General features: G+C 34.0%; 2 long non-coding RNA genes across 11 annotated transcripts; one reads left to right on the forward strand and one right to left on the reverse strand.

The window, feature by feature from the left end:
* Positions 1–46,663: 46,663 nt before the first annotated feature.
* LOC112661794 (uncharacterized) lies at positions 46,664–119,430 on the reverse strand. 9 transcript variants are annotated; one of them, XR_007407565.1, is made up of 7 exons: positions 119,258–119,430; positions 101,654–101,947; positions 91,240–91,440; positions 83,893–84,030; positions 82,521–82,611; positions 64,416–64,587; positions 46,664–46,919 (listed from the first exon to the last, which is right to left on the reverse strand). It is a non-coding gene; the product is annotated as an uncharacterized LOC112661794 (long non-coding RNA). The 9 variants fall into 9 exon arrangements; XR_007407562.1 differs by lacking the exon at positions 46,664–46,919 and adding an exon at positions 61,223–61,661; XR_007407563.1 differs by lacking the exons at positions 46,664–46,919; positions 83,893–84,030 and adding exons at positions 61,223–61,661; positions 88,536–88,568 and having other exon boundaries at positions 119,258–119,429.
* A 40-nt stretch (positions 119,431–119,470) lies between these two features.
* On the forward strand, positions 119,471–233,709 carry LOC112661793 (uncharacterized). 2 transcript variants are annotated; one of them, XR_003137973.3, is made up of 4 exons: positions 119,471–119,891; positions 121,506–121,581; positions 232,794–232,873; positions 233,366–233,709. It is a non-coding gene; the product is annotated as an uncharacterized LOC112661793 (long non-coding RNA). The 2 variants fall into 2 exon arrangements; XR_003137972.3 differs by lacking the exons at positions 232,794–232,873; positions 233,366–233,709 and adding an exon at positions 142,045–143,013.
* The last annotated feature ends 54,649 nt before the right edge of the window (positions 233,710–288,358 follow it).

Raw genomic sequence — 288,358 nt, forward strand, 5'->3', positions numbered from 1 at the left:
AATGTACAGCCTGTCAACAAGAGTGAAAAGTGCTAAGACTCTCATATGGCATAATTTCTCAAAGAGACTGACCAACTACATGGCTAAAATTGACTACATTGGGACTTTTTCATCATAGAATGACACTTCATTCTCACAGGGATTGTTACATATTCCATCCATAGTTTGGTTACCATTTCTTCCTGTAGAGACCAGTCAGCACTATAATAGGAAAGCATGTGGAAGAGTTTGCTTTTTTCAACGTGGAATCTTACATAAGAACGTATCAGACCAGCAGAACCATTTAATAGGTTGGGTGTAGGATTGCAAACATAAGAAACATTTATTGTATCACATACTCAATGTTTCAGCATTGTCTTGCCTGTTGACATAACTGAAGTGCCAGCTCAGACAACACTCTGTGAGGATGTTTTGCCATTCTCTAGCATGCAGTATTTCATAAAATCAGAGAACAAAAAGTGGTACTATATCCCCAAAAGAAAAAAATACATAGGTCTGGTAATAAGAGATATAAGATTTGTGCCACAAATGGGGAATGGCCCCATTTATAACTATCTCCCCTACCTACTGGGAGGTTTCATGCTTACCATCCCTACAACTCTGAGCTCTGATCTCTAATGAGACAGGATATACAGTCTCAGCCATTTCTATCTGATATAGGACATTCTGATGAATGGTTTGTATCACAGTTTAAACTCTTGCTTTCCTCCAACCTTCCCATTACTGCTGTTTCTTACTACATATCTTACATCTGAAATTCTACTCCAGTATATTCTCCAGAATCTGACCTGTGACAAAATGTTCAGTAATATTTTTGTGCATGATTATATAGAAAATAAAGTTGTTACAGGCATCTTGGTGATGCAAATTGTGCAAAATGTTATGTATTATACTGAAGATGCAGTAGAGGAACATAGGCTGAACTTTGCTTATGAGATAGCATGGCTTTTCCAATAGTCACTATGAAACATACAACTGGATATCACAAGAAAAGTATGGAGGCATGAAAATGAAAGATGAAGAAAAATAAATAATGGGGAAAGGTTGAAAGTATAATTCTGGAAGGCTTATTGAGATGATTGTTCTTGTTTTAATATTTATTTATTCAATTAGCATCCTGGAACTAAAAAAGGTCCAACCTGCAACCTAAAGAAAATGTTCTTGTACCTCTCATGGGATCCTATAAAGATATAAAGAAGTGTAACAGCTGTAATTATTCTCAAGGGTCCCAATTGCTTTAAAAGTAGTAGTGGAGCTACAGCACGCTTTCCTTTTACATTCCAAATCCTAACATCCCTTTTAAAAAGTCTTCTGTTGCCTGTTTTTGAAGTCTTTGCTTTTAATGAATGATCAGAATAATGTTAACAGCTTTATATTCAATATACTAAACGAAGCCCATATGTTATAGATTGTCCTTCACATTATTTAATAGGAATGTTCTGTACAAAGCTACAGAAGTATTGAAAAGGTCCTTAAAAACATTGGCTAAGATAAGCAAAACTCAAACTCTTCTCACCTGTCAAAGTTAATTCTATAGAGACTGCTTTTTCTTCTTCATGTTTCTATTTTTCCCAAAAAATGTTAAAACCGTCATTGGAAATCTTCCAGTTATTTTTTCTTTGCTTTTCATCTATTTACTTACTTCTCTACATATAAAACTCTAATCAAACATATTTTTTGGGGCAGCCTGGGTGGCTCAGTGGTTTAGCGCTGCCTTCAACCCAGGGCATGATCCTGGATACGCTGGATTGAGTCCCACGTCGGGCTCCCTGCATGGAGTCTGCTTCTCCTTCTCTCTGTCGCTCATGAATAAATAAATAAAATCTTAAAAAAAAAAAAACCCACATATTTTTTTAGTTTTTCTTTTTATCTACTTTTTATTTATTGCTTTGTTTTTACTTTTTTTTTTTGAGTTATAGCTTACATCTAGAACTTTAAACCAAATAGAAGAATGTGTCATAATACAAATTTATTTTTATACACACCCATGATATGGAACAATTTCAGTATTTCAGAAGGCATCACTGTGCCACTTATAATCAATAACCACCTACAGGTAGCTGATTTTCTGACTTTTAGCACCATAAATTTTCTTCTTCTCCTTCAGTTTCTCTATGTACTTTTAAAATTTCTTTTTCTTTTTGTATTTCATTCTAAATAATACCATCCCAGTCACCTTTTTTCTTTCAGCTTCTCTAATGTGCTATTTAACTTGTCCATTTAGATTTTAATTTCAACAATTATATTTTCAATTCTATGAATTCTAATTTATTCTTTCACAAATGGTCTTACATTTTTTTCTGCAGAGTTATTATGATCATGTTAAACTTTATTACTTATTCAGTTAGTTTCTTTACATATGTTTTTATATTTCTGAACCCAGGAGATATACATTCTAAATGAGCAGAGCCCTTATCTATCTTGTTCATTAATATCTCCTCTGACTAGAACTGCTCTAGTTCCATGGTAGAGACCAAATAATTTTTTTAATGAATGCATAAATCAGTCAATAAAATTGCCTTGGGCATAGACATGTCTCCACAGTACCATGGCCACTGTTCTGATTTAAAGATCTTCTACTTCCTCTCAACTACTGGCATATTCTCTTGACTTGGATCCCCTTTTCTTCCACGCTCAAATCCATTCTGCAGTGCTGCCAGAGTCATCTTCTAACACCTAGGTTACTTACTCCTCTGAAGTCTTTCAAAGACTTTCTCCACTCCTCTTAGATAATGACAAAGTCCCACATAATTGGTTTGTTCCTATCTCTCCGGCCTCCCTTCCTCTGTTCCTAGTACCACATTACTGACTTCCAATTCCTATAAAACACCACTTCCCACATTCAAGCATCATGTTCAGTCACCTTTCACTAACACTTTGTTACAATTCTCATTAGAATATTTTTTGAGAAACCCTGACATATATGGTTATTTAATTTTTTAAACCAACTTTTCTCAATCTTATCAATTATAGTCTCTTTTATCTTGGAATAACTATTAACATCTCACTAACAATTTAGAAAAGATATTCTATTTCCACCTACAAAACTGCACAATTTTCAGCAGTCAGGGTGGAAAGAGGTGGATGTGATTATATAAAGTAATTCAGACCATTGTATCTACAGGATATATTAGAATATATTTCCTATTCTGGCCAACTGTCTATTATAAATGTGTGTGTTTCTATAATGAAAACAATAGAACTTGAGAGCCTTATGTATTAAAATGATTATAATATGATTTTGGTGAAATGTGATACACACTCCAAACACACTTTTTTTTTTTTTTTTCTCATTTTAGCTTCCAGTTCTCCTAAAGTCCCTTTTGACCTTTCCACTTTTTCCTTATTTTGAACTAATGTCTTCTTTTCAGGACCTGAGGCCCTGGAGAAGGTGATGTGTATTTGGATTCCTCAGAGTGATTGAAATCAAGTAGACTACGATTGATATTATTGATAAAGTTAAAAAACAAAGCATGATGCTGACATTTGTGGAACACCATTGCCAACAGAAGTGTGTAAAGGATTTCTATATTTAGTAGAGGTAAATAATGATATTGTGCTTGCAGCTCAAGGGAGCTATAATTTTTTTGGCCCTTCCATAAACAGCCTATTAAGGATAGAGAAGTCTGAGTTTTGAAAAACTTTTCTGAAATACGTGATTATTGTCTCATGAATATCATTGTTTTACTATTCCTCATGACTTACAGTTGCTATCCTTTCCTTTTTTAAGAATATTCACAAGAAAGCATGATCACGCTTGTAGTAAAAAAACAGTTATGCGGTGTGAATCCTGTGTGCTTTGGTGTCATTCATTAATCATGAAATATCTTATTTCTCATCTCTCTCTTCTTCTACTTTCCACACTTGAAACTATTTTATCTCATACTGACAAAATTTTGTCTCATCTATTCATACATATGAATCTTTCTCCAGACTTCATATTACGCTGGAAATACTCTATATACTCCCACAGAAGCCCTGTATTCGTATTGATCCTGATTCATTTCTTACAGCTAACCTTAGTTAAAGACTCACTTACCTCAGTGGGAGAAATAGAAGAGCTCACTGTCACAAAGAATTTAGATTGAGAAGCTATTAGACTGATAAAGCCAGAAAGATTGAAAGGGGTCATAAGTAACTCAAAGCAGAAGCAACACTTATGTTTTTTCATCTATTGAACCTCATTTTTATAACTGGTATAAATTTGGTAACTATAAGCCAGATATGCTCAAATACTAATATTTTTATTGCATAAATAAATTTCCTTTAAGGGTTACTCTTTTCTTTAGGCAACTTCAATGATATAATTAATTACAATTTATGGGTTTCTTTTTTTCCATTGCTTTCTTCTCGTCTAAATCTTAATACCTTTTGAACAAGCTATGCAATCTAATTCAAGAACTAACATTGCAGTCATGACTAGAAGCTTCTTTTGTGATTTTTTTTTTTGAAGTTTGAAGAGCTCTCCCTTTTTTTCCTCTATCCTCCCTCTTCCTGGATCATCACTTAGAGAAAATAGGAAGAGACTGAGGGACGTATATGGGTACAAACCATGGAATTAACTAGAAACAGGCCATTAAGTAATGCACTATACCTTGGTAGAGTTTAAGGTTATATAGATATATACATTTGTCAAAACTCACTGAATATTTTCTTAAGATTTATAAAACTCATTGTATACAAGTTTTCCCTCAATATAAAAATGTATATAAAAGTTTAACTTCAGCTTATAGCATGTATGCTTAGAGGAAATTTTATTAATATCCACAATTTACTTTCCTTTTTTTTTAATTTTTATTTATTTATGATAGTCACAGAGAGAGAGAGGGGGGCAGAGACACAGGCAGAGGGAGAAGCAGGCTCCATGCACCGGGAGCCCGACGTGGGATTCGATCCTGGGTCTCCAGGATCGCGCCCTGGGCCAAAGGCAGGTGCCAAACCGCTGCGCCACCCAGGGATCCCCACAATTTACTTTCCAATGCATCAAAAATAAAATGCATTTATGGCTAGCAAAAGGAATGTCTAGAGTTATGTGATAAAGCAAGTATAGTAAAATAATAATAGAATCTAGTGGTGAATATACGAGTATTTACTATGAAAATCTTATTATTTTTCTATATACTTAAAAACATATACATAACAAATTATAGAGAAATATTTAATATTTAATTTTCAATATATCATGTTGTTTAGATATACTGCAGTGGTTTCTCTAGGAATTTTTCCATTTCTTTTAAACTTTCAAAGATATTATTAGTTTTATCCAAGTATTTTTTTTAAGATTTATTTATTTATTCATTCATTCATTCATTCATTCATTCATGGAAGACACGGAAGAGAGAGAGAGGCAGAGACACAGGCAGAGGCTCCATGCAGGGAGCCTGATGTGGGACTCCATCCCGGGACTCCGGGATCATGCCCTGGGCCAAAGGCAGGCACTAAACCACTGAGCTACCCAGGGATTCCCTATCCAAGTATTCTTTTAATATACTGTTAAACTATGCAGAGTCTAGAGTGAAAGTCTCTTTTAATTCCCAACATTGACTGTTTTTGTCCTCTCATTTTTTATGAGTCATTTACTCCTACTAAAGAGTTGTATGTAGCTTTATTTTTTTATTGAGAGATTTCTTTATATTTTATTACTTTTTCTATGTGAATGTATTTATTTTTAAATGTATATAAATAGTTCACTGATTTCATATTTTACATTTTCCTAATATATATTTAAGGATACAATTATCCCTTTTGATGTTTATCTTCCTACCACAAGTGTTTAGATGTTGAATTTCCAATAACAATTAGTTTAAAATAATTTCACAACTTAACTGAACTTTTTTTTATTTACAATGAGTTACTGAAAACTCCATTTGATATTGAAACATATAATGGATTTCTAGTTATTTTTTGCTCATTTAACTATATTTCTGTATTCCATTTCCTTCTAGTTATACTTGCTAATTTTAATTTTGTCTTAATTTTAGTAAATATGTTAATTTTTAGAATTTCTATTTAGTATTTTTCAAATTTATTTAATTTTTATGGTTTCCAATTATCTACTATAATATTTAATTTTTTAAACCTCAAATCGAGAATGCATAATTATTTTGTTTTGTTTTGATTTTTGTTTTGGTTTTTGAGGTTTTTTTGCATAATTATTTTGAACTTAACTGTTTGGTAATTACTATCTCTGAATGTATGGATTGTGAGACAGGGTAGTATATTTTGAGAAATTGTAGAAATAATTTGAAGTCAAGCATGATGTCATTTTCTAAAGAAGATTCCCATTTGCTTATGATACATGCACCAAGATAATAAAAGGCAATGGCAATCTCCTTGTCAGAATTAAATTTTTCTGGGTCATCATGTGACAGTCACAAAGGAAGTACAGTGAATTTGAGTGTTTTTGTTTTGTTTTATTTTGGCTTGTGGTTTTGGTAATTCCCCCATGTCCAGAATATAAGTTTTTAGGATTCTATTCCAAGGTAATGAAGTTTCACTATGGCAATTCTTGGATATTAATCTGTGTCACACTATAACTTCAAGGCTGTCAAAAGCCTTGCACAGTCTTAATCCATGTCTTTGAGATTAGCATTCTCCAAAAGCAAAAAAGTCCCAAGTCAAAAGAATAATTTTGGATTTCTGTCCATTTCTCAATTTGAATCAGTATTTATTTATTATCTCATTTGTTTACTAGTTCTTTCAAGGTGGCATTTCTAAAACTTCTCACATCTTTTCTAAATGTCCTCTGAAAATGGGGTTGGTCTACATTACCTAGTCTCTTAATCTTAATTGTGTCTATTACAATGTACTGAAGTTTTAAAATATATCAAATGCTACTGTTCTTTTTCAATGCTTTGATTATACAAAGAACCTAAAGTCCAGATTTTATAAATAAACTTGTCACACAGTGAACTTGTGATACTTCCAGGGACTCCCAGGAAATGGTGTTTACACTGAAAAAATTAGTTTTGTTACTGCTTTTACTTTTGAAAATCATCTTATAAACTTCTGATCTTTCTGTTAAGGTTGTCTTTATAAAAAAGAAACAAAGAATGTCAAACTAATCATGATTCACTGTCCTCATTCTTCAGTGGTCAGGGAAAAAAATTGGATTGTTCTGTTATTGTTTACACAATTTTTATCTTTTGACTCAGTGAGAAAGAACATACATTTTATATCATAGGGAATAACAGTAAATGTGTGTTTGTACACATTATATATATATTTATAAATATAAAATGTATTTACATTGCATACATGCACTTACACATGTATGACATATATGTATCTGCATATGAATGTTTATATATGTGTATGTTACTTGAACTAATATATTAAAAGTATAAACAGTTTGATAAATCAACATTTATTTTTATTCCAATTATCAAGGAATTAATTTTTCTACATTTATTTTTGAAACAATAATATTCTAAATATATGACTATAGTAACATTAATTTGCTTATAAACATACTGGAGAGATTTTTTTAAAAGATAGGAATATTATTTATTTATTTATTTAGATTTTTATATATTCATGAGAGACACAGAGAGAGAGAGGCAGAGACACAGACATAGGGAGAAGTGGGCTTCCTGTGGGGAACCTGATGTGGGACTTGATCTAGGATCCCAGGATCATACCCTGAGCCAAAGGTAGATGCTGAACCACAGAGCCACCTAGGCTTCCCAAAGATAGGAAAATTTAAATTACATTGTATTAAATCTATGTATAATGAAAACCTGAATAATAAAATTTAATTGTTCAGAATATTATGCCATTGCAGAAAAGAAAATTACAATTATGAAAACAAAAAGAAAATTACAATTATGGGTTTACTGATAAAAACAAATGGTCTCCACTTTATTTTAACAGCAACCAAAAAAAAATAAATAAATAACAGCAACCAAAAAACTCTCAAGATTTTCTTTTTTTTAAACTTATTTTATTTATATTATTATTTTAGAGAGAGAGAGAGAGAGCGGGGGGAGGGTCAATGGAGAGAGAGAGAGAGAGAGAGAATCCCAAGTAGACTCCATGCTACATGGAGCCTGATATTGGGCTCGATCTTGGGACCCTGAGATCCTGACCTGAGCTGAAACAAGAGTCAGATGTTTAACCAACTGAGCCATGGAGGCACCCCATATGTTTTTAATTTCTTAAATGATGTCTTATAAAAATCATTTGACATATGAAGATAATAATAGATGGTTAATATAAAAACAATCCTATATTTTTCTGAGTTAGACATGTTTATCCAGTGTATATTTTAAAAACATAAACATGTAAATAAACTAATCAAGTTAATTATACTATAATTTTCAGGGCTACCCATGGTCCTTTCAACTTCAGCAAAGGTCCTTGGTCACAATGAATCATTATAGGCCTTGAGAATATTAAAACACTAAGAGACAATTATCAAATAGTGTATGAAGTATTTGTTATCTTAAATGCCTTAAAATATTTTATATAATTACAGAACAATAGTGGGTATTACAAATGATACTTAAACTTTAGTTCATTCCAAGTTCTTAGTCCATCACAATTATTTATTTTTTCTTTTCTTCTTTCTTTTCTTTTCTTTTCTTTTCTTTTCTTTTCTTTTCTTTTTCTTTTCTTTTTTTCTTCTTTTCTTTCAATTTTTTTTTACCATATTAGGTTACCTCAAATATAAAACTGCATTAATGTAATATGCATTTAAAGATTTAAAATACATATTTTTCTTTGATTTTTAAATTAATACTAAGAAGTTTTATGATACAAGTTTCTTTTTATTTTGCCACTCATTATACAAAAGAACTACAAAAGAAGATTATTCTCATAATTATTTTACCACACACACATAAATAATGGTTACATATGTTGGATAATATGTTTTTATTTTCTGCTTATTTTAAAACTGCTAAGAATCAATTAAGAATACATCTTAGCCAATCCATTTTAATTAGAGCAGAAAATATTTCTCAAAATTTTATATTGGTAGTTATTTTTATACAGAGTAAAAAGACATATGTAGGTTAAAAACTGATCTGCTATTAGGGTACAACATGGGGATTATAGAAATAAGAATGAAATATTTTAATGACTGAGAGATTAAACTGTAAATGTCTTGGGACAAGAACCAAGTAATTTTTCCTATGCCATATAATATCTAAAATAAGACACAGATCATATTATCTATTAAAAGTATAATAAAAATTTTATTTGAGGAAAAGGAAAGAGGCAAAAATATGGAGGTTTACTATGAAATAGTTAATATAAGTACTATTAATGACTTTAATGCACTGTAAGGTTTTGATATACTTTATGAAGTATTAAAACATATACATAAAAAAAATTAAAAAAACATATACATGAATTACATATGTGTGTTTAGTATTAGAGCAGTGTTATAATTTTTTTTATTTGTTGAAATTTGTTAGTTTATGTATAGATTATGTTCATGAGAAAGCTGTTTACTAAAAAACTTAATTCTCTAAAGAACCTGATTGCCTGACCATGCCAGAAAGCATGAAAAATAATACAATTATTTCTGGTGTCTAGAAAAAGATTTATTGATAAGAATTTGGTTCAGTAATATCATTTCAGTGTTATTCAAAAAAGAAAAGTTTGGGTAGATGTTTGGGTTTTTTGTTTTTGTTTTTTGTTTTTGTTTTGCAGTTGTTTTATAATAATTCCGGTGAGGAGGAAATGTGATTCAAAAGTGACAAGAATAGATGTGGTCAGAAATAATGGACTATAGCCTTCTTGATGGAAATACCAGCTTTCATCTCAGTTGTGGCTATAAATGTAGACTAATGCTGAAGAGATCATTTTATACCCATGACATCAAAACCAAAATTATTTTTTAAGTTTTAATCAATTTTATGATGCTATATACATATTCCCCTGGTGAATGTTCATCCAAAACACCAGAGGTCTTATTACAACTACCAATCATCAACTAGCTGTTCTTTGAAACAGTAATAAGCAAACATAATTTTCATACATTAGCAAGAGAGAAACTGAATGATAAGATCTTAAATTATACAATATTGTAACAGAATTTAGTTGTTCTGACTTTAAATCAATTTAATTTTTTTCTGGTCAAATCTATGTAAATATATTATGAATTAAAATCATTCAATCTATAAAGGTGATTGCATACAGAGCATGATAATTCACCAACATGTTGCATTAAATTTTAATTTGAAATAGTGCAATCAGCAATATAACAAAGAAACTCTTCAAATAGAAGCTGTATCCAAGTTGAAAGAAGATTTAGATTTCCAAAACCACCTCATATTAATTAGTTCCTACTTATGTATAAAATAAGTGTTATCTATGTTAGGATATTTAAAATAGCACTTTAAAATTAATTTCTGGAACTTGAATAATAATATAGTGTTGAATATGTGGGAATAATTTGATCTAATTGTAATATATATTTATAGTTTGTCTTTATAAATTATTATACAAGTAGATAAAGGGAAGAGTGAGTAGCATAGATTACGCATGTATATAGACAGATCAACAATAAAGGGAAAGAACTTTTCAAGTTCATTAAGGTTAAAGCATATTACAAATGTCTTGATTCATATTGACTAATTTTATGTGAAGAATTTGACAATATGAGGCTCAACTTTTAAAAACTTAGGTAGGCATGCTTCCAAAGTATAGTGTCTCATTTTGTTTGAAGATTTCTTATCCAGTATTTAGGTTAAGTTCAAACACCTGATGCCTACTGGTGGGCAAGAGGAATTTAAATCGCAATGTTGAAAATGTAGGACTTGCTGGCTCTGACAAGTAGAAAACAAAAGATAACATCTGCTACTCCTATTTTCCAATTCTATTTACTCTTTTGTTAATATAATCATTTACAATATTCATCTTCTCCCAGAAATAATTTCCACACTGAATAATTTGCATATTTTAATGTGCAATCAACATTTCTTTACTCTTTTTATTCTGAGCCACCTTGGATATCTATCGACATACAATTCAATTGTGTTGGTGTTTGCTTCTCCTTAACTGGTTCACTAAATTAATTTCATCTTTGAACCTGCAGTTGAAATGATCTACATACTATAGAGAAGTTTCACACTGAACAAATATTCTGTGTCCTTTCCTCCTTTGTTTTCTCTTAGCCATCAATATCCACTGTATGCACTATTAAAGACTATTCATTTAATATTCAATTTGCCTATTGAATAGTCCCATCATCTTTACTCATCTGCTGGTACCCTTGTTCACAAGCTTGTTCTCTCACAATGGATGTATTCAGTGCCTTGTAACAGTCTCTTCCTTTATCCAGTCTATCAAGTAGAGAGCAGGTAAATTCATCTTTTTAAAATATGGTTTTCATCATGTCACTCCATCTTCATCGATTTTTTATCATCTACCAAAGAAAGTAGAGATATATTTTTTTGGGTTTCAATTTCTATCACAATGAATAAATGATTTTTTTTACATTTTATTCCTGTAATTAAAATTTATTATGAGGCAGATGCAATGATGGATTCTGGCTGTCTAAGATGAAAAAGTGGGATTGCTGTCATTAATTTTGTTACCATGTATAAATGGTAGACATATGTAGCACTAATTTTTAGATAAGCACTATTCCAATATAATAAATAAAATGAATAGTTAATTCTGTTTCAAAAGACAAAAAAATAAGTATGTTAGTTAGGCTTGCATTTTTACAGGTGGGGAAAGTTAGTATATCTAACTAGTTCTCCATAAATTATTTAAGTAACACACCTCTTTTCCACACATCATTTCACTGTGTTAAAAATTTATTGTTGGGATCCCTGGGTAGCGCAGCGGTTTGGCGCCTGCCTTTGGCCCAGGGCGTGATCCTGGAGACCCGGGATCGAATCCCACATCGGGCTCCTGGTGCATGGAGCCTGCTTCTCCCTCTGCCTATGTCTCTGCCTCTCTCTCTTTCTCTCTCTGTGACTATCATAAATAAATAAAAAAATTAAAAAAAAATTATTGTTAACAATGTGTCCTTTTAACTAGGATACTATTTTCTTACCTTATATCCATAGAAATTATTTCTCCTCTGCCATTTTGTAAACTTAGTGATGGCAGTTAGCCTGCTTTGCATTCCTCAACTTTATAGTTTCTAAAATTTTTAGTACAATTAATGAATACTCAGTGAAATAAGTGTTGAATAAATTTAAAACACACGTAAATGAAGTCTCCTTATAGTTTTAATTTGCATGTCTTTGATTACCGAAGAAAGTAAACTTTGTGTATGTTTTTGTTCTCCATTAGTGTTACATCTTCTGAAAAAAACAAACAAACTGATTCTTCATATCTTTTGTCTCTTTCTCCCATATTATTTTTCTGATTTGTAGAGTTTCTTTAGAAACCTGACACACAACTTTTGTGGATACATATTTAACATGTATCTTTTATTCCAGCTTTACATTTTAGAGTGCTGTTTAGATAAATAGAAGTTTTATCAATATGTTTAATTCTTTCTAGAATAATTTTATTGATTCTAAAAATCCTCAGCTTTTTTCTTACTATTTTTCTCACTCATTCTCCTTATTATCTAATTTTAGAAATCTAACTAAATGTATACTATTTACTTCATTTTATTCTCCATGATTGTAAACTTGTTTTTCCTATTTTTCTTTTTTTTTAATTTTTTATTTATTTATTTATGATAGTCACAGAGAGAGTGAGAGAGAGAGAGAGGCAGAGACACAGGCAGAGGGAGAAGCAGGCTCCATGCACTGGGAGCCCGACGTGGGATTCGATCGTGCCCTGGGCCAAAGGCAGGCGCTAAACCGCTGCACCACCCAGGGATCCCCTCTTTCCTATTTTTCATCTCCATGTTTATCTCTGCTATATATTGAATGATTTTTAGGTCTAACTTCAAGTTTACTCTTCTTTGTGTGTGTGTAATCTGCCATTTAACTTTTTTTTTTTTTATTTCAATCTCTAGAAAAGTTTCTAATTTGGGTCAGATGGAGTAAGTACATTCATTCTGCCTTTTGTCTCTCACTAAATATAACTAGTAACTATTATCATGGAGCTATTTTATAACTCTAAAATGTAAGTAATATTAGATGACCAGAGAAGATCACAATTCAAAGCATCACTAAACTGGCATAAAATTATCAGAAGAGGAAATAAAGAACAGAGAAAATGGAGGAAATAAATCAATACCAATGAAGCTTTTTAATTAAAAGTCCCACCAAAATTATGACTAGAAGATGAGAAAATGAATGTAGTCCTTGGTATAGTCTTGAAAATACAAAGAGATTCTGACAAATTGTCAAATAGAAAAAAAAAAAAATCACCATTTAAAGAATAGCAATCAATGCCCTTTTTTTTTTTTTTTTTTTTTTTTTTTTTTTTTTTTAGACAGAAAGAAGAGAGAGTGGTGAGAGAGAGGTAGAGGGAAAGAGAATCTTAAGCAGGTTGCTTGTTCAGTATAGAGCCCAATGGGGGGTTCAACCTCACAACCCTGAGATCATGATCTCAGCCCAAATCAATAGTCAGATGCTTAACTGAGCCACTCAGGTGTCCCAGGAATTAACAACTTAAAAGAGGTATAGCACAAAGAATAATATTCATAAAACACTTGGGAAAAGGAGTTAGTTCCCAATAATTCTATGCCTATTCATAATATCATTCACCTATCACCATGAAATACAAATGTTTGCAGATATGTAGGGAAGAAGAGAAGATATCAGACTGCATTCTCTTGGGGAGGAAGACCTTCCTGTGCCCTTCAAGATCATTCTACCTAGACTAAGAATCAAATTGAAATGAGACAGTTTAACAGAAAATCAAATTCCCTCTGGGGAATCTACATAAACCCAGAAATTCCAAAAACAATGAGACCACATGAAGCTCAAAAGATTTAAGGAGAGGGTCAGGAATCTAATGGTTACAAAGGGGAGGAAGCCCATCAGCAGGAGGGTGAAAGGAGATGTTTTGAAAAACAAAAGTTGCCCTGTTATGCAGATAAGTTGCTTAGGTAAGGGTGGGTGGGTGGGGTGTCTCTGTTAATAGTGCTTTTCCTGATAAGGGTGCTCTATTTTCCAATGGAAATTTAGGCAGTTGAGGACTGTGAAGAGAGCTTTTCTTGCATCTACTGGGTTTTGATTGCTTTTAATTCAAGATTATGTTCTTACCAAACTGGTCAGTCTTGGGGAAGCCTGCCATTGGCCCCTACACTCTCAAAGAGCAATATCTATGAAAAGACTCTATTAAAATGTTAATGTAACAATAAATTAAGTATGGGGAAATATAATAAGAGAAGAAACAAAGGTAAGCAATAGTTTTGTAAGAAGTATGGATAAATCTAAATGGGTAATTAAAAAATGACTGGAAATATATAAAATATTAGTAACTTGGTAATATGTTTGAAATACAAATATATATAACAGAATAGGTGTTTTTGATATAAGAAAGCCATAATCCAGGGGCTTTCCTGAATCATAAAATTAAAAATAATTAATTATTATAATAAAATTTAAATGTTAAATGAATAGAGAGTTGGCATTAAAAAGTAAAAGCATCTGGGTGGCTCATCTGGGTTGAGCATCTGACTCTTAATCTTGGCTCAGGTCATGATCTCAGGGTCTGAAATTGAGACTTTCATTGGGCTCCATGCTGGGCATGGAGCCTGCTTAGGTTTCTCTCTCTCCCTCTCCCGATGCCACTCCCCCTCTACCCATTCCTCCTAAGAAAATAAAAGTAAAAGCTACAATCTATTAGGATGGAAATAGGGAAACACTGAGGAAAAAGTCCTCTTGGTGAGGACTTAAAGGTCATATGGAAAAAGAGACAAAAGAATCAAGACAATAAAGGGTAAATGAAAAACAAAGTAAAATTTGTCAATTTTTATAGTAAATGTAAATAGACTAAATTCTTATTAACAGATTTCAGCAAAAAAATTTAAAATTAGCTCTATGCTATTAAAGGAAAACACTAAAGAAAGAAATAAGTTTCTAAACCAAAGTTGGGCAAAGAGATATGAGACAAAGGCAAAAAAAGAGAAAGAAGCAGAGACAATATTTTATAATAGTAAAGATAAATTTAAAGTTAAGTCCCAATAAACAAAATGAACATATAAAAAGTAACAATTTGGGCAGCTCGGGTGGCTCAGCGGTTTAGCACCACCTTTAGCCCGGGGCCTGATCCTGGAGACCCTGGATCGAGTCCCACATCAGGCTCCCTGCATGGAGCTTGCTTCTCCCTCTGCCTCTTTCTCTCTGTCTCTTATGAATAAATAAATAAAATATCTTAAAAAAGAGTAACAATTTATGTAGATATAATAATCAAACCTGTACCCTTTTTAGAGATCTAAAAAAGAAAACAAAATTATGAGATAACTAAGCTGTTCAAATCCGATTGTTAAAAAAGAGAGAGAGAGAGAGAAAGAGAGTGAGAAAGAGAGCGAGGGAGAAATACAATTCTCAAACAATTTAATTGTGAAAGAAAAGAATATGGCATGCATTTATCAATAACACTGGAAACTAGAAGACAATGAAATAATATTTACAAACTAATGGAAAAAAATGACCAAACATCTTTTGAAAGCTGCAAAGATATAAAATAGCAACAATGTCTGTGGAGGAAAAGTGGAACAGAGGATGATGAAAAGAGCATAGCACCAAGAAGATCTAATGGCTTTGTGCAATAAAAGTCACATTTCTCCAAGATGCGGAACAAGCTTCATATTCCAGTTGGCTGCTACATGAATGGGAATTCCTTGGCTGATGGCAGTGTCTACATAAGTTCCAAAGAACTCAGGAAGAAGAGGTGGAAATAAAGAATATCACTAACAAGCCACATTTCTGGACTTTGTGTGCCTCTGTAGCAACAAAGAAGAGAATCTTTGTATTGTAAAATATGCAACAAGTGTTTCTTTTCATTGGATCTGGAGAAGCCCAAAAGACCCCAAACACAAAACTGTACCCCAAGAAACAACCCAGTGTGAAACATAGCCCTGACACTTTACTACCCTCAAGTCTACCACAAAGACTGCAGTCCACTAAACTCCCGTTATTAATGCATATTATTTAAAAAGAATTGCAGGCAAAGTTTTTACAAAGATAATGTAAGTAAATGAAGAAAGAAAAATAAAATAGGAAATTACATGTAAAGATATTTGAGAAAAAACTTTCACAAATTATAATAGCATTTAGTTAAATGGTAACTTATAAAAAATAAGGAAAGCAAAACCTCAAACATATGGCACATATAAATAAAATATTGTGCCTTTTCTTGGAATAAAAGTAGAAGGCAAAATATTTCACACAAATAAAGTTGAAATTGGTAAGAGAGTAAGTGAAAGTAGATGCTATTGGAAACAATGTAAAGTGCCCCAAGATACAGATATTCTAAAGATATGAAGAAGGAAAAGCATGAATATCTTGAAAATCATGAAAAGAGAGGATAAACAGAAGGGCTTTTCCTATCAGTTATAAAGCCGCCGTAATTTTAGGAACATTCTAACGGCGCATGATCCTGGAGACCCGGGATCGAGTCCCACATCAGGCTCCCTGCATGGAGACTGCTTCTCCCTCTGCCTATGTCTCTGCCTCTCTCTTTCTGTCTCTCATGAATAAATGAATAAAAATCATTAAAAAAAAAAATTCTAACAGCATATAAAGAAACCAATAGGTTCTAAGGAGCAGAATTGACAGTCCATAATAAAGCCAAAATATATTCTCACCATTTCTAATAAACATACTCAAGTCACTGAAGAAATAAATGACATTGGGTTATTTGAGTAGAGAATGGGAATTAAGTACCATGTCATATATATTTTACCTGGATCATTTCCAAAGGATTAAAATCTTAAATATAATAAACATTCATAAAATACTAGATAAAGTCATAGTGGCAGTTTTGTATAATCTCCAAGTAGTAAAGACTTTTCTAACTTTCACACAAATCCCAGAAGCCATAAAAGACAGATAAAACCAGCTGCATAAATTTTAAATTTCTGCATAAAAATTATCATGAAACAAATTAAATGACTAAAAAGCTTGGGGGAAAATATTTACAATCCTTATATTAAAGAGCTTATTTCTTTGGCTTTTCCATGTAACACACCCTTTAGTAAATGGACTGGTTGCTTGAGGCACAGACAAGAATAAGAATTTCTGGACAACAGAAAATGGAGAAGATAGATATTTCACCACCTCTAAACCATTCCAGGCTCCTGTAGTATACAAGTTGAGAAGTTCTGTTCATACTAAAACCCTACTTTTAGATAATAAAAAAAATCAATACCTCAAGAGTGGGGAAAATAGACAAAGAATATGAATATATATTTTATAAAAGACAAAATTCAAATGGTTACAGGGAACAGAATTAGGAGAGAAGATTGTCACTATATTATTTTTTTAAATCAAGTTAACTAACATACAGTGTATTATTAGTTTCAGGGTAGAGTTTAGTGATTCATCAGTTGCGTATAACACCCAGTGCTCATTACATCGAGTGCCCTCCTTAATGCCCATCATCCAATTGTCCCATCCTCCCCCACCTCCCAGCACAACTCTCAGTTTGTTCCCCATTGTTAAGAGTCTCTTATGGTTCGCCCTTCTCTCTCTCTTTTTTTATTTTATTTTTCCTTCCCTTCCCCTATGCTCATATGCTTTGCTTTTTAAATTCCACATATGACTGAAATCGTATTTGTCTTTCTCTGATTAACTTATTTTGCTGAGCATAATACCCTCTAGTTTCATCTATGTCATTGCAATATGATCTTTTATATATTTTGAACTTTAAACCTAAATGAAGCTGAAAAATAACTTTAAAATATATCTCTGATTAACCCTTGATCAAAGAGGTCATCAAAACTGAGAGTGTATTATCTAGGATCTTAGTATAAAATAAAGATTAACAAAGCAACAAACTGAAACTGTGTATTATCAAAGATCTCAGTATGGAAATTAACAAAGCAACTAGACTTCTTTGGTTCAAATATGCCATTTGTTAAGTGTGTGGATTTGGGTAACTTTTAAAGAAATATCCAATTTCATTTTCCATTGGCAAATAGGAGAAAATAATATATACTTCACAAGCATTTTGTAAGGACTGATTAATAGAGTTCATACAGTGTTAAAAGAGTGATCAACACATTAATCTGAAATTAGCAAGCAATAAAATAGCATTTCATACCAAAAAAATGGGTTATGACAAAGCCCTTCCTAGGTTATTCCTGAAGGAAATGCATAGCCTTCAATATTTTCTTAATGAATGAAAACTAGTCACTTTTATTTGCATATACTTGGAATTAAATATTTCGGTATACTTGGAGTGTTGGTATGATCTTTTATCAAAATTCTCACCCACTAGTTTGCTCCTAAGTAATCAGCTTTCTATAGTGGGAGCATTATATGTTTTCCACTAAAATATGTGGACATTGTCTTATTGTAATACAACAAGAATACTTCAATTATCAATAGTTGAGTCTTTCTAAATGTTTGTGGAAAAGAAAATAGAGTACCAAGCCTGAACTGATAAAAAAAAAAAAAAAAGGTACTAATCTACACCATACTGAAATGTTATATGTAAATATCTGTTAACTTGGATTAAGGCATGCACTTGTTGTGATGAGCACTGGGTGATGTGTGGAAGTGTCAAGTCATTATATTGTACACTTGAAACAAACATTACACTGCATGTTAACTATGTTAACTAACTCAAATTACAATAAAAAGTTTTAAAAAAGAAAAAAATCTGTTACTTAAATTGAATGTTATACTCTTAAAATATCCTAAGTATGTAACTTTTTCTTTATAATTATCATATAAATAATACGTAGTGATTGTAGAAATCTTTAAATATAAAAAATGCTCAAAAATAATTATGTACATTCCATAATCCAGAGGTAAATAGTGTAAATATTTTAGTATATATACTTTTATATTGTCTTCCAGTCTACAAAATATGTATCTATATGCCACATATAATTGAATTAAATGTTTTTAATTGAATAACTTCTATTAAATACCTGGAGCATATTTTTAACAATTTAACATATTATATTTAACTCACAAGAATGAAGCATATCAAAATATATCATTTATTCCAAATCCTAATTCAGAGGTACATTGGACAATGATCTAAAGCTAAATTTTGAAGATTAATATACAGATTAACTTAATCACTTAGCTCATAAAGTAAAAAATATTTTATAATTTACACTCTCGAATTAAGAATCCTATTCATAACACTTTAATATAAAGTGTTATATTTGGATATAACAAATATAAATATATTTGAGCACAAATATGAATTTGAGCACATGCTAATATTAAGTATTCTAAATTATGTAAATATTGTATAATAATAAATTTGAAAACACAAAAGTCATCTGAAGAAATTAGAGTTGTTTACTTCACATAGATAAAACTATTTTAATTTTAAACATGAGTAAATTTGAAAAAAGTACTAATGTGATGTTTATTGTGGTATTTAATATTATTCATTATGGTAGGAAAAAATGCTCTAATAATTCAAACATTGATAGATAGTGTTCTAGATGGCACCCTCTAAGAAGACCAGATATATTGCAGATGGTAGTTTGACAACAATTAAAGAAAATACATAATCACTGCAATATTATAACATGTATGTTCTATAAATAAACTGGATTTCTCATAAAAGAATAGAATCATCAATGAGTTAAAGAGCTGAAGGGAGAAATGGCACTTCTCCAAGAAATATTCTTGTAGATCAGAGGAAATATTGAAGCAGAGACTTAGAGGTCTAATTTATTTCAATTTAACACCTCTCAAGAAGGCAGAGCAATGGTTTTAATTTATAGGAATAATCTCTTATATGATTAGCTAATGGTAGATAACTCAGGAGAGTTTATAGTTTTTTATAATGCAGATGTGAAACAGAATGAAAAACAACAAAACTCACCAGCCTGTGATGCCAATTATTGTTTTAAAACATACCTCTACCATTAAATTGTCCTTTTAAGATTTGCATCTAGAGATTCATTTAGAAGAAATAATTGCCACTGATGTTAACTACATAATAAAGCTGAAAATTATCCTTCTATAGAAAATATTAATGCAATTATTTGAGAAGGGACCAATAGAATTAGAAGGAGAAGGGACCAATAGAATTAGAAAGAAAAAAATATGTGTACCTTATTGCAGCATTACCCCTCAACATGGAGCTCACACAGAGCTCTCACTTAAAAAAATAAAATAAAATAAAATAAAAAGATATCCAATTTAGAGGTAGATCTATTGAATCAATATTTCACAGAGAAGGAGTAAGCTATGTATACATGATTCTTATGCCCACGAATGTTTATAATGCTGTCTTATACAGCAATTGATGAAAAACCCTAGGTTTAAGATTCAATGACATCATTTAGCAATCTATTGCAGAGTTTCAGAGATTGGATTTTAAAAGCATTTCTTTCTACTTACTTATTTTCTATAATTTATGTTTATCTTTTCTATTCCCTCCTGTAAGCCCAAGATAATTTGTCATAAAATTCACAACATCAAAGTTTGAAAAAAATCATCATGTATTTTTCCTATTCCTCAATGATTCTACACGTTCCATTAATTATTTCTGGTAACTCTTTCCTTTTGCATCTGAAGTAGGCATTTCGCCAGGTGTAGTAGTTGCATTCAGTTCTCTTGTCTTTTAGTTGCTCACAAAAGGATTGTACTTTGGGGTTCCTTGAACTTAGGTGACCATATGACTATAAACAATCCTCTGATAGGAAGAAGCATGTGTTATTTTTAAGTCAAAACATCTGATTGGCACTGAATGACTCTCCAGACTTCTCTTTACCCACTGTCTTACTGCAATAGTAGAATCAAGTTTTGAGAGAGAGGTGGTACAGGACTGAGACACTTTGAATCACTGAGTCATGACTAGAGGACAGCTGCTGCATAGAAACACTCTGACCTATGGCAGAGCTTATTTGCTGTGTTTGCTACTGAGATTTTGAAGTTTATTATTGCAGTAGAACCTAGGCTATCTTAACTAGACTAATGAGTCACTGTTGTAGAGTTATAGTAAAATTTAAAATTAACAGACAATACTTTTCATGTGCCCTTTCTATGCTTGCAAGTTAAGAAGTGGCTGAACTGAATTTCCTTCTTTATCGCACAGAGCTATCTGCAGCAGTCCATGCCCGACTGTGGCTGCCAACATCACTTCGTCTTTTCCCAGAATCTTGAGAGTCTATACTATGCTCTGTGTCAAACTCCTCTTTCAAAACACAGGAGACAGTGACAGCAAGAACGGTAGAACCTTATGCCACAGGCAGGAATTATGAGGATTTCCTACAGTGTGACAGCTGCTATCAATATGCTTCTCAAAAATACAAGGGTGTGATAATTTCATCTCGTCTCCCTCCTACCTAAACACAAGGGTACCTTCTGTGCTAGCTTAGACTCACAGTGAGAAATAATCTGTGTTCTCTTTTATTCATGTCCTCCTTATATTTATTTCTGTTTCTGTGTTATGTCTATTCTGTTCTAAGTATACAGATTCTATTTTCATACTTCTTACCAAAACTCTTAGCCTTTTTCATTTAAAGGACAGTGGGCGAGGAAGGAAAAGACCTGATTGATTTTTTAAAAATATGATGACCATTTTGGAAATATCTATTATGAGATAGATGTAAATTATATAAGAAATTATAGTTTACCAACTTCTATGCTTTCAAATTTGTACACATCACTCCATTTTCCTGAGTCTAAAAAAGAAACTAGATGAATATGATGTTTATAAACCTACTCTAGTATTTAACCTTTATTATTTCTATGACTTATAATAAATTACATTTTGTACTTCATGTACTGCTTCTCAGTATATCAAGACAATATTTCCTGTATTCATAGTGTTAACAACCTATTTGATTCCCTTTAATTTACAATTTTTTATTCCTTTTCCATTTATTTAGTAAAACTGATTCATATTTAAAATCATATTTAAAATTATATATGCAAAATTTGGCTGAAATCTCTGTGAACTTTTCTTGGGGCTTGTCATCTGATGAGCATCACTGCAGTTTTACCAAAGGTTGTACCATAATTTGTGCAGAATAATTTTTTTTTTCCTTTACAGAAGTTTCAACCTCTTCAGGAAAAAAAAAAAAATCCTTTGATCCCTTTCTTTGCAAAATAGCTATGAGTATTTGGAAAATAATATGCTTGGATTGCAGCATTTTAAAAGCAGATCTGGGAAAAGAACATAACTACATCATTTATACCTTTTATCAAACCCCTCAGTTTTAAGACTGCACTTTACCCATAATCTGCTGTAAATGGAGGCCACAATTCCAGAGCCTCTTTGGATTCAGTCCTCCAGAGAAAAAAAAAAAATCAGATATTGCTGACAGAGTTGTAGACAAGGCAATTCTTTGTCTGTGAATACTCAGAGAAGTCTGTGTTCCAGTCACTCTATCCAAAGACATTCACATAATGTTCCCATTTTTAGCTCTGTGTCTGACCTTAGTATTTTAGGGTACCTGCTGGCTCCAACTGCTTACCTTTTTGTGGGCAAACTGGTTTGCTTCTACTCAGTATTCAGCTCTACTAGGATTATTGTTTCCTAAACTTCACTAAGCTATTTATCCTTCATCTACTTTCAAAAGTTATTGATATTTCTCTTTTTCATTTGCTCCCTCATTTATTATTTTAATTCATATGGATAATATCCTTTATAAATTATTTTGCATGTGATCATTTCATTGTGCTCCACTGGGAATCCCTTCTAGTGATTTTTTTGTTTTTGTTTTTGTTTTCTTTTGAAAAGAATTCCAGTCAATGGATTTCATATATATTTCTAGGAAATAATTTAAAAGGCACTGAAATGTTTTAATGATTAATTTTTACTTTTCTGAGGTTAACCTATGCATGGTTCTACTTTTATTAGTTGTACATCTGTCTAACTCCATAAAGACAATTTTTCTTAGATGAGCAAAATTTTAACTTTTCTCCTAAATGCTATAACAAATTGAAATATATTTTAGGGACTCACTCAGTGATTGAGCATCCACCTTTGGTTCAGGGCATGGTCCCAGAGTTCCAGAATGGAGTCCCACATCGGGTTCCCTGCAGGGAGTCTGCTTCTCCCTCTGCCTGTGTCTCTGCCTCTCTCTCTGTGTCTCTCATAAATAAATAAATAAAATCTTAAAAAAAATTAGAAATATATTTTAAGATATTAAGGAGCATCTATTTGAGTAAATGGCTGCCAAGTTTGATAATTTTTGGAATAATCATTACGTATTTGATAAAAGGCAAATTTTAGCCTAAAACATGCAGATAATACAGATAAGATATTTTGCTTGCTTGTCCAAAGGATTGAGATTATATACCCTTGTCCAAAGGATTGAGATTATATACCCATGTTTACCAAATATGTATATCGATATATTTTCCCTAAGGTATGGTTCTATTATTTGAAGTTAATTTGTGGACTTCTGGTTTTCAGCTCCTTATGTAAGGTAAACAGCTGAACAGACTGAAAAATAAACAACTCTTTTCAGATCCATAGGAGAAGTAATAACACAAAGCAAACCACTGCCCCTGAGATTGAAGAGACAGACAGGTAGGTGAACACAGGGATTTGTGCCTTACCAGAGCATCGACCCACAAGTGAAAATCACTGTGAGAACCAGTGCCAAAGCAGGAAAGCTTCAACTGCAGTTGACAATTTGCTGGAGGCTCAGAGTGACTGAAAATTAAAATCCTCAAAGGGAACCAGTCACAGGGTGCCTCCACAATATTGTAAGATTTACCTCCAGAAGCTCTACCATGTTCTCACGGTAAATATCGAAGAAAAATCCCCTCTAAAAAAAGAACCATTTTGAAATACACCAGGGTCCCCTGTTCTTAACAAGGCCTTCCTTCAGGAAAAACTAGTTAACAAGAGCCTAATCTGCTCGGTATTATCAGAGCCTAACTAACATGAAGGTAAAAAAATAATCAACTCTAGTCCACTCTAGCTATCCTGTTCCATCCAAAAGGGGAGGAAAAAAACCCTGAGAAATTCTTATGAAGTTCACAGTCCAGAGGCATAGGCTTACTAAAAGACTGAGACCTAATTGTAGGACTATGGGATGCTTCTCCTCCTTTTATACCTAACTGCCACACTACTAAAGCCTATTTACAGAAGTTCTTTTTACCCAGCACACCATGTTTGGCTATCAAGAAAAAAAAATTGCAAGGCATTCCAAAGGGCAAAAAATACAATTTGAAGAGACAGAGCAATTATCAGAACCAGACATAGCAAAGATATTGGAATTATCACACTAGGAATTTAAAACAACCATGATTAATGTGCTAAGGACTCAAATACATAAAGTAGGAAGCAGGAACAGATGAACAATATAAATATCAGTAATCATCAGGGAAATGCAAATTAAAACCATAGTGAGATATCACCTTACACCTGTCAGAATGGCTAGAACAAAAAGACAAAAAATAACAAGTGTTGGAGATAAAGTGGAGAAAGAGGAACCTTTATGCACTGTTGATGGGATTGCAAATTGGTGCAGTTACTGTGGAAAACAGTATGAACCCCCCCAAAGTTTAAAAAATAGATTGACCATATGATCCAGTAATTATACTCTTTGCTATTTATCCAAAGAAAACAAAACACTACTTTAAAAAAAGATATATGCATCTCTATATTTATTGCAGCATTATTTACCATTGCCAAGAAATGGAAGCAACCCAAGTGTCTCTTGATAGATTGATGGATAAAGAAGATGTTATATGTAAACACAGTAAAATATTACTCCACCAGAAAAAAAGAATGAGATCTTGTCATTTGCAACAACACGGAAGGACCTAGAGGGTATTATGCTAAGTGAAATAACTCAGAGAAAGACACATATCATATGATTTCACTTATATGTGGAATCTAAAAAAACCCCAGAAATATAACATAAATAAAGAAAAGAAACTGATGATTGCAGAGGGGAAGAGAGTAGGAGATGGGAAAAATGGGTGAAGGAGGATGGGAGAAACAGGCTTCTAGTTATGGAATGAATAAATCACAAGGATGAAAGGCATAGCATAGGGAATATAATCAATGGTATCGTAATAGCGTTGCATGGTAACAGATGGTAGCTAGACTTGTGGTCAGCATAACACAGCATATAGAGCTGTTGAATCACTGTGTTATACAGCTGAAACTAAGGTAACATTGTGCATCTACTCTAATAAGAGAGAAAAGGTATCTAAATCACTTAGTTCCTTATTATAGATCCTAAGCAAATGGAATTAAACATTTTGTTCTTACAAATTAAGACGTGTGTTTCTTTCTTTTCTTTTTTTTTTTTTTTTGTTTGTTTGTTTCCTTTTTTAATTTGGTAAGTTAGGCATATCCATAAAGAATTCCCCTTAAGACTGAATATGTATGATGGATTCCAAACTTCTGGGGAAATAATTTTTATCCATAGAAAGTATGTATTTTCTAGATGATTACTACTATTTCAAAATTATGTATAAACCTTCCCAAATGTGTTTTATCATTTATTACTTTCTAAAAAAAAAAGTACCTAAATGTAATAAATTGATAGCAATGAAAGAAGGGACATGTGGAAAGACTTAGGCTTATTTTGTTATTATAAGATACTTACCTACCCATGAAGTCAAATAGTGTTATTTGAAGGTGGAATTGGATTAGCTATAACTGTATACATATTACAAACTCTAGGGAAATCATTAAAAAATATTTGAAAGTATAACTTGGACTCATGGGGAATATGTTGGAATAGAAGAACCCTAAACTCATCTTCTCCCACAAATACAAGATAACACTCACACCAGATCAAACAACCCAGAAAAGGGTGCAAGGACTGATGGAACAAGCCCCACAAAGAAATGTAGAGAAAAAGCCACATTAAAGTGGATAGGAAGAGGGAGGACTCCATGGAAACTTAACCCTGCAGGTCTAACATCCAGAGGGATGGAGATTTGGGCACAAAGAGGAGTGAGAAACAGACCAGCATAAACCAGGGAGTCTACAAAGGGAAGAGAAATCCCCATAACATTTGGCTTTGAAAATCAGAGGAGCTGGAATTTCATAAGTGCTTATAACCAGTGGGACTTAAAGCCTAGAACTTGAAAAATCAGTGAGCTTGGCTCTGAGAAAACCCAGAGGGCAATAGGAAGCTAAGCCCCTGTCCTTAAAGAGATAGTTTAGCAAACAACCTGCTGAGATACAGTTTGAAAGTAGTTTGAAAGGCACCTGGGGCTAATCTCAGAGTTCCTCGAAGAATTCTCCAGGAACAAAGGAGTTGGCAGGGACCATTTCCTTCTACCCACCCCTCATCATAAACATAAACATAGGAGCCACCTGTGGGAACAAACACAGTGCTGGCATTCACAACCTAATTTGCCTTCACTGTGCCCTGCTCTTCCAAGACCTGCCTCAAACCCTGTGTTGTAGACCACACCCTTCCAATCCCAGAAGACCCCTGCAAACCACCTGCACATTCTGTGTGGCCCTGGCTGCCTGGTTTCCATAGTGAAAATGCATCTCAGGCAGAAGAGGACCATTGCCACATAGTTAAAAGTGCACATCCTACCTATTACTTTCAAGAGTAACAGCTGACTTTCCTAATACATAGAAACAGACATGAAGAGGTAAACAAAATGAGAAAACAGAGAAATGTCATAAATGAAACAACAGGACAAAATCAGAACAAGAGACCTAAGCAAAACAGATATAAATAACATGCTTGTTAGAGAATTTAAAATACAATCATAAAGATATTGGACTTGAGAAAAGAATGGAGGACATCAGTGAGACCCTTAACCCATAAATAAGAAAGATCCAGAGATAAAGAACATGATAAATGAAATTACAAATATACTTGATAGAATAGCAGGTTGGAATAAGCAGAGGAACAAATGAACTAAAACACAGAGTAATGGAAAGTAATCAAGCTGAACAAATTAGTGAAATATGTTGCCTACAAGAGATTCATTTCAGACCTTAACACATCTGCAGATTGAAAGTTGAAGGGATAGAGAAATATTTATCATGTAGAAGGATCTCAAAAGAAAGTTGGGGTAGCAATAGTTATGTGGGACAAAATAGACTTTAAAACAAAGACTGTAACAAGAGACAAAGCAGGACACTATATAATAATAAAGTGGACAAACCAACAAGAAGATATAACAATTGTAAATATTTATACACCCAACATGGGAACACCTAAATACATAAAACAGTTAATAACAAACATAAAGGAACTAATCAATAGTAAAAGTAGAGAACTTTAATAGCCCACTTACATCAATGGACAGATCATCCAAACAGAAAACTAACAAGAAAACAGTGGCTTTAAATGACACACTAGACCAGATGAATTTAACAGTTATATTGGAAATGTTCCATCCTAAAATAGCAGAATACACATTCTTTTCAAGTACACATGGAACACTCTCCAGAATAGATTACATATTAGGCCACCAAACAAGCCTCACCAAATAAAAAAGATTGAAATCTTACTATGCATCTTTTCTAATTTCTGTGAAACTAGAAATCAACCATGAGATAAAAATCCTGGAAAGACTATAAATACATGGAGTTTAAATAACATGATACTAAACAATGAATGAGTCAACCAAGAAATCAAAGAAGAAATCAGAAGTACATGGAAATAAACAAAAATGAAAACACAATGGTCCAAACCTTGGAACACAGCAAAAGAAGCTCTAAGATGGAAATTTATAGCAATACAGGCCTACCTCAAGAGGCAAGAAAAATCTCAAAAACAACCTAACCTTATATCTAAAGGAGCTACAAAAAGGACAACAAACAAAACCTAAAACAAATAGAAGGAAGGAAATACTAAAGATTATAGTAGAACTAAATGATATAGAAACTAAAAAGAACAGAACAAAACAAAAACAACAAGGAAGATCAATGAAAGCAGGAGCTGGTTATTTGAAAAGATTAACAAAAATGATAAACCTCTAGCCACACTTAGCCAAAAGAGAGAGAAAGAGGACTCAAATTCACAAATGAAAGAGAAGAAATACCAAAACCACAGAAATGTAATTGTTGTAAGAGAATATTATTAAAAACAATATGCCGAAAAATTAGACAATCTAAAAGAAATGGATAAATTCCTAGAAACATATAACCTGCCAAAACTGAAGCAGGGAGAAATAGAAAATTTGAACAAATTACCAGCAAGTAGATTGAACCAGTAATCAAAAAACTCCCAACAAACAGAAGTCCAGGACCAGATGGTTTCATAGGCAAATTCTACCAAACATTTAAAGAAGAGTTAATACCAATTATTCTCAAACTATTCAAAAAAAAAGAAGAACTTCTCAATTCATGCTATAAGGTCAGTATCGTCCTGATACCAAAACCAGAAAAAAGACACACGAAAAAGAGAACTACAATATCTCCGATGAACACAGATGTAAAAGTCCTCAACAAAATACTAGGAAACCCAATCCAACAATACATTAAAAAAAAAAAAATCACTCACCACAATTGAATGGGATTTATTCCTGGATTACAAGGGTGATTCAATATCAGCAAATCAATCAACATTATACATCAACATCAATAAGAGAAAGAATAAAAGCCATACAATTATTTCAATAGATGCAGAAAAAGAACTTGAAAAATACAACATCCATTCATGATAAAAGCCCTCAGCAAAGTATGTTTAGAAGGAATGTACCTCAGCATGATAGAGACCATATATGAAAAACACATAGCAAATATCATCCTTAATGGGGAAACAGAGAGCTCTTCTCCTAAGGTAGGAACAGGACAAGGACATCTATCTACTCTTACCACTTTTATTCAACATAAAACTGGAAGTCCTAGACACAGCAATCAGACAACAAAAAGAGATGAAAGGCATTTTGATTAGTAGGAAGAAGTCTGACTTTCACTAATTGCAGATGGCAGGATAGTATATATAGAAAGCCCTACAGATGCCAACAAAAATCTATTAGAACTGAAAAGTGAATTCCGTAAATTCACAGGATGCAAAATCAATGTGCAGAAATCTGTTGTCTTTCTATGCACTATAAGGAAGCAGCAGAAAGAGAAATTAAGAAAACAATCTCATTTACAATGGCACCAAAAATAATAAGATACCTAGGAATAAACCTAACCAAGGAGGTGAAAGATCCATACTCTGAAAACTATAAAACGCTGATGAAAGAAATTGAAGAGTACACAAAGAAATAGAAAGACATTCCATGCTCATGGATCATAAGAACAAGTATTATTAAAATGTCTATACTACCCAAAGCAATCTACACATTTAATGCAATCCCTAGCAAAATACCAACAGCATTTTTTACAGAACAAACAACCGTAAAATCTGTATGGAACCACAAAAGACCCCGAATAGTGAAAGCAGTCCTGAAAAAGAAAAACAAAGCTGGAGGCATTACAATAGATACATACAGGGATCCCTGGGTGGCGCAGCGGTTTAGCACCTGCCTTTGGCCCAGGGCGCGATCCTGGAGACCCAGGATCGAATCCCGCGTCGGGCTCCCTGCATAGAGCCTGCTTCTCCCTCTGCCTGTGTCTCTGCCTCTCTCTCTCTCTCTCTGTGACTATCATGAATAAATAAATAAAATCTTAAAAAAAAAATAGATACATACAGACATATATAATATCAGCCATAAAAATGAATAAAATCTTGCCACTTGCGATAATGTGGATGGAGTCAGGGAGTATTATGTTAAGTTAGTCAGAAAAAGGCAAATACCATACGATGTCACTCATATGTAGAATTTAATAAACAAAGGAAAAAAGAGAAATCAAAACCAAGAAACGGCTTAAGTATAAAGTATAATCTGATAGCTATCAGAGCATACATGGATGGGGGATGGGTAAAATAAGTGAGGGGGATTAAGGAGTGCACTTATAGTGATGTACACGTGGTGAGGTATGGAATTATTGAATCACTATATTATACACCTGAAACTAATATAACAATATATGTTAACTATATTGTAATTAAAATAAAAAATAAAGAAAAGAAGTATAATCAAGTATGCTAAGTAATAAGAGGAAGAGGATTATACAAAATCCACAATAACTACAAAATGCAGAAAAAGTGAAAGACAAAACAAGAAGAATAAACACAACAAATACAAAATGGTAACAAATATGGTAGAAGCTATTAATACAGCTATATCAATAATCAATTTGAATGTCACCGGTCTAAGTGCCACAATTAAAAGGCAGAGACTGTCAGAGTGGATCAAAAGAGAATACCCAACTACATGTTGTCTACAAGAAACCCACTTTAAGTATGAAGACATGTTTTGATTTAAAGACATGGATGGTAAAAATATGCCATGCAAACACTAATCCAAATGAAGCAAAAGTAGTTAAATTAATCTTAGAGTAGATTTCAAAGCAAGGAAACTAATCAGAGATAAAGGAGAGTGGAATTAAATTACAAATTAATAACAAAGAAGTCAGAAAGTGCCAGGATACATGCAGTTTAAATAACTCACCTTCAAATAACAACACAGATCAAGGAAGAATTCTCAAGAGAAATTAAAAATTTATTGAACTAAATGAAAATGAAAACATAAAAACTTAAATTTGTGAAATACAACAAAAGCAGTATTTAAGTGGATATTTATATCCTTGGCTTCATTTAATACAAAAGAAAAAGGATCTCAAATTAGTAATACAAGTTTCTACCCTAGGAAACTAGAAAAAGAGAGAAAATTAAATCAAAAGTAAACAGAAGGGCAGCCCCAGTGGCTCAGTGGTTTAGCGCCGCCTGCAGCCCAGGGCGTGATCCTGGAGACCCGGGATCGAGTCCCACGGCGGGCTCCCTGCATGGAGCCTGCTTCTCCCTCTGCCTGTGTCTCTGCCTCTCTCTCTCTCTCTGTCTCTATGAAAAAAAAAAAAAAAAAAAAAAGTAAACAGAAGGGCAGCCCTGATGGCTCAGCGGTTTAGCGCTACCTTCAGCCCAGCGTGTGATCCTGGACACCTGGGATCGAGTCCCATGTCGGGCTCCCTGCATGGAACCTGCTTCTCCCTCTGCTTGTGTCTCTGCCTCTCTTCCTCTCTCTCTCTCTCTCTCTCTCTCTCTCTCTCTCTCTCTGTGCGTCTCTCATGAATAAATAAAATCTTAAAAACAACAACAAAAGTAAACAGAAGAAAATAAATGATAATAATTAAAGAAAAAAAAAAAAGACTAACACTGGCTCCTTGAAAAGATAAATAAAATAGGTAGCCCCTAGGTAGCTTTCTTAAGAAAAAAAAAAGAAAAACAAACAAAAAAAAAAAGGACACAAATTACTAGTATCAGAAATTTAAGAGAGGAATAATACCATTCTCATGGACATTTAATGGGGAATGCTAAACACGTGGGGAGACAGAGGGCATATGGAAAATCTCTGTAACTTTTCTTCAATTTTGCTGTGAACTTTAAATAAATGGTTTTTAAAAAATAAAGTCTTAATTTTAAAAACAATAACTATTGCATGACTGTATAATCTATTTTGATAAATGATAATACAGGTTTTTTGATGATTATAATTTGAAAGAAAATTAAATATATTGAGATTTTAATATGATTTTATATTTTGACTCTCCAATACAATTTTTACTCATTAAGCTGTCTCTAAGAGATTTTTTTTATATTATTCTGTTTTTCTTTCTATTTGTAATGTGTCTTCAATGAATTGTCTTCCTTAGTACTTAGATTATGTGTTCAGTGAATTTTATAAGAAGTAAAACTTGATTCATAAATTGGTACCTGGACAATAAGTGAAAGTTGAGCTGAACTCAACGGTGTGAAAAAAATACAGTATGTAAATATATAGGTTATATTAACTAGATACACAGTATGTTTATAAAATATAATGATGCTTTTGGGTTTTTTCACATTGGATCTGATTCAAAAGAGTAATATAATGCCATAGAAGGAAGTATAACTAAGAAATTTCACCATTCAGTATATACTTTTCAGAAATGCCTGACAAAGGACACATACCACAATGTTCATAGAATTAATAGAATTAAGTGTCATAGCTCCAAGCAGAAAACTAGGGAAATGTCCATCCATTGTGGTAACACTAAACAAATTGTGGATATTATACAATAAAATACCACATATCACTAAGAATATATAAATTTATACTACACATAATTCATTGATGAAAATAACAAGCAGTATATCAAACAATAAAGTCAGTCACAAAAGAAAGAAATGTATGTATATTCTAAAAAAACAAAACAAAACTGTGTAGTCAAGAATCAAGACCTCTGTGAAGAGAATGATTAGGGTTGGAAAAGAATCATAGGGTGGCTTTCTGAGATGCAGGCTGAGTTCTACTTCTTGAACTTGGTGCTGTTTTCATTGGATGTGTTTAACTCATGAAAACTGTAACAGGGATTATGTGCTTTTTTCCCATGTTATTCCACAATTAGATTTTTTTTAAATATCTATGTGCCCATTTATATCTTTCATTATGTAACTTTAAAACATCCAATCAAAAATATTCATAATTTTAATTATTATACAAGTCCAGCAGATCCAAATATAATAATTTACATAAAAGCACAGGCCTCAAAGGAAACTTGAGTTATACATGTTTTTGAGAATTATGATATTGTTTGCATGGCTCTATTTGTTATTGAAACATTTATTTACCAAATCAGATAGTAATCAATATTTCTTAGCTAAAAATTTCTAATAAAAAAATAGAACAGTATGGTAACATGATATTTAGAAGTGCATATTTATTTTCTTTCCTTAAACATGGTCTATTTCTATATTTGTCTCAGAAAATATTGGGACACCCAGGTGGCTCAGCAGTTGAGCATCTGCCTTTGGTCCAAGGCATGATCCTGGAGACTCGGGATCAAGTCCCACATCGGGCTCCCTGCGTGGAGCCTGCTTCTGCCTCTGCCTGTGTCTCTGCCTAATTTTCTCTGTCTCTCATGAATAAAATAAATAAAATCTTAAAATGAAAGAAAGAAAGAAAGAAAGAAAGAAAGAAAGAAAGAAAGAAAGAAAGAAAGCATGCCACTCTCCACCCTAGATCACTAGACTTGACCAGAAAAAAAAAAAAAAAAAAGAAAAGCAAATTCTTGACTTTTGAGTTCAAAATTCACCAGTCCTAAAGGTCGATCTAAAACCATAGGCTGAGGAGTTAGAGAGACCACAAAGAATTGATAAAATTTCAATTTTGTTGAAATACTCCTAACACTGAGCACTTTCCTCTACCAGGGAGTCCTGTAAAAGTCAGAAACCAGTTACCTTTTGTTTTGTTTGTTTTTTTTACTTCTTCTGGGGTTGACCATAAAAACCCCAGCCAGCATTGAATGCGGCTGAATTTATCATTCCCCCGAGTGCTCCACATCCATTTGATCCAACCTGTGCAGAAACCACATTCAGTCAAAACCTCGGGCATCCTTAAGCTCATCGGAAGAGGAGGATGCAGCTTAGGTGCCTATATGGTTTATGATGACATAAAAGTAAGCCCCTGACTACATCAGGACCAGAGAAAATAAGCCTGAGATTTCTTAGAGCTGGAAGAGCACAGAAAGACATGCTGCATGTGACAGAATTTTACACATACAACACAATGTTATTAGGTCTGTGTCTCCTACAAGTCTATGAAGATGAATGAAGATAATTAGATGAGACAAGAGTTTTGTACCCAACTCAAACAATTGTATATAAATTACGAAAGTAATATGCTTATTTCAATATCATTGTAAACTCTGAAGGAAAAAGCAGAGATATTTAATTGTTCCTTGATGTCAAGGATTATATCTACTCATTAACTGACACATCATGCACACGGAAGGCATGCTTATTGATTAAGTGAATAAGGGAAGGGGTAAATGAAGAAGAATTGATAACTGGCTTTCTATTATATTTTGCAGTAACTCACATATAATTATTAGTCACTAGAGATGTGCATCGGATGCCAGGAGTTAGCAGTTTCTGAAGAGGTATGCTGTGAGGAATTTACCCTTGTGATATATTATTACATTACCAAAGCATTGCAAAGCAAATATAATTTTGATTACAGTACTCATCCAGAAAATAAGGGATAAATGGTAGAAGCTAATGAGTTCAGTTTCCATTCAGAATTTTAATACATAAAAAGAAACTTCTGGGACTGAGGGATTATTTTAAATGTTTCATGAAGGAAAATTTTGTTTTGGTGTTACAGAGCCATGTGGTTCTTTCACTGGGACTTTTAAAGTAAAAATTATGCTGAAAAACCTACTTATAACAATATCACTTGCAACAGTTTCTTTTGTATTAAGTCTTTTAAAGTCCCAGGCTAATAAAAACAATTGCATTATTTTGCCACTCTTCGGCTTTTAAACCAGTGCATCACACAAGTAACTGTGGAACCAGAGGAAACATTTTAAGTTTAGTTAATTGGGTAAGATTTTTAGTGAAAACACAAAACTCATGAAGTTTCCCCAAGAAGGTACAGTAGCATACTTATGAGAGTGTCATATAGAAACCATCAAATGATGGATTTTTTAAAACAGAAAAATTGTTAATATTCTTCTTGATATCATTAGATTTTTTTTCTTTCAGAATTACTAGTGCTAAATTTGCAAATCATGTTCCAAAGACTTTCCTTGATTATTTCAGCTTTTTCTCCTTTACAGGTGCCCTCCTTCTTCCTTTTTTTTTTTTTTTTAATTTTATTTATTTATTCATGAGAGACACAGAGAGTGAGAGAGGCAGAGACACAGGCAGAGAGAGAGAAGCAGGCTCCATGCCGGGTGCCGGACATGGGACTCAATCCCGGGACTCCAGGACCACGACCTGGGAGTAAGGCGGTGCTAAACCGCTGAGCCACCCAGGCTGCCCCGCCCTCCTTCTTCCTTAATGAATCTCCTGCACTTCTAAATCCGCTTCAGTTTCAGCTTCACCAGCTTTGTGCAGGACCCAACTAAATCAAGGGGAAAGTATACAGGCTTCATGTTTAGACATTCCATTGATGCACTTATAAACTTGAACAGATAGCTGTGACACTGCAACAGACATCAGAAAATAGAATTAGATTTAAAAGGAAATAAATAGGATGGGGGGTAGGGTGGGCAGAATGGCCAAGGAGAGCCTCAAATCATGATATAGAAATGACAGTCTTAGCCAACCCAATAGAAATTCCAGAGCAAAGATATCTAACAGAAAATCCAGCATGGAGCAGACATAGTTCAGCCCTAGGATTTCATCACACAGGCCTATTGGCCAGGAGCTTCCCCCAAAGAGTGCAGCCTCTGCTTAAAAGCTAAAGTAGGTCCTGATGGTACCAACACATAAAGACCAACTGAGCTCCTTGCAGGTGAGCAGCAGGCACAACCTGCAGACACAAGTGGCACAACCTCATGGCTGCCATACCTCCAGCCTTAAGGAGTATGAGATTTTTATCCTTGGTTAAATTCCTTTCAATATCAATTCAGTCACTATATGGAAGCGTACCAGATATAAAATAAGCAAGGATTTTTTAAATCTTGCTCTATATACTCTTCACTGTCCTAAATAAACATCCAAATTCTCTGTACTTGAGGGTTTCAAGATTTACGTTACAATCTGTAATTGAGGAACAAAGGCTAAGAAGGTATGAAAGCTGAAAGCACCCCACTGATCATGTTTCCTGAACTGCGATGGATCCTCCCTCCTTCTTCATTCATGTATCTCATGACCAAACACATCTCTGAACAATGAGTGCTTGGGATTCTGAGCTGTATCTGAGAACTGCAAGATTGTGATTGCACTGATGCTGTATATTATGCAATTCTTAACCAGTATTTTCTTAAAGTTAATTGGACCACTGCTCTCAAATAAGATGGAGTAACTGGGCCAGGTTTACTCTCCAACATTAAACAAAAATCCAACAGGAGACTAGGGTAAACAATTTTAGTGAACTCATAGAATGGAATGTTCTTTGAAAACAAAACAAAACAAAAAAAATAGAATACTGATACACATAATAACATGGGTGAATCTCCAAACATTTATTCTGAAGCAACACTCAAAACTGTACTTATTATATGATCGCAAGCATATGATGTTTTGGAAAAAGCAAATTTAACTCAGGATGATAGAACCAGAGGAGTGGTGTTTCTGATGGAGATAAGAATTGCATGTAATGGGGCAAGAGGAAACATCTACATTTTGATAGACATATGGGTTACTCAGATGCATGCCTTTGCCAAAATTCACACTGTACATTTTAGATTATTAATGCATTTAACTGAACAAAAATTTTACCACACTTAAAAAAAATTTCCCCAAACCATCTATTGAACAGAAGTAGAATGGCATTTAAACATTTTGCTTTTAATAATGGTCATTTTGTGTAGTACCTCAAATGTTGAATTATTGAGATTATCTATAATTTTAATTTTTTTTATAATTTTAATTTTGATGCATGATGATATCCCTGATTATATCTCTGTGTGAGTAACATATATTTTGTTTCAAATTAATATTTTATATAATCAACGTGTTCCTTCATTAGGAATAAAAACAATCCAAATAAGAGCACTAATATACATGCAGAATTGTTTCTTTGAGTCATTTATTCGAGGTAAATAACATTTTAATAATATTGTAAAGTTCCCTCATTGCTCTTTTTTTTTAAAGATTTAATTTATTCATTCATGAGAGACACACAGAGACAGGCAGAGACATAGCCAGAGGGAGAAGCGGGCTTCCCGCAGGGAGCCTGATGCAGGACCATGCCTTGAGCTTAAGGCAGATGCTCAACTATGAGCCACCCAGGCATTCCCCATCATTGCTATTTATACCTTTCTTCTCCATATCATTTATCAGGAAAACATTTCAAAAAAATTCTGAAAATTAAAATAAAATAGATATATCTATAAAATGAAGCATCTCCCCAGAACACACTGATGTGAGGATGTAAAATGGATATAAAGGAGAACATAACTGTTGGCAGGTCTGGGAATGTACATAACATCCGTGAGCAGGTTGAAACTCTTGTGGATCGATGACAAAACTTCCAGAAAAATGGATAGCCCCTTCAGATGAATCATAGATTTCCTTCCTGCTAAACCAAAGGAAGCTCCCCATTTTCTTGATTAAGGTTTCTGAAATTCAATGGAGGTAAATCTTCCAACCCTTGTCCAGCACACATTAAAACCTGGTTGGGAAAGGTGTATGATAATTCTATACAATAGGCAGAAAGGAAGGTATCATATTAGGTAGCACAGAAATAACTGGATACTTCCCTTATTTTGGTTTTGTCCAGAATACTTATTCTACTTTATGCAACACCTATCTTATCCAAACTTATAGCAGAGAATATCTTTAGGAGTTTGCAATAACAGATTATGGACAAATTCCACCACTCTTTAAGACCTCATTTCACTAGAAGAAATTATTTTTCACCACTGACAGGAGAGAAAAGTGTATTAAGAAGCACATCAGTGGGAATTACCTCTTCTGTCATGGCATAGTAGCAATTTGGTTATTAAGTGGAAAACACCTGTTAACAAAAATGAATGGGTGAAACTTGAAAACAACCAAGATGTCCTTCAAAAGGTGAGTTGGCAAACAAACTATGGTATTTACATATACTAGAATATAATTCCTCAATAAAAATAAATCAGTTATCAAGCCATAAAAGCACATGGAGAAACCTTAAAGGTATATTGATTAGTGAAAGAAGCCATTCTAAAAAGGCTATATGCTGTCCAATTCCGATTATATGATATTCAGGGAAATGCAAGACTATATAAAGGCAGTGAAAATATTAGTGTTTGTCTGGGGTTGAGGAGGGGAGATGAATAAATTAGCACAGGGGATTTTTAGGGCAGTGAAACTATTATGTATGATACTATAATATTAACTACAGACATCATGCAATCATCAAAATTGTAGAATTGTACAATCTGAATGGTACATCCTAATATAAACTATGGAATTTAGTTAACAATAATGTATCTATATTATCTCATCAATTGTGACAAGTGTATCACACAGACACAAGATATTAATAATAGGAGAAGTAAGAGGAGGGAGGAGATAAGTGAGAACACTATACTAACTGCTCAATAATCTGAAACCTAAAACTGCTCTAAATATAATCAATTAATTAATAAAAAGATTCTCTGACATTCTTGGTATCAGTTGAACCTCAGCAGCCAAATGCAATATAAAGCAACATTTTACTGATGGGAAAAAGATGTCAGGAGCTTTTCCTCTATGTTCAGAGATATGAATAGTAGGTTCACATATAATTACATGTTTATAGATATGTTGTCATAAAAATGGATGTCAAATGGTATCAAATAAGAAAAAAATTTTGGGCATGACATCATGAAGAGCTGAATATCTATGCTTTCTGAATCTGAAAGGATTATTCTTGGACAGATTTCTGGGGTCTAGAGGTAGAAATGAAAGGATAGGAATGTAACATTACAAAGCCCTTTATCTTTTTAACTCCCAATATTTTTCTTTCATTTTTTTTGGATGCACTGGTAGTGGAAATGGACAGACAAGGGAAGTCTTTTAAGTGTATTACAGCTACCTGCCTTCTGAGTGAGACTTTGCAAAAAGAAGCGGATGTGTGTGCGTCTGTGTGTGTATGTGTGTGCACGCGCACGTGCGTGTCTCGGTGTGTTGCAGGCTGAGTGTTCCAAGAGTTAGTTATTTCATAAAAGTGCTAAGGAATTATTACGGCCACAAGTAACATGCTTTTTAAAGAAAGGAAGTCCAAAGCCTCATTGGATGGTTCAACTTTTGGTTATTGTTATTGTTTTACTGTACTTGTTTTCATGCATCAAATACTGTAAAATTTGCTATCATAGAAATCATAAATATACATTGAGGATGTTATAAACATGCAAACAGTCATCTAATTAAATGGAGGGAAAGAAAAAATTGAGAGGAGTATTTCATTCCTTCTTTTTGTCTTAGAAACACCTGACAATTTGGCCATTGAATGATAACTGGTTACATCATTGAGTTAAAGAATATATAATATTGTGTGGAGTAAGATAAAGGAGTGTCCTATGGAGGTTGTTACACTCTGTGAGTTATTCCAACAATGAATCTAAGACACAAAACCTGGTTGTCAGTATTGTTCGTTATATAGTATGTATTTAATGAAATGCAAGTGCACCCCCTCCTCCCAAAAAAAAGAAAGCTCATCACACACCCCCGAGGGAACAGTATGATTAAAACGTTTTAAAAGCTAAAGGGAGAACTGTTATCTCCCCTGAGCTGATGCAATGCATGCTCTAGTTAGCCCCAGTTCTTAGAAGTTATACAAAGCTCTGTCTGAGAGTAATGAGAATTGAGTTGATTTTAAGGAATCTCCATGAGCTTGAGGGCAGCACGCTGGCAAGGAGATGAAGGTGCTGGTTGCTGGGAGTAGAAACATTTATTGGGGTAAAGTTATTCAAAGTATATGAGGAGAGTATTGACACCATGGCATCAAATTCAGTGAACCTATAGCCAGGGTCCCAGAGGTTGACATTCCCCATTCCATCAGACTCATAGACAACAAGGTCTATGGATTTTACTTCTTCAGTATCCCCTCAGTCTATCTGCTTTCTCTCCTGCTGCTAACCAAGTTGTATGAGATATAACCTAAATAGACTCCTGCAATACATATATGATTAGTCTACTTATCCTTTTTGTCTTATCTTAATTTCTCAATTTTCAGCCAAAAAGAGATTTTAAAATTTCAAATATGATCATATCATCTCCCCCCTCCCACATCTTACCTCCCTCTCTTTCCTCTGTTTAAAATATTTCACTAGCTTTCTATTAATCATAGACAGGAACGAAACCCTATGGTTGCCCGCAATGACTTGGCTCTGAACCGAACTACTTCAGCCCCATTCATTACCACAATGTTACCTTCTTTTTCTGAATCAGTCCCACCAGACTTCTCTTAGTCCCTCATATGGATAGTTAGGAATAGTAATCCTGGGCATGGGGACTTGACCTTACTGAACAATTCTCTCTTAAAGAGAAAATCTATCGTGTCACTTCTCCTGTTTCTTTCTTGCTTATTCCTCAGATGGAAATTCCTCAGCCTGTCATATCCTCAGTGAAACCTTTCCACTTCATTTCAATGTGTGTCTGTGTCTGTGTAAATGCAAGTGCATATGTATATGCATGCGTGTGTGTGTGTTTTAAATATTTTATTTATTTAAAAGAGAGAGAGAGAGAGTGCTAGGGAGCTGCACAAATGAGTCAAAAGGAGAGAGAGGGACAAGTAGATTCCACACTCTGTGCAGAGCCTGACACGGGGCTCAAACTCATGACTGAGATCATGACCTGTGCTGAAACCAAGAGTCAGAAGCTTAACCAACTGAGCCAACCAGGCATCCCAAGTATATATGTATTTTTTATTGTTATTTTTTCTTCACTCTGGACTTTAAGTTACATGATGTAATGTTAGGCAAAACTGAGGTTATTATTGCTCACAATAGAGTCCTCAGTGTCAAATATAGTATCTGTATTATACATTCTACATGTTCACAAATGTCAGTAAATAATTGACTTGAATAGATGAGTAGACATCATTTATTTATGTATTGCATTTCTATTTTTTATTTTCTATAATTATCATATCCTTGATCACCATAATTATGAGAGTACCTCATGTGCAGATGACCTGCAATGCTGATAGTGTCCAAATTTTACTTTTTTAATGTTTCTGATATATTTCATAAAAGCTATCAAACTTATTTTCAGAATTTCATAATCTTTAAATTGTTTTTGCACTAGCAAGTCATTTACCTTTCTTTCTCATTCTGTTATTGTATTATCTCTTCTCTAATGCACAACTCAGAATTTTCATTTTAATTTAGAATACACAATTATTGTGGTCTAAAATTATTTCTCGCTTCTATAAGAATATGTTCATATTTTCAAATCATTTCTTGAGTTATATGTTTATGTTATGGAATCTTAATCTTTTTTCATTAATTTACCAGTTTTCCTAGTTATTGGTTTCTTTTTTATTTATTTTTTTTAAAGATTTTACTTATTTATTCATGAGAAATACAGAGAGAGAGAGGCAGAGACACAGGCAGATGGAGAAGGCATCCCCCTCCTATTTATTTGTTATTAAACAATGATAATTTTATCCAGATTTCAGTGCATTTCTCTCACTCACGTTATGATTTTTCCCTTCACTTTATCCAAGTTTTTTACCTTTTTTTTTTCTAAAAATTGTTAACTATTCAGAAATTTAACTGAAATACAGAAAAAGGAAAATTTGTAGACTTGAACATTCTCAGAGGAGAATTTCAAATCTTAGCACCTTTATCTTTGGTTTGATTGAAAACACTATAAAAACTATATGCCAAATATGGTTTTCTTTATCATGTTGCCTTTTGTTAACAGCACACATTTGCTTTGAACTCAGTGGGATTTAGGGTAGCCTGGCCACAAATTATCCTGTAACCAGTCTTGCTGACAATATCCTCAAGTATTTTTTAAAAAGATTTATTTCAGAGAGAGAGAAAAAGAGAGTGACACACAGCACGGGGTAGGGGCAGAGGATGAGGCAGAGGAAGAGAATCCTTAAGCAGACTCCTTGCTGAGTTTGGAGCCTAGTATGCCACGCAATCCCAGGACCCTGAGATCATGATCAGAGCCAAAACCAAAGGCCAGAGCTCAACTGACTGAGCCTCCCAGGTGCCCTGATACCTTCAAATATCTTGACACACCTATCCTATCCCCTTATTTCTTGTTCCTGGTCTTGCTGCCTCTTTTTACCTGCTTTCATGGTAAATGTCAGCTCTTCAAATGCCATTACTACTTAAATGATGTTTCAGGTGATGTGTTCTCTGCTAGGGATGCTATAACAAAACTCCACAGGCTGGCTTGCTTAATTGACACAAATTTATTTTCTTACAGTTCTGGAGGCTAAAAGCCCAAGATCAAAGTGCTGGTCAGTTTGGTTGCTCCTGAGGCCTCTCTCCTGGACTTGCAAACAACTGCCTTCTAGTTATGTCCTCATATGGCCTTTCTTTTTCACACACACACTCCTAGTATCTCTTCTTCTTCTAAGAAGGACACTAATACCTTGGATTAGAGTATTACCATTTAACCTTAATTACCTCCTTTAAGGCACTATTGCCAAATGCAGTCATGGTCAGGGTTAGGACATCAATCTACGAATTTTCAGTGGATACAGTTCAGTCATAACAAGTAAACTGCCCATATCTTATGTTTACTAGTACAGTGGTCAAACGGTGAGGACCTTTCTCCAGGTACATCAGTTCTTGAACGAGAGAACTTTATAGACTATTTTCCTAAATCATCAAAGACCTCTGGTTTGATATAGCTGTTTATGACTCTGAAATGACGTGCACAGTTCTCTTTATTATCACACTAAAGAAAAGCCATGTGGGACATTCAATTTTTTATGACATACTGTCATCACAATCCTTCAATCTTCTAAAAAAGGCAATGCATGTTTAAGTCATTAACTCCTCTATTTCCTTTAAAAGTTTTCACCTCATGTTCAGGAGGATAGATTCTAAGTTGACTTTATAAACTTTTCTTTCTTTTCTTATTAGTAATAAATTTATTTTTATTGGTGTTCAATTTGCCAACATACAGAATAACACCCAGTGCTCATCCTGTCAAGTGCCCCCTTCAGTGCCTGTCACCCATTCACCCCCACACCCGGCCCTCCTCCCCTTCCACCACCCCTAGTTCATTTCCCAGAGTTAGGAGTCTTCATGTTCTGTCTCCCTTTCTGATATTTCCTACCCATTTCTTCTCCCTTCCCTTCTATTCCCTTTCACTATTATTTATATTCCCCAAATGAATGAGACCATATAATGTTTGTCCTTCTCCGATTGATTTACTTCACTCAGCATAATACCCTCCAGTTCCATCCACCTTGAAGCAAATGGTGGGTATTTGTCATTTCTAATAGCTGAGTAATATTCCATTGTATACATAAACCACATCTTCTTTATCCATTCATCTTTCGATGGACACCGAGGCTCCTTCCACAGTTTGGCTATCGTGGCCATTGCTGCTAGAAACATCTGGGTGCAGGTGTCCCGGCGTTTCATTGCATCTGCATCTTTGGGGTAAATCCCCAACAGTGCAATTGCTGGGTCGTAGGGCAGGTCTATTTTTAACTCCTTGAGGAACCTCCACACAGTTTTCCAGAGTGGCTGCACCAGTTCACATTCCCACCAACAGTGTAAGAGGGTTCCCTTTTCTCCGCATCCTCTCCAACATTTGTGGTTTCCTGCCCTGTTAATTTTCCCCATTCTCACTGGTGTGAGGTGGTATCTCATGGTGGTTTTGATTTGTATTCTCTGATGGCAAGTGATGCAGAGCATTTTCTCATGTGCATGTTGGCCATGTCTATGTCTTCGTCTGTGAGATTTCTCTTCATGTCTTTTGCCCATTTCATGATTGGATTGTTTGTTTCTTTGCTGTTGAGTTTAATAAGTTCTTTATAGATCTTGGAAACTAGCCCTTTATCTGATACGTCATTTGCAAATATCTTCTCCCATTCTGTAGGTTGTCTTTTGGTTTTGTTGACTGTATCCTTTGCTGTGCAAAAGCTTCTTATCTTGATGAAGTCCCAATAGTTCATTTTTGCTTTTGTTTCTCTTGCTTTCGTGGATGTATCTTGCAAGAAGTTACTGTGGCCAAGTTCAAAAAGGGTGTTGCCTGTGTTCTTCTCTAGGATTTTGATGGAATCTTGTCTCACATTTAGATCTTTCATCCACTTTGAGTTTATCTTTGTGTATGGTGAAAGAGAGTGGTCTAGTTTCATTCTTCTGCATGTGGATGTCCAATTTTCCCAGCACCATTTATTGAAGAGACGGTCTTTCTTCCAGTGGATAGTCTTTCCTCCTTTATCGAATATTAGTTGACCATAAAGTTCAGGGCCCACTTCTGGGTTCTCTATTCTTTTCCATTGATCTATGTGTCTGTTTTTGTGCCAGTACCACACTGTCTTGATGACCACAGCTTTGTAGTACAACCTGAAATCTGGCATTGTGATGCCATTCACGTTCAGAGTTACTATTGACAGATATGAGTTTAGTGTCATCATGATATCTATGCAGTCCCTGTTTTTGTGGATTGTTCCATTGGACTTCTTAAAGGGGAATTTTGAGAGTCCCCCTTAAAATTTCTTGCAGAGGTGGTTTAGAGGTCACATATTCTTTCAGTTCCTGCCTGTCTTAGAAGCTCTTTATCTCTCCTTCCATTCTGAATGAGAGCCTTGCTGGATAAAGTATTCTTGGTTGCATGTTCTTCTCATTTAGGACCCTGAATATATCCTGCCAGCCCTTTCTGGCCTGCCAGGTCTCTGTGGAGAGGTCTGCTGTTACCCTAATACTTCTCCTCATAGAAGTCAGGTATTTATTGTCTCTTGCTGCTTTAAGGATCTTCTCTTTATCTTTGGAATTTGTAAGCTTAACTATTAAATGTAGAGGTATTGAACGGTTTTTATTGATTTTGGGGGGGGGGGGATCTCTCTATTTCCTGGATCTGAATGCCTGTTTCCTTCCCTTCCCAGATTAGGAAAGTTTTCAGCTAGGATTTGTTCAAATACATATTCTGGACCTCTGTCCCTTTCGGCACCCTCGGGAACCCCAATTAAACGTAGGTTTTTCTTCCTCAGGCTGTCATTTATTTCCCTTAATCTATCCTCATGGTCTTTTAATTGTTTGTCCCTTTTTTCCTCAGTTTTCCTCTTTGCCATCAACTTGTCTTCTATGTCACTCATTCTTCCACCTCGTTAACCCTCGTCGTTAGGACTTCTAGTTTGGATTGCATCTCATTCAACTGATTTTTAATTTCTGCCTGGTTAGATCTAAATTCTGCAGTCATGAAGTCTCTTGAGTCCTTTATGGTTTTTTCTAGAGCCACCAGTAGCTGTATAATAGTGCTTCTGAATCGGCTTTCTGACATTGAATTGTAATCCAGATTTTGTAACTCTGTGGGAGAGAGGACTGTTTCTGATTCTTTCTTTTGAGGTGAGGTTTTCCTTCTAGTCATTTTGCTCAGTGCAGAGTGGCTAAATGCAAGTTGTATTGGGAAAAGGAGAAAAAGAGAGGAGAGAAAGAAAGAAAGAAAAGAGAAAGAGGGAAAAAAAGGAAGAAAAAAAGAAAAAGAAGAAGAAAAAGAGAAAGAAAAAGAAAGAAAAAAAAGGGTGGGGGAAGGAAACAAATCAAAAAGCAAAACAAAACAAAACAAAACAAAACAAAAAAAGAAGAAGAAGAAGAAAAGAACCACAGGGGAGTATCTTCTGATTCTGTGTACTTTAAGTCCCTTGGCTTCCCCTGGAACTTGTCCGTCCAGCTGGTCTTCTGGGGGAGGGGCCTGCTGTGCTGATTTTCAGGTGTGAGCACTTGGGGGAGCTGCTCTGCCCCTGCCTGGTGCAGGGCTCCTTGGGGGTTGTTCACCCCGTGAGGCCCCAGGAGGAACCACCGCAGTGGCGGGGCCAGCTCTGCAGCCCTGGAGTCAGCCCCGGCAGTAGCTCCGCAGCTCTCCGTCTGCAGGGCCTGGAGGCTCCGGGCGGGGCCGCTGATCTGCTCAGCTCGGGGCAGGAGCGTCCTCGCTGTCCTGGGCCCTCCCGGCCTCTGCCTGTCCCGGGGGAGGCCGGGTCCTGGGCTGTGTCCCGGCGCCCTGTGCTCCAGGGCCTGCGCTGTTGGATTTGCGCTCCCGCCCCGCAGCCCCCTCCGCGGAGCCGCCCCCGAGCCCCCCCGAGCTGCTCCGGGTCCCCCGTGCGCGCTGCAGCCCTTAGGGAGCTCGGCGCACTCTCCCGGGGCGCAGGTGTCTGTTAGTGTCCCCGGAGCCCGAGGGCATCCCCGCCCTCCGGGGTCCTGCTCCACCTCCCCGCGAGCCCCTTTCCCCCGGGAAGGTCGGTGCAGCTCCTGCTCCTCCGGGACGGGGCTCTCCTGTCCTGGGGACACTCGCCCCGGCCTCAGCCCGGGTCCTCGCGGGCCCCTCCCCCTTGGAGGCCTTTGTGTCTTTATTTCTTTTTCCCCGTCTTCCTACCTTGAGAGAAGCGCGAACTCTTCTCACTGTAGCATTCCAGCTGGTCTCTCTTTAAATCTCAGGCCGAATTAATAGATTTTCAGGATAATTTGAAGGTTATCTAGGTAATTTGGTGGGGACAGGGGACTTGGGGACCCTACTCTTCCGCCGTCTTGCCCCTCCTTATAAACTTTTCTTAATCATTTATTATATGTACAATGACAATCTGAAATTCCTCAAAATTTATGGAATTTGGATATGCCAACCCTTAGATCCCAGCTCTGATTTTTTGTATTTAAAATCTCTTTGTTGTTAGGATTTTAAAAATTATTTATTTGGTTTAGAAAATGCTGGATAGATAAATGACTGTTCTCACACTCTTCCTGAATTATCTAACCCCCTTTTATTTCATTTTCACTTTTTTCCAGAATAAATTTTAAACTTTTTTCCAGAGAAATCCATACCTTCTTTGATATTCCCAAACTGCACTTGGCAAAATTTTATGAAATGATACTAAAGACATTAGCAGAAATGTTTGTACAGAATTAGAGTCCTTGATTGTATTAAGTTTAATATTCCAACTATCCCATTTACAAATATAGTTGAATTGGATGCAAGAATTGAAGATTTCTTACATAATAATATTTCAAAGAAATGTTTTAGAACTTGGTTTGATAGAAAAAAAAACAAAAGCATAAATCTCTAATGTTTATAAAGCAATTTCAAAGTTTATTCATCCTCTTGATTCTGTGATGTGGCTTGAACAGGATTATGATTTCCAGTTTACAGAAGATGTAACTAAGGCTCTTGGGATGGTAAACAGACTCCCAATATAATACAGGAAGCAGGGGATAAAGCTCAGACTCAAACACAAGTTTTTCTGGCTCTAAATCTCCTACATTTGTCACCAGAATTTTAAACCCCAATGTTGCATAGAAGAAAAACAAAGGTTTCTTTAAACCTAGAGAAAGAGGAGAAATGAGCATTTTTAGTTGGTTCATTAAATGACACTGCAAATACAAATTCATAGAGTGATATTTGACTTAGAAAGTTAACATTTGAATGTATTTGGGGGAAGAGAAGTACTTAGATGGTAAATATAGTAACACAACTTTATAAACATATAAAACAAGATTTAAAATGTAGAACTAGAAGAAACACATTTGTATGAACTGTATGAAAATAACATTCTTCTTGAGCACCTAAACGTCTGAGCCCTATGGTCTTGTGCCTAGGAAGCATTTATTTGTCATACAAAAGTATTAAATTTCTACTATGTCAGGTACTAAGGTAGTTGTTGGGGCTAAAAAAGTGAACAACAAAAATTCCTGTTGTATGTAAATTTACATTCCAGTAGAGCTGGCATAAATAATGATTTTTAGGTAAGGGTAGGAAGTAAAGAAAATAAAATGGGAGGGGCAAAGAATGGAGGAGGCATGCTCATGGAAATTCTTGTTTTATTATTTGTTAACTACTTTAATAATTCCACTTTATTAAATAGATTACTAGTTCTACCAGCCTACAAGAAATTCTCAAAAACAGTCCCAATTTTGACATGAAACATTGAAGAGTCTTCTTAAAATGGAAACAAGCTCACTGGAAAAGATAATTTAGAAACCTTACTTATCTTGCAAAGCTCAGTGACAATAATATAGAAAACTAGTAATTTTTGATGAGGAGGATGTGAAAAACACGAGAAGAGAAAACGAATCAGTTAGTAATAGCCGATAATTCAGTACAAATGGAATTCAAAAGCAAAGGGTACTGTCCTTCATTTCAGCATTTCTGAACCTCCCAACTTGAGTAAATGCTTATGAAATCTAACCTGCATGATGACAATGTAGTTCTGCTATGGCATCCTCAGATGTTCTTTTAATCTAGAGTTTTTTTTGTTTGTTTGTTTGTTTTTTTTAAGATTTTATTTATTTATTCATGAGAGACACAAAGAGAGGCAGAGACACAGGCAGAGGGAGAAGCAGGCTCCATCCAAGGAGCCTGACATGAAATTCGATCCCCCCGTCTCCAGGATCACACCCTGGGCTGAAGGTGGCGCTAAACCGCTGAGCCATCCGGGCTGCCCAGATGTTCTTTTAATCTAATTGTGACACAATTTATACCAAATGACATGCCTATTGATGCTTGTGTCTAAGCCTATCTTGTCATTGTCTGCAACATTCTATAATTTAGAAGAAAAAAATTCGTAGTAATTTGTTAGGCCACTGCATATTTCATTATCAGTGAATTGTTCCTCTGAAGTTGTACATAGCATATAGTGAAATATATAAGGGAAAAGTAAATTCTCTCTATTATTATAAATCAGAATTATTTGTATTTTGCTCAGAAATCTCTAGTTTGAGGAAAATGTTTAAAGTCCTGAAGGAAATGGTGCATAAAATATTTTATGAATCTGGTCCTTACTGTGTAATTTAACTCATGGGGAATAATTAAGGCATTAAACAGCCTCCAAGTATTTGTTTGTCATTTTTATTGAAACAAAAGCAATTAAGACAATTTTAATGAAAGACTTAATTATATACACCTAATTATGAGTATTTTAGAGAAACAAAAGCTAAAAAAATGGAGTCCTTATAAAGCTAGTAATGATCCTTTTAAACCATAAGCAAAGAGTTTTAGAAGATTCAGAAAGGAATTTTTAAAAGGGATAGCTCTAATTTCTAATTTGGCAAGAAAGGAAAAAAAAAAAAACAACTTACTCCTACAGACAGGTTCAGTGAATAAATAATTCAATAAAATGTAAATATAAATATATTTGAATAAACAACTAAATTTTCTCTAAGAAAAAAGGAAGCAAACGGGCAAACTAATTAATTTACCCACTTTAAAAATGGCAGATCATCTGAAATTGTCTGAAAAGTTTGTAATCAACTTTACATTTTTCAGCATCATCAGATGTAATAATATAAAGTTTAGGCAAAGTAGTTTTATGATACAAATGTACTTAAAAGTCAAACAACTTGCTAGACATTAGAAATTATGCATATTTCATCAAATCTCATGGGACCAATATTTGTGAACAGAGGGAAAAGTATGCTAAATAAATCTGAGATGTAAAGTCTAAAAGTCAGAAAAACATGACTGTGATAGCCTATAGCGTAACTGAACAAAAGATCACAAATGAAGACGTATATAATGTCAAAATATTATCTTTTTATTTCCTAGTAATACTAGGAAAACATTGAAAAAAAGAACTAAAGAACAATTACAATGTTGGCTATGAACCTAAGAAAAAAATCAAATAAATGTATTTCTCTGTGTTAAGTTTCTTATTTTCATTTCAGTGAAAACAAATCACTTTGGTGGGTAGCAACACAGTTCAAATAAATACTGAATGTAATTTGGATGAAAAATAATTTAGAAATTTAGAGATTTTGCACCCTCTCAATTTTGTAAGTGGAAGAATCACAGTACAATATATCTGGCTCTGGTCTTAAAAGAATTTGTTTTAGCCATGCTAGAAATAAATGCATCTCGTTTCCTATGAATGTTTGCAATGTCTTTGAGTTTTATAGGTATAAATATATTGTTAGGATATGGGTCGGGGAAATTATTGGATTTACATTTTTAAGATATCGGTTTAATATAATCTTATTTCAGGGCAGAATACACTAAGAATGTTAAAATTTGCATTTTTATATGTAATTTAAACAATATTTCTGAATATATATAAAGGGAAAAAGAGTAAAAACAAACCAATAAAAACGTTCAGAAACAGACTGGAAGTAAAAGCATGCTTTGAAGATGTGGGGTTATACAATGTGTCTAGTTTGAGAAAATAACTAGTGATAGAAGAGTAAATAACTGAAGGTGTGGGTATCTCTTAGAGAATTATCTGTTGGTCTTTAGAAAATTATGTTTATAGCTGATAAATGTGACAGAGAAAATAATAAGTAAGACAAAGTAGGCATGAAGTAAAAATTTTTGAAGAGATTGACACTTAAAAATGTAGACTAGAGAGAGACTCTATTAATGGGACAAGACAAAGTGTGGGAAATATAGAGGTGTTAAAATTGTGGTCAAAAAGATAGATAGATGATAGATAGATAGATAGATAGATAGATAGATAGATAGATAGATCTTCTTATTTATCATCATTCACCATCATCATCATCTACCTCCTTCCACATCAGCTTAACTTGTAGTTATACCCTTTATAGTGGGAAAAAAAAAAGATCATTCAGGATCACTCATTCATTCATATTAAGAATATAGGGAATAGCTTTATTCAGGTTGTTTTGTACTATGAAAAATTGTTATTTCCCATTTATAAATATAAAATCATATGGATATGTGAATATTGAATATATATTTTAAGTACCATATCCTCTTCTCATGAATATTTTTGTAATTACCATTGTTGTACAGTAACTTTTTAGACGAGTGAACACAAATTTTTCTTATAAATAAAATGAACACCATTAAAAATGATAGCCTTACATACTTCGAACAATTTCCCATTTGAAGTGAAGTGATTAAACAGCAGAAACACACGTGAAGTTTGAAATTGAATGGATACAAGATAAGTTTCACTGTCCCATCTACTTGATTGAACAAAAGATAGCACATTAAAGAAAAAAATAAGTGTATTACAAAGCAAATATCCCACTAGAAAAAAAAATGTGTGGAAGGAATAGAGCTCTCTGTTTAATCTCATGGTGGTAGTTGTATGGGTTTAGACAGGGATGAGATGTCATTGGCTGTGGTGTATGAACATTTGGCGTCATGAGCATCTGTTTGAAGATTCAGCATCACCTTCTCTAGTTTACCACTCAACTTCCTAGGCCAGTCTCAAAAGTCTATGTTTAGAAGAGATTATTCCCAATCCTCTGTATACTTGAGACAGCTCTATAAAGAAATAATATTCTTTTAAAAATTATTTTTTTATTTATTCATGAGAGACATAAAGGCAGAGACATAGGCAAAGGGAGAAGCAGGCTCCATGCAGGGAGCCCAGTGCAGGACTCCATCCTAGGACCCTGGTATCATGACCTGAGCGGAAGGCAGATGCTCAATCACTGAGCCACCCAGGCACCCAACAGACCATATTCTAAGCCAGGTTGCTTGACCAGAGCCACCTTACGATTCTCTGAGCCACAAAGAAGAGAAACTAGGAAATGTAGGAAATATATTTTTCAGGGTTCAAAGAAAAACAAAATAACCTCCAGGCTTATGATACACGATAAGCTAAAGCTAAAGCTATGTACCTGAAACTACTTAAGATATCCCTTTTTTGCTTGTTTTGATAATAGTCATGGTTATATATTCTATGAACATTTTACTATATAAATGGACTTGAAAATACAGCAGTAATTTAAATAAATCACAACAAAGAAAAAATAAACATTAAACCTTAATTAAAAGTAAGCATTAAAACATTAAAAGTTTACATGTTCGCTCAGAAGAGTGACATGAGGTGATAGAGAAATCAACAAAGCAAATAATTTCAGTGTATTGCAGTGATTTCACTGACTTTGACAAAGAGATTCAGTGCACCTAAGGACTCCCTCTGAGTCTTGCTCTAATTTACTCTGTGACCTTGACCTTGACTAGCTTACTTGGGTTTTTTTATTTCTTAGTTTTCTCAATAAATTAAAAAGAAAAGAGTAAATGGAAAAAGGATTACTAAGCCTTATCACTATATAACATTATGGAGGGCATTAAGAAATACAGTTAGAACTCATCATGCCTCCTACAAAAAACTTGTAAAGACTTAGTGGGTTTTTGTTTTGTTTTGTTTTTAATCTGTGACATTTTCCCTGGTTGTTTTGGAATGCTTCTGAGTGTAGATCTCCATGATTGGTAATTTGTGTGGTATATGGGTGATTTCTGGAACCACTATACTTCCCATTTGTAAGTCAATATAAGTAAATGTGACCTTCAGATCTTCAGAGATGAAAAGAGACAGCCTTAACATTAATTCATTGTGTCATCTAACCTCTCTCCTCTTCAGGTAGAAAAATATATTGAGTCTTCTATTTTAGCGAATTTAAATAGGTTAGAAATAAAGGGCATTTGGCGTAACATATTAAATATATTTCCAGTTGAACTTTAATGGTGGTAAATTCTGTTTAACATCATATGCTTCAAAAACAAAGAAGCAAAAAAAAAAAAAAAAAAAAAAAAAAAAAAAAAAAAACAAAAACAAAGAAGCTTCTTCTGATAAAATATTGAAGGTACAAAATTGTTTATATATACACACAAACTTGAATAAATATATATCATTATATACATGGTCTTTGGAATTAAAATCTTATCACATCAAGCCATAAGCAGGCATGACACCTAATCCTTATCTATTTAAAAGTGCCTCAAAGATGGAACAGTGGTGTTAACTTTGACAAAATCATATATAAGGGAAAAGGCAATGCTGAGTATAAGAGTTATTTATTTTCAGGTTCTTTCTCTCTTTTTCAATGTTTGTCATTGAAATTTCTATAGAATATGATCTTCATTAGATATGTCAGCATTAGCAATTTGGAAAAATACAATTTGAAAGAATTAGTTAGGTACCATAGAAAATGTGGTGATAATGCAATAAGCAGGTAGGGGAATACTGTCAGAAACTAACCTTATGCCAATATGTGTAGGTGATAACTGAAATAAAAATAAAAAAAAAAAAAATAGAGGGATGCCTGGGTGACTTAGCGGTTGAGTGTCTGCCTTTGGCTCAGGTCATGATCCCGGAGCCCAGGCATCCAGTCCCACATCGGGCTCCCTGCAGGGAGCCTGCTTCTCCCTCTGCCTGTGTCTCTGCCTCTTTCTGTGCGTCTCTTATGGATAAATAAATTAGATCTTAAAAAAAAAAAGCCTAGAATGATCATTGCCTTAATAATTACACATCAGTATTTTTAAGATAGACTTCCTAACTTGAATGATATACTACAAAGAAATAATATATATTTGAAGTATATAAGTAATATATACTGAAAAAGTATATATTAGAGAAAAATATTTTAAAGGTATAATAATGAAAATGATTGTATACTGAGCACGATTGTCCTAAGGTCATTAAAATACATTATCTCCCTTCATAATTAACATAAATCAGTTGGCTAATTTTTACTTTCTCTTTTATCTGTATAAAAGCTGAGGTCAAAGAAGTGTTATTTTCCCAAGATCATACATCAAATTAAAATTACGCCAGAATTTAAAATTAGATCTACTTATTATAGACAGTCCCTTTCCAATAACTCACAATGTCTATAAACATATTTTTAATTTATATGAAATCTTTTCATTAAATTGGAAATACATATGGGTAATTATAAGCTTCAGTGGTTATCTTAAAAATAAAGTGCAGCCTGGTTGAAATTTTACAACTGCCTCAGTATGTTATTGGACATGTGTTCTGATTCCTGTTCAGATATGTACCTACCTGGTAGGTACAGATAGCCCAACTTCATGAGATGGTAGAAGCATTGTTTATGGGAGTCACAGCAGGGGGAATTGCCTATCTCTACACACAGTAATCACCTATCAAGATATTTTCCAATCACTTTCCTGAGAATCCCAAAATCTGAAATATACATATTTTTCTCTTCTTGTGGTTCACTTAAAAATCCATAGATCTATGAATATATTCAAGCTATATTAAACACATTTGAATATATGCAGTATATAACTGCTCATAGAATAACTTAGAAATCAACATTTTCAAAATACAAAACAGTGCATCCAAAGTTTATTCATATATGAAAGTCAGTAGTATAGATCGTTTCATTGAAAAAAAGCAAAAACAGGTTTAAGAGGCTTATTCATAGATGATCTATGGAAATGGGTCTTGCAGAATAGCTGACTTTTAAATATTTTCCCTGCATATTGCTTCTTTTTTTTTCAAATGAAATTTCCTTTAATCAAACCCTTTGATGGCAAACTGTCTTTCATAGTGGCTGTGCCATTTTGCATTCCCACCAGTGATGAATAGGAATTTCTGTTGTACCATTCTCATCAGCATTTGGTATTGTTACTGTTCCTAATTACGGACATTCCTATAGATGTTAATGGTATCTTGTTCAAATTTACATTTTCCTAATGATATATGGTGTGGAGCATCCTTTTCTATGCTTGCTTATCATCTATATATCTTCTTTGGTAAGGTCCCTGTTCACATCTTTGGCTCATTATTTTTTTAAAAGATTTTATTTATTTATTTATGAAAGATGCAGAGAGAGAGGCAGAGAGAGATACAGGCAGAGGGAGAAGCAGGCACCCCTCAGGGAGCCTGATGCAGGACTTGATTCTGGACCCTGGGATCATGTCCTGAGCTGCAGGCAGACCCTCAACCGCTGAGCCACCCAGCGTCCCTTTTGCTCATCATTTAAATTAAGTTGTTTTCTTATTGATGAATATTAAGAGTTCTTTGTGTATTTTGCAGAATATTCTTTTATCAGAAATGTCTTTTTCAAATATTTTCTCCCAGTGTGGCTTATCTTCTCATTCTCTTAAGTGCCTGTCACAGAGCAGAAATTTTTAATTTTAATGAAGTCCAGCTTATCAATTATTTCTGTTATGGATCGTGCCTTATGTATTGTATCTAAAAAGTCATTGCCATACCCAAGGCCATCTAGTTTTTTTTCTATGTTGCTATCTAGGAGGTTCACAATTTTGTATTTAGATTTGTGATCCATTTATGAGTTTCCATTTTTGTGAAAGGTATAAGGTCTGTGTCTAGACTCTTTATTGCATGTGATGTCCACATTTTCCAGTACCGTTTGTTAAGGAGACTTTGCTTCATTATTGCCTTTGCTCCTTTGTCAAAGGTCAGTTGACTGTTTTATTCCATTAGCCTATTTGCCCTTTCTTGGGGAATTACTAAACTATCCTTATTATTATAACTTTATAGAAGTCTTGAAGTTGAATCATGTCAGTCCTTCAAATTTGTTCTCTTTCAGTGTTGTTCTGGCTATTCTGGATCTATTTTCACATCACATAAATTTGAGAATCAGTTTATGATATCCACAAACCTTTTGCTTTTTTATACCCAAACCCAATAAACTGTCCATATATCTCAATATAACACTTTCAGCTATTTAATAGGCTTATACAAAACAATGTGCTAGCAGAGTCTTGTGCTATACTCCAGATATAATCGGTAAATCATCAAAATAGCATGTAAAACACCAGATGTCAACAAAGGGGAATGTTATTGGCTCTAAGAGAGGCTATATGACACATTATTACATTCAAAGCAATGTTTGTTAATGGCCATCCTAATCAGTGATCAGGAAGAGATTAAATATGTTACTTCCTTATATCATGAGATTTTCCTGCCGCATGAGATCATTATCTTAAGTTCCTAAATCTAACGGTTTTCTATTATCCAATTAAATGGTCTCTTTGGAGCAAAACCAAAATCCAAAATTAGAATTTTGCTATACTTTTCATCAGATAGGGAAAGAAAAAACCGCAATTGGGAAACCTAGGGCAAAACACATTACCTTGAGTAGTACCTGCATTAGCACTAGATATGCCAAGGATATTTGGCAAATCCTGTTAAAACAGACCTAAGGGACCTTTGGCCATTTACCATGTGGCAATATTTTATTTAGCTCTGAACATATGGAGCTTGCTGACTCTTATGAGGAAAATATGGTCTAGGCTATTCAGTCACCATGATATATAAAAGTTATAGAGGAAGGGAATATAAATCTTCTGTATATTTTAGCTGTGTTATGAAAATGTTTACAAGCTTGCTATTTTGTAATAATTCAATCAGAGAATAGGGAAGGCTTACCTTTTTGTATTAAAATGATAAAAGAAACATTGTTATTAAATCTCTTAGGTATAAATAAGGGAAGAGAGTAGTCCTAAACATAAGGAAAAAATGAAGAGTTACTGTTTACAGACCTTGACCACAGATGAACATATTTTATCTACACATTATTTTAAAGGGGTATGGAATGAGGAGGAGGGTCTGCAGTATTTCTCAGACTTATGAAGCAGTTCATGAAGACAAAGATTCCTAGCAAAGAGTTAAATTTGTTATCCTCATGAGTAGAAAATAAGATAGCATTGGAGAAAAGACCTTCTAAATAATGTCTGTCACTTAAGACATGATAATTTGTTTATTGCCTTACAAAGTGAATCTACTAATTACTTTATGAATTGAAAAATAAAAATAATTCTCCCTTGACATTTGGCCCAAATTCCCTAATTATTTGGGTAAGTACATTCAATGGCTCCTTTTAATACATTTAAACAATCTGGAGGCTTCAGGAAATAGGAAAATAGTCAACATATCAATTAATTTATTCTGAAGACATGTTGAACACCTTTAGTATAAATGGTAAAATGAGCATAAGTGCTGTAAAAGTCAAATTCCTGCCTTTCATAGAGCTTACATTCTGGTGGAGTATATTCTGCTATGGAAGATACCACATTTTCCCTCAACCGAAGCTTTACCATGTACTTGCTATATCTTTCGCTTAAAAAAAAATAAAATAAAAGGTGCAATATTTTCCACTAAGGCAAAATAGGAAGCTAACCAAGCAAGCAGGAAATCAAGAAGATGGTCATATGAGTTAATTTGTAGGGGAAATTGTGTGTGTGGGTGTGTGTGAGTGGGTGTGTGGGTGTGTGTGAATTTGGATATATTTGTATGTATATTTATAATGGAAATAGTTGAGTGCAAAAACAAGTATTTTAAGGAAAGATAAGGTAATAGAAAATAAATAATAGAAGAAAATAGAAGAGAAATGTTACTGTTGCTTCAGTATTTCCGCTAAAAAGCCCCCAAGAATTCTGTAGCACATTTTTTTAATTTATCCTACTTTAGAATATTTAGTTCAGAAATTTCAATTCTCAAAAAGAAATGAAATTTAATAAACTTTGTGTCTCTTGCAAGTGCTTTGATAAATTCTTCCATATGATCTCCCAGTGTTTCTATATTTAGAATTTTAAAGAATATTTTTTGAGAAGGGCAAAAAATCATATTGAAATTGCATAAAAGCTTCCCAAAATGATAGTCCAGGGTTAAATTAAAGATTGACTCATTCTGATTCAAGGAAACCATCTACATTGCTAGACTACAATAAAATTCACCTGCAGATCAGAAATATATACAACAAGCTTCTGTATTGGTTTAAAATTGTGTCTCAATAAAATTGTGTTACGTTGCCAAAATGCTAACCACTGAATCCTCTCATATTTCTATTAATTTTATCTGCTATTATTTATTCTATTTACTTACATAGTTCTACAATGCAGTGTCATTTAAAACTTAACGTGACTAGAAATAAATTACATTCTAAAATTCAACAAAGACTTCTATTGGAAGTGGTTGTTTCATTAATTATACTAGACAGAGTGTAAATTAGAAGCTAAAATATTATTTTCCTTATAGTTACAGATTGTAAATGTATTTTTAAAAAGTTATAGACCTTTCCGAGCTTGAATCTATATTTGTCTCATTAAGTGGATTGATTCAATTTCTGGTTAGGAAAGATTTCAGCAGGTTAAATATGACATAAGTATTGTTGAAAAGATGGAACTATTGAAAAGTGCCTACCCCAGCTAAAGTCTATCAGTTTTCAATAATTTATGTCAGTAATGCAATAGACATATTAAGATTATGTTTCAGATTGGGAAAGAGACAGAGACAACAAAGAATTTTTTTTTATTTGCACTTTCATCCCAAAAGCAACCCTTGTAGTGTATCATGTACAGAAGAGTTATGTGAAAATTTGGATTTTTCACATGTAGGTAGAATGATTCAAATTACACACACGGAGCTGGCTAGCTGAGAAGTTCTACCAAATTCAAAATTTTGTTCAAGTATATTACTTTCTAAATACAATGAACCACAAAGTGAAGACTTGAAATTGAATACCTGAAATCTTTTATTTTTGTGAGGAACTGTTGTCATTGAAATAGGGAAAGATGAAGTAGCTAATTAACCTTTAAAAGGCTTTTCAATCCATGCCTAGTGAAAAATGTTTACAGTATTCTGATTTATTATGTTCTCTTATTCTTTGAAAAATGATATAGAAAGTTTGAGTTTGTCTGACTTTGATACTGAGCCTGTGTGTTTCTTAGTGACATTTCATCATACATTGGATGATAGCTTTTTATCAGCAGTTCTTCTCAAGTCAACTCAACCCATCACTTCCTTATTTTTATTTGAAACTCTATCTCAGCTAAATAGAATGAAAACACTTTCATGCTAGCTCCTCTCTGTTTTCTTCTTTCTATGTTTAAAGAAGTAGACGTGTTTTGTTTTGCTTTAATTTATTTTGACAATCTTCTTGTAATTGTTGAAATTCGAAAACTCCTATAACTAAATGATGCCATACAAAGTTGTGTGGGTTTCTTATGATTTGTAGAACTTTCTTTGTTTCTCTTTTTATTTGATATCATGCCACAGGATTTTTTTTAAGCAAAAATTAACACCAGTAGATGCCTTGGAGATCTTCTGTTTAAATGTCTTCTTTATTTCCCACAAAAGAATTGAAAGCTTTGGGATGTGCATGCACAAGAGCACCAAGAGTTTAATGACTGAAGCTTGACCTCAGTATTCCAAGTATAATGCTTTCTTCACCACCTTCAGTCAATCATAGTACTGGACACTAATAAAGTGGCAAGGACATCTCTCTTTCCTAAAACATTCCCTTTAACTGTAGTTAGTCTCAACATCGAAATATATGTGGGTGCCTAAAATATGCTGACACATTCTCCTAAATAAGTATATAAAACTTAACACAACAGTAAATTGCATTTTTACCTCCTTCCCGTTTTAAAACTTTGTTGTGATTATTGCTATCTCACCATTCTATAACACTGACTATTTCACTTGGCTGACTCCTTTGTTGTATTAACTGCATTTATTTTTAATATTTTTAAACCCATAGGGGAAAATACTCTTGTCCTCAATCAGTTCATCTGAATGACTACAAATAAAAAAGTCTTTAAAGAGAATTTATTTCCACAGATTTCTCTTAGCTTTAATGTCGAATATAGTAAATGAAGATTTTTCTTTTCAGGGAAACATATTTTCCTTGTGTATTTTTAAAAACTACTTTAGCTCACCTTTAAGAAGAAAAAAGTTTTCATGTTTCAATAGAATTCTCTTGTCTTCATTTATTCATCATTAGGCCAAGTGCTGGAAGGAAATCCTTTGTGATTTATTCATTTTGAAATCATCTTTTATTAATTAAGGTGGAAGTACATTTACAACAATCACTGGTAAATGATGTGAAAAAATATTTAGCCTACTCTTCTTGATTGTAATATATTTGTTGAAGACTTTTCATGGTTTTCAAATTGGCATTTAGAAACTCACTTGGTTTAAGTGCTGAATATTTTGCTTGATATAATAATACAAAAGGTAACCTTGTGTCTTCCTTCATCTCTCTTTTTCAATATAAGTTTTCTAAGTGCTGCTTGCATACTCCTTGAGTATGACAAAGGAGAGAACATGCATTTCCTTGATACAAGACAGAACATTAGGAAACCTTGAGCTTCAACTTAGGTAATTAGTAACCCAAGTAAACAACCTTTCTAAATGCCCAGTGTATTTTTGTATTGTTTTGTTGATGTGAGTCCAATCTAATCTCATTTATTTTGCTACCCCTAAATTCATATTTGCTAGCATTCAAGGGTAGCAAGCAACCTACTTGATTTAAGCCTTTTACCATCCTAATGTGTCACCTCAATGGAAAGAGAATGGACCATGAGCAGGGATCCAACAGAATGCTTACTTGAAATGTCAAGCAGAATTTGCTTGGTTGTTAGACTTCTGCCTAATAAACAAGTAACCTATTTTTATAACTATTCAGTTAGAGTGGCTAGAGGTTTAAAAGCAGTGTATTTACCTATATAGTAAGATCATTATCTTTAAACATCCATATAGAGTAACTGGGAGATTGCTGTTACTATTGCAAAAATTGCTGCTCATATATGCATTGTCTTAAAATCTTCCTGCTATCCATAATACTGAGATTTCTTCACCTTACTGAAAGGTTACACATACTGTGAAACTGACCAATACAGTTCCTATGAGAGTCAATAGAAATTATGTGGAACTACAATCCTGTGTGAATTTTTGAAAATGGTAAATTTTAGGGGCACCTGGGTGGCTCAGCGGTTGAGCATCTGCCTTTGGCTCAGGTCGTGATCTCGGGGTTCCAGGATCAAGTCCCACATCAGGCTTCCTGCATGGAGCCTGCTTCTCCCTCTGCCATGTCTCTGCCTCTCTCTGTGCGCCTCTCACAAATAAATAAATAAAATCTAAAAGAAAGAAGAGAAAGAAAGAAAGAAAGAAAGAAAGAAAGAAAGAAAGAAAGAAAGAAAGAAAGAAGAAAGAAAAGAAAGAAAAGAAAGAAAAAGAAAAAAGAAATTTTCTCTTCTTGAAGGTTGGAGAAGTTGGAGGCAATATTTGAAACCCGAAATGTGAGACCAAAAAAAGGTAGAAGTTGCCTATCTGTCATTCTTTACCATCAAAATGAGACATGAAAGACTTAAAGGAATAATTATCACACACTGCTTTTAAACTAATCATTTTAATAATATTTATAATTATTCTATAGGATCCAAACAATTCTTTGTAAATATGCATTTCAAAAAAGCAATGGCACAACCTGTATATTGTAAAATCGTAATTGTTTCTATCATTTTATCCCACTTGCTAAGTCTCTGCTAAAATTATTTAATCATTATTTAAACCTCTCATAATATTCATGAAAGTATTTATTTTTCTTTTCATTTTCTTCTCTTACTAGTCATGAAACTATTCAAGATTTAAAGATGTTTTAAAATATATCTTTCTTCAGAAAACATTTAATATATGGAAGATGCATAATTTTTTCTTTAAATCAAATAAATATTTATTATTGTTATTAATGAATCATTGGAGCTTTTGTGACTGTATAGTTATGTTTCTGTGTTTTGTAAGAAAGTAAAAAGATACTACAAACCCATTTTCTTGGCTCTGCTATATATTACCCAGTTGCATTCAGGTAACTTCCCAATAGTCTACATTAGCAACCTGGGCCAAGCTGTTGTGTATACAAGTGATTTTTTTTTCCTTATCACATCATTTTGTTTCATGGAGAGATAAGTACAGAGCCTTTTTCACTTAGAAATAAAAATAAATTGCTTACTGAGTTCAGGAAATCATTTTGCAACTTCCTCTGTTTTTTTTTTTTTTTCTCCTCTGTTTTTATTTATTAAATTCAGATTCTATACTCTGATGCTTTTATAACAAAATGTGCCTTATACAGGATTATGAGAAATAAAAATATACTGGGTAATTAAATGATTTTATTTAGGCTTTTGCAGTAGAGAGACTATTTATTAATGAGAAACATTTCCATAAAGAAGAATAGGGTCTAGGCTTTAATAGAGGCAAATAAAATAAAGAAGTATGGACAGAGGTCTTATGAGAGCCATAAGGAAGAGTGAAGACAAGGTTCAGGTAGTATGTTCTTAGAGTATGTGGGAAGTCCTTTGCAAAAAGCAGTTCGTCACAACAAAAGTCTAAGATACTTCTCAGCCATTCCTGAAATCAAGGTGACGACAAAGGACATGCTGTCTCTGAAGTCTTCTAGAGAGGAGTCCTTTTGTCTTTTCATTGCTTCTGATGGCTCCTCACAGTTCATGGCCTTCCTTAGCTTGTAGAAAATCACTCCAATCTCTGCTTCATTCTTCACATGGCCTTCTTCTCTGTGTCCTCTCCTCTTTTCTAAGGACACTGGTAATTGTATTTAAGACACACTCCAATACATTATTACTTCTGACTAATTACATTTGTGAAGACCTTATTTCCAAATAAAGTCACATTCTAAAGTTTCATTTAGACATGAACTTTTGGGAGTCACTCATTTAACCCACTACAGATAGGATTATAGGTTATGTATGAAGAAAAAGCACTTGGCTACCCATTTACTCACAATGACAACAAAAGATTTTAAAAATAATCATAGGAGGTTATAAGATTGTAAATAACCTTATCTTTTTCAAAAATGAGAACTTTGTTTTCATAAATAATAGAAGACACCATAAAATTAGCATACAGCTCAGATAACCATTCTGATAAGACACAGGATCTCTCTCCCATCCCATTGTTCAAATTGTGTAACTAACCTATTCTTGTTAAATAATACTCTTTCAGACTTTCCTGGTTCAAACAGTTTTCTTTCTATTTTAATTTTAACTATTGAGTTGAACAGTTCTGGTACCCTATTAAATGATGTCTTTCCATGACTGCTCAGCTTCATGATTAGTCACTACTCTGTGTCCTCTCCATGATTCCTGCCATTCCCACTGGTCTCAATCCTCTGTCTCTTCTTTCTAACCCCACATCTCTGTTAGTTCATTATAGTCTGATCATCCCCGTGTTCTTCTACTGGGAAAAGCCAGGACTTCTGGGTCCCCCATACTCTGTGCATGTTATGGAAAGGAGTGTTGACTCAGGCCTATCTATCAGTTTCTTACTGCTATCTTCAAACATGATGGATAAATATCTATATCCCAATCTATAAATATAGATTGAATCAGATAGAGCCTTTTTCAAAGACAGATCCATCTACTTATTACTCAGGCTCCTCTAAAGTAAAGCAAAGACAATCATTCTAGAATACAAGAAAGGACAAAATATCTTTCTCTTCTCTCTTTTATTCTGAACTTCTCTAGTTACATCCTCAGAATGACAGGTGCTTTTCACAAGTTTACCATTTTACTTGTCATTTTTCTCCCCAGAAAAGGGTTAGGCATCTTTTTCTGCTTCTCTGTAACAACTCTTATCTCCTTTCTTTCTATCTAAAAGTCATCTATTATATTTTTTTTTCACGTTAAACATATCACTTCTCCTTTTTATCTCACTTTCTCCAATTTCTTCATATACTCTCCTTCGTGAAATAACTGTCTTTTCTATTCTGGGTCTTCAATGTCTTCCCACTCTGTTTTTTGTCTTTCTCAATAACATGTATGTTATTCAGATTTCCCAAGGATAAGGAAAGATACCTACCTCATACCCTATAACATACACTTTGTGTAAGGTACTTATCTTTTAGTTGAACTGGGAAAATTCTATGCTTTTCTCTGGGGTCATTTGGAAGCCTACTACTGACTGTGGCCAATATAAAAATCATAGACTTAGGTAATAATCTATAATCTGCTGTTTAGCTTAGCTACCTAATCAGTGGGACATAAAAGACACTAATGGAAACTTTTGCACAATGTCTGCTTAAACCAAGATGCCCTGTATGTATCTTGGTGGTACATAATTTAGAGATGGAATACTTTCTGTCCAACAATAAAAGGGTCCTGGTTAGTTATGCAGAAATCTTCAGACCCATGATTCTTATCTGTGCTTTCTTTCCTCTAACATACCATACTCTTGTCTTGATTAAAACTTGATCTAAATATGCCTTGTAGTCTTGTGAGTCCTTTTATTTATCTGGAAAGGTATAATCATTTCACTCTTTAACAAAAACCTCATCTTCTAACTGTAGACATAATATTCCATAAAAAGCAGCAGAGATAAGCCAGTCCAGTCAGATTTTTTTTTTCAGTCAGATTTTTAAGCACATGCTAAGAGAGAGAAAAGCTCTTTCTTTCTCTGGGATTATAAATTGAAATGATGTATTTCCAGAATTTTTGCTACAATGTTGTCACCTTTACCATCCTGATGGAATTCATTTGCATCGAGGCAAAGGGTGACTAGGACAATACACAAAGAAATTATAAATTTAACAGAAACAGAGAAAGGTATGTAAAAGGACCCTGAAGTCCTAAGTAAGCTCTACTACTTGACTCCAGTTATTTAAGCAATAAATTCTCATTTATGTTTAAGCAGTATAAGTGGTGTTTCTCTCACACTTAACCAAAGCAACTTTGACTAATATATTATTTAAGGACAAAAGCCATGTTTTATTCATATATTTGTTTCCAGTTTTAGTATAATGCCTGGCATTTTTTAGGTAAGTTACTTAATAAATTTTGAATCAAAGAATTAAACTAACAAATATCCTTAAGTCCACCTTAGGAAAACACTTTTAGATGTCCCCAAATTCATGAAATGGTAGGCTGAATTCAGCCTACAAGTCTCCACTGAAGCATATAAACAAATTGTGTTAAATTTAAAGCAATTTGAAATATGTGTAGTAGAAATATCTTAATTTTATAATAAAATATATAAGCACCACCCTTGAAATATAATATGTAAGGACTATTATCTCTCCTTTTCCATTCATATTAATTAGTAGAGCTAATTTTTTCATACTTCTAGAAGAAATTTTGGTGAAGACTCTTGAGTTTCTAGTCACTCCCTTGTGATACGTCTTCTGATCAGTAATAAATATGTCTCCAAAATCATTGACAATACCAAAGGCTGACAAGGACATGAAGCAGTAGGAGCTCTCATGCATTGCTAGTGAGAATGTAAAATGGCATAGCCATTCTGAAAATGTTTGACAGGGTCTTACAAAATTAAATATGCTCTTACCATATAATCCAGCAATTGTGCTCCTTGGTATTTACCCAGATGAGCTGAAGTTTATATCCTTATATTCATATAGAAACCAGTACTTGAGTATGTATAGCAGATTTAATATAAATTTCTAAAATTTGAAAGTAACCAAGATGTCCTAAGTAGATGAATAGATAAACTGTGGTACCTGCAAACAATGGAATGTTATTCAGCACTAAAATCAAAGGAGTTATCAAGCCATGAAAGACATAAAAGAAACTTCAATGCATATTACTAAGGGAAAGAAGCCTATCAAAAAATTATATTCTATATGATTCTAACTATGTGACATTCTGGAGAAGGAAAAGCTATGCAGTAAAAGGATCAGTGATTGCCCAGAGTTGGGAGGAGTAACGGATAAATAGGCAGGGCATAGAGCATTTTCTAGGGCAACAAAACTACCCTGGTACGATACTATAATTGTGGCCACATGTCATTATACATTTGTCAAAACTTACACAATGTACAAAACTGAGAACACTAATGTAAATTATGGACTTTTGGTGATAATGAAGTATTAAACAGGTCCAGTGATGTGATAGATGTACCATTCTAGTGTGGGATGATCATATTGGGGGAGGTTGTGTGTTTGTGGAAGTGGGGCATTTATGGGAACTGTCCATGCCCCCCCCCCTTTTTTTTGCTGTAAACCTAGAATTGCTGTAACAACAAAAAATCTATTAAAATTATTTTAAAATAATGATTCTACCAATTCCTGTAAAATTCTGAACAACTTAAAACTTCATTTCAAGCCAGAGTTTTCCCATTCCCCTAGACCAGACTTGTTAAGTCTTACTGTGTAAGTGGGGTGGTATTGGGTGGGGGTTGAGTTTTTTTCTTTCCACTTTTCCTATCTATGCTCATTTCTCAATTTGTCAAACTCTGTTTCATATCCCTCCAGGATAAAAAGGATCTCAACAGAATAAAAGTTTCATGAGAAGTGGGGACAGAGAGACAGACAAAAAAAGCTCCAACTCATTTGAAATTGTAGTGGTACAATGCCTTAATTGCTGGATGTGAGTGTTTTTGAAAGCTAGCTGAATTATGAAACTTGTTTGTGATTTTTTTCTATCACTGGGAGATATCTCATTTAGAGTTCCATTGTCTATTGTGACTGGTCAATTACTCATGCATTAAGCTTCTCAAGTCCAATGAAGCTTCTTTTTTGCTGAGGTCCATTTGCCTATGAAGCTGAACTCTTGGAAAAGAACTGACAGACACCTACACGCTCTCTGTATTATGTGCAACCCACAACTTCTCCTCAAGAGAGGGTCACGCATTTTGGGCCCAATAACTCTGAGCATGAAGATTTCTCTGTACTGCTATGTTGTCAGGCATGAATCCAACACCAGTCTTAATTGCAGAAGGCAATTTTGAAACATCCTGATTTTTCCATATGGCTTCTTGCTCTTGATTTGAATATAAGAAAAGCAAACCCATGACTACAGCAAAATTTAGCTCTTGCTAAAACTCCACTTAAAAAATAAAATAAAACAAAGCAACTCTTCCCAAGGTTCCCACAATTTATATACTTGGTGTTGGCAAGGAGATTTTAACATGACAACTTTAGGGTTTTATCATTTCTTTTTTTGCATGTACTGCTAGCGCCATCAAAATTTACTTTGTCCTTGGTTTTAGTGGAAAATTCTACCTGAGTATGATGTTATGTGTGCTAGAAAAAATAAGTACATAAAAACCTATTTCATGAAGTGTTTAGAAGCCCAGGTTTTAGGGAAAAGATGGCACGGATTTAAATCCCAGCTCTGCCACTTTTATCAGTTTTATGACCTTCACAAATAGTTTTAAAATTCTAGTCTTCAGTTTTTTGTCCCTAAAGATGAAGATAGAACAGTACATAACCTCACAGGATATTGGTAAAATGAGTAATTTAATACACTTAAAGAACCAGGGTATCTTTAACATGGTAAATTCTCAATATTAACTAAATAATCACCATATTTTTGTCACTAAAACTCTCCTTCTGTTTCAGCATATAATGTCATCAAATGTCATCAATTTGAATATTATATTACTGAAAACATGATGAAGGAAAAACTAAAAAAACTTGCTCAAGCCAATATTTTGATGCAATAATATATTTCCCATTTTCTGCTATTTTTTCTATCCTATTATTTCTTAACTATCTTTTTTCTTTTTTCCTTATTTTCATTTCTCCTCTTTCCCTCCTCTTCTTTACATATAAACTTTATGTCGATGTAAAAATCAATAAATATCCAGCTATTAAAACTTATCAACAGTACTTATAAATATTTTGTGAAAACTTCAAAGAATTGAAAATGTTAATGAACTTTGTATTTTGCCTGAGAACCCAACAATTTACAATGTAGACTAATCAAGCTACAGATAAAAAGGAAAAACTATCACAATTTAATCTTTATTAGAAGATCCATAAATGTAGATCCTCATATAACAAAGATTTTCCATTTATTTCATAAAGAATCTAACATCCAATGTTTATTTCTGAAAGCCCTCTGAATTGATCACAATAAACAGAAAAGAGACTGTCTTTCATAATCAGGTATCATATGGGTGTTGGAAGAGGGTGATAACTTCCTGTTCTATTCTATTTTATAAGAAAAGGAGAAATTACATGGATGAAAGAAGATAAGGTAGCTTATTCCCTTTAGTTCTCCTAAATTTCTTATATTTAAGTATGGTATAAGACAAGGAGATGAAGAAAAATCAAGTTAGACACAACATTGAAAGCATGCCATACTAAAGAGTTCTTTATAATCAAAGCTGAGAAAAATTTTGCAGATAAGAAATATGGAAATAAATTACCAAGTCATTTAACAAAGCTTCAAAATTTATATTGCCCAGACATGAGTGAGGAAAAGGCTGTAGAATTCTTTTCCTTCAAGCAAGGAACAGGATAAAACTAATTTTTCCTTAATCTCTGGCTCACTTTTTAAATCACAAAAGTTTTCCTTTAGCTACTTCCATTCAACTTGTCCCCAATATTTTTCTTCATTAGTAAAATATTTAGCAGTTCAGACAAATGGATATAGGTTCAGGGGATAACAATGCAAAGGGGCTCTGATGTCATCAATAATTTGTGAGAATTAATTTACAAATAAAGATGAGTTTATATACACATTTTCCTCCTCTCCTTCTGAAGGAGGATGAAAAACAATCTCCCTGATAGTAAACAAATTCTCTTTCAGAAAAGATGGGTAAGGATCTCGGCTTTTTATTCTCTAGAATGTAAATAAATGTCTCTAGGGAAAGATAAGACAAGTGTTGGAGTGTTTCAATCCTTGGAATGTTTCCATGGTCTGGATTTTATCTCTCAGTGATGTTTAAAAACATACCTCCACTAATGTAAATCCCTTGCTATTTATTCAGTCATCTCTCAGTTCTTTAATTTAAATCTAATTCTTTCTTTAATTCAGTTCCACATTTCTTTTTTAGTTTTATTCAGAAAGCACTAACTGCAGAAACATGAAAATATTTTCTCTACAGTCTCACAAATATTGCACTTCATATTCCACTTTTTTTATACATTTGTGTTACAAAGCTTTTTTAAAAAAATCTGACTTTTCCCCCCTCTCATAGCAACATTCACTTTTTGTTCATCAAAAAGTTAACTTTTCATTGTAGATGTCTCTCGTCTTTGCAAAAGCTCTTATTTAGCCACATGTATAAAGCTCTAGGGCTTAGGGTGTTTTTTTCATTCTAATAATATCAGAGAGGAAAGGGATTGAAGATATCAAGTTACACAGAAAATGATGGAAGTAAAAGTGGGCCACAGGCCACACAATGCATCTGGAGATGACGTGATCTCAACACTTCATCTGGAAAAAGATAACAGTGGAGGTGCAGGGATGAAGTACTTTGTCCAGTGTTGTTGTTTGGGGGGCAAAGCTAATATCAATTCGTATTGTGAGGTTTTGGTGTCATCCTTACACTCAAGGTCTTTAATCTTACAGGTTCAGAATGAGAAAAACCTTGTTACCTCAGTAGAATACCATTAAGTTCAAAACAGTACAACTTTCAGTTATAAAACTCAGAAGTTACGCCAATTTAAAAAATTACCCCAAAGATCCCTGGGTGGCGCAGCGGTTTGGCGCCTGCCTTTGGCCCAGGGCGCGATCCTGGAGACCTGGGATCGAATCCCACGTCGGGCTCACGGTGCATGGAGCCTGCTTCTCCCTCTGCCTGTGTCTCTGCCTCTCTCTCTCTCTCTCTCTGTGTGACTATCATAAATAAATAAAAATTAAAAAAAAAAAATTACCCCAAAGTATTGAAAGATGACTAAGAAACTATGTCATCAGCTAATGGAACGGCATGGGCACTACTTTTAAAAGTGACCTAAAAGACTGATACACTCTTCCACTGCATAGAAAAAGAAAACAGCACCATGAGCTCTAATAGGCACTATGATGTCAATGTCTTTGGTAGCCTCTCTTAGACACTTTTCTCCCAGTTGTTGTCTCCTGGACATCAGACATTGTATTATTGTAATATCTCCCTCCACACACTAATTCTCTTCACATCAATATTCTCCATATAGTTTCTTAATATACTCATAAATTATAGTATTGGTGAGTATTTCTCAAGTGTTGAGCATGGTTCTGGACTCTGTGCATTATTTTATTTTAATATTCACAACTTCATGATTATTATCCCTATTTACAGATGAGGCTCAGAGAGACTAAATAAGTTGCTGGCAGTCAGCTAGCTGAGAATTGGTTTGAATAAGGGACACATGGGTGACTCATGGGTTGAGCCTCTGCCCTTGGCTCAGGGCATGATCCCAGAGTTCCAGGATCAAGTCTTACATGGGATTCCCCTCAGGGAGCCTGCTTCTCCCTCTATGTGTCTGCCTCTCTCTGTGTGTCTCTCAGGAGTAAATAAATAAAATCTTAAAAAAAAAAAAACCCACGACCCTCAAGTAATGTTATTAAATATACTAATTCAGACCCAGTGGTATAAAACAGCTATTTCAAATGAGTTCTGATGTCAGAGATCTTTATAAGAAAATAATTTCAAAATTTAGTATGTTTATAGCCCCCAAACTGGTCATTGCCTTTATTTTTAGCTGTGAAATCATTTGGGGAAAAGAGTCATGAATTTCAATCCACGAGGGTCACATTTAATAACCTTTAAAACAAAAGTGTTTTTGTACTTTCCTTGCTTCCTCTACCACCATCTATGCTCCATTAATATTTTACTTAAATGTGTATATATCATTCCATAATGTTAATATCCCTTGCATCATTTAATTCTATAAGCATATTTTAAAAATGTCCAACATTCTAAGTTGTACTGTATAAAATGTTTATAAAAGAAGATAACCCTTCCATGATAACTGGATAACTCTAACTTTTATAATAAACCTAAAGATTTTTTTTGTTCCTACAGATGTTTTTTTGATAAATTTTAATGCAAAATTAGCAGTTATTTGCAAAAAGTCCATCCATCCATCCATCCATCCATCCATCCATCCATCCATCCACCCATTTAGTTTATTAAAAAATATTTAATATCATTGGCCCTAGGAATACTATGCTAAACATAGCAGACAAAAATCTGTGCATCTTGGTGTCCACATAGTGTGCGAATGTGTGAAGAAGTGAAAAGTAGTTGCTTAAGGACAATAAAAAATGAAAAAGTATAATGAAAATTGGAGTATAGTATTACATTCGAGCCAACTACATAAATTTTGCTACCATACTAACGAAGTAAAAATATAAATGACAAATATTCTCTATAGGAGGACAAATTTGACTGCTTATAATGCCAGAACAGGTACACCATCATTTATATTGTCTAACATACACTTTTATCCTTAAGGACTGGTTATTCTTTTTTATTTTTTATTTTTTTTTAATTTTTAGGGCTGATTATTGTTAAATGTTTATGAATTGGCTCCAGCATGCATGGCTCTGGCTATATATTATTACCATATTATAGGCCTCAATTTATGAACTCATTTAGCTAAGATATTAAGAAATAATTTATTGCTATGGAGGTAAAAACACAAAGGAAAATGTTACAAAATTATCTGAACCAAGAACTACTATTAAACCAAAATGAAGCCCAGTATCTCTCTCTCTCAGTACCTTGTGCTGGCCGCTATCTCTGTCCACTTACTTCAAGCTAGAAAGAGGATCCCTTGAAAAGATAAAGGGTTCCAAAGTGCCAGACTAAACCTATTCTTTTATGTTTCACATTTGTATAAATTTTTTTTAAAAGATTTTATTTATTCATGAGAGACACACACAGAGAGAGAGAGCGAGAGAGAGAGAGAGGCAGAGACATAGGCGAAGGGAGAAGCAGGCTCCATGCAGGAGTACGATCTGGGAATAGATCCTGGCACCCAAGGATCACGCCCTGGGCCAAAGGCATGTGCCAAACCACTGAGCAACCCCGGCGTCCCCCATTTGTGTAAAATTTTCAGAGGCAAAGCAATTTGTATATAGGAGACTAGGACTAAGAAAGAAGAGTGGGGGAGGCAATGTATGAATGGAAATTTTTTCTTTCCTTGTCTTCCAATCTTGAGAAAAACTTGTATGGCTGCCCTAAACCTAAATTAAATATTCCCTATTGCAGCTCATCCTAGGGGTGTCTGGGCAACTGAGGAACTTCAGTGTATCTTTTTGCTTCTCTTCTTTCTATCTAAAGTTGATGTATTTTTCTCTACTGTTATCCAAATTAGGGTTCTCTAAGGGCTCTCTTCCCCAGAAACATGCCCTTTATGTGCAACTGGCTTTTTGTATAGGAAGTGACCCTTTACTTTTGATGGCAGAGTCTATGGGGGTACTGTTTTCCATATGACTTGCATTTGTGAGCAAAATTATTGAGGGACAAACCTGATATTCTGGTTTAATATCCTAGGGAAAACTAAAAGGGCCCTGTAATGATACAAGAAATCTTTTACTACAGAGGAAAAGAAAAGAGAGGAGAGGAGGGGAGAGGAGAGGAGTGGGATGAGAAGAGAAGAAGGTAAAAAAAGAAAGGGATGGGAAGGGAAGAACTTACTTTATTGGACTTGAAAAAAAAAAAAGAGCAATGGTAGGCACATACTGTCTTTATAGAAAAAAAGCCACACTTTCTCAATATTTTCTGGGTGCCACTGATATTTTTTCAAGAAATTTAAGTAAAAATAAATTCATAATAAGTAAAACTTTCTTAGAAATAACCATTTTTATAGCAAATTTTAATTAGAGTGGATATGCACCCAGCATACCCACAATTCAATATCAAGGTTTTGGTGTCATTATAAATGTGTTCACAGTTTGTTCTGTTTCATTATGATATTTTATGAACCCTTTAATGGATTACAATCCATTAGGTGATCTAGATCTACCTAATAATTGTTACACTAGAATTATTTCAGTAGAAATGTATTAATTTTCAGAACCTATTTATGAAAATATCCTAATAGTAAGTTATAATAGGCGAGAAGAGATGGAATCATATTTGTGGTTACTTATGTTTAAGATTAAACATAGAAATAGTTATAATATACATTAGGAATATATCCATATTTCTAAGAACTCGATTTATACTCATGGGGGGAAATGGCTTTCAGTTTAAAATATTAATGGATGAAATAAAGTAATATACATCTTTGTAAATTTATATAACTGTTAAATACCAAATATGGCAAAGTTAAGGAAGGACTATGTGAAACAAAGTGGTATTAATAACTCTTTTTTTCTAATCATAAACTCCTAAACAAGTTAGAATCTCATTCTCTGGCTCCAAAAGAGGAACACATCCTGTGTGTGCTTATATAAATAAAGCACAATAATAAACTGCTATTTATTTCAGTCCCTCCTACAGCTTTCTAAAAAGTCAGAACATTGGATATATTCCCCCACTTCTAGGGCAAGCCACAAGTTGAGCGCTTCCTTCAGTCATGCTGGACTGTGCCAACCTCCACTGCAGACCCTCTGGTGCTACAAACTGCCCATGGTCTCCTCTGTTTTCAGCAGGTGCCAGGTGGGCAGACTGTGCATTAGCACTTCAAGTCAGGTGAGGCACAAATGGTTCCCTTGGAAAGCCTTCCAAAGAGCTGGAATAAAGGCCTGTAAGCATTTCAGTGTTGCCATCCACCGCTTGTATTTCCCAGTGGTATTGTAACTTCTGGTTGCTGGAGTTCCCATTTTAAGAGTCTCATCATGACTTCACCCAAACCCTCTCTTGAGCTGACTCACAATCCTACCAAACCAATGTTCTGTAACTCCTGCATGGTCCAGATCTCCTTCCTCCCTAACTTCTATCCTGTGACAACCTGATCTTTTTCCTCTTCCTGTTCCTTGATCATACCAGCACCCATTAATGCTCAGATCTTTCATGTTCTATCTGCTGACATGTTATCCTTCCTCCATATAACCCCTTGGTTAACTCTCTTATCTCTTCCAAAACTGCACAGATATTATCTTCTCAAGAAGGCTAACACATAATTTCCAACTCAGGATCCCAATCTGGTTTAGCCAGATCTATATTTTCTTTATTTCACAGTCAAAAAATAACTTCTATTATTAGCACTAATGGAAGTAGAAAGTGGCACAATTTACATGTAATCCTACCATGATTTTTTAATTATTTTAAAATCAATTGTAACTGTTATTACTATTTTATTTTGATTGACAATAAATCTTTATCATTGTGTATGCCACATCTGATAATAAGCAAACGTGTTCATGGCTGCTGCAGTAGAGTACACATGAATCAATCAGAAATGATAGTGTCTGTAAACAATCATTAAAGATATACCAGTGTCTACAGGCAAAACAGCCTCTTGTGATAGGAAAATACCAGTAGACAGTTTATTCTGTTATTATACCATCCATACAGGAATATTTAAGCTTTTAAGTATTGGATACAATCTTTTAACCGATTCCCCATCCTGAATACCTATACCTTTCAGATACTTCTATTCTGATTCCTGTGACAGTAAATCAATGTGTTTCAGTTACTAAAGGAAAGAAAAGAGGCATGCAGCAAACATCCACAACATCTATTATTTTAATAATTCATTCAACAAACCCATTGAGCATCTTGCATGTGATAGCTTTTGGGATTAGAACTTGAACTATTGAAAAAAATAGGACATTGGCTCAATTAGGGAGCTCATGAAATAGCAGGGAGACAGTCCTATACAAAACTGGTTCTAAAGTAGCAAAAGGTTCTGCACTAACAATGTGAAAAAAGTGGTAAGGAATCACAAAGCAGACAAATGCTAGAATAATGTTATAGACTCATAAACATTTCAAATTTCCCTACAAGATCCCTGAATCAATATTGATAATCAACATCAATGTTTGTCCTTTATCATAATTACCTTTTCCCCCTCTTAGGTTAGTGTTTGATTATATACTACTTTATTTTTAATATCTTGTAACTATTAAAGAGAATGCACATCAAAGGAAGTATTGTTCCCAGGAGAAGAAAGTACTAAATCCTACTGAGGAAGAAAATGCAGGCATTCCAGTAGTGTTCTAACTAAAAAATCAATAGATCTCTCATCTCCTGGTATTGTGGACCTTGGCTATGTATATAACCGCATGAGTTTCTATAGCTTGAATACTCTGCTGTATCCTGAGTGCACACATATTTAGGACGACAGTCCTGTATTTACCCTGTCAAAAATTTTAGGTCCAATATCTGGTTCACTTAGTAACTTCATATTATTGCTACTGTGATATGATAAAACAATTCAAAATGGCATATAGAACAATCATGCTTCTTGGGGTACCTGGAAAATAGGATTTATAAAAGTATATTCTTTCTAGAAAGTATGGAAAGGAGATGTTGTTTAATATATTATTTTATTTTATTAAATGTATTTTTTAAAGATTTTATTTATTTATTCATGAGAGACACACAGAGAGGCAGAGACACAGGCAGAGGGAGAAGCAGGCCCCATGCAGGGTGTCCGATGTGGGACTCAATCCCAGGACTCCAGGATCATGCCTTGGGCCAAAGGCTGCTCAACCACTGAGCCACCCAGGCGTCCCTAATATATTATTTTAAATGAGTTAGTTGAATTAATTTCCTGAACACTATCTTTTGTTGATACATTCTCATAACTGAGTTTAACAACAAAAGCAAAATATATTATTGACTAGTAAAGAAAAATAAAATGAAACAAATAATTTAAAAAAACAGGTTTCCAGTAGCTTCAAACCTATATTCTTATAAAACAATAGAGACAATAAAACTCTCTCTGTCCTCCAATTTTTGGAGCTAAACAGTGTAATATCTACTTTAAATTTTATTCTTAGTGTTTTCTAATTGCACATGAACTTTTTATAGACAAAAAAAGCATGTCACCATTTCTTTCTTACATCACTCTTAGACTAAGAATAAGAGTAAAATTTTACAGGCAACCCTTTGCTTATAATCAGAATATGGATTCTAATTCCACGGAAAATTTACCCATAATCTAAATCATTAAAAAAAATTATCGAAGTACTAATTGTTTAAAAAGGGCTGCATAAATCATTTATTACAAAACAAACAGATCCTCTTCTGTCCCGTTTCCCATGGTTTCTGATTATGGTAAAAATCAATGTATTAAATGGTGCCTAGGTGGCTCAGTCAATTAAGCCTGTGACTCTTGATTTAGGCTCAGGTCATGATCTCAGAGTCCACAGGATCCAGCCCCACAGGGATCTCTGCACTGAGTTGGCTCCTCTCTCTCCCTCTGTTCCTCCCCCACTTGCACATGCATGTACTCTGTCTCCAAATAAATAAATAAATAAATAAAATCTTTAAAAAAAAATCCTCCTCAATTATATCAACATTTAGCCCACCTGTACAGTCAGAACATTTTCCATCCTAGATGTGACAAGAGGCTATAGTAAAAGAAACTTCAAATCAAAAGGGTCAGAAGAGCTTAAATGGAGGCTAGTTATAGCATATTAAGTCTTCTCCTTAACAAAGGCATGTTCTGCATTCAAAGGTGATTTCTTCTAGCTTGAGTCTGACATTAAAATATCTATGGAGTTCTCTACAAAAAAAAAAAAGTTAGTGCCTTTTAACTACTGAAAACACTTTTTTAGGCAAAAAATCTAGGATTTTAGATAAAAAATATTTTTCTTAGTTTATTTTCCTTTTTTTTAAAGATTTTATTTATTTATTCATGAGAGACACAGAGAAAGGCAGAGACATATGCAGAGGGAGAAATAGGCTCCATGCAGGGAGCAAGATGTGGGACTTGATCCCGGGACTCCAGAGTCACTCCCTGGGCTAAAGGCAGATGCTCAACTGCTGAGGCACCCAGACATCCCTCCTGTTCTTTTTTTTTACCCCTATGAAAATTGTATCAATTTTGATTAGATTGTAACCTTGTATTACTATAACCACACTACATACCTAAGAGCAATTAATTTGTTTCACAATTGTTATGTCCATAATAGTTCCTAACAAAATTTCTTACTAATGTATATGTGCATATATGTAATATATAATAACATATATTAAAATAATTGAAAGTGAATGTTTTACTCCATACTAATATGTATAGTTAAAAGTAAACACTTCACTTCTTAAACTTACATTTGCTACTTACTCCATGCAGGGAGCCTGATGTGGGACTTGATCCTGGGACTCCAGGATCACTCCCTGAGCCAAAGGCAGACACTCAACTGATGAGCCACCCAGGCATTCCAGAAACTGAATTCTAATTACACTCTTATTGGTACAAAATGAGAGAAATGACATAAAACATCCTTACTCAGGAATGCTTGTTTTATTTGTAGTCCTTGTTCTCTATAATTTTTTTAAATGATTGGAGGCAGCTTAGAAATAAAATATTGGACAACAGATTTTAAAAACAGAATGGACTGTGAGAAGATGCACAAAATAAAGTTTTCTTACATATGGCTTTTGAACATGTTGCTTTTTGTTGCACACAAAAGCAGCTTTCCATTTCCTGTATCTAAGGAAGCATACTGGGTAGTGTGATTTTATGGCTTTTTACCTGTTTTTTGGTTTGTTTCTTAATAAAAGTATGGAATTCTCTTTCACACACACACACACAAAAGGAAGTCTTAAAAAGTATAAGAGATTCTTATATTTCTTTAATTATTTCATCTATAGATGTATGTATCTGTATTCATTCATTTTTTATCAAATCCATCATTTTATTTAATTTTATCTGAAAATATACTTTTTTTTTAAGATTTTGTTTATTTTTTCATGAGAGACACAGAGAGAGACAGAAACACAGGCAGAGAGAAGCAGGCTCCATGCAGGGAGCCCGACGTGGGACTCGATCCCGGGATTCCAAGATCATGCCCTGGGCTGAAGGCAGATGCTCAACCGCTGAGCCACCAGGCGTCCCTGAAAATGTATTTCAATTAGGTTCTGCAACACAAGTAAATTATCACGGCTTAAAGTAAAGAATAGCATGCTCTCTGCTCCAGTTTCTTCAAAGAACCAGTTCAGCATAAAATCACTTGCTAAAATCCAATAAAAATGGGTATAATAGAAAGTTTGCTTGTAAAATTTAGCAAAATCAATAAAGAAAAAGGTAATTTCTGAGACTAATTTGGAGGATATTTTGTTTGAATTCCTGAGATAACTATTTTCTTACTTTTTGCCTACTTATAAATTTTACTGGTTTTTAGTAGATTTTTTTTCTTACTGAAGACATTTTAGCTAGTTATGATAGTTTTACCTGAACAACAGAAAAAAAAGGGGGGGGGGCATAAATATGATAACCTAAATACAGGCATTTGTATAGGTACCTTTTATAATTGCTAATTGTCAAGTAAGATAATCCTCTTCATTAAATGAGTGAATAGTAACATACTTTAGAAAGCTTCATACTTGAATATTTCTTCAGTAGTTAGTAAATATGAAAGAATTTTTAGTCCATGGAATTTTAACATACATATAAGTATTCTCTAGAGTACTACTCCAAATCAGCAACTACTATGGGAAGGATTAGTGTCATGCCACATCCTATCAAATATCTAAATAATTCTATTACAACTTTAGATGTTGTTAGTCTAGCTTTACCTCCTTTAATTTTGAAATAGCTTCCTTTTAAAATTTATTAATTTACTTTCCATGTATATTTTGATCATGAAAACAATATAGCACTAAAATTTCCTTAAAAAAAATTTACTTATTTATTCATGAAAGACACAGAGAGAGAGAGAGGAAGAGACACAGGCAGAGGGAGAAGCTGACTCCATGCAGGAAGCCCAACGTGGGACTCGATCTGGGGTCTCCAGGATCACAACCTGGGGAAGGTGGCGCTAAACCGCTGAGCCACCCGGGCTGCCCTAAGATTTCCAATCTGCTATTTTAGTCATATATTCAGCAGTTACATAATATATGCTTAATAAATGAGCTAGACACATTCCTAGGCACCGAAGATAGGACTCTATTTTCTAAGACCTTAAATTTGAGAGACAAACAATAGACAAGTAAGCAAATAAAGGATACTGTTTTGGTTAAGATATACTGACAAGAAGGGTAACAAATTAGGAAAAGTAGAGAGCGTGATGGGAGTGGGAAGATTTGAACTATTTTAAAAGATCAGGGAAGATTTATAGGAAGTAACAGTAGACAATTGAATGAAATGAACAGAGCACTGAAAAAAATTGGAAAGAAAAAGAATTTTGAGCAAAAGTAAGGGCAGAAGTTTTGAACTTACTGTGTTTGAGAAGCAAAAAAGGAGATTAGATTGGTGAGAGATGAGGGAGCAAGAGAAGCAGGAAATGATGACTCTGAGAGGTACACAAGGTTGGAACCAAACAGGGAAGTGGGAGCAGATGTATTCAGGAGTTAACATTTTCATGTATTTGAGGTAATGGAATTTGAACAGGGGAGTGACACGATTTTTTTTTTAAAGTTCTAATCAGGTGAAAGTTTAATTGCCTATTCATTATCCAAATGAAATATTGGGTAGCAAATCTGAAAATCTGAATCTTGGGGTAGTTTCATAAAACCTCATCTAAATAGTTTGAATAAAATTAAATTTCAGTTTCAAAAAAGAAAGAGAAAGAAAGAAAGAGAGAAAAAAAAAAGAAAAGAGCACCATATTGGATTAAAACTATGTGTTTTACAAATTTGAAATAGGCTTTAGTTTGCTCTACTCCTGAATGTTCCTAGAGGTCCTAGAAATTCTGATTCTTTTCATTTAGATTACAATCATGAATGGGCTTTCAATATTGTGATTGCATTATTGCATTTTTCAGCCTTTTAAAGTAATTAATTGTATGTTATTTTCTGAAATAACTCTCTTCTTTCTGTACAACCAGGTAGAATTAATTCTATTTATCTGAAAGTGATCTACTTAGAATTATTTTATTTTTCTGCTAAGTGAATGTGAAGGACATATGCTTTCAGAGTCCACATTTTTCATTTAGGAATATGATAATGTGTTATTTATTCTCCACAAAAAGAGAAAAACAAAGAAGAAACAAATTTTCTTAATTATAATGAAGAAAAATCTGTTATTTATATTACATCTTATTAGGCATTTTCATCCTTTTTCTTTTCAAAATTAATAGCAAGTAAAATTTTGTTAAAATTAAATAAATACATGATGAAATTCTTTATTATAGATCATATCTTAATGTGCTAAATTAGTGCATGGGCATTGTGTTGACGAAGAAAACTTTGTGATCCAGAAATAAGAGTGTGACCTTTATGTAGCAAATCTTTATTTATACTGTCAACACACACACACACACACACACACACACACACACACACACTTTTCCTAAAGAAGAATATTTAGTGAGGAAAACACTGAAAATCAAGTCCAGATTGATTCTTTGGGTTCTTACAAGATAAATGCCTTTGGCGTGTCATGTAACCTCTGTGAGGTTTCTTTCCATAATGAAGGGATGAGATACAATGAATGCCTGTTCTATTGTAACACACTTAAGAATTAAATGACTGGAAAGTCTAAAATATTGCTAAGATTAGGTATGAAGACTATAAGAGGTAATTCATTAAGTTATTCAAAGTTATTCATTAAGTTATTCAATTACCTACAATAGTCTAGTACATATTTTAGGCATATAATTCTAGAAATGAACAAAGGAGACAAAATTTCTGTCCTCATGGTCTTTGTGTTCTAGTGGGAGGTAACAAACAAAAAAAGAAATAAGAAATATGTCAGATGGTAATTATGTATGAGAAGAGGGAGAGGCACAATAGGCAGTTGGCTGATACTTCAAATTTAATAGGGTACTCTGGGAAGCCCTCATAGATATGAAAATATTTGAACAGAGAACTATTGTAAGTGAAGAACCACATGGAGAGCCCTGAGGCAGGAACATGCTTCCAATTCAAAGGACACAGCAGAAACCAGAGAGTAGTTATAGTAAACTGAGAGGATAGAGTGGCAGATGATGAACCCAGAGTGAAAGTGAGCCTCCAGAGAACAAAGGCTGTTAGGCCATTCTGAAAACTTATAGTTCTGAATTAATCAATAATTAGTAAGAGGATTAGAAAAGGAGTGAACTGGTCACTTTCATTTTATTTATTTGTTTGTTTGTTTGTTTGTTTATTTATTTATTTATTAAAGATTTTATTTATTTATTCATGAGAGACACAGAGAGAGAGGCAGAGACACAGACAGAGGGAGAAGTAGGCTCTTTGCAGGGAGGGGAGCCCGATGTAGGACTAGATCCCAGGAACCCAGGATCACACTCTGAGCCAAAGGCAGACGCTCAACCACTGAGCCACCCTGGTGTCCCAAGGTCACTTTCATTTTAAATGGCTCAATCTAGCATTTATATGGAAAATAAAATCCAGGGATATAAGTAGGTAGGAGAATAGATGATTCAAGTTATAGATAGCAGAATCCTTTTTTTTCTGCTGGAGAGGTTTATTTTATTTTTATTTAAATTCAATTTGCCAATATATAGTATAACACCCAGCGCTCATCATATTACATGTTCTCTTTAGTGCCTCCCCATCATCCAGTTACCCCATCACCCCCAGCCAGCTGCCCTTCAGCAACCTTCCAGTGAAAGTCAATTCTGTTTAGCACAACTACTGAATTAAAACCATATCTTTTTCTACAGTTAACTAAGGTCATGTAAGGATAGATAAATCCAGAATAGAGAGGATAGAAATAGGCCCGAATATATATATTCGGTTAAATTTAGAATAAGGTATCAAATCAATCCAATGAGGAGAAAAAAGTATTTGTTTATACATTTTTTCTGAAACAAATATCTATGTTAAAAAACAAAAACATGATACTTTTCTCACTCCATACACAACATTTAATTTGAGATGGGTCATAAACCTAAACTCAGAACCCACAATCTTGGGATCCCTGGGTGGCGCAGCGGTTTAGCGCCTGCCTTTGGCCCAGGGCGTGATCCTGGAGACCCGGGATCGAATCCCACGTCGGGCTCCCGGTGCATGGAGCCTGCTTCTCCCTCTGCCTGTGTCTCTGCCTCTCTCTCTCTCTCTCACTGTGTGCCTATCATAAATAAAAAAAAAAAAAAAAAAAAGAACCCACAATCTTAAAGCTTTTAGAAAGAAACGTAATAGAACTATAACACAATTCCCTGTCAGGACTACCCTTTGCTTTGAACTGCCTTTCAAAGGATATTTATATAGTCATCAGTCTTAGAAGATAAAGGTAGTGTCTCCCTCCAGAACAAAAGGCAAGCTTGATGATAATCTTGGAAAATAAAGATAAAGTCTCTTCTAGAAAAAAGTTATGCTTACTGATGAGTATAATTAAGATAATGTCTCCTTCTAGAGCAAGGAGCTCACAAACTTACTGCCTATTATAAAAGACTCAGATTTACTAAGCTCAGAGTTTCCCTTCTGTAACTCTACCCTCTGAACAAGGACACACCAATTTTGGTCCATTCATATTACTTCATGGAATTTGGGAGTCAAAGGAATTTGATAAAAATATGTGAATGTCAATGCTATGTATTGTTTCCTGACTAATAAGATCCTTTGTGTTGGACACCTGAGCATTAGATATTCTAATAACATCCATCATCCTGTAGTGACTTAATTTATTAGCTTGGAAGTATAAGACATCAGACCCTCCACAGTTCTTGAAAAGAATGCCATTGTAGCTTCAGATTAGGCAAAAAATTATTTTTTCCCTGTCAAACACACACACACACATACACACACACACAAATCATAAAAGGAATTGATAAATTGGACATGCTCAAAATTAAATATTTCTCATCAAAATATATGTTTAAGAAAATTATCAGACAAAGACAGACTGGGGGAAAAAAAAAGACCTCACAGAACATATATCTCACAAGGGACCAGTATTCAGAGTATTTAAGGAAATATTAAGAATCATCAATAAAAAAATAACCTAGTTTTTTTAGGCAAACAATTGAATAGCCATATTACAAAATAGAATATACAAAATATCAGTAAGTACATGAAAAGCAGCTAATTATCATTAACCATTCAAGAAAGTTAATTGAACTGCAATTTATTTTAGTGGTATTTATTACCACTATAATGGAAACAAAACAAAACAAAACAAAACCTGATAATACCAAGTGTTGGAGAGGATATGTAGTAACCACAAATCTCATACTTTGCTGATAACAGCATAATACAGTGCAACCAACTTGAATAAATATTTTGGAACTACTTATAAGTAATCATTCCAATCCCATTTATTCCAGATAAACATGAGAATATAGCCACATAAAGATATGTTTACAGCATCTATATTCAAAATAGCCCAAAAGTGGAAAAACAAGATCATCAATAGAAAAATGAATAAAAATAAAAAATAAAAAAAAGAAAAAAAAGAAAAAAAAGAAAAATGAATAAAACATTTTAATATGTACACGCGATGGAATACTACTTAATGATAAAAAGAATGAACTATTAATACATTATCTTATCAAGTTGAATAGTTACAATCTGTGTATTTTGTGTTCATTGTATTTCAATAAAATACCCATTTACGAAAAAATGAGATTACAAAAGAATATTTCTATAGGACAAATGTGAACACATTGCATAACCTTACTGATGCTTGTTTTTTTCAATTGTAATATAAAAAAAAAAAAACAAAAAAAACCCACAGCTGAGCCTTGAACAATATAGGTTTGAAAGTCCACTTACACACAGTGTTTCCAATAAATAAAGCACAGTATGTAGATGTTATTTTTTCTTCCTTTTGATTTTCTTAACATTTTCTTTTCTCTTGCTCACTCTATTGTAAGAATACAGTGTATTAGACATGTAACAGACAAAATGTGTGATAACTGGTTGTTATCAGTTAGACTTCCAGTCAATAGTAGGCTATTAGCACTTAAGTTTTAGAATCAAAAGTTATATATGCATTTTCTATTTTGAAGGGAGTTGGGGCCCCAAACCGCTGCATTGTTTGATAATCAACTGGAATATTAAAATAATGCAGGGCTTCTTTTATTTGTGTAATTTACCAGGGATTATTTATTTTTCAGAAGCAGGAACATATTCAAACTAAATTTGGGATGAAAATAATTAGGAAATGTATAAGGCAGGGAATAGTGTAAACATTCACAAGGAACTAAATAAGTAAAATTCAACTGGTATAAAGATTATTTTTCTATCTCTCACTCTTTCTGTCTCTCTCACTCTTTGTTTCTCTGTCTCAATCTCTCTGTCTCTTGTCTCACTCCTTCCACTCTCATTTTAGGGTTTCTCTCTCTCTCTCTGTTTTTTCCTCTATAGTCTGGCCCTCATGATTTACCTTTTCATAGACCATAACGGCTGCCCCAAATTGATACCATCAGATACTAAGTTGACGTAATGTAACAAATTCTATCTTACATTTAAGTAACCCAGTTTCTTCAAGTACTAATACCCAGCAGAGAGAAACTTATTGGACCAGTTTACACTCTAGGATATCATATGCTCACTTCATTTGAATTCAGAGAAAGCAAAGCTAAATGCATTGGTCTGGTAAATAATTATAGCTCTACAGCAATAGAGGAAGCAGTAGGCTTTTCTGAGACTGCAAATTAATAATAACAGCAACAATAATACAAATAAAGTAATAATGATAAACTTATTTTAATTATATAAATATTTTGATTATATGTAAAATTATTATATATATAATCCTATTTTTATACTTAGTGATATATACCTCCTTGATGCTTATAGACACACCAAAATAATAATAATAATAATAATAATAATAATAATAATAATAATAATAGAAGAAGAAGAAGAAGAAGAAGAAGAAGAAGACGACATTTTATTTTACATATATGTAATACTATTACTTCCTGAATCTAAGCTTTGGGCTCATATGTTTGTTAGACTGCTTTTACAAATAAAATGAATATAATAAATATATGACTTCTGAGGAGGCCAGATTCAAGGGGACCATTCTTTGTCATGCAAATGTAATTTCAAACACCTAGTTTCTAATGTTTTGGTTAGAAAATTATTTTAAAAATTAATAAAGCGGGATCTCTGGGTGGATCAGCAGTTTAGCACCTACCTTTAGCCCAGGGCATGATCTTGGAGTCCTGGGATCCAGTCCCACATCGGGCTCCCTGCTTCTCCCTCTGCCTGTGTCTCTGTCTCTGTCTCTCTCTCTCTCTCTCTCCCATGTCGCTCATGAATAAATAAATAAAATCTTTAAAAAAATAAAAAATAAAAATTAATAAAGCTAGGGACGCCTGGGTGGCTCAGCAGTTGAGCATCTGCCTTTGGCTTAGGGCATGATCCCAGGTCCGGATGGAGTCCCACACTGGGCTCCCTGAGAGGAGCCTGCTTCTCCCTCTGCCTATGTCTCTGCCTCTCTCTCTGTGTCTCTCATGAATAAATACACAAAATATTTTCTAAAAATTAATAAGGCTAAACCCAATCTTTTTTCTATGACATGCAGCAAAATGGCTAAGTGAGAATAAGAATCAGGACATATCTCTTCTTAAGTCCAAACTTAATCACCCAAGATATAGGGGAAGGGGGATATTAACTTTTAAACTTATATGGGAGATTTCTCTATTGTTTCTGAAGCAAATGATTTCTAAAATAGGATCTAAAAAAAAACTGATATTTTTTGAGCTTATATCTTCTCCCCAAGAATAAAAGAAACCAAACAAATCCACAGCTCTCGTTCTTTTTGAAACTAGATATAGTTAAGTCACTCTAAATGAATTAAAGTCTATTTTTTGTGTGCACGAGAAACAGATATTTCTACTAAAACTGAGACTACAAATTGCAGTCGAAAATGGATAGAAAAATGTATCTCTGTATTCAAATGGTAAATTTGTACCTCCACTTCACATGATGTACCAATAATCTTTATAAACAGCCTATGAGTTGCCAATCAATACCACAAAGGCTCTGACAAGGTTAATACAGGATAGAAAAAGTGACTTTATAACTTTATAACTTCCAGTTAAATACACAGGTTAACATATATTAACCTAATTTGTCTCTGTTTTACTTCATTGAAAGTTCCTATGTTTTTTTTTTAATTTTTTTAAATTTTTTTATTTATGATAGTCACAGAGAGAGAAAGAGAGAGAGGCAGAGACATAGGCAGAGAGAGAAGCAGGCTCCATGCACCGGGAGCCCGATGTGGGATTCGATCCCGGGTCTCCAGGATCGCGCCCTGGGCCAAAGGCAGGCGCCAAACCGCTGCGCCACCCAGGGATCCCAAGTTCCTATGTTAATAGATTTAATTTATATATAAATATGAAATAATAGGAAAGAAATTATTATTTACAACAAAAAAAAAGGACTGCTTGATTTGGAAGAAACTTTGGCAGTCTTCTGGTTCTGTATTTTGAATACTTGAATACTAAATGTATTATCTTCAGAGTCTGAATACCTCCAGTATTTGGAAACTCTGGACCTCTTAGGCAGTCCACTGTCATCTCCAGAATGCTCTGCAGTACATGCATAGGGCATCAGCAAAACAGGCCCAAGCAATGTAATCATGTTTTCTGAAATAACTCAGAGTGCCAATGTGTCAAACACATTATGAATAGTAAGAGAAAAAAATAGAATTATTTTAGACTTCCATTCACATTTTTCATGTATCAGGGCTATTATATTTTGAATTACTTATGAGAGATTTGGTTCCATAAAGTGCTTGGGGCCTCATGAAGTTCATAGTGTGGGCCTATTTGCTGCCCCATAATTTTCCATTTTTCATATTAAATATTTTTGTCTCCTCTAATCATTCCTCATATGCCACTGCTACAAATCCATTGAAAGCACTGGCGACTTGCCTCTGAGTGTGCTTCATGTTTTTGCCTTAAACTGTAATAGGATAAAACTGAATACAGAGTCCCATTTGTGGTCTGACAACAGATTGTGGAGTAAGACTACCACTCCCCACCAATTAGTACTAATAATTAAGCCTAAGATAGTATCAATTTGGCAAGGGGATCTCGTGGTTGGCTCACATTTACTTCACAGTCAGAAAGCTTCCAAATATATTTATATGTATATACACTGGTCTCTCACATACTGTACTGTACAGATGGAGTTTCTGGACACAAGTCCAATACTAAATTTCTTTCTATTAAACTTCGTTTTGCTACATTCAATCTTTTAGCATATCTTTGACATTTTTTTTTTATGCGGAGTTTGTTACGACTTTTAACCGAACAACAACAACAACAAAAAATCCACATTCTGTTACAATATTCTACTATGACTTGATTCTGCTATGAATCACAAAAATCCAACAATCCACATTTTTCTATACTTATAACCAGAAATCCACTTTATATATAGGCTTTATATAAACTTAGCCAATATTTAATCAATGATCTTCTTTTTTTAATTTTTTATTTATTTATGATAGTCACAGAGAGAGAAAGAGAGAGAGGCAGAGACATAGGCAGAGGGAGAAGCAAGCTCCATGCACCAGGAGCCCAATGTGGGATTCGATCCCGGGTCTCCAGGATCGCGCCCTGGGCCAAAGTCAGGCGCCAAACCGCTGCGCCACCCAGGGATCCCAATCAATGGTCTTTTGGAGAGAAATTTCTATGCTTATAAAATTTAAAGTTCTCTCTCAACTGTTTTGTCTTTTTTTAACTAGAATACAAAACTCCATATCCGTAGGATAAATGTTAGGACAAAACATACATCCCCAGTTCTATGCCCTTCTGCTAGGTAATCCAAGATGTCAAATAAGCCTCTTGAACTAGCAAATTAAAACATTGTAAAGAAAAACAAAAGAATGGGATGGAGAACATTATCTTTATAATATAATGAAAACAATTTGGTTGGAATAAAAAATATATAAATTAACTTAATTTCAGCTGTGTTTTGGGTCAAATAGGACTTTGTGGATTAACCTACAGATAAAATATCACTTAATGCATTTTGAAGCAAAACAAGTTTTAATTTTTAAATCACTTTTAAGATAGAACCCTTTTGTTTGAAGATTATATTTAAGTATACAATAATACATATTCTAGCATATTTACAAGTCACTACTAGTTTTTAATTATAGAACTCTTGACAGCTTTTAGAGGTTTTTAGCTTCCTGATAACTTCTTCATATCAAGAGTATTTTCTTGATCTTATGTTCTCTTCTCACACCTGTAGCTTTACAGTTTATTTTTTTCTCCTAAGAATGTACTTTCAAAAACTGTACCTTCTTATGAAGCAATGCTGGATCTTTTTTGCATTAACAATCAGTTGGGTGCTCAAAGTGACCTTCTACCATTAGAATATGTTTTATGTTCCACATAAATTGTTATGATCTTTTCAGTTTCAGGAATATACTCATGATTTTTATTTTACCACCAGACTTCATTTGTTGGCATTTAAAAAATATTTATAATGACTCTAATTTCCCTCCCCAGAGAAAGAAATTCTCCCTAGTCGTATGATTCATGTTGTACATCCGAGAAAGAGTAGCTGTTATAAAATGACCTCATGGCACATTCACTCAAAGGTCAGGAAGTGCCTGTTCTCTCTGGACACTGGGCTAAGATGCTTCCTCCATGTAGAACCCCTTGAATTGACTGATATTGAAGTCAAGCTCTGTTAAATGGAGCACTTCCTTTCTATGAAAATATTTCTCTTTCAGATCTTCTGCTTCCTCTTCTGAGGAAGCTCATTCTCTGATCTGCACTTGAATATGTGTTGACCTCTAGGTCTCATAGGTGGATCTACTTCCATTCACTGTTAGTTGTCTTCTGGTATGATGTTGCTTTTATCACATTTTCAGAAAAAGATCAGTTTTTCATCTTCTTTTTCTCTACTGATTGTGTTAGATCCTAGAAATATTTCCCTGAAGCAGTGTTACTGAGACCTCTGGTGCCACCATCTCATCCTGAATGGCCATAGAAAGGATTTTTTTTTTTTTTTTTTTTGTCTACAAGAGTTGAATTAAGTTACTTTAAAAGTAACACCTGAACTTGTTGAAAAATATTATGTCAGATGAAGAACAAGTAAACAGAGAACATTCCATAAATACCCATGGTCAGGGAAAACAACATATGATCCTATAATTTTGAAGAAACAGCCAGAAACAGCATCCCCAGGACATTTAGATATACGTCAACAAGAGGGTTTCTATCTAGGGGGCACAGCAATGTCTGAGATTAAATATACTGATGATGCCCAATAAAACCTGTCAATCAAACCACCTCTCCTCTTCAGAGCTATTTCCAGAAATCATTTGGAAGAAGTCATTGTATCAAATGAAAGATGTGGTTTTGATTTTTGATTCCTCAGAAAATAAAATATTTCATTTATGATAAAACCAGTACAAGTAGGTTGACCAAAATTAGACGAAATAACCAAAAAAGCCCTCTATGTTTCTTTATTTTCTAACTTGGACCTCAGTTTTACTGCTTAAAAGTCTCATTCTAAATCTCCCCTCCTTTACTTTCTTTATCCAATCAGTTACAAGCATTGGCATTTTAATCTCCAAAATATATCTCTTCTGTTCCCTCTGCCTTTCTTTTAGCAAATTACCAATAAATATGAAAAGGAGCAGAAAGAAGACGTATTTGTACAAGAACAATATTATCAGAAAATTATGAAAGATATGATATAGCATGCCATTTAAACAAAATTTAAAGTGTTTAAGGGATTAAGAAAAGAATTTACCAAAGCTTGTATTATATTTACTTATGAAAGAAATGATATAAATAAAAAGAGTACCTGAATAAGCCTTCATTTTTTTTCTTGTCTTTTCTGTCAAGGAAAATTATATTCAGTTGGAAATATTATTTCAAAAGGGAAGTAAAAGCTAACCTAAGTCATAGAATGAGTGCACGTAGCTTTTCTGAAGGAACTTTTCCAGGCAAAATATCTCCATTTACAAATTTACTACAAAACAACAAGTATATACTTCACTCACCCATACTCGCTATAGTAAATATGATGATGATCATGATGGAAACTACAATTTGCTCCTTATTAATATCTCCAAATTCATGTACTGCAAGGATTCTACAAACACACTGTGATTAAAGTTTTCTAGAAATATCATAAGTTGTTTTCAAGTTTTTTTATAATCTGCCATATGATTGTCTATCACAATATTGCTTACTAACTCCCAATAGACTCTCTTTGTGTTTCCACAGCTCTCTAGACATATGTTAATACGGAATATGTTATGCTATAATATAAATTTTATAAAGTCTCACTCTCAAATTTATAAAGTCTTTGAGTGGAGGAATAATATATTTTTCCTGCATGGGAGGATCCTGCATGGTCAATCCCTAAATAAGTATGTAGCATATATTACATAGATGTATAATAAATTTTGGTTTAACTGAAACTTATATAATTAATCATCATTGAAACTCAATTCATGCTGTAAAGTTAAATAACTACTTCAGAGGGAAAAAAAAAAGGTATAGGAAACAAAACAAATACAATTTAAAAGTGACCTAATCATCAGAGTTGTTTAATATCAACATAAGTATGTGTGGTTTTTCTCAATACATACATACATACAATATAAATAATGAAGGGACTGTGATAAGTAGTTACGTCAATAAGATTCCTTAAACACACAGTTCATGATCACATTTCCAAATTCAGGTTGTTTCTAAAGACTGAGCAAACTAAATCTGCAATAGGAGCATAGTGATAACTGGTATTTTTGGTTCAGTAATATGCATGGGATTTGCCTGAGTTATAGATAATCATGGAGAGAATTAACTTTCACTCATTAAGTTATGAAATGATAGTGTAGAATACAGAAACTAACTCCACTCTGAGAAGGGTGATGCTGCTCCTTTTTGGAGGCATATTAATTCATACAATCCACAAGGGGCCCATGTAACCACTGTGAAATATAATCGGTACAGTTAAAATAGGATAGCTTGATCCATTATAACCTCCTTTCACTCCATTCTAATAATTACCTGAGGTATTTGGGGGTTGGTACTACATATGGAAGTAATTCTCTACCAGTTTCTTGTTCACTGTGATGTGCTACAAAGCCCATTAAGAATAAAATCATAGCATAAGTTTAAATGTAAAAACCATGTAGGGAAAATATTTTTATAGTTATAAATAAAAAGAGATGTGTGTGTGTGTGTGTGTGTGTGTGTAACTTGATAAAATGATGGCCAAATACAGATAACTAAAGGTTTATCTTTACCATGGGAGAAGCTAGCAAGCAATATTATGTGTTAAAATACCTATACTTGATGTTTCCAGTCCCTCGTTTAATTTTATGTTCTCAGATCAGTAAAATAGTTCTGATTAGTAAAGAAACATGTTGGGAGAAAGATGAGGATATATAAAGCTTAAAGTTTCAGAGTCAAGCTTTAGACTCTAAAGGTTGAAATGTATTACATTTATAATATAAAACACAAAGAATAGAATTCTCTAGTCATGATAATAGTATTCATGGCTACAGTTAAACATTAGGTATTTCTCCTGCCATTTTCTGCCTCCTGGCTTTGTATTTACTCTTTTATATGTAAAATCTGCTCATTGCATTTCATTATACAATTAAGAAAATGCTTACAATTAAAATCAAAATTTTATGTTAGGAGTTTTGATTTCAAGGTACTGAAACTGACTTTGTTCAAACATCTCTGTAAAGGAAATCTATAATGTTTTCTCTATATTTTGAAGTCCACAGAAACCTGAACAAATGACACAATTGATAACTTTATAAAATTTAGTATGAACTTAGAATTAACAATATTCAATATAACAAAGATTCAATATAACATTCATTCAAGATTCAATATAACAAAGGTAGTAAGTAAAATTAATTGGTGGTAAAAGTGACCCATAGATCTTACATACACAGTCATATGGTCAAGTTATGCATGTGTATGTGTTTTTCTTAGACCATTATTTAATAATTATATTCCCTTAAAGACAGTCTTGATATTATCCAAGAACATCTGGTTTTTATATCAATATTTAGCTTAATAATTGCATTTCTCACAAAGAGAGAGCGAGAAAGAGAATATACAGAAATTGAATTCCAGCTTGCATCCCATATTTATCTTTATTATGTGATTGTCTATTAAAGACTATGTAAAAAGTGAAAAGAATAAAGACAAGGAAAAATTGGAAGATGCAAATTATAATGTCCCAGGACCTTGAGAAAGCCTTTTTCAAAGTGAAAAAAAGTTTAATTTTCATTTAGAAAGTGAGAAAATCAAGGAAAATGTAATTAAGAGATTATATTGCAAATATAAGTAACTGGAGAAAGCATGGAAATAGGAGGATGGGAAACATTCTCTCTGACAGCATAACTTCAGTACTATATATATTTTTTTCATCAAAGTAAGGTAACAGTAGCATGATATTTACCTTATTTGTACTGGAATGACAAAATTCTATGAAAACACTAGATTTTAAATAATATGCCCTCTTTTTACTTTCTTACCACTTTTTCTCCATATGTTGAACATCTTTTCCCTATTATTTTTCCTTTGAATTTCTCCAATTTTGTCCTGATGGTTTACTTCACTTGCATAATCTCCACGTAACCTTTGATACTGCACATTCCAAATGAAATCAACATCACTCAATTTGTCCAAGAGAACAAAGGGAAGATGGAGCAGAAAACAGGCTGAGGAAATGTGTGCTAAGAATATAATTGAAAAAAAAAAAAAGAATATAATTGAACAGATGTTAAACTACATCAGAAAAGATCAAAATGTATTAATAAATTAACCAAACAGAAATCATCCAGACAAAGTTAAAGGGTGTTGTTTCTACTGGGTAAGCACTCTTTTTTCCCCTCATTTTTCATTCCTACTCTTAAACATATGCAGCTCCTTAAAATGTTGTATCAATTTCCTAAGTGATATATACAAAACTACAATCTGTGTCCCTGCTAATATCTAAAGTCATAAATGCTAGGAGACAACCAAAAAATTAAAGAAAAAAAACATTATTGCCTAAGCCTATATAATTATGTGATTATGATCAATAAAGTTTGCACCAATTTTTACAATATTCAATATTTCCATACTGATTGATTTGCATAGAGTTGGCCACAGTGGCAGTTGATGGGGTCTGACAGAATGCTACCAGTGGTCACAAAGTGGCACAGGAGAATGAATGCATGTGGTATGTTCTCCAAGGGAACTCAACTTCATGGGGGCAGTGAAGCAAGTGACAAAACAGGCAGCAATTTTGTAAGCATTATCAACAGTCACAAAGGTCTTTCTGAGACCAGCCATTGTAAGAAGTACTGCCTTAAAGTATGTACAATCTAGGACAGGTGGCAAAGCACCTGGGTGCCCTCTGGCTGCACCAAGTGCCAGAAGCTGGTAGAATCAGAGAATAAGTACTTATTATGCAATTCATAATTCCTTTTGTCAAATTTGAGGTGAGATAAGGACATCCTTTACCTAGTGGTGTTACTTCATACAATTTTGAAAAATCAAAAAATGATTTAGAAATTATTAGAAGGATTTGGTAAGTAATTTCTACTGTAATGCATACCACTGATAACCAGATTTCCAAATATATGGGGTTGAGTTTTTAAAGGTGTGTTGTCTAACGTGGACAGTACCAATAACATATGGTGATTTGAATGCCAACTTAAATTGATTAGAGTTAAAAGTAAAATTCATTTCTTCAGACACACTTGCTACATTTCAAGTGTTCAATAGCCACATGTGGTTAGTGGCTACCACATTGTATGATGCAGAAACATTTCTATCCTTGCAAACAGTTCTCTAAGCAATGATTTGAAGATTAAAATGGAATATATTTGTAGGTAGTAATCTATATTATTGTGCCATTTGTTAAAAATGAATATATCCTTAGGGCATATTACCCCAATTTATTGATTTATATAATCAATAAATTATTGCTAGGTAATGGTATACTTCACAGTAAAGAATCATCTGATATATTTTTAAAACAATAATAAGGAAGCATTTTCAAAAGTTCTGTTATGTTGTATAAATGTATCTATAAAATATCTGTATTCATTAGCAGAACTCAGAATCTATCACATCAGACTTTGGAAATATTAGCGACTCTCTCTCTCTCTAAAAAACATATGTACTCACAAACGCAAAAGCTTTCTTTTTCACCATTCAAATTATGGTCTCTGCATTAAAAAGCTATTGGTCTTCATGGCGGTTTGAATACAAAAAAAAAAAGTTTTTTACTTATTTCCATATGATAAGAGCCAGTTGAAATATAGTGTTTTAACCCTCGCTCAAATGCTTCATAGCTTTATTAGGGTGAAATGCAGCATCTGAGATCTTTTTCCTACTTCACTGCTATTGATTTGTTTTTGAGCTCCCATTTACAAGTATGACAATATACACGTATCATTACTTGAACATCAATTATTATCTTGCATACAAATAATTATATTTCCTAAAATACTAATAATGCTTTATGATATTATAACAATAATCTATTAAATCTCACCGTGCTAATAATCATTATCCATATAGCCAGATTTTCACTTCCAAAAACTCAATTTTTTAAAAAATTGAAGTAATATTGTTTATAAATAATTTTCCTTTATAGAGTTTAAAGTTATATTTGTTTTTGCCATTCCTGTGTTCAGATCAAAGGATAATTAGATATTTCATAAGTTAAATCCCAACATGATATTTTTAAATATTTTAAAAATCTGTTTTATTTTTGTCAAATTCTGATTTTCAACACTTTTTTTAAAGATTTTATTTATTCATGAGAGATACTGAGAGAGAGAGACAGAGACATAGGCAGAGGGAGAAGCAGGCCCCATGCAGGGAGCCCGACGTGGGATTCAATCCCAGGTCTCCAATATCACGCCCAGAGCCAAAGGCAGGTGCCAAACAGCTGAGCTACCCAGGCAGGTAGCTGAGCTACCCTGATTTTGAACATTTTCATTTTCCCATATATATATTTTTTTCATAATTCAATCTTTACCTCCTCTAGCCCATATATATTATGAACCATTTCATACAGTTTTTCAAAGTCATAATCACCAGGGGTATAGGCAATAATGAAATACTCGTGGAAAAGACAATCTAGAAGGAGAAATATCCATTCCCTTTTTTCTTCTGTCTTTCCCTCTACCTTGATTTCCACCTTTATTAGTTTTACACTGAAAGATTAGCAGTGCAAAAATAGAGAAGGAATTCTAACTACATTTTGCAAACTATATCAGAATTTCAATTTGGTGGGAAACATAGTAGCAAAATATGCAATATTTTATATGCTTCCACTTGCCAGGCCCTGTCAACTCTACATAAATTGTGTGGAATTCTCACAAAGACACTGTAAAATAGTTTCATGGTAGCTATATACATTTGAACACTGAAGCTCAGATTAAAAGATGTTAGGTAATGTGCCCAGGTTGACACAGAAAGTATGGAAGAACAAAAATAATCACTTGAAAACCTGTTTTCTTTTCAATCAGGAGGGAATCCTCAACACCTGTCTACAGATTGCATTTTTTAATATAAAATTGTTCAAACACATTTGAAATGATAGTCTTATTAGTTCATAGACAATTGGTAGTTATCATCTGAAAACCCAGTGTAGGAGTGCCTGGGTGGCTCAGTTAGTGAAGCCTCTGATTTTGGCTCAGGTCATGATCCCAGCATCCTGAGATCAAGCCCTACATCAGGGTTCCTGTTCAGCGAGGAGTCTGCTCCTTCTTCCTCTCCCTCTGCCCCTCTTCCCCCACTCATGTTCTCTCTCTCTCTTGATCTCTGTCTCCAATACATACATATATATATATATTTTTTTTTTTGTTTGTTTGTTTGTTTGTTTGTTTTTTTAAAGGAAACCCAGAGTACTGTGGCATTAAAAGAAATACAAGAGTTAATTACTGTCTTTGAGAAGCCAATAGTATAACAAGAAGTTAAATAGGACACATTCTGGCTTAGTTTAAGCTGAAAGCATGAGGATAGTGCATTCTATATTTTAAAGATTATCTTTCAAAATGCTCTAATGGCAGTACCTGAGAATCAGGTAGATGGGATGGAATGTTGTAAAACAGACGATCTGTAAGGATTTCCTTGCAGAAAGTTCCTGCGACTGCACTCCACCAAGTGGGAGAGAAGATAAATGTTTTTTCTCTGCCCAGTGTTAAAAGAGAAAGGCCTTAACATTACAGGGTGTAGTATTTTCCCCATTCAGTTTGGGGAAGCAGAGGTGCCTGGTTTCTAACTTTTGCTTGAGACATTTAAGGACAAGATGTACTGTTAGGTCAATGTTGAGAAATGAGTCAAGGAGAAGCAGCCCAATGGGATCTGTCTGTACTCTGAAATTTGGCTGCATCAAAGGTTCATGAATGTTCATCAATCAAATATGTGCCACACTTAAGAACATCCCAGCATGGGTTCACCTTACAAACTGTGTAACAGCACTAAGACAGTTATACAACTCACAGAAGCTAAAGTCGATTTCAACTTTTCTAGGCATCTTGGAAGGAGTAAAGCAACCAGTTGAATTAAGAGGGCATTTACTACGGATGCAGGTAAGACATTTGCAGTACTGATGTATCTATGAAGAATTCCCCATACTCACACACAGGAAAGTGCCACTTGAGATAAATTCAGCTTTAACTATTTGCAGGACCCAGCAATTGTAAGATTGCCAATAAAGTCAAAATATTTGCTCTCCTTCTTATTTTTCTTTCCCAGCTTCAACTTTGGAGAAATAGATAGTTGAAAAATTTTTGAGGTGAATAACAAACAAACAAAAGCAGTCCCTTTTCTGGAAATCACATGGCTATGTTCAGCCTTTTCTACACGAAATGAGAAGGAATAACTCTAATTCTGAATATAGACACACTGACTATTACAGAGGACTGAACATTTCAAGTAGGGGGTTCAAACTGTCATTTATAACCTAAAGCTCATTTTTATTAGTCCTTACTAAACTGAAGATTTTTGCCTAGTGATAGGGGAAGGAGAACTCAACCAACAAACAAACATTGAATTCCTGAGTTTTTAACCAGAGGTAATGGGAAAATATCCCACAGTAAATGTTTTAAAAGGAATATTGAAAAACAAAGTAAAGTAACTTTGTGATTAAATTCCAGGAGCCATATTTGTTCAAAATGTATCACAACAGAGTTGGGTGACAACACAGAGTGTGGCCTCTCTAGTATGTTATATTCCATATTTCAATATTATCAACTTCTAAGACAATGTTCAGTTATAAGAGAGATAATACAAACATAGAAATCATCTCTGTCCTCTAAGAGCTTATTATTTGGTTTCATTTCTTTGTCACCCTGGCATGTGAACCAACTCATTTCAAATCAGGCTGCCAAGCAAATTCTCATTGTTTTGAAACAACTCTACTCTCTGTAAATATTTTCATGTTTCTGCCTGGTGGGGACTAAATGATTAAATTGTAAGCATGGTTTGGAAGCTAGAGATCCATGTTGTTCCGGAGTCATTTGCTAACATTTCAAAGTAGAGACATTTTCTATCCTCCTTAGAGAGGATGTGTCTATATTCCAGAGAAAATCTCTCTTTCAATCTCTCTCTCTCTCTCTCTCTCTCCCTCTGGAAGGGAAGAAAAGTTGATGTGCCAGCCACCCTGCATATACTCTGAGTCTCCTTATTTTGTGATTCCTCTCCAGGGGTACAATTCCTACTGCACATACAAGTGACATCTGGGTCCCTTCAGAAATTGGATCCTGGGGATCCAGTGCTGATAAGATTAGTCTGTGAGCAAACCCAAAGTCTGTTCTATGATGAAGATGTCTGGGTTCCTGTACATGTGTGTATGAGTGTATGTGGGTAGGGAGGAGAGAGAGAAAAATGAGAGAGAGAGAGAGAGAGAGTGTGTGTGTCTTTGAGAAAGAGAGACAAAGAGAAAGAGGGAGAGGGAGGGAGAGATAAGGTGTTAGCCTAACTGGTTAGCCTGAAAATAGGATAACATCTCAAACCCTTTATTTAATACTCTTACTCTAATATTTATAGCCATCTCTTTCAGTCAGTTTTCCAGACAAACCTAAGTACTTATTTTGATTTTATCTGTTATAAACCTAAAACCATTTAAGTTATATGCACTCCACTAATCTTCAAACTACTTTTCAGTTTCCTATAATTTTCACCCATGCTGTCTCCAGGTGTACTAATCCCAACGTGTTGTATGTGTTCCCTATACCTGCCATCTGCAAAAAAAGATGAACACAGTTCAAAGTGGTGGCTGTCATTTTAAGAAATCAACCTATGACCTTGAATGTTGCATGAGAAAAGAGGAGAGTAGATATGATTTTCTTCTAAAGGAGGTGAGGAGGATATGAACTGACTGCATGCATCCCAATTTAAGCATTATTTTAAATATTGGCTCTTCCCCCATAGTTTTGTTCCCCTCTTGACAGTTACCCTAAAACAGCTTGGATACCAAGTATGCAGACTTCAGAGCACCCAGTTCTAATCCATTCCTGGATTTGTGTACAGTGTTTGATATCCTGAGCACTAGTCAGATTGAGAATCTTCAGCAGTGTCTCTGATATTTTGTTTCTACCTGTGAAAGCTACAACATAAGAATAAAGCCAGTTTCCCCACTTCAGGGCTGGACCACTTCAGGAAGCAGTCACTGTGACTGCAGTTATGTCATCCATTAATAAGGCTGAATTCTAGCGCCATATACTCTGATGGCAAATGTTCTTCCCACGGAGTATCTTATTAAGGCAAAATAGAATACTAATATTTCTCAAATCAATTGATATTGACCTTGAAACACCTTATGTCTCTAGGAGTGGTGAATCACACAGGTGTCATTTGGCCCAATGTTGCTATTTCAAGAATGCCAACTCACAATGGCAATTTCCATCAGCACCTTCCCTGCTCTCTCTGTTTCCTCATTTTTCAAAGGAGGTGTTTGGATATGATGAGGTTGCTCCATAGTTTAACTCAATACAACCATGTTTTTAGCTTTTCTTTGTGTTCTCTTTAAGAAAAAAAAAAAAACATGTATCTATACTTGAACGTAATATACTTGCAGATGGGGGGGGGTTGTGTGTTATTATTGTGTTTTTTTTTTTTCTCTAAGATTACTCCTGAGAATTATATTAATGAATTTGTAAAGAATCATGCTATTTTCTCTATTTGGGCTACTGATGTTGTGTGATTTTTTTTTTTTAATCATGCCATGGATTGTTAACGAGTTTCTCATTTGTCACTCTTAAAGACAACTCAAATAAGTATCAAACCAGATCTAGAAACACTAAACACAATTCCTTTAGTGAACAAATATATAGCATTCCTCCAACTTGGTCTATATTTTATTTTGAATTCTTAATTCTTTTTTTCTGTATTTTCTGGACTATATCTTTCTCACCATTGCAGAGATGACCAACTGATCAACATTGGTCCGTGTTATACATGGAGTAAAAGACTTCTTCCCTTACTTCTCATTTAGACATCAGAAGCCACAAAACAATTCGACATGAAGCAAATGTCTGATGTGTGATCTTTCCTACTCTATTTACATACACCCATCTGTGTCTCTTAAGCCAAGGTCAGTATTGATGTAGATTTTCCAGAAGTGGATGAAAGGTTTTCACTAACTGCAGCAAAGCAGAAGGCACCATAAGCTGATTCCTCCCTAGGCAGCAGCCTCAGGATACTTTTGCGTTGGGACTTTCATGGAGGTGGCAGGGAGGGGAGGAATACCAATAAAGAAAAGGGACTTTGAAAAATAAGAAAAATAACAAATTCTGTCTGTGGTCAACATGATTCTATACATATAGAGCTGTTGTTGTTTTAAGTTTACATTTTTCCTATTTAAATTAACAAAAAAAGCCCTTCTATAATTCCTAGGTATTCATTGTGTAATTGTATAGTCCAGAAATATTCTACTCCCACCCTTTCTCTTATCTTTCCACTCTTCTAATGTGGCAGGCAAGTCAAGCCTGTAATGCCTTCTTCCTTCTACACAGTGAGTCTGAATCACAGCAGAGTGTAGCCTAGGACCAAGATGAGAGCTTCAAAAATAGCTCATGATGTTCTAGAAAAATATGATTTTTAAAATATTACTCTTTCAGAAGAATACACTTCTGTCTTAAACTTCTTCTAATGCACTTTCATGTCTCTCAAAAAAAGAGACTGGATATCTTGAAAATCACTGCTGGCTAAGGTGAAGGAGGCTTAAAGCAGTTGCCATTATCCTTGCACTAGGAGACAGATTAACCCTACGTTCACTTAGATTAGGTTTTTGGGGGGATTAGCTAAGAAGATAAACTGCAGGCACCTAACTGTGTTATTTGCAGATGAATGCACAAGTAAGTTGTTCTTTTTTATTTCTTTTAAGTTCAAATGGGTCTGAAAATGAGTTTTTAGGCAATACAGACCTAATATCAAGTTTACATGTTAGTTACAAAGACATAATTTAGGAACTCTGGTAAAATACATGTAAATAACTGATATATAAATATCGACAAATGGAAAACTAGTAACAATTCAAGTGAGCTCAAAGCATTTTTCTATAAAGAAATTATAATGAAAATATGTTCTCAGCAACTGTCAATAGAAAAATGCATATTTTTAAATATTTTACCATTCAATCCCTTAATTATATAATTTTTACTGATATCTATGGCTTTAAAATAAGAATAGCTTGTGAATTTCATTTTTTTAAAACATATTTATATGGCCTTTTACTATTCAGTTCCTATTCTGTTCTCTCTACATCTGCATAACTATATTAGGGAAAATATCTCTTTGTAGTTAGTGTCTCTAATTATCACACTGCACATGGCATATTAATCATGAGCCTCACCTTCATTTAGATATTTAAGTGAAATTGTTAGTATCTATGTAAAATGGCAAGAACAGCTTGTGAATTTTACTTCAAATATCATTAATTAATAGTAAATTAAAAAGTAAACTAGAAGAATTATCTGCCAGGAAATTTAAGAAAAAATATTTTGTTGTGCCCAAGATTGCGTGTCCGAGAAACCACCAAGAAGCCGACACCAATGCAAGCCAAGGAGGGTTTATTTGCAAGCTCGAGGTTGGGTCCAAGTATACCCGACACAACGGAGCAGGGACTTGGATCCGAGGTTAAAATTGTGTTGTTTATGCTTAGTTTCAAAGTGAATGATTAATTTTAAAGTGTGGAGTATTGCTGTTTTTGCCTGCCCTTATAAAAAAATGAAGGACCAGGGACACTGACAGACACTGCGGTGTTAGAACCTCAGTTAAGAACATTAAAGAATGTTCTCTGTGATTTAGTTTTCATATCTGTAAAATCTAAACTATATTACTTGAACACTAAAATTCTTTCAAGCTGTAGATATTTAGAGATCTCAATACTTAGGATTTATCTTGATTAAACTTGAGTGAATCTTCATGATCAAACATAGAATATTGTCCTGATTACATAGCCAACAAGCGTCACATCGTTGTATTGTAAATCAGTGCTCAAGATGAACAGGTTATTTTAGGATATTTCTGTAGGATTATGCCAAAGGTGCGAGGTACAATAAGAAGCAGTAAAGTATTAGAGCTAGGCTAATGTCTCACTAACTAGATTCTCAGAGACTCAGCTTCCAATGTTCATTCTGAGCCTTGGTACTGAGTTGGGGGGAGATTAAACTAGAGTTCAGGGGTAAAATGCTAAACACAGCAGTCAACCTTTAGGTTCTAAAAAAAAAAAAAAAAAAAAAACGGGAGAAGGAAGGAATAAAAGTTTTATTTCCTCCTTTCTCTGTTTCTCTGCTTTTACACGTTGTTTCCTAATTTTCCCCATAAGATTATTTTCTGTGGCTACCCACAATTACAGCTCTTGAAGTAACGGTTTTTTTTTTTTTTTAATTCCTTTTTCCTCAGCATTTGTTTTAAAGAATAGGTTAATTGAAAGAAAGATTACTGGCCGTCTGAAAACTTCCTCAGTCTGCCCATTGTGTCCATATTTTAAACCTGTCAATATTCATGAGATCTGGAAATTATTAAGTAATTTATTAAAGTGTTTTTTGCCCTTCTTTCCATCACAAAATTTCCTCTGCTTTATTGATATATGTAAGATCATTTTATTAGAGATCATATACTTTTATTTCAAATATTTACTTCTAGTTTATCATTGATATTTTAGATTAATTTTAACATTTAATATTTAATATTAAGACATGTGAAATATAAACTTAGGCAAATGCTTTTTAAACCATTATGTATCTTTCTTCTGTGTCTTTGCCTCATATTGATACTTCAATCTGAAACTGCAAAACAAACACCCTGAGTCACTAGTAGCAAATTAAATTCAGTTTGTCTTGGTCAACATAAATTTAGTGATCCTACCTTCAATATTAAAATTCAAAGATGAGATAGAAATTTAATTTTATTTCATTCCAACTTGAAATTTTCTTAAGTTTATTAGCAAGAATATTTTGCTAAAATACCAAGATCGGCTTTAGATAATATAGAGGTAACTTCTTACACTATTCCTCCCTTCCTCTCCTCAGTGTTCTTGACCTCTTGTCCTAAAGAGATACCTACTACTCATTTTTTTAAGAATTTGTTATTTTAGAGAACTTTTGGGTTCTCAGCAAAATTGAGAGAAAGGTAAAGAGATTTCCCATGCACCGTGGCTCCAGGACATGCATACCCACTGTCACCACCATCCCTACCAGAGTTGTATGATTATTACAATTGATGAAACTTCATTGAGAGTTCATAATCATCCAAAGTCCATAGTTTACATTAGAGTTCACTTTTAGTGTTGTACATTCTGTGGGCTTGGACGAATGTATTAATGGTGTGTAGCTATCATCATGATATCATATAGAGTATTTTCACTACTCTAAAAATCTTCTGTGTTCTAGCTACCCATCCCTCCTCTGCCTACCCCCCACATTCCTGTCAACCACTGACCTTTTTATTCTTATGGAATATTGCCCAGAATATCATATAGTACGTAGCCTTTTCAGATTGTCTTCTTTCACTTATTAGTATGCATTTAAGTTTCTTCCAGGCCTTTTTAATTTCCTTTATTTAGCAGTAAATAGTATTTCGGGGATCCCTGGGTGGTGCAGCGGTTTGGCTCCTGCCTTTGGCCCAGGGCGCGATCCTGGAGACCCGGGATCGAATCCCACGTCGGGCTCCCGGTGCATGGAGCCTGCTTCTCCCTCTGCCTGTGTCTCTGCCTCTCTCTCTCTCACTGTGTGCCTATCATAAATTAAAAAAAAAAAGAGAAAAAAAATAGTATTTCGTTGTCTGGATGTACCAGTTTATTTATCCATTTACCTACAGAAGTACATCTTGGTTGCTACCAAGTTTTTAACAATTATGAATAAGATAAACAGCCATGTGCAGGTTATTGTAGGTATGTTTTCAACTCTTTTGGACAAATATCAAGAAGCACCATTACTGGACTGTAAAGTAAGAATATGTTTAGCTTTGGAAGAGACTATCTTCCAAAGTGGCTTTTCCATTTTGTATTCCTACCATTAATATATGAGAGTTTCTGTTGCTCACATCCTACTTAGCATTGGTATTAACAGTATTCCAGGTTTTGGCCATCCCAACACGTGTGAAATGGTATCTCATTATACTTTTTCATTACTATTTTAAAATGTATTTCCCTGATTACATATAATGTAGAAATCTTTTCATATATTTTTTATGCCATCTATATATCTTCTTTGGTAAGGTATTTATCATGTGATTGTATTTCCTCATTTGTCATAGAATATGTTATACTTTTTATTCTTTACTTTTTTTAAATTGATTGCCCTAGATTTTGCAATATACATTTACAACTCATTTAAGTACACTTTTGTATAACCCTATAAGGTTTCATGGGTAGTATGATTAGCTTATACAAGAAAATAACCCTACTTTTTCTCTCCCATCCTTCCCTTCATTCCATCCTTTATGTCACTGCTATCATTCATTTCACTTAGATACAAGCATACAGAAGTATACATTATGTGTATAGGTGTATGTAACATACACACATAGGATACATACATACACAATTGAATATATTGTTATTGTTATTTTTAATAAACAGTTATCTGTTAGATCAATTAAGAATAAGAAACATATGGGGGTCCTGGGTGGCTCAGTTGGTGAAGCATTGGACTCTTGATTTCGGCTCAGGTTGTGATCTCAGGGCCATGATCTCAGGGTCATGAGATAGAGCCTTGCATCAGGCTCTATGCTCAGCAGGAAGTCCGCTGGAGATTCTCATTCCCCTCTCTCTCTCTCTTTCTCTCTCTCTCCCCCCGCAACCCCTCTCTCATACAAGCTCGCCGTCTCTCTCTCTCAAATACATACATACATACATAAATCTTTTTAAAAAAAGAATTAAAAAAAATAAAAGTTTTTATTTTACCTCCACTTAATCTTTTTCCATGCTCTTCCTTTCTTTATGGTGATCTGAGGTTCTGAGCTTAATTATTTTCCTTCTCTCTAAAGAATTACATTTAACATTCCTTTCAAGGCAGATGTACTGGCAACAAATTCCCTCACTTTTTGTATATCTGAGAAAATCTTTATTTCTATTTCACTTTAAAGGATAATTTCAGAATACAGAATTCCAGGTTTATGATTTTGTTCTCATAACACTTAAATATTTCAGTCCACTCTTTTCTTAAGTGCGTGATTTCTCAGAAGTCAGTTTTAATTCTTATCTTTTTTTCTCTATAAATAAGTAAGGTGTTCATTTCTCTTTTATTTTCAACTTCTTTCAAGATTTTTCCTTACTTCCTTTGTGACTTCCTGCCTTCCTGCCTTTCTTTATTCTTATTTTTGTAGTTCGAAAGTTATATGCCTAGGTGTAGGATTTGTGTGTCTTGTTTTGTTTTGTTTATTATCTTGCTTAGTGTTCTCTGAGCTTTGCCAATCTATGCATTGGTGTCTGATATTAATTTGGTGTAATTCTCAGTCACTACTGTTTCAAGTATTACTTCTGTCCTTTTTTTTTTTGCTTCCCCTTCTATTACTTCTACTGTGTTTGTTACACCTTTTATAATTGTCCCACAGTTTTTGGATATTCTTTTTTTTTTTTTTTTTGTCTTTGTCTTCATTGCTTTTGAGTTTGGGAGGTTTCTATTGATATATCCTCAAGCTCTAAGACTCTTTCTGCAGCCATATCCACTCCACAAATAAGCCCATCAAAAAGCCATACCTTACTCTGTCAGAGTGAATGATCACTAGCATTTATTTTTATTTTGTTCTTAGAACTTCTAAATCTCTGCTTTACATGTTACATGCTATTTTTTCCCAATTAGATCACTTAAGATATTAACCATAGTTGTTTTAAACACCCAATCTATATTTCTAACATTCCTGAGATGCTTAGTTCTGATTCTAACTCAGTCTCTTCAATTATCTGGGGTTTTTTGTCATTTGTCATGCTCTCTAATTTTTTTGATAGCTAGACATGGTGTCCTGAGTCAAGGAACTGCTGTGAATAGGCCTTTTGTTAGGTGGTAGTGACATGTGGGACAAGTGGAAATGATCTATAGTCCTATGACTAACTCAGTATTTTAGTGAGCCCATGCCTCTGTACTGTGAACTTTACAAATGTTTCTCAGTTGTTGTTGTTGTTTCTCCCCATTTATATGGGACAGGATGGCTACAGTGGTTAGAATTAGGTATTTCTCTCCCCCCATGTCAATTAGGCTGTGATAATGCACCAGGAGGTTAGGCTTTGGTTAACTAATTTCCCCTGAGGGCAGGCCTTAGTAAGATCAGAGTGTTCTTTCATATTTCACTGGTTTCTTTTTCCCTTCTTTTGCTGGAAGCGGAAGGGTTTTTTCTCCAATATTTACTGTGAGAACCTGGCTGAACTTCTAGACATAAAACACACAAAAATGTGAGGGCAGCCCTATGATTTGATCCTACTGGAGTTTTTAACTCTCAGATTTGCCTGCATTGAGCCTCCATCAATTTGTCTATCACAGTTCAGGTTTTCCTACCCAGTACTGGTTTCCCTGGTGACTTTTGCTTATGAGCCTCTGCTCAGGTTTAGCCTTGACTCCCTATATTCACCTGTCTGTCTCTTCAGCCTTAAAGGCAGCAGATTTTCTTGCATCCTCACCCTTCTTATAGATCCAAAAAGAGTTGTTTATTTTTCAGTCTGTTCAGCTTTTTACTTGTTAAGAAGGAATGCTGACTTTTAAGCCATTTATATGTGGAACTGAAAGTCCCTACTGTCCCTTTGTGAGCACAGAGTCAGTCAAAATCTTCAGGTGACAGGAGAAATAGATTCTAGAGTACACAGCTTATATCTTGGGGATTTGGGCTTATACATGACTTTGTAAAATCAACTGAAACCACTTTCTTCTATGGAGTTGGATATTCATGTATTTATAAATAAATATATACCATTTTTCTTTAATCACACAAAAGACATATAGATTTGGGGCGAAATATATGCTTAACAATGCAAAAACAATACCCATATAGCTGTACACTTAGAAAATCTCTTCTCAAAACCAAGATTAATCATATAATCACATGGAGTTTTTCTTCCTTTTATTCTTTCTTCCTTCATGAAATCCATCCTTCCATTTAAAAAATAATTTGTATTTCTTTTTGCACATGATATTTTTGTAGATTTTGTTTATTTTTATCCAAGTAGTCAAAAATGTTCTCTGGCACCATTTATTAAATTGATGTTCATCATGAGGAGTTTCGTTCTAAAGCTTTTCACATATATGAGCTATATCTAATGTCCATTTTTGGAGATTTTTGTTTGTGAAACTCATCCTTTTTTAAAAAGTTCATTTTAGGTGTGCAATATGGTGATTTGACAAGTCTATATATTATTCTGTGCTCACCACAAATGTAGCTACCATCTGTCAATTTATAAGACTATTACAATACCACTGATTTTATTCCTTAGGCTGTACCTTTCATCCTCATGACTTATTTATTCCATAACTTGAAGCCTGTAACTCCCATTCCCCTTCACCCTTTTTTGCCTTCCCCCATCCTTTTATTTATATTTTTAATTTCAACTCAAGTGTAGTGAACATGCCATGTTATATTAATTTCAAATGTACAATATAATGATTAAATTATTCCATACAACACCCAATGCTCATCACAAGTGCACACCCTAATCAACATCATATATATCACCCACCCCCATCTTTCTCTTATAGAAGCTCATAGCTCACCTTTAGATAAATTTTATCATATATTTACTATACAGAACAAGTGCCTTCATGTCTTCAATTTATTTTCAGCTATTTCTCCATATTTACTTTAGATTACTATTTCTTAGTTAAAAATATCTTGCTATATTTTTCAAAATACTCATTTATTTTGTTTAAACATTTTTATTTTCTCAATTTATTGAATTCTGGTTAGAAAATTTATCTAGTTGGTAAAGTAATTGGCAAGTTTCTCTTTACTGTGTACATTTTGAGTGTTTTTGAATATTACATTGATTCCTGAATGTTGATTCACTGTTAGTTTTTATATTATAAAATTTAGTTTGCCCTATAATTATTTATATTATATTATATTGTATTATTATATTATATTTATTGTATTATTTCTCCTTCCTTCATTCCTTAAAATTATTTTTCCATTAGCCTGATAATTTTATTCTATACTAAGCCTTTATAGCAAATTCTATTTACAAACTATGATTATTTCACTATATAAAAAATATTTTTGTATCCTGTAACAAATTTTTTTAGATTCCACTAATATTACCATTTCATCTTTTACTTTATGCCTGTATCCATTTGCTTTACTTTTGACTTTTAAAATCTTTCTGTGCCTCTTTGATTTAGATGTATCTTTGACAGCATATTTTTCTGTTTTGTTTTGACTGTCTTGTTCAATAAATAGTAAGATGTGGAAAAATGGGCTTTCAGGAATTCTGGAAAACCATAGGCATAGATATTTTTGAAAAACAACTAGCCATAGATTCTGTTTCTTCCTTTTTTTTTTTTTTTTTTTTTTTTTAAAGATTTTATTTATTTATTCATGATAGTCACACAGAGAGAGAGAGAGGCAGAGACATAGGCAGAGGGAGATGCAGGCTCCATGCAGGGAGCCCGATGTGGGATTCGATCCCGGGTCTCCAGGATCGCGCCCTGGGCCAAAGGCAGGCGCCAAACCGCTGCGCCACCCAGGGATCCCGATTCTGTTTCTTCCTATGGGAAGATAACATGTACTTATTGTCTGAATTTCTTTCAGGAAATAGGACAAGACAATATTTATAAGCAATCCCTTAAAGAGAAGCACTTACATGTTTAGTATAAATTCTTCTAGAATCATAATTTAAGTATCAAGGGGTATGGTAACAATTGAGATTTACAGGTGTATGAAAACTGCGGGTCCTTGCTCACACTTAGCAACTGTAAACCAAGGGAAGCCACCTAGATTATATTACATCTACTCTTATCCTATGTGATCAACCTATTTCTCAAATGACAGTATACTTATATTATTTTTAAACTGAAAACCATGAAAACACACAATGGTTGGATATAAATGGTTTCTTCCTGCCAATCAGGACACTGCAGAAATTTTGAATTATTTGCATTTACTAAAATAACTTATGTTTGGTTTTCATTCTATCATTTTATCTTTTCTTGGTTATTTTATAGATTATACAGATGTTTTTATTTGGCTCATCTTCTCTTTTTCCTTCCCCTCCTCCCCTTCTCATTCATTTTCATCTTCTGCTTCTACAAATCTAGCAGGTTCTATTACCATTGTAATTTTAATTTTAATAATACTAATCTGTAATTATTTTAAAATCATGTATCGGGCAGCCCGGGTGGCTCAGCGGCTTAGCGCCACCTTCAGCCCAGGGCCTGATCCTGGAGACCTGGGATCCAGTCCCACATCGGGCTCCCTGCATGGAGCCTGCTTCTCCCTCTGCCTGTGTCTCTGCCTCTCTCTCTCTCTCCCTGTGTCTCTCATGAATGAATAAATAAATAAAAATCTTTAAAAAACAATAAAATAAAATCATGTATCAATAATATTAATGGATTCCATAAGGGCATTATATTACTAGAATGCATATTGTCACTTCCACGACAACAGCTAAAATAAATAGTAAATAAAATAAATAACACAACTCAATAACAAAAATAAATAACCTGATTAAAAAGGAGACAAAGGAAACAAAGGAATTGCATAGGTATATCTCCAAAAAGATACATAAATAAATGGCCAATGAGCACATGAGATGCTCAACCTAACTTATCACTAGAAAAATGTAAATCAAACCACAATATTATATCACTTCATACTCATTAGGATGGCTATCCTCAAAAACAAAACAAAATAAAGCAAACAAACAAAACCCAGGAAACAAGTTTTGATGGAGTTGTGGAGAAATAAGAGTCCTGTATATTACAGGTAGGATGGAAAATGATGCAGCTGCTGTTGAAAATGGTTAATGGTTCCTAAAAAATTAAACATAGAATTACCACATGACCCAACAATTTCATTTCTGTATATAAACTAAAAGCAGAGAATCAAAGGTATTTGTATAGCCGTGTTCATAGGAGCTTTACTCACAATAGCTCAAAGGTGGAAGCAATCCAAGTGTCTATCCCTGGATGAATATGCATGTAAAATGTGGTATATACATAGAGTAGAATATTATTTGGACTTGGGAAGAAAAATTTCTGATATATGCTACCATATAGATGAACCTTAAGGACATTATGTTATGTTACTACACTTATATTTAATTATAGAGACACAAGGTACAATGGAAGTGGCCAGGGGCTAGGGAAGAGGGGACAATGGGAGTTATTATTTCATTGATAGAGTTTCAGTTTGGGAAGATAAAAAAGTAGAGATGGATGGTGGTGATGTTTATATAAAAATGTGAATGTACTTAATGCCACCAAACTTAAAAATAGTTTAAAAGGTATATTTTATATTAAATATATGTTTCCACAATAATTTATATATATAATCACAAATATATAATAATTTAAAAGGTGTATTAAAAATATACCTTACTTATTAAAAATATAACTTACTATATTTAAATAGTTTAAAAGGTATATTTTATATTATATATATGTTTCTACAATAATATATATATATATACTCATATATATATGTATATACACACACACACACTCATATATGTGTGTGCCTGTGTGTGTGTGTGTGTGTGTGTGTAAGGTGAGAAAATTAATATTTTGGTTGTCTTTAATCAATTCTGTATTGAAAAATCATGGCTGAAATGTGTCAACCACAGAATGCATCACTTCTATGGCTCTTCCTGACCTAGACAATTCCTTTTCCTAACTTTGAAACACTGGATGCTTTGTGCTCTATCTTTTTCTGCTGCTAAAAGGCATGTTGCATTTATGATAATTATAGTGGTAAAATGAATATTTAAAAGTAAAACTGGAGGGCATTGTGAGTCAAAATGCTCTTAGCCATCTTAAAAAGTAGTTTCCCCCTTTTCTATCAGTAAAGACTATTGCAGAAGTCAATTGCGAATAAGATTCCATTGGCCCCCTTAGTAACCTTGCAGCCATAGCTCTTGCTCTTCATCAAGGCTAAAGGACAGATTGTTATTAACTACAATGGACTTATAAGATAGTAACTTAGTTTAGGGTACTATACATTATTGTATTTTTCTGACACATTATATTTCACAGTGGGAAGTTGTGAAGAGCTGAGTTATAAAGTTTATATAAGTTTGTTTCTTTCCTGATACATTTTATCTGAATAGATGCTTATTTTAAAATTAAACTAGAAGGAACTACCTAACATGGTTTTTTAAACGGCTAGCATAAAATAAATAATATTTTAGTATAGTAATTTATTATTAGAACTTTTTATATTTACCCATTATTTATGTTTAACCTTATTTTCAGAATTCATGTTCTGTGTCAGTATATCAGGAGGAAGACCTGAAAGTGAGTAAATTCTTGGACTTAGGAAAAGATGAACACTTCTTATCTGTATACAGAGACCTGATCTTCACAATTTTACTGTTGACACTTGGGTAAACCAATAGAGCGAAGATTTTCTGTAAGAATATCCTCACATTTGGAGTTTTAAAGCTTAATAAAGATTTATGATTTTCTAAAAACAAAATAAAGCTCTATATACTCAAATAATTTAGGTGGGACAGCCAGATATATACCTTCCACACATCACCCCTCTTGTCACAAATATGACCCCATATTTGGGACATGTACTGATACTTTCCTCTATTCACAGGGGTTTATTTTGTGTTCATTGCCTTTTGAGCAGGCTTTATATACATTAATCCATGGCTAAGCTGAAAAAATGTAACAATAGATTATTTGTTATCCTTTAGTGGGCATCATTTTAATCAATCCTATAGTACGATATTTGTCTGTTTATTTTCCTGTATTTGCCATGCATTCATCTGGAGGAGTTAATCATCTGATAGAAGTTAAGGCAAAACCACTGGTCCTGTGGAACTGAGAACTGGCATTCTTTGATTCATAGCAGATGGATAGTTGCCAGTCGGCTTCCCACTCTGAGCTGCCTTTTGGAGAGGAGAGGCATTAGTATTCTCCTAGAACAATAATTATCACCCTTCACCAATACAAATACAAATGTGCCATCCTTACTATTCTGAGTCTGTAACAATACCTCGGACTCTTGTAAGACAGCTCACCTTCCCACACTGAGGAATGAATCAGATTCACTGTATAGAGGTGATTATCCTTTTCTATATTTTGCTCTACTATCATTTAAGTCTAAGGTTATCACATATCCTCCCTGTCATTTTTATGTAGGAAATCCTTAGTGATAAGGTGACAGAGTTTGACAACCCATTTACCTCCCTGGTTACTATCATTCATTCTACTGAATGCTCTGTCTTTACTGGGGAGATATATAGGTAATTGCCTCTTTCTTGAAGATTTTGCAAGATAATCTTGCAGATATTGGACAAAAATTCACAAATGAGACTCCCTAGTCCCAACCACCTGCTCTTTTAATGTTATTTCAGAATCATCCCTTATATAAATATGTAACTTTTTTATATGATACAGGATGCAAACTAAAATGAGATCATCACAAAAATTGGAAGACAGTATATCTGAAACATTTGTAGTTGTAGATTTTTTAAAAAGTACACATAAAATAATCAAGTTGGATTTATCCTTATTATCATTTCTAATAAGTTTACTCATGTGTTAATAAAGCATGTAATTTTGAAAACTTTATCAGCTTCCTTTATTGTTAAAACATTTAGCCACACAAAAGCTGAAATGTACTCTAAATAGCACATCATTTCAAATATGTCTATATATTTGTTATTTTAAAATAGTACTTAAAGTAGCTTCACGGTAAATGTTAGAATATATATATTCCTATACTTAGCTCTTTGTTATATGTTACACCTTGTATGTTTTACCTACTACATAAAAATCTTAATATTTATGTTAGTTTATGGAACCTCAGAGTTGCACTGTAAACTCAGATTAATGTTTCTATCCTTTGTGATCAAAATAACTAGATGGACCAAATCTTCGTTTGTCTGAATTATCCGATGATTTAGGATAATTGAATGTTAAAATAATCAAGTCAGTTGTGTAAAAAGCTAAATCCCACTGTTAATGTAACTTGTAAATAAACTGAGAAAAACATTTCTCACTTGTCAAGAGAAACTGAGTTCATAAGGTTTGTTTTGGGAATTAGGTCTCAAAAAGGTTTCTCCATACTGAGAAAGAAAGAAAACGTGTTTCTATTATATATGATATAAAATGTTTATAAGATTTTTGAGTGTATGTCCTATTATGTATTTTTTAGAATTCAGTTTCATGAGGGAATGTTATTATAAAGTTATAATGAACTTAGCTTCCTCATTCAACTGAGATCCTCTTGAGAATTGTCCATCCCCTGATAAAATTCATTCTAATCTCCATATTTATAAAATAAACACAACCACTTGTTTCTTCCCATCCCACAGCCAATCACCCAACCAGAACTGATAGGGTAGAAACCAAAATCAAGATAAGCCAGATTGTCCAAGTAAATTATAATTAGAATCCTGCTACTTAATGCTAAATTCCAGGAGTGAGAGATCAGAAGGTAAAAAGTAATATGGTTAAAGTGATCTTGAAAAGAGAGTCAAACATTAAGTGGATATAAAGTGATAATAACCATCACTATGAGACTATGTGGAGGGGAAAAAAAAAGTAATTGGATCCAAATTCTCTGGCTCCTATTTTTTTTTTTTTTTAAAGCTGGCTTTTATTTTTTTTATTTATTTATGATAGTCACAGAGAGAGAGAGAGAGAGAGGCAGAGACACAGGCAGAGGGAGAAGCAGGCTCCATGCAGGGAGCCCGACGTGGGATTCGATCCCGGGTCTCCAGGATCGCGCCCTGGGCCAAAGGCAGGCGCTAAACCCCTGCGCCACCCAGGGATCCCTGGCTCCTATTTTTTAGATGTATTTCCTTTCAAAATATGATTCCCATTTTGTGGTTAGGAACTGTTAACTTTGTATGCTAACTCTTCTTAAAAACTTACTTATAAAGTAAGTTTATTGCTTTATAATAATCTAATTGCTCAAATTCCTTTCTAATAATGGCACAGACCATAATCTTGACAATTTGCAAAATATTTAGTTATTTATTGATTAAATTTCCATATTGGTTGAGTAACCATTTAGAAGGATTTTCCTTCTGCCATTATCTCTCAATCTTCTATGTGATAGTGATTAAATGTCAAAGGGTCCTGACATGTGCTTTGGTACTGAAAATGAAGCCAATGAAGCTGACAGTCATTTCAATTCTTCAAAGCTTTCCACTTGTGAAATTTTCAAATAATCCAGTCAGGTAACGTGTCTTACAAATTTCTTCATTTTTTCTTGCTCAATAATTCTTGAGTTAGGGAACCCTGGGTGGCGCAGCGGTTTAGCACCTGCCTTTGGCCCAGGGCGCGATCCTGGAGACCCGGGATCGAATCCCACGTCGGGCTCCCGGTGCATGGAGCCTGCTTCTCCCTCTGCCTGTGTCTCTGCCTCTCTCTCTCTCTCTGTGTGACTATCATAAATAAATAAAAATTTAAAAAATTAAAAAATAATAATAATTCTTGAGTTAAACTTGACCTTCAGGTTTGGGGCTGTTTACCATCCACACAATGCTTTGGGACTTGTCTCACAGACCCTGGCTTTTGCAAATCCAAAGTACTTTGACTATCAAGGCTCTTGACTCTGCTATGATTTTCAAATGGCTATTTGACACTTTGTCCTTAACAATGTCTGTCTCCTCTTGAAAGCAGTGCTTACTGAATTCTGTGGCTACTCTCAGAAGCATTGGTGTAGTGTTGGTGTCAGTGAAAGGACACAGGGGATGGAGAATAAATAACATCTCAAGAAGTTATCTTAAAATATCTTCTAGTGAATGTATATCATTATAAATTTGTCCAAACCTATAGAATGTTCAACATCAAGAGTGAACTCTGGACTGTGGGTGATAACGATGAGTCAGTGTAGGTTACAAATGTAAAATTGTACAAATGTGCCAGTCTAGTGGGGAATGTTGATAATGGGAAATGCTAAGCATGTGTGGAGGCAAGTGCTATCTATATATGAGTTTCTAGACTTTCCATTTGATTCTGCTATGAAATCAAAACAGCTCTAAAAGTAAAGTCTATTAAAAATTTAGTAGACTTAATCTTATCACTAAAATTGAATGCACTCATCATAAAGCACAAAGTCTAGTACACAGTAGTTATTCATGAAATGGTTGCTGGTAAGCTAAAGGCATAAACAAATTGATGGATAAATTAAAGTATAAACAAAGATCATACAAATACATAACTTCAAGAAATAATAATTTAGTAGTGAAATAATAATAAAAATAGATATTTTATAGATAAAAAAGTAAATGGACAAACCACAAAAAAAAGAAAAAAGGATGAAGTAGAAGAAAGATGACTCAATATAGCATCTTTCTTCGTAAAGATGTTCAAATCTGTTTCCAAAAAGTCAAAAAGTGGTAGCTGATATATATCTGTATACATGCATTCCTCTGAAATAATTTGATATCATTAAATCTAATTCCTAAGTGGCATGTGTTCAGAGATTTTCATTATTTATTTATTTATTTTAAAAGATTCATTTTTTTATTCATGAGAGACACAGAGAGAGAGAGAGAGAGAGAGAGAGGCAGAGACACAGGCAGAGGGAGAAGCAGGCTCCACACAGGGAGCCCGACATGGGACTCCATCCCAGGACCCCAGGATCACACCCGGGGCCAAAGGCAGGCGCTAAACCGTTGAGCCACCCAGGGGTCCCTCATTTTATATTTAAAACAAAGTAGAACATTCTGAACGCACAAACATACATACACAAAGAGCAAATGGACAGAGTAGGAAAAAGTGCTCTCAGTAATTTCTAAAACATTATTTCAAAAAAATATGTAATTTGATCCAGAGGGTTTCCAAGTCCCTATCAACTTTATCAGTTCATCATTGAATTATACTTATGTTTGGGTAAACAGAAAATTATAAAAACTGATGTAAGTCTCATTCTCTAGAATTTTAATTTTTTAGAATATTTTGATTTTTTAAAGCATTTAGTATTACAGAACTAAATTTTACTTAGTGGACAGAAAATGTGAGAACAATCACATAGAGAACTAGTGCTAGCAATGAAGAAGAGATAGAGAACTAAGATGTAACTAAAAGTTACATCATTGCTACCTTTTGACATTCCTAGATAACTTTCTATTAAAAAAATAAATAAACTATTACCTTCTTTCCATAAAATCAGCATTGAAAAAGCCCTTTGTATGTTGCATTGGCATTGCTTCTTCTCTATCATGCTGGCAGCACAATGGATTAGAAGACCCAAAAGAAATTATGTCACACTGGCAAGAGTGTCAAGACGTTTAGAGAGAGGAAGACAAACATATTGTGAACCTATGGTTGGGCATCCAAGGACCATTGCCACTGGAAACAGCAGTGAAAATCTTGCTATAACAGCAAGTATCAAATGAAGCCGGTGGTTTTCTATGTATACACTAGTTATGAACTTGTCTTTTAAAAAAATATTTCTTTTTCATATTTAGACACATGCTTTATGAACTGCTACATGATTAGGTAAGAAATACTGTATCTGCAACATCTAATATGTGTCAGGGCTTTTTAAAATTTTCAATCAAAAATATTTTTCTGGGAATTTTTTTTATGTTGAAATTAATGCACACTGAAATTGAATAAACAAAAAATTGACTGTTCATAGTTTCAAAGGGTAACTATTCATTTACCCATTATTGTTCTTCAACTGAAGCCAAACTGGAGCATTTGTTATTAAGTAGAAATAACGGGTAGCCCAGGTGGCTCAGCGGTTTAGCACCACCTTCCGCCCAGGGCCTGATCCTGGAGACCCCGGATCGGGTCCAGCATCGGGCCCGCATGGAGCCTGCTTCTCCCTCTGCAAGTCTCTCTCTCTCTCTCTCTCTCTCTCGTGAATAAATAAATAAAATCTTTAAAAAAAAAAGAGAAAGAGAGATCCATGTCCTAGTTTTTCAGTTTGTCACCTATCCCTCAAAATTCAGGAAGGTTCACCTCCTAATTTTGTATCTTTACCCCCGAGTATTCTACCCTCTTTTTCTTTTTTTGAAGATTTTATTTATTTTTGAGAGAGGGAGAGAGAGAGAGTGCACATGAGCAGGAGGGGGAACAGAGGAGGAAGCAGACACCCCACTGAGTGGGGAGCCCCACCCAAGGCTTGATTCCAAGAACCCTGAGATTATGACCTGAGCCGAAGGCAGACACACTTAACTGACTGACCCCCCAGGCGCCCAGCCATCACATTTTCAATTCTTTTTATTCCTCAGTTTTCCCCGAAATATTTTGTAGTATCACATTCTTTGCAGCCATTTATTTTTAGATCTTATTTTTTTTTTGAGACTTGCTTGTTTTCACATAACTTCCAAATTTATCTTTCCTCTGTCATATTTTTGGCCTTTTCAGTTCAGTTCAAATACTGACTTGGGATAACTCATGCATACAACACTCAGTAAGGTAATACTTTGAACATCTTCTCCTTTTCTATCAATAAAATTATTCTCTTTCTGCCTGGAAATTAATTTTACTCTATGCTTAACATTAAAATCGACTCCTTTATAAAGCAAATCTAAAAATACATGACTTTTTTTTATCTCCCAATATGTAATTTCATTCAATAATTTGGACAGTTTCAGTTCTTCTTGCCATCTGCCTGTCTTTCCTCTGCATTTTGAAATAGTAAAAGTTTGTAGGATGCAGACTGCAATAAAATGAGCCACCATAGTCTATAGTTCAGGATAAGACAATTCTACATTTGACTGTTTTACAAAGAAATTTAGTTACTGAACAAGCTCTCCCCACCTATTAATAGACAAAAATCTTGTGATTCTAGAATGAATCAGATGATTTTATGGGTGGACATGATGTTTATGCCCAATCATTAAACAGGAAACTGCTGTCCTTTCATCTCTCTCTTACCTATTTTCATTGTCTTGTCTGAAATAACCTTCCCTTCCCTTTCTTTTGCTTTATTCCTTTCTCTTTGTTTTAATTTTCCTTCAGAAATTTCCTCCTGTTTCCATTCTTAACTTCTGTACTGTTTCTAGATTAGTGATGTTAATTATATAAAAATTTAAGAGAATAAAGTAATTTAAGAGTATTTTATATTAAAAATTCATGACTGACAAACCCTTAAGGATTGAATATGTACTGATGTTTTATGAAGATTCAGCTATATATATGGATATAGGTATGCATGTATTATAACATAAATTAAATCAACTCTAATTTGAAAATTTTAGACATTATTCACCTTCCATTGTTTTGTTTGTTCAATAGATTTAAAAAAATCTCTTGTAATGCCATAATTAGGCTTCCCACATATAATAAGATGAATGATGCATTTAAGGGCATTGAACATATAAAGAAATCAGTAACAAGTGTAAGACTATAATTGTCAAAAATACAATTAATGAAAGCTAGTATGTCCATTACACAATACACTGACAATGTCTCCATATTTTTTAAACTAGGGGGGCTATTATATTACCTCTTAAATACTTCATTGTGGGGCAGCCCGGGTGGCTCAATGGTTTAGCCACCTTCAGCCCAGGGCCTGATCCTGGAGACCTGGGATTAGTCCCACCTCAGGCTCCCTGCATGGAGCCTGCTTCTCCCTCTGCCTGTGTCTCTGCCTCTCTCTCTCTCTGTCTCTCATGAATAAATAAATAAAATCTTAAAAAAAAAAATCTGTATTGTGGTTGTTGTTAGGAAAAAAATATGGAAAAGTTGAAAAAAATTATAAAATTTAGTAAGTATTATGTGGCCAGAGTTCTATCATACAGTATACCTAAAAGTCATTAATAAGAGGTATGCACTGTTACTTCGAATTTTTATTTCATTTTTTTCTTCCAATAACATCATAATAAAATTAGATTTTGTTTCCCCCACTGATGGTAGCTATTACAGTATATTAATAGAAATATATACTTACTTTTTGGTGATAGAGCATTAAATTGGCATCTTCTTATTAAAAAAAAAAAAAAAAGTTGTGGTGCTTAGAACTGTTGCAATAGTCTCAGACTGCCCACCAAGCTCCTCCAATGTGTAAGCTAATAAATGATAATGCTCTGCTTTAAGTTGGTTCAAGCTACTGCTGAGACTTTCAAAGTGTAATCTATCATTTTAGAGTTAATAGGATTTTTTTTGTTATTACAAATTAAAAGCATTTATAAAGAATGTCATTTTGTCCCTCTGCAAAGGTTATTTGTTACATTCTTGCTATTATTGGGAAACAATGGCTGCACTCTTTTACATTTATTTTGATCCCACTGAGCTACCTGTTTGAACAATAATGCTTTCTTGAATCTCATTATTTGATGATGTGATTGTGATATTGGATTTCACTGAGATAATCAACATAAACGTTACTGGAATTTATGCATAGTCTATGTTCCTGCTGCTTTTATAATGTCATAAAATAAAATTTTTTCTTACAGCATGATGTTACATTTAAAATAAACCAATATTAAGTACTTTTGAAACTTTTATTAAAGAATTTAAGAATACTTTGTTTCCCCTTACAATCTCTAGATAAGCTGTATAGGTAAACAAAATTATATGAGATATGCTGTGCTCCATATTATTGTTCATTAAATTCATGTATAGGTCATGATAGCAAATCACAGGTAAAAATTAACTAGATATGTCATTTTATTTTGCCTAAGTGTCACATTAAGTATTTATATTTTCAGACATGTGTATGCTCTTGACTTGTTTCCCTCCTATCACCTATTCCTATAGAGCAATGCATAGATGTACAGGTTATCAAAAAACATGTGTGTCCATTAAATTTAACATTTTTTCCATTGTGAACTACTATCTTCATGAAGAGTATCAAGCAAACAATCTGAAGTAACTTCATATTTCTAAATGTGTGGTTGTCTAGACATCCAGAAATAGTCCCCAGAATTTTTTTTTTTTTGAGATTCTATTTATTTATTCATGAGAGACACAGAGAGAGAGAGAGAGAGAGGCAGAGACACAGGCAGAGGCAGAAGCAGGTTTCATGCAGGGAGCCTGACATGGGACTTGATCCGGGGTCTCCGGGATCAGGCCCTGGGCTGAAAGCAGCACTAAACTGCTGAGCCACCCGGGCTGCCCAGCCCCCAGAATTTTTTTATTTTATTTTATTTTATTTTATTTTATTTTATTTTATTTTATTTTATTTTATTTATTTTATTTTTATTTATTTATTTTTTTAAAGATTTATTTATTTATTTATTTATTTATTTATTTATTTATTTATGATAGACACAGAGAGAGAGTGAGAGAAAGAGGCAAAGACACAGGCAGAGGGAGAAACAGGCTTCATGCAGGGAGCTTGATGCGGGACTCGATCCCAGGACTCCAGGATCGCGCCCTGGGCCAAAGACAGGCGCCAAACCTCTGAGCCACCAGGGATCCCCCAGTACCCAGAATTTTTAATAGGAATGTGTTTTGCCCACCCCTCCCCCCCAAAAAATTGGTAGAACATGCTTCAGGTGGTAGTCTAGGTTTATTTCCATACCACAGGTTTACCCTACAAGTAAACCTCTTTTCTTTCTTCCCTAAAGAAAATACATTAGAAAACTTTGCTCTACTGGTTTGCTGAATTCCTTCCCTTGTTGAGAGAGAGAGGAGGAGAATGGAGAGAGACAGAGTAGTGAACAAAGCATGAAACTGATATCAGAAAGGTTAGAACTGTACAACATCCAGTTATAAATGCCCACTAGAAAAACATGTAAATTTTCTGTTATTAACGATGGAGCCACAAGGATGCATAACTGTTTGGGATGTGTATGGGATTTGGTGGTGAAGGGACTGTCAAACTGACTAATGAACTCAGTTCACTGACTGTTCCTTAAGTTTCTAATAACCCCAGAACTGCAGGAAGCCTCCCCACTGTTTTGTCCCTGATGCTGCCTAGCTATATCCCTGTGTCAACCTAGTTTTGAAACAGCTGCCTCTCCACAAGAAATTCAATTACCTCAAAACTTTTGTAGGAACATTGAAGATTTTGGAAACAGTGGGGAGGAATCTCTGGTGTAGCAATCAGCATTATATCATCTGGCTCCCCATCCAATGCTCTGTCTCTTCCTTAAACCCCTACCTGCTTCATGCCCCAGGTCCTAATTCTTCTCATTGTATTATGCAGAGTTCTTTCTATCTTGCCTGGAATCCTGGCAGTCAGCCATTCTGAGTTCTATATTTCAACCTATAGGCCAAGAAAGGTTATTAAGGCTTAGGTCAATATTGGCAGGTGCCTCCTTCAGAAAAATTATCAGGGCAGCTCATCAGGAAAAAAAATAATCTTGCTTAACTCCTTATATAAATAAATATTTGATTCAGAATATATTTAGAACATGATGTCTTACAATTTCCACATCACGTTTGTAATACTATAATTTATAAAAGGAAATACATATTTGGTTTTTATCCCTTTTCCTGGCAAAAAAGCTGCAAAAAACCCTTGGAATTTCCTAAGTGAAATAAAGGCACCTTTTGTTAAGTTAATGAGGTGACTCAGAAGGTCCCTAGGTAACCCAGAGATAAGGCTGGCTGCCAAGGGGACCCAAATTGGTGATAAGAGGGTTGGAGATTTCAGTCCTACCAGTCCTCAGGTAAGAGAGAGGAGGTGGAGGGCCAGAGGTTTGGTTCAATTACCAATGACCAACAACTTAACTCACCATCCCTAGGTGAGTAAGTCTCCATAATAACCCAATAGAATGGGGTCTGGAGAGCTTCTGAATTGATTAACACATAGAGATTTGGGGAGGGAGCATGCTCAGAGAGGGCATGGAAGTGCTCCTACCTTGTTTTATGAACCTCTTCAATCTGACCAATCCTGAGTTATATCCTTTCATAATCCTCCAGAAATCTAGGAAGTAAAATGATTCTCTGACTTGTGAACCACTCTAACAAATTAATCCAAATCAAGGAGGAATTTGTTGGGATCTCTAATCTATAGCCATTAGTCAGAAGCTCAAATGATATAATGTGGACTTGCAATTGACTTTTAAAGTAGGAGTAGAGGGGTGGGGGCATCTTGTAGGACTGAGCCCTTAATCTGTGGGATCTGATGCTATCACCAGGTAGTGTCAAAACTGAGTGAATTGTAGGGCACTCGATGTCAGAGAACTGTTTGGTATGGGGGAAAAATCACATATCAGAATTGGTGTCAGAATCCTAACACTGATCCAAGCTACCCTCTATCTCTCCTAAACAATGATATACATCTTCTAACTTCTTTTCTTGCTTCTTGAACCACACACAACCTGAGGGTCCCTTATGAATTATAGGAAAGTTTATGTCCCCGTTATGTTCAAGATGTCACTTGTATTACATCTCACCTAGAATATAAGAAAATGTCTTTTCTGTTCTCATTCTCTTCACCCTTGCTCATGCCTATGTAGCAGCCTTGGCACTGTCAAACACATCAGCTAGTTGGTGTCTTTGGATTCTCTGTTCCATTGCCTAGAATGTTTTTCTTCAATACATCTGCATAGGTCACTCACTATTACTTGTTTCATGCCTCAGCTCTGTGTCTCCTTAATAAAAAGAACTGCAAAACATAGCAAGCAATCCCCTACCCCTTATCAGCAAACATACTCAAAAGTACGCACACACTCATATCCCAATCTCCCTTAATATGTGTTATTTTTCTCTATAATACTTATCATCTATCCATCATAACTGGCATCTTAATAAATACTATACTGACTTAAATCTAATATTTATTTCTTTTGTATATAGAACATAAAACATTCTGCAAAGCAAAAAAACATATATTTCACTTATTTCATTTATTCTGCAAATTACCTAATTTCTGTCTGCCTCAGTTTACTCAAATGTAAAATAGTATAAAAATAGCATTTACCAATTATAGTGTTTTGATGATATAAATTCAGAAGATATATTTATGTAATTGGCTTAGTGCACAGAATAGAGAAAACTACTAATCAATATTAGCTATTGATATTGTAATTTTCTTGAGAACAGGTAATTATATAAAGAATAAGATACATGTATAATAATATCCCTGCTTCTATTAGTAGGTACTTTCAGGTCTTAAGAAGCAGAAACTGAGATGGGAATTCTAATTGAAGAAATTAATTAGAGGAAAGCTCTCAGGAGAAGGAGTGAGGAAAGTAGGATAAACATATTTGAGCCTGTGTTGGAGGGAGTGTTAAGTAATGTGTTATTTGCTAACCTATAGCTTAGCCTTGATTCCACAGGAACCTCTGATCCATAAATTACACCACAGAGTTCCACCTAGATGCAAGGTGGCCAAATGTTTGTACCTCGTGACAGGTAAGCAGGGCCACAGGAGACCCAGGGTGAGGTAGAGGGAGCTCAGGGAAGACTCTCTTGCAAGAATACCCACTTCTGCCTGAAAGTGATGAGAGAGCACTTGGGAGTTGTTAGTGGCCAAAATTCACAATCACTAAGGGATGAATGTACCCCTGTTAATGGGGGCAGGGGGAAGTTTATTGGGAGGAGGATAGGGTGGGGATTGTATTTTTTTATTGAAAAACAAATATACAGCTTTGACTGGATTTGATGTAAACTGTGCCATAAGCAGGCTTTCTTTAGGTGGCTAAACAAAGTCCAAAAAATAAGAAACAGTGAAAAAATGTCTCTGAAACCAGACCAGCCTTACAAAAAATAGTGTAGAGTGTCTGGATAGTATACCTATTTTGCAATAGTGTAACTTGTAAATAAATATTGTTGACTGCCCATAGTCCACAACTCCACACTTCAACAACATGCTGACAATCCCTAGGGAAATCTACTTAAAACTCTGATGTTCCTTCATTTGACTAACTCCATCTTAGTTTGGTAAGCTTAGTTTGGTTACTATGTCCAGAGCAAGCCACATGCAACTTGTTACTTGACCAATTTTCTAAAATAAGTTTTCAGGACAAACCCAGCAAGATAAGGGAAGAAACATCCACTATAACTTCCAAAAATTTATCCTAATTTCAGAAATTAAAGATAACAGGCTGCAGAGTTTGAAATTCACCCACAAATGGCTCCATATGTGTTTCAGTAGTGATAATTCTTGTCCTTTCTATTTTCTTCCTACCTTGTAATTGAACTCCAATTTTAGATTGGTGATCACAACTCAACAATTTTGTGGCCTCCCAGGAATCCCTGAAACTCATAGAGCATGCTGTGGGATGGTGATTGATTTCTTTCAGTTTGTTTATCTGAAATTTCAAGGAGATTAACAGATGGAATGTCAGATTCAAATGAAGCTTTATGGCTTCAAGCGAAGGAGCAGCAATTAGATTGTTGTCTAAATAGATTAACACTCTGAACCCCTACTTGCTCCAAATACTTACCACTAGGACAGAAACTATAGATTCTAGGCATCTGTAACAGCAGCCAAAATATCCTTGGCCATTGATAAAACTTTTTATCCTTGAATTATACTTTCTGTTGAATCCATCTGCCAATAATAATAGACCTTCTGATACTTATTGCCCAAATACATGCTGAATAGAATAAATTTTAAAGGTTTTGATGCCCCATGTTAAAATACGATAAACTGAGAAATATTTAATGATTAAAGTGTCAGCAAATGCAATGCAGACCATAAAGCATCTGGTGTGGCAAATAAAATAATAGTAATAGTCCCCAGGTTATTGAGAGATCTATTTTTTGAAAGGTACATCTTAAATAATTAAAAATCCACTAGATTTAGCACCTCACAAACCTCTTCCTGACTCAAGCTTAGTTCTTCAGTCTTACAGAAATGGATGTAGTGAAAAGGCTTTTAACAGCCAAACATACAACAGTTTGTAGTCCTGTATATTTTAAATCACTTCTAGGTAAACAACCATTCTTTATCTGATATATCTGATATATGGGTTAGCAATTCACACTGTAGAAACCTGATAGCTTCCTCTCGACATGCATACACAAACAAAAGGGATAACAACACAAAACACATGAGAATAATTATTTTTATACACTTAATAGAATCATAATACTTAAGTATCAAATTAAAAGTGGCTAACAATATACTTTATAGTACTTTATAGCAGGGTTTCTCAACCTTGGTACTATCAATATTTGGGGTCAGATAATTCTTCATTGTGAAAGACTGTGCTGTGTATTGTAGGGTGCTTTGCAACATTTCTGCCCTCTACCCTCTAGATGCTAGTGGTAGAAACCTTCTTTCCTATTATGACAACAAAAAGCGTCTCCAGATATTCCTAAATGTCCCATGGGGGAAAAATCTCTACTTGAGGACGATTGCCTTATGATATGTTGTATCTGAAAACAGATATAAAATCATGTTAATTATTGAGGATGTAAAAGAGGCAAATCAAGAACCCATCAGTACTCAGCAATATTACTGTATATCACAAGGCTATGTGAGCCTCTTTGGGCAGCTGAAAGTACAGCCTTAGGCAAATTGAACAAAGAAAACTAGGTTGTAGAGAAGGCATACGACAGAATGTCAAGCCTACTATCCTGTGCAATGGGTAACCCAATCTCCCAGAAACACCTCAGACAAAGAAAATAAGCCCGCTTGCATTTACAGGACTTGCTATCATTTCAAGAGCAATATGTAGGCAACTTAGGAAGCTCTGAATAATTTTTTATTTATAAACGCAGCATCACTATCCTCCAACCACTCCTGACTCTGTGGACCACAGTCTGTATGGATCATAGTCTGTGAGGTCATGGTTGTAATTTATGTGTGTATATGTATGACTAAGAACAATTTTATTTTCTTAGATGCTTGTCCTAAGTCCCTACATAACTATTCTTTATGTCAAAGATTGCAATACCTATACATTAAAAAATTAATTACATTATAAAGGAGAAAATATTGAATTTTCTTTCCCAAGATTCCTTCAAAATGCTACAGTACATCCCATAACAGGTTTAAAAATCTAGAAAAATTGATGGGAGACAATTCTTCATGGGCCTGTTGCAGTTCTGCATGTCTTGCCTGCAGAGACACTATCTATATTCCTGATTATCTGTTTCCCTCTGGGACAAAAATCTGATTTTTGCCTATTTTAATGGCTTGGGCTCCCTAAGTTCAGAGTTCTTTGCTTGTAACACAATTCACCACTTATGTGCATATGCACCCTTACACTTTTCATGTCACCTGTGGGGATTAAGATCAGGTCACAGATACATGGAAATGTCAATATTCACACTCTATCCTTTGTTATGAATAACAGAGTCTTTTGTCTCTGACCCAGGAATGGTATGTCTGTCTTTCACAGGAAACTGTGAAAGTCACACAGGAAACTGTGGCAGGCAAACATGTTCTTTCTATTCTTCAATGCTGCACATTCTTTACCAGATGTTCAAATAAATTGATCATTGTCCCATATTTTCCCAGTTTTAGCACTGAAAATTCCACATGTAAGGGGGTCTAGAGAAACCAGGACAGTTATTCACGCTACAACACATATGAGAAGTTTTTTTTTTCCTATGACTTTCTTATCTCTTCTTTCTTCTCCTTTCTCCTCTTCCTTCCTTATTTCCTTCCTTCTTTCCTTTTTCCCTATCCTTTCTCCTCTTTATCTATCTCTCTCTCTTTGTATCTTCTTCCTTCTTTCATTTACTTCTTTCATTCTACCATTATTCATTTAGGACTATAAGATTATAAAGACAAGGCACCAAAAAACTAGTTTTGTGTCAAGTATCAAGAAGACATGTTTTTAGAATAGATTTCATAATTAACTAGAAAACTCATTGAAACAAATTCTTAATATTTAATAATTTTAAGGTATGTTACCCTACTATTTAGACATAACTATTTTAGATATGTTAATTCTGGGTCCTGAAATTGATTCTGTAACTCTTCTCAAATATTTTGCTATCTGAATTTATAAAAAAGTTCAATCCCTCATGCCATTCATCAAGCCTAGACATGATATTGGAATGCTCCTTTCTGTAAGGGATTTTACTTTCTACCTCATTAAAATCAGAAATGCCTCTGTTGTTTACTCGAGACAAATAAATTAAAGCAAAAATGCACAATGCCCTTCCAAGGGGGAACTTTCAAGATCCAGAAAGCCATTCCATCATTGCCTTTGCTCCCAGGTTGGCAATGTCTCCCCATAGAGCCAATCCAAAATCAGAATCAGATTCCTTGTCTTTCCCGTGCATTAATGCAATCACACAAGCCAATGAAGATATCTTCCGTTTCTGCTAATGTCTTTCTCATTTTATATCCATTCCAGCTTAGGAAGGGAAAATTATTCACCACAAGGAAAAGTTTAAAGTATTGCTGATTAGTTACTATAGATCAGTAACATAAAACCAGGAAAGACTCTGAACTGATAAAAATTTATTTCTATATTGTGAGCCATGTCTTTTTTTTTTTTTTTTTTTTTTGAGCCATGTCTTTTTTCAGGACTGCTTTATGTATTTGAGGAAACCTAGTCTCTCAGACATACAAATAATAATAATTAAAAAAGGACAATTAATGTTAATTTATGAAATTTTAAATGAAACTATTGTAAGAGAATCTGGAGAGGACAGTTGTCTATAATACATTATGGTAATATATTTATGAAGAAAATAGCATAGTCATGATGGGAAACCATGTACACGCAAAGAGGGCATAAATTACTAATATCAGAAATGAGAGGCGGCAATATTACAGGTCTCATGAAATGGGTAATAAGGGAATGCTATGGACAACTCTAGGTAGGTCCATAAATTTTATGACCTCAGTGAAATGAAAGGATTCCAGGAAAGAAATAATCTGCCAAAGTTCACATAAGAATAAATAAACAGGGATCCCTGGGTGGCGCAGCGGTTTGGCGCCTGCCTTTGGCCCAGGGTGCGATCCTGGAGACCCGGGATCGAATCCCACGTCGGGCTCCCGGTGCATGGAGCCTGCTTCTCCCTCTGCCTGTGTCTCTGCCTCTCTCTCTCTCTCTCTGTGACTATCATAAATAAATAAAAAAAAAAAAAAATTGAAAAAAAAATATTAAAAAAAAAAAAGAATAAATAAACAATCTGATTAGGCCTGTATTTATTAAAGAAATTGAATTGACAATTAATAACCTTAAAAAACAGCAAGTACCCAGCCCAGGTAGACTCACTGGTGAATTACTTAAGAAAAAATCACACCAATTACCTACTTTTTCTTTCAGAATACAAAAGCAGATTTACCTCTTAACTCATTCTATGAGGTCAGCATTACCCTCTATTAAAACCAGACAAAGACTATAAGAAAAACAACCACACTCCAACATTTCCCATGAACATAGATGCAAACATTCTTTTTTTGTTTAAGATTTTATTTATTTATTCATGAGAGACACAGAGAGAGAGAGAGAGAGGCAGAGACACAGGCAGAGGGAGAAGCAGGCTCCATGCAGGGAGCCTGATGTGGGACTGGATCCCGGGACTCCAGGATCATGCCCTGAACCGAAGGCAGGCGCTAAACTGCTGAGCCACCCAGGGATCCCCCAGATGCAAACATTCTTAACAAATATTATCAAATCAAATCCAACAACATGTGAAAATAATTATATACCACCACCAAATAGGATTTAGTCCAGATATGTACCACTGATTCAACATTTGAAAATCAATTAATATAATCTATAACATCAGCATGTTGAAGAAAGGGAAAAAAACATAGTCATAACAATAGATGTAGAAAATGCATTTGACAAAATCCAACATCCATTTATAATAAAAACTCTCAGTAAACTAAGAATAGAGGGGAGCTTCCTCAACGTGGTAAGAATATCTCTACAAAACATCACTTAAACTAACATTTAGTGATCTCTCTTCAGAATATTACTAATTTCGTGACAGTAACTTTCTTTTATGAAAAAAAATATATGTTATGATATCATGCTCTGATAAATCAGGGTTATGTCACCTTTCTTTAAAATCCTTGAATGTTCTGGCTTACTTAGTGTATATGTGCAACTGCTCAGTGCCATTTATGCAAAATATACAATTTAGGACTTTTTTAATAACATTACTGTTTGACCAGTAGAAAGATGAAGTAACTGAAAGGTACAGACCAAATACTGTTCTTTATAGATAAGTGTGGACATACTTTCATGCAGGGTTCAAACTCTGCTATTGCCAATGTTTAGAATTGAATGAAAATGTAAGAATTCAATAGTATTCATCATTTGTCATTTCTGAAAGAACACAGTTGTCATGAGTCACCATTTGAGTCAATACTAATTAAGTCTCAAATTACCACCTTTTTAAATGGCATGCTGGCTCTCCATGGGGAGTAACAATAGGCTATATAAATGTGGAGTCAATTTGACTTGTACTTCATATGATGTGAATCATTCTCATTGTAAAATAAATTTACATATAAATCAGGGTACATTTAGTTCCTTCTCCAGCTCATAGATGGCTGAAGACTCCAAATGAGGTGTTCCTCCAAAGATTGGTAACTAGTAGGAGAATTTCATTCTGATATTGAAGCTGGAAAGATTCAACATAAATTAATGAGATTAGCCATCTGCAGAAGTGACCCATTCTAACAGATGGTTCCTAAATGTGAGAATAATTACACAAGGGTGCTTCTCAAATCTCATTAAAAAGACTAAAATAAAGCCAATGTAGGATAAACTGTGACCTAATTAATTGTAACTTCTTCTATGTAATGTCAGCAGAAGGCTAAGGCATGCCTGCATGCCTGAAGTAGGGGGGAAGAAAAGGAGAGAGCCAAAAGGCCAGAATTTGTTACTGGCATCCATTCAGGCAACATTTATTGAGTGCCTACTTATGGCCAATGATTATGTAATATGTTGGCTCTTCCTTAAAGTAGGAACCACAACCCTGAAGATAAATATTTGTATTTGCTTGGCAAGTATTTCTTTTTGGTGTGGAGGGTTGGATTAAACTACTAGATTTTATTAATTCTACTAATTAAAATTCTCCAAATTTCTCTGGAATCTTTTATAAGTTTGTGACTTGATTAACTGATATAACTATTTTGTTGCCATATATTTTTAATTTAAACATATGTAATAAAATTATTATTTTATTGAGAATATACTAGACAGAAATTTTGCATAAAACTATGAAGAATGTGATAATAAATATGGCTTGATGCCTTATCAAATAAAGTGATCATTGTCCCTATATAATTATTTTTATACACTTAATAGAATCATAATACTTATCAAATTAAAGTGTATAATTTTAGAAATAAATCTATGAATCATAGCTATAATACTAAGTAAAAGCATATAGAAAAGAGATAATTTTTCATTTGGTATTTGGAAACTATGGGTAGAATAGGAGAAGCTTTCATAAAGGAGATGATATGAGCTAAATTTGAAAAGATTTGAAAAGCACCAAAAAAAAGGAATAGCACAAATACCATTCAGGGGTTATAATTAGCATAGAAAATCAGGAAAAGGTGAAGCTGACAAGTATGAAGGGGGTAATAGCAGATGAACGTAGAAACATGTTTGGAAGAAAGTCACTGAGTGCTACAAGCCAAGTTACATATAGTAAACTTAACTCTATAGAATGCAGGAAACTACTGAAATATTGTTAGTGTGTAACTGGAGATCATGCTTAAACATTTCAATGCTTCCATACACCGTTATAAGATTGCTTTCTGACTTTTAGGTTAATTTATTGTTATTTGGATTAATAACCTAGCACATGAACCATCCCTAGATTGACTGATTAAATCAATATCCAGATTATAAAATACTGACAACCAGAAAAAAAATGTTTCATGAAGTCATACAATAACCAAAAAAAATTGTAGTAGATATTTCTACTCCTCTTCTTTCCTCTAAACTATGATAAAGTCCAAATTTTAAAGGCTGAATTATCACTGAACAAAAAACTGAATCTAGTCAAACTATGATTCATTTAGTGAAATAATAAGCCTTCATTAAAAGAAAAACTTTTCCCCTCAAATCTACTAATGGTAGATAATTACATTGTTGCATGTGTATTCTCTTTAGAATTTGAAATTTCACATACTTTGAGATTAGAACATTGTTTCAGCTATCTTCTTTCCAGTGAAGAACCCATAGTTTGAGAGCAAGTTTTTAAAATATATTTTAATGTAGACTTTATGTCAGAATTATAGTTTTAAAGTACTTTTCTACTTAAAATTTTCTCCAATGAAGACTTTTTAACATCGTTGACATTAGTAATTTTTACCTTAGCTGCTTTTCTTCTTCAATGTACCCCTGAATTAGAGACCAAAGTATGAAGACATGTATTCCTACAGGCCATTTCTTTTTTGAGGGCTATCATAAACATTGAAAAAAGAAAAATGACCATTTTTTAACTAACTTTGATGTAAATAGAATCTTTATTCTCTTCAGTTCCTTTATATATTTTTAAAAGATTTTATTTATTCATTCATGATAGTCACACAGAGAGAGAGAGAGAGAGAGAGAGAGAGAGGCAGAGACACAGGCAGAGGGAGAAGCAGGCTCCATGCAGGGAGCCCGATGTGGGACTTGATCCCAGGTCTCCAGGATCAGACTCTGGGCCAAAGGCGGGCACTAAACCGCTGAGCCACCCAGGGATCCCCTCTTCAGTTCCTTTAATTACCTGATTCGATATCTAAGAAATTCCTGCTTAATATCATAAGTTACAATACAAAGTAAAACAGAAAATAATTTCATACTTACATGTCACTTTGCTCTACATATCATCAAAAATATGTTTGTATAGATGCACTTTTAATTTTTAATTTCCTTGTAAGAAGATATTAGTGTATTACTCTCATCTTCTGGATAAGATGGTATCTATCACCATAGAGATTCCCATGGAAATAAAAAATAAGAAATAAAAACAGAAAATTAAAAATAAAAAATACTTCCATACTACCAAAGAAATGGGAAAAATAGGATTCTCTTATATGATTATGCAATATTAGGCTGCCAGAATAGTGCTAATGCTAGATTTTGGCTACCTCTCACCCATATCAGATTTAGGATTCGTTCAGCACTTTTACCCTCCAATGGTCCATTGTGATACCTTGATCTTAAACTGCATGTATGGGCTTAAATGGCTCTCTGCCATTTAATTCTGATCATGCTGCCACCACCCTTCCACAATACTCAAAAGGAGCAGAGGTAGTAGTAGGCATCTTTGACCCTATGTGTAGCTCATCATTGGCATCAAGGACAATTATGCCATCTCTTCTGCAAGCTCCAGGGCAGACATCACGCAGTCTTCCAAAGACAGTGTTCTCAATAGAATTGTGTGCCCCCAAAAGATGTTGAAGTCCTAATGCCCAGTATCTATGCTTGTGACCTTATTTGGGAGTAGGGACTTTGCAGATAATCAAATAAAGATGAAATCATTAGGATGGACACGAATCCAATATGCCTGTGTACTTCTAAAAAGGAAAAATTGAAGACAGAGACACTGAGAGAATGCCATGTGAAAATTGGTATTCTATCACAAGCCCAGGAATACCAAGGACTGCCCACAAATGACCAGGAACTAGGAGACAGGCACAAAAAGGTTCCTCTTTCACTGTTCTTGGAAGGAAACAATCTCAGTCTCCAGAGTTGTTAGAAATAAATGTTCATTGTTTAAGCCACACCATCTGCTCAAAGATGAAATATTCTCTACCTCTGAGGGGGTTTTTTGTTTGATTTCTTGGGGTTTTTTGTGGTTTTGTTTTTGTGTTTGTGTTGTTTTGTTTTGTGGGTCAAATGGTGGTAGTGGAGCAGATCCTTCTAAGTTAATGTGTTTCACAGTACATTAGGTTGCTGGCTGTAGCACCCCAGGGCTTCCCAGCCTTCTCCTTTAAAATTCAGTGGTTTCATGATACATTTTTTTGCAGATCTGTATCACAATTCTTTAATTCAACAATTGAAGTCACTCATAAATAATGATTGGCATGGCCTGGAGAATGTCTATTCCATATTAAAATTATCTCAATTTCAGGTCTCTGAAAATTGCTGATCATATGGCTGTCTTGACTAGAATCTGAGGGTTCATTTCTCTGGCATACTTTCTATAAATAATCTGATTGTGAAGGGTTTTTTTTCATTATAAATCAATAAATGCAGTAGATGTTTTCCTGCATCAACAGTTAGTAGATATCAGATATATCTTGCCTTTAACAACTTCAGAGAACAGTCATTCTGTCTTGTCTTTACCTTCTAAGAGGAAACTGTGATCAGAATGAAGTCTCAGTAACTTAAGGATTTTTTCTGGTGCAAAGAGGCCATTTCCAGGAATCACAAGAAATGCAAACTGTCGGATATCATGGACTCCTATAAGAAACTAGCCAGGGAGCTTGAGATGGGCATTCTCATGTTCATCTTTCCAATGACAGTTTTAAGGATTTGATTAATTGATTGATTGATCAATTGATTGATTTAGAGTGTGTGTAAGCGGGCTGGAGGGGTAGAAGGAAAGAGAAACTCTTAAGCAGGTTCCACACCCAGTGCAAAGCCCACTGCAGGGCTCGATCTTATGACCCTGAGATCATGACCTGAGTTAAAATCAAGAGTCAGATACTTAACCAACTGTACTACCCAGGAGCCTCATCTTCCCAATGATATTTTTTTTCTCTTTCTGAAAATTAAACTAATCTATCAGCCAAAGGCTAATTGAGCTTCAGCAAATGCAAATGCATTTATCAATGTAGGGAACATAAGAGAAATACCAGGTTCAACTCTGGCTTTTAAGGGAGTCTATGAGACTTCTCTCAGCTGACTCCCTTGCTCTTTTACCTTTTGTTTAGACAAGATTGTTTCAGGGATAGCAAAGACTACATATTTGGATATATTATTTCTCTCCTAAATTTGGAAATCCTAAAATTCCAATTTTAGGCAGGTACTAATAACTAAATTTAAGTGTGTTCTTAATTTTTAAAGTTTATAGCATTTGCAGAATACATCTGAATACTGTCAAGTTTCTAGTGATGAATACTTGTCTTTAACCACTTTTTTTACCACTACACAATCTAACCTAACAATTTAAATTAATGAATATTAGGACACCTGGGTGGCTCAGCGGTTAAGCATCTGCCTTTGGCTCAAGGCATGATCCTGGGATCCCAGGATGGAGTTCCACATCAGGTTTGTTGCATGGATCCTGCTTCTCCCTCTGCCTATGTCTTTGCCTCTCTCTCTGTGTCTCTCATGAATAAATATTTTTTTTTAAAAAATAAAATAATAAATATCCTCATAAATATCCAAGAAACATAAGAGACTGTGATTTCCAAAGTTGTTTAAAGTCTTTGCATGTACACTTTTGTGGTATCTTTATTAATCATAAGAGCAAATATTAAAAGTAACTGACAATTTTTTAATGAAATGTATGTTATTCAGTGAATTTCGGTTTTATCTCTGCTTTGACACTAATTGATTGTAAGAGTTCCACAATTTCTTCAAACTCTTTTCTCTAAAATGAGATATTAAACTAGATAACATTTCAGATCCTTTACTAATTTTATATGTATAGAATTTGGGGAGAATAGCAGTTTATCTAAAGTGATGGAAGATCAGCAGGCCAAGAAGAGCTATAATAATAACAGAAACCACTGGAAATGGTCAAAATTAAGAAGCTATAGCTCAGCCTTGGTTTTTCTAAATCTTTTTCTTAGTTTCAACTATTATTCGAAATAATTCCTATTTATATCTGTATCCCCAGTTAGGTGAAAGTCATGCCACTGTAGATACATTTGTTGATTATTTATGATGTGTAATCAATGGAATATCTCTGTAGCAATTATTTATTATGTCCCACAATATTGAGTGATGACATAAAACCATGTACATGATTATGATAGGCAGAATAATGGTCCCTCCAAGATTTCCATATCCCAATCCCTATGAATATGTTACTTTGCATGGCAAAAGGGACTTTGCATATGAGATTAAAGAGGTTTGAGAGAAAATCCTACAGCCTGAATTATTCACATGGTCCCAATGTAGGGATCCCTATAAGGTAGAGAAGGAAGCAGTAGACTCAGAAAAGGAAATGTGAGAAGTAAGCAGGTGAGAAGTAAGCAGATGTTGGGGTCATGCACCATGAACCAAGGAATGTAAGCAGCCTCTACAAACTGGAAAGACGAGGAATAAATTATCCCCTAGAATCTTCAGGAGGAAATCGGCGATGCTGAGACTTTGATTTTAGCTCCATAAGACCCATTTTCAGATTTCTGACCTCCAAACTATAAGCTAATATTTATTTTGTAAGCCACTAAGTTTGGGGTAACACATTACAGCAATAACAGGAAACTAATGCAATCTTTGACTTTAAAAATCATGCAGAAAATTTAATTCGAGTTCAAGTTGGCAGAAAAAAGCAACCTTATCTGTCTTCTAGTCCCCCCTAAATCTTGCTGTAAAAGTACAAAATGTTAAAATCTGTTAACAGTGAGGAGTATAATACTCATAACAAGAATGGGTCATCAACACAATTAAAATGTTTCTGACACGTTGAAAATCAAGATATATATATTTTAAAAAATTAATCAGAATAGAAGACGCTGCAGTCTAGCACAACAAACATAAGAAGTCAGGAAAAGAGTTTGGAGGAAATATCTTAAAAGCCTGTGACTTTGGGACATGTAAGCTTTGGGATTGGGAGTAGTGGGACCGGAAATGGGTTGATTAATTCAAAGATCTTCTGTGCTGAAAGTTGCTAAGTCATTTGGTTCTATTTACCCTCCATTCCCCAACTCAGCTTATGCAGGGATTTAGCACCTGGTATTTTTTCAAGGGAAAAACTGGAGCTCTGTTTCTAGAAATTGCATGCCTAAGGAAAAATGAAGTTTTTAAACATAATGTTAAGACTTAAGAGTCATTTCATCGTATTTGAGATTTGCAGGAGAGGGGCAGGAGCAACAGAATGCCTCCTTCTGTCTCCACATACATTTATTTACCAAGTCTTGCCTATTAGTCTCACAGCTCTCCTCTCTACATTCAACTGCCAGTCATCCTAAGATCAAGGAAACAAGACCTTTGAGAAACAGAGCCTCATTACATATTGACAGAGGAAACCCAAAACACCTGCATACATTGATCAACATGCAAATACTATTAAAGTATTTCTGGCAGATTGAAAAGCAAGATATACATATTGAGAAACTAACCCGAATTGAGGAAGCTATGACCCAAACTCACTCTTTGCTCTTTAGTATTAACAGAAAGTCAAGGTCACTGGAATTTTGAGAAAATAATACTTCAGAAAACAAATAGAAAATTAGAGAAACTTTTACATACCTTAAGTTAATAATATTAAACTAATAAAATGATTGAAAAACTGAAATAGAAATCAAGATATTCTTCCCCCAAATATCAGATGAATCTTCCAAATCAAACAGGAATGCCAGAAGCCCAGAGAGGTGAATAAAAGACTTAAACCTAGACACAGCTTTATGATATATCATAAAACCAAAAGAGAAGACACTAAGAGCTTTTAGATCAACAGCAACAAAAAAGATGAGATTTTCAACTCATAGCCAATATTTCTGTAGTTCACTTACAAGAAATTTTAAAATGGTTATTTATAAAAATTATGAACTCACAGTTGAAAATAGCTTTTAGTAACACTGAAATAAGTTCGTTTTCTAAACAATTATTAATATACTGCAGCTAAACACTCTCCACAACACTTGGCTCAGTCTCTCCTCACTTCTTCGCAATTTGTCTCAGCTGCAGTCTGGTTCCCAACTAGAATGTTGCTCTTGTTTACCATCGTCCTCTGTCCTCTGGACTTGGCATTTACATTGATTTACTCAGCAGGTTTCTGATTCCCCTCAAGGACTCTGGCTCAGTTTTGCACACTGACCTTCCCTACAGTGAATCACTACTGAGAGCACAGGCCTCTCATATCCTGCCAGCCCAATAACCAACCAGAAAATCCTCTACCACAGGGAGAACAGAAAAGTCTTAGGTTTCCTGCTTGAAATGGCCAAACTCATTTTATTTTATCAGGTGGATGTGACAATATTTTTTGTCGGGAAGCAGGTTCTTATTGTTCCTGTTGTTTTGATTTTGGTTTATTCCCTCAGTTATTGAAATGATATGCAATTTCTCCTCATAGTATTTCTGTCAATTTCTTTTCAGTCATCCAAAGTTTGCTCACTGTAAAGTATATTTCTGAGCCATCTGCAGCTACAATTCATAGCCCATTTATGTCCAGATCAGCAAAATGTATTTCAGTAGACATAAGTTGAATGATGATGGATTCAGAAGTGACACTAATGGAAATGCTCAAAATATAAGATTTGTTGCCTGTTGCATAGCCAAAAATTACAGCCATATTGAAAATTAGATATGCATACCACCCAAGGCTTCAAAGCCCGAAGAAGTTTTTCATCCTAAGATGGATACAAAGAAAATGCTATGTTATTTAAAAATGCAGTCTTTCAAGAACATAGGCCAAAAGCTGACATGACAAATATTGTGTGCAGTTTTATGTGTTACCATAGCAGTCACTTCTTACTGTAGGAATAAGGTGGTAGAGACCTCCCCAAGAATAATCCCTAAATGGACCAGAAGCCTAAAATCAATGTTTACCCATGTTTTTAATAGCACTTTGCTTTCAACATTGATTGAGTTTATTGAATACTCCCACTGGCCATTTAAGTATCATGTTAAATTGAAAGTTCCCAATGGTGTTATGGAAACCTACAACTAGCAGGCACCCTTGGTTTTTCAGAGAGCCAATGACCCTGAGTATCATCGTTTGCTTAAACCCATGGCAAGAAGCCAGAGGATTTCTGAAATTAGCTGCTTTTCTGGCCTGTTTTCATTGAATTATAAAAAAGCTTTATAGAAAGTAATTACAAAGTCTTTACATAATTCTAGTAATTAAATGTGACTCTACCTATTATTATTAGCTTCTGTTCTTTTTTGCATTACTAGAGAGGCAAGGGGAGCTCAACATAAGAGTTTGTGCCTAGGTGGGCATGGATCATTTAAATCAAGAAAATGGACATATTACAAATGTATTCTCTTTGAACAATTTGGGAAAAATTAGATTTTTTTAAAATGCAAAGAGACATTAATTTCATAATGAGAAAGTTGTGTGACTAGGTCAATGAACAATAAAATGATCAAATCCTGTTTCTCCATTCAAGTATTTTTTTTTTGTCAAGACAAAACTAGTATTGGAAATAGCAAGAATTCAGAGATCAGTAACACTAAATTTTCTTTCCCATACTATCTTTACACTAATTTGGAAAAATGCACTCTGGAGAAAAAAAGTCTGAGTTTTTCCTTCTTGCCTTCTTTATATGGTGTTTGTGGCATTTTGATTAATGCCCATATATTTAAGAATGTCATCCATCTATTACCAGTGTAGAATAAGAATGACAAAAAGAAGATTTAGAAGGCTCCTTTATATGGTCCTTTTATAATAACTGTGTATTAAACTAGTATGTAGAAAGTGGTTATCTCTTTTTTTTTAAAGATTATTTATTTATTTATTTATTTATTTATTTATTTATTTATTCATGAGACATAGAGAAAGAGGCAGAGACACAGGCAGAGGAAGAAACAGGTTTCCCACAGGGAGCCCGATGTGGGACTCTATCCTGGAACTCCAGGATCCCTCCCTGGGCGGAAGGCAGGAGCTCAACCGCTGAGCCACCCAGGCATCCCTGGCTATCTCTTTCTATGACACCTATAAGTCCAATGTGGAAGAGTTTGAACAATTTATTTAATATCTTAATTATGACTCATTTATTATTTATCCCCTCTGATCTTCATGCTATTTAAAATTACGAGTATACCACAGTATTAAATTAGAGTATTTACCACAGTATTCTCATTGGGAGACCTTAGAAAGTTAGTAATTACAGTGGATATATGTTTTGTTTCCTCCTACACACCCATTCTTACTGCTTATTTTTTATTATTATCCCTGGTTTTTACATGTTATTCCAGGGAGATTAGTCTAACTCCCATGTAGGAAAGTAAGCATGAATCCTTGACTATATCAATCTTCATAGTCCATCCCCTGGCCACAGAATTTGCTTCAGAGATAAGAATGTGATTAAGTTCGTTCAATCAAAACGAAGCATAGAATCTCTACTAACATGCATAATACCCTCTCCAATCAGGATGATATATTGGAAAAATGCACTACAGCCACTTTGCTATTAAATGTATGCCAATCTAAAAGGTGAACTAATACGTTAAGGAGACAGTCATGAAGACTCTTGGAGCAATAGAAATGCAGCCAAGATTAAGCCAAACTCAGATTCTGCTATTTTTGTAGATTTCTCTGTGTGTGTGTGTGTGTGTGTGTGTGTTTATGAACTGTTAAATCAGTTTGAGTTGGACTATGTCTTTGTAACCAAGAGTCTTGACTGTTGTAATAACAGAAGGAGATAATAAGGAAGTAAGTTACCTGTGAAAGTAACAAAACATTTTTAAGCCAAAAGAAATGCATCTTAACAAATATTCTGTGATGTAGTATTTCTCAATCACAGCACTATGGCACAGTGATAAATGCCAAGCTCTCAAGTCATATTAACAAATTTTAGTTAATACATATTATTTTTGTAAACAATGTATTCATTGTTTTGATGCTACTTAAACACTACTAATGCACTGGATAAATTATACTATGCTTCAGCTTAGTCAGTTGCCCTAATCAGGAATTTGAACTTTAAGGGTATTCAGTTATAATTAAATTTGAGAAATCTAAACTGGGAGTAATTGCTAAAAGCACTTCTACTATCCATGTGTCAATCAAAACCAAGGCCTTTTCCAAATAGTATAATGAATGTTAGAATTATGTTTCTATTGGTGAAATTAATGGCTTGTTCATCATCATCACGAATATTGGCAATGGGTTCTCATTAAAAAGTAGTATTCAAAATATGTAAATTGACTAAAATAATTAAGAATCACTCCTCAACTTTGCATAATGAGAAGATAAAATTATCACAAAACTTGATCATTACATGGTCTATGTTCAGCTATTGGATTCAAAACTTCTAATTTATTAACTAAAAGGGAAATAGAATCCTATCTCTGTAATATTAGCATGCCTGCCTCCTATGAACATCTCATGCAAGGTGTGGATGAAGCATCAAAAGAACAGAGATCTTTTGGACTTAAAAATAAGTGGCATGAGATATTTCATGTCTACTTCTTAATGGTTGCTTAATACCTTTCTGTATATATGGCTAGAATTGACCTAAAATTTTCTTTCCTTTCAAGCTTGTAGCAAGATCATAGGAGGAGAGCTAATTTTCACCTACCTCAAAAGTGTCTAGTGGTTATCATTATCCAACCAAAAAGAACCTGAGCATTAGGCATAACCAAAATGACTTATTCTACAAAGCCTATTATTAAAGCAGTGTTTCTGAAAGTTAACATTGTGATGCATATGCTTGACATATGGCTTAAAGTGAGATATAACCCATTTCAAAATAGAATAATGGGATCCCTGGGTAGCGCAGTGGTGTAGCGCCTGCCTTTGGCCCAGGGCGCGATCCTGGAGACCCAGGATCGAATCCATCCCACGTCGGGCTCCCGGTGCATGGAGCCTGCTTCTCCCTCTGCCTGTGTCTCTGCCTCTCTCCCTCTCTCTCTCTCTCTATCATAAATAAATAAAAATTAAAAAAATAGAAGAATGATAATTCTGTCAAAGATCATCTAGAGCTGAAAAATTATAGTCCAATGTTGACACAAAGTTAAACGGTAACTGAATGAATAACATTAGCCCTGGGATTATATTTTTGTTTCCTTAAATCTATTATTGTATTTATGTTACCTTTAAATGAAAGTTTCAATTATTTAAATAATACATAAACTCATTTTCTTTTTTTTTTTTAACTTTTATTTATTTATGATAGTCACAAAGAGAGAGAGAGAGAGAGAGAGAGGCAGAGACATAGGCAGAGGGAGAATCAGGCTCCATGCACCGGGAGCCCGACGTGGGACTCGATCCCGGGTCTCCAGGATCACGCCCTGGGCCAAAGGCAGGCACCAAACCGCTGTGCCACCCAGGGATCCCATAAACTCATTTTCTTGGAAGAAAATTAACCCATTACATAACAACGAAGTCACTATAAACATTAAATTGAATACCATCAATCTCAGTCTCCTTATTGGTAAATAATTGTGTGTATTTCAGAATTGTTTTCTATGTATTTACACACACACACACACACACACATATGCACAGTCATGGTAAATACATACATTATTTAGGAGGAAAGGAGAAAAGTTAAAGAAATATATTCTTTTCTTTTCTTTTCTTTTTTTAAAGATTTTATTTATTTATTCATGATAGTCACAGAGAGAGAGAGAGAGAGAGAGAGAGAGAAGAGGCAGAGACACAGGCAGAGGGAGGAGCAGGCTCCATGCACCGGGAGCCCGACGTGGGATTCGATCCCGGGTCTCCAGGATCACGCCCTGGGCCAAAGGCAGGTGCCAAACCGCTGCGCCACCCAGGGATCCCAAGAAATATATTCTTTTAAAATTTAGTATTGTCTTAGCAAAATAGTGCACATGATTCCAACATACTGGTTTTAGCTTAGTTATATTAAATGATACCTACTTGCCTTTTTTTTTTCTTTTGCAAACAATGCTATGGTGGGTATCACTATAATTTTTTCTTGTGTTGATATAGGAGGATTTCTTAGGTTCATATGGGAGTATTTCCCTACCCTAAATTCTAAGAATTCAAAGTAGAATTGCTGAGTCATAGGGCATGTACATGTAAAAATTTAATGGATATTAAATTTCCATTTCTCAGATTTCTCAGACGAGAAAGGATCTGTTTCCTTATGCTGACTTCTCTGTCAACACTTGATATTATCATATTTTAATTATTTGCTGAACTCATAGAAGAAATCACTATCCCATTCATGTTTTAATTAATAATTCTATGATTTCTTACAAGGTTAAAAACTGTTTCATAAGTGTGTCAGTGATTAGAATCTCCTCTTCTATGAATGTCCTACTCATATTTTTAGCCTAGGAATACTTTCATAGATAATTATAATCATTGCTATACAACATTAGTAATTAATAATGATTTCCAACTTGCTTGGTGTTTTGACACTTTTAATCCCTTAATTGTATAACATATCAAAACAATCTTGTGCTTTAAAGGTAGGCTACAGAAATATTGTAAATCACTACAAAAATTTAATAAATATTTATGTAAGCTCATATATCTATGATTGAAAAGTGTACAACCTCCCTGAAGAAGGAATTATGGCAGGCAATCACTAACATTCCTTTTTAAATCTTTCCCTACTCTATATTCAAATGCATAAAAAAGAGTGCTCAATTTTTCCTAAATTCCAAACAATAAACCACAGGTATAGAAGGTTTATTTTTCAGAAAAACACAAACTAACAAATATACAAAAACACCAAAATTTCTTATTTGATTGTCGAAAAGGGCATCCAAAAAGAAAAATAGGACTCAAACAATATTCAATGAATTTCATTTCCTCCGTAGTACAGTAGCATCAAAATATGGCTACACAGCATTAGATATGAACTATTTAAGTATGTGGAGTTTTAGTTAATTTTAAATTTTCTTCCATGCCTTAAGGAAATCATTTAGTATTTCTGGTTTTCATTGTCTTTGCTCTGAAAGTGGGAAAAACATTTAGCTCATGTTGTTCTTTTAAATTATTGTACTAAGGATGCAAACAAACTACTGCAGAAATAGTTTGAGTAAAACAGAGGCAAAAACCACTTATATATTAAAGAGGGTTTAAGGAAAAATAGAAGGAAATATATCTTAGGAAAAAATTAAAAGAACATGTTCTCCTTGACATTTTTTTATTTTCCATAAAATTCTGGATAACAATTTTATCTTTTTAAAAGATTCAAATGTTTAAAAATTATTGCTTTTAGGTATATTCTAACACAGTTTATCCTAGCACTTCCTTAAGACATTTGTCTGAATTTTTTCAGAATACTTCACAAAAGAGACACTCCAGTTACTGAAATAGGAATATAAAATGAGGGCCTAATTAGAAAATGTTCAAAAAGTTTCATGTGTCTCAGTGTTTTCTCTTTATTTTAGGAATGTTGTTTTCTTAAAAGAAAAAAGAAAAAAAAGTCCAATTCTTTTACTACTCAACACAAAAATATCCAGTTTCAACCTATTGCTTTTGTGGTGTCTTAAAGTCATTGTCTTTGCTATCTATTGGTTTATATTATCTAATGAGGTACTATGATAAATAAGAAACATGCTGTCTCCTTTTTCTTTCTTTTGAAAGAAGTAGTCTGTTGAGAGTTTTAGCTTGTAAGTTGTAATATTTTTATGTGCACTATTCAGTAGGATTTCTGATTATTAGAATGAATGATAATATCGTGGTTTGAAGAGCATTGATTTCTCCATCATGCAACCATTTTTTATGATGAATCTCTCCGACTGTTCAGAGTGATTTCCAAGGAAATTCACTGTTTTAAAACTGTTTTAAACAATGTAAATAAAAATTCCACTCTATGGGTCAATATACCAAGCTGATATTTCTATAGATTTTTCAGGAAAATGATTGGGGGATTTGTGAAAGCAATTTAAGTTATGCCTCCTCCACCATGTATTTTGTCTAACTCTCAATAATAGTAAATCTGGTTGGAAAATCTTTGACTCTGCCAAGACTTATAAAACAGCTAGGAAAGTTCGAGAAACAGATTTAGAATTGCACATGGAAAATATAGTTATGAATTAACTGATTACTCTTTAGTTTGACATAATTAAATAAAAAGTTAACGCAAGTGGGAAAACTAAACCTCATTTGTACCATAAATTAATACCAGATTATAGAGGAAAATTATAAAAATATAATGATGTCTTTATTCTTTGCTGCCAGACTGTCTTTCATCGAGAAGGTTTGTTTTCTGGGCAAGATGCTTCAGATCCAGGAATGATGATTCATGAATTCTGGAGACTGGCATTATTAAACAACAGGATTTTATAAAATATTACATTAAAAAATCAAAATATCCAACTAAGTAAAGATGAATGGCTTGTTCAGCATTTTAGACAAAGGAAGTAATATTCCCTAATGTTATATGTAAATTGCTCTTTTCATAAATTTAGTACTCAAGTAAGATGTTCTTGAAAAACAAGTAAAAAACATACAATCATTATTCCTTGTATAAATGATTTTTTAAAGCACATTATATTTTTCCATAATAGGGATGGTTGTTTTCTTTCAGGTTCTTCCTAAAATTTTAAATTAAGATTTATTTACTTTTATTTTGTTTTATTTTTGCAGGAAATAGAACCTGGGAAAAGGTGCATACTGTAAACTAACACATTTGCTACAATCATTTGTGTCATTCAGAAATAAAAATAGCATATTATTTTTCAGATATTTTCCACGCTAGATGTTTAATTAGAGCACCGATGGCAGTAAGCCATATTTGTTTTTCTTATTCTGATATAGGACTTAGTAAGTGTAATAAACTAGAAATAGAAACTATTGATGAACAATTTTTTAATTTGTATCTTAACATTTTACATTTTTAAAAATGTATGCATTTTTTTATTTGTATCCTTTCTGAAATGATACAGATTGGTACAAATTATATACTTCTGACTTAATATTTGGTTTGAATTCAGAAAAGTGATAACAACAATCTAGATAAGCCTAGAAGCATGATAGATCTCACATCAAGACTTGAAGACAAACAACTCCAAATTAAAATGGCATCATTATGATTTCATTTCAGTCAGACTGCTCTTAGAGGTTTCCTATAAGAACTATATTTTTCTGGCACGCTTTTTGTCTTTTTCCCAAAACTTTTCATTGTGTAATGAGAAATAAAGATAGAAATGTTCATTTTTAAGGCTCATTTTTTCTATATTTGGGTTGTGCTCAGACGAAAAAGGTTTTGGGGCCAGAGGCATCATTCAATTAATCACTATTTATATCCTAGGGGTCCTATGCTAAGTTGTCAAGAAACAAAGCAATTAGTATGAAGCTAGTCTAAGACAGTACACCATATAAAAAAGGAGACAGCTTTATAAGCAATTAACTATATAACACAATATAAGTGCAAACCAATACAAGTGGACAGTATGACTGAAGTAGCTATAGACTCAAAGGGAAAGACATAAATTAATCTCTAAGTAGAAAAAAGAGATTGTTAAAACTTCATAGAAGAGAGGATCTATGCACTGGGCCTTGAACGGTGACCAGCAATTTGTCAGGTAGAGAAAGGATAAGAACTATGTTCTAGACAAAGGGAGAAGCATGAATAAAGACATCTAGATGCATAGGGCATCTGGGGCCACAGGTCCTGTGGGGAGAAGTTGAAAAAAAAAAAAAGAAAGAAAGAAAGAAAGAAAGAAAGAAAGAAAGAAAGAAAGAAAGAAAGAAAGAAAGAAAGAAAGAAACCAGATTGCAAACGGTAATGAAGTCATCTGGGCTATGATGAGCCACAAAAGAAATGACACATTATGGTAAGTGATCATAATTACTGTGGATATTGGAGAGGAAGGTCTGGAAGAAACGATGCCATTAGGAGGCCACTGAAATTATATGAGCAAGAGATGATATAAACTGGATGAAGACAATTAGAATTAGAATGAAAATGTTTTTTTTAGAAACATTCTAGGCATTAATTCACAGGGTCTAGGGTAAGATTTCTTCTAGAGAGTAAAGACAAAGGATCAGAAATCATAGGTGTATCTTTTGGGTTCCTGGGTAGTGACATTACCCAAAGTGAGGAATCTAGAAAAAGGCATTTGTGAAGGTGAAGAAAAGAGAATATATTTATGTTTGAACTTGGTACACTTGCCGAGTCTATACATACCCAGATGGAGATAGCATGTGTCAGTTTGCAAATATACATCTGGACTCAACAAAAATGTTTGATTCGGCAGCTAGTGCTTTGGAAATCATCGGCATACTGGCAGCAATTGACAAGGGCTAAATTTAAATATCAATATTTAAGATTAGGAATAAAAAAAGCCTCAGCTGAAAGTTGAGTGCTTTACTCAAGTCCCTCCTTCCTTTACACACCATGTATTCCCATTTTTCTCCCAACACTGGGAAGATTGCTGGAATCTCTGCTTAGCTCCTGAGACCCCTAATGGCTCCTTTTGGTCTAGTTTCTTGGAGTCTTGACTCAGATATGTAGCATCACATTCAGATTATTGACTCTGCAAGTCTCGATTGCATTGGTGGCCCTAAATAAAATACTATTCCTATTCAGTTCAGTGCGATGCCACAAACTAGGGGTTGTTACTGCCTCTCTGTCTCTTGAGGTGAATAAACAGAATGCCCTGACAAAGAAAGCCTACAAAAAACTTAGCTCACTGAAACACATTTTTCTTCTCTCTGAAATACTGACTGCTAAAATTCTTGGCTTTTTTGTTTTTTCTAATTATTCAGTCCTAAAAAAATCCTATATCCAGATTCTATAGTTCATCATGGTCAGAGGATTAGTCTGGTAACAAAGACTTTATGACAAGCAGATGTAGAATTCTCCCCCAGAGCATCTTGTATGTAGCTCTACCAAGGCACTACTGCAACATGCTTTAATTATAGAAATGCCCTCTTCTCCCATTTGATCTAAGAATAGTGAATCGTTACATTTATATATAATCTATATTATATATATTATAGCCCATACTTATTATCTGGCATCAACAATTGATGCTTGGATAAATAATGAGCTTTTAAACATTATGCAAAGTTTTCCCAGAGCCAAAAGGGAAGATCACCTGTCTGTGAGAGAAAAAAAGGAGCTGTCTTTACATCCTCCTTTGTGGAATACATCTGACTCCCTCACACTTTACCTTCCTATCATTCTGAACTTCTTGATGGCTCCTACCACCCCATTCCATGCTGCATTGCCCCTCCTTGTCTTTTAGCCACATTTCATCAGTATGAAATCATTTATTTTGCTTTTCTTTATCTGTCTGTGAAACTCCTGTCTGTGAAACTCCTTTTCTTCCCTCAAAATCTAATTAAGCAGCATCTCCTCAGTAAAGAATTTCTCAATCTCTCTTTCCTATACCACTCCAATATTTTGCATTTTTACTCTCCCTCTTTTTGTTTCCTTACATGCCTGCTTCTTTTGTGAAAATAGCTGAACAACCATTTTTAACCATTTTTCCAAACTGCTGTGATTATGATCAGCCAATCTCCATGGAGGGCTTGCAGGCTATGGATAAGAGCTTTGCTTGTTTTGTTTTTTAATTTCACACACACACACATGCACACAATCATGTTTGTATTATTAGTTCCATTTTATATATGAAAAAGACTGAGATTTTGAGGAGATAGGATAATTATCCATAGTCATAAAGGCAATAAGCAATATAACAAACCAAATAGTCCCAAACTCTTGTTCCTAATTTCTATTCTTGCCACTCATAGCAATGCCTAGAATGTGCAGGCACTATGTAAATCTTGTGGAATAGAATATAATTCATATCATATCATACTCATTGCATTATTGTTATATTGCTTATATTAAATTGCATTATATTATAATGAAATATAATGAGTCAGGATTATTGTACCACCTAGATTAACCATATATAGGTTAACCACCCAGCAGTAAATTTGACTCATTTTCAGTTATTTCAGGTAAAACCATAAAAAGATAGCAAAAGGGGTGCCTGGGTGGCTTAGTCAGTTAAACATCTGCCTTTGGCTCAGGTCATGATCTCAGGGCCTGGTAGCCTACTTCTCCATCTCCCTCTGCCTTTGCCCTTCCCCTGCTTATGCCTTCGCTCTCTCTCTCTCTCTAACGAATAAATAAAATCTTTTTACAAATAAATAAAGAGACAGCAATGAATCATTTACTCAAAATAAAAAAAAAATAATCACGTGAAAATGAGAACATTTTAATAAGCAAAGCTACATTAATCTGTGATTTTCTTAAAATTAAAGAATTTCCAGATGCAAGCAAAATGTTAGTAAAATGTTTTATTTCACCAGTTTGGTAATCTGTATTAAAAAAGTTATAGGCAAAAAAAAAAAAAAAAAAAGTCATAGGCAAAAAAAAAAAAAAGTTATAGGCAGACCTCATTTATAGCTTGGCAAATGCTCCATTGCTGAAATAGCCAGAGATGACTACTTGTGATAAAATATACATGCAGAAAACAAACTACGGCTTAGGTTTTAGCAGTGTGTCCTGGTTGTTGTTGGACTTTATGCCTTTTTCATCATGTTAGTCATTTGCATTGTGGCTACTGATGGAACCTTTCATATTAAAATATATATATATATATTAGAATTGTTTCTTGAGAAGTAATCAAAGCTAGAAAGAGAAAAAATTTTCCTTCCCTGTAGACTAGAATAAGAGTTATATTATCATGAGCTCAACAGAAAGAATCAATTCAGAGAGTACTGAATTATTACCTTCATGTAAATCTACTGTATCAAAAAAAGAAAAGAAAATCTACTGTATCTAATCATGTATTATGTATTAAAATACAATTTAAGTACATAATGCAAAGGATACTACAGAGCTATGTTACTCCCAGAATCACTTTTTATGCCATCATATTTTAAGTCACATAGAAAAAACAGTGGTAATACATGGTATTTGACTTCAGGATCAAAATTAAAGGACATACAATCAATAGAACTACACACACACACACACACACACACACACAAATTCTTGCAACCAATAAGCAGATTCTGTGGTTTGTGAAAGATGGTATCTTAGTTCTCTTTTGCACTGTAGCTTAGAGTATTTTCAAGCTGACTTGTTCCATACCTATTTTGCTGATATCGAAGTAATTCAAAATAATTTTAAGCATTCAATCAATTTAATCATACTCAAGTAAATTTTGATTTTTTTTCTCAAGAAGTAGAAATAGTCTGATTATTAAATTCCTTATTTTATATTCTTAACAATAAACCCATACTTTGACTTTATGAAGAGATTAGCTACAGGTCAATACTGTTATGGTAGATTTCACAGTTTTACACAAGCCAATCCCAGGTTTACTGTCAAAGACAACTTGGGGCCACTACAGAAGTTTGAAAAGAAAGATCAAGGAAATAATACATGTATATAGATTTTCAAAGCACTTTCACTTCATGCATAGTTGGATTATATACACATACATACACATATACAATAGACACTGGGGTAGGCCAGGTATTATGGAGTATTTTAATTTGGGGAAGAGAGAGGGGTATTCTAAAACAATGGAACATGTTAAACAGAAATTTAATGTCCAATATCTGTTCAATTCAGCAAATTTTCAGTGAACGGAAGTTCACTGATACTCAGATATTATTTGTGATAGACGCTGTGAGAAAGAAAATATCAATATTGCAACTCATAGTTTTTTAATACTATTTTTTTTTATTCAAAATGTATGACAAGTGTTTTTAAGTCATCTATATATACATATATATCCTTCTCTGCATAGCAATTTGCTTGTTTTCCTTTTACTTATACACATACATATTTACATATATATAGTATGATTATTCAACATCTTTCTGTGCAGTAATTTTTATTTTTTAAAGATTCATTTATTTATTTATTTATTGAGAGAGGGAGGAAGGAAGGGAAGTGGCAGAGGAAGAGAGAATCCTAAGCAGACTCCATGCTGAGCGAGGAACAAGGAACGGGAGACAGGGCTGGATCTCTGGACGCTGAGAACATGATCTGAGCTGAAACCAAGAGTTAGATGGTCATCAGTTGTGCCACCCAGGTACCCCTGATATTTATTTCTTTGTAAATCAGTGTTATCTATGTGGTAACTCTGACTAAACCAGAATAGTGAACTAGTCAATCAGCTTATCCCAAAACCACTTCTAGTAAATGTGTGCCTACAATAATACAACAGCATCGCAGTATTTGTTAAGGAATTATACACACACTTGTCATATTCTCTCTAGTTCAACCTTCTATGGGAAGAGAATTCCTGTTTGCATCAGAAATTGAATGGTGTAACATTACTGATTCCCTTTCCTGATATCATCACTCACATAAGGCTAGGAGCAAATATGAGAACCCCAATAGAAATAAGTCAATCTAGCACAGATAATATTTTAATCAAAGAACCTTTCTTCTTTTTAACACTATTTCCTCAACTGATACTGGCTATAGTGACGAAGTTCTGACTGACTGTGAATTCCTCTTAGTAAGCCCTTTGATTTGCAAGGCAAAGTAAGACTCGGTTATGATATAAGTTGTAACAGGCGTCTCAGCTACAGGCTTGAGGGCCAGAGGTGAGGTAAGACATTACGAGGTATCCATGATATCAATTACATCAGGCTAGAATAGGAAAGTAATGAAGAGTCAGTAGAAATATTATAATTTTTTAAAAGACATATTTAACTGAATTACTTCATTTTCCTTAGTTGGCAGTAACTTAATTGTAGCAATGGGACACTTTAGGAAACAGTGAAATAAAGAGACCTGGAGCCTAGAAACTCCAGACATTGCATCAGTTTCCTAAAACTAATTAACTGCAATTTATTAACATAGAAATGCATAATAGTTAAATTTGCCATTCAAATAAGATGTCTTTAAGGTATAAAAACTTTAGAGAGGCCCTACCTATACAAATATTTCTCAAATACCATGTCCCTAAAATTGATTGGTAGTCTTTCTGCTTCTAATGACTCCGATTATAAACAAAATAAGATATTTACAAACAAAAAATATCAAATCCTACAGGAGCAGAACATATAGTAAGTCATAAAGGTAGAAATTCCATATTATGGCTGCAGATTTTCACAACTTCTTTAAAATGTTTTTCTATTTTTTTGCATTTATGGAAACTTATTCTTTGTTCATCTTTATATTTTGTATTTCATAGTGCTAATATTTAATACAACCACAAGAATTAACTTAATAAAGATCAAGACTGTCCAGGTGTGCTCCTGAATTTTTTACACACACTTTTTGTACTTCTAAAACAACAAAATGTTGGAGACATTTTTACTAGCTGCATTTAGTGATTACTTTCTGCATATGAACCATATAGTATGCTGCATATTCTATATATAATAACTCTTTCAAACCTCATTACGATCCTATGAGACAGATAATACTATATTTTCATTTTATACAGCGTCTTGTCCAAGTTCTTGTACCCAGTGAATATAAGTAAATCCAAGCAATCTGGCTGTAAAATCTGCACTCTTAAGTATTATCTTAAAAAGCCTATATTAATAACTACTCTTTCTATAATATATACTATGCAGCCATGTATTTTTATTATTTTTATATCCCTTGTATTTTTCATCATCCCAGTTCTACAAATTTAGATTTGAGGGTTAGAGACTTCAAGTTCAAGTGATTCTATTGAAAGTTCCAGTGACTATCCCAGTTCCTGACAACTAGTAGAAGCTTTTTTAACTTAACAATTAAATTTGGATTTTTAAAAACTCAGTTACTTAAAAAATATATTTATTTGTCATAAAAAGTTTTTCTTATGTTAAATTGTTAAACTAAATTCTGCAGTCTTTTCTATTTTGAGAACTCCATATAAACCCCTGCAGGGAAAAAATGGCCATGGAGAGCAGTGAAAACATGTCAACATTCTGTGGAAAGAATACATGGGGACTATTTCAGTTATCTGGACTACTATATAGACTGTGTTATAATAATAAATGCATTGAAGTGCCTTAGGACAAGGATATCCACCTGAGCTCAATAGTAAGAGCATACTTTGGCAGGCAGACAGACAAAACCCTACTTAGAATGTAAGTAGCATGAATCATAATTTAAATTCTGGTAGATTTCACTGGTGCTAAATTGCTGAAGACATTGTGCTGGGGCAGCAGGCAATTGTGAGGAAGAACTAATTTTATGTTAAAATGAGTTACATATATTTTGGGGACAAGAATTAAAATAATTGTCCTGGCAGGCTAATATCATTATAAAATATAAAAGGAAAATACTAGTACAAAAGATTCCTATGCTGTTTGATAATTAAACATCTGGAGAAGTGAAGGAATAGTTATTTATAACATATTCATTAGACATTAAAATTACAGACTGGGAAAATTGTTCAAGTCTAATAATAAAGAAGCAAAACACAATCGAGAAGAATTAGAATACTATGTTTCTTCCCCCTTTATCTCCCAAACTCTCTTTCTTAGGAAAATGTGACATTTTGTAATTACGATTCATCTCTAGATTAGGTCAGTAACACGTCCCTTAAGAGATCACTATGTATTCAGTATCTTGGGTTATCTTAAAGCACTGCAGCCAATATATCTACCTCATTCTAGAAATATCTTTTAAAATTCAGTCCATCCTCTGCTCCTTCCTCAAAATCAAGACCATGAACCCAAATCTCTATATTGTACTTTACAGATTACAAGAAAGGTGAGAAACATTTTTACCTAACACATAAACTGGTAATCAGTTTTAGTAGCAAAGTAAAATCCTGGGGCAGACAAATTTGTGAGAATATCTAATTAAGACTATTAATACCTGAATACAAATAAAAAACTGAGATAAAAAATTCAATACAGTATACAAAAATGCTGCATATATGAATAGTCTTCAAAATGGATGTCATTTAGATTATTTAAATGTTTGTTCAAGTTGGGAAAACAATTTAGTTCCTTTGCATGTACAGAATGAAGCCAATAAAAAATTTTATTTTTTAACTGCTAGAAGGAGTATCATGTGGATTTCCAATTTTACATTCTATAATTATATAGTATGACTAGATACTAAAGTGCTTAGCTACTTCCCATGGGGGATGAGGCTAGAGTATAAATGAGAATTAAGAATGAAAACCACATTAATATTAATTTGACAAGGAAAGTCTAATTGAATAAAAACTTTTTTTAGATAGGATAGATTCACTCTCTAAATAATTTGTAAACATGGATAATATATTTTTAATTTTTTTGAAAAACAAAGCAATTCTAAGATTTATTTTATGATATGGATTTATGTTAGATTTTAAGCTTTAATTTTTCTTCCTATTTTTCTAGAAGACTAGATATACAAAAAGGAGAATAAAATCTCTAGAAAGTATATTTAGAGGCCTTTATATTTACTTTTTACAAAAGCAAACAATATATGCATGCTATTGCTCTGGGTTGTAAATTACTCATTAATCATATTTGTAAGAAAGATGAGAAAAACTTTCATGTCATTGGATTCAGATAAAGGAAACCCATCATATTTCTCTGATAAATAATAACATAATCATAAATTCTGCAGCACCTACATAAATCATGTGGGTAAGTTATTCTTTCAAATATAATACATTATGTTCAAAATACCCTGTTAGCTATTTCACAATTAAGTGGCTGGTTTTTCTTTATAAGTGCAGCTCATATTTTCATATAGTAACTTTTATTTAAGTAATTCTTGATGCTGAAACATATATTTCGATATAAACATTGTGTCCTTTCCATTAAAGATTGCCACATGATTTTTCTAAGTAAGAGCACTATAGTATATTAAAATATATTTTTCACCACAGCTTATAACTGCTCTTTCAAAATAAAATGAATATGAGTGCTTTTAAATTATTTTATACTAAAATTAATATTAAGAATTCTGTCAGCAATATATGTTCTCTATTTTATTTACCCTAGCTTTGGTCCATATTTATTATAAACTTAGTGTGTTGGCTAGAATGAAGCTTAAAGATTGTTTCTCTTTCATTTAAGTGTCTTTGCTAGCAAGCCAAATTCAAACCTAAATGTGGTTCATGCATAATTTTGGTCATTCTAATTCTTTATCAAGATTTATTTTTTGCATTGGTTATTGTTTTAACTATGCTATAATTACAATTTTTAATTGACTCTATGACATTAAAATGGTACCTTTTCTATGAAAATTAAAGACCGTGTGGCTAGTTAGTACCTTTCAGACTTTTTTGTAGCTATACCTCTTAACAAGATGACAGAATCGAACATATTTTTAGTTAAAAATTGATTCATAAGTATATTCACAATGATTTTACTACTAAAATTTTAAACACACTGTGAGAGTCTATTATTTATTTTGTAATGGTTTACCAGTGGTTTTCACTTTAAATATATTATATTAATATATTTAAGTGATATCTACTTCTATTTTCTTTTGATGAAATATGCAGGGTTAAGCTTTAATGCCTTGACAATAGCTCCTCTTAGGATTCACTCTTTGAGTCAGATGTCTTAACTACACTAAAAAACAAACAAACAAACAAACAAAACTACATACAGACCCACAGATGTAAGAACATCCTTTTCTCCATTGTCTCCTGAATATGCTGGTGGAGAAAGCTTGTCTGCTGTATTTAGCAACAGATGTAAGTTGATGAGTCTCCAAAGTCTCCTGGAGAAATAAATTTGTCAGAAATATTTTTTGTTCCTTACAGAATAATAGTATATATCTCTTCTTCTAAATTACTCTTTATTCTTTCATACACTATACATTGATCTGCTGTGCACATAAGTAGCTGGATTTTTTTTTTAATGAAAATTCTGGGCACTAAATATAGGTTAAAAGATGCATTGCTTTATGCAACAGTATCATAGCAACCAAAGTTCTAAACTAAAGCAATCAGAATGGCAAAATGATGTAATTCAGATAAGTATATCAGAACAAATGAGTATGACAATAACCCAAACTTGCTCTTTCACACCCCATGCCTAGATCCCTTATGAAGAGGCAATTTTCATTCCCTGAATTTCAAATATTCTCACTCCTGGATCCTAGAATGGTGGAGGGTATAAAGCTGGAAAATTATGTCTCTCCAGCTATAGCCTAATTTGAAATGAGAGGATCTAACCAATACACATATGCCAAAGAAGCCACTGTATTTTTAATACCTATATACAAATTACTTTTGTAATAGGGAAAAATATAATGAAAGAAAAAGCCAGAAACTTCATTTAACCGTGCCTATTACAGGAAGGGAAGAAAGGCTATATAAAGGCAAAAGTTGCTACTGGACTGAAAATGCTTCCCTCTCTTCATTTTAGAACTCTAGTTAGTTCACTTTGTTTGTTTTGCAAGCTATGCTTTACAAACTAAACATTCTTTTAGAAAATGAGTTTAAACACACTAGCAGTCAAAGAAGGAAGCATAGGGGAATAAGTGTATAAAGATAAAATCAATGAAACCATTCCAAAATGTAGTTAACAAAGTGTAGGTGGCCATAGCTGTTTAGAAGCAAGGAAAACAGACCCATTTCCAATATGTCTCAAGTAATAAAAATAAAAACTAGCACTGGTTTAATTTTCCTTTTCTGACTCTCTAGAGACTCAAGATACATCTGCTACATCAGTTTGGAATGACGTAGGGTGACACAATACCAATGATCAACTAGTCACAAATAGCCAGGAACCTTAAACTTTGTCTGTTTGGGTATTTGGGTTTTGTTTGTTCGTTTGTTTCAATTTACACACAAAAAAATTGTTTAAATTAACTCAATATCAATACTACTGACAATGTGAATCCATGCCCATGATTTGTTCATGATACTGAGCAAAATAATTTAAATGTGCCAGGAAGTGAGAAAAATCAACTGGAGAGTAGTATAGTGACAGAATTAACCAGAGGAGGGATTCATGAAGCCCATTGAGAAGACAGCAGAGGAAAAAGAGACTGAAAATAGATTCCGATGTTCCTTCCATCTTTAATGAACAGGCTCTTAATTTTATATAACTCTTTAACTCATTATTTCCCAACAGATTCTACCTTCCTTATTCTTCTACTCTTCCTTATTTTCCATTCATGATTCTTTACTTGTTGGCATCATTTTTTTTAGGATTTATTTATTTATGCTAAAGAGAGAGAGAGGGAAAGAGTAGGAGGGACAGGGGGAGGAGGAGAATCTCAAGCAGATTCTGCAGAGTGCAGAGCCCCACATTGGGCTTGCCTCAGGGCTTGATCCCAGGACCCTGATATGACCTGAGCTGAAACCAAGAGTTGGACACCCAATCTACTGTGCCCCCCAGGTGCCCCTGTTGGCATCGTCTTTAACTTTTTTATGCAACCATTTTACTAGGTTGACAAATAGGCATCTAAAAACACCTTCAAAGTATGATGTTAGTTGACTTCTTTCCTGAAACTTCCAAGATGTCTACCACCTTCACCTTGAGACACTTTCCTTCTTTTAGTCTGTATCACTTTTCTAAATGTTATTTTTATGAATGTTTTACTGATTTTAACTATCATTCTTAGTACTCTAGGTGGGCTGTTATTGGCAAACCATCCCATAAAAGTTGGTGTTCCCTGAGTCTCTGCTCTCTGGCTTTCTCCCATGTTATTTCATACTGTCCTTCTGCAACCTTATCCAGAGTCATAATTAGAAATGTTATGGTAATCTCCTACAGGATATCTTCACTCTTCTGACTTACGAGTTATTTAATTCAAGTATCCATCAACGTAGTAGTTCTATAACTTCTAAAAATCTTTTCCTCCTTTGTTATTTTTCACTTTGGTAGAAGACTCCACAATCAATTTGGTGGCTCAAGTCAGAAATATAGATGACAGAGATTCATTCATTTTCTTGAACATTTATATTTGAGTTCATTACAGTTGTCTTGTCTTTATTACCAACCTTGCTTTAACTTTCTTACTCTGACTAGCATCATGTCCTTTAAAAAAAATTTCATGTTTAACATGCCTTTAATATTAACATGCTTTCCAATTTTTTCTCCACTCCTCCAACCCACAGCCAGAGGGATGTTTCTAAAATGCATAATTATGATATTTCTCTACTTTAAATTTCTTCAACACTCCACCTGCATATAGGATAAAGTTCAAATGCCAATGCATAAAATAAAAAGCTCTTTACCACAGTCATAGAGAGCAATTTGGTTTTCCCTAAATAGACTACATAATGTCTTTTACCTGTTTTCTTATGTCTTTAATGACCTTTTACATGCATCCAAGCTGATTTACAAACATAAAACCATCTTTTGAATTGCAACATATTTGACATCTATTCAAGGGAAACATGCCAGTATATCTAGACAGTTAAATTTTTCCTCTTCTGAAATTTCAGAGTTACTTAATTATGGCTTTCATAAAACCTTTCATAATACTTATTGTATTCATTAGAATTTATAGTGTTGTACTGTGTGCTATCTACCTATGCATCCTTAGTAGTGTCTTAACACATTATGTTGAAGAATGGAAGATGAAGAAAAGGAAAAATAAAGCTGAAAGGAGTTTTACCATTAATTCCATTTATGGGATTGCTCTCAGCTCTCCTCAAAATCTACTAACTTATAAATGTTTGATATCATTTTAATTGCATATATGCACTGTAGTGGTTAATATTATGTGTCATCCTCACTGGGCCACAGGTTGTCCAAACATTTGGTCAAACACTCTTCTGCAAGTGTCTATGAGGATGTTCCTAGGTGAGATTAGCATTGGAATGTGTAGACTAAATAAAGTAGGTTGTCTTTCCTAATATGAGCAAGCTCCATTCAATCAGTTGAAGGCTTGGATAGGAAAAAAAAAAAAAAAAAAAAAAAAGGCTGACACCCCTATGAGTAAAAGGGAAATAAATTTCTCCCTGCCTGACTGTCTTGAACTGGAATATCTTTTTTTTTCTTTTTTTTTTTAATTGCCTGTTAAACATTAAGTCTTTCTGAGTCTTGAGCCTGTAAACCTTTGGACTAGAACTATGCCATCTCTCCTGGGTCTCCAGCTTGCTGACTGCAGATCTTAGGACCTATCAGCCTTTGTAATTGCAGGAGTCAATTCTTTAACAATAACTAAATCTCCTCCCACCTGGATATAGACATATACATCCTATTGGTTCCATTTCTCTATAGAATCAGACTAATATATACATACATGTAAGGATTAAAATGACCAATATGACAAAGGCGCATGTTTGAATACGTCACCTGCAGACTAGAATGTAATCAGCTTTTCAAGCCATAAGAATTAATGACTCATCAAGGCTACTTGTGTCTGCCATTGAGGACTTCAGAAAGCAAAGAGTTTTGGAAATGTGCACAGGAACACAAAAAGAAAGAAAACAATTCTCTGAGTCTACAATTTTCCTGTGTTAGCCTGAATCATCTTAAATCATTTAACTTTAATTTGTTTAAGTTTTCTAATGAAATATTTTTTTATCTGAGAAGATATATATACAGAATTTCATAGGGACTTTGCTTTGTTCCTTTAATGCAAATGAACATATCCTCTCATGATATATGAGGTTTTTGCTGCTTTGTCTAACAAAACTAACTCTATAAAGTGCTGAGATTTTAGAGGGATCTGTAGTAAGATCACTTGGTTGTGTCTGGTAGCCAGGGTATTTTAAGGTTTGTCTCTAGGAGAATGTGCTAGAATTGAAGGCATTGCAAAAACAGCAGGCTGAATATGAAAATGACAAAATAAACATGATTAGTTCTCTGAGAAGATCCAAAGAAAAATATGAACTTTCTTGTAACTGTGCTTGTGACCGATAATTATAACCCAAAGCAAGACAGGGGACAACGGGGATGCCTGGGTGGCTCAGTGGCTGAGCGTCTGCCTTCAGTTCAGGGCGTGATCCCAGATTTTGGGATTGAGTCTCACATCAGGGTCCCTGTGAGGAGCCTGATTCTCCCTCTGCCTGTGTCTCTACCTCTCTCTCTGTGTTGTTTATGGATAAGTAAATAAATAAATCTTTAAAATAAAGACAGGGGACAACATAGTAATATCAAATAAAACAGTAGGAGTTAATAATCAGGAATAGTAAATAATCATACCTATTTACAGAGGGCTCACAATGTTCAAAAACTGATGTCAGCATATTTTGTACATGTTACTTAATTTATTATTATCATTATTTATTTATGATAGTCACAGAGAGAGAGAGAGAGAGAGAGAGGCAGAGACACAGGCAGAGGGAGAAGCAGGCTCCATGCACCGGGAGCCCGACGTGGGATTCGAGCCCGGGCCTCCAGGATCGCGCCCTGGGCCAAAGGCAGGCGCCAAACTGCTGCGCCATCCAGGGATCCCCTACTTAACTTATTTAACAAAAGCTGTAAAAGATAATATGATCATTATCCCTGTTATACAGACAAGTTGTCTAAGGCACAGAGAAATAAGGTACAATTTTTTTTTTTTTTACTAGATAAATAGATACGAGGCTGAAACTCAGGACCCGTGTTCTCATTTCTATTCAATTCTACTTCTTAGATGATAACAAGTCTACCAAGAGGGTACATAACCATAAAGACAAATTATAGGACAAACCAGAGTACTCAGTTTTCAGAGTTCCAAACACAATATGTATTTAAATATTATTACCATAAATGAGTATAATGAAGCCAATTATCCATTTATGTGAATAAATGGTGAAATGAAAATTGTTTCCATTTCCACTAAAGTATATTAACCTCACATGGAAATGTAAATTTTTTTTAAAAGACCCTCTCTGACACTCCTGTTGCCACCACTGAATAGATATGTAATAAATATTTAAGATTCTCCAAATGAATAGCCTACAAAAAGTGCCAATTTGTGGTAGTTTATCCTCATTAAGATGTCTGCCCCAAAGTACAAAGAAGTAGACAAATCACTTTTTTTATGATGAGCTGCTGACTGCATTACGTGGCAGGGAATTTTGTGATCAGAGGGCAAGAAGCAAGTGGCAGGTAGAGAGAGATGCACAAGGAAGGAAGAGAGAGAGAGAAGCACAGGACATTTCAACTGTAAAGTGCATTGGTTGATTATCTATGGAATTCCAACTTTATTTTCTGAACAAATATGGGAATGGAAGTAACAATAAACGAGTTTGCCATGTTGCTAAGAGAACCCTGGAAAACACAAGTACAAATATTTCTAGAAACAAGGAAAGATCCAAGGTACAAATCCAAATGGGCAATCAGAGAGGAAACATGAGATCTGAGGGAAATATGCTTCAACAGAGTTAAGAAAGAACCGGAAGACAGATTGCCAGAATCATAGCTCTGCACACAAAACGACTTTTGTAAAGGGCTATGCATAAATTTGTAGGACCCCTTTAGGTGAATTATTTCTGATTTGATTTGGTGGAGTTTTCTAGAATGAAATGTAATCCCAATTCCCTTGACCAGGGAAATCTGATGAAGTGGAACTAAATTTTTTGTGTGTGTGAAATGCCAAGCTAATTGTTTTAAATCTTAACACTGTCACTGGACCAAAACTACTATATTAGTTTTCTATGCTATGTAACAAATCACCACTAATTTAGGGGTTAAAGAAACACATATTTACTGTTGCACAGTTCCTGTATCAGGAGTCCTGGCATGGCATAGTTGGGTCCTCTTCCCAGGATCTCACAAAGCTGAAACCATTTTCACCAGTGGTTTGAATAAGGAAAAAGTTCCTTCAGGTTATTGGCAGATCCATTTCCTTGCAGGTACAGAACTCATGACTACTTTCTTCTTGAAAGCCAGCAGAAAAATCTCTTTTGTTTTCGGCCTTGAACTTCTAGACTCTTTTCTAAAGGACTCCCCTTTTGATTAACATAAATAACTCCCTTGATTAATATCTCCTTTTGTTAATACAAAGTCCATTGATTTAGGACCTTCATACATCTGCATAATCCCTTTACTTTTTGTCATATTTTGGGGTTAGAATGAATAACAGACTTAGGGCGCATGGTTTATACAGGGTGTGGATAATTGGGAGTCATTTTAGGACTCTTCCTACCTATATCTATCATGACAAGTAGACTGACCAATCAATACAAAGGCTTAACATCTCCAGATGCTTTATTATAAAGGTCAAGATTATTATCCTTGGTTCACAAACTGGAAGCAATTTCAAGACCTAGTTCAGTGCAGATGCAAATTCAACTAATCATGGTCTTGAAAATTTCCAAACTGAAGAGAAAAAACTTCCCACCTTTAATCCTTAAATCACAGAACTTTTCTCTTATCAAACCTCCCAATTAAGTTTATGTTATTAGGTGTTTTCTGACTTTCGCAGAAAATACCCAGCACTTTCTTTCTTAAAAAAAAAGGTGTAATATATGTTTGCATTCCTGTAAATGCACTTTCTGGGTTTTATAAACAGTATTATAGGGTTAACCTGTTTTCAACTTATGTTCTGCCAAGGAATTGAAATCTCTCATATTAGTATGAACTATTTTCCAATTTGTATTTGTTAATTATTGGCTTATAGTACACCAAACACTTTATGATGTTTTCTGTTTTTTTTTTCTAATGTTTTACAATGGTTTAATATGTTCACCCTATACTTTGGTAAAGAGTACATTTTCCATGTTGTTATCAGTCATGAATGAAAATGTTAAATAGAATTGGGCCAAGTCTCTATAGGGTATTTGTCTTCCATCCTCACTTGAACTATTTGTGTTTTAGTCAAGCCACCTATACACTCATTTTACACTTAGCTGTCAGTCTAATAGTTCAATTGAAGAGTGAGCATTTTCCAATGTATTGATGAATATGTTATATGGAACAAAGTAAAAAGTTTGCTGATACAAAGATTGATTATTTTTCTTGGAGTATTTTTCTTGGATCTTCCAAAGTCATTATTTGGTATGACTTTGGGTTTTTAATATTTAAAAATCAATGGCCCATTCTTTCTCTAACCAGTAAGAAAAAATAAAAACAACCTCTCCCCCCCAAAAACCTTAACTGGTGCAAACACAATTTCAATTGTGGTAAGATGAATAAAATAAGATAAATATATAGTTTTCAGCTTAACCTACTTCATTTTTCTGGTTTACATACAAAAGACTCTTCAGATGTTTTGCTAATTCTTAATGATTACAAAAAAATAATAATAATAAAGCCCACCAGCTTCTTTAATGATTCAAATATCAGTGCCTAACAAGCTTGACATACCAGGATCTACATGTGTGTACTTTCTCCATCCCATTCCTTCCCCTATTCCATCCCACTTTTTGGAACTTTTATTCTTTAAGTTCCCATTTCAAGTTTCTCTAATGGTGCAGGTTAAAATAAGCAATATCTGGGGTTCTTTTAGTATTATCTGTTATTGGCTTTAACTTTTGTTTGTCTTTTTCTGTCTTGAGGCCTGCCCTATAAAAAGAATACTTTACAATTCTTTTTATGTCATGTGGAATTGCATCTCATTTTGTTTTGATTTCTTTTTTTTTTAATTTTTTCTCTAAGCATTTACTAATTCTTTTTTCCTCTTTTTTGATAATTTAATGGCTTCCTTTTTGTAGTAGTCTCCATGTGTTAAACTTTGATTATACTATTTTATAGGTACAATGATTGAGATTATAGATTACATGCCTTTCTAAATAATAACAGTTGTTTGGACCAAAACATTTTCCCAGCTTTACTGGGGATGGAGGATAAAAATCTTAGTGAGAAAATGTTTTTTAACTTGGAAAAGCAAAGTGAGTTAGAATACAGAATGGATTTTGCTTATCCTCAACGTATCCTCAATGAAATTAAATAATTTTAGCATGTCAAAATATATATTTGTTGTTGCACAAATGGAGCCTTCCATACAGAAGTTAATATGATAAAAAGGAAAGTAAGGAAGATAAAAAATAGGTTCCTGAGCTCTTATACCTAATATTTCATAGTACCACCCATTCAAGATGACTTGCTGTATACTATACTAAATGGGAAATAGAATGTGATATGTTAGGCATATCAAATTAACCCATAATTTAAAGAAAATTTTAATTATCAAAGCAACTAACATTATACGTAGTATAAGAATGAATTGACAAACAAATGACTCATTATTATGGAACTAATTACATACCACCAGACATGCCAATTTGGTGGCTGTAGGTGGTGGTGGTAATGTAATTTACTTAATGCATGAAGAAATCAAAGATTTGAAATTTCTTAGCTACTACAGTTTGTCAAACAATAAAATATACTATATTTTCATGAAAATAATACTTTACTAAGTTTTTAAAGATTTACCTTTATTTTCATATCTGTATATTGGAGATGAGTTGGTCCATGAGAACCTACAGAGAACATATTCATGTTTAGCTGCAAGCCATTATTCAAATTGCCGTTGACCACGTATTTGTCTATTTTTTTATTTTTATTTATTTATTTTTATTTTATTTTATTTTTTAAAAGATTTTATTTATTTACTCATGAGAGAAACAAAGAGAGAGGCAGAGAAGCAGGCTATATGCAGGGAGCCCGATGTGGGACTCCATCCCGGGACTCCAGGACGACCTGAGCCAATGGCAGATGCTCAACTACTGAGCCACCCAGGAGTCCCTCTAACAGCTTTTTAAAAAATATACATTTGTTTGGATTTTCACATAGATAATCATGTCATCTGAAAATCAACACGGTTTTAATACTACCTTCAAATCTGGATGCACCTTATTCTTTTTTTGCGCTTGTGTTGAATGGTGAGGACCCCAGTGCAATAGTTGTAAGAGCAGACAATTCAAGGTTGGAAAATGCAATAGTTTTCCATTTGTAGAGAAAGCATTTGAGATATTAGGTAGAATTATACACTAACTCTAAAAGTGATAAGTCCCACATTATTAAAAACACTAAGTTAAAACCTATAGCAATTGTATTTTAACTTCCAGTGCCAGGTAACTGTATATAAGCCCGGGATTTCCCACAGCAGAACTGATTTTATGAAAGGAAGCATTAATAAAGTCTCCTTAAAGCACTAAAATAGAAAAGAAAAAAAACAAAGAGCTAAAATACACTGTAAAATTGAAGTCCTAAAGTTTTACCCTAACTTTGTTAACTAGAACATTAGCATTATAGAATTTAGAGGAATGAACAGTCTTTAAAATTAAGCTAGCCTTTAATGCTTCAATTTTCTCTACCAGGTGTTTGAAAATCTTTGTTGACAAATAATCCACTATTTTCTAGACTATCTCATTCCATTTTTGGATTTTACTAATTGTTAGCATATCCATTGTTAACTCTTCAGTTGATTGTGTCTCTCAGTATTTTTTACTCGTTGGTCCTTTTTCTTTTCTAGTCTTTCCCCCTTTTCTGAGACATCTATTTTCAATGTTAAGGGTCATAGGTGACATCAAATATTATTATGATTATGATATAATCATGATGATATAATTCAGTGTCTTCTAATTTCTCTCTTCTGAATATAATTCAATTTTTATAAACCCATGGCAAAAACGTGATGTGCCAATTAATTCCATTTTACATATGGAAAAAAAAGACAGGTACCAGTTCTTTAAAATAGAATACCAATTTGATTTGCATGTGTTCTGGAGTAGCTTTTTTCCATATCTGTTACTTTCTGTAGAAAAAACTTCTCTGGCAGCCCTGATGGCCTAGCAGTTTAGCACCGCCTTCAGCCCAGGGCTTGATCCTGGAGACCCAGGTTCGAGTCCTACTCAGGCTCCCTGCATGGAGCCTGCTTCTCCCTCTGCCTGTGTCTCTGTCTCTGTCTCTGTCTCTCTCTCTCTCTCTGTGACTATCATAAATAAATAAAAATTAAAAAAAAACATTTTAAAAGAAAAGAAAAAGCTTCTCTACATTAGGCTCTACAGAAATAAAAATTTCCTCTTTGGCTAATTTCCATTGAGATGATGTTACTTATCTTATTCATTCATCAAATATTTATTGAACTTAAGTTGAATAGGCTCAGAGCTAGGTAGAAGAATTATCAAGTGAAGAAAGCAAGTTCATGCCCTCATAGGTTCAAAACCGAAGTGGCCTTTACATTACAATACTAAGTGCTTATAAAGAAAAATATATATAAAGTTAGTAACAAATAGAGAAGGGGCTATTTAACTCTGCCTAAGGGAACCTAAAAGAGGATGGAACATTTCATCTGAAGAATTTATAGGAATAATTAAAAGTAACCAAAAAAGGGATGTGAAAAGGCAGTCTGTGCCCAGCGAGCTACACAGAGAAATTAAGGTATAGGAATTTACAGAGTGATAAGAGGTGCGGTCTGATTTCTTCCTTTATACCTCATGTCTGGATTTTCAGGTTTCTTGTTTGTTTGTTTGTTTGTTTGGATGATATTACCCTTTGCTCTATCTCTTTCTCTGGAAAGTAATTTCAAGATTGGCTGTTTGTAAAGACATTGAAAGCAAGGCATTTTCCTCACCTTTATGTATGGTTTCACATTTGGAGGAATTTTGATTTTGTCTCAGCAGTAATAGCCTGTTTGAGAAAATTTTTTAAAAATGTTTTATTCGCGGATCCCTGGCTGGCTCAGCCATTGGGCGCCTGCCTTCCACAGAGGGCATGATCCTGGAGACCCAGGATCGAGTCCCACATCAGGCTCCTTGCATGGAACCTGCTTCTCCCTCTGCCTGTGACTCTGCCTCTCTCTCTCTCTGCGTGTGTCTCTCATGAATAAATAAATAAATAAATCTTTTTAAAAAATTAGACAAATAAAAATGTTTTTCATTGACAAAACACAAAATGGGGGAGAGGGTAGCCTGAATTCCACTCAAAAGATATGAATGCTAACCTGGACCAAACCTTGTGAAGAGCCTAATTGAGATGGGCAGTGTCATTGAATTGATGAAACATGTCACCACAGTTTTAAGTTAATGAAAATAAAAGTCTCTGTGAGAAGCTTTAGCATTAGTACTTTTAGAAGCAACAGCGGCTGTATCTGTCTTTGCTTTAACAGCTGTTTCATGTAGGTGACAGGCTGACAGGAGAACAATCAGGGGTTTATTTCTAGTTGAATTTTTAGTTTCTTCTTTCATTTGTGGGTTATTGTTTGAAAAGAAGTGTCCCCGTATTCTCTGCTTTGTCAGCAGTCTTCCTTTTCAAGTTTTTGAAGCTTGTCATAGATAGCTAGCAAACAACTGAACTTTTTAAAGCTTTTTATTGTATGTGCATGATGTCCTCTATGACTTTGAGTTTGAAATAAGTAAAATGAAGTCGCTTAAAAATTGGGTTTTGGCATAAATGTAACAAAACTAGTTTAACCTGCATAATTACTGATATCACTAGAGAATTATGTCACTCTTGCATGTCTTGTACACTACTGACATTCAGTGAATGTTAAAATAAATCCTAACAATGGGCTTTCAAATCTGACTAAAGTCAGAGAAATTCCACTGATTTTGAGAAAGTGGGTTACTTTAAGTGTGTAAGTATATTAACCTCACATCTTCATTCGTGATGGCCAATTTATTCTCGTGATTTTTTCCTGGAAGGTGCAAGGCTTTTTTGAAGATACATCAATCCTCTCAGTCTGGAGTGCCAATGAAATCACTACAAAGATACTTTCCCAAATAGCTGAAAGAGTTAATGTTGTGCCTAAAAACCTCTAAAACCAACATTCTAACAGGAAGTTTCTGGATGTGTTTCAAGCAAAATGACTTAAAGTAGTAATCATTGAAAACTAAAAAATCTGGTTAATAATGATTCCTTTATAAGTCAGTAATGATGAGTGGCAACTCTTTCTAAGACCTCAAAGAGCACAGGTAAAACATTGGAGGAATTTTGAACTTCTATAGACATGGTGAAGAAAGGACTGTCATGACAGGATATAATGTGGATTATTCCATAAAACAGAAAAAAAAAGAGAAACCCACATATACACTGTTGCTGGGAACAATGGGCAAGATACTTTCCATCACTCTGAAATGACATTTATTAAGTGCTTATTATGTTTGATATATGTATTGTTTTAAATGTATCACTTCATTTAATTCTATATCAGGGCAAAACTATGCTGAACATATGGTCAATGATGCTGTATAAATTTATTTTGTTATTTGATTAAGAATATACTTGTCAGCTAGTAATATTTTATTGATAGTTTACTGAGTTAACAGGCATTTATTGAGCAATAATAAATTTGCTGATAGACAACTCAAAGAGGGTCAAAATTAAGGAAAATTTTATGATTATATAATCCTAAAAAAAAAAGTTGATAGCCTAAGAAGAGTAAAATTTTAGAGTGGCCAAGTTTTCAATGAATATACTTTATACGGTGGAGCTTGGAGAAGGAGGAAGTGGGATGGTTTTTAAGAATGTATTTATTTTATTTGAGAGAGAGAGCATGAGATGAGAAAGGGACAGAAGGCAAGGGAGAGCAAAAAATCTTAAGCAGACTCCCTGCTGAGCACAGAGCCCAATGCAGGACTCAATCCCATGACCCTGAGATCACCATCTGAGCTAAAATCAAGAATTTGTCACTTAACCTACTGAACCACCCAGGTGTCCCTAAGATTTTTTTAGACTAGTAAATTAATAGTATATACTTCTATGGTAGCATTGAAAGAAGAATATATTTAAAGTAAATTTTACTTCTGTTTTATATAGGACTTAAAAATTAAATTAAGAAAGGAATACTATAATATGCTATTTTTCTCACATATTTCTCACATTTCACCCTTCCAGCTTAAAGAATAGTAATAAATATGCTTAAATTAGACTGAAAGAATAGCAAGAAATATTTTAAAATGTAATTAGCTCATATATGTATAAAAGCCAATACAGTAGGCTACTTTATCTCAGTGTATACTTTAAAACCCTGAAGAATACATAAATGCTGTATTTGGATTAATCAAAATTTAAGAAATGTAATATATGTATTAATCACGGTTCTCCAGAGAAACAAACCAATAGGAGATATAGGAGATATGTATATTGTTTTGCAGAGAGAAATTAAGTAATAATATATACATGTAATTTCATTATATAAGTAATTTAAGGTTTATATATAGATATTTATATATATACAGAGAGATAGACAGTGACAGAGACACACACAGAGAGGGAGAGACAGATTTTATTATAGGAATTGGCCCATGGGATTATAGAGGATTATTATCAAGAAATCCCAAGATCTGCCATCTGCAAACCAGAGAACTAGGGAAATTGATGGTATAAATCAGCATGAGTCCAAGGGCCCAAGAAGCAGAGCCAGTGGTTTGGTTTAAGTCCCACTCCCAGCTGGAAGGCCAAAGAACCAGTAGTGCCAATGTATATAATAAATCCCAGACTAAATAGATGACAAATTTACCCTTCCTCCACTTTTAAAAACAACAACAACAACAAAATGAAATGCCAAAGGAATTTCACTGGGATGAAGTTCCTCCACCACTTAGAGAATATCTCTGTAGCCACTGGATGAGCTGGGCCACCACGGTGTCCGAGATCCCAGGACAGGCCTCTTCCATCAGGTAGATGGCCCCTCTCAGTTCTTCTATGGACATCATGTTTCCTCCACTCACCTGGCTTTTCTCCTTCAGCTCTGCAAACAGAGGAGAAATAATTGTAGATAAACACTGAGAAAAAGGCCTCTTTGGGATATCTTTCACCTTATTTCTTTCTAAGTCCGAAGGCTGAAGTGCTCCATTCTCAAGATCCTTTGGATCTTTCTCTCGGAAGGTGAAGATCCAGTCCCAAGAGTCACTGCCCCCAAATGCCTGGATGCCCAAATCAAATAATGCCAAAACAAAGGCCTGGGGATCTTAGCTCAGGGAGAGACTAGGGACAGGGATGGAGAAAAAAGGAGCAAAAATGATTCCCAGATGAAGAGAAAAACTTTTGTGCAGAAGTTGATCTAGAGATGAGAGAGAACAACACTATATTCAAGAAAGTAAAAAGAAAACCAAAGGTCAATTTCTGTAACAAAATTTTCTACAAGTAAAATGGAGAGAAATGTGACCAGAGAGATAAATATGAGGAAGTTCACCAAGGTTTTTTTCTAAAGTCATGATATGAACTTTGCAACAAGACCATAAAAGATGGTTAAGTAGGCAAGTAACTATGAGCAGATTTGCATTTGGGAGAGAATGTGTCAGAGGATGCTAAACAGTGAGCAGTTAGGAAGTGGAAGTGTAATTCAAGTGGGAGACAAGGGTGACTTGAACTAGATTGATGACAGTGGGGATAGAAAAAAATCCATGGATGGAGCAGTTCTTTTTTGAGTTAGAACTTATTGGCATGGAGTAGGGAAAGAGAGGAATCAAGAATGAAAAAAACAAGGTTTCTGGTTGGAGCAAATGGGTAAAAAAAGTCATCATTGGCTGAGATGGGTGATCTCAGAGGATGATCAGTTCTGATAAGAAGATGGTAAGTTCAATTTTAGAGACGCTGAGGTTAAGGTTTTGACATTCAGAAATACCAAGCAGACAGCTGCAAACAGAGTTATTCAGAGAATTCAGGTGTCACTTATCATTCTCAGATGTGTTATTAAGATTGCTGTGGGGGGCAGCCCTGGTGGCTTAGCGGTTTAGCACCGCCTGCAGCCCGGGGCTGATTCTGGAGACCCAGGATAGAGTCCCACATCGGGCTCCCTGCATGGAGCCTGCTTCTCCCTCTGCCTGTGTCTCTGCCTCTCTTTCTCTCTGTATCTCTCACAAATAAATAAATAAATAAATAAAATCATTAAAAAAAAAAAAAAAGATTGCTGAGGGACAGTGGATGGTGAAATCCTAAGGCATGAGCCCTGTTTAGGGCTGGGTGGACAAAGAAGGAATTACCAATGGTAATGCTACAAAGAAAAGTCAGAGACATTAATCATTTATTTTCTATAGATTCATTGAACACCTGTGAGGCAGATGGTAGGAAAATAACAATAATCCAAATAGCCTAAGGTTCCTGTCCTGCATAGTAAGTTTTTAAAAAATCAAGAAGAGGGAGGCATGGTGCTCTAAGATGAAGTAAGTGGTTAATATTTATTTAAGTTTTTAAAAAGCTATAAAGTAATTTTTTCCCCAAATGTTCCACTTTTTCTCATTGAACAATAGGAGTTTGTCTAAATCTAGTATTTCTCAGAAACAAAAGGATTGTGTAGCTCATTCCTTAGACATCTTCACTCTTTTCCTAATTTTGGTTAGAAAACCTGTCAGATATTCCTAGAAGGCTCATTAATATTAGTTTAATTTCTGTAATGATTGGGTCTAGGGGAATTGTAGTGTTAGCACATCTGTCTGTTTCAGAAATACCTTATGCTGGGAACACTTTGATGTGTTTTTGTGGACTCGATTCCCACTGCAGAAGCCAAGTTGCAAATGCTATCTGTGACTCCAGAAGACTCCTTGCTCCTATTTTCTCACTAGCTTTCCTCCTATTATTGCTATCAACATTCATATCTTTAAGGGCAAAGACAATCTAGCACAAATGTTCTTTATCACATAGCCAGCCCTAATAGTCCCCTCTGTCCTTCAAACTACGGCAAAGATATCTACTCATGCCCTGTGATATTGTGCTATTTTCTCAAGAGGACAGATTTTTACTAAGCTTTATTTTTTCAATCTGGCTTTACTTAAACTATTTTTGGTCAAAGCCCTTCATATTTCAGACACAGGTATGACACATGACCTTAGTTTCTGGACCTGGTCATATTCCTCTCCCTTTATTTTCAGTTCTTTGACACATTTCAATGTTCAATATTGTTCCAATACTGGGGAGGAGTAGAATAACAGAAGAAGGAAAATCTTGACTTTCCATGTTACCTTAAATTCCTCAAATAACTTCAAATTTGACGAACAAAACTGATGAACATCAGTTAATTAAAGCACAATATCAAGGAGGATAAGAATTTGATAATAGAGATTAAATGTTATATTAAATTATGTAAGAACTATTCTCCATTATCTTCTTCATAAGTGTAAAATTACAATACAACTTTTATATTGAGCCAGACTCTGAACCACTGAGCAACCCAGGAGCCAGAGGCATCTTTCTTTCTGACACTTGTTTGGCTTGCTCCATCTCTTCTTTAAATTATTTATTCAAATATTACCTTTTCAGAAAGAGTTTTCTGGACAAACATATTTCTTCATAACAATATCGTAAACTAATATATATTTATTTATTTTTATTTTAAAAATATTCGTTTATTTCAGAGAGAAGAGAGAGAGCATGAGCAAGGTCTGGGGTGAAGGGCAGAGGGAGAAGGAGAAGCAGACTCCCACTGAGCAGGGACCCCAATGTGGGGCTGGATTGCAGGACCCTGTGATCATGACCTGAGCTGAAGGCAGATGATTAACTGACTGAGCCACCCAGGCACCCCCTATATTTATTTGTTTATATTTTCTCTATCTCTAGTAGTCTATGCCTCCAAGATAAAATACATGTTGGTTTGTTCATTGCGCGATCTGCAGTGTCAAGAACAGAGTTTGACTGATAGCAGACACTCCATAAACATTTGAGTGGATTAATAAATTATTTGCCTTCTATTGTATAGATTACAATGTTATTAATCCAAGTAAATAAACATAAATCAGATGGCCAAAGATGATTGAATTTTAATTCTTAAACATGTGTTATTAAAAATAATCTACCTTTTGAAGATTAGAGAGAATCAAATTCTCCACAAAAAACATACATTTTTTAAAATGTGCATAATATCAAGAAAGACCAGCCTAATCCCACTGCTAAGAAATTTTATCATGTTCATTCTTTATCATTTGAAGGTTAGCCCTGATTTCTCAACTGTGTTTTGTATATCTCTTCTCTGCAAGAAATTCCAAGGTCTGCTCCCATTTATTTATTCAGATTTTATGCACAAGGATAAGTTATAACTCCTTGAGACAGAGCATCTCATTTTCCAAGACACCCCACAGATATTAGCAATTACGCTGCTATATAAAAGGTTTCCATCCAAGCAAATAATTTGTTTTCTAGTGAAAAATAAAGGATATTTCACCTTGAAGAGATAATTTTTTTTGTTTCTTTCATAACTGTGAATGACCAGTGAGACCCATCTGGTCTTTCCACAAATGAAAAAAAGAAAATCCTTCAAGGGTAAAATATTACTTATTCTATGAGGAAACAATGTTAAATTTAAAAAAAAAAAAAAAAGAAAAAATGTTTGGCTTGTATCATGCATCTGTCTGATTTGAATCACTTTCAGTGAGTACTGTTGTGCCCACTTACAATATTTTTGTTGTATAATATATATGTAAAAAGAAAATATTTTATTTCAGGATAAGCATTTGTAATAAGCATGAAAACTCTTCTCACATTATCAGAATTAATGAAGTATTGTTATGCGTGAATATTTTATAGCTTACTGAAAAATCAAGTCAAATGACACCTTTATACCTATACATATTTTTCAATGAAAAAGTTCAAAATTGTACTGAAATATATCTCTGCCTCAAATATAGGACAGAAACAGTAACAGCCATTTTACAGAATAAGTCAAATATTTGAATGAACGAAAATAAAACTTAGTCGTCCCATGATTGTGGAAACACATGAAATATTTTTAATTAGTTTAATTTTAATCTATCTTTCACTAGATTATTTTTGCATATAGGTAGTACCAATTTCCCATCAAATGTTGCTTAAATTAGGCCACCTGAGTGGCTCAGTGGTTGAGCATCTGCCTTCAGCTCAGGGGATGATCCTGCGGGCCCTGCAGGGAGCCTGCTTCTCTCCCTCTGCCTATTCTCTGCCTCTCTTTCCATGTCTCCATGAACAAATAAATAAATAATTAAAAAATATATTGCTTAAATTAATTTTTAGGGCATTCAACATTCTAAGGAACAAAATAGATTAAAAGGCATTCATTAAGTGATATGACAAAGTATCCTTTTCTCTTCTTTTTGTAGTTACCTCATTGGTTCAAATCTTCATTATATTTAATCTGGATTTCTAAATGTTTCTCCAGTTTATCATACTGACAATAATTTCTACTCAGTGCTACTCAATACCACTTATAGACAAACCTCTAGTATACAGGAAAATGGAATAGTGAATCAGACTACTTTAAATAGTGGAAACTTTTGCTAGACATATGACTTTAGGTAAATCAATTAACCTGCCTCAGTCAGTATCCTCATCTGTACTGTAGATGGTATCAGCTCTGGGATTTCTGTGAAAATAATATAAGGTACAATTTGTCAAGATGCATCAGAGACAAGTACAGATTGAATGCTGGCTCTCTTCTTTCTTCTGCCTGGGATGTAAAACTACTTAAGTTACCTCATTGCTGTCCTCTCATCTCCCACGTGATAAACTCCAGGCACCAAAGCATACTATACAAGCCCCACATATGTCTATACACCTCAAATCATTTCTCATCATGCTTACTCCAGAATGAACGTGATGCTACCACAGTGGCTACACAGCTATACAAAATGCTATTTTGTATGTTTTCTTCAATAATCTGTATATTCTTTGTAAGGAGACACTGTATTTTGCCATTCCGATAACTGAACTCAGAACTTCCCACTCTGGCTGATTATTTAGAAAGTTATCCCCTTGAAACTATCTTTGTCCATTTATTCCTTGAAGTTATTTTCGTATATTCTCAAGGTACACTTATTCCATTTTAAAGAAAGTGACCTAAAGAAGAAGCCGGTGGTATTCTCTTAATAGATAATACACAGGAGTTTAATGCTAGAATAATAATTTTTAAATATCAAATAACTACATAATAGTCTTCTTAAAAATCAGATGTAAGGCTAATCCAGGCAATTAAAATACTTTATTTTACTAGTTTTCTCCACAGAAGACAAAGCATAAGTTATGAAATAGATAGTTTAGTGTATTTTCTTAAAGTTATAGTAATAGACTGATTATTAAAATTTTTCAAAGCTTCATTTTATATACAAGTCATTTCCAATGTAACTTTGAAACCACATAATCAGTAGGAATAGTATATTTCCCCACTTCCTAAGTACAGGCTAACTTTGTGGCTTACTCTGACCAATAGGATGTTTGTGTGAAGTTCTAAGCAAGGACCTCTAAGCTCTTACTTTCACTTGGAATCAGGCCACTGCCAAATTAAGTCCAGGAGACCTATTGGAGGATGAAAGATGATGTAGAGAAGACTCTAATTGTCACAGATAAAGAAAAAATAGAGTAACCTAAAGATATTTGACAGACATATGATATAGTGCTTCTAAAATTAGCAGAGCTGGCTGCACAATACAATGTTGACCACAACCCCATGAGTGAGATCAGCCAAGAGAAAAAGAGCAAACCAGGTGATCCATGAACTCCTGAACACTAATAAATGAATATTGTTTGAAGCTATTGCATTTTTTTAAAAGATTTTATTTATTTATTCATAGAGACAGAGACAGGCAGAGGGAGAAGCAGGCTCCATGCAGAGAGCCTGACGTGGGACTCGATCCAGGGTCTCCAGGATCATGCCCGGGGCTACAGGCTGCGCTAAACCACGGCGCCACCGGGGCTGCCCAAGCTATCGCGTTTTGAAGTAGCAGCTACTAAACCCTATATTCATTTCAACCACATTCTTTGGCCAGACTGAATGTGATACAATATTTCAGTACCGTATGGAAAAAGAAAAACGTGAAAATAAATTATTTATATGTCCTTATACCAATTTTAAATGTCTTAGTTCTATGTATGTTTAGCATTGATTATATTATAATTTATACTGTGTTCTGATGTTCTTTATTATATTTTATACTGCTTCAGTTATCAGTTCACACTATGGAAATAAATGTGTTATCATTCACAGTAATTTATTCAAAAGATACGTATTGAATGCTTGCTAAAGGCAAAGGCAGCCTACTTTATATCAAGAGTGGAGGGGTTAAACAGAAACTCTCTTGAGAAATCTTTCTATTAAACTTTTTATCAGGACAACAAGATGTGTGTGCTGTCTATGGCTTTGGCAAATGGACAGTCATTTTCACTACAGACTCCAATCAGGAAATTCCCTTCCCACCAAAAAAGAAAGAAGGACCAAAAACATCCCACATCCTTCACTGTCCCGTGACATGTTGATGTACACACCAAAATATAACAGGGCATGCTGCTTGAGAACAGGATACTCAGATCAAAAGAGACAGACAATGTTGAGATTCTAATAACTCTTCCTAGAACAGAAAACCAGAGCAAGACTTTAGCAGTTGGAAATGTACAACGTAAAAGGGAAAACTTCTTTAGCAATGATGTGTTCTGTCATATGATATTAAGGATCCTGGGATAGGAACGTGTGACCCCTATATAAAACACATAAAAACAGATTAATGAAATTTGGAGACTTCCAGAAAAAGAAGCCATTATGTATTGCACAAAAATAATACTGTTCCAGCTATTCTAGCTTAAGGATTTTCAAAGAACAAATAAGGAAATAATTTGAGGAATATATGAGAAATTTTATTAGCACCCCATTGCATAGATTCTATAATTTATTGTAGTTATACTTAAATTGACAGAAAGTAAAGCTACATTATATATTATATGAATAATATTTTAGATTATAGTGTGGGGTGTTTGGTATCCTTTTTTAATTTGTATTGTCATCATAAAGTTATGAATCAACTAAGCTCTTCAAGTAAATTATAGATATCTGTTTAGACTTCAACTGACAATAATTATTAAGAACACACTTTTCTTTTTAGTTTCAAGTGTAGAATTTATTGATTCATCACTTATGTACGGCACCCAGTGCTCATCACAAGCGCCCTCCTTAATGCCCATCACCCATTTAACCCATCCTCCACGCACCTTCCCTCCAACAACCCTCAGTTTGTTTTCTATAGTTGAGTCTGTTTAATGGTTTACCTCCTTCTTTTTCCCACTTATGTTCATCTGTTTTGTTTCTTAAATTCCATGAGTGAAAACATAGGGTATTTGTCTTTCTCTGACTATTTCACTTAGATAATACTCTCTAGCTTCATCTACATCATTGCAAATAGCAAGATTTTATTCTTTTTGATGGCTGAGTAACATTCCATTATATATATATATATATATATATATATATATATATATATATATATATATAAAACTTCTTTTTTATCCAGTCATTAATTGATGGATATTTGGGTTCTTTCCACAATTTGGCTATTGTTGATTAATGCTGCTATAAACAGTGAGATGCACGTATCCCTTCAAATTAGTATTTTTGTATCCTTTGGGTAAATACCTAGTAGTGCAAATGGTATATCTGATAAAAGCTTAGTATCTAAAATATATAAAGAACTTATAAAATTCAACATCCAAAAAAACAAATAATCCAGATTAAAAATGAGCAAAAAACATGAATAGACATTTTCTCAAAGAAGATATACATACAGTTAACAGGCACCTGGAAAGGTATTCAACATCACTCATCACGGGGGAAATACAAATCTAAACTGCAATGATATATCACCTCATACCTACCTAGAATGGATAAAATTAACAGCACAGGAAACAACAGATGTTCTTTGTTTATTTCTGTGTGTGTGATGCCACATGTTACATAAAATGACTGCTGGGCAGTGAAAAAAGATAATATTTACAAGATACAATATCTTGGACTCAGAAATTCACAAGCTAACTTTAAGTTTTCTAGAATACTGGTTTCTTCTTGGTTGGAAGTAGTTTTGAATTTTGAAAATAACTAGAATAGTATTAAAAGTACCTAGCATATTATAATAGTTCCTGTGCTTCAGATTGAAGCATTTTACCTAAAGAGGCTCAATTAATTATCATGACAAATCTATAAACTAGGAATTATTGTAAAATTTATTTTGCAGATAAGCAAAGGAGAGTATAGACAAGTAATTATCATTAGAAGATCAGCTAGGAAGTAGATGAAACAGAACTTAAACCAGCCAATCTGGTTCTAAAGTATATGTCCTTAATCACTATACTAAACAAACTCTTGTTACCTTTAAAGCATTTTGGAGAACAGTTATTGTTACAGTTTATTTAACATCTTTCCATGCAAGAACCTGCATGTTAGTCCATATCACTAAAGAGCTCTGATTTTGAAGCCAAATGGGACAGATTTTGAATACTGGATTCACCAATTACTATCCCTCTCATCCTGCATAATTCACTTCTCTTAGGTTTAAAAAAGCTTTTTCAGGTCTAAATTACTGGTTATAATAGTATGCACTTTTCCCACATGATTTCATCACAGCGATGGGGGGGGCAGGTCCCAACACATACCTGGCATCCCACTTTGATGGTCTTAAGAATCTTCTTTTGACCCTGTGTCTTTCTCTAAAGTGAGAAGAGGTCTCTTACAATAAACACAATGCACAGTTTGGAGGTACAAGGGAGCTTTCAATCAGTACATGCTTCAATTTTTCATCTTTTGGATGGACAATTCTGAGGTACATTCTACAGAATTCCTCAAGAGGTCCCTAATAAGATTGAAAGTCAACTATCCATTATAATAAACAGCTCAGTACAAAACTTTTTTCTCTATTTTCCCTTCTCCCCCTCCTTTTTTTTTTTTCCATCCCACCAATAACCTCCAAAATAAACTACTTGTGCACAAGAATGTCTGTCGCAGGCACAGTTTCAGGATGATGAATGGGAGAGACAAGGACTGAAGAAGATAGTCCATGTAAAATTCAGTAAATACTCTTAGTATGCACTCACTAATGATCAAATAATAACATTATCATTTATCTGAAAATTTAGGGTTTTGAAGAAAATCTGTTTCAAGTTTTTAGCATGAATATTCTTTAAAAGAAGAAGCCATGAACCAAAGGATGATGACTACAAGATTAGTGAAGTGAATCATTCTAATACATAAGGAAAGACAGTTCTGTTCTTACAAATTCTAATAATCGTAATCACCAAAACACTACAAGAAAAGTCTGAAGTTATTTTCATCATATTGAGCTATAGTGAACTTGATTTCCAATGAAGCTATTTTAAGGAAAGAGAAGACTACACTATAAGAGATTTTACTTATTTATTTAGACAGCTGACATCAAGATAAATTATGCAGGATATCTTAATGTAGCTAAGTACAGAAAATCATTTTTGTGACATATAGTCTGAATAAGAGAATGTTTTCCTTTATTGACTCCAAAATTGAATTTAAATTTATGAACAGTCCAATGAAGCTAATTTTCAAGTTGTTGTCATATGATTGTACCTTAAATTTGAAATGTGTTATCAAACTATAAGAGCAGTTTTATATTCCTCCTTGGATTGTGAGCACCTTTTCCCTTACTTTAGCTTATTTCCTGTTCTGTTTCTTCTCAGACCACTTTTTATTTTTATTTATTTTGTGTTTTTTTAAGTTATTTTCTAACTTCAAGGAGTTTGGAACACAGTTGGGATGATTAAGAAACAACGCAAGACATAGGACTTTGTATATATTCTTTGCTATAGGAATTAAGAATAGACCAAAGTGTAATGAAGTAATTAAGGAAAATTATAAAGATGAATTTACTGATCACTGAAATCTTATGATACAAACAGTATATAGTAGATTGAAAAATTCAGCTGGAAGAACACCAAAGAATAGAGAAAAAATTATTTTGTTCAGAACCAACAGTTAGCCCTTTGATTATATTGTTAGACCAGAACCAGATCGCTAAAGGCTATGAAAACCATTTCAAAGAATTGGAAGCCATTTGTCAAAATTTTTAATTGCCAAGAATTTCAGCACAAAATTTTTACACATACACTATATATATTAATATAATTATTTATATAAAATTAAACTATCAGTATAATATATACAAATTTAGAAAATCTTCAGGAAAGCTAAGTAATATCTTAAAATATGATGCAGCTTATACATGATGTTACTAGTAACTAAAATCCTATTTATTCTTGAAACTTTCATGCTTGTAAAAAATATTCAATAAACCCTCTTGAAAACTTCAATACTGGAGATAAATTTTTGTCAGCATTGTTTTTTTAGAATGTATATTAACATATTGGCTGAATTCATAATCTAAGTGAAATGCTAGTTCTGTTAATGTCTTGTTCAGGTCAGCTGATTCAACCTGTTACTTCTCCAGAGGAATTATTTTAGACAATATCAACATTTTATGGTGCTATGTCACTAAAATTCCATAATGTGACCTTAAATGCCACTTAATCAGAGACAGGTAAACCATAATACATAGAAACAAACTTATAGCAAACAAAATGAATGAGGAAGGACATTTGATTTTTGATTCCTGCCTTAATACACTTCTCTTTGCCCCCATTTTCTCCCAGCTGTTTTTGTATTTTCATGAAGATTACTAAATCCTAGCATGGCTTGTCCCAGATTTGAAGGGAATGTTGAATCTCATCTATAATTTTATCTTGGGATCTTCAATTGAAAATTATTTTCATTTAATACACAAACTAAATTTTAGAAAAATAATTAAAATGATATAAACCATAAAGACAACAAGACTGGAATATGATCCAAATACAGAAAACAACAAGGTTTAGGCTATGCCAAATCTCTTTGGCTTTGGGACAAGTTGGAGAAACAGCTTCCATCCTTCTCCAGAGTGCACAAAAAATTTTTTTATGAAATGTAGAGAGAGAGAAAGATACAATTTGGAAAGTAGACTTTGGTCTAATTAATTTAGACTAAATTTGGAGATAAAACAAAGAGGATTCAGGAGACACATAGGTTGATTCAAAATCTCTAAACATGTTAGCAGAGGGAAGGAAGGAAGGAAGAAGAGAGAAGAAGAGAAGAGAAGAGAGAGAAGAGAAGAGAAGAGAAGAGAAGAGAAGAGAAGAGAAGAGAAGAGAAGAGAAGAGAAGAAGAGAAAAAGAAGGGAGGAAGGAAGGAAGAAAATATGAAAAGAAGAAAGAATCTACCATATCTACCATAGACCAAGCTAAGAATGGGATGTTGAATTTATTTAATGATGTGTGCTAAACTGAGATGGGAAACAACTTTTTGCTTTCTCCCCATCAATAGGTGAGGTCTAATTTCTTTCCACTTTGTGACTTACTTTACTGACAGAATTCTTCAGAGGTGATATTCTAGGATTGCTAATATTAGGTTATAAGAAGCATTACACATTCTGCCTGGCTCCCATAACACACCCAACTTTAATGCTAGAATAAGCCCATGCAGCCTTAAGTGGAGGCTCATATAGAGACCAACTGAAGCCTCCAAACCAACTGAAGCTGAGCACAAAATAGACAACTTCAATTTGATATTCTGTCAGTAAGCATATTTGCCAATAGATCTTCTAGTCCAACTGAGCCAGTCTAATTCATGCCACACCAATTGCCCCAGGGCTCACTATTGAACTAAGGATTTTCTCAGTGACAGACTCAACTTACAATTCTGAGAAAGTTGAGATAGCCAGTCTACTTTATCCCAAAGCACATTCTAGGAATTGTCTAAAATTAAAGGAAAAGCTGATCTAAAAATATATAGGAGTTGGCAACTAGTGAAAATCAATGGCAAGATAATTATTTTCCATATAAAATGAACGTGCTCCTTAGTAAAAAGGAGTAAAAGCAAACAAATACACAAACAAAAACAGAAGACAGATCTTACATGCCCCATTTATTGCCGAATATCCAGCACCTAACACATTGAGACATAAAAAATATTCAGTGGGTATTTATTGGATGGATGGATGGATGGATGGATGGATGGATGGATGGATGGATAGATGTTTTCAAAAACATATTTCGGTGACCAGTAGGTTCTATGAAATAAGGAATAGGTCTACAATGACTTCAAGATTCAGCATGATTCTCACTTTTAGACATTCGCAGATGTTGAATAAGCATCAATTTTGGCATAGCCACTATGATATAGTCATTTTGATGATGTGGTCACTTAGAAATATTAGAATGTAATGAACTCAAAACAAAACTCTTTTTTACTTATATGGAGTGATAGCTTCCTACAATCAATCAGGAGAAGAAATTAATTAACTAATGATCTAAGTTCTAGAATGTAACTATCAGAAAAAAATCTTTAATACAATTTATACATCTTGAAGACATTAATCAAGCTGTGAATCTGACAATCTCCACCTTCTTTTCTACTAAATGTTGGAGACAGACTTTAACAATACATGATGAATTATAATGCCTTTTTAAAAGTGGTTGAGTAAATCTATTTTCTCCTGAAAATTAGATCTTTACTAATATAAATTTAGAATTCTACAAAAAAATTGTTAATATCAGGCATCACACTTTTCATTCTGATATAAGAATTGTTTTTAAACAATTTGTTTAAAATTTTTTTGAAATTTTGGAAATAATTGTTTTCAAAAAACTTTGGAAGCCATTGTGTCAAATAAAGACAACAAGTTGAACTGGATATTCTGCTTGCTATTATAATTAGAACTTGTATAATAGCAGAGTTTACTAAGGAAACCAGCTGATGTTCTTTTCCAAGTTTCTTGTTCTTAGAGAGGAAAGCTATTGCCACTTATTCTTAAACATGACTTAGTCTATGTCTATCTGTACTCCAGATATCTAATGAGACTATTTTCAGTGTTGCTTTGAAGTTAAGTGAGTCACAACTTCAATCCAGTGATCTTTAGTCTAGTTATAAAACTCTTGGAAATGTACCCAGGCTTCAAATACTTTCATGTCTATCAAGATTGAAGTCATCGACTAGGAAAAAATCTCCAGAGCTTAAGAGGGAGGAAGAGACAGGCAATTCATCCCAGGTCCTAGTCAAGGGTTCTGTAATAGATGAGCTGGTTCAAAGTGTCTTGTGTCTTTTATCATAAAGGCACAGAATTAAAGAATGAGAAGGGCTTACATATTTGAAGAGAAATTAGACTGTGAGAAGGCAGGTGAATCAAAGTCACTCATGAGAAATGTCACATGAAATATATGGAAAGACATTTATAAGAGGATAGAAGTTAATAAATTTGGACAAACTCATAATTTAGGTTAGTAAACAGATACAGATGCCGAAATACATTTCAAATTAAAAGAGGAAGCTTTGAGGAAAATATAATAGGCTTTGACTGTGAGGAGGTTATGTGAGTCTGCAATCATTCATTTATTTTCTACTCAACAAATATTAAAGACTAAATATCCTGGGGAAAGCATAATGATGGAAATTCTAACTTTAAAGAAGTATTTATGAAAATATGAGAGAAATATGAGCCAAGTGCATGTAATTCCAATAAAGCCTAGCTACCTGCATTCTAGTCTGAGCTTAGTGTAAAGATTCAAAAGAATGCCAATCAGATTAACATCTAACAAGGATTTGAAACCCTTTTAAATATTTACTATTTTTTTCAAAACTGCCAAAATAATTTATTATAAATCCATTATGCAAGTGATTATAGATATAAAAACATATCTACCATATGTTCAAGTTTCCTTTCTTTCTATAAAGATTCTCCTGAACTAAGCACATGCCAATCCCAATCTTTCTTCTGTTCATTTTACCTGCAGATCTATTCATTGATTTTCTGATCAAGACTATCTGTTGTTTTTAAACCTATCAAAGCAATAAATATTTATATAGATTTCCTGTTCCATGTAAAAATCAAGAAAATACAATATGGAAAAAAATATATATATAAAAGTGATCTACGAATATAAATTGAGAGCACTGAAAAAAATAGGATTGAGAGAAAGACAATCGATTCAGAGCCAGATGCATTAATGGAAGCTACTAGCAAGATTCAAAATGGATATTTCCAATGAATACCTTCAAATGTTGATTAGAACTTCGGGAGAAAAGATATGGTTGGGTAAAATATTTGGATATATAAGGTTAGGGAAGTATTGCTGACATTACAAACTTCTGAGATTGCAAAGGGTGAGAGTTTTGTTGTAGGACAGCTTTCTGGAAAACAACTTTATTAAGTGGATAAAACAAGGAGAATGAATCAGACAACAGATGGAAAGAGGAAAAGAAGATTGAATAATTTTGTGTCAGCTAATAAAAAAAGATTAGGAAAAAACAGATGCCACAAAGAGATCAAGAGGGTGATACATAGGGTAAGGTTATTTTTGTGCCGTGGGTAAAATTTCCATTGAAACATGTAAGAAATAGTATCAGAAAATTGTTCAATTTTTTAAAAAATAGTAATAATTTAGTCTATCAATTGAGAAAAATGATGAGATATAAATGATCTACTAAGACTAAAACAAAAATTACAACATTGGTACACCATACACTATATTTGGGGGAGTCTGTTCACTTGCTTGTTATTTTTAATTTTTTTAAGTTAAGATGGCTATCAAAAAATGGATGATGTAAAATTACTCCTAAATAAGTCAGCCTAGAAAATAACATGATCATTACTGCTCTGACTCAAAATATTTTAATGAATATCTCCTGGGAAAGAATGAATGAAAATATAGGAATTACCTTTTTTTCTTTAAATAAGCATAAGCAGATATAATTTGATTTAATTATTGTATTACATGCTATATTTAAAGAAAGACAATTGACAAGGATCACCAATTACCTGTAAATCTGTCTCCCTCTTCCTTCTTATCAAATAATAAGTACCAGAAATCGATAGTACTATGTACCATTTAACACATACATTCTATTTATTGTACTCTCTGAAACACTCAATTTAAGCAAGTATGTAAATTTTTGTCCTGTAAATATTATTTCTCTGACTTGTTGAAACCAGTGACCCCTTTTAGTTATCAGATGAATTTACAGAAAATAAACATAGTTGAGCAACTCAACAGGTATCTAACACATAAAGAATGAAAAATGGTATTTGTGGAATTTCATTAGCCACAATGAGGCAAATTATAAGGCCAGGTAAGAGTAGGAAATAGGCATGCATTCTCCTAAGTAGGAGTCTGTAGCTAGGGACCTATTATAAAAGAAACTTTCTTCCTTAATTTTTTCCTTTGTTTTCAAGCAAGTTCTATATGTACTATATGTTCTTTGAACTTATAAAAATTTAATTTCTGTGAATAAATGATGTTTTTACAGGCAAAATGGTTATATGAGCACATTCACAGCTTATATACCCTTTTCTGTTTTCAAGAATGTCACTTTTCCATTTTTTTCATTAAAAAAAGTCCTTACTCCTACATCATTAGCTATAAGTCCCCCTTTTATAAGTTTCAGCTCGGTTTTGTCTTTCTAAATTTTTTGGTTCTGCCTCAGTGGGATTCAACATTTCCAATTTTAAATCTATCTTATTGCACTGACCTTTAAAAGCTTTCTGTATCCATCTATTCATACAGGGATCGGATTGCCAACTATAGGTCCAATTTGCAAAGCACCTACCTTTTTTAAACTTCTAGTACCAGTTATGCTTCAGTAACCTTTTTTCCCCTATTATTTTCCTAATATAGGAATCCAAATGAGTAAGATGACTATATTCAAAAATCAATAATTTGAAAACATTTTTTACCCCTATGGAGGTATAATGGCTTTAGCAAGACTCTGTAGTTACTCTTAAAAGATATTTAAACCAGGATACCTGGGTAGCTTAATGGTTTAGCGTCTGACTTTTGCCCAGGGTGTGATCCTGGAGTCCCAGGATTGAGTCCCAGGTTGGGCTCCCTGCATGGAGCCTGCTTCTCTCTCTCTCTGCCTGTCTCTCTGCCTCTCTCTCTCTCTCTCTGTGTGTCTCTCATGAATAAATAAATAAAATCTTTAAAAAAATTTTTAAAAAGATATTTGAACCATTTTCTTTTTTTTTTAATTTATTCTTTATTGGTGTTCAATTTACTAACATACAGAATAACCCCCAGTGCCCGTCACCCATTCACTCCCACCCCCCGCCCTCCTCCCCTTCTACCACCCCTAGTTCGTTTCCCAGAGTTAGCAGTCTTTACATTCTGTCTCCCTTTCTGATATTTCCCACACATTTCTTCTCCCTTCCCTTATATTCCCTTTCACTATTATTTATATTCCCCAAATGAATGAGAACATATAATGTTTGTCCTTCTCCGACTGACTTACTTCACTCAGCATAATACCCTCCAGTTCCATCCACGTTGAAGCAAATGGTGGGTATTTGTCATTTCTAATGGCTGAATAATATTCCATTGTATACATAGACCACATCTTCTTTATCCATTCATCTTTCGATGGACACCGAGGCTCCTTCCACAGTTTGGCGATTGTGGACATTCCTGCTAGAAACATCGGGGTGCAGGTGTCCTGGCGTTTCATTGCATCTGTATCTTTGGGGTAAATCCCCAGCAGGACAATTGCTGGGTCGTAGGGCAGGTATATTTTTAACTGTTTGAGGAACCTCCACACAGTTTTCCAGAGTGGCTGCACCAGTTCACATTCCCACCAACAGTGTATGAGGGTTCCCTTTTCTCCGCATCCTCTCCAACATTTGTTGTTTCCTGCCTTGTTAATTTTCCCCATTCTCACTGGTGTGAGGTGGTATCTCATTGTGGTTTTGATTTGTATTTCCCTGACGGCAAGTGATGCAGAGCATTTTCTCATGTGCATGTTGGCCATGTATATGTCTTCCTCTGAGATTTCTGTTCATGTCTTTTGCCCATTTCATGATTGGATTGTTTGTTTCTTTGGTGTTGAGTTTAATAAGTTCTTTATAGATCTTGGAAACTAGCCCTTTATCTGATATGTCATTTGCAAATATCTTCTCCCATTCTGTAGGTTGTCTTTGAGTTTTGTTGACTGTATCCTTTGCTGTGCAAAAGCTTCTTATCTTGATGAAGTCCCAATAGTTCATTTTTGCTTTTGTTTCTTTTGCCTTCGTGGATGTATCTTGCAAGAAGTTACTATGGCCGAGTTCAAAAAGGGTGTTGCCTGTGTTCTTTTTTTTTTTTTGCCTTTTTTTTTTTTGCCTGTGTTCTTCTCTAGGATTTTGATGGAATCTTGTCTCACATTTAGATCTTTCATCCATTTTGAGTGTATCTTTGTGTATGGTGAAAGAGAGTGGTCTAGTTTCATTCTTCTGCATGTGGATGTCCAATTTTCCCAGCACCATTTATTGAAGAGACTGTCTTTCTTCCAATGGAGAGTCTTTCCTCCTTTATCGAATATTAGTTGCCCATAAAGTTCAGGGTCCACTTCTGGATTCTCTATTCTGTTCCATTGATCTATGTGTCTGTTTTTGTGCCAGTACCACACTGTTTTGATGACCACAGCTCTGTAGTACAACCTGAAATCTGGCATTGTGATGCCCCCAGATATGGTTTTCTTTTTTAAAATTCCCCTGGCTATTCGGGGTCTTTTCTGATTCCACACAATTAGAACTAAATCACAACAAGAAGTTTGGAAGGACCTCAAACACGTGGAGGTTAAGGACCATCCTGCTAAAAGATAAAAGGGTCAACCAGGAAATTAAGGAAGAATTAAAAATATTCATGGAAACTAATGAGAATGAAGATACAACCATTCAAAATCTTTGGGATGCAGCAAAAGCAGTCCTAAGGGGGAAATACATCGCAATACAAGCATCCATTCAAAAACTGGAAAGAACTCAAATACAAAAGCTAACCTTACACATAAAGGAGCTAGAGAAAAAACAGCAAATAGATCCTACACCCAAGAGAAGAAGAGAGTTAATAAAGATTCGAGCAGAACTCAACGAAATCGAGACCAGAAGAACTGTGGAACAGATCAACAGAACCAGGAGTTAGTTCTTTGAAAGAATTAATAAGATAGATAAACCATTAGCCAGCCTTATTAAAAAGAAGAGAGAGAAGACTCAAATTAATAAAATCTTGAACCATTTTCATGCATTTCACACGTGTCAAGTGATTCTGAACTTAAACCTGAGATATCATAACAGACAACCAAATTTATTGAAAATTGTTAACTAAGAATCCAATGTCAGTGTATGCAGAAAAAAAGATTTTTGTTTTCAGCCTATTGTACATATCCTTACTTTACCAATCTTCTTTACAGCAAGTATAAAGCCTTTTTATTACTTTCAAACGCTATTTGCTATAGAACACCTTTTATCATAAACAAATTCATGTATTCAAATAAAGAAGTACTTAACTAGCCTTCAACTAATGCATTATCTTTCTGCTAAACAGAGTTAAGACTGTGACTTTAACTTAAAAAAAAATAAAAGCCTTGAGAAATAATTGCTAAAAGTCAAATTGCCACATTTGACCCTTATATCAAAGGCCCAAAATGTTTACTCTTCTAGATGAGGGGAAATGATATATGAAAATAGCACAGTTTTAAAAAATTCATTAATTACTTCACCCATTTAATAAATTGTTGTTAGACATTTCCAGATACTCCAACAGGTAAATGTATAATCACTTGAGAAAAGTGTCATAAGGGAAATGGTAATGGTTCTAGGAGACATTTTTTCCATTTTTTTTCCTTTTGGGAAGGAGAAGAGGAAAGCCATCTCTAAAATGTGAATTGGTTTTGGTTATGGATAGTAAACTTACTACCTTAGCAAAATTATCACAATTATATTTCCTTACACAAAACTCACATTTTTATATATATTTTTAAAGAATCTATAACAGAAGGACCAGTAACAAAGGTTAAAAAAATAATAAGTAAGGTCATATTACACAGGACTCTTTCAGCTGCAAGTAACAGAAGACAATTCTGACAAAGCTAAAAAGCAACAGAACGTTAATGATTGATATTGACAGATACGGAATAAGACTGTCAATATTTTTATCCTGGCTCCTCTTGTGATATCCTGAACTAGTCGTTGTGTGGTAAACACCATGGTGCACCACTCAGATCCCCTTCACTGAAGGGCTTGAGTCCCCAGTGGAGAGTGCCACTGGAAGTAGACTTTAATTGTCAGTACTTTGAAGGATTGCCTCAAGTGAAGACATCAACCCTGTCTAAAGCCACATATGCTCCCCTAGGTGGCCTACATCTAAGAACTGGTTAAGTGGGCTATAAAGAACCTCTTGTTCCAACAGGGTTATCTTTGAAATGGCATTATAGCCCCAGAGCTCCAGGAGACTCCCACAACTTCCTTAAGCCTTCACCACAGCTCACCTTCTCTTTCTCTCTCCACTTCTGCTTATTTCCCTTCCCTTCCATAGGTCTTAGTCCAAGAACACTTCTAAAACACCCTAGATACTAAACTCCAACTGAGGGTGTTTCCTGGGAAATCCAATCTGTGACAACTATCCTCGCTAACCTATTTTCTCATCCATAAACCTTTCTCCCTGGATTGTTATGCAATTTCATTTAGAAAATTCACAAAAGGTACTTAATCTGGTGCTTTACATATAGCATATATACATATAGTGTATACATTTTATCTATAACGATAATGATTATGATGACTGGGGGAGAGAAATGAGGTAGACAGGCATAGTGTGATTTCAGTATCCCAAATGATGTCAGTATGTTCTATCACTTTCTTGCTCCCTCCAGTTTTATTTTTTAAATAAGCAACCACATTTTCTCAGCTATGTGTGTGTTTGCCTCATTTGCTCTTACTACCAACCAGCATGACCATCTCTGTGGTAGGAAGAGACCAGAAGTGAACTAAATGATAAAATAAATCTTCCTCTTCTCTTCAAGAGGGATGCCCTTTGATTTTAATCCCTAGCCCGGTTCTTCTGTTACTTATTACCCTTTAACCTTTATCTACCCTTCAGGCAAAATCTATTTGACATATTAACAGTGGTCAAATTTTGACTAAAAGTTAAGGCTCGTCTCCTTTATGAAATGTTTATCTTCCAGAAAGAATTAATTCTTTACAGAGTTTAAAAGATGAATGAAACATTTTTCTTCCCTTAGATCTTCTCCTGAGAGTAGACACTGGCAAAGAGAGTAAGGAAAGAGAAATGAAGGACACCACAGGGAAGAGCTAGAAATAGGAAAAAGAAAAAAAGACTGACAGGCTTAAAATCCTGAAGACACATACTCTCTACTTCATAATACTGCAATGGGTCAGTGTTACATCACAGTGTCACATGTAAATATTTGGGCATAAATATGTTCTTCCTAAACATCAAACTGATATCATCTTTATATAGCAAAGTAACATTTAATCAATTCCAAAGATGTTTACCTGTTTGTCTATTTAGAAAATAGCAGAGGAAATAATGTAATTAAATGAAAAAATGTATAGAAAAGTGTTCATACCTCTTCCTTCTCTGCACCAACAGAGTGAGTACATTAGAGGAAAAAAGACAGTATTAAGAGAGAGCTCAAGAACCCTGAATAGACATTCACTAAGCCAAGGACCCAGAGGAGACCACTGCCCTCTTGAAGGATGTGCAATTCTTATAGACATTGTTGATTCAAGGAGGATGAAAATACAATCTCTGGCTGGAGAAAGTTGAATTTGTTTTAACAAACCCTGTCTTCAAAAATAAAAATTCCTAACTTACAAAATATTTTTATCTTGGACTATGGTGCTTTGGCTTTCTACCTCAATAAATCAGGTAACTATCAAGTAAATTCATTATCATTTCCCTAATTTCCCATTATTAGTTTGATTTCTTCCAATATTCACAATTATAACCAATATTTAAGCAAATATTTTTAAATATACAGCCTTTTCCATTTTTCCATTATTTCTTTAGGATCGAGGCCTAATAGGTATTGTTAAACAAGAGCTTTTTAAAACTTGACAATGAGATGAGAAAAAAATGTGTAAGTAAAGCTTCCTGACTTTAGAGTGAAAGCACATAAACTGTCCCATACTATCCCACATGCTCAAATGTTGCTTGCAATCAGTATGCTTGTAAAGCTATGCTTCTTTCTTCTGCAGTCACCTCCTGCAGCCTCAGGGCATGACTTCCCTCAATTTGATCCTGCTCTTCCCTATGGCACTTAATTTCCGACCATGGGTACATACCTGACCCTCAGCTTCTTTCAATACCAAACATTTCACTGAAAGCTTATAAAAAGTACAAGTGAATTACAATTCAGATAGTTTTAAATGTCACACTCAATAGGACTTCCTTAAGAGTTCAAAGGCCCAATTCCTTCTATAGTATTTCCCAAAAGTATGCAATTTATAACCCAGCTCCTGGCTTGCTTCACTGTGGTAGACGGAAAATAATCCCATGGGGTCAGCGTTCTCATTCATAATGAAGAAAGGCTTGGACATCTCCTCTTCCTGTTATGGTTCAAGAAAGTGTATCCCTAAGGTTTAGAAAGAGAGTCAACTCTTCACCCTTCCCAGGAACATAGTCCAATTATCCAAGTACTAGGGCCCTAATACTAGAGGATTTGTTTTAGATCTCAGGATAATTGTCAGGAGAGAGTAAATCCCACTTCCAACCTCAGGAGTATGGTTCTAAAAGGAAATTAAAAATTCAAAGTCCAATCTCAAAAATTTGCAAAGGGTGGGTTACATTGGATATGAAATAACTTTACATGAGACTTAAAAGTACAATCCATATTGTATTGCATTAAGCTTTGTTCTGCTTTTACCCAGTTTTCTCTGGGCATTAGGTGAGGAGAACGTATGACTACATCTTCTGCTAGCCCCTCCGTGTGATGGTTCTAAGTAACAGCACGCAGAATACCAAATAGCATATGATCATACACAGTCGTGGCAGGTGTGGGGAGAGTTTTGTGGTTCCACATGTAAGAACACATATATAATGGGAACGTAATCTACCGTGGGAGAATGGCTTAAAAAATACAATTAACTTATATTACTAAAATAACTCTATTTCTTAAGAAGATTCTTCATTAATGTTTAAATTTCAGATGCACTTAAATGATTTCCCAAAGGCTTTCTCAAAAACAGACACTTGACAAGCTCCAAAGTTAAATTTAAAGACCCATTCATAGAAAACAGAAGATGCTTACAACCTTATCTTGAAAGTTTTCTTTTCATTTTTTTTCTGCTATTCCTGACCATGTTTAAAAAGTGGTATACTAATAACAGCAATAATAATGAAGATTCTGTGTAGATAAATATGTAAGAGATTTGAAGTTTCAAAAGGAATAACTGTCTGGAAACATTAAGTAAAGGTGATGAAACCTGCATAATTTGAATAAACACTGCTGAGGATTCCACTATATTAGAATGTTTTAAAAGGTGATATTCACTCACTTGAGGACCAATTGAGTTAAACACAATTCTTAGGCTTTTGGGTAAGCGACTGTCGTCAATGAAATATTTCAGGCAGATAAACATTGCTTACACCCTACCAAAATCTTACTGCTAAGTTATAATTAAAATACATTAAAATGTATTTTAAAATACATTTCAGACCAAAGTTTGCCACATGTATTTGTTTCATACAAACATTCAAACAATATTAGTAATTGAGTTTAAAGAAATAATAGTATATCTTGTTCTATATACCATATGAAGTTAGCTTTTGATCATTTTATTTGTTCTGACCACTACCTTGCATAAAAGACTTATTTATGGTAAACTATCCAATGCTCTAAAGGGAAGATTTTATTATGTTTATAGTTGACATCAAGTACACAGCATCTTCTGTATTCGTAGCCAAAGAAAACTTGGAAATTAATTTGTAATATCACCTTAAAGATACATGCTATTTGCCTAGCAGAATTATTTGTCCCTTTCATGCAGTGTGTGTGTGGGGGGGGGGTCTCCAGCTATTTCAGTCATGCATATATGCAGGATCCCATCCTTTTCACAAATAATTGAAAGTTCGTTTCTGACACTTACTGTGTTAATTAGCAAAATTGTAGCTCTTGCTGGGGTGTACATAAAGATTGCAAAAGCAATAAAAGCAATTTTTATAGCCATCTCTGAATTGAAGAGAATACTAGATAGCTATTTCTGAAGTTTGATTGCCTTTATGATGAATCATGAAATCAGGTAAAGTAAGTCTTCTTCCTTTGTTCTTTTATTCAAAGCTGTTTTAGCTATTCTAGGTCCTTGACTTTCTATATGAATATTAGAGTCAGGTTGTCAATTTCTACAAGAATGCCTAATGGGATCTTGATTTAGACTGCTAGGAGTCTAAATATTAATTTAGAGAAAATTGACAGTTCAGCAATATGGCATCTTCTGGTCCATGAATGTGGTGTGCATCTCTATTTAGATATTCTTTCATATCTCCAAGAAATATTTTGCAGTTTTCAACATATAAGTCTATGATCTTATCATATTTATTCTAAAATATTTCATAGTTTTGATCCAGATGTGATTTTATTGAATTATTTGTTTCAGTTTTCAAATATATGCTGCTAGTATATAAAACAATTTATTTTTTATATATTGATATTTTATCCTGTAAAATTACTTTATACTACTAGTAATAATAAAATACTTGTTATTTTAGGAGAGTTTTTTGTTTTTTTGTTGTTGTTTTGGTTTGTTTTTTTTGCTTATTCCCTAGGATTTCTATATAGATGTCTTTCTGAGAATAAAGATAATTTTACTCCTTTTTGCACTGTAATGTTGAATAGACTTGAGAGCAAATATCTTAGGCTTTTTTTCTTTTTCCTTTTCTTTTTTTTAAATTTCATCTTTATTGAGTTATAATTGACATATGAAATTGTTAGATAATTAAAATGTGTATTGTGATGTTTTGATATATGTATACATCATCAAGGATTCTTCCCACATAGTTAATGAACACATCCATCGCCTCACATGATTGTCTTTTTCAAAGAGTACATCTGAGAGTTTCTTTTGTTTATGCATTTATTTTTTTTTTCATTTTTATATCAGGCATCATTTAAAAAATTTAGCGGTAAAATTGTTTATTGGAAGTAATTAACCGCTTCCATATGTAGGCATACAAGTAAAATACCTATCATCTTCCCAGACTTTAAAAAGAACAAAATTAGTTTAATTCTCATATTTATATCTTACTAAATGGAACATAATGTTTTTAAATGCTTAAATATTTTCTATTGCACATGCCAGAAAACAAGTGGCTTTAAAAGTGTTCTCAGCTCCATGTTTGTAGTTCAACAACACCCAGTGTTTCTGTTCAATTCCACTACTCAGTATAAATTTGCAACTTCAACCTAGTATTTACTAATTATCCACTATCCTGACATCTAATTTTTAAAAATAATTTGAATTTCTAAATCACTTCAAAACCTAATGGAACTCAAATGCTATTACAGCTGAAACCACTTAATAAGGCCCTGTTAATAAAGACAATCTAGTTAAATCAGGCACTTTCAGTGAACATATTTTATCTTGGCCACTTGATGTAATCCAAAATAATAATGATGGCTAATAAGTATGGCCTGATAACAGGGACATTTACTCCATTAACCATTTGCCTGGGCTGTTTAGATTTTTCTGTTTTAGAGATAGTAAAAGTCATTGATTTGAGAGTTTTATTATAAATTCTGATCTGTTGTTTATATGGAGGAAAACAAGTGCCCATAATGTAGTGATGCTGGTATAACTTAACTCCATATACAAAAGCAAGTCCAATAATATAAGCCCTTTATACCCTTGCCCAGAAAACTAAAACTAGATTTTTTTCATAATAGATCAGTACTATTTTTATTTTAGTTCTATTAATTATCAGAACTGAAAAGTCACAAACTCTCATTTAACATTATATTACTTGTTTGAAATACTTTGCAAACTGTACAACATTATTATCAATTTTAAGGCCCTTCAGAAAAAAATAATATAGGCTTATAAAGCAGCTGACAATTTTTTAAAGTTATCATGAACATTTAAAAACAATGTGTCTTAGAGGTTTTTCTGGTGAGGGGGGCGCAAAGGGAGAGAGGGAGAGTGAATTTTAAGCAGGCTCCATGCCAAGTGCAGACTCCAACATGGGGATCAATCTCATGACCTGAGATAAAAATCAAGAGTCTGAGGTTCAACCAAATGAACCAAACAGGCACCTCTTAGGGTTTGTATTGTGTTTCTATTCATCTCCAGTAAAATTTAGTCAAACATTCAGCAGTTACTCTAAATACTGTGACACATCAAGTGTTTATATATACATATAAACAGTTTATACACACACATACATACACACACACACACTATAGAAGAAAAATAAGGGATCATTTCATTCATACTTCAAAAAAATTTGCTCAGTGTGTTTATGGCATATTAGCTTCTTTATTCCAAAGTTCTTAAATCTTTAGATCAATTTGCATATCTAATACCTTACCAGAACCATTCATTTAATCTTCAATATTTATCAAATACCAATTACATGTCAAATATTATAATATACTTTATTTAATGACACAAATATGAAATGTGTTACATTTTCAATTGTCAACTGGCATTATCCTGCCCATTCTATATTCTGTCCTGTAGAGAAGTCCAGAACTACTTTTGTTTGAATTATCTTATACTACTCTTCTGGATGGATCCACCAATGAAGGCCTCTCCAATAAAATCTTTAGGAGAAAATAAGCCATTTATCTACAGTTGCCACTGTGTTCATGCACTTAAGATTATCTATAATGGCTTCTCCTGGCTTTCAGAGGGACCTTCTAGAAATCATGTATTATGAGCAGCCAGCTAATATCTCTAATGTATAGACTTCCCTTGAATTCCAAGTTGGTAAGGTAAGATCCTCTGGAAAATTACTCACCCTGGTGGTGGAGGTGGATGACACTTTGAGAAGAAACCTACCACCATTCCTTTCACTTAGGATATCTTGGAAATTACTTTTCTAATCTCATGCCCCAAACCTCTCAAAATTTGAATAACTTTCTAATTCCAGGTTAAATAATTTTTTTCTACTTCTACTTTTGGCCAAAATAGGGCAACATGTAATGATTCCACTCTCTCATCTAAAACAATTTAAAAACTGAATACGCTATGAAATGTGTTTTTTAAGGATTTGATATCAGGCAGTTCAAAACAATAATACTTGAAATACAGAAAACAAACCAAGTCCTAAGATTACTCCCTTTTAATCTCAAAGTGTCAGTCTTTGGTTTCAGTGGGTTTTTTCTATTTCTTATCTCATTTATTATTGTTTTATTTCCCTATTATTTTTCTGTTTAATTTGGTTTTGTTCTTTTTTCTAGTTTCGTAAGTTGGAAATTGATGTCATTGATTTAAGACCTTTCTTCTTTTCTAATATAGACATTTATTGCTATAAATCTTTAAGCATTGTCTTAATTTTATTCTTCAGACTTCTACATATTTTGTTATTTTTGGCAAAATCACTATCCAGACTGATCAAAAGAGATAGACACAAGGGGCCGGTATCGGGAATAAGAGAAGTGATTTAACTAAAAATTTTGCTGGCCAAAGATGACAATAAACTAATTAGGAAATAAAAATATAAACAATATGGCAATAAATTAAATAGCTTAGATGACATGAATGGTTATTTTTATTAATAAAGTCACATTTTCAGTCAAATATCTTTTAAGAAAAACTTCAAATAGCTTCAATACTGAATTACACTACAAATTTAGGGGGAAAAATATATCAATATTTCACAAACTTTTCCAGAAAATTGAAGGGGGAAAAAGACTTTATCTTTAAGGTAAGCATCAAAACACTCCAGATAAACTATGGAATAATATCCTTGATGAACATAAATGCAAAACTTAACGAAATTCTAGCAAATAGAATCCAAAAAATACTTGAATGAAATAATATACCATGACCAACTGAAATCCATCCCAAGAATTCAAGTTTGGCTTAACATTAAAAAAAAAATCAATAATATTTACCATATAAGCAAGATAAAAGCAATATACATAATCACCTCATTAAAAACAGATGAATTATTTAACAAAACTTAACACTGATTCATTAGGCAAACTGTGCTATATCCATAGGATAAAATACTATGCAGCAATAAAGAGAAAATTCTGATATATGCAACAGCATGGGTGATATCAAAATAATTATGATGAATGAAAGAAGACCAAAAAGCATACTAAAATATGATTCACTTTATATAAAATTCTGGAAGATGCAAGCAATTCTGTAGTGACATAATACAGATAGTTGCTTATGAACAGGGGTAGTTGGAAAGTTGATGAAGGGATAATTTACAAAGGGGCATAAGAAATATTTTGTGAGTGTTAGTCATTGTTTTGAATTTGTGAGTGGTTTCGTGGGTATACTCCTAAGCCAAAACTCATGAAATTGTACACTTTATAGCTCAATAAAATAAAATATATGTAATTTTTTTTTAGAGAGAGAGAGAATGGCAAGGGAGGGATAGAGGGAGAGGAAGAGAGAGAAAAAAATACATTTTGACTGAAAGAATTTTGTCTATTTTCCTGATTTAACCTTTACTAAGAGATAATTGTCATTCTCAAGTATCTTGCAATCTAGCAGAGAGCATACAAATGTAAAAAATTCCATTTACTAAATTGCATGCAACTCAATATATTATGAGAGTAGTCTGAACAATATAAACCCATGCAACTAACTTCTAAAAGTAAGTGGCCTGGATGCCTAGGTGGCTCAGTGGTTGAGTGTCTGCCTTTGGCTCAGGGAGTGATCCTGGGTCCTGGTATCCAGTTCCACACTGGGTTCCCCACAGGGAGCCTGCTTCTCCCTCTGCCTATATCTCTGCCTCTCTCTCTCTGATTTCTCATGAATAAATAAATAAAATCATTTAAAATTTTAAAAAAATAAATAAAAGTGGCCAATTCAAAACTTGTTAAATATTACAAAAGTTTTTTTGTTTATTTTGTTTGTTTGCTTGTTTTTTTGTCTCTTATTTTTTCTTGTAGAAATCTTACCAGGACCAATTTAAATATTTAATTTAATAAACAATTTGTATACAAAAGGTTGAAATTCCCAGGGTTCAAAAAATAAATACATAAAAAATAATAAAAATAAGTACTAAGAGGAAGAAGGTAAATAGCTCAGCATAGGGGACATAGAGGGGGAAAGGAGAAGACAAAAAAATACAAGCCTGAATAGACAAATATGAAACCAACCATAAGGAGCTTTTTTGTACCAGGAAAGCCTATAAATATTAAGTCATAAGGGTATTTATAGGTGAGCAACAAAAGAGTGGATTTTGACACACATGGAGGGATTAACCATGATTGAGAAACTATTGGTTATAAGTGACAGAAAATCTAATTAAATTGTCTTTGGTAAATAAGTAAAAAAAAAAAAAAATCAAATATATTTATTGGTTCACACAGCTAAAACCTAAGTGTTCAGCAATCTTATCGCTTGATCTAGAGACTACAATGAGTTTCTGGATGGGTTTTTTTCATCTTTTTGCTCTTCTCTTTTCCAAGTTGACATTCTTCTCAATCTCCAACTAGTATTAAGATGACCTACCAGCAGTTCTCATTCTATAAATTCCAAGATCTAAACCCAGTGGGAAAAGGTCCATGCTTCCTTTTCAACACTCTGTCAAACATGTATTTTATTCTCAATAGCCATAGTTGGGTCAAAAGTCCATGGAGATTAATTATTTAGGTCAAGAGAGGAATTTTCTGATTGTCTGATTTGCAAACAAGTCATATGCCCACTCCTGTTACCATGAGGTTGGGAAAGGAAGTGGTTACAAAAAGAGAAATTTGATAATCTTAGCAGGAAGAGTGAAATCAGATGTAAATGTCCAAATATATACCACTAGGAAAAAATAAAGCTTTTTTTTTTTTTTTTTGAGGAAAAAAATATGTCATGAGTGCATGTATGGATCTTTGTAGTTTCAGAGGTGATTAACTGTGGGATTTCCTTTTGTTGGTATTCTCTAGGAAGTAAAGATGACAAATATTAGCTCAAAAAATATTTATTGAGTGCCCATTGAGAGTTAATCATTTTGCTAAGCAGTAAAGATATTGAATCAAACAAGATGTGGTTCCTGTCCTCAGTAAATTTATAGCTTAGTGTAGGAAATAAGTAATTTTGTTAAATATTACAAATTTGCAAGGAGTCATGGGAGCCCAAAGAGGGGATTCAAGATCATATCAGGAGTTTGCATTGATGTTGCTTGAGACAAATTTAGAAGGGCAGGAGTTAACTAAATCAAACAATATTACTGCCGAGAGATCAATGGGAAGAGAGACCCAGAAATGGAAAAAGGCTGGGTGCATTAAGGGGACTTAAGTAAAGAACAGTGCAGTATGGGAACACGAGTAAATAAAGTTCTATAGGAGGACAGGGAGCTTATCAACAAGGGTTTTCCATACAAAGCTAAGAGGTTTGCATTACTTGAATGCTGCATATATCATTTAGAATCTAGAAACCAAACAACGATGACAAGTTTCAGTTATTTCCTTAAAAGTACTGTGTCATCTTGTCTTTGAGTGTCTAGGTTCCTGGTACTTATTTTTTTTTAGTAAAGCTATATATTTTAACCTGGAAAACTTCACCTACAGAAAACTTGCCTAGGGGCTGAATTCTTGCCATTTCATCCCCACTGTCTGGAGTCTTAGTCCAAAGGGATGGCAGATTATGATTCAGGAAACGTGCCAATCTTTCACTCTTATAAGTAGGATTTCTTTTAATACCTTTGTGCAAGTAGCTAGACAGAGAATGTTACAGTAGATTCTAGGTTGCAAAGGCCTAAAATGCTAACAGAGGCCAATTTTTCAATAAGTGTAAACAAACAGTTAAGTGACAGAGTTTGAGAGATGTTATAAAGACTGCGAAAGGGATGAGAGAGTTCAGACAATTGATGAAACAAAATTGTTCCTCACTCTAAAGATAAGAAAAAATAGATGATATTGCAGAGAATTCTGAGATGGAATGATAGGAAGTTGCAATGACTAATTTTGAATGTCTTTCAATTTTATTAGATAGGTAGAAATCAAAGACTCTCAGCTTATATATTGTTACTACTGAAATGTGATTAAAAAGCTGAGAATATGAACTTAAACACAGGATTATATTAATGGCGAAAATATTCTGCATCTTGGTTAACAAAATCAATCTGCCTTAAGAACAATCTTTCTATAAATAAGCATTGTTTGGTTGACTACAAGATCAGTATGAGCCAAAAAGATGAGTTTTTTTTTTTTTTCCTTACGGCCATAGTGCTACACTCTTTGTTAAAGCTTTGAAAAATAAAAAAAAAAATACAAAGAAAATAATAAAAATATTGCATAATCCAAAAAAAATATTGCATAATCCCATCAACCTAAAATGATGACTAAGAAGAATGCAGAGTGAGTAAATCCACAAATTATTGAAAAGCTGCCAAAATAAGAGTCTGTACAAACTTTCTCCAATAATTTGGACAAATCTTTCAGGTGGTTGAAATTTCAGTTCTCCTGTAATCTGTCAAATAAAGAAGAAACAGATCAACAGATACTTTTTAATGAACAGAGATGTGTGGTAGAACCTGTTATTTCAAAAACCTTTGTACTTGGAAATCATCTACTCTTTGGGGGAAAATAAGCAGAAATGAGATTGAAAATATGCTTTAATATTTTAACAGATTAAACAAATCTTTAAATGTAAATTTCAGGGGCATCTGGGTGGCTCAGGGGTTGAGTGTCTGCCTTTGGCTCAGGTTGTCACCCCGGGGTCCTGGAATTGAGTTCAGCATTAGGCTCCCTGCAGGGAGGCTGCTTCTCCCTCTGCCTATGTCTCTGCCTCTCTCTCTATGTCTCTCATGAATAAACAAATAAAATATTTAAAAATAAATAAATGTGAATTTAAATTTCAGTGTCACAGAGTTATTCATGTCATTTTTTACTATTATAACTCAAAAATTCACAAAACATAAAAAAGTAGAATATTTTTCTAGTTTTTTCCTTAATGAACATAATGCAGATGCATAGAAAATCTAATTCTAATCTGAATTGAACATTGAATTATTAAACTATATTAGACATTAAATCAGTCAAATAATTCTGCAATTATTTTTTTTCTTTGTGTTTGGGTCTTTTCTAAGAATATCTGGTGGAGTTCTGCTTACCCCACTCCAAAATTATTATTCTGGGGGATCCCTGGGTGGCTCAGCGGTTTGGCTCCTGCCTTTCAGCCCAGAGTGTGATCCTGGAGTCCCGGGATGGAGTCCCGCATCGGGCTCCCAGCATGGAGCCTGCTTCTCCCTCTGCCTGTGTCTCTGCCCCTCTCTCTCTCTCTCTCTCTCTCTCTCTGTGTGTCTATCATAAACAAGTAAATAAATCTTAAAAAAACCCACAAAATTATTATTCTGAAGCATCTTCTTATCTTGAATAAAGATTATTGCCTAAAGCTTTTTTTTTCTGAAATACAGCTATATTCTCTTTATTTAGACTTTCCTTTGTGAAACTTTCATTTTTTTAAAAAAATCATACTATTTGATATCTATTTTTAGAAATGTTTCTTATAAATAACTATGTATGTGGAATTTGCTTTTTTTAAACAGTCTTGCAATCTTTATCTTTTAGGTATTTAGACAATCTATATTTATTATTATTATTATTACTGAGCTTAAAACTTCTATATTGCACATGCTTTCTGCGTGCTCTACTTGTTCTGTTTCTCCTCTCTCCCACCTCTTTCTCTTAAAATGACTGACTACTCTAATTTTCTACCATTAAGTCAGATGTTATTTACTCTCTTACTATTTTTTAGTTTATACTAAATATTACCATACGTATCCTCAAATAATAAAATCTAGCATTAATTGGCACCTTTTTCCTCTTAAAAATTATATAATAAATTAACATTTTAACTATTTTTTATTCCCTACTGATATGCATGCTATGCTCTTTGGTGTGATTTAATCTCATATATCTCAAGTGCATTCACCATTATTTTTATTGAATAAGTTATCACTTCATTATATTTATCCACATTGTTATGACTATGATTAATCATCATTTATTTTCAAATTTCCAAACTTCCATCTTGAATTTTCTTTCTACTAGAAGAATTCTCTTAATTTTCCTCTAGTTTTTCCTGTAGTGAATACCTGCCAGTGATAAGTGTATTTTTTTTTTTAATTCATTTATGATAGTCACAGAGAGAGAGAGAGAGAGAGAGAGGCAGAGACACAGGCAGAGGGAGAAGCAGGCTCCATGCACCGGGAGCCCGACGTGGGATTCGATCCCGGGTCTCCAGGATCGCGCCCTGGGCCAAAGGCAGGCGCCAAACCGCTGCGCCACCCAGGGATCCCTGATAAGTGTATTTTAAATGTCCTTTAAATGTTTTTTTTTTCTTTTTTCTTTTTGGTATTTTCAAGTTTTTATTTAAATTCCAGTTAGTTAACATACAGCATAATATTAGTTTCAAGAGTATAATTTAGTGATTCATTACTTAAATACAATAGCAAGTGCTCATCCCAAGTGCCCTCCTTAATACCCATTACTCATTTAACTCTCATTCCCCCTCCAGAAACCCTCAGTTTGTTCTCTATAGTTAAGAGTCTGTTTTATGGTATGCCTCTCTCTTTTTTTTCCCCTTATGTTCATCTGTTTTGTTTCTTAAATTCCATATATGAGTGAAATCATATGGTATTTGTCTTTCTCTTACATATTTCACTTAACATAATATACTCCAGCTCCATCCATGTTGTCACAAATGGCAAGATTTCATTCTATTTTATGGCTGAGCAATAATCCATTCTTGCTTCATCCATTCATCAGTTGATGGACATCTAGGCTCTTTGTATTTTTGGCTTGTTGATAACACAGCTATAAACATTGGGATGCATGTATCCCTTCAAATCAATATGTTTGTATCCTTTGGGTAAATACCTAGTAGTGCAATTGCCGGGTCATATGTTATTTCTATTTTTAACGTTTTGAGGAATCCTTCATACTGTTTTCCAGGGTGAATGCATCAGTTTGCATTCCTACCAACAATGTAAAATGGTTCTCCTTTCTCCACATTCTCACCAACATTTGTTGCTTCCTATTTTTAACATTTTGAGGAACCTTCATACTGTTTTCCAGGGTGAATGCATCAGTTTGCATTCCTACCAACAGTGTAAAATGGTTCTCCTTTCTCCACATTCTCACCAACATTTGTTGCTTCCCATGCTGCTAATTTTAGCTTTTGGACAGGTAGGAGGTGATTATAGTTTTGATTTTTATTTCCCTGATGTTGAGTGATGTTGAACATCTTTTCATGTTTCTGTTAGCCATCTGGATATTTTCTTTGGAAAAAATGTCTATTCACATTTTCTGCCCATTTTTAACTGGATTATTCATTTTTTTAGTGTTGAGTTTTATAAGTTCTTTATATGGTTTGGATATGCCTATTTCCAAATAATGACATTAATCACATATGTCATTTGCAAATAATCATCTCCCATTCCATAGGTTGCCTTTTAATTTTGTTGATTTTTTTCCTTCACTGTGCAGCTTTTTATCTTGAGGAAGTCCCAATAGTTCATTTTTCCTTTGTTTCCTTTCCCTCAGGAGATGTATCTAGTAAGAAATTGCTACAGTTGACGGCAACGAGATTGCTGTCTGTGTTTTCCTCTAGGATTTTGAAGGTTTCCTGTCACATATTTAGGTCTTCCATCTTTTTTGAATTTATTTTTGTGTATGGTGTAAGAAAGTTGTCCAATTTCATTCTTCTGCATGTTGCTATCCAGTTTTCCCAACACCGTCTATTGAAGAGATTGTCTTTTTCCATTGGACAGTCTTAACTGTTTTGTCCTTCTTAAAATGTTTTTAATTTCCTATATTCTTGTAAGATATTTTCATTTGGCCTAGACTTCTAGGTTATTTCTTATCTAATTTCATAAATATATAGCTATCTCTTGCCTTTTTTATTTCAATGTTTCTGTTGAAAAATTAGTTCTCAGTTAAAAATTTATAGGTTTTTTAATCTAATTTATCTTTATCTCCTTTGGTGCATTTAAGTTTACTTATTTGGGGATGCCTGCGTGGCTCAGAAGTTGAGCATCTGCCTTTGGCTCAGGGCGTGATCCCATAGTCCTGGGATCAAGTCCCACATTGGGCTCCCTGCATGGAGCCTGCTTCTCCCTCTGCCTATGTCTCTGCCTCTCTCTTTCTGAGTCTCCCATGAATAAACAAATAAAATCTTTTTTTTTTAAGTGTACTTATTTGTCTTTGCATTTTACTGAAGTTTCATTTGGATGGCCTTGTGTTTGATTTATATTTATTTTTCTTGGGGCACTAGAAATCTGTAAACTTAAGGATTCATATATTTCACCAATGCTGGAAAATTCTCAACTATCATCTCTTCAAATGTTTTTTTTTTCACTTCATTTTCTATTTTTGTTTTGCTACTTCAATTATAACCAGTTTTCATTATTTGTGCATTCTGCATTTGTTAATTTGCCTACTTACTAAAGTTTATTTGTAATAGTCTATGGACTGAATGTTTGTGTTTCCCCCAAATCCATAGCTTGAAACCTAATACCTAGTGAGATAGTTTGGAGGTGGGGTCTTTGTAAGATGAATGGAATTAGTGCTGTTATAAAAGAAACCCCAGAGAAAAACTTTACCCTGACCACCATGTGAGGAAATAGCAAGAAGAGAGCCATCTACAAACAAGGCAGTGTCTCTTTCTGAATCTACTGGTACCTTGATCTTGTACTTCCCAGCCTCCAGAACTATAAGAAATGAATTTCTGTTGTGGTTAAAGTCACTGAGTCTATGGTGTCCCATTATAGCAACTAGAATAAACTAAGACATGACTTAAAAGCAATACTTATGGTGCTTTCATGGCTAGTTGCTAACATGCACAAAGGACTAAAATATTTGAGTCTCTGATGTTAATGTTCCCAGATGAGTTGAACAAGGTGAACTCTGCCTTCCTGTTCCTGCTCTCATACTCTAAAGAAGTGCCCTTTCCATGGTCTATTTAAATACATATTTTACATATGCTTGTGCTTTTCATTGGTGATTTCACTGTTTAAAAGGCCCCCTAGCATAGTGCTAACATGTTTCTTAGTGTTCCTAAGCCTAAGAAGGCTGTGATATGCATTATGGAGAAATATGTCTGTTAAATAAGCTCCATGAAGCATGAGTTATAATGTTTATTGGCTATGAGTTCAATGTTAATGAATCAACAATATATATTAAAGTATCTTTAAAGAGTAACACACACAAAACAAGGTTATACATTGATCGATTGATGAAAATACTGTGGCCAGAGGCTCAAAAGAACCGTGCTATATTTTCCTTTGGAAGAAAACGGTTCTGTATTTACTAATTCAGTTTTGCAAAAACTTTATAGATAAAAACCACTGTGAGTAATGGGAATCAGCTATTATAACTTTAACAGTATCTTCTATGTCACATAGTCTCTATTTTTCTTTCTTTTCTCTTTGTTTTCTTCTAGATATTTTCTTCTGATTTATATTTCAGTTTTAATCTGCTGTTGAATTTCTAATTCAATTATCTTACATTTTGGTCCTAGAACATCTATATTCCTTTGTCTCTTTTATATATTCTCAATTTCCTTGGAAAATCCTCAATCTTGTTATTTTTAAAATATATTAAGTTCATTTTGCTTTAAAATCCTATCTGGTGATTCCAAGTAATAGCAGCTACTCTGAGTCTATTTCTATTGGCTATTGTTTCACCTGGATCTCATTCAATCATGTTATCTCACAGAATATCTGATTATGTTATAGTTTATTGTTATTATCTTTTTTGTTATAGTTTATTATTATTGTTTGCAGGACATTGTATTTGAAAAATACAAAACTATTTTAAGACCTAGGATGGTATTATCTTATTTCAGAGATAATTTTTCATTTACTTTTCATATACTCCTGGAAAAAAATATCTTATTAACTGAATTTAAGTTCAAAGATTGAAATTATTCACATTTGGTCTGTAGTCCCTGTGGAGACTGTATTACTTAAGATGCACTGTTATATTTATTGTGTACCTCTTTGAAGTTCACGGCAAGTGCCAGTATTCAGTATGTACCCTTCTAGCCTAGAAGAATGACAAAAGTACCATGCAGCCTCTTAGACTTTCAACCAGTTGTAACATCAGCAGTGCCCCTACGTGAAAAGTATCTCCAAACATTACACTTATCTCCCTAAATTTCCATATTATTTCAAATATTAACTTTAAAGACTTTAAAAAAAAAACTTATTATATATACACACACACATACATACACACATGTTATTTATCAGGGTGACAAATTTAGTATAATTTACCTGATTAGTTATTACTGAAGTTATTACTCCTAGAATTTTTAAATTATTTATTACTTCTAGATGCTCTAGTTATTTATTAAATTTGTTAAAACTTAATATTTTTATTACTTTGACCTTCACTGTTCAGAATTCTTTTTCAAACTCAAATATTTATCCTAAATTCTATGACTAATAATTCCAATATTTGAAATCTTTGAGTCTAATTCTATTGCTATTTAGGATGACTCCTGCTTATGTTGGCTTATTAACTTTTGGATTTAGTAATTTTTACTATAAACTTATGTTTCCTTGAGAATAAATCAGGAAAGTCCCATTATTTTTGTATTTAAATTGTATTACAGGTCAGACATTTTGATTTTATCCAGCACTTTTCTTCTTTGAAACAGCAGTATAATGAAAAATGCTTATGTTTAAATATTTGTCTACAGAGTTAATAATTTTCTTAGGATAAAATGCTATACTTGGGATTACTGGGTCAAAGTGGTGAATATTATATTTTAATATGTATTACCAAATTTATTACATAAAGGTCACTGTAATTTATATTGCAGAAATATTTGAGCTCCATATTTTAAGATAAATATTGGCAAAATTACTTATCCTGAAAAGGGTAACTAAGATGATTATGGGACTGAGACCTAAGCTCCATGTAAAAAGATAAGAAAATACACACACACATGCGCACACACACATACAGACTCACCTGCTAACTTTGTCAAACATAAGTCCATATAATAAATATGCCAAGCATATGGTAGATTCCCTTTCTATGTATGGATTAATCCACGTGTGGGATCCCTGGGTGGTGTAGCGGTTTAGCGCCTGCCTTTGGCCCAGGGCGCGATCCTGGAGACCCGGGATCGAATCCCACGTCGGGCTCCCGGTGCATGGAGCCTGCCTCTCCCTCTGCCTATGTCTCTGCCTCTCTCTCTCTCTCTCTCTCTCTCTGTGACTATCATAAATAAATAAAAATAAAAAAAATCCACGTGATTTTCCATTCAACCTTTTCTTGAATGACTATTACATGTCAGGCAGTGAATGAGACAGGCAGGATTTAACTACGAGCTATTTTGAAACTTACGGTTTATCAGAGGAGAAAATAAACAAGTTAAAATCAAAATATAAAAAGTATAAAAAAGGAAGCACTAAAGAAGGGACTTCTGTTAGCTTCCTTGTCTAAAATAGTTACCAAAAGTCTCTGTACGGAGTATCACTTAGGTGTGTGCAGGTGATATGTTACATGTACAAATCAGTCTCTAGAAAGAGTACATGATCTTGAAGAAAGATGCCTATACAGTGGGAGACTCTGTGAGAAAGTAACAATGAGTACATTTGTGAAGAAAAGCAGTAGCTAGGTCAAGCAAAGCTCTGTAGATCAAGTAAGAAATTTGGATTTAATTTTCAGGGCATCAAAAAAATCCTTGAAGGTTTTTTCAGCAGACTCATCATACAAGCTGATAAATGTTTAGTTCACTCCACATTCTTTGAAACAAAAGGCTTGTGTACCATAAAGAGTGGAAGCAAGAAGACAGAGTAGGGAATTATTGCACTAGTCTAAATGAGTGATGTATTGGAATGAGGAGTTTATACTGATATTGAGAGAAATGGATGCATTCAAGACACACTTTAGAGGTATAGTTAGTAGGGCTAAATAATAGACTGAATAAGGAAGTGAGGAAAAAGGGAAAATCAAGAGTGACTTAGTTTTCAGGTTTGAGTAATTCGATATATAATGGTAATATTAATATATGGAAATAGACAAAGAGGCACCTAGAATCTTGTATTTCAGACTGTTACACTGTTTTTGCTTGTCTAATACAATGTACTCTAAGTCTCCCCCGACAGGAACTTTCCTTTATCCATTTCTGCATTCCTATTGCCTTGCATAATGACTAGTATAGATAATGTACCCAAGAAGCATTTGCTGAATGAATGGATAAGTGAATGATTAAGAGGAAAAAAAATGTCCTTTGTCTTTTCATACTGGACAACTAGAAATAATGGCTCATAATTACAGGCAGACAGATTTCAGTTCCATGTAAATATTGCCCGATAATTAGAACTCCACAAATGAAAGAGTCTCATTTCAGAATAGCATGTTCTCTGATAACTGGAAATATTTAAGCAGAGTTTTGTTGAAAATAAGACAGGTGTCTAATTTTGAAATAGAATTGGAAATTAACTCAGGCAGAAAATATTAATTCATCTAGCCCTTCTACTAATCCCTCTTTAAGTTTAGAATACTTTTCATTGCCCATACCTCTGAACAATGACTTTTTATTTCCTGTTAATTGAGTTAGTGAACTTATGTTAAAGGAATGTCTTCAAATACTGGAGAGAAAATTAAAATAACTGCCTTATCTTTTCAGATACATAAAATATAGGGCTGCCCAATGTTCAGCTAGGGTAGTACCAAGATGTCTGGCTCAACTGATCATGACTGAAGGGAAAGCATGAAGCATCTGCTTGCTTCTCCTGGTGAGATTCTCTTCCCATACCTTACCAGAGAATAGGAACACAGGTGGTTAAGGTGCTTTGTTTAAAATAATACTGGTATTATTGGTAGCATTAGATTTTACTAGTTGTTAGAATTTTTTATAGCCTCTATTTTCGACTGGTTCCTAGACTGCTTATGCCCCATGGCATAGAGAAGGCAGATGACTTTTAAACAAATCTGATTCTGTTAGGAAAAAAAAAAAAAGTATTTCTTTCTCATGTATTCTTATTTATAAAGTTAGAGACCACAGCTCTAAAAACAGACAGAGGTGGGATCCCTGGGTGGAGCAGCGGTTTGGCTCCTGCCTTTGGCCCATGGCGCAATCCGGGAGACCCAGGATCGAGTCCCACGTCAGGCTCCGGGTGCATGGAGCCTGCTTCTCCCTCTGCCTGTGTCTCTGCCTCTCTCTCTCTCTCTGTGTGACTATCATAAATAAATAAAAAATTAAAAAAATCCATATTAAAAAAAAAAACAGACAGAGGCTGACCATCGTTAATGATTCTGGTTAAATAAATATCAGTCAGAATTTGCCGGGGGGGAGGGGTGGGCTATAGTGTAGGGGACAATAGAATGAGTCAGGATCCCAGATTGCCATTGACTTTTGCACCTGTTTTAGTCTGCATTTACAGAATATATAACTTTCCCCAGTAAATTTATTTTAAAGAAAGGGGCCTACACCTGGAAAGTGTCTCAACACCAGTGAACAATTTCACTTATGAGACTTTTAATATTTAAAAAAAAAAAAAACTTTTTGTGTTTTGGCTGTTCCATGGACATGTCTCACTATTCAATTTACCTAATTACTCAGACAGAGTAGCCCTTCTATATCAACACTACATTGATGCTTTGATTTGGATGCATTGAACCTAGGAAATTACATGCAAAAGGTAAGTTAGAAATTCTTGTTCTTTTGCTCTTAGTAAATTGAATCAGGAATTTTTACAAACCCTACATAAAAGAGGAAGCTCAAAAAATTAAACAATTAAAAGTCTGGCATACTAAGCTGAAACTCCTGTACATCAAGTGTGTGAAATAAATACTTTATTAGAATGATATTTTTGCAGCTGTGTTACTTTCATTTTGTGAATTTGTATCATTGATATTTAGATTATCTATACTTTTAATTTTTTATCATGATCTAGGTTTTCCAGATGTTCTTTTATATAATAGGATTTTGTCTAGTTTTTAATCTATATTTCAATCATACAATATGAAAAGCATGCACAGACACAAGAAAAATAATGAAAAGCTACCATTAACATCATTTAATACCCAGTCAGCTAAATATTGCAGCATATTTATGGATAAGCTCTTAATAATTACTTTTGGGATTATTAAAAAAAAGTTCTCCCTTAATTACTTTTGGGATTATTAAAAAAAAGTTCTCCCTTTCTTTCCTTTGTTACTAGCTACTTGGAATACCTTTAAATTCTCCTCTAATTTCATTTTATTTCTGTGGTCCTATCCGTGCCTTTACTTCTTTTATTTTCTCTACTTTTCTTATTACATCTTCCCATGGAACTGACAATACCCTATACGATTGCTTTAAAAACAAAATCTTTACAATGTATGTCCTATCTCCACTGCACAGTTCCCTCGTAGAAGACTTTTGTCATCAGTTATTATAAAAATAATATTTAGTGAAAATTAGTAAGCTCTGAGAAAGACTCTAGTGAAATTAGAGATGTCACATAATGCCTGGATCAAACACTGGTTGCTTGAGAACTAGAGCAACAAAAATCCTAACATCACTAAACACTAAACATAGTTTGAAAGAGTAAAATAATTAATGGATTGATTTATTTGATAAATTTGATAAATTAAGCACCCTTTTTATATCAGGTACACCTTCATATGGTGGTGACCAGGCCTCATTTACACAGACCTTATCATGTAGTGATACAAGATAGGAAAGGAATATGATTTCTGTTCAGGATAAATGTTATAATGGAAATAAAGCAGGTTCTTGGTAAGGAAGGTCAGAAGAATTTGGTAACAGAGTCACTTGGAAAAGATGGAAGTGAGGGAAAGAAGACTCTAGCCACAATCCCTGGCAATCATCTTTAGGAAGGTCGGCATAGCCAATCCACAAACAATCCTTCCCAGAGAGTGGATTTACCTTTTACATTGCACAAATACTTTCCAATACAACACTTTAGCCATCTAGACCCATTTTCTAGGGGAGGATGGAAAGAGAATTTCATTAGGAGAAGCAACTTGTGGGTTTATGCTTGGTTCTTTGATCACAGACAGGTCAGACTCTACAGGTCTCAGACCAAAGACAGGAAAACGTATATCCTAACGAGTTTATAGATCTGACAGGAAAAAAGCGGTCATTTTAAACTTTCTCTAGTATTTGAAGACATTCTTTTAATATGAGTTCACTAATTCAAATCCTGGGAATAGTCTCAGGGGATTGGTCACATGCCCTTTGTCATAATTTAAAGAGGACCACCAAGAATCAATTCAACCTTTTTAATTTTTGTTTTCAATTCAACCTTTAAAAGAAAAAAAAAAAAATTGTCAGCCTGAAGCTCGCCCGGTGAAACTGTAGGCGCGGCCTGCTTGCTGCCCAGGGACCCCGGGGCCCCAGCGGCCCAGCCGCGCTCTCTGCGCTGCCCCCGCTGTGCACCCGGCCCTGCCCCGCGGGGTCTCAGAGGCCCGGAGCGAGCATCCTGTGCGGAGGGAGGCTCCCCCGCCCCCCCCCTCCCCGGCCGGCCCGCAGGGCACCGCTCCGGACGCAGAGGCCTCCTCTCACCCCCCCCCCCCCGCGCCCGCCCCATCGCGGCCCATCGCGGCCCATCGCGGCCCATCGCGGCCCAGCAGCCCCGGCTTGAGGCTGGAACCCTGGCCCCCTCCTCTCCCGTCCTCCCCTCCGATTGCCCTTCGTCAGAGATTTGCACACTAGTGAGGTTTTTTTTTTCTTTTCTTCTTATCATTCCATTGTAATACTAAGAAACCGAGAAGCTTAATGAAAAAATAAAACGCTTATTATGTTGTTACATTTAAAAAAAATTGTCGAATATCAATAGTTTTACAAATGAGACTCATTTTTGTATCATTTGGCTGTAATTACCCTAAATAAGCCTACCTTTGGTTCAACGGATGACATTTTACATTTTACTCTGCAGCAGGCATCCGTGGTTTTCAAAATCTTATGAAATTCAAAGGATTTTTGCATTTGTAAATTTGAACTTTTAAAAGACAATGAAGTTTAAGCAGATATTAATAACTTAAGAGAAGTTTACAAGTTTTTTGGGAAAAAAGGAAGTGTTTGTGAAGAGAATCTTGGTACTCTAAATTGTTTATATATTTGGAAATTTTCATTATTTTTCTTTTTAAAAAAATTATTACTTATTTTATCTTTCAAGATGGTAAAATTTTCGGCTTTTTAAGTAAAATTTTCTCTAACATTTCATATGTGATGCCATCTACTCCACTGTTGCCAAAAATAACCAAACGAACAACACAAATACATGTTTAAAATCATGAGAGTCAGCTCTTTCCAGAATGATTTATTTCTTCAACATGGCAAGAATCAGACCTCAGGAATTGTAGGGACATAGATTTATTCTTATACAAGCAAGTTAGAAATAATGGCCATTATACTCAATTCAGGCTCAGACCTTGGTTGTACTAATCCATCCCAATGTTCTTCTGAGACTACTTCCTGTCTCTGATGAAATCCACTCAACTAGAAGAGCTGGATTAGAAACAGTGATATTACCCATAAATTCTGCCTCTCCAATTATTGTGCCTACTCATTCCTTAAGCACAGCTCTAGACTTAATATTTGTAGGAAGCATACCAGGTTTGCATTAGTCATGTGGAAAGTTAAAAAGAAAAACCCATCAGGAATTCAGGATATCTATGATTTATTCTAGGCTCTACCACTGAATAATTTGCTGACTTCGTACATTTCAATTCTTTGGAGAGGCCTCTAACTCCCCAGCCACAAAATAGAAGTCTGAACCAGGTCTCTCAAAGGATTTTGTGTGTGTTATATAGGCTGAACTGCATCCCCCTCAAAACTCATGCCCTGAGGCCCTAACCCCCTGTACCTCAGAATGTGATTATATTGAGATACAAGACTTTTAAAGAGGTGGCTAAGTTAAGATGAAGTCTTTAGGGTAGGCTCCAATCCCATCTGACAGATGTCCTTCTAAGAAGAGGGCATTTGGACATATAAAGAACATCCAAGGCAGCATACAGAGAAAAGACCAGGAAAGGACACAGCAAGAAGGTAGCCATCTTCAAGCCAAGGAAAGGGTCCTCAAAAAAAATTAATTCTGTGAACACTTTGATCTTGAACTTCAAGTCTACCAAACTGTGAGAATCAGTATCTGTTGTGTAAGCCACCCAATCTATGATATCTGTTATGGCAGCCACAGCAAATTAGTACCAAGTAAAATCACAGAATAGTGTTCACAAAGCTATCCTAACCAAAATTAACCTCATAACCACTCTGCTGAAAAGTACTAACTGGCAGGACAGTTCCTTCAGCACTACACATACTGTTTTGAAATAGTATTGCATTGCTGTTAAATTCACAATATTATCCATTTGAATTCTCCCCAGTAAGAGTGACTTGCATAATCTTCAGTAGTTGTACTTTTAATTGATTCATCTTATCCCACCACACCACTATTTCTCCTTACCTGTGAAATGACTTCCTTAAAACAAAAGCCTTATGCACCACTTGATCAACCACAAATATTGCCTCATGTCTGTGACAAGTGTCTCTCAAGAATAAACAAGTGTCTGTAAAGATAGATAAGAAAGACTTTAAGTTTGTTACTGAAATTGTCTAAGGCAGAGTCAAGCATAGAACAGAGACATATGCAAGTGCCAGACCGCTTAATAAAAACTTGTTTTTGGATTGACATTTGGGATATTTAACATCATGACATGATTAACTCCATTAACTCCTAATATTTTAGGAGTTATTGTCAGAGATATTTCAGTGCCATAAAAATTCTCTTTTATTTTCTTTGCACAGGGTTCGTGAAAGCTATTCCCATGCATGTCCTTATAGTTAATCATCTTCCCAGAATCCCTCATTGGAGTACAGTCATTTAGCTGTCAAAATAGTCTGGTCTACCTTTCAGTAGCTGCAGTGAGTGTTGTTTATCATTAGACAAAATATAGAATTTGATACTAATTTACAATGGTATATACCCATCCTTTCCCTCGTGGTTGTTTTTTCGTGGTTGTTTTTTCACTCACAGTTTATGAGCTGTGGCTTTAAGATGCAAATAAACTTTTTAGTTTAATTCATTGACATTCCAAAAGACTTTATAACAGTTCAAAAACACTTTAGCTGTTTCTTAATAGACTTTTTCTTAAAAAGCTTTCAGAAATATTTGACTCTATGCAAGCCTAACAATTTGTCATGAATTAACAGATATAGAACCATCCAACAACACATCAGTGCTGGGCAATTGACCCACAGAACAATTGTAGAAACTTACTATTAAAATGGCATTAGAACAGAATGTTCTATATCAATAACATTCAATAAATTTGGTTTTATGTGCCCAATTACTAGTTTTCATATTAACTATTATTTTCTCTGGAGATAAGACATATAAAATAATAATACATTATGATATATAAAATAATGCATATATTAATACTTACATATTAACATAGTTACATAATATATTAGCATGATTAATTTACATATTGGTAATAGAATTTTCATAGTATAGTAATAGTTATATATTATTATTAAATTATTGTTTGATTTGAAATAAAGCACTTTTACTCAGATTTTTCATGGACAATAAACATCAACATCACCAGTGAACTAGGAACACAGATTCTCAGGCACCACCTCGGAGTATCTGAATGAAAGTCTCCATTTTTAACAATATTTTCAGTTCTTAGTCTGTACTTTTGTGTCTGAAAAGGACTCAATGAAAGGATTTAGTCTTGGTATTTAATAAGTAGTCCTTTAATTTCCATTACAAATATCTTAACATTTAAATATAGAAAACGATAGGAATACTTTTAAGAAAAAGAAATTTGAAAATAGATGATAAAAAGATCTCTATCACAGTTATATTCATTGTATCTAATATTAAAAACATCTTTATAATCTTATTTATTTATTAAGATTTTATTTATTTATTCATGAGACACACACAGAGAAAGGCAGAGACACAGGCAGAGGGAGAAGCAGGCTCCATGCCGGGAGGCCGATATGGGGACTCGATCCCGGGACTCCAGGATCACGCCCTGAGCCAAAGGCAGATGCTCAACTGCTGAGCCACCCAGGTGTCCCTGTAATCTAATTTAAATGTATAATCCACATGCTATTACTGTAAGATATAAAACAAACTTTCTTCAGTAAGATGAAGGAAAGCAGTAATTTTGTCTTGTTCTTTTTCTTTCTCATACCACAAGAAGGAATTTCTAATAAATACAGTAAAACTACATGTTGGGCTCTTTCTCCCCTTTATACCATTTAACATCTATCCCTTTATGACATTAAAGCTTGATCTCTTTAAAAAAATGTTTTAAAGTTAAAAATGTTATATTGCCTCTGTAGCTATATTTATCATAGTACTTTTTCTTTTCCTCTTTCAGAACTGACATAAGTTAATATACTGAACATTTTTCAAATTTGCAAGTATGAGAAAGGAGGTGAAAATGGGTTAGTTACTATTTATACTGAGAATGAATGAACATTTTTTTTGTCTGCCATATTCCTGGCAAGTCAAATGCCTAGTCATAAAAATGGTTGCTTTTTGCTTTGGGGTTCTTTTCTTTTTTTATAATGAAAAGAAAAAATATGAGAATGTTTTATAGTTCTAAACTCTCTATATAACCACACACATATGTACTCTCTCTACATATATGTATATATACACACTAAATATACCTATTTATATACATACTAAATATATAGTATAAAAATTAGTATGTATATGTACATATGAAATAGATATATAGAAATCTATATACAAATCCATCTATATACATGTCTATATATTATATAGACATGGATATATACATATATTGTATAATATATATACCTATATATAAATATATATATAAATTATCTATATACTCAAAAAATTATCAGTAAACCAACTGTATTTAAAATTGAAACATCTAGGGATGCCTGGTGGTTCAGTGGTTGAGCATCTGCCTTTGGCTCAGGTCGGGATCCTGAGGTCCTAGGGTTGAGTCCCATATCCAGCTCCCTTCAGGGAGCCTGCTTCTCCTTCTGCCTATGTCTCTGTGTCTCTCATGAATAAATAAATAAAATCTTTTTAAAAATTAAATAAAATTAAAACATCTAAAATGAGGTACTATGAGATATCTGTAATTAACTTTAATACAAATGAAAAAAGGGCAAAGTTAAATTACTAACATTATAATGCTTTGGCCACTTCCATCTGCTTTGTATGTATGTGGGAAGTTTCTGAAGTACTTACAACATGGCAAAGATATGGCATGTCATGTTGCCATCATGAACATTTGTGGGAGGAGAGAACCAAGGTCAATCAAGCAAGAAAAAAGTGTAACAGGCAAATTGAGCATAACTGTGATTCAGTAGCCAGTGTAAGTGTCTGATTATAGTTTGCCTGCCTACTTAAACTCACAGCTGTGCTTAGGGGAAAAGAAGGGGAGGGGGACCTCTTATGAAAAGGCCAGCAAATAGACAGCTTTTGACACTGGGCTTTATTCTCTACTGTGTTGGGTATCTTCAGTGGTTCCAGAAGGAAATTCCTCATCAAGGAATGTTGAAGTGATGTGAGCAATGTGGTAACACCTGACACAACAGACCTTTATCCTATCATCATGGGCTGGATTTCTAATATAACAATAAAAAAAGCCGGGATCCCTGGGTGGGGCAGCGGTTTAGCGCCTGCCTTTGGCCCAGGGCGCGATCCTGGAGACCCGGGATCGAATCCCATGTCGGGCTCCCGGTGCATGGAGCCTGCTTCTCCCTCTGCCTATGTCTCTGCCTCTCTCTCTCTCTCTCTCTGTGACTATCATTAAAAAAAAAAAAAAAAAAAAAAGCCATTCCTACCTGAAACCCATTCTGTTTTATTTCTGTGTTTTTAGTTTTTGTTTTTTTTTTTTTGTTTTTTGTTTTTTGTTTTTTTTTTAATCATACTGTAAGTCTCAGAAAATTCTTGACTGGCATTTTAAGTAATTATGTTCTTAATTTAAGTTCTTTCTCCCTACAGATCATTTTGATTTTGTTTAGAATTGCATCCTTTTGAGTACCTGGGTGGGTATAGTTGTGTGTTGTGGGTGGGGAGAGAGCAGGGTTAGCCAATTGACAATATAAATATAGAATATTAATATTGGCTAGGGGATTAAAGAGTACTTAGTTCCACTAGTTGAGGCAACAGTCTGAAATAGGTAAATAACCCTCATATACATATATGACATAGTTAATGATCAAGACAGAATTCCAGACTCTTAATTCCTAATCTTGAGGGTCTTTACACTGCTTTAATCTTTTTAAACCTGGATTTTTAAAATTTAATTTCTAAAGAGAGTAAAAAAGGAAAAGGGGTCTAAACTACCATGAAGACTTTATTTTGTGATCCTACAAAGTTAATCAAATTATGACTCCCAAGTAAAGAAGATGAAAGCTTATTTTTCCTAAGCACCAACTCTTTATCATGCCATTTATTTAAAAAGTAATGATTTTTTTGTTTAATGAATTCATCTTCCTTTTTACAAATGGATAATTTACAACTGAAAGCAAATAAATAACTTCTCCAGTTAAAATTAGCAGATCAATCATTTAAACCCAGACACTCTCAGACACTAAAAGCCCATGTTTTTCCCATTATGTCAGACTGCTTTGTCTAAGTATCAGTCCTACTCACAAGAGAAAGTAGTACTTTGGAAGTATAGTAGGAAGTGTAGTATAGTAAGTGTCACTGGATTTGTAATTGGCCAATCCATTCATTGTTTCATTAAATATTCAAGTACCTCCTATGTGCCCTAAGTGTTAGGTATCATGAATATGAAGATGCATGACAAATACCTTTAAGAAAGTCATCATGTAGTAAATTTCTCTGCATGGAATGCAGGCCACTAGTTGTCAATGCATAGGAATATTTTAGATGGAAGATTGTCAAACTAAGCCCATGGACCAAATCTAGCTTGCTGCTTGTTTTTATTAAAATTAAGTTCTAAGAAATGTTTTTTCTATGGTTGCTTTTGTGTTACAACAGCAGACTTGAGTAGCTGCTAGAGACATTATGATACACACAGCTTAAAATATTTACTCTCTGCCCCTTACAGAGAAACTTTATTAACCCCTTTCCTAGGTTATGTTATGACCTGAATTAGACATACATCTTCTAATTTCCCCTATCAACACACATGATATATATCATTCTATGACAACATTTTCATATCTTACCTTTGAATACATGCTTTCCTAGGTAAATCTACCTTCAGGTGCAATATCTACATAAATTTGGTTTCTCTGAAGGTATTAAGTATAGAATACTCTTGTAAAATATTAGGACTTTTTTACATATATAAGCAAATGTCTTTTATATTGAAATGTAATTATTATATATATATGTGGTTTGTATTCTTTTGTCTTTTGTCCTCTTGCCATACTATATCGTGAGAATTTCCCCAAAGAACTACACTTTTTTGATTGTCATGCTATCTTGCCCTGAATCATTAAACATATATATATAATTAAACTTATATATACATTTTAATATATATAATGATATATGTCATTAAACTGATATATATCAAATCTATCATTAAATTTACATATGTATCATTAAACTCACATATACATATATATTACTGCATGCACACCCCCCCACACATACACACACACATACATACACCCAGAGGGAGGGAGAGAGAATAGAAGAGGCAGAGATAATCATACTGACTATGAATATTATTCATGTTTTGTAAGTTCAAGTTCATATCAGATATATAAAGTCCAAAGTAAAGAGAAGCAAACTCAATTTCCTACATAAGCCACACAAATAAATATATTTAAATTAGGTTAGATATACAACTGTACAGAGGAGTCAAATTTATAGTGAACAGAGAAGTACTAAAATATTATTAAAAACAAAAATGAATTTGTAAGTCAAATAAAGTATGTTTGCAACTCCTGTAAGGAAAATATTGTTTTGTGTTCTAAACTCTGTCCACATGAACTACCATTTATCTCATTTATTCTCTTCTTTCATTTACCACTTATCCCTCCTTTTAACTATTGTGAGTAGATTATTAGTAATTCTTCTTCTTCCCAACATAGACAATTCAAAGGCTGCTTGGTTAGGTGACCTACATAAAATACTTATGGATGCCATCCAAGTAAAATATAAGCATGATTAGTTAGTAGATAATATAGTTTCTTATATCACTTGAACTAATGTTTGAAATGTCAAAAGACAATGATGTAGGGATTTAAAAAACATTATGAAACTGTTAATATCTGTGTTTTTGTCAATAGCACCATTAATCACTCAGCAAATCATGTTTAAATCTTTGTATTACCACTAATACAATGCATGCCTTTCTCTTCAACAGTCTCACAAGTAACACATTACCTTTTCATTACTTGTTTATGTTAGATCATATGTAACAATATTTTCTGAATTATAATAATTACAATGTACATTTTGCACTTGTTATTTACATAAAATGAAATAAACCAGTAAAACTTTCTATCTCATTTTAGTTTTAGAAACTTTGTCCAAATATGTGCTATTATATTATGGAATAAAATTTCAGTTGTCATTTCATGAGTTTTGGTAAATATTTTTTTCTGAAATTACAAGATGGATTTCATCTTTATTTTAAAATTTTATCTTTCCTACTCATGTTATTTATTTGACTTCAGTTTTGAGCCCCTATGCCCTATGTATTATTTCACAGAACTTTAAGATGTTGAAATTTATTCATAAATATTTATTCAGAAAATAAATTTGTGTATTTATTTGTGTGGTTAACAAATATAAGCACCATTAGCTGTTAATGATTTTAGTAAGAAATTCTCAAAGATTTTTCACTTTTTGACATCTATCTTATGGATCACTTTAGTATCTAACTAAATTCCTCAAACACCTACAAATGTCTCCTTATTTATTTCAACAATCAGAATTTTACCTCTTCAGCTCACACAAGGCAGAATAATTTAGTGAATGAAATAACAAGCTAGTAAAACAATTACCTGAACAATGAGTGGAGGATAGCTTGCAGTAGAAGTATACTATATTTGAAGACTATCACTGTACAATAATGCATAATTATATGGTATCTTGTAGTTTGAACAAAGCATCACATAATTAAAAGACCACTACTCTTAGTCTCAAGATTCATGCTAATAATTCTTTTATAAAATATACAGGTATAAAAAAACAGAAAAATATCTATTACATTTAATTTTAGTGTTACTTGGTTATCAAATTTGATAAGAGAGACACCCATGTATATGGCATGCTTAGGAAACTCCAATGCATCATGGAAAGGACTGCATCCTGTTCTGAAATATGAGGTATAAGAAGTAAAGAAAGTGTGTTTCAGAGCTAGCCTCTGTGACTTCATGTGGGGATTATATGCCATCCCTCCCAAGCAAGGAAAAAAAGTTCTAACAAACACTATTTTTACAATCTCTTCTTAACCACTGCAGTGAAAAAAAGTGGCTTTCAAACTTTCAAAGTCCCAGATTCAATTAAAAATAAAACAGAGCAGCTCCCTAGAGTTAAGAAGTGTCCATTACTGAGCTAGCACATCAACAAAGATTGAAACTGCCCAAAGAAGCACAATTAGGATATGGGAGGCCAGATAGAAAAAAGTTAAAAATTTCTACCACAAATAGGCTATTTGAGGAAACTAGTTTTGCAGCCATTTGTTTGACTTACCTACCATTTCCAGAAGGAATGCAGAAAGTATATTGGACAACAATTAATATAGTTTTTCTTTCTAGTACTGATTCTCTCTTTCATTTAATTTCTTGCCATAATTTTATTGTGTGAAAATAGGGTTTGCAAGTAAACTTTTTATAGGGGCAAAACTCTTGGACTTATTTTTCTTCCTTATTCACATGATTTACTAAATTAGTTCATAAAGTCTTCTGATTTTACATAGCCTCTTTATTCTCATTACTCTGAAATATATATCAGATAAAACCTCTTCTCTCAAATCCATCTTTGACTATCAACTTAAGCTGGGTCAAATTAACTTACATAAAACAAACTCTTGCCTACACCTTAAGGTTTCCCACTTGCCTAGTACATTGACAACCATGCAGTAGATGGACTCCAAATATTAACACCATACTTGGACTCCTCTTTTTTCCTCATATTTTATATGGCAGTCATGACTTTCTGCCAAAAGCCAATTTGTCACTTAGCATAGCAGAGTCATTATGGGAAAGTGGCTGCCCAAGGAGCAACTGTGTCTCTCAGCTCCTATGCATGTAACCTGGGGCACAGTAGCTCATTTTCGTCAATGGAAAGTGATATGTTTGCTTTCTTGGGCAACATGGTTAAGAAGTGAACTTGCCTTCTCCTTTCTCTACCAGTCAGCTAGATGTCAATGTCTGGGCCACCACAGAAGCTAAATGTTGAGGTTAACAGGGCCTCCACCAGCCTAGCTCCTGTATGACTATGTGGAAAGCACTATTACCAGCACTGCCATCACTCACACACACACTGAACAGAAGCATCCCATTAGACTTTCTGGAAAGCAACATGAAACTTTAGTTGTAATAAGCCACTGCTAAAATAGAGTTTTTGTTACAGTAACAAACATAATTCATATCTAACCCAACAGCAAATCTTTAAAATATATCTCAAATCCAAACATCTCCCTCTTCAGCCACTGCTACAATAGTGGCATAAATGTCCAAGCCACCATTACTTTCCACCTAAATTATTGCAATAGTCTATTAACTGATCTCCTTGCTTTGACTTTTACATGATTTTATCTTGTATCCATTCAGTAACTAATGTGCTATTTTTAATACAAAATATGCTCATGAAATAGCTCAATAGATTTCTAGTATATTTAGAGTAAAATCCCAACTCCTTACATGATTTTAAGGCTCTATGCTACATCTACAATAATCACCACTTTCATGTCCTCTCATTTTCAACTAATCCTCAAACAGACCACACTGTTCTCACTCCAGATCTTTGTATCTGCTAAGTCTTCTTCACAGAACTCCCCTTCTTCAGGTACTTACATGACACGTGCCCATTTCATTCAAATCTCCACTCCAACCTCACTTCAATAGAGAAGAATTCATTGAAAAAACGGCACACAATTCCCCTTATGTAGCACGATGTCTCATTTTTATATTTCTTAGTAGTACTTTGTATCACTTAGTATATATTTACTTACTTACTTTTTTCTATTGTCCTTATTAGAACATGAGGAGTGTGTATCACCTGCCTTTGAAAAGATCTGAAAAATAGTAAATGTCTTAGTTGCGCTGGCATGGAAAATGAATATTATAGTTGAAGACTATAATCTCTGCTTTGTTTGTTGAATGGATGAACAAGCCAAAGAAAGAATTAATATCTTAAAATGTTGTAAATCATATTGAAATCAATTAAATTAATATTGAAAGTAATTGGATTGGGCAGCCAGGGTGGCTCAGCGGTTTAGCGCCACCTTCAGCCCAGGGCCTGGTCCTGGAGACCCAGGATCGAGTCCCACATCAGGTCTCCTGCATGGAGCCTGCTTCTCCCTCTGCCTGTGTCTCTGCATCTCTCTCTCTCTCTCTCTCTCTCTCTCTCTCTCTCTCATAAATAAATAAAATCTTAAAAAAAAGAAAGTAATTGAATTAATTACTTGAATTAGTATTCTTGTTTCTGACTAAGACTTAAAAATATGTGCCTTCAGAGATTCTTCATTAACCTTTATTATCTTTTTTTTAAGATTTTTATTTTTTTTTATTCATGAGAGACACAGAGAGAGAGGCAGAGAGACACAAGCAGAAGGAGAAGCAGGCTCCATGCAGAGAGAGCCCATTGTGGGACTCAGTCCCGGGGTTTCCAGGATCAGGCCCTGGGCTGAAGGTGGGGCTAAACTGCTGAGCCACCGGGCTGCCCTAACCTTCATTATCTAATAGTTCTCAAATAAAAGCATTTAGATCAACTGTCAATAATTTGAACCATAGTCTTCTTTAATACATCAACTTTTTAAATGGATAAAATAGGAATATAATGAAGTTTTTATAACACTGAACATATCTCTAAATTTGAATTTGTGTTAATCTTATTTTTCTAATTTGAAAATATAGTACAAAATCATATGTTCATATCAATACATGCAGAAAGAGCATCTGACAAATCTAATACCCATTGGTGATTTAAAAAAAAAAATCCTCTCAGTAAGCTAGAGATGAGGAAACTTCCTCAACTTGATAAAGTACATCTACAAAAGCCTGTGACAAATATATTAATTTAATAAGAGAATCTAGATGTTTTACACAAAAATTAAGAACAAGATTTGGGGGATCCCTGGGTGGCGCAGCGGTTTGGTGCCTGCCTTTGGCCCAGGGCGCGATCCTGGAGACCCGGGATCAAATCCCACATCGGGCTCCCGGTGCATGGAGCCTGTTTCTCCCTCTGCCTGTGTCTCTGCCCCTCTCTCTCTCTCTGTGACTATCATAAATAAATTAAAAAAAAAATTAAAAAAAAAAGAACAAGATTTGGGGAGGCCTAAATGGCTCAGTCAGCTGAGTATCTGTCTTCCACTCAGATCATGATCTCAGAGTCCTGGGATCCAGCCCTGTTGGGCTCCCTGCGCAGCAGGGAGTCTGCTTCTCCCTCTCTTTCTGCCCCTCCCACTGCTCCACCTCTCTGTCTCTCCCTCAAATAAATAAAATCTTTAAATAAATAAATAAATTAATTAATTAATTAATTAATTAATTAAACAAGATTCAACACCATACAGAAGCCCTAGCTAATAAAATACAGGAAAAGCCCTAACAAAAATAATACAGGAAGAGAAAATAAAAGTATACCAAGATTTTGAAATAAGAAAAAAATCTTTGCAGACAGAATGATTGTCTATACAGGAAATCTAAAAAAAAATAACAAACTTCTGGAACTAATCAATTACAGCAAAGTTATAAGACTCTCAGTAATATTCAAAAGTCCATTGTTTTCTTATATACCAGCAATGAATAATTGGAGTCTGAAATTAAAAAAAAAAAAAAAAACACAATGCCATTTACACTAGCACCACACAAAAATTAAATACTTAGATATAAATCTACCAAAGTATGTATACAATGCCCATGAGGAAAACTATAAAAACTGATGGAAGAAATAAGGAAGATCTAAGATTTTAAGAATATCTGAATATATTTCATGTCCAGGTATGAGAAGATATAATATTGCTAACACTAAAGTATATTCTGTAAAGTGTTGAGAGATTTTATTGAAATTAAAGCAGCCCACTCTATGAGTGACAGTAAAAAGAATGAAGGGGTAAACTATGGATTGGAAGGAAATCTTTGCAAAACATATATTTGATAAAGTGTTGGAATGTAAAATATATAAAGAACTTTTAAAACTTAATAATCAGAAAACAAACAAATCAATTAAAAATGGGCAAAAAAAAAAATGGGCAAAATATCTGGATAGACACCTCACAGAAGACGTTATACATGTGGCACATGCACATATTAAATGATGCCCAACATCATATGTCATCAGGAAATAGCAAATTAAAATGACAATGAGAGGCCACTACACACTTATAAAAAGGTTTAAAATTTGAAGCACTGACATCATGAAATGCTGGCAAGGATGTAGTGGTACTCTTTCACTGCTGATGGGAACACAAAATATTACAGCCACTTCGGAAGACAGTTTGGAAATTTCATATATATGTGTGTGTATATATATATAATACATGTTATATTATATAAAGTCTTATATCTATATAATGAATACATATATATGTATTCATTCCAGTAAAATATATAATCCAGCAACCATGGCCCTAGGTATTCACCCAAATAAGCTAAAACCTTATGTCTACACAAAAACTTGCACAGAGATGTTTACAGAAACTTTATGTATAATGGCCAAAACTTGGAAGCAATATGGCAGTCTTTCAACAGGTGAATGGAATAGATCCATAGAATTGTACATTGTATGCAGTTATAGTGGATTATAATTTAGCAATAAATAGAAATGAGCTATCAAAGTCACTAGAAGACATGGGAGGATAGAGGACCTTAAATGTATATTTCTAGTGAAAGAAGCCAATGTGAGAAAATCTACATAAAATATAATTTGAACTACATGGCATTCTAGAAAAGGGAAAACTATGGAGATGATTGACAGGGATTTAGGAGAAGTGAGGGGGGATAAGTAGGTGAAGTACAGGTGAATTTTAAGGCAATGAAACTATTTTGTATGATGCAACAGTGATAGATACATATCATTTCATATTTTTCAAAAATCCATAAAATTATAACACAAAGACTGACTCCTAATGTAAACTATAGACTTTAGTTAATAATAACCTATCAGTATTGGTTCACCATTTGCAGTAAATGTACTACATATTTTTCTATTACAAATACAACCAAGAACCATAGGACAAACATTTTGTTTTATCACTTGAGTTTTATGATGGGTTTTTATTACCAAGCACCATTAACTATTCATAACCAAAAACTAATCTGTTTCTTTGCCCCTCTTTTCTTACATGTTTACCTGATAAAAAATAGCCTATTTATACTATTAATCAGAGCAATAGTTCATAGAAAATAAGTTGATATTTTACCTGATGTTTATTTTTAAACATTATGTATGTATCACTAAAATCAAGTGACTTTTGATAGTAGGGAGAAGACTCTGAGTTTAAAATATGGAGTATGGGCAACTTGTACTGAAAGTAATTTTTTAAGTTTATAGTTATATTTTAAGGTCACAAAAGAAATGTACCATGAATCTAAAAATAGCTATTCATTTCTATTCATAAATTAAAGAAAAGAAATTGGTTAAAGTGAGTTTATTGCAAACTACCTCATTTTCTCTAATGTCTGTGATAGAAGTTTAACATCTATGAGTTTACCTTAATTATTTTCTTAAAACCAGATTGACTGATTCAAATGATTTAAACTTTTATCCTTACTACCTTTTTAAGTTAATCAAAGTGCAAAATGATTTCACAGGTTAGTCTGGCTTCCTTTAATGTGTTTTTATTGTCCCTTTTAAACCATTATTTCTGTAGGACAATTTCTTGCAATGTCAAATTTTATGAAGTATCAAAGCATATAAGAAGCACAAATATAAGTAAACAAGCACATAAGTAGTTCATATCCTAAAATACATACATATCTGGTATGTATGTAGAAAATAAATATATAATACATATACACATATATGTATATATAATATACATTATATAACAGATATAAATATTGTTATGTTTCATATGAATAGAATGATTAATGCTATTTTATCATCCAATTTGAAACATGTTTATGTAATTTGCTTAATCAGCTTTTGGTCTCCAGTGAAAACCTCTAATTTGTTTTCGTTTTCTTCTTCAATTGATTAAAATAATTATAGTTCATTAAAATAAAAAATAAAGTAATACCAAAAAATGCCATTTAGTGGGTACCTACTGTTAAACAATGAGTAGTCATGATTTCTAAGATACTTTTAAATCTTTCTTTGATTTTCGATATCATCGGGTTACAATATCATTAATATATACTTATACAACTACCTTTTGTTTAACTCAGAAAATGTTATTACATTCAGATTGTGCATATTAGGAGACTCCTTCATGATTTAAATGAATTACATTCAACTTCACAATGGGATCATTTTTTTAAAAAATTGAGCTAATTATTTTTAAAAGATGTAAAATAAATGCAGTTAAATAAAATGTGTCTAAAATTAAAGCAATTTTAAGATAATTATTCTATATCTAGTAACACCTATATATGAAAATTCCCTTTTATTCTTGCCTCTCTGGTTTGATTCTAAATTAGTGTTCTACTTCATGGAAAACCAAGTAAATGAATCAGTTGATAAATAGAAGCAATCTTCATTTTTCTTCACGTTTATTTTATATTTTATTTATTTAATGTTATTTATTATATTTATAATTTAAGAGTAAAATATCAAAGTGGTCACCTGTGTCTTCTTTTTTTTTAATTTTTTTTAAAATTTTTATTTATTTATGATAGTCACAGAGAGAGAGAGAGAGGCAGAGACACAGGCAGAGGGAGAAGCAGGCTCCATGCACCGGGAGCCCGATGTGGGTGGGATTCGATCCCGGGTCTCCAGGATCGTGCCCTGGGCCAAAGGCAGGCGCCAAACTGCTGCGTCACCCAGGGATCCCTGTGTCTTCTTAAAAGAGTTAAATTCAGTCACTTTACACCAGAATACTGTTTCATTTGTTTTTTTAAGAAATCACTAATCTCAATCTGAGAACATCTAAAACAGATAACCAGAAGTCATATCAAAAAATAATTAAATTTATGACCATATAAAAATACTTTAAGGGTCCATGGCTTTCCTTATAGAGGTTTTTAGACCTCATTTTCAGAACCTGACAAACTAATAGGAAATGAAGTCAATATTTAAAATTTTGGTTTCTTATTCTTCCATGTTGAGAGTTTTTTCTGTTTCTTGTGATCCCTAAATGGCCTTACACCTTTGCGAAGGTAACTCCATGATGCTGATTGCTGTTCCACGTAAATGAGTGGGACTGATTGCTTGGGAAACTCAGGCCAGGTTGCCAATGATTTTGGAACCAAAGGAGAAAAAGAATAGAGATCTCACTTTTCACCATGTAGACTTCCACTTATTCCAACAGTCTATGGAGAGGCACCCCAAAGCCTGAGCCTACCATTGCCTTCTGGCTCAGTCTCTCCAAAGGGACATTCCTGAGTCCTCTTGGTGTGAGGAATAGAGAATAATTTCCTGACTATGAAGACTGGCATTTGGAATCAGGGCTCTACTAACCTCTTATAAAAATTTTTAACCAGTCTTTCAATTCAGCAACATTCCCCGTTCCTCCTTCCCCCATATATCCACAACACAAAGAGGCATGTGATGCTTTTGATTTTAGAGCCTTTTTCTCAGTCCCACAGCATAAATGGGTTTGCCTATTGACTTTTCCAAATCTCCACTCCTATTTGTTGCTATCCAGTTGAAATTCTTCATCTGTTAGCCTCTTTCCCTGCAATCTACATATCCTTTCCAGTTCATAATATAAGTGTCTTTGTTCTCAATTGAGGGGAAGTTGGGAGGTTAAAATGGAGCAAAAGTAAATAAATACGTGGGTTTAACTTCCAAGATTTATTCAGAATTCTCACTTGGCAAATTTGAATATATAAAATAAATATTTGAGTATATAAGGTAAATATATAAACACTAAAATAAAGAACACTCAGCTGTTCATTTATAGTCACAAAGAAAACCAATAAATCATCCAAATTTATTAGGTAGAATAAAATAAAATTTCTGATGTTCCATCAAGCTGGATTTCAAGATAGAAAAGGAAAACCAAACAAAAAATAAACATATATACACTGATTATAATATTAAAAAATTAAATATTTTTAAATGATAGACTAAAAGATCTAACTCTAGACATTTAAAAGCAATAATCTGTGTAACTCTAGTAAAAGCAAAGAATAAATAAGAAAATAAAATGAGATATGGCATGTAAAAATCTATGACATTCAGCCAAAATGATAGGCTCAGAAAAATATATGTCAGCAATTTAATTATTAGAAAATACAGACTATAAAATGAAGTATTCATCCTAAGAAGTAATGACAAAAATAGTAAGATTCAAAATTATTACAGATACTAAAAATGAAAGCATCACTCAATGATAAACCAATTTTATAGTTTATATTTCTAACTTTCAACTTTCATCTGAGCTCCAGAATCCCATTTCTAAAGGTCTACTTAATATTGTTCCCTGGATACTTGGCAACATCTGTAACTCTATAGGTCCACAAATAAACTCATTACCTTCTCTTCAAAAACATGCTGCTCTTATTATACTCACTGTCATGTTAATGTCCTAAGCACCCATTCAGTTTCTCATGTTGAAAGCCTCCAAATCATCTTCAGCTCATCCTCTTCTTTATGTCATGAGAACAAGTTATTAACCACATGTGCCTTATTCAACAACTAAAATCTCCTTTGAATCTGAATTATTACTTTTCACATAATCATTGCAAAACATACTGCCTATAGATTTTCTCCCTTCTCCCAGAGGACTCCACCTGTGCTTTCTCAATAAAACAGAGCTGGTTTTGTCACCTCCACTTAAAAAAAAAAGAAAAGAAAAGAGAAAAGAGAAAAGGAAAGAAAAAAAAATCAAATTTGGCTGGAAAAAATATGCAGACACTTAAGCAAGCAAGCATGTACACACTTGCATATAAACAATATTTCTGGTATTCATTCCTAATTCTATGAAAAGGCATTTAGGATCTTTTACAATGTAAGTCTGATTTCTTACTTAAAATTATATGCTTCCTTGATTCTACTTCTTTATAGATTTTCAGAGATCTTTGACATGCACACTCAGCTTTAGTAAAACAAGACTACTTACTATTTTCTGATTCTCTTGTCAGTATAATGAAAAACCTTTCTTCCCTTTTCACCTTCTGGTTACATTAAAAGTCATGCTGCAGGCCTAGCTCAGTTTCATGTATTCAAGAATTCTTATCCATTTCTCAGTCCTAATCTTTCTTTTGTTTAAGAACAAATTGTAACATGTATGTGGACATATATTGTCTATAATATAAACATTTCTCTATGAAGGCACAGATTGCATATTTCTCAACATTACATCTCCCCAGAGCTTCTAGAATAGGTACTTGGATCATGATGATTAGTACTCAAAATGTGCACTAGCTAGATGCAAATAATTAAGGACATGATATTATCAGTTCTAAAAAGTAAAACAGTTGCAGCTGATAATGACCTCAGTCTATTATCAAGAATTGTGAAAGCTTGACATTTGAATCTGTTTGCAAGCTCACAGGTTAGCCTCCTCTGTTTCATAAATGGTGGAAAGAGATACCATGCTCCTGAATTAGAGACAATGTACTTGATTACTCACGTCAACAGCAGTAGCCAGATATTCAATATTGGCCTCAGTATCTACAGTGTCAGCCAGGCGATGCTGCACATGCAGTGGGTTATGTTAAAGAAGAGGAATTCTGAGTGTTAAGAAGCCCCAATCTTTTATTACAAACATAGAGTTTGCCCAAATTTTGTCCTGAAGACATGATCTTTATTACTCTGTCAGGAAACAAGTCTGTTCTCTGCCCCAGAGGGAGACCTAGCTTGTCTTTCAAGGCTATTTACAAAACTTCTTAGAAAGTTAATCCAAAGTTAAAGCAAAGTTAGTCAGTGCTCTGCTCATAAGATATGCAGAAAAGCAAGAATTATCTCCTAACACCTGTGTATATCCATAACAGTTTGATGGCATGCATAAAGGGCAATTACAGATATAGGAAACTGAAAAAAGTCTTCAGAGTGCAAGTTTAAAACTACTGTTCAGTCACTCGTTAGTTCAATTAATATCTATTGAGTGTCCATTATAGATCAAAGTTGTGGTAATACAGCAGTGAATAAAACAGTGTTTTAACCTTCTTGAAATTTACATTCTACAAAGAGGGGACTAGAAAATAAACATATAAGATATGCATGTATGTTAGATGGTGAAAAAATCTGTGAGAATAAAAACAGGGTAAAGGAATACAAGGGAACAAATAGATGCTTATTTAAATTGGATAGTTAGGGGCTCTTAGGTGGCTCAGTCATTTAAGCATCCAGCTCTTGATTTTGACTCAGGTCATGATCTCAGGATGGTGAGCTTGAGCCCCATGTCGAGCTCTACCATGGGCATGAAGCCTGCCAAAGATTCTCTTTCTTTCTCCCTCTGTGCCTCCCCCATTCACATTCACTCTCTCTTTAAAAAAAAAGTGTGTATATATGTGTGTGTGTATGTATATATGGGTATATATATATATATATATGATGGTTAGTGGGCAACTCTGATTCATCTTGTAGGAGAAGCATTTTACTTGCAAGGACAGATTCAAGGCCCAGAAGGAGTGTCCTTGGCATATTTGAGGAATATTATAGAGGTCAGTGCATCTGCCACACAGTGAATATGGGAGTCAGGAATTAATAAAAGGTGATATTAGGAAGTTGATGTTGGGGAGATCATAGAAGTTTTTAAGTCTTTGAAGGACTATGGATTTTATTTTGATATGGGAAGTTATTAGGTGTTGAACAGAAAACTAAAAATGATAAAACATAAATTTATAAAACTTGAATCTAGGGTAGGTGAGAAGACTGGAAGTTAGAAAATCAGGAATTAACTATAGTAGTCCAGATAAGACACAATGGTGTTTGGATTAGTGTTTGTGGTATACGTGCTGAATTAGTAGATTTGAATACATATCAAAAATTGACCTCAGTTTGGATGATGGATAAAGGAGAGTTAGCTTGATTCCAAAATTCCTAGTCTAGTCAGTTTTAAGCACAAAGGTACCCATTTTAATCTTATTCTTATATTCTGCCAATATAATTTGTGAAGGTATATTTTTTCAATATACCTAATCATGTTGTATTTTTTTTATTAAATTGCCAGAGATCATCAAAGTACATACAAAGATCAGAGCAAACATTGTTAAACATACAATGTTCTAGATTCTAATTTCCAGATTGAAATGTGTAAGTATTTAAGTCCAAGTATTTTCAGAGGTACTATCTTTTTTGCTGCCATTAAAAGCAAGGCTTTTCGACAAATATTTTTGCAAGACAAAATTTGTTAAATAAATTACCTTTTTCAATAATTTTTGTATGTTTTACCGATTTCAGAGGCTAATAATCATAAGACTTCTCAACTTAATCTTATTTTTATATAGGACATCTGTTCATCCTAACAAAAGAGAAACTATCAAAATATTTTTCCTACAAGCAGATATATTATAAAGCAAAATCATAGAATTTCAAGGGCTCAAATAATTCTAAAATTACAATAAGCACCAAGCAAAGGAAGTATATACTGTCACAATGAAAGTGGTTGTCCTTTTAAAAAATCAGCTTTCCACATATTGTCGCTTAGTATTCTCTGTACGTGAAAAATATTTCTTTGATGGTCACAGCTTCCATTTTAATTGGTAGATACTACCTCCATATTAGTTCAGTTCCTTTGTAAAGTAGAAGCCGAGACAGGATAGATGAGCAAGAGAATTATTGAAGAATCTCTGGCAAAGAATACAGGACAGAGGACAAAAAAAGGTAAGGAGAGCCTTCAGGCTGTCGTGCGTGTCTGATACATGTGAGTGGAAAATGTAAAGGCAGGAGAACTGGGTAGAAAGAACTTTGATCTGCACTTTATTGCAGTTCTGAGAGTTTCATTCAGACCAACAGGGAGTCCCTGCACAGAGACTGTCCAACAGTTGTCCTACGTTGGGCCGGAATTATGTGGCTCTGGTACCACAGCCATGCTCAGACATTGGATGGAAGTAGTTGGGAAGAAGCATGGCTTTGTCAGGAATGTCACATTAGATCTGAGGAAGCTTACCTCAACTATGCTCCTTGCGCCAGTTTCTCTTGAAGGAATTGCTGAGCAATGTGTCCCATAGCTGCTATGGCCTCTGGAATTAATTCTTATTTATTTGAAGCATCAGGTTACAGTGAGATAAGGCCTTCATTACCTTTTTCAAAAGTTTTCTTCTGCTAAAGGAGAAAAGGCCTTCATTACTTTTCAAAAGTTTTCTTCTGCTAAAGGAGAAAAGGCCTTCATTACCTTTTTCAAAAGTTTTCTTCTGCTAAGTAACAGTTATAGCTTTGCTTGCATATGAACCAAGAAAACCTGGCATCATCAATTAATAAAAATAATTGAGAACAGCATTCTTAGGACTAAATGAAATATGCTTCACGGAGTGATGAGTAAACACAACTTCTTCAGTTGCATGTGTTAAATTGTCATCTCCAGGCACATTCTTTTAAAATAACTGATTTTTGTAGTTGAAGTTTATATTTCTTTAACAGATTTGTGTCTTCTGATTCTTATGTGGCCACTGTGCTCCTTATGTTGGATCATAAATTTTGAGATGCATTTTGTGCAAGTTACTTTTTCATCATCAAAGCTTCCTTACTCTTGCACTGTAAAACTTCACTTTCATTTTTCTTATTGCTTACTGATGGCAAATAGGTTTATTACAAAATAAAAAAAAAACATTAGTAGACATTAAAATTAATAGCTGTAGATTTATTCCTCTGTAGAAGTGTAATCGGGTTTTTTTTCTATACAATCACAATCATGACAGCTCAGCTTTTATTTTTCATACATAGTTCATGTGCACCCAACCTGTCATTTACCAAGTTTTCCAATGATCCTACTGACTGCTGGCCTTGTGACTTTTTGCATTTTCAGGCCCACATATGCTTCATACCAACTAGCTAGTATGCAAGCAGCCATGAGAACTGAAATAGTATCCATTTCTCTCAACACTGCCATAAACCAGACACAGCTGCCTCTACTTCTCCTATGTAAGCACTTGTCTCACTTCAGTGAGAGTTCTTCCTGTATGCTGTCTTGAAAGGAAGAGTGTAGTTAAACTGAGTAAATATGGTCAGGAGAAGAGAGAAAGTTACTCTTTCAGATTAAACCATGTGATAGAAGGTAGAATTCTGTTCATTGCATACAAACATCACAAATTACTAAACAATATTATGGCAAAAGCTACAGTACATGGGGGAAGTTCCTGCAACCCTATCTCAGCTTATTTTAGTGCAATAGTCAATAATAGTAATACATTGTTTAAAAATGAACAATTCACAAAAAATCCCAATAAAGATGGTACAATGAAACAACAGAAATAAAGATGATCGCTGGCAAACTGAGGCATGTAGTCTCTCTAGATACCACTAATGCTTTCTGGACAGGAAATTGATAGATCCTATTATAATTGAGGATGATTTTGGATATTTCCCATAGGAAAAGGGGAATTAAGCAAGATAAACAATGCTGGCAAGCTCTGAACTAAAACTTTTACTCTGGAAATAAAAGGCAAAGTCAATCAGGAAATCCTAGCAAGTTCGAAAAACATTTAAAAATGAGTGGTGTGTTGAGGTGTGGCAGGTGTATGGGGTTTGGGCCAAGCGTTTCTGGGTTTTAATTCTTCCTCCTCTTCCTAGCACACTGGGGAAAGTGAATTTACCTCCCTAAACTTCAAAGTCTTTATATGTAAAATGAGATGATAGTGACAATAGCAAGGCTGTTGTTATCTATAAACAGATAATTCTCCTGACATTAGTTTGTAGCTCTAGGAAATATTAGAGTGCATAAATCCAATTTTATAGATCAGTAGTATTAGAAGTTGTTGAATACAATCAGAAAGGTTGGCATTTAGGGATTTTTAGGCCATTTTAGGTTTAGATATTGCAATTTCCTTTTCTCTGATAGAAAAAAGAGCTAATACAGGCAGGAGAAGTTATTAACATCATTAAGGAATATGAGATAATCAAATATAGTATAACTGTCCTTGAAAAATCTAAAGCAAAACTAATAGATGTCTTTCATCCAGCAAATCCTGTTCAGGGTAAGTTTGAGATCATCTGATCACTATGAAGGAATTCTGTCCTTTACACAGATTCCTCATCTTCTAATGGGTAGTAATTTTGCAGAGTCCTAAAAGAGAATCTACTTTAGCAAGACTTTCTTGGGATAATACAAATGCAGTTGCATATGAATCATTCAGTTTGAATAATAATTTCTCAACTGATATCCTTTGCGGGCAGCCTTTACAAAACAATGCATGCATCCTTTGTCCAGCTTTGTGCTCCACTGGCTTTCAAATGTCTTGCACTACTGGCTTCCTGAATTTAGCTGTTATATCTCTACTTAAGGTAATTCACAGAGGACATGACTATCTGCATAATATCACTTCTTTAAAACGAACTAGCACACAACTTTGCTGCCTACGTTGTTCTCAACAAACAAGCCCATTTTGCTGCCACTAGCACGTTGATGTTACAACTCTATACAAGTAAAACGAGAGTAATAGCTGCATTTACTTAGAGTTTACAGTGTGCCACTGTCTTAAATGCTGCCCTTCCTGATCTCACTAGTTTGAACATATTTTATATAAGTGAATTGATGCTTATGAGAGGAAGTAATTTGAAGTATATTATAGATTGGTGAACTGTGAAACCTAGATCATAGGAATCCAGTTCTGACTTCAGAGCTTGAACTCTTACCACCAAACAACCTGTCACCCTTGTTTTTTGCCCATTTGTCTGATATTCAAAGGAACTATTCTCTTAAAATCCTAGAAGATAATAAATCACTTAATTAAAAGAGTGACCCAAAAAATTTAAATGATAAATAAGCAAAAATAGTGATCCATATTTGTATGAGATTATGTAATAGTCAAAAACTGGATTGAGATTTTTTTAAGATTTTATGTATGTATGTATGTATGTATGTATGTATGTATTTATTTATTTATTTATTTATTTATTTTTGAGAGACAAAGAGAGAGAGAGAGGGAGGCAGAGGCAGTCTCCCTGCAGAACAGGGAGCCCAATGCAGGACTCAATCTCAGAATCTTGGAATCAAGACCTGAAGCAAAAGCAGCTGCTTAACCGACTAAACCACCCAGGTGCCCCTAGATTGAGATGTTAGATGTTCGAGGGTTACTTAGGACTGTGCCCCTAACTAATCAGGCTGAACTACTGAACCTATCTAAAAACATGTTTCTGCCACTGTGAAGTGAAAGGGTTATATTCAATGATAAAAACATGGAAATGTTCAGAATCCCTTCTAACATTTAAATGGTATTAAATGGCTGTGTGTAGTATTACATAGCACACAGTACCTGTTTTAGCTGTAAGCATCTGTTCACCTTGCTGTTACTCTACACCAGGTCCTTTCACTTGTGGCACCTCAGGTAAACTTCACAACAGTAGTGGGAGGCAATAATACAATTTATATTTTGCGATTGGGAATATTATTATTATAAAACGTGCTCAATGTCAGACAACTAGCTCAGGGTATAGATGTGCATTTGAAGTTAAGTCCCCAAAGGACAAGATATTTCCAACTGTGGTATAGAAACATTAGAAATATGAAACTCCATGATACGCAGGTACAGTGTTTTAGTGCTATGTCAATTTAGGATTGGCCATTATAGAAATGTGCATGAGATTTGGAAGGTAAAAATGAAGCAGTCACCATGAGTTAGTGTCAATGCTGTTTCTCAGCACTTGTTTTTCATTATTGCTTTCCACAAGAGTTTTTTTTAGCTTCTTTTTTCCTAATTACCCTTCCCATCCTCTTTAAATTGAATACTAAGGAACAAGTCTTTGTCCAGTTGGGTTAAGCTTTGGGGGACCAAAGACTACTGTAATAAGATATTTTTCCACTCCATCTCTAAACCAATCTTTGTCCCCTTGGAGAGGATATCAACCCATTAATTCTGGGTCAAGTAACGCCGCTGCTTATGAATACTGCCATTGGTGCAAGCTCATCCTTTATTCTGGGAACAGCAGCTCTATAGCGCTTGCTGGGTTTCCTCCTTCACCTTCTGTAAGTCCTGGGTCAGGAGTGATGATGAAGAGCACTTGCATACTCTGCACATCACCCATATCATCAAGGTGGCAGGAGATGAGAAAAAGGCACACAGGTTCCAGATCATACTTTTTAATTTCAGTCCATTCTCCCAAATTCCAGTCTGTTATTCTTTGATTGACTTCACTTCACATTTATCTTTTCTTTCCTACTGTTACAGCTGGCTCTCTTGACTTGTTCAACTCAAAAAGCAAAAGCAGGAGCCTGAATTGGACTGCTTCACCACCCCCTTCCAGTTGAGTAAGGACAAATACCTGTAATAAATTTCATACTAAATAATACTCATAGCTGTTCTTTTTGTCTGATGGAACTCAATTGGGGACACTCTATAATTTTTCTACTTTAATGTATAAATATATATTATCAGTTCTTCTTTATTACCTGTTCCAAGTCCTTAAAATTAAGTCAACAAAATGAATAGAAAAAAAAGATAAATCCCTGTATATACACAGCCTCAATTTATTTTTCATTCTACTATTTACTATTTCATTTAGTATTTAATGCATGGTTCCAATGCCATTAACACATTCAAAATGATCCAGAGAAGGAACATTCTTTGATACACATGTTCTTTCTAATTACAACACCATTTGTCATCAGTGTTTACAAAAATACTCTTTCATCTCTCAGTTTATCTTTTACATAAAAGTATTTTAAATTAAATGGAGCTCAACTTGCATCATTTCTCATTGAATGATAATGTAAACTCTTTCTTTTTTTTTTCTTCCTTAGACTCTTGGGACCCTTAGACTCTTGGGACCCAACAGTTGGATGAGATATTCATTTATCCCAGTATTTAACTGTTGCCTTAAAACAAGATGACTCAATAGTTACATCAAAAAAAAATTTTTTTTAAAAAGAAGAAAAAAAACCCAAGAATTTCCTAGAAAGATTTTTTAAAGGTACAACATCAAATAGATTAGACAAAGAAAAAGAAACTTCATATTTCTATGAAGACTTATCTACATGGAGAAAAATGGAATAAGTCTGTTTACATGACAATTCAGAGTCTCAAGACAAAAATCTCTGTTCAAAGACCGTTGGATGAAGAAATGTATAATATAATAAAATATAAGATGGGATCTGCTTTTTATACAGTTTGTGTTTTCATACAGTTTGAATGTGTAATCAGAAATTCAAATAACTTAACTGCATTTATTTAAATATCTAATCATTGAAATAAATACATCTGTGTTTATTGCAAACCCCAGAAATACTCAAACTCCTATGGAACTATGATGAGTTATTTTTTTTGATACATTGTTTAAAATTGGTGAAAAACATTGAAAATATCCTTCAAAATATTATATGTGTGTATATATATATATATTCAGGCATATGTACTATACATATATAAATGTATAATAGATGCTTTTAAAATTTTCAATATGGTTTAATTTTATTTTAGTCAAAGTTTTGAAAATTAAAGTGTTCTCATTTCACTGACTTTTAATTTAATTTTAAGACATTATATCAAAAGAATTGTTTTTAGGAATTGATCATTAAGGATAATTTCTTCTCATTCCTAATTATGATATTATGATACCATTCTTCTAGTAAGTGATTTTAGAGCATTTACCTTCAGATCTAGATTCTAATATGTAAAATGTGTTTTTACTGCTTCCTTGCATTATTGCTCCTTTGATGATATATTTCAGCAACTATCACAGGAAAATATTAAGGTATCTAGGAGAAAATGTTAGCCCACAGACTCATATCTTTTTAAAAGAAGGCGTTTGTTGTCGTTATTGCTACTTAGCTCATTAAAAGAGAGATTTCTTAAAAAAAAAAAAAGATTAATTGATTGATTTTAGGAAGAGAGACAGTGCGAGAAAGGGGGAGGAACAAAGACAGAGAAATAAAAAGAATCCTTAAGCTGACTCCCTGCTGAGCACAGAACCCATGACCCTGAGATCATAACTGGAGCCAAAAATCAAGAGTTGGCTGCCTAACTGACTGAGCCACTCAAGCACCCCAAAGGAGAGATTTCAATGAATATAGTCTTGAATAGAAATCCATTTATGGAGGGGAAAAATAACCTCTTTAGGGAACCATTCTGGATCATGCTATATGCAATTAAAGAAGTTTAAATTTCAAATCATCTTCAATTTGTTTAAAATACACATTAACAATTATTTTTCTCTATAACTCTATTCTAAAACTACATATTTCTCCAAGTCTGATTTCTGTACATCCCCTCCTTAATTATCCTAACTGTAGTTATTTGACTTTCTCCCAATATTCAATTTGAGCAAATCAAACACTTCAAAAACTTTCTTCCTCATAATCTCTTATAGACATAAATTAAATCAGATAGTATATTAAAAGTTGAGAATGTGCTCAACCCTATATATTCTATACCACAACCACAGAGAAGATTAATACAGAGTAGAATTTAGAGAGTTTTGGGAAGTTCTAAAGCAGATATTCCCTGGAAATAGCTTCTCAGAGAGTATGCATATTTTGTGCACAACTATAGGGAGCAGCCTGTGCTTTTCCACATGACAAAGAGTAGCTTATTGTGACAATGAAAATCAGCATATATGGAGAAACCCCATGGTCTGAACAAAAAGAGCCAAGATTAGATACAGTGTGGCTAAAAGAACTAGGGAACAGATGGAAATATGGCTGTATAAGCACATACACACAATCATATAATTTTTAATTTGAATTTTCATAATTTTTGTTTTGTTTTATTCAGTTTAAAAGATTATTAATGATACATGTACGTATGATAAACTAAAAAGATCAAGCACTTGGTTCTAAATGTACATTTAGTGAATCTAAAGGTAAAATTAACCAATAACTTGACTCTCATTATCACTTCTAAGTAATCTCTACACCCCATGTGGGTCTTGGACTTACAACCCCAAGATGAAGAGGCCCATGCTCTACTAGCCAGTCAGGTGCCCATCTCATTACTGCTTCCAAAGCTTTATTCACTTAGGAAGAGATAGGTGATCCAATCACTGTATCTGTATAACAAATTATCTACAAGTGCAATGGCATAGAACAAGAATTTTCTGTGTTCATAAATTCTTAAAACCAGGAATTCAGACAAGACATAGGAGGGATGTCTTTTCTTTGTTCCATACAACCGAGAGCACAAACTAGAAGAGTGAAAGCTGAGAAAAGAAGTAATCTTGGGTGATGGTGGCTAATGGCTGGGGGTCTCAGTTGTACTCTGTGATTTTTCCTGGTAGGCTAGGTTGGGCTTCCTCATAGCATTGACGCTTAGTTTCCAAGGCAAGTTTCCCAAGAGAGAATCATGTGGACCTCTATTCTTCACAAGTCATATAACATCATTCTTGCAGTACCCTATTCATCATCAGAGAAATCATAACTCTTCACCCAGATACAAGGTGAGAAAATATGGACCTATATTCTGTGGAAGGAATGTCAAATCACCCTGTAAGAGCAGGTGGGGGAGGGAAATGATGATGCAGTATGTATGTATGTATTTTTTTTAATTTTAGTTAACATATACTGTTTTATTAGTTTCAGGGATAGAATTTAGTGATTCATCAGTTGCATATAGCACCCAGTGCTCATTAGATCAAGCGCCCTCCCTAATGCCCATCACCCCATTACCCTCCCCTTCAGCAACTCTCAGTTCGTTTCCTAGAATTAAGAGTCTCTTATGGTTTGCCTCTTTCTCTGTTTTCATCTTATTTTTCATTCTCTTCCCCTACATTTGTTTCTTAAATTCCACATATGAATGAAATCATATGGTATTTGTCTTTCTCTCACTGACTTCACTTAACATAATACCCGCTAGTCCCGCTAGCAAGATTTCATTCTTTTTGATGCTGAGTAATATTACATCGTATATATACACCACGTCTTCTTTATCCATTCGTCTGTCAACGGACATCTGGGCTCATTATTTTAGAAATACATAATATGCCAAACAGGAAAAAAGCACAAAGTCTAAAATTGGAAATTATTCTTCTTTTAGTGAATCTCTCCGAACTCAGTCTTATAATTTTTCCTTTCTGTTTACTATACTTCAAACAGAAAATGATTTATTCATATATTCTTTAAAATTATGACATGACTTGGTTGACTCCATTCTGCTAAAGAACTATAATTCTAACCCCCTAAAGAAGGGTAAGTTCTAGTTTAAGACTTTATAATATGCCATATTTCTGAATATGAGTCAGAAGTACTTTGTGACAGTGATGGCACTATGGTCAAACAATGTACTTTATAAAGTCATTTATAGTGTGACTATAAAGTGTGTGCTGTTGCTGTTGGTTTTTGAAATTTTATAGGTCTTAGAGTGAAATGCTTTAAACACCAATTGGTCAGGATAAATATCCTTGTGAGAAAGAACACAGAAGGCAGGTAGCCTTGGGCCAAGGAATTGCTTTGATTTTTTTTGCAAAATTATGAAGCCATTTTTAATGCCTTTTCTCTTTGTAAAAGTTCTCACCTTCATGATGTTTATGTCTACACTGCATCTTCTTTTGGGCATAAGCATCACTGAGATGTTTGGGAATTTTCTTATACATCATGCAAAAGACAGTTAGATATTAATGGGGCATTTTGAAGCATTGGTGATGACAAATTTCCATTGTGTTCTAGACAAAGGAACTCTGTTTGTAACCAGGGAACCAGCCACGTGTAGCAATCTCCTGCTCAGCTGTTTGAGAGAAACTGCCTGCTTGCCTCCCTGGAAACAGAGAGGGGAATCAGAAGGTCCTAGTAATTATGACAGCTCACAGTATTGGTGAATATGTGGGAGTGGATTGGATTGCAAAGAGAGCATAAAGAGGAGACACAAGTAGTTAAGGGCAGACACTTAGGCAATTCATACATTTTAGGAGGTGGAAAAAGAGAAACTACATGTATAAATTGTAAATATTTAATTAGACAATCTCATAGCCTAACATGATACTTAGCTCACAATAAAACTATTTGGCTCTAAAATGCTATGTATAGGGCGGCCCGGGTGGCTCAGTGGTTTAGCACCACCTTCAGCCCAGGGCATGATTCCGGAGTCCCAGGATCGAGTCCCACATCAGGCTCCCTGCATGGAGCCTGCTTCTACCTCTGCCTCTCTCTCCCTCTGTGTGTGTGTGTGTGTGTGTGTGTCTCATGAATAAATAAATATAATCTTAAAAATAATAAAATAAAATGCTATGTTTAAAAAAGAACACACACACAAATACAAAGTGTAAGTTTTGGGAGATTAGCTCTTATCTTCATATTTATGTCAAGAAGAAAACAAAAATAAATGAGAAAAACAACTCTACTATTTTTATTCCTGATTTGCTTAAAATAACCAGGATGGTTTGGAATCTTATTGTTTTCTGAAAAAAAGGTTTGTAAGCCAATGAACTAATAAAATATATTCATGTCTGAGTTCTTATGGGGATAGGGTATAAAGCAAATACATTTCAAATGAACTTAAATAATGTCACTTCTAAAGAAAATTTTAAAAGTGTTTTTTTCTTCTTTTTTTTAATTTTTTTGATTTATGATAGTCACACAGAGAGAAAGAGAGGCAGAGACACAGGCAGAGGGAGAAGCAGGCCCCATGCACCGGGAGCCCGATGTGGGATTCGATCCCGGGTCTCCAGGATCGCGCCCTGGGCCAAAGGCAGGCGCCAAACCGCTGCGCCACCCAGAGATCCCCTCAAAACCCTTTTATATCTTATTTTCCTTCTGCTGTTAATAGAGCCTCACCTAAACAACAAAAAAAGTTGTCAAAAAATAAAATAAATAAATAAATGAAAAAGCATGAAAGGGCAACCACTCCAACAATGTCAGCTTTCTCTTGTGATGGCAGGCCACTTAAATCACCAAACGACAGTAGCAGTAAGAGCAGGATCCCCAGAGCCCAGGTTTCTTTCTGAAAGAAAAAATATGGTCCGTTTGACTCCAACAGCTGTCAAGCATTTTATCACCAATCTCTGCAGCGTCCCATATAGTTAAAAGCTTTGACATTAATGGGTAAGGAGAACTTGAAAACAAACAATACAGATTAATATCCCTCATGCATGATTTTGAATGTGCAGCCATCAGAAAAAATCAGACAAGTGTGTTAATATTGAAACCAGATTTTGATGAAAATAGAAGTATGTATTTCATTAATATATAAAAGATTAGGTAGACAAAGAGCATATAGAGAATGGGATGTAATACCTACTCCTGACGTATAAGAGTATTTTGTGCAATACAATTATGCTTTAAGAAAAACAAGGGAAAATTGGTATATAAGTTTCAGGTGCATAACATCATAATTTGATACTGTATACACTACAAGGTGATTATCAGTATAAGTCTAGTTATCCATCACCACATAATTGAGCCCTTTTACCCATTCTGCCTACCCCAATGCCCTTCCCTTCTGGTAACTACCAATCTTTTCTCTGTATCTATGAGCTTGTTTTTGTCTTATTTATTTTGCTTTGCTTTTTAGATTCTACAAATAAATAAAATCATATGGTATTTGTCACTTTCCATCTGACAGTTTCACTTATCATAGTAACTTCAAGGTCCATCTATGTTTTCATAAATGGCAAGATCTTGTTCCTTTTAGTGGCTGAGTTGTAGTTTATTGTATACATATACCACAATTTTTTAATTCATTTATCTATCACTGGACACTTGGGTTGCTTCTTGATTATTATAAATAACGCTGCAATGAACAGAAGGGGACATATATCTTTTTGAATTAGTGTTTCCATATTCTTCAGATAACTATCCAGAAATGGAACAGCTGGATCATATGGTAGTTATATTTTTCATTTTTACAGGAAACTTCCTTACTGTTTCCACGGTGCTTGCACCAACTTATATGCCCACCAATAGTGTGCAAAGGTTTTCTTTTCTCCACATCTTGACAATACTTGTTATTTCTGTCTTGAAGGTGATATTTCATTGCAATTTTAATTTGTATTTCCCTGATAATTGTGATGTTGAATATCTTTTTATGTGCCTGTTGGCCATCTGTATGACTTCTTTGGAACAGTGTCTATTCAGATTCTTTACCATTTTTAAAATTTTGATTCCAGTACAGTTAACATAATATTATACTAGTTTTAGGTGTGCAATATAGTAAATAAACACTCTGTACATTACTCAGTGCTCATGATGATAAGTGTATTCTCTATTTTTTTGATAAGTGTATTCTCAATCCCCTTCACCTATTTCACCCATCCCACCATCCACCTCCCCTCTAATAGCCATTAGCTTGTTAAAAATCTGTTTTTTAACTAATCCCTTTTCTTCATTCATTTGTTTTGCTTCTTCCACCTACTAATGAAATCATATGGTAGATAACTTTCTCTGATTTATTTCACTTAGCATTATACTCTCTAGATCCTTCTATGTTGCATATCTCTACCCACTTTTTCATCCTGTTTTTTGTTATTGCTATTGTTAATAAAGTGTGCTTTTAAATTAGTATACCTGCATGTTGAATTTAAACTACTTATTTATTCTCTAGGGGTGCATCACAAGAATATTTTTGGACTTTACAAGGTCAAATTTATGTACTCTCAACACAGTAATGTAAAATTCCAGAATACGGTATTTGTATTTTTATGGAGAAGTGTGTACTGTCACTCTTGGTGACACCAATAAATATTACTAGTTTAGTAAATACTTAACTTCTTTGGCCAAAACTATTAATGTAAAATGCAAAGTCTAAGAGCCTTTTCTAAATGTGAATCATTTTATTAATTTAAAGGATTCTTCTTCCTTTCCCCACTGTAACTAAAATAGTGATTATCCTGTTGATATGGAGAGAACTTGTTTGTAAAGTCTTTAGAGTTATGTGCCATGACTTTTTGCGTACATGAAAAAATCTTTTTTTTTTTAAATGAGCAAAGGCTGAATATGATCTAAACAAACTGTGCCTGATTAAATAAAATCACAAAAATTCAGGGCAAAAGTCAAGCATGAACATATCCTCAAAGGTAAATATACTATTCTGAAGCCAGTTACATTGATAGAGGTTGGAAGTGATCACAAAGAAGTCCTGATAGTGTGATAATCTCTTTTTTCACTTGTCCTCTTTACATCATCATTGTTCTCATCTTTTCAAGCCTTTTATAGTTGTCATCTCATCTTTCATTCTTGTGATTTTCCAATACATCTTTGTGTGCCTTTATTATGTCATAGTATCTCCTACACTATAATTTAATGAGGCACAACCAAAAAGAAATGGAGAGAAAATCCATTCAGCTTTTGAGCATTATTTAGTATGCCCTAAATTGGCAGGTATTGGGCAATTAACAATAAAACGTATGAAAAATGCAAATTTTCAGAGGTTTATCTACTGAGCTAAATTATAATGTCTGAATTATTTTTAGTATAGGAAAGAGTGACATGCTTAGAATGCACACACAAAACTGAGGAGCAGGGACACCTGGGTGGCTCAGTGGTTGAGCATCTACCTTTGGCTTAGGTTGTGATCCCAGAGTTCTGGGATCAAGTCCCACATTCTACTCTTTGCAGGGAGTCTTCTTCTCCCTCTGTCTATGTCTCTGCCTCTCTTTGTGTGTCTCTCATGAATAAGTAAATAAAATATGTAAAAAAACTGAAGTAGCAATATTTTGGGCATCATATGGCAGTAGTCAGTGCAAAATAGGCTAACCATCAGTAAGCTCTGCACCTATTTGTTCTGCTACTTTAAAGTATGATTTAGACTCTGCCTTAACCTGATTTGTTCTATTGTAGTTGTTCATAATTTTAAAAGACACTCACGTGTGCTTTCTTAGTATGTGCAGGGAGCAAACATTAGGTATTTTCTCTGCATGGCTCAAATCCATGGCTGTACAACTGTAAATACCCCAAATCCATTAGGCAAATGCCTAGAAAAGTACAGAAAGGAAGCAACTAGAAGCATTAACAAACAATCACAAAGCTCTGTAAAGAGATGCTCATTTTTTGCCTTCCAGGTTCCTATATAACGTCAGAGTGGCAATATAGAATGATTGGCAAGCTAATGTTCTCTGAGGATGAGCATGAATTCCTTTGATTAATCTTTTGGTGCCTGATTAGCTGCTATTACAGGCTTCCATAAACAATGTCATTTCTACCCATGTCCTTCCACATAACCTTATGCACTAGCAAAGAATAGTGGGGAAAAATTTAAAATTCTACTCAGCCTCTGTATCCTTTCATTTCTGAATATTTTCTATTGTTTCTATTGTTAAGCTCCTAAGTATTCTCATGCCCCTGGCCACCAAAAATTTCCATTGTTTCAGCCTTCTTTACTCTTTCAAAATTTGCATGGCTTATAAACTATTTTCTCAGGATTTGTAAAATAATGTGAACATGCATATAAAAATTGAGCATTTATTAAAATCTATTATGTGGTTGGTAATTTATATGCATTGTTTCACTTATATCTCACATGAATTCTTTAAAAGAGATTTTATTATCCTTAGTTCATAATGAAGAATCAAAAGATTCATGAGATTAAGCAGCAGGCACACTAATCAGAGCTGGTTGCTGATAGATATGGAACCCAAAATCTCTGGAGCGTATATATCTAAACCTTATACTCTTTCTGTAATGCCAATCTGAAAAACTGATGAATACTTTTGTAATGTAATGTAGAAGACTGTGAGGCTTCCTGAATATGTGGTAGCCAAAAAATAAAAATTAAAAAAAAAAAAAAACCAGCAGAGGTGACATTAAACTCTAGAAAAGTCACCTTCCTTATTACTGACCTTGGCTTCTATTTTTCATCCTTCTCCTCAATTTTATGTGTATCTAGCCTGAGCAGATCCTTCTATTTCATTTTTCTGCTTAGCCACATCAATGGCCAGCCTCCTACCTTACTTTCTTTGAATTCTACCATTGTGTTTTCTATAATGAAGGTGGCTCTAATGGGTTGAATTATGACTCCCTAAAATACTTATGTTGAAGCTTGACCCTCTGGTACCTCAAAATGTGGCTATGTTTGCAGAAGCGTTCGAAGAGGTTACTAAATTGAGGCCTAATCCAATATGACTGGTGTCCTTATGGTAAGAGATCAAGACATACAGAGATACAAGGAATGTCCACACAGATGGGAAGGCCATGTGAGGATACAGCAAGAAAGAAGCCACCTGCAAGCTAAGAAAGGCCTCAGGAGAAATGAACTCTGCTGACATCTTGATCTTGGACTTCTAGCTTCTAGAATTGTGAGAAAATACATTTTCATTTTTTAAGCCAACCAGTCTGTGGTATTCTGTTATGGTAGCTCTAGAGAACTAATACTGTGATTTTCAAAAACAAGGCTTACATGGACTGAAAAGCAGACAGGAGAAGTGGGAGGCTTCCCTGTGAATTCATTGTTGGACAATTCTCTCAAGAGCTTTTCATGAGGTTGGAGACATTTGCCTGTGGCTGAGAGGTAATGGCTAATAATATATTAATGGATCTCCCTGGCATTTTAACTACATATTCCTAGCAATATATCTTTAACACTGAGGAAAGGTACTACTAATTTATTTTCGGTCACTTTTTCTTGAAGAAGAGTGAGAAAAAAATAGGAGGAGGAAGTTTTCCTCAAATTTTCCTGTTCTGGGCAGCCCAGGTGGCTCAGCAGTTTAGTGCCACCTTCAGCCCAGGACGTAATCCTGGAGACCAGGGCTCGAGTCCCACGTCAGGCTCCCTGAATGGAGCCAGAGCCAGCTTCTCCCTCTGCCTGTGTTTCTGCCTTTCTCTCTCTCTCTGTCTCTCATGAATAAGTAAATAAAATCTTTAAAAAAATTCCTATTCTGTTTATAGCAACTGGCTGTATTTTCATAAAAATGCTGAAAAGTGGTGGAATGGAACTCTGTCTTATGATTTCCATGTCTACTGAAACTCTATGTCCCTGAAATTCAGAAAATAATGTAAGAATAAAGACAAATCAATAAAGACAAATCATAATTTTAAAATGTTTTAAGTGATAAGTGCATGCTATCATAAAAGAAGAGTATCCTTGTGGCTCCCCCATGAAGGTTCTGAGGCAAAAACATTGGTTCAGATAGTCTATTTATGAAATGATACATGAAAACACAAGGAGAAAGTAGAGAAATGGGGGCTATGGTAGGTAGAAAAGCCAATAGAGTGTACATCAACTGGAACTCCAAAACATAGTGCAATAGTCTCAGGGATAGTTGGGAAGAATGGAGCATTTATCTACAGGCTCCCATCTGCCAGGTGTTGAGTAATGAGTCATGTTAACTCCTTCAAAATTCCTATAATACTTCAGAAATCCTTTATTGGAGAAGAGTAACAAGCAGGCCCTTGGAGTGGGAAGCTATGAGTCTACAGTGTACTATCCAAAACACTAGGCAAACTCTTGTGGATCAAGGAATTTCAGGGCTGGGCATCAAAGGCATCTGATAGATTTTGGGTATACTCTAATTTTATAAATTAGCAAAAACATGAAAACTGCTTAAGTTGTAATCAATATTTAAGTGAATATAGTCTATGTAATTTGAATAGCTGTACTTTATATGGAAATAATAAGCTTGGTAAAGTAAGACATTTTAGCGTTGGGTAAAGCTGTAGTGACTTGAAATCCAAGGAAGCTTTCACATGTGATTTTGATATTCACCAGGTGTAGTCATCTTACAAAGCTTTATTCATATTTACAAAGCTTTAATTTACATGACTTGGTACAAACTATATGAGAAAAAAATATTTAGCTGGATGATACAATAATGGCAATGATTATAAAGTGGTGTGTATATGTATAATTTTGAAATATTCTTTATCTTATTGGTCAGTTCTATTTCATTGGCCCTTAAATTTGAAAGATTTGGAGTATGTGGAGACGGAGGCATATTTATGTACTTTTATTGTAATAAAGGTGGGCACAAGAGGTAAACAAACTAAAAAAAAAAGAGGTAAACAAACTATAATTGTGCATCACAATGAATTTATACAGGTGAATACCTATGATACCACAGCTGTAACAAGAAGCCTAACCAGGATCAGCACCACAGAAATGCCCTCATCCCTCCTTCCTGTCATTAGTCCTACAAAGGATAACAGCTATTCTGACTTCCAACATCATAAATTAGTTTTACCTACTTTTAGATACAATATAAGTGGAATAATAAATATATTCTTTTTAGTTTTGTGCTTCTTTCACTATTATTTTCATGAGATTCATTCACATTGTTGCATGTAGGACAGTAGTTCATTTATCCTCATTGCAGCTTAGAATTCCATGTGTAAGTATAATAATTTATCAATTTTTCCAGATGAATGTAAACTGCTGCCACCCAGAACTGCAATGTTTCTTGAGAAATTCAAACTTCATAGTTTAGAATAAAATTGTTTTTTTCTAGTTACATGCAATCAAAAGAAGCCACTTTTCTTGCTCAAGTGAAACAATTATAGCTTTTTTCACCTATAATTTAATATCCTCAAAATAATATTTTTTGCTTCTTTATCATTATTATTTTTTTACATAGGATACCACACCCAATGTGGAGCCCAATGCAGGGCTTGAAATACAATCCTGAGATCAAGACCTGAGCTGAGATGAAGAGTCGGATCAACTAACTGAGCCACCTAGGCATTCCAAAATTTTATGCCTTTATACATAGGTATTTGGATATTTTACACAGAACATAAGATTACAGACACGTAATTTTAGGAAGTAATCCATTCAATATATAAATATGTTTGAGCACCTACTCTATGCAAGCTATTTTGCTATGCACTAGAGCCATGATGACAAAAAAAAAAAAAAAAACTGAGTCCCTAACCTTCCCCAGTGAGGTTTACAATCTAGAGGGCCCAAAAAGAAAAGCAAAATAGCAATTATGAACCAAGTATCAACTAACAAGAGAAATGGCATACAGGTTTCTCTCAGAGAACAAAGAAAGAAACCTAACCACACTTGTAGGAGGGCAGGGTTCAGGGACAGCTTCCTGGAGAGAGTGAGTTATCCAGCAATTGGGTTGTATGCAAGCAAAAGGCAGCAAAGTGTGTTCTGGTCCTGTGGTGAGAAAGAGATTGAAATGTCGGGGAAAATGAGAGTACTTCACTTTGGGACTGAAGAGGTACTAGGTTTTGTCCTTCATAAAATAAAAGTAGTAGATAAAGTGATCAATCTTCTAGCTCTAACATTTATATAAATATTGGTGCCCTGTTGGTGTGGCCTCTAAAATTACTTTAAACACTTTCAGAAAGAAATATTGAATTTGATTGTTTTAACCTCCTGTAATGGTATTGGAGTAATGTGATATCCACAGAGGTCCAGCCCGTGCTGTTAAAATGGCTTACAGAACAAGAGAAAATAAATCTCCATAGGTAAAGTTTATGATATGACCTTCTCTTACCTCAAACTTGAATATCTTACACTTTAAGAACTATTCTCAATATTTCTCAAATATTTTTGACATAAAAACCACTTGAGCAGAACAAATGCATTCATTTGTTTTACTCCTAAATTATCACAGGGAGGGGCTGTGGGATCTAGAGTCATGGGAATAAAAATAAAGAAATCCTCACCAGAAGGAGTGCAATAACTAGCAGAGCTTCTCATTAAAATGATTACTTCATAACAAAACAAAAGCAGGTTTCATTTCAAAATTATTAACACTACAAGAGACCAATCATGAGCCAAATAAAGAACACTCTTCAAAGAACCACTAATAATGCTTTGGACTATTTTGTGAATCATTTTTTGAAGGGCTGATCAACATAATAACCCCCTTTCCATTCACCTTGCCACCACCCTCACATATATTTAGGAGCATTTATTAATTGTCCTTGGACATTGCTAAACATAATGTGCTACAAGCCTATATATTGAATTAAATTCATTAACAACCTAAAAAAGAAAAAGAAATTTCATATTTCTCTGCTTAGAGTTGTTGAATTTTATTTCTCTGTACATTTGTTAGACTTCTTTGGACAGACTCTCACTATGTTTAAAAAATATATTTGTTACCTAATAGACTTTTCTTTGGTAAGACATCATGTTCTCTATGTCTTTTCATGTATATCTCATCTGTGTCATGATGATATATAGATATATTAACTTTGTCACCCTATAAATCTATACCTTAATAAAAATATATTTATTTTTAATATATACAAATATAGTTATTTTAATTTCCACTAGTAAAATATCTCCTTGTGTATGGTTAAAAATGTGTAGTAAAAAGAAAATTATAGCTTTTCAAATAGTCCACAATTACAACACAGAAATTACAATTAATATTAGAAGCATTTTCTTCCATTTGTGTGTTTATTTGCAGAATTGAGATCTACAGCAGCTAAGGATTGTGTTCAGTAGCAGGCAGTGAAAACCTATTATGATAGCTTAACAAAAAATTTTCCTGGTATTTCCCAAATTTTTGGTTATTGTTTTGCTTGTCTTGATATAACAAGTTGTGTAGAGATAGGCAGTTCAGGACTTTTACAGCACTTCCAAAGAAAATTCCCCTTCTCTCTACTCCTCCATCCTTATTGTACAGCTTTATTTTCATAGCAACTTGATCCTGGCAAGATAACTACTCCCAGCATTCCACCCAGAAAGAAGGAAGCATCAAAGACCATGAGACAATGCTTATGTCAGTAAAGTGTAAGTTTCCCAGAAATCATAGCAGAATATCATTTGGTCAACCTTACCTTAGAGGGACTTGGGCCAGGATAGTATTTAATAGGGCATTCTCCCCTTTAACTACTTAGTGTTTTTTTAAAAAAAACAATATTAGGCAAGCAACTCACAATGTCTGCCATAAGACTATACATACTGCAAATGTAATTTTTCCTGATTTACTATACTTAAATTATTCTATATACAGTTTTTCATAACCCAAAAGGTTTTCATAAACATTACTATAAAGGTTATATGCCTGTTTAGTCACTCATCTATTCATTTCATTATTGCTGAACAAACATTAAAGTTTTTTTCTATTAATATTAAATATTTAATACTAATTCAAAATATTTGTTGTTCATAACATTTTATACAAAGTATTATGCCAATTAGCCAGTATTTTAGATTTATAAGTATTGTTTTATATTCTGTCCTCTATCCAATAACATGGAAAATACATTATTTTAATAAGAAGTTTTCCTAGTAAATATTCTGTAAGCACATTTCACTGCCTAGCTTTATCCTTAATTCTTACATTATTTAAAATCATGGTCTTTTTTTTTAAGATTTTATTTATTTATTCATGAGAATACACAGAGAGGAGAGAGAGAGAGAGAGAGAGAGAGGCAGAGACACAGGCAGAGAGAGGAGCAGGCTCCATGCAGGGAGCCTGATGTGGGACTCGATCCCAGGGTTCCAGGATCAGACTCGATCCCAGGGTTCCAGGATCAGGCCCTGGGCTAAAAGCAGTGCTAAACCGCTGAGCCACCCTGGCTGCCCATCAAATCATGGTCTTAATGAATATTCTTAAAATCAATTGGGATGTGCAAACTTCAGGAAGGTTTAGAATTTTGCTTCAGCACCATTCAACATAGAATTCATGTATTAAAAATTATACTATGATTTAATATCTTGCATTAGCTAGAAACCTCAGTAGAATCACTAATATTAGATAAAGGAAACATGAAAATAAATTGTTCTTTCATTAGGAAGGAAAAATGAAGAATCTTAAAATTAAGCTTTCATCTGCTTATAAAAATGATAATTGAGAATTTTAGCTCTCTATTCTGTTGCTACTGATTTGAGAGATTCAATATAAAATCAAAAAGTTAAAAGAGGCATAATTCTCTGCCCTGTATTAATGCTGGGCCAGGTATACTCTCCTGTCTCTCTGGTAAACAATTCTGAGACCAAGCCATTAATAATTTAACTTCTTTCTCCATAAAGTATCTGCTACCTCAAGGTAAGACTGTACTAACTAAAGAATTTGCTTATCAAAACTAACAGCTTGCTCATCATTCTCTCAATGAAGACTTTTATCTCCCAGTATCCACAAATCCAAACATTCTATCCTAAACTTTGGACAATCCCTACAAGTTCCCAACCATGAATATCTGTCCTTAAAATCATCCAGGACAGGCTTAGAAGTCTATACATATATTTTTTAAAGTTTATTTAAATTCCAGTTCATTAACATACAGTGTAATATTAGTTTTATGTATACTCCTAGAAGAGAATACAGGCAGTAACTTGTCTTTGGCAGTAGCAACTTTTTTCTAGATGTGTCTCAGAAGGCAAGGAAATAAAAACAACAATAAACTAGACAACATCAAAATAAAAAGCTTCTGCACAGAGAAGAAAATGATCAACAAAACTAAAAGGCGACCTATGGAATGGGAAAAGATATTTGCAAACGACATATCTGATAAAAGGTTAGTGTTCAAAATCTATAAAGATTCGAACTCAAAACCCAAAAACAAACAATCTGATTAAAAACGAGAAGACAAAAAAAAAAATGAGAAGACATGAATAAACATTTTCCCAAAGAAGATTTTCAGATGGACAAATACACATGAAAAAATGCACAACATCACTCATCATCAGGGAAATGCCAATCAAAACAACAACCACTTTACACCTGTCAGAATGGCTAAAATCAACAACACAAGAAGCAACAGGTGTTGGAGATGATGTAGAGAAAGGGAACTTTTCTTGCACTGTTGATGAGACTATCTTCTTATAACTAAGACACTAAGACTCTGTAAGGATGATATTCTCATTTACTGCCACATACCTACTAAACTTAGTTTTACTTAATTAACAGATTTTCATTATGGTCTAAGGGAGAAAGTAGTAAATATTGTATACTTATATGAGAAGGCATCAAAAACATCAAAAATAGTATGTGTATTAGACATATTAGACATAAATTTTACCAGCTTTATATTTAGAGAGTACTTCACTTGGTAATCATCTAGTGCTGATTATCAGACGAATCTGAAGATAACTTTGATCTAATTTGACAACTAAGACAATTTAGAAGGATAGGCTTGCATTTGTTTTCCAAAAACACATACACTCTTACTTTTTAAGTATATTTTGACCATTTAGAATATAATCTTGATCAATAACAACAATGAATCCACCTCCAGGTTTGATTTTAAACTAAAATGGCAAGGCCAAGACTGAAAATTGGTGAAAATGATCCAGCACAATATTTTCTAGAATTAATAGAACACTATGAATAGTCTATATTAAAAGATATTTATATAGCCTGGATACTATAAACTGAAGCGGAAAGTTTGACGAGCCATTTTAAGGCATTTCTTGCTTTTCAAATCAACTTTCTCTAGACTGATAAAGCTGGCTACTCTGACGCAGAGAAAGGAATGCCTAGCTACCTTCCCCAGTAGCTCTCCTATGTTTAACAACCATCACTGTCAGATATGTCTACTTTAGACCAAATTAAAATCCTGCTTGGTAACTTCTGACAAGCTGATTACTCTCATTCTAACATCAGAAGGCGGTGGTATCAATCTCTGAATATCTCTTTGCAGTAGTGCTCATGGGACAGTTTTGTCAGGACAATGTTTCATTCTGGATGGAAGTGGTAAAAGGATAGATAGAAAGGAAAGGGGAAAAATTAGATCCAGGAGTCCTTAGAGCACTATCAGAAGGTGAGATAAAGGAAACCCCAGGAAAGTTGCCCATACGCACAGACATTCTATTATCCCATCCTTCTCCACACTTCCCCCCACTTTCTCTTATTTAAAGACACTGGGACAGAAATCAAAATTGCCTTTGAGAAAGGTTAATTCATTTTGACTCAATTACAAAACTTCTATATAACTTGAATTCCATTAATAAGACAGTCTTTAACCTTCCAACCTTCTCTTCAGACTAAAGAATTCAAATTCTTTTCTTTGTTGTTTTGCTCTATCCCCCAGGCTTATCGACATTCTCCATCTCCATCAAGCTCTATAGCAAAAAATCAGGTAGTAATCTTCTAAAGGCCTAGACCAGATTTAGAAGCATGTGCTCTTTTTTTCTATACTGTTATCTTGGTATAGAAAATATAGGGTAGGATATTTACAAATACATATTTCCAAGCAAAGCATCACAATATGTGGCAGAGGCGATTTTCTCCTGACGCCAGCAATCCAAGCACACACAGCATGTGTCTGGGGTAGATGCAGTCAACATGATGGAATATGAGCGGGTTGCCTTTCTGAGAGGACTGTGTCTAGCATTTCTTGGAAACATTCAAAAATACATCTTTATAGAAGGCTCTAGGTTAAATAGGCCACATGCTAAGAGAGCTATCTGATTAAAAGCAGTGCTTGAAAACATGCTGCTTTGTTTGTAAAATAAATGTTAGCATAACTTATGAAACATCACCACTTAAAAAAAAAATTACCCACCCTTTTTGCAGATGATTTAAATTCTTCTGGAATCAACACAACAGAAAAAAGCAAGTGATAAGAATAGTGTGTTCACATAATATTATTCACAGATCTAATATTGTTCCTGAAAGATTTGACAACAGGAAAAAGTATCAGGAAAATTAGATAAAGGCTTTTTTACTAGTAGGTTATAGCAAAGATTGATTGCCATCAGATGAGAGAAAACACTTATCTGTGATTGAAAATACAATTAACAAAAAGTTTGAATCCAGTCCAAAATGTAAAGTATTTCTAGTTTTCAATCTTGCTGGAGGTCTGCTTGGCCTAAATAAACAAAATGCCAAAATGCATTGTCATCCTGTTATCTGCTCCCTTTTTCTTCAACTTTAAGTAATACAGTAAAAACCAAGAGCATATCAAAACTGAGATATTTCTGCAAAAAAAAAAAAATTACACACAAAGAAGGACTAGATCCTGTCATAATCAATCACATTTGATTTAGATATAAATACCTCAGTTGTGGAAAATTCAATCTAATAGGTGGATCTTAACAAACTCCATGTTTACTCATAAGAGGCAAACACAATGAGAAAAAATATTCAATCTTACTAAAATAAAAAAAAAATAGAGATTAATGAAACAAAGAGATGTTTCCACCTATTGCATTGGACGATTTGTGTGACAATCAATGCCCAGTGCTGGTCTGGGGAAGAAATTTGGTAATATGTATCAAGAGTTATAAATATGTTCATATTTTTTACTTTAAAAATCATAGTAAAAGTATATAAACAAATATCCTTATTGTCTGAGCTGTATCTCCTCAATAAAAGGCTGTGCATTTTCAGGGTTTGGTTGATTTCATTTTGTAATACAAGGAATTGAGTAAATAATTATACCCTCATGCTAACCAATGCTCTCTTCCTCCTATTTGGCTGTTAAAAACCCCCAAATCTAATTTGATGTACATTGCTAATGAATGTATAAAACTTCATGCATTCATTTCATACTTCTTGCTTCAGTTTATTTTTTTCTATGCTTAGTTTCCTAACACAATGATTTTCTCAGGTGCTATTTTCATTATGTTATTTTACATTTCTTGTAAGCTACTTTATTTAAGCATTTTGGAAATAAAACAGATTATTAAAATATTAAATGTTCATCAAATAAGATATTATGTGGAAATAATTTCAACAGAATCTACAACGTAATGAGTACTTAATGAATTTCTATGATTCTAACCTTATGAAAACCAAAAATTCAAATCAAAAGAGAATTTTTAATAGAATATAAGCTTTTACAATTAAGATAAAAACGGAAATAAAATGAGACTATACTTACAATAAAATTAAAATTATGATATAAAATATAAGTGAAAAAGCAAGGGGTAATTAGAAGTACACAATTTTGTGCATATGAGAGGGAGAAAGAGGGAAAGAGAAAGAATATATTTTTCTATGTACCCCCCCCACACAAAAATTCCAACAATCTTATTAAAAGAATTTGCTTCTTATTTTATATATTTTCAAAATATTGTTTTCACATTACTTCTATAACATAAAGTATTATCTTTTTAACAGAATTAAATGTCAAATTTTGTTAAATGTTAAATATTTTTATCTTGCTTTTATAATGCCTTTAATTTAAACCTTTACCTGGAGAAGGCCATGATCCTTAGGCAGACAAAATTTTACAATTTACATTTTATTAATGAGGCATTTGAGACCTGGATCAGCAAAGCGACTTCCCAAGGCCAGAAATGTTGCTAAACTTAGGGATAAATTAGAGAACCAGTACCCTGGCATATTTCAGTTTTTATTGTAGGACTTTTTCTACTGTAATTATGCTACCTATCTCTTATTATGCTTGTCTTCTAAGCCTGCTGCGAGATAACCTTTGCATCTGACTTAAGTATGATGTAGGCATATTTTTAATGCTTATTTTCACGAAATTCAAATTAATTTGAAGCTTAGTTGAACAACATTGTCAACTGTATTGTGGAGAAGCTCTCTACACTTCATTTCCTCCTCGGCGGAGGGGAATTGGATCTCTCCTTAGAGATGAGAGTGGGCACAGTCCAAGGATATGGAAAGCCATTAAATTGGGAGGCATTTGTGGGCAGATGGGGCGTGTTTGAGGATCTCTGAAGCTCCTGACAGAGGCAGGAGGCCAGCAAAATGGACGGGGAAGTTGTGAAGTCTGGCGTCAGGCTGACAGCAGAAATGTGAGGGGAATCTGTTAAAGTCAGTGCCCAGGCTGAAGGCAGCTGCATGATGACAGGGAAGCCACAAGGGTCACTGCTCACACAGCACTTGTGCCATGGCTGAGGGAGCCATGGGGCCTGGAACAGAGGAAGCAGCTGGGCTGTGAGGTGGATCCAAGTGCTGAGGCAGGAAGCAGGTGGTCACAGGAGGAGGAAAAGATGAGGCTTGTGCTGTGGAGCATCTGCCCCTCACATTGGCTCCTGTGGAAAAGCTCTACAAAGATTAAAATGTGGGGGGGAAGCATTTATTTTGACTAATCATCCTCAAAAGCAGTTTTGACACCTACAATGCTGAAAGGAAGGGCTACTGTGGACAAGAAAGCAAGAAATGTGGATTTCTCTAGGGCTAAGTTGTCTCAGAAAAAGCAATGGCAACAAACACATTTCCATGAGAGGCCAGGCAGTCAGTGAGGAATCACTCCTTTACTTCTGACTTTTCCATTGACTGATGTGTGCCTCTAAGCAAGTTGCTAAATCTCTTTGTACCTATCTTCCTACTGGAAAAATGGATATCTTGCTGTAAAACATATAGCACCTTCCAGGGAGTAAATGTTTCCAAACAGAAATGCTGCATATGCAAAATACTCTAATTTTCAAGGGAAAATTTGTTTGTATAATTTTTACATCTACAATTAAATCAAAATCCTCTTTTGAAAAGTTTTCTCTCTAAAAACACATTCTAAAATTATTAAATGGAATGTGCCATGTTAATAAATAAAAATTAAAAAAAAAAAAGAATGTGCCATGTTTTGATTGTTGCTTTAAATCATTTCTACTTTATTTACCAATAGAGAAAACCAGACATGGGAAATTCCCTTCACATTAGCTGATTTAATTGAAATAAGTAAAAAGCATATTTTAAATTGTCCTTTTGCACTTACCAGAGGAAGATACAATTTTAGAACTTAATCTATAGAGGCTTTAATATATTCTTTTTAGCTAACAAGAAGGCCCTAGTCTCACTCGACAATAGATGCTCCTATGACAATAAAGAAATAAATAAAATAAACATAAAAAGCCAGAGCTGTCATTATACTTGTAGGAAAATCACTTGACTAGTAAGTAGATCATTCCTGAAGTTTCATGCATTTTTAGGGAGATATTTAAAAACTAAAGTGTTATTTTCTATAAAGTACTACTACACACACATACACACAAACGTATATGATTAGCACTATGCTAGTTCCTCTGTTACCTTTCTCCAGAGCAGAATTCTGAACTTAACTAATAATACAGATTCTGAAATTCTCACACCACATATTCAGTAGAATCAGTAGATAAAAGGCAGAGCAAGGTAATCTGTGTTTTTAATAAGTGCCCTAAGGAATAAGAAAGTTTAGGAAACATTGCTCTAAAAGACTCCTTGGTGTGTGGTAGGTAAATAACTCAATTCACCTAGATTCCGTCTTAGCACAGACCATCCATGACAGCACTAATAAATTGTGCATGAAATTGATCTCACCTATATTGGAGACCCAATTTGCCCTGCAGTATGTCCTGTGTGCTTTTGACTCAGGCTTTGATTTCAGTTGCTGCTCATTTGTGGTCTGATGCTGTGCAAACCTCATTTACAGGGAGGATTTTAATTTTTCTCAATGACTAAGTTTGCTTTCCTCCCTCTCTTCTGTTACTGCTTTTTCAATGAGGAGATCTCAAGTCCTAGAATCCAACTTTTTCTGATTTCAGTCCAAAATAAAAGCTTAAACCCAAACAAAACTCACTGCAGAGAACATGGTCAGAAGAATGAGTTGCATTTCTTAAATTCTTCTTTTGTGCTTTGTAGATATTTTTTAACTTAATGTAAATTAGAATCTATGTCTTAGTGAATCTAAGACACAAGTAGAGTGGTTGCACTCTTATTATCTTAGCCACGATGCTTATTGGTGCTGTATCATAATGAGATTAGACTAAAACAAGAAATAACCATTTGAGTTTGTTTCCTTGTTTTACAACCTTTTCACATTCCAGCTTCTTCGCATAAAAAGGATTAGCAGAACAGAGTGCACTGTACCAGAATACTAAATGTCCTCACATTCTATGTCCTTGAGGAAATTTGAACTGAAAAAAAAAGACCTTCTTTGCTAAAAGATGTACAATGAAGTAATATACATATGCACTAAGCCAAATTCTACCACTATCTAAGCTATGTATCGTGAATAAATAATGCCCTTTAAGAAACTACACAAACTCCTTTTGATCACTAGATTTCTATTCCATAAATTGCTGCTACAGATTTACATGCTTCCTAACTTACAACCAGTGAATATATGAAGCAGTGAGAAAGTAGAGTCTATTGTGATTGCCATATTGTGGCTGCCTCCAAATTATACAGTTTTAGAAATTATTTCCCTTACAAGGATGAGGGTGATGTGATACTTAACATTCTGTTATTATCAAGAAGATCATGAATATTAAACCAACTGAGATTTAGCTAACAAAATTTTAAGGTTTGTGGAAGAAGTGTTCATTTATTTTCAATTAATAATAAATAACTGTCTTATAACCAAAACTATGGTCCTTGCTACTTGAACATCTGTAAAATAAAAAGGCATGAAGAAACATTCAAGAAAATAGTCCATTACAGCTGTAAAAAGGAAGTTGAAAGAGCATCATTGTAAATCTTCACAATCAGCAAACCACAAATATAGGAGAAAAATATGAACTTTAAATTACAATCTTTTGCTTTAACCCCCTAAGCAAATGTAGATTTTTAAACCCCAAAGTAAATACTGCTTAAGAATATAGTTCTAAATGAAATATGTATAAATATTGTGATTACAATAGAGTAGTTTTAGGGATGCCTGGGTGGCTCAGCTGTTGAGCATCTGCCTTTGGCTCAGGGTGTGATCCTGGGATCTGGGATCAAGTCCCCCATCGGGCTCCCTATGAGGAGCCTCTTTCTCCCTCTGCCTATGTCTCTGCCTCTCTCTCTCTCTCTGTATCTCTCATGAGAAATAAATAAATCTTAAAAAAAAAACAATAGAGTAGCTTTAGAGGCCAGAATCATATTCTTGTTTGCATTTCTTTGTGATCATGTTAAGTGCACAGGTTGAAAAGATTTTTATTTATTTATTTTTTGGCACTTGAAACCAACAAGGTTTCTTCTGAAGCTTGACAGACTGATTTTAAAATTTATACAAAAGATTAAAGGGTCAATAATAGCTAAGAATTTTTTGCAGAAAAAGAATAGAATGGAGACTTTCTCTCCATGTCTTATTATGAAGCTATAATAAATATGGTAGTATGGTCTTGTATTGGGGATTTACAAATTAACATATGAAATATTATAAAGAGTTTAGAGACACGTCATACATGGAAACAATATATGATTCAGGTGGCATGCAAGATCAGTTAAAAAAATCAATTAATGGAAGTGAAGAAAAATGATATATATGTAAAAAACTATAGGAAATTAGATGCCTACCTCATAATTTATAGACTTTATCCAAATAGGTCAAAAACATAAATATCAAAAACAAAGCTTTAGTATAAAATATAAGTTAATATGTTCTGACCTTGGGATAGATTTTCTTAAAGAAGACAGAAAAGGTGCTATTTATATAAGACATGATTGACAAAATTGACTATTTAAATTAAAAATTCAACTTTTTCAAAAGGTACCTTAAGTTAAAAGAAAATATAAAATAAAAACTAGTACAAGATATTACAATAATGTAACTGACAAAGGAACAAAATAAAGGGTATATAAAAAGGAAAGAAACTCTTCTAAAAATCAATAACAAAAAAAAACAACATGGTAGAAAAATAGGCAAAAGACATAAACAGGCATTTTAGAGGAGATGAAACACAGATGACCAGGAATAATATAAAGAGAAGCTCAACCTCTTTGTGATTAGGGAAATGCAAATCTACACTACAATGAAACCATTTCATATCCATGTAGTTGACAAAAATTAAGAACTGTGATAATATTTTGTGCTACTGTGTTTATCTTCAACATTGAATTTAAAGAACTAAACTGGAAAATAATTTGGCAACATTATTTAAAGTTATCATTATCATATTCTGCTATTCAACATTTTCATTTCTAAGTATGTATATCCAAGAATATCCCTCACACATGTACACTTGGATGCATATGCATGAATATTACTAGCAAGGCTACTTATGAGTGCAGATTAACCTAACTGAAGAAGAGAATGAATAATTAAATTATGGTATATGACTTCAATATAATCTTATAACTGTGACACTGAACAAATATACCTATAACAGTGAAAATGAAGAAATAAAAGGTTATTTGCAACAATTTAGAATAATGAAATTCAATGTAATTTTGGCCTTAGGGAAAAGGAGATAAGCGAATCCTAGAAGACTATCAACAGTCTTACATCCTTTTTATAAAAAGAAAGTTCTGAATAGTTAAAGCTGTATATAGATAGATAGACATGCACATATATGGCTGTATATACAGAGAGACATACATATATATACAGACATATCCTCTATGTGTGTATATATGTATATGTATACACATTTTACATATAAAAAGATATAAATAGAAAACATAAGTAGATATCAGTGTGTTAGTTCTTGGTTTAGTTGGTGAGTTCAAGAGCATGCAATGTATTTTAGATGATAGATATAGATAAATGATGATGATGATAGATAGATAAGCCCATACAAGTAATTTTAAATAGATATGATGAATGATTATTCCAATTCTGTGAATCTGAAAGACACTGTCCTAGTCAGTTTGGGCTGATATAACAGAATACCATAGATGAGGTAGCTTATAAATAACAGAAATTTATTTCTCATAGTTCTGGAGGCTGGGAAGTCTAAAATTAAGGTGCAGATCCAATGAGTGGCGAAAGCCCACTTCCTAGTTCATAGACTGCCGTCTTCTCACTGTGTTCTCACATAGGGGAAGGGGCAAGGCAGCTAACTGGTGACTCCTTTATAAGGGTACTAATCACCTTCCAAAGCGCCCACCTCCTAATACCATCACATTGGGAATTAGGTTTTAATGAACCCACAAATTTTAAGGGGATACAAAAGTTCCATGTATAGCAACATTAAATTAAATTAAAAATAAATTAAATTAAAAAATAAAAGAAAATAAATACTATTTGGCTCCAAAGTAGTTCTCAAATCATTATTACTGGCATCACCTGGAATGTTTTATAAAACTTCAGATAATTGGGCCTCTACCCTCTAGAGATTCTGCTTTAGTGGATATGGGTAGAGCCAAAAAATAGCCTCCCTAGTGATTTTGATGTGATATATGCTCACAATATTAGAAATACCGAAATACCTATTGATAGGAAATGCTACATTGACTCTATCACAATAAAAAAATAAATGTTTTTTATCATGCTATTTGTCACAGTGACTTGAATTTCCTCTGGCCTTAAATGATGTAAACCTATACTCTCAAGACCCTCCATTGTTCCAACATTATAGTTCATATTAAGGCATGCCACATGCTAAATATTAAAATCTGTAGTAATAATAATTAAAATAATAGGTATTTAGAGCAGTATACTTAATCTATCTTGATTACCTATGTTATGGAATGAATTGTGTCCTCCCCAAAACTCATATGTTGAGGTCATAACCCCCAGAATGCGACTATATTTGAGGATAAGGGTTTTACAGAGATAATTAAGTTAAAATAATGTTTTTAGAATGGGCCTTTTCCAATATGAATGGTGTCCTTATAAGAACAGGAAATTTGGATACAGAATCATACAGAGGGAAGACCATGTGAAGACACAGAGAGTTGACAGCCACATATGATCCAAAGAGAAAGTCTTTAGAAGAAAGTGACCCTGCCAACACCTTGATTTCAGACTTCTAGTTTCCAAACCTGTAAGGAAGCAAATTTATATTCTTTATGTCATCGTCTGTGGTACTTTGTTACAGGCGCTCCAGCAAACTAATATACATCATAAAAGCTGACTTAAATAGAGAGCAGTAAGTTTAGGGAGAATTGGCAACACTATATTGCAGAAAATCATTTTAGCCTTACTAACTAAATTCTGGTATTAAATATGGAGGAACAAACTGGATGAAAAACTGGTTTGTCTGTATGTTTCCATGTCCACTCAAGCACAGATAGCAAATATATCTCTCTTATCACTCTTTTACCAGAAACACAGGTCTGATACTGACAGGAAATGGCAGCTTTCATTCAATAGTTTCTTAAAATTTGATACAAATGCAGATCAATTTTCAGGATTCATAATGTTTAACCACTATATGAGATGGATATTTGTTATAATTTTTGACTTATTTGTTTTTAACACCCAATTTCCACCTCACTTTTTAAATTGTGCCTCAATTTCAAACTCTGGTGGCACATGGCCAAGTCAGATGGGCAGGTGACACGATGCTTCTCACCAGGAAATAAATCTCCAGTGCCAGTGAACAAAGCCGTGTTGTGATTGTCATTGGCCTTAGGAACTGTTGCTTTTATGGTCTTTTTAAATTAAAAATATTAATAATTATATTTTATAATTATATTAGTATAAATATTATATAGCTGGATTTTCTTCTCATTTTAAAATAAACTAAACTATATTTTATGGGCACCTAATAGCTCTGTGCCTAGTGAATAAGTCAGTTCCAACAAGAAGTCTAGAGATAGGAAGATTTCCCTTATTATGATGAAGTGCTCTAGGAAATTTCCTTGCCTTGACCTTCACCAGAGTTCCTACTTTTTAGCCTTATAGAGTTTTGGGGTTTCTTTGTTGTTGTTGTTGTTTGTTGTTGTTGTTGTTTTTAATGACTTTTTAACTCAGAAAAATGTGGTCCTTCTATATTTGTTTCACGTTTTAAAGGTAGAATTAAGCCTTCACAGTCTATGTATCCTGAAACAAGGTTGTTGGCACAGAAATCTCCTGTATGGCATAAATCAGTATATTAAGCACCAGAGGTATTTAATTCAGACTTTAGTGGAGTCTATATGACTTTCAAACCACACATCAAGTACATGAACCCTCACTTTGTTCTAAAAAAAATTTTATCTTTATCAAGTGTTTTCTTAAGTCTCAAAAAAAAAAGTCAGAGAAAATCAGATTTTCAAATATTAATTTTCTGAAAAATCTATGCTGGACTAATTGTATCCTAAGTCAAGACATATATCATCCAAATATCCCAAGTTGTGAAAAACTCTAACAGTGAAAGATGAATAGTTCTATAGCAATTTGTTTTTATGAGTAAAATGTTTTAATGCTATACATTAATAGATTAGCCTCATTTCAAAAGCAAGCGTGCTAACATTACATGGTAGTCTCACAATAATACAAATACAGTCTACTAGCTGAGACCCAGATAAAGGGAATAAGAAACCTAGAACACAAAATGTAAGGAAGTACTCACTCTCAGGCCACACAAGTGCAGGTCAATACTTACATAGCCCTAAAAGTTAAGGACTGCCTCAAAGTAACATAGGCCTCTCATACCCTTGTCCCAGCTCTATATACCAGCATATTAGTATACAGATCTTTCTTGACTGATAGAGTTATGTCCCAATAGACATATCCTAACTTGAAAATATCATATGTTGAAATGCATTTAATATACCCAGTGTACTGAACATCATAGATTAGCTTAGCCCAATTTAAACATGCTCAGAACACTTAGATTCACCAACAGTTCGATAAAATCATCTATCACAAAGCCTGTTTTGTAATAAAGTGCTGAATACCTCATGTGATGTATTGAATACTATACTGAAAGTGAAAAACAGAATGGTTGTATGGAAACAGAATACTTGTGAATGTACTGCTGGTGACCCTCAGGATCACGTGGCTGACTGGAAGCTGCAGCTTGCTGCCATTGCCCCCTTCAGAAGGGAGGATCCCATGGCATAGCACTATCTCAGGAAAAGATTCAAATTCACATTGGAAGTATGGTTTCTAGCAAATGCATATGTATCACTTTCACATGAATGTAAAGCCTAAAAATCATAAGTCAACCATTATTAAGTTAGGGATTGTCAGTATTCACAAAGGAAAGCCAAACTGTAACGCTTGATTTGGTTATGATAAAAGCCTGATTTCAGATTAATCTGTCATTGTGTAGAACATGAAAATGAAACAAAGCTAATGACCAGTCACTCCACTGCAAAATTTCTTCCAGTGCAGTACAATAAAGAGGTATTGGTTATATACCCTTACTTATTCCTTCCTGTCAAGTCTTCACTACTTTTGTGTTTTGTTCTGTGCAGCCTTTTCAGAAGTTACATTGGTTTAGTTCAGGCATTATTATTACTAAATTGTAGACAAAGAAAATCACTAACCTATAAAAGGTCCACATGAATTTACAACATGTATTGCAGGTATGCAGCTCAACCCAAAATCAAAGGTTAAGAAATAGCATTGGTCTTATTTTTCTATAATGAAAATTTCTGAGCCTATGCATCCATTCTTTGTATCTAATGAAAAAAATTAATCTTTTTCATGCTTTAATAGTTCTCTTCATCTACCCCAGGATGGTTCCATAATTCAAAGATCTTAAGTAGTGACACAGCATTGGGGAAGGGGTTGAGAGGCCTGATAAGAGGTTTCAACCAGAGTCCACAGAGTTTATCCTTAACTTTAGGGAGAATTCAACAATGTCTTTGGCTTTAATATAAATAGAATACAATCAAATCATGTTTTTTAAAAGGCACTGATACAAGGTCACACTTGGAAAAAAGTCTGATAAAGAGGTTTTCCTTCAAAGAGAATTCATTATAAACCAAGAAGCAAAGTGGAAAAAAAAGAAAAATAATAAGAAATTATCAGTAAGGAAGAGCAGACAACAGCTAACCAAAACACCAAGGAAAGGTCAATCATGGAAAACGACTGTAATGTTCCTGAGTATTGCTAAAACAAAAGTTCTGTTTTCTCTACATGAGGCCAGTGCTAATTAATTTTCATGCAAGAAGAATTTAGGTGACTATACCTTTTTAATTGATAGTGTAGTTCCACTGAATCGAGATGTACCTCAGAGTGGGCCTCCATCGGAAGTTCAAAATGGTGAGAGAAAAAGGAGGGGCAATTTCTCCATTAATTTAAGAAACAGCCTGGGGGTTTAATTCAGTGTTCTGCTTTTCAAAGGCAAGGCACTTATGAAAGGATTGAAGGCAAAAGCAAGTAAAGTTAGGACTCATTTCCTGCTGCCAATCTTGCAGTCTAATTTGATAATGTCTCTTTCCATGTAAATTCCCACCCTTCTTCTAAGAATTAGGAGTTTTGCCTAACTCTTATTTTGATTTATAAATATGTGTCCTAAATTTGCTTTTGTTATCACAGGGCTCTACCATTTTGAATGGATGACAGTGAATGCTCTTGTTTGTTTACAGTTCTTTGGAAGAAGAACTACTTTAGAAATACTTTCACAATCAATGGGAAAATAGTGAAGAAAGCATCATGCATAGTTGAGATGAAGTAAATGTAATGCAAATCAAAGACATTTGTATCCTGTGAGTTACTCTTAAGTTACACATCTCCATCTCTGTTCACTTCTTATTATAAATCATGGAATTGAAGAATTAATAAAAAGCTCATATTAGTCACTACTACATAGTAGTGAAAAAGTGACATATGGTTTTAAAATCATGATGTGATGTTGCTTTATAAATATTTATAACTGGCATGGTTTGGTTTTAATAGCTTTGGTATAAGGTGGGGAAGCAGAAACACACACTTCAAAAGTAATTTACCATAGGCTATAAATAAAATTTTAAATGATTATTAGCAACGTCACAGAAACTCAAAAATACTAACTTTGGGGGTACCTGGGTTGCTCAGTTAGTTAAGCAGCTGCCTCCAGCTCAGGTCATGATCATGATCACAGAGTCCTGGGATCAAGCCCTGCATCAGGCTCCCTGTTTAGCAGGGAGCCTACTTCTCCCTCTCCCTCTGCCACTACCCCTGCTTATGTCCTCTCTCGCTGTCTCTCTCAAATAAATAAATAAAATCTTAAAGAAATACTAATTCTTTCATTATAACCATTATTTATGTAGAATTTATACATATACATAAGCAGATATATACATACTCATAAATGCACAAACACATATGCACATACATATTAATCTAACAGGTGGCCTTTTTCTCTTCTCCCAGCATGAACAACACATTTTGCAGTTGTTGTTATTTGTAATATGATCTCATGAATATAATTTTAAAACAAAACTACTTAAAGTTAAAAAAATAAAACTACTAATTACAAAGGAAAAATAATACTTGTTATTAGTATAAGAAAAACATTAGAAAGAATAGAAAGAATGGTGTAGCATTTACTCATTAAATCATCTGCTCATGTACTTATATTTAAGAAAAATATCTAATTGTAACATGAGGGGAGAAAAAGTAATATATTTTTTTCCATGCACCTACCCAAATCTAGTATCAGTGTACCTGGGTAGAAGTATGATGGTGAGATGGTTACTTGGGTTTTAGTGTTTGTTTAAAACCATTTATGTCACTCATACAATTAAAATGCTTTTAAAAAGAATTATAAAATCATCTTTCGGAGTTTGGCTTAGAAATTTGCATTTTTCACAATGTAACTTCAGTGTTTCTCATGCACAACAAAGTTGAAGAATGATTTATCTCTAGGTTCTTTCTTTTAATGAAAGCTTGGCATCACTTGACTTAAATACAACTAAATACTTAAAAACAACTACTAAAGCAATTAGGTAAATCATTGGTGGACAGAGCAGAAAGAAATAATTATACTTAGAAGTCATACTTTATCAAAACTAATACTATGAATTAAAAAATGTCTAAAATCAATTAAGGCATGTTTCAAATATCTGTGTATTGTTTTGTGACAGCACACTTCAGAGAATGAATTTCTCTGGAGACCATGGCTTACTTATGAAGTAGCCAAACTAAGATACCTGAAGTGACTAATGACAGCATTTGATAAGTTGTACTTGTTCATTGGTTTTGTGTGGACACCATTCATTTCCTTTATGCCTCCCTTTGACATTGGGATTGGACATAATTAACCAGATGCTAGCTCTTAAAACTTGGAGTGTTAACTAGATTCAGATTTTTTTTAAAAAAGATAAGCATCAGAGAGATAAAAATATTTGACAAACAAGTTGATCAAGTCAGTGAAAGAGCTAAAGAGCTAATGCATTCTATGTCATTAGCTCATGGCCATAGGAAAACAACATACTGTGAAAACATTCAGAATTTATGGAAACAGTATTATTTTTTTCAATCTGTATGCAATCTTCTAACTCTTGAGATTGACACTTTTAATGTTTCCCCACAGGGTATTCTAACATTAGGAATCATTGCCATAGTGAATAGACATCATAAATTCTTTTTCTTTGTTTATTGTAGGAAAATATACATAATACAAAGTTTAACTATTTTAACCATTTTTAAGTTTACAGTTCAATGGCATTAAGTACATTTACATTGCTGTGCACAGACATCATGAAATTTTAAAAACACAAATCTCATAGCACCACATCCAGTTTCTGATAGGAGTAGGCCATTATTCAGAAGTAGGCATCCACCTTCTTAAAAATTATTTTAAAGATGACTCTGATAAACAACCAGTTTACAGCCACTAATTTGTTTTAATTTCCTCATTTAACACAGTTACTCATTCACTTAATCTCTTTATTATTTATTGGAACACCTGGAATTTGTCAAATGCTGAGCTGAGTATTAAGTATACTGAAATTATAATTAGCAGTATCCTTCCCATTTTATCTATCATTTATTAAGTTCACATAATATGTCAGTTGATATTCTAAGGGAAATATACATATTTCCCAAATGGATTTTTTAAAGATTTATATTTGATTTAATAACATACCAGTAGAAAGGAGTTTTAAAAATTATTACGTTTCTAGAAATGATAGAAAGAAAAAATTGGTCCAATTATATAAATTTTAAAGCTGATACATTTATCCTTTCACCACAGAGAAAAGTTTTATGCTATGCCGGAAATGTAAGTATCTATGCCATTGGTAACAAGGGATAATATTGTTGATTGGAGCAGACCCTGTAAATTTTTAAAGCTTTCTTCTCTACCATGAATTATTGCAGGGTAAATATAAGCCAAAGAGTTCTGAACGTAAAAGGCATCTAGGGTAAAAATTAGACTTTAACTAATAAAATGAGTTGCACGTGTATACATCAAGAAAAAAGCCCTGTCAGTGTAATTCTACTGCAAGGCCATAATATACTGTAAAAGCTATTACTGCTAAAAAGCTTACAAATGCTTACCTGAACCTGGTACATGAGTTCAATAATGATATACACACAGGCTCTTTCCTACTGAGGAATTATTGCCCTATTTTTTTTAAGATGGCAAAGCAACCCCAGCAAGGTCAAAGAATCAGTACTAAGGAACACAAGCCTTTCCATTGCCATAGTGGATGTTCTTTCTACTATGTTACAAAGACTATAATAAGACATGTTTATTGCTCACAGTCCATTAGTTTATGAGATGTGATGAAATGACCATTATTAGAAATTAAAGGGGCATAAAGAAAGAAAAGAATTTGTGTAATTCAGGGAATATTTCTTAAGGAATTATCAATGTGAGAGCTGCAGGATACATAGAAAATATCTAAGGATTGACGACATAAAGGTTACTTAAAACAGATGGACAGATCTATGGAAAACAGTGGTAAGACTGAGAAACAGTAAATAGTTGAGTTTGACTACAACTGAAGTATAGAAAGAGAACCAGAAGGTAGCAATAGAAGCAGGTAGAGCATATGGTTATAGATGATACTTTTAGTAATGAAATACTGCTGACACCTCTACTTATAGGGCAAACATGAAAACAATAGTTTAGAAAGATAATTTGGGTCTCCATATAGAGAACCAATTGGAGGAAGAAAACATGGAGGATGGAAGGTCACACAGCAGAGTATTTAAATGCCATGCTACACAGAGAAGAAAGGAAGATTTAAGATGTGTAAAGACACATGAATGTGAGGAAAACAAGATACGCGAAGATTAAATGTGTTGAATAAGGTCACATGCCGAGTTAGTTCCAAATATCAGGGCTCACCCCAACTTCCAAAGTAATTCCATTACTAATATATTTATTCTTTAGAATCCAGAATGTAACTTAATTAAAACAACAGAAAAAAAAAGTATCAAATGGGACTACTGCCTTGTAATTTTTCTCCACAAAACTAATCTATTTTTTTTTCTGACCTAATGTAGACAGTAATAGAGTTCCACCAGTAGATTAATCCTCTTAACTCAGTATAATAATCCTAAGAATAAAGACACAAAGAATACATTTGTTACACCAGGAGTGAATTGTATAATTGCTGAATGGGCAGTGCGTTTTGCCAGCTACCTAGAGAACTACATCATGCAGACAGGAAAAGAAAATTTAATGCCATAACAAAGAGTATGGATGGATATGTGGTTTTCAGTACTCTGTTTAGCAAAACTAAGATTGCAAACTTTATAGGAATTTTCCCTCAGTAAGTAAATAAGGAATTTTAAAGTTGTATTTTTCATAGTCTATATGTCATATTTTTTTTCTCAAATACATTTGGTTTTCAAATTGTACATAAGGTAAGTGTAATGGGTTTATTTACATAAAACCAAATGCAGGGACTCAAGACTCAAGATCATAAAATTTAATCCACTTGATTCATTAAAGGTTTTCTTTATGGAAGATCCATAATAAGTTCTTGGGGTTTTTGTTTGCTTGGGTGCATAAATGTCACCAAAAAAATAAACAAACAAAAAAAAAAGTGAAGGTTAATAAAACCCACATAATGAAGGGATGTTTGGGACGCCTGGGTGGCTCAGCGGTTGAGCGTCTGCTTTTTGTTCAGGGCATGATCCCAGGATTTGGGATCGAGTCCCACATCCAGCTCCTTGCTGGAAGCCTGCTTCTCCTCCCCCTGCCTGTGTCTCTGACTGTCTCTCTCTCTCTGTCTCATAAATAAATAAATCTTTAGGGACGCCGGGATGGCTCAGTGGTTTAGTGCCTGCCTTTGGCCCGGGCATAATCCTGGAGTCCCGGGATGGAGTCCCACATCAGGCTCCCTGCACGGAGCCTGATTCTCCCTCTGCCTGTGTCTCTGCCTCTTTCTGTGTGTCTCATGAATAAATAAATAAAATCTTTAATAAATAAATCTTTTAAAAAATAAATGAAGGGATGCTTATAGACACAGATGATTTGAACTTAGAAATTTGGATACTGTGGAAAGTAAATCACTACATAAGTCATCATTTTTATTACATCCTCACAGTAAATAAAGGGGTAGGAACAAGAAATGCATCCTGATTAACTTCAACCTGATTACCTTAAAGAAGTAGCCACAAAATGACAGGAACTAAGCATTCAACTAATGTGTAAAATGTGTTCAAGTTTAAGCCTGGAGAACTGGAGAGGACAGCTTCGCTCACCGCCACCTCACTTACGCCACCTCACTTACAATCCAATGCATTTAGAAGGCATTGGATTGGGGCACCTGGTGCTCAGTCGATTAAGTGGTTGGCTTCAGCTGGGGTCATAATCCTGGGACCCTGGGATTGAGCCCCACATCAGGCTCCCCACTCAGGGAGGAGTCTGCTTCTCCCTCTCCCTCTGCCCCTAGCCCCTGCTCATGAGCTCTTTCTCATTCTCTCTCAAATAAATAAATAAAATCTTTAAAAATAAAGGTGTTGAATTTACTCTCGAAACCATGTAACTATAGGTACATAATCATGATGTAGTAAGATTCCAGAACAGACCAGTTGGATCTAGTCTAATTAGATTAGTCCAATTGAATATCTAGTTAGTTGTCTAAAATTATGAGATACAGATTACAAAAGAAAAGGTATTTTCTAAGAAATATATTTGGACTGGACTGAAGAACAATATAGTACAGGAACTATCTGTGAAATATATCAAGCTATTTGAAGTCCAGAATATATTAAATAAAAAAATAAAAATAAGAAAATTAAATACTTGCCATTAATTTTATCCCATGGTAGCTAAATTCCCCATTATACAACTGATTACATTTTTTGTTCACTTCATCTGAATTTTACTTAGTTTTCTTTGTAAAAAAAAAAAGTGTCTTGAATCATGATATATTTTATTAAAATGTGTCACAAGAAACAACAGGTATGGGGGGAAATGTGGAAAAAGGGAATTCTTTTACTCTGTTGGTGAGAATGCAAATTGGTGCAGCCATGGTGAAAACAGTATGGAGGTGCCTCAAAAAGTTATAAATAGAACTACCTTATTATCCAGTAATTGTACTACTAGATATTTACCCAAAGGATATGAAAATACTAAGCCCCAAAAAGGTACATGCACCCTGTTCTCTTTTTTTATTTTTTTTCAAAGATTTTATTTATTTTTTCATGGGAGATATAGAGAGGCAGAGACACAGACAGAGCAGGCTCCTTGAGGGAGCCCAATGTGGGACTCATTGTGGGACCCCGGGATCATGACCTGAGCCAAAGGCAGACACTCAACCACTGAGCCATCCAGGCATCCCGGACCCTGATGTCTATAGTAGCATTAGCAATAACCAAATTGTGGAAACTGCCCAAATGTCCAATCACGTAATGAATGGATAAGGAAGATGTGGTACATACATACAATGGAATAGTACTCAGTGACAAAAAAAAAAAAAAAATGAAATCTTGCCACTTGCAATGACATGGATGGAGCTAGAGAGTATCATGCTAAGCAAAATAAGTCAGTCAGAGAAAGACAAATACCGTATGATTTCATTCACATGTGGAATTTCAGAAACAAAACAAATGAACATGGTGGGGGCAGGGGAGAGGAAAACCAAGAAACAGAGTCAGGAATAAAGAACAAACTGAAGATTACCAGAGGAGAGGTGGGCAGGGGATGGGTTTAATAGGTGGTGGGATTAAGGAGTGTGCTTGTGATGAGCACCACGTGATATATGTAAGTGCTAAATCACTAAATTGTACACCTGAAACTAGTATTACAGTGTAGGTTAATGAAATAAAATTTAAATTTAAATAAAAACTTGACAAAGATAAAATGTGTCAAAAAATGTAAAGTTAACATTTTAACATTTTTATACTTCTATGCACAGTGACTATAGCTACAGTGTTGATTAAGATAAATTAATATTCTTGATATGTTTCACCTTATTTCAGAGGATAAAATGTAAAAAGCTACAACTGAAGTGTGGGATAATCATGAAATAGCTGTCTCAAGTTCAGGAACTTGCAGGAAGCACTCGTGTGCCCCCAACAATCACGGTTAATACAATAATTTGTTCAGTAACTTTTACATATTTAGGTAATAAAAAGGTATACATAAACATTTATCTAAATGAGGCTTTTCAGATCCACAAATGTGTTCCTCAAAGTGCTGTATCACTTGTCAGGTCTAGTTAATCATATCACTTACATGAGTGAAATTTTACAATAAACTCCCATGCTGTAAAATTTTTTTAAAATTACTTTATTCATATATATTTATCCCATAAAATCAAATCTATATTTATTTATTGTAAATTTAATCATTAAGAACCATGAGACTGTTTTAGTGATGAACACAGGTTATGGATGACAGTGATAGTCGTATAACTACTCTAACATCCAATGTAATTTTGAATTTTATTTCAATTGCACAGAATTTAGGAAATATGATGATCAGATGGAATTTAAAACAGTACTACGTTTTTAAGTAATTGCAGGACATTGTTCAATAAGGTAAGATCAGCAAGATACAATTTTTCATGCAGCTACAACAATATATCAGTAGTTTTAAAATTGTAAATATTTGAGAATATGTATTACTTTTTTCATGATTTTTATAACTACAGTGTATATAAAAATAAAAACTGGGTTGAAACTATGCAGAAACTCTGAGGTACACAGCTCTAAAGAAAATAGTTTGAAAATTATTACTCTTGATTATTGTAGGAGATCCATGGCAATACTTTTCTAACTCACAGGTGTTAAAAAGCTTTGAATACTCCTGAATAGCAATTTACATGCTGAGGAAATTGTTAAAATTAGCAGTCAGTACATTTCCCAGCTTCCGTTAGGCTGCACCATCTTTTAAGTATTGTTTTTAATTTAGCAACCAAATAAAGAGAGAGGACATTATATTTATAAACGGTCTAAGATTAATATCTGATATTATCAGACATCCATAATTATTCTCTTTTAAATTTACACAAAAGAAAGGTACCTGGGTGGCTCAGTTGGTTGTGTCTGCCTTCAGCTCAGGTCATGTTCCCAGGGTCCTGGGATTAAGCCCCTTGTGGAGCTCCCTGCTCAGTGGGGACTCTGCTTTTCCCTTTCCTTCTGCCCTTCACTCCCATGCATGCTCTCTCTCTCTCAAATAAATGAATGAAATCTTAAAAAACAAAAACACAAAAAATTAAAAATAAATAAATTTACACAAAAAATATGAATAAGGTACATTTTTAGTCCGATGCCTCTACAGATTTAAAAATACTGCTGTCCTGCTTTACTTCTCTTTAAAGTGTTTCAAGATTAGTTGTATTAGAAAAAAAAATATATCATTTTCTACACTTGGAAAATCTCTAGCATACATTTTCTCCCAATAAATTTCTGTTCACTAATAAGCAAAGAGTAATAAACTCATCTATGACTATACAGGATATGAATCTCAGCAGCTTTTTCTTACCTGCAGACAGCTTGATTAAGGAATGAATAGAAAAAGAAAGATTATAAGCCTGTAAATGTGTTATCTCAGTAACTAGGGGCTGTCTATTTCTTTGTTTTGAATTTCATAGGGTAGATTAGTACACTCTTTACAGATTTGCCCAGGGGGTGAGGTGGGGGCGGTCAGTCTTAACATGATTTTCTACTAAAACCAAAACAGTAGTTACAGGTGGCGACAGAAGTGAATTTCTATGAGCCTGCATTCACCCAATCCCATTATAAGCCCAAGCATGCATTGGCCTCTCCCTCTCTCTCTCCTTCTCTCTCTCTCTTTCTCTCTTTCTTTCTTTCTCTCTCTCTCTCTCACACACACACACACACACACACACACACACACACTTCCTCAACAAATTCACTTTTGTCGTATTATTCTATTTATTTCCTGAACCGTGTTTCAATTCAAAGTGGAGCTTCTCAATAAATGTCAAGTATGTTGAACTATTAATCCCTGGGGACACTTGAAACAGTGGTGCGGCTTGGGGCAACCATGTCAAATGAAGCTTTACTCAGCCCTGCCGTCTGGTTCTACCCAGTAAGTGTGTTTCCCACCATGCACCACAGCATACCACACAAACATTTCCATTTTCCAGTTCTGTGTTAACTTGAAAAATCTTGAGAAATGTTGAAGCGCATCAGCTTAATTGTCCAACTTACTTGCTTCACTGTTTGGTTCTCCCTTTGACCTCAAATTGTGCACATCATGTTAGTAACAGGTAAGTTGATACAAGTTAGAAGCTATTAAGTGCGTATTTCCTTAATGTTGATTATTGCATAAGTCATAAAGACCAGATTCTAGGATGATTCATTTCTTAAATGCTTTCTGGAAATTAATCCGAATGCTAGTTTATTGGCAAGTAAAAATTAGATATTAACTGTTCTATTATTTTTATGATTTTCTTAACATAACATTAAAAATTTTTAAACTAGAAAGTGGGGTAAAATCCCCATTTACTCATTACTCTTTTAATTCATCACTATTATTATTTTTCTATAGTACATTTTTATTTTTCTAACATTAGAATGTTAACTTGCTAATATGAATTGACATCTCTTAATTCTAAATATCATTTCTTTGGTTTTGTGCTTGAACTTATTCATCAGTGTGTCTTTTCTTATTCAAGTGTAACTAACAGACTTATACAATAAAATGATTCAGCAGTTATTGCTCATCATAATAAGTGTCCTTAATCTCCTTCATGTATTCATCAATGTCATTTTGCTTGTCATTAACATTCCTTTCCTTTAAATATAAACATTTTTTTCATGAAATTTAAACCACTCTATATGTACACATCTTTATGTTGCTTTGGCCAAAGAAGCGTTGCTCTCTAAGCACTTTCTGTGTTTCTATCCATTCTGCCTAATTATTAATAGCTGCATAATACTCTGTCAAATTGATACACCATGTTTTTATTAACCACTGAACAAATATTCCTGAATCACAGTATGTTTACTTAGCTTCAATTTTCCCAGCATATAAAACTAATGTATTTGGATCTGTGTAGCCAGCATTGTATACATACCAAAGTATATGAAAATATACATGGCTCTTGGTAGCTTTTGTCAAAACACAGTGCAAAGGGTTGTGCTGAATTTCACTGCCACCAGTGATACCCAAGCACACTATTGTAATGGCGCTAGTGTTATCTGTGAATCTTTGGTACTAACTTTTGAATTATGTTTAGGTTTAAGAAGACTGGTAGTAAACAGAAATCTAATTCTCCTCTTTTTCTCATATGTCATGCTGAGTTTTTGCATCAGCCTTTCTCTTTGACTCTTCATCCTAACAAGAGCAACAAGAGCAACTAGTCCTGTGTGCCAACCCTTCCATTTCCTTATGATAAAATTATTTTTTCCTTTTTGACTCATCTGAGAAGCCAAACTATTGTCAGCCAGACCCTGGGAGCTGCTGAACAGCAGCAGCAGGAGGACACCAGGAAAGCCCAGGAAGTGTGCACAGTGATGCCTAACTTTGCAATGGTAAAGTTTCTTCTCCTCCAGGATTCGTCAATTTTGATTTTGCAGCTCAGTCAGCAATGCCATGTGCTATTTGCCTCCTGTCTGAGTTACAAAATAAAGAGTTATTTTCTCTTCCGAGGTGACAAGTTTGAAAAAAATAGAAATAAAAACCTCTATCTCTCCATATCTACTATATTTTCTACCTGGATGACATAAACCTTTGAAACTTTGAACCATAGAAACTGAAGAAATGGTAGTGGCTGAGCATGTTATATCACTTCTTCTGCGTGAACAAAACTCCCCTCAAATCTTATTTAGCCATCATCATTATGATAGGAGAGTAGTGGGTAAGAAGGAGAGAAAATGTAGAGAATAAAGACAAATTTTCTTGTGATTCATTATTTATATCAAAATCTGAAATTCAAAAAAGTGATATAACTAGTCTATATGGAAAATATGCTATCATTGATCACTCCTATAATGATAAAAGTTTTAATACAGGCCTCTCAGCATTTCCTTCTGGGCTTGGTTGCTCATTTTACTGTTTATGGTATAATGTTTAAGATTCTGTTCCTCTTTATTTTTGTTCTTAATATTGTTATTTTCGACATAGTTTCTGTTAGTATTACACATCACATATATATGTATGTATATATATATATATATATACACATGTATATAGTTATTGTTGAAATATCCACAAGTTCAGAAAAACTCTAACAAATAAGAAAAAAATGTCAACTATAATTCCCATGTTCAGAAATAAACATCATTAGGCATGTAGGTATAACACTTTCATTTTGTTTCAACACATATAAAAAGAATATTTGACAAACTTGGATCAAACTGAACATATTTTTAGAATTTTTCTTTTTTTAGAGTTTTTCTTGTTGAAAATATACAGTGGATATATCCCTTGCCATATATACAGTGGATATATCCCTTGCCTATATACAGAGGATATATTCCTCTACTATCTAATTATTAATTGCTAATTCCATTATGTTACAGTAAAAGGAGAGAAAGAAGAAAGAGAGTCAGTGAGCATTTACTTTGGAATCAAACAAATCTGGTTGAGAATGTGGTGTCTGCTTCTTGAGAGCTGTGTGATCTGCGCATCTCTACATCTCAGCTTCAGACAGGCTCAAGCCCACTTTCTTCAGCCATGTCCAGTCTAACTTGGGAGCCCATGACTGGGGTTCTCCATTTCTGTTACAGTGATTTTTATTTCTAGCATTTCTTTTTGATTCTTTCTAAGAACATCCATCTCTCTGCTTACAGTAACCCATCTGTTCCTGAATATTGTTGACTTTTTCCATTAGCACTCTTAGCATATTGCTCATAGTTATTTTAAATTCCCAGTCTGATATTTCCAACATCCGTGCCATCTGAGTCTGTTTCTGATAACTCCCTTTGTCTCTTCAAACTGTTTTGCCTTTTAGTAAACCCTAAATTTTGTTGAAAGCTGGATACAGCTTACTGAGTAAAAGGTACTGTGGTAAATAGGCCCTTAATGATGTGGTCGCGAGATATGGCGGGGTGGGGAGAAGCAGCATCCTACAGTGCTATGTTTAGGTAGTATCCCTTTGGTGAGCACATACCCCTGGGCTATGGCCTTCACCAGTGTTTCTCAGTTTTTCCCCCTAAGAAGAGGCAGAATGGCTAGAGGGGACTGGACTTGGGCATTGCCCCTTCCCTCCCAAATCAGTTAGACTCTAATAAAATCTCAGTAGGTTACGCTCTCATAAAGTAATTCTCTTGAGGGCAGGCCTTGTAGAGAAGAACAGAATATTTCACATGTATTTCAAAATGGCTCCTTACCCCTCTTCCTGCCAGAAGTATGAAGCAATTTTTCTCTGGTCTTAACAATGAGAATTGGGCTTCTGGGGATAAAACTCACAAAAACTGTGAGGGTTTCCCAAAAAGACTGAGTCCTACTGGAGTTCTCAACTTCCAGACATGTCCACAAAGATCCTTGAGAAATATGTCAATCACAGTTTAGGTCTTCCTCCCCTGGCACTGGTTCTCATGGAGGTTTCTACTCCTGAGCTCCTCCAGAGTTGTAACTGTCTGCATTTGCCTGTCTGTTATCCCAATTTTGGAGGTCTTGTGACCTCAATTTCCTGACAAATCTAAGAAAAGTTATTAATTTTCAATTTGTTCAGCTTTTTGCTTATTGTTAGGGTAGAGTGGCAGTTTCCCAGTTCCTCATACATGAAACTGGAAACCAGAAGAGATGAGTGGTGTTATATAGATTGCAAGAAATGATTCAGGATAGGGGCTAGTCAATATTCAGCAATATGCTACTAACAGGAAATGTGAGAAATTATTGTTAGGTAACTTTCATATTTATTGTCTATATATTGAATATCTCTATCTTAGGCAGCCCAGGTGGCTCAGTGGTTTAGCGCCACTTTCGGCCCAGGGCATGATCCTGGAGTCCCAGGATCAAGGCCCAGGATCAAGTCCCACATGAGGCTCCCTGCATGGAGCCTGCTTCTCCCTCTGCCTATGTCTCTGCCTCTCTCTCTCTCTCTCTCTCTCTCTCTCTGTGTCTCTCATGAATAAATAAATAAAATATTTTTTAAACATGAATATATATATCTTATGATAAGATTCCAGAGGTAAAATTATTATATATTTGTCATAAGTCTATTTACTGATAAAATGCCTTCTTGAAAGTTTCTAAAAATTTAGAAATTTCATCTTTTTAACTACCATTATTTTTAATAATGGCTAATTTATTAACAAATGAGTAGATCTTGTTGTTTGAACATATCTCATTCATTGCTAATAAGCTGAGCAGGGTTCCATATGTTTGCTGGATATCTGTTCCTTTCTAATGAGTTTCCTACGTATATCATTAAGAATTTCCCTATCATTCAAGTAAATAAAACCAAAATCCATATTTTAACTATGGTAATAAAATAAAATAAATAAATAATAAAGAAAAAAGTAAATAAATAAACTATGGTAATAAAAATTCAAAAAATAAAAATAAATAAAACTATGGTAATAAAAATAAATATAATAAAACTTTTATCATATTTTATATGGTTTCACAGGGTCATAATCCCTTAATGTTATATAACAGAATTTATAAAGCCATAATCCAAAAAATACGGAGAAATCTTCACATTTGGTACAGATATCAATTAAAAGCCAGAATATTATCTTTTAGTATGGTTGTTAGAGTAAAAAATGTTATTATTCACTTAAAACTTAGTTCTTCCAGAAATATGACATACATGTATTCAATTAATGCCTTAAATACAAGTAAGTACCACTGATACCATGTCATATGTGTTTCCAAAGTGGATGTATTTTAATTTTCTGTTAATTGTCTTCAAAACTTCTTGTTTTAATTTTAATTACTATTCCAAAAATGTTTTTATGTTTTATAACATAGTAATCATGCAATGACTTATCAAAATGAATCAAATTTTTATTTGCTGGGTCCACCAAAAAATATGAGAGAATATAACTTATTTAAAATCATGTTTTAAAGAAGAGAACTGATTTTGTTGTCAAATATTAATAAAGACTTTCCTTATTTTACTAGATAGCTGTTTAGTCACAAAAGAAAGTGGAAACTTTCCTGCTTTTAAATATTTCTCTGAAAAAATTGCTACCAATATTTCATTTTCATTTCTTTCTCACCCTAGTACGTATTCTAAGTTATCAGTTTAAGTTTGAAATACGTACTTGTCATAAGTGTATTCAATCATAAGAAATGCTCACCTCTGATGTTAGAGAGGAGACCCAACTAAACTGACTCAAAATTGAATAAAGTCCTTGTTTCTTATACAGAAGCCCTAAGATGGAGAGGAAAGGGGGCACCTGGGTGGCTCAGTCGGTTAAGCTTTTGTTTAGGCTCAGGTCATGATCCTGGGGACCTAGGATTGAAACTCCTTGTCAGGCCCCCTGCTCAGCAGGGAGTCTGTTTTTCTCTCTCCCTTGGCTCATCTCCCCCCACTTTGTGCACATGCACACTCTCTCTCAAATAAATAAAATCTTAAAAAAAAAAAAAAAGATGAAGAGGAAAGGAAGGGAAGGAGAAAGGGAGAGAGGGAGGGAAGAAGGAGAACAAACTGCCAACATTTGTACAAGCTACACATGAATATGATTTGCAAGAGATAATGAAAGGACTAAGAAATGGTAGATTCTTTACATGGTAAATACTAGTTTTCAATATTTGACTAGTAATTTTTAGGTAAAATTAAAAAATAGCTGATAGATTTATTATATATATATATATATATATATATATATATAATATATATATAAGATTTAAGAACTTCTTCTGGGCAGCCGAGGTGGCTCAGCAGTTTAGCGTTTTTGCCTTCAGCCCAGGGCATGATCCTGAAGTCCCGGGATTGAGTCCCACGTCAGGCTCCCTGCATAGAGCCTGCGTCTCGCTCTGCCTGCGTCTCTGTCTCTGTCTCTCTCTCTCTCTGTGTCTCTCATGAATAAATAAATAAATAAAATCTTAAAAAAAAAAAGAACTTCTTCTCTGCCTCTCTGGTGGTATTAGCCCCATGCAAATTGTGCTAATTTGACTGGCTCCCTTTGAGATTCCTTGTAGATTCCACAGACTTTGCCAAAAGCTTTCAGCTGATGCTTTGGTATATAAAACTTCATTCACAGGGCCACAAACAGATCTGCCCTCTAAAGAGACTGTTGCAAAAGTCAGATCTTATATTTTCCCTTTAGAATCATAAACTAGTGAAGCTAGGAGCCTTTAGGATTTATCAGAAAGATTAGGTCAAGGTTATATGACTATTTAGGATTCAAAACAGAAATTCTGATTCCATGTTCTCTGTTTTGTGGAGGTTTTTTTTTTTTTTTCTCTCTCCCTGATCATGTCAGATTTAGTAGTCTTTTGCACACAATTCAATTGCCAGTGAATTAGAAAAAAATCATTTATGGCAAATGGAAATGGCTGTTAATATAAAATATTGATACTTTCCAGTGATATTTTCTATTTTAACCCAAGGCAATTTAGGACACCATACTGAGAAGTTAAGTTAGTCAAGTCAAAGGAGTTATTCTACCTAAATATAAGACTGATTATGCTTTTTAATATTGCTATTTCTAATTAGGCTCACTAGGAGATTTCAATCAAAGAGAGCAGGTCTCAAATCACTCATTGATTCTGTTTTATAGTAATGCTAATGAGGAAAAAAGGGTAAATTTAAGTCTAAAATTAAGTGAACTATTCTGTGAACTTCAACTATACATCTCATCCTTCTTACAGTGATGTAAGTATTTGAAAATTCCTTATATTTTATTTCATATAATCAAGAAATAGCTCATTTTTTATTTGAATTTCAGCTATAAATTAAATATCCCCTGGCCTTACAAGGCTATGGGGAAAAAAAAAAAACTGGGTTCACCATGGCATTTATTCCTCCTTCCAGTGGATCTGTGCTCACTACTTTCCCCCCTTAGTTTCCCTGTTGATTCAAAAAGTCCCCCCAAGAAACCCTTCTTCTCAGTTGCAGTCTTCTCAGATGTCCACCAACCAATTCTTTTCCTGCTCAAACTTTGCCCACATCCTCTGCCTGTGAAGCTGTTGGAAGGAGCATTGCTAAAGTCACTGTAGCTTCTGCCGTTGAAAGAATGCTAATGTCCATACCAAAGGCAATATCTCCTCTTGTCAGCAAACCCCCAGGCTTCTGGGTGCCAGACTACTGAGTTTCATGTGGTGGTAGAGAAAATAACACTCTGTCTACTCTGTGCAATACTTTTTTTCATCTAGAACTCAAAACAGCCGAGTTTGTGCCCACACACTCAAAATCTTATAAAACTAATTAGTTTCACTTCATAGTGAGTTGAATAGTGGTCAGCAAAGAAAAAAAAAAATTCAAGTCCTAACCTCTGTATCCTGTGAATGTGATTTTATTTGGAAAGGGTATTTGCATGTGTGATTACGTTAAAGAGATCTGTATGAGACCATCCTAGATTTAGAGTGTACCCTAAATCCAATGACAGATGTCCTTAAAATAAAGAGGAGGATGAAGATCTAAGATACAGAGATATACAAGAAAAAAAGTTATGTGAAGGAGGAAATAAAGGTTGGATTTATGACACCCAAACCAAGGAATGCCAGAATCCACCAGAAGATGGAAGAGGCAAGGAAAGAGTTTCCCTTAGAGACTTCAGGGTGAGGATTACCCTGCCAAGATCTGATTTTAGATTTCTGGCCTCCAGAACTGTGATAGAATAAGTATGTGTTATTTTAAGCCACCGAGTTTATGGCAATTCTTTGTGGCATCCCTAGAAAGCTAACACATGCCTTCTATCAGAGTACAAACCTAGGCATAAAAGCAAGGCAGAGGGAAGGTGACACGTTACCATTCTGTTGTTTATTTGTTAAATACATATTTATTGGGCAGCTAGCCTTACTAGAGGTAAGGCATGAACCACATAGACATAGTTCTTTCCCTAAAGTCACATTTAATCTTGCAATGATGGTAGACATTAAATTAGTTCAATGTGATTATTTTTAAGACAGAAGTATTTAGCATATTGTGGGAGGCTAGAACAAGAAAGACCTCTGAAGGAAAAAGTAGTATTGACGTTTAGACTTAAAACACAAGAAATGTATTGTTTCATAGTTCTGGAGGGTAAAAGTTCAAGTCTGAGATGTTGGCAGGGCCATACTCCCCACTGAAAGTGCTTGAGAAAGTGCTATTCCATGCCTCTCTCCCAGCTTCTGGTAGCCACAGATGTTCCTTGTCTTGTACATAATGATTCCAATCCTCAGTCTTCACATAGCATCCCCCCATTATGTCTTTACTTGGTCTCCCCTATGAGTTTTTCTATGTCCAAAGTTCCCCTTTTTGTAAGACCAGTCATATTGGATTAAGACCCACCCTAAGGGCCTCAATTTTACTTGATTACCTCTATAAAGACCCTATTTCCAAATAAAGTCACATTCTGAGGTACTTGGAAAAGCACTTTTTGAGAAAGAGATACAATTAGAAAAACAAGAACAGAAACAATTAGAGAGTTCTTTAAGTAAGAAAGAGAGAAATGACCAGATTATTAAAAGATGATGGTCACTATAAGGCATCCTAACATTAGAAAAGAATAAGAGTGAAAGAAAGGAGATTAGAGGTTCCTAATCTTTGTTCTTGCACAATAGGATGGTGCCCCGCCCCCGATGATAACTAAATTTTCCTCCTTAAGCAAAGCTCTAGATGAAAGGAAAGTGCCCATCCTCTCTTATTAATAAAACAAAAACTTTACCAATATCATTGATTGCTAAGAAATAGGTCTGTGTGGAGGGAAGAGAGATAAAAGAGAATGTCATCTATGCTATTGGTATCACTGTAGTCCTTAGTTTCACTTTCTAACAGTATGAGGACTATTCCCTTGTAGTTTATCAACAAAAGTTCTTTGGTTCAGTATTCTATATATATTCTAAATTCATAGACTATATTAGCTATTTTAATCAATGTATCATCATATTAAACCAAGTCTAAAATGTGATTATAGCTCAGGAAAATTAATTTCTCCCATATGATTTTCTTACTTAAAGGATTGTACAATTTCAAGATTATCTTCTTGAAGGTAGAATGCATTTTGGATTCATGTCAGGTCACTTGCCATTCAGTTCAACACAATAAAATGGTCATTTTCTGTTTGTATTAGTGTATGTATGTGAACTAGAGGGATATTACAATATTCAGGGAGTAGACACAAATGCACAACCATGTTAGGGAAGTGTCCAATTTATAGGGAGATAATGAAATGTATGTTTTATGAAGGGCAAGTGAATTTTCTCAAGGCTTATTCTTAAGGGAATTGTGTACTGCTTGAAAGAGTACACTCAGAAAGCAAAATCTATACTGTTCTACAGCAGACACTATAAAAATGCAAATTAAGGTTGATACATGCCTTATTCATGAATTTCTTAAAGTATTGAATTTGAATCTCTTAAAAATACAAAGCTAAAGATGGTTTTCATTTAAAAAGCCAAAAAATAAAATATGTATTTAAGGGGATAAATTATACATAAGCATGATTCATAATTTATTGCCCATAAAACTTTTATCAAAGAAACAAGGAAAGTGGTATGTATGCAAATACAGGGATGCAAAATAAACATATTTCTATAAGCTGTGCACCTGAAAAGAAAGGGCACATGACTTATATTGGTTTTCTCTTTTAAATGTGGCTACAATACAAATATTTTTTAATAGTAAAGCTTAAGGTATTGCTAACAACAGAAATGTGCTTTTTTGTGTGCTTTGATATTAAAGCCAAATATTTTGTTTGAGTAGGGGTACCTTCTGTTCTGTTTCACACAATCTAGTTAGTGATAGCGACATGTGCATTTATTAAGTCTTTAAAGACCATTTATTTTCTGTTGTTTGTACTGGTTTTGAGTCCTGGTTCCTCCCTGACTTATTTCCATAAGTGTTGCATGCTTGACAGTCCTACGTGTTTAATAGTCAAGGAGGATATCAGAACCATAAAGCAGTTTTAGATTTTCTAATCCACTACCTCTGGCCTTTTAACGAGAGCCTTTGTGAGAACCATGCAAACCTCTGTAACTTTCCACTTTCAGTCTGCTCTTCGGGTTTATGATAATGAAAAAATATATCCTGTATCTGGGCCTGTTAAAGAAAATTATAACCATAGTTTGAAACTTAATGGACTATAGCATCGGTTCAGATTCACTCAGGATTAGTTATTAGCTTCAAGAAATTGGCTACATTTATTACACTACCTCACATCCATTTTGACAATATACAGTAAATAGAAAGCACATAAATAAAACTATTAACTATTTTTAAACTTATATTTCTTCCTATCACAACATGACTGAATTTTCAGGATCTTAAACACATCACAAAGAGAATACAGCATGCATTCACAAAAATCTCTCTTGAAGTGTATTTATCAAACACTCCTATCTTTGAAGGGTATATTGCCCATGAAAAGTATATATTCCATCCCAAACCAAAATTCATCTACTTCTACTAACTTTGTATATGAAAATAGATGGCACTTGGAAACTACCAAAAAGAATTACATAAATTACAGAATAATAATAACAGTGAAAATAATCTCCCACATATTAAGTGCCGAATTAGGGGAAAAAAAAAAAAAAAACAACTGAAAGGATCTTTTTTTTTTTTTAAGATTTATTTATTTATTTGAGAGAGAGTGTGTGAGCATGAACGGGGGCAGTGGTAGAGGCAGAGAATCTTCGAGCAGACTCCCCACTGAGCACAGAGCCTAAAGCTGGGCTCACCCCAGGACCTTGCGATCATGACCTGAAATGAAACAAAAAGCCAGAAGCTCAATCAACTGAGCCACCCAGGTGACCTTTAGAGAACCTTTTCTGGATCCCTGGGTAGCTCAGCAGTTTAGCGCTTGCCTTTATCCCAGGGTGTGATCCTGGAGTCCTGGGATCGAATACCACATCAGGTTCCTTGCATGGAGCCTCCCTCTTCCTGTGCCTGTGTCTCTGCTTCTCTCTCTTTCTCTCTCTCTCTCTCTCTGTCTCATGAATAAATAAATAAAATCTTTTTAAAAAAAGAACCTTTTCTTATTGCAGTGCTTAATCATTACCCCTTTTTAAGGATTGATTTGATTGTTCATACCTTTTTCTAGCTTTGCTGAAATAAAATACCCAGATAATTCTCTAATTTAGGCTAATTTTATAATTTGACCTAAATATTTGAGACCTACCTGGTCTCAAATACTATGTACCAACTACTCTTAATAATTCAATTTATCATATGTCTGAAATTTTGTCTTACATTCAACTACAAATGGCCTATTTCACAATGTTATAACCCCTACTTACCAGTTACATATTAGTAGATTACTTGAGTATTTCTTTGAAATAATTTTGAAAGCGTGAAGAGGACAAGGCAATCTCACAGCTGTCTATGTTGTCTGTGACTATGGAAGTAAGGATAAAAGTAAAGATAAAAGCTAAGAAAAAGATAAGTATAGTTTTCAAACATATACCAGGACAGAAGAATTAGGGTATGTGGCACCTGAAGATTATGAGATGACAATTCTAGGAGGTTGGATAGCAGCACAAACTGAAGCAGATGGTACAAACAGTATATTATGTCTAGCATCAACTTTCTTCATATGCATGTCTTTGAATTACTTTTAGTAACTTTTGGTTAGCACTAAATTGCATTTGTAGAATACCCACTTCCAATTTTCCCTCCCAAATTTCCTTACAGTTTTATTTTTCTATTTTCTATGTTGTCATCAGCTTTTGTGTAGTTGGGTCAATTCACTGTGATCCTTCAATTTTTAATCATAAATCATTAATGACAATGGTGACCCTGAGCATACATAAATGAGTACCAAACATGCATTAAGTCTTATGTCATCAATAAAATCTGTAATGAATTATAAGAAATAACATTTTAAACAAGTCCTCATTGCCTAGTTTCAAGGACAAATTTGTTTCCCCCATAAGGAAATCTTAAAGATAGAAAGAAAATGTTGCACCTAAGTATTATAGTTTGACAGATTCTGGTAAGGATTGCCTCTCTAATGAAAAAAAAAAAAACTCTATTTTTATTTCCACATTAAGTAATCATTTTTTTCTACTTAACAGTTTTATTGAGATATAACTTTTTTTTAGAGTATCATTATCTATTGAGGGATGATGACAATGATGAAAATTAAAATGATAATAACTGTCTACATTTGCATGTTCCTAAATTATTTACAAAAGCCTTTATCTATATAATTTGTTTCATCACTATGAAGTAGACAGAAGAAATATTATTACATCTAGCTAACACAAATAAGCAAAGCTCAGAGGGTTTAAAATGACCTGTCCTAAAGTACATATGCAAAGCAAACTAAGCTTTGGTCAGTTATTTTATATTCTACTGCAAGGTCCCAGCTATCTTGATGATGTGTTGAAGTATGTTATTTAAGGTAGAGAAAGAAGGAGTGGAAAATCCCTGGTGTTTAGTTTTCCTAGTAACTGAAAACAGGAAAAGGACACTGAGAAAGGAGATATATCAAAGACAATTTCACCATATTTTCCATTTTATGTAGACAAGTCTTTTGGGCCCTTACAAAAGCACAAGAGGGAGTGTTATTTGTTGTATTATACTGTGAACTTGTATTAAATCGCTCAGCCCAGTGGTTTCCCCCAATATCCCAGAAAAGCAATCACTCCATCTCCACCTTAAAAAGAACCTCTACTACTCTGAAAAATTTCTAATTACTAGTTTCTTACTGAATTGAGAGTAGGTCTTCTATCTTTGTTCTAACCTCTTTCTAGAGATAAATACTTGCAAACCCTTTCTGGCTGGTGTAGGCAATTATCTGTCTCCTCCAGGCCTTCTTTTAACAAGGCTCTAGTGTTGCAAGCCTCATAACCAGCCAAATAACATCATGGAAGTTTGGCGTGGCCTTTCCAAGGGCCTGTTCTCAGTACCCTATTACAGATAATTTCCATGGGTTCTGTGCTATTTCCATCAGTCACATTTTTCCAGGGAAGTTTTCAGTAACAAATAATCTCCCAATTTCAGTGGCCTAACCCAACAAAGGCTTATTTATCCTCCATGTTGTGCTTTAACTGGGTGTGTGTAAGAAGTCTTCAGTTACGTCCTTTTTCCTGGAATCCAAGCTTGTGTACAGTTCCTATTTTGTTCTCATGGTAAAAGGAAAAATGAAGTGGCTGAACCTCCTAATTGCCCTTAAAACTTCTTTCTTGGTTTTCATATCACTTCTGTTTGTATTCTATTGATGAAAGCAAGTCACGTGGCCAAGCCCAAGAAAAGGACACTTCTCACAGGGAGGCACTACAAATTGTGTAGCTCTCCCTGATGGAGGATTATATATCTCAACTGGCTGCCATGTGACTGCAGTGCCTCCCTGGGAGAGATGTACCTTAAATGTCAGAGATGATTTTTCTGATAATAGGGAACAATATGTAATCTACCACAGTTAGAAATTGTCAGAAAAATTATTTCTGACATTTAAGGTATGTTATTGATAATTCCTGGCTTCCCTGGAGCAACTTACCTATTGTCACTTTAATTATGTTGTTCCCGCTGGGCAGAGTCTAGTCTCAACTGATAATATCTGTGACTAAAAGACATTTCTTGAGCGAAGTTGTCATTTGATGGGCATGGATTTCAAATACACAGTGTTTCCTCCTGGCATCATCTTATCCTTGGCCCTCAGTGAGTCATTGACTGTGTCCTACTCACTAATCCCTTAAGCCTGATACTTGCCACTTCTCTCCTACATAACAATTAACATGTGCTTCAATAACTACTTCATTTGGGTATTCAATATAGTACCTTTTACTTCATGATCCTAAGTAATCTTTACTATGTTTGCCATTCCCTTTAAATGTGATTTAAATAGCTGGACACAAAGTAGGAGAGAGGGAGTTCATTTTAGTCTTATGCACCCCATTTCCAAGAATGCACCCCAAATTCATTAATGATGATCATAGTATAGTCTAGCCTTCTTCTCTACACTATGTCTCCATCAATGTATCCTAATTTTATTTACAGTAGTCATAGGTCATGATAATTTGTAACCATCTTAGAGTTCTCCAGGTCCTTAAAATATTTTTATTTTACATAAAACACCATTTGTTCATTGATTTTAATTTCATTATATCTGAGATTTGTTTTTCTTTTCAATATGTTTCAGACTAAAGGTGGAGTTCTGTATTACCTATAAAATTTCTTCTTGTTGTTTGATTCATGCTATTCTTCATACTTGTCAAGATCTTTAGAATCTAAACTTAGCATATAATACATTAACTACAAATCTTTTTTTTTAATATTTTACTTATTTATTCATGAGAGACAATGAGAGAGAGACAGAGACACAAGCAGAGGGAGAAGCAGGCTCCATGCAAGGAGCCCGATGTGGGACTCAATCCCGGATTCCGGGATCACGCCCTGAGCCGAAGGCAGACGCTCAACCACTGAGCCACCCAGGTGCCCCAACATTAACTACAAATCTAAATTTCCGTCACCCGCATATGACTTCTGTGTCTTCAGAAAGACCATTAATAGAACTGTTGAATGGGACATTTTTAAAGGAACAAAGCTCTGAAACATTGTTCAAAACCTTATCTTAGTAGACAATGATGCATTAATCAGCAATCACCTGTCCTTCAATCTCTAGTCCTTTACTAGCATCCAGTGTGTTTCTGCATCTTATCCACAAAGATATCACGACAATGCTATGAGGGCTGTCAAGCTGTAACCATCCTGTCTGTTGCCAAAATCAGTTCTGTTACTCTAATATTCTCCCTCCCCTCTCTGCTCTGTGTGTGTTCTTTCCAAAGCTTTGTATATACTTAGTGGAAGAAGATCTTTCAAATGTTCATGAATTACTATGTTAAAAAAGGGGGCCCTGTAAATGGGAAAGAACTACCGAAATTAACCAAGACTAGGAAAGAACAGAGGAATCTACAGGAACAGGAACTTTACAGGAAATATAATAGCATTAAAGTCATATCTACCAATAATTACTCTGAATATAAATGGACTAAATGCACCAAACAAAAGACACAGGGTATCAGAATGGATTAAAAGAAAAAAACATAGATATACTGTTTAGAAGAGACTCATTTTAGACCCAAAGACACCATCAGATTGAAAGTGGGGGGTGGCAGGGAGAACCATCTATCATGCTAATGGACATCAAAAGAAAGCTGGAGTAGCCATACTTATATCAGATAAACTAGATCTTAAACCAAATACTGTAATAAGAAATGAAGAAAGTTGCTATATCACAAAAAAGGGGTCTGTCCAAAAAGAAGATCTAACAATTGTAAATATTTATGCCTTCAACTTGGGAGCACCCAAAAATATAAATCAATTAATAAGAAACTTAAAGAAACTCATTGATAATAATGAAATAATAGTAGGGGATTTTCATACCCCACTCACAACAATGGACAGATCATCTAAACAGAATATCAATAATGGCTTTGAATGACACACTGGACTAGATGGACTTAACAGAGATATTCAAAACATTTTATCCTAAAGTAACAGAATACACATTCTTTTTGAGTGCACATGGAACATTCTCTAGAATAGATCACATGTTGGGTCACAGATCAGGCTTCAACCAGTACAAAAAGACTGAGATCATACCATGCATATTTTCAAACCACAACACTATGAAACTTGAAGTTAACTACAAGAAAAAAAGTGGAAATACCAGAAATAAATAGAGGCTAAAGAACATCCTATTCAAGGATGAATAAGTTAACCGGGAAATTAGAGAAGATTAAAATAAAATAAAATAAAATAAAATAAAATAGAAAACACAACATTCCAAAACCTTTAGGACACAGCAAAGGCAGTCCTAAGAGGGAAATATATAGTAATACAGGCCTTCCTAAAGAATAAAAGTCTCAAATATAAAACCTAACTTTACATCTAAAGGAACTGGAAAAGAACAACAAGGAAAGCCTAGAGCCAGCAGAAGAGGGAAAGTAAGATTAGAGCAGAAATCAATGATATAGGGAAAAAAAATAAACCCAGGAGAACATATCAACAAAACTGGGAACTGGTTCTTTGGAAGAATTAACAAGATTGATAATCCCTAGCCAGACTTATTAAAAAGAGAGAGAGAGAGCAGACCTAGATAAGTAAAATCATAAATGAAAAGGAGAAATCACAACCAAACCACATAAATATAAACAATTATAAAAGAATATTATGAACAATTATATGTCAATAAATTGGGCAATCTGGAAGAAATGGATAAATTCCTAGAAATGTGTAAGCTACCAAAACTGAAACAGGAAGAAATAGAAAATTTGAACTGACACATAATCAGTAAAGAGCTTGAATCAGTAAACAGAAATCTCCCAAAAAGCAAAATACCAGGGTCAAATGGCTTCCCAGAGGAATTCTGCCAAACATTTAAATAATTTATATCTATTCTTCTAAAGCTGTTTCAAAAAAATACAAATGGATGAAAAGCTTCCAACCTCATTCTACGAGGTCAGCATTACCTTGATTTCAAAACCAAAGACCCCACTAAAAAGGAGAATTGCACACCAAAATCTCTGATGAACATGGATGCAAAAATTCTCAACAAGATACTAGTAAATCAAATCCAACAGTACATTAAAAGGATTATTCTCCATGCTTGAGTGGGATTTACTCCTGGGTGTAAGAATAGTTCAATATCTGCAAATCAATGTGTCACACCACACTAATAAAAGAAAGGATAAGAACCATATGATCTTCTCAGTAGATGTAGAAAACGCATTTAACGAAATATAGCATCCTCTCTTGATAAAAAAAAAAACCTCAAGAAAGTAGAGATAAAAGAAACTAGCTCAACATCATAAAGGCCATATACAAAAGACCCATAGCTAATATAATCTTTAATGGGGAAAAACTTAGAGCTTTTCCCCTGAGGTCAGAAACATGTCAGGGATGTCCACTTTCACCACAGCTGTTCAGCATAGTTCTGAAAGTCCTAGCCTCAGCAATCAAACAATAAAAGGCATCCAAATCCACAAGGAAGAAATAAAACTTTAATTCTTCATAGACAACATGATACTCTATGTAGAAAACCTGAAAGTCTCCTTATGAATTCAGCAAAGTCATAGAATAAAAAATCAATGTA

This window comes from Canis lupus, chromosome 31, assembly GCF_003254725.2.
Source record: "Canis lupus dingo isolate Sandy chromosome 31, ASM325472v2, whole genome shotgun sequence".
Lineage (NCBI taxonomy): Eukaryota > Metazoa > Chordata > Mammalia > Carnivora > Canidae > Canis > Canis lupus.